This window comes from Ammospiza nelsoni, chromosome 9 (genome assembly GCF_027579445.1).
Source record: "Ammospiza nelsoni isolate bAmmNel1 chromosome 9, bAmmNel1.pri, whole genome shotgun sequence".
Lineage (NCBI taxonomy): Eukaryota > Metazoa > Chordata > Aves > Passeriformes > Passerellidae > Ammospiza > Ammospiza nelsoni.
Window position 1 is genome coordinate 3,817,097 of NC_080641.1, and position 286,439 is coordinate 4,103,535.

Genomic DNA, 286,439 nt, shown 5'->3' on the forward strand with positions numbered 1-286,439 from the left:
TGGCTGCAGAGATTGGAGCTGGTCTGAAACTTCTTCTGACTCTGGGGACATTCGTAGGCCCTCTCCCCAGTGTGGATGTGTTAGTGCCTGATGAGGTGGAATTTCTGCTTGAAGCCAATCGTACAGTCAGGACAGCGGAAGGGCCTCTCCTCAATGTGAAATCGCTGGTGCTTGAGGAGAGTGGAGATGGTGCTAAACCTCTTCTGACACTCAGGGCAATTGTATGGCCTTTCCCCAGAGTGGATCCTCTGGTGGTAGAGCAAGAGGGACTTCAGCCTGAAGCTCTTCCCACATTCCCAACATTCATAGGGCCGTTCCCTGGTTTAGGTTCTCTGGTGGCAGATCAGGTTTGAGCTCTGGCTAAAGCTCATCCCACATTCTCCACACTCGTAAGGCCTCTCCCCAGTGTCGATGTGCTGGCTCCTGATGGGGTGGGAGTTGTGCTTGAAGCCCATCCCACAGTCTGGGCAGCAGAAGGGCCTCTCATCCATGTGAATCCGCTAGTGCTGGAGGAGGTGGGAGCTGGGGTGAAACCTCTTCCCAAACTCGGGACACTCGTAGGGCCTCTCCCCAGTGTGGATGCGTTGGCGCCTCATGAGGTGGGAGCTGCAGCTAAAGCCTTTCCCACACACCCTACATTCATAGGAGCATTCCCAGTGTGGATCATCTGGTGCTAGATGAGGATGCTGCTGTGCCTGAAGCTCTTCCCACACTCCGAAAACTTGTGGGGCTTCTGCCCATCATGAAGCTGCTCAGGAACCACCAGCTCCAACCTCTGGCTGAAGCTCTGTCCACCTTCCTGGCCCAGGGTGGGTCTTTCCTCCTCAGAGTGCTCTCAGCTGGCTTTCCAGACCCTCTTCCTGTGGAATCTCCTGGGATTTTCCTCCCAGTTGGATTCCTGTGTCTTGGAGTCACTAAAAATGGCCTCTTCCATGAGGTTCTGCTTTGGGGATTTGTCCCTTCTGGTCTCCATCCTCAGTTTCTTGTCTGGGGGAAGAAGGACAAGGAGAGGATGGGATTTGCCTCCATGCCAGATAGAAGGGGAAGGAGATTCCCCCAGTGCATCCCCAGCAGGATGGCGTTGGCAGCAGGGTTGTCCTGCAGCCAGGGGCCGTGCTGGGCTGGGAGATGGAGCAGGAGAGAGGGGGAAAGGGGCACTGACTTCCTCCTCACCTTCCTGGGTGTTCCCGGGTATCTTCCTTTTCCTTACAGACTTCTCCTCCATCTGGCGCAGGTTTGGGGATGGGAATTTCTTTTTTCAGGAGAAAAACAAGGGATGAGCACATGGTCTTTTGTACTATTTGAAGGCAAACTTGGGGCAGAGTCTAAGCCAGAATTACAATTTAATAAGAAAATGAAGATGACGCAATGATACAGAAACACTGCCGTAACAGTCAGGATATAACCTGACTCACTGTTGGTCAGGGTGGTGGCAGCTGTCCCATTAAATGGTGGCTGCAGTCCTGTTGGAGTGATGAACGTGATTCTGTCGAAGCAGTGATCCTGTAGAAGGGTCTGGTCTTCCTCTGAAGGTCCAGTGGTGGTTATGGAGCTCTTGTCCTCTGGGAATCCAGCAGGTAAGCTGCTCCTGGTGTTGCAAGACTCAACTGATATGCAGGTAGGAATGCTTGGGCGGAGCATCCCACAAGGGGATGATGGAATTTTATCAGTCCTGCAGGGACACTCAATGGCCCATTCACAGAAGATATCTCCCCTGGAGGGCATTATCAGGGCTGAGTCATGGAAGAAATAAAGAACACTGCCCCGCCTGTTTATAACAGTTGATGAAGATGGGGATTGCAAACATGCATTTGGTTACATCTTGCATTGCAACCAAAAACAGTGGGGTAATCTCTGCTCAGGGGGTGAGCACCACCCCTCTTATCCAAACTGGCTCAGCTGTAAAACCCCCACCCTGGGAAGGCCACACACACAGGGGACAATGTCACACTTGCCCTGCCCCAGGGGAGGTCTCTGTCCCTTGTCACTCCATTCCTCTCCCCCCCTTTTCTCTTTCTTTCCATCTCTCTCTCTACCTCACATTTACTGTTCAATAAAATCCACTCTGGATTTGGTCTCGTTAGCACCTTAATTGGTGCAGAGGCATCTCTCTCTAACAATTTTCTTAACCAGATTGCGACATTATTTTGGCACAGTGAGTTCAGGCACTGTTGCCTGTCCCCAAGTGCCTTTGACAACAGACTGGTTCCTTCCTCTAAGGAGTTTGTGGTTCTTTCTGGAAGAACTCTTGGAAACTTGGACACAGTCCCTCCTTCATCCTGGGTAACTTATGGGAGAACTTATGAGGAAAATGGCTTTTGTGGACGGCCAGTGAAAAAGAAAATATTTTCTTGTCCTTCCTTGAAAAGTTTGTTAAAATCACTGGAGGAAAGGGAGCACATGATATCAGCAAGACTGACAAGGTTCATTCACTTCAAGGTGAGGAACACAAGGCTTCTAAAAGTCCCAGAAGAAGCCCAGATCAAGTATCTAAATTCCCAAATAACTCCAGCCAGGGGTCTCCAGGAGGATTCTTTTGGTGAGTGTTCGGAGCCGGCAGATCCCAGACTCGAGTCCCGAGTATCTCCAGGCTCCCTAAGAGGAGCTTTTTTGGGGGGAGAGGAGCCATGATCACCCCTCAGGGGGGTCCCGGCGGGTCCATGTAGGGATGGCCTGATACCGATGGGGCGGGACATTGGTTTTGGGGATCCCCGTGAGAGCCGGGGCTGTGGAACGGGGGAGCCCCGGGGCAGGGAGAGGGGAAGGGGCGATACTGGAGCTGGGGGACCCCCGGCAGCCCGGAGATGAGGCGGGGACAGAACCCCCTGACCCTGACAGGGGCGTGTCCTGGGGTGACTTCATGATGCTCGTACCCCCAAAGGTCTGTTTAGCCCAGAAATGAGTTCTGCACCTTTAAGGCTGGTTCTGAGAGTGAAGGGCAGGAGGAAGAAGCTGCAGTTTGTTTTCAGAAACTGCACTCACTCCTCCACATTCTGGCTCCTGGAATGTAGTGATGCCTTAAGGAGCTGGAATAGAGGCCAGATAAAGTTAAGTGGAGTAAATTAGATATTTATTGAAGTGCCTTCAAAGGTCACACCCTGGGAGTACTGGAGCCACAGATGTGGCTCTGCCTGGATGGCTCTGAGATGGGAGCAAAAGAGGGCTTGGTCACGAGATCTCACATTTTTGTAAATGTTAGTACATTTATATATAGGAGTTAACTGCCCAATTAATAGCTTCAATAGCTTCAAATTATGAAGTTTTGTCTTCCTTGCTTGCTTGCCTGCCCTCCTCTTTTCATGTTGTTTATGCTTTGGGCCTGAAGTTTGAAGAGATTGTCCTTGAGTCTCCAGCTAGAACAGGATTGTTTTGTCTTCGCCACTCTGTGAAAAGATATCAGTAACACTTAATATAAAGCTAAAAGCTGCACACCAAAACACAGTAGAAAAACTTAAAACCTAAGCTATCAGTTGTCTGCTGACAGCCAGACAGCAGGAAAGAGCTCTCCTTTGCTTTTAGTTAGTTTTTAGATCACTTGAGGCAGAGAAGTTCCCTGGACTGTGGTTTTCTTTTTCTTTGGAGTTGTTTAAACCTGCTCTGCACTGAACACCCCGACCGCACCAGCAGCTTGCACCTGCGGCCCTCTAGGCTGAGCCTGGGCTGTGGCATTTCCAGTGCCAGAGGGACTGGTAAGAGACTGATAAGAGACTGATAAGAGACTGAGTGAGCTGAGCAACTGCCCACAGAGGCACTTTCATCTCTTTCATCTCTTTCATCTCAAACAGAGGAGTTTGTCATCTCTTTTGTAGCGGGAAGAGGTTTTATTGTTTAATATTGTTCATTTTTTTGTGCTAATGAATACTTTGCCTGTTAAATAAACAGGTTTTTTTCCCCGTTTTCTCCGAGGAAATATTTTCCTGATCTGGTTGGGGGAGTGGCTGCTTGAATTTTCTTTTTAGAGAAAACCCTTTTGGAGGTTTTCTCCCAAATTTGCCCAAATCCAGGACATGGTGGTGGGAAGACAGAGGACCCCCAAGTGGCTGGAGTGGGGGGAGGCTGGAGTGGGGGACCCTGAAATCCCCCAGCATCCCTAAGCAGGACCCAGGAGAGAGGGATCCCCAGGACCCGTGGTATTCCCAGCATCCCTGAGGACGGGAACCACCAGAAACCCAGAGGGATGAGACAGGAAATTGGACACTCCTTGTGGCTTTTTTTTTTCTTGATTTTTGGAAGTTTTTATGGACACCAGATGACTTCTGGAGATGGATTTGGTTGGGAGGAATTCCCAATCCAAGGGATTCACACCTTGTTTTTTCCAAACCAGGATTTCCCATTCCCAAACCTCGGCTGAATGGAGGAGGAGAAGGCTACAAGGAAGAGGAAGATGCCCCAGAACACCCAGGCAGGTGAGGAGGAAGTTAGTGCCCCTTTCCCCGTCTCACCTGCTCCATCTTCCAGCCCAGCATGGCCCCCAGCTGCAGGACAACCCTGCTGCCAACGCTATCCTGCTGGGGATGCACTGGGGGGATCTCCTTCCCCTTCCCTGTGGCATGGAGGCAAATCCATTCCTCTCCTTGTCCTTCCTACCCCAGAGAAGGAGCTGAGGATGGAGACCAGGGAGGACAAATCCCTGCACCATAACCTCGTGGAAGAGGCTGTTTTGAGCAGTGCCACAGTGCAGAATTCCAATGGGGAGGAAAAGTTCCAGAGATCCCACAGGAGGAGGGGCTCCAAAGCCAGCCCAGGCTTCTCTGAGAAGGAAAGACCCACCCTGAGCCAGGAAGGTGGACAGAGCTTCAGCCAGAGCTCAGAGCTGGTGGCCCATGAGCAGCTTCACAATGGGGAGAAGCCCCACAAGTGCTTGGAGTGTGGGAAGAGCTTCATGCAGAGCAACCACCTCATCAGCCACCAGATGATCCACACCAGGGAATGGCCCTACAAGTGTGGGGATTGTGGGAAGGGCTTCAGCTGCAGCTCTGCCCTCGTCACCCACCAACACACCCACACTGGAGAGAGGCCCTACGAGTGTCCCCAGTGTCAGAAGAGGTTTCACACCAGCTCCAATCTCCTCCTGCACCAGCTCATTCACACGGAGGAGAGGCCTTTCCGCTGCCCTGACTGCAGGAAGGGCTTCAAGCCCTCATCAGGCACCGGCGCATCCACAACAGGGAGAGGCCCTACGAGTGTCCCCAGTGTGGGAAGAGCTTCTCAGACCGCTCGTTCTTTACCCGACACCAACAGAGTCACCAGTAAGGGCAGCCCTGTGAGTGCCCCAACTGCAGGAGGAGCTTCATGCACTGCTCCAGCTTCATCCCCCATGGGAGAACCCACAATGGTCAGAACCCTGGCGATCCACATTCCCTGTGATCCATGTTGGGAAGACACTGGGCTGGTTATTCTTTTATTTTGGCCCTAATTTTCTTTGGATTCATCTTCATCCCTTTAAACCAGAGGAAATTGGGGTAAAAATCAATAAATTCATTGAAGGCATCTAAAGTCTCACTTTTTACTTGTGTTTCAGGGGAACCTGAGATTCAGGGAAATAATTGGGAGAATTTGGGGTTTTGGGGGGTATTTTGTGTACTCATTTCCCTTTTCTTGGCACTCAAAGAGACAAGAGGGGATGTTGGGAATTTAGCTGCTAGAAACTGGAACAGTACAAAGCCGTGGTTAATTGCAAGTCCTGCACCTGTGAGATAGCGTGTCCTTGGGCCTAGCTGTAGTATAATAACAAATAGTGGAAGAGACATGAGAAAAGAGAGATGTAACCCCTAAGGAATGAGGAAGAGTTCATGGTATAGTTTAACCAATAGATTGCTTGGCTTACAGAATATTCATAAGATTATTATTTGCTGTATAAGTGTTTGATGCATTCTTCAATAAACGGGACCTGTGATGAACCACCTGGTGTCTGGGTCCCCTTCCTTCAACAAGGGTTCAATCTGTCACCTCAATGCCACTGAAAACTACTCAATCCCAACCCAAAATTCCTTGATTCCACTGCTCTTTGGTGTGGAATGGGGTTGGAATGGGATTGAGCAAAGATGGCTTCAAATCAGGAGGGTTGAGATGGGCATTGGGTGGGACAGGATGGGTGGTGTGGTGTTTGGGAGGTGGAAAATGGGGGAAATATGGCTTGGGAAGGTGGCCATGATGTCCAGGAGGGGTGGGATGTGTTGGGACTGGGGAGGTGGGTTGGGGTCTGAAATGAGACAGCCAAAGTTTGGGGATGATGAAGGGAGGGGGAGCCCATTACTGAATGAGTTTTTGAATAATCCACATTCCTGAAGAGATTTTGAGGTCTCTCATGTTTCTGAGGCAGTTTTGGGGCACTCCCCAGCTCATGGGAGTTTCCTGAGAGCAGCTCTATGGAGCCCCATTGCCAGAGGTGGTTGCCTTGGGCACAAGCTTCGAGTTGTAGCCAGAGTCCGTTGCCTCAGTGCTGGAGAGCAGAGAAATGATGAACGGCCCCCAGACATCTCCAGTGTGTTTTTGGGGGCAGGGAGAGTTCTGCATAGGTGGGGTGGTCACTGTCCCACCCCAGCCACTGCAGCCTCTGGTGCAGCCCCAAAGTGGCTGCCAAGCCCCTGGCACCCCGAAAACCCCACCTGAGAGAGGGACCAGAGCAGGTCAGGCTGTGACACGGGTGTGACACTGACATTTCCCACGGCCCCAGAGCTCACAGCAGCTGAGATCCAAGGCTGACTGTGAATCTCTCCCTCTCTCTCTTCTCCTGACTTCCTCTTCTCAAAATCTGGTTAACTTGCAATTGGACAGGTTAGAGTTTGCTAAGTCAGTGCTATATGAAGTGCTTTACTGTAATTCAATGCTGTTTAAGATTTCCCAAGTACCTCATTCTCTGAAGTTTGCAACTAAAAGTTTGTTCTCCACCCTCCTGAGAAGTTTGTTGTTTTCTCCCCCTGGCCATCTGTCCTGCAGGCTGTGCCCCCTGTGCGTGCTGCTCCTCTGCCCTGGCCGGCTGCACTCGCCCATCTCACTGTGCCCCAGCATTTCTCACCCAGCGTTTCTGTGCCCTCCCTGGGCTCCCTGCACCCAGCGCTGCCGGCTCCTGGCACACAGAGCCAGGGCAGGAGCCCACCCTGCCAAGGGGCTCTGGGGCAGGGCGGGGGCTGCGATGGCTTCTGAGCTCAGCAGCTGCTCCTGGCATGGTTCCATGGGGACCGAGCACAGCAACGCTGCTGAGCATTGTCCCTGCTGAGGGTCACACACTGCCGGGGCACATTCCCTGCCTGCAGGATTGCTGAACATTGTCCCTGCTGAGGGTCACACACTGCCGGGGCACATTCCCTGCCTGCAGGATTGCCGAGCATTGTCCCTGCTGAGGGTCACACACTGCCGGGGCACATTGCCTGCCTGCAGGATTGCTGAGCATTGTCCCTGCTGAGGGTCACACACTGCCGGGGCACATTCCCTGCCTGCAGGATTGCTGAGCATTGTCTCTGCTAAGGGTCACACACTGCTGGGGCACATTCCCAGCCTGCAGGATTGCTGAGCATTGTCCCTGCTGAGGGTCACACACTGCCGGGGCACATTGCCTGCCTGCAGGATTGCTGAGCATTGTCCCTGCTGAGGGTCACACACTGCCGGGGCACATTCCCTGCCTGCAGGATTGCTGAGCATTGTCTCTGCTGAGGGTCACACACTGCCGGGGCACATTGCCTGCCTGCAGGATTGCTGAGCATTGTCCCTGCTGAGGGTCACACACTGCCGGGGCACATTCCCTGCCTGCAGGATTGCTGAGCATTGTCTCTGCTGAGGGTCACACACTGCTGAGGCACAATCTCTGTCTGCAGGATTCATGCCCGAACCAAGCACTGCACTGATGGCTCCAGTGTTGCTTTCCAACAAAAACAGGGGAAGGCAAACTGTGTGCAGCTCATGGTATTTTAGAGTGTCTAAAACTCGCTAAGTCATTGATCTTAGAGGTGAGATCCATTTGGAATTCATGGCATGGAGAAGAAGTGCAAGATGGAAAAGGGGAGCATAGAAAAAAACTGAGGAAAACATTTCAGATGATTTCTTTCCATTTTCGTTGCACTTCTGGAAAGCTGGTTCAGTTTTCCAGGAATCTTCTCCACAGTCCTGTCTGCTCTTAAAAACTTTTCCTGGAGAATGAGGTCAAGCTTCTGTCACACGATGTTCCACCAACTGCAGCTTCTCTTGGTCTTCCACACTGTGTGTGCAGCAGGACTCTTGCAGCAAAGCAGGACAAATGTTTGGAGAACTTGACAACTTGTCCTTTCTTTTCCTGGTGGACTGGGGAGTTGTGGCATTGGTGAGGTTTTCATTGTGACTGTTCCACCCTTGGAAAACAGGAGGTGGTACCAGGACTCGTTGGGGAATGCAACCCTGACTGAATTCAGAGAATTTCCAGAAGTTGCAGCAAGAAATGGAAAGTTGTGTGATAATCATTCACACATCTCCATAAACACCTGGAAAGTGATCTAGAACATGAAAATTGGTTGTCAGAGGCAGTTTCTTTCTGTTTTCAGTTTAGATGATTCTACATCTCTTGTGCTGGTATAAATCAAGAGCATGAAAACAATCACTTCATGATAAGCATCAGAACAAGCTGCATCTCCCAGAGTAGAAGACTGAAAGAATCTGAAAAGGAGAAATGCAGTGAATGACTTGGTGAACTTTGTCTGTAAGAAGGGTAATTTTTTCTAAGAGTTTCTAATCCATTTCCTCTGCTTTTCTCCTTCTTAATATGGCCATTTCCATGCCAGATTCCTCATGAAATGAGAAGCCTGAGCTTGCAGACGTGCATGAAAGATGTCCTGTTCCTCTGCAGGGGCAGTCAGGCTGAAACAGGAAACAGTTTTGAAATAATTGTGTGATAGATGAGTAATGCAATGGCTGAGTCTCACAATTAAAAGGCAGATATTATGGATATCTTAAGACAAGTTTTATAGACTTATAGTTGTTTTACCCCCCTTATATTGTTATCACAGGGTTACCTGGTAGTTGGGGTATTTGGGAGGGTTGGCTTGTTACTATGGCAACACCTGACTGCCAATCAAAGTGTAAGGAAGTGACCTCCACCACTGGACAGTGAAGAAAGAGTTGATTAACAAGATTTTGAGAGGGGCTAAAGGGTTAAAAGGCGAAACATCGATTGTGTGGATGAGCATATGTTGGGAAAAATCCTTTGCTCCCTGTGCCATAATATTTTCTGTGTTCAGTCTTTTGTTGTTCTTTTTGATAAAGTTTTAATAATCCTTTTAAATTTTTGGAAGTGAGCATAATTTCTTACAAATGGGGACTCGTCTGCAAAATAAACCTGGTGTCCTTAGGAGTTTTCAAAAGGGGCGCCCCCTTCCACCTATTGGACGGAGTCTACTGGACTCTCCCAGTTCCACCAATGGTTGCAGGTTGGAAGCTCAAAGACACCAGGAGGCTGGATAAAGAAAAGAGTGGAAGAGGGGTGAGCACATCCACATAACTATTTTTGGCCAGATTGTGACTCCATAATTCCAGTATATGAAAGTGATCTTCACATTAGTAATATACTGGATCCATCCTGGTCTCTTGAAGCGTCAGGATATTGGACATTAGAAAGGAAAAAGGAACAGTGGGATGCATGGAGGGGGAGGAAAGCGGGGATCCCATAGACAAGGACCCCATGGCTGGTGGGACATGTAGGATTGAAGGGTTTGTGGGGAGCTGGGAGCAGGGTTCACCCATCAGGGAAACCGTGTTTGTGCTGGGACGGGGACCCACAGTGGGATTCCCATCCACCAAACACCAAGGGAGCTGGTGAGCTCCACATGGCGCAGTGGCTTGTGTGGTGCTCAGAGTGGGGGCAGTCTCTGGGGCACAGCCAGCGCTGTAATTTCCAGGGCCAGCCGAAGCCGGGCTGGAAGCGGGGTGACCACCAAGGGGTTTGCTGCAGGGAGTCACCCAGGAGCCAGTGCAGCAGTTTGTGTGCTGCCGAGCCAAGGGGTCGGGGCAGTCCGGCCACCAAGCTAAGTCATGTCAGGGCAGAGCTGCCAAACCAAGGGGGTCAGGCTGGGCCGGCTGCTGAGCTGAGCCAGACAGGGGCAGGCAGAGCTGCTGAGGCTGAGTCGAGTCAGGCCAGAGGCAGGACCGCAGCCATTGAGCCAAACTGGGATGGGCGGAGCCTGCAAGTTGAATTGGAGTGAGCGGAGCTACCGAAGGCAAACCAAGTTAGGTTTGAAGCGGGATGGAAGCCACTGCATCAAATCAATAATCGATAATTATACATGGTGGAGTTGCTGAAGCCGAGCTATGTTGGGCCAGGGGTGGGACTGCAGCTGCTGAGGGGAATTGGGCCAGGGGCAGGTCATAGCCGAGCTGAGCCAGGTGGGACAGGGAGCAGAATGCGACCATGGGACCAGAGCATTGAACCGCGGAGGAGAGGAAGGGCAGGGACCAATCTGGTAATACGGAAGCCCTGGATTGTAAGAATTTTTTCTTTTTTAACTGGTAAAAAGAGAAGTACAGGTTTTTGGGTTTTTTCTCTCTTCCCTTTTCTTCTCTTTCCTCCTTCCCTTGTTTGTTTTATTCCCACTTCCCCTTTCCTTTTCCCTTCTGAGAGAGGCAGGCTCTGTCTGGAGGGCCTGTGGTTGGAAAGGTAGGGTTCTGTCAGAGGAGGGCCTGTGATTGGCCAGTCAGGATGGGACTGTGGGCAAATATGGAATCCCTAAGGGGAGAAGTTATAAATTGAAGAGCTAACAATAGTTATACCCCCAGATGGCCCACTGGGAAGGAAACTAGCCTGGTGGAAATATGACCCAAATACCAGAGATAAGGATGAGCTCAAAATGATTCACTAGTGCATGGTAGAATGGACCAGAAGGGAAATTAGGAGCAATCATGTATACTGGCTGAGATATGGGTCAGATGAAGGATGGATGTGTCAGGCATTAAACATCCATGTAAGAGCTAAGAAACCATTCAATCAGGAAGAGAGTGACTATGCTGCCTGCTGTGGGAGGGAGAGTTCACCCTCAAAGGTGAGCATGTTTAAGGTATCAGAAAATAAAGAATGGGACCCATTAGAACACTTAACCCCTCCACCTCCAATAGCCTCAGATGCACCTCCCCTACCCCCTGATGGGCCTAGCCAGAACACCAGGAGCAGGGTAGAACAAAGACAGGAAAGCAGATCAGGGGATGGGAACCAAGCAGCGGGATTATATCCCCTGAGGGAAATACCCCTGTGTGGGGTACAGGGAGGAATTAGATTTGTAACCATGCCTCTCAGTTCTTCTGATGTGAGAATGTTCAAGAAATAATTGAAAGGATTACTAGAGGACCTCACTGGATCAGTGGAACAGTTAGACCAGTCTCTAGGGCCCAATATTCATACATGGGAAGAGATGCAATCAATAATGACCATGCTATTCACACCAGAAGAAAGACAGATGATCTGAGTGGCAGAGATATGGATATGGGAAAGGGAGTGTGTGCAAGGACCTCCTGGAGATCTGAAAATGCCCACAGTGCACCTCACCAGCGACCACAACAGCACTGGGGGGAGGCAAGACATGGAGGAATATAGAACATTGATTATAAGAGGTATCAAAGAGGCATCTCCATGTAATTAAAATGCTCGTAAAGCTTTTGATGAGCAGCAAAGGAAGAAAGAAACCCCAACAGAGTGGCTAGAAAGACTGAGAAGGAATATGAGGCAATATTCAGGGGTTGACCCTGATACAGTGGCCGCACAGGTCTAACTAAAGATAAATTTTGTCACTCAAGCCTTGCCAGATATATGGAGAAAGTTAGAAAAGTTAGATGGTTGGCAAGAAAGCAGGTTAGAGGATCTGTTAAGGGAAGCACATAAAGTCTATGTAAAGAGGGACTAAGAGAAGATCAAGACAAAAACCAAGGTAGTGGTAACTGCCATTAGGGAAGGAAACCAGCATTTAAAGAACAACCCAGGTAAGGGAGGAGGATTCCAAGTGCAGGAAGATAGATGGAGGGGAGATTCACCTCCTTGGGACCGGGCATAAAAAGGAGAGTTTGGGAAACAGGGGAAACTACGACCAGTTGGCCTTTACTGTAAAGAGAATGGGCATATCAGAAAGAATTGCCCCCAGAGGGAAAAGGAGCAGAGGATGTATGAGACTGAGCAAAAAGGAGAAATGGAAGACTAGGGGTGTCAGGGGCTCTACCTCCTGGGTACCATCAGGAGCCCTTGATAACTTTAAAAATAGATCCCCAGGAGGAAGAATTTGAATTCTTAGTAGACACAGGGGCTGAAAGAACTTGTGTTTGTAGAATCCCAAAGGGGTGCAAAAAGGGTCAAGATACTGTGCAAGTAGTAGGTGCTAAAGGAGGGTTCAAAGCCTCAGTTATAATGCAAATAAAGTTTGAAGGAACAAAAAAAATAGGAATTGGGGATGTTCTATTCGTTCCAGAAGCAGGATGCGATCTATTAAGGTGAGATTTACAAGTGCAGCTAAGCATTTTAATACTCCCAGAGGAAGGAAAAATGGTAGTTAAACTTCTCCAATAAGGGAAGGGATGAGGGCAAAATTCATGAGATGGTGTGGGCAAAACCATAGAATTGAGGCAAATTGAACGTGAAACCTACAGTAATAAAATTAATTGATGACAGCTATCCAGTCTGTGTATGACAATACCCACTCTCCCTGGAAGGGAGATGAAGACTGCAGCCACTGATCCAGGATCTACTTGAGGATGAGACCTTAGAACCATGTATGTCCCCCCATAATACACCCATATTACCAGTAAAGAAGTCAGATGGGACTTACAGACTTGTTCAAGATTTGAGAGAAGTGAACAACAAAAGAGTGAATCGGTACCCAGTAGTGCCTAACCCCTATACACTACTGAGTAATATCCCCCCAGCACACCAGTGGTTTAGTGTCATAGACCTAAAAGATGCTTTTTGGGCAGGTCTACTGGCAAAGAAAAGCAGGGATATATTTGCTTTTGAATGGGAGGATGCTGATTCTGGGAGTAAGAAACAGTTTTGGTGGACTAGGTTACCCCAAGGGTTTTCCAAATCTCCAAACCTCTTCGGTCAAGCCCTAGGAGAAGTAACACAATTCTTCTCCATCAAACCTGAGATAAAGCTCATCCAATATGTAAATTATTTCCTTTTCACAGGACAGGAAGAAAAATAAGTTTGGCAATTCACCATAGTGTTGTTAAATTTTCTCAAGGACCAAGGACTTTCGGTATCAAAAGGGAAACTCAAATTTGTAGAGAGGGAAGTAAAATTCCCTAGGACATGTGATTTGTCAAGGGAGCTGGTGGCTGAACCCTGAGAGAATTACGGGGTTAGTCTCACTCCCACTGCCAAAAACAAAGAGAGAAATCAGAAACATTTCTAGGCTTGTTGGGATATTGTAGGCTATGGATTGAAGGATGCACTCAGGCCATCCAGTTCTTGTATGAAAAGTTAGTGGAAGAAGAGATTAGGTGGGGAAAAGATGACGAACAAAAGTTTGAAGCTTTAAAGCAAAACATTGTCAGTTCACCAGCACTGAGTCTTCCTGCCTTCTATCTGTTTGTGAATATGGAAAAAGGGGTAGCACATGGAGTATTAGCCCAGGACTGGGGAGGATCCAGGAAACCAGAGGGCTATTTATCAAAATTATAGACCCTGTCAGCTGGAGATGGCCAACCTGCATTCAGGCTGTGGCAGTTACTGCCATACTCATAGCAGAAAGCAAAAAATTAACCTTTTGGGGGAAAATTGAAGATATATATTGCAAAATCAGTAAGGAGTATCCTGAGCCAAAAGGCTGAGAAATGGCTCACTGATTCCCGAAGGCTAAAGTATGAAGACATCTTAAAAGATAATGGTTTAGAGCTAATTATGAGTAACCAACTCAACCCTGCCCAGTTTTTGCATGGAGAAACATATGAGAAACTAAAACATAATTGCCTAGAGGCTATAAACTATCAAACTAGAGTAAGAGAGAACATAACAGATCAAACACTACAAGGTGGAAAATTATTGTACCTCAATGGATCTTCATGGGTAATAAAGGGGCACAGAGTATTGGGGTACGCTATAGTGCATGAAGGGTTAGAGGCCATAGAAAAGAGAAAGTCACCTTCCAACTGGTCAGCACAAGCGTGTGAGTTGTGTGCCCTAAAACGAAGTCTGGAAACATTATCATGGAAAAGGGGAACAATATATACAGGACTCAAAATACACTTTTGGAATAGTGCATAAGTTTGGAAAAATTTGGGAAGAGAGGGGGCTATTAAATTCAAAAGGAAAGGGACTGATTCACGAAAATTTTGTCTTAGAAGAGTTAGAAACCTTACAATTGCCAGAAGTAGCAGTGGTCTATGTTCAAGGGCATCAAAAAGAGGCAACACAGGAGGCGCGAGGGAACAATTTAGCTGATTTTGAAGCTAAAAATGCAACTGAATCAGAGACAGATAAACTAATAATGGTATTAACACCCATAAAAGAAATGCAAAAAGTCCCCATATTCAGTGGGACAAAAGAGGAAGAACTCATTGAAATAGGAGTCAAGAAAGAAAACAAAGGGAAGTGGAGATGAGCAGGTGGGAGACAAATATTGAATAAACCCCTTGCCAGGAAAATGTTAGAAGGCATACGTGGAACAACACATTGGGGTACACAAGTACTAGGTGATCAATTTCTAAGGGATTTGGGCTGCATAGGAATTTTCAGAATAGCTAAGCAAGTAACTGAACAGTGTGTGATATGTCAAAAAGTGAATAAGAAAATCGTGAGCAAAACACCCAGGGGAGGGTGAGAACTAGCCTTAAGGCCCTTCCAAAACATCCAAGCTGACTTTACCGAGCTTCCCCAGGTACAATGGTGTAGGTTTTTGCCAGTGATAGTAGATCACGTGACTCATTGGGCAGAGGTGGTACCCACTGTGAAAGCCAATGCTAGTGTTGTGAGTAAAACACTTCTAGAATCAATCATTCCCAATATGGGAGGGCAAACAGGATTGATTCAGACCAGGAAACTCAGTTCACATTGAAGATATTGCAGAAAGTTGTTCAGGCCCTGGGAATAAAATGGGAATTACACACTCCATCGTATCCACAGAGTTCTGGTTGGTAGAGAGAATGAATCAAATTCTTAAAAGAGCTCCAGTTAAGCTAATGATTGAAACTCAGATGTCATGGATAAAATGTCTCCCTTTGGCCTTATTAAGAATTAGAACCCAATCCCAGTCAGATCTGGGGGTGTCACCCTATGAAATGATGTTTGGCTTACTCTTCCTGACCTCACCCCAGAAGGTTGCCACCCATGAGGAAGGGGAAGCCAATGCCAAGAAATAAGTTATGTCCATAGCACAATCCTTAGAAGGGCTAAGACATAAAGGGGCAATTCCTCAAACTACCACCCTGGATTTCAGGATCCATAATATTGATCCTGTGAATTGGGTGATGAATAAGTCATGGGAGATCAGCCTCTAACTCCTCAGTGGGAAGGTCCCTTTCAGGTACTGCTCACCACCGAATCGGCTGTGTGAACTGCAGAGTGGGGATGGACTCATGGCAACAGAGTCAAAGGCCCAGTACAAGAACCCAAAGAGTGGACTATAACACCCAAGCTGGGTGAAACAAGACTGACTCTCAAGCAGAGACTGAAAGACAAGCAGGAAAACACCAAGACAACCAAAAAGTAGAGTCAAACTTCCACCAACCAGCTCGAGAACTGTCTTCCTGTTTTAGTGGGTGAGAATTACCAGCATCTGTTGAGGAGAAGCACACAAGGGACTGTAAAAGGTAATGAGGCAGCATCCTTAAGAAGTAAGACAAGCAATAGAGGGCAAGATCGGGTTGGCCCCTTTGTTCACTACCAAGAAGGCTCCATAGCCCTGCTGTGGGTAGAAACCCTGTTGGCATGGTAAGGTGGGGACAAAAGGCCATGCCACACCTCTATCATTGCTCAGTTGTCTTTTAATTCAACAGGGACTGGAGGGCAGGACTGAATTGGCCTCTATGCTCATCCCTAACACACACTGATTATGGGTAGCAGCCACATAGGCACGGTAGGTGGGAGTCAAAGCCATACTGGACCTCTGTGATGCCCTTTTATCCATTCCAAATAAGTGTGTCTAAGGAAAATCTGAGATTTTTTCTGCTGTTGCCACTGTCCTTGCCCACATCAACAGATGCTGGTATGACTCATTCAAGAGACAGAGAAAGTTTTATACTTAATCGTTCGAGCAAAATTACTTATAGAAAAAGAAAAGGGGGGTTTGTTATAGATGAGTAATTCTATGGTTGACTCTCACAGTTAAGGAGTGAATATTAAATATATGTTAAGAGAAGTTTTCTAGATGTATAGTTATCTTTCTCGTCCCCCTTGCATTGTTATCACAGGATAGCCTCAGTAGTCGGGGCATTTGGGAGGGTGGGCTTGTTACTATGGCAGCACCTGACTTCCAATCAAGGTGTAAGACAGTGATCTCCACCACTGGACAGTGAAGAAGGAGTCGATTGACAAGACTTTGGGAGGGGCAAGAGGTATAAAAGACAGAACATCCATTTTGTAGATAAGCATGGTGACAGAATCCTTTGCTCCTGGCACTGTTATTTTCTTTATTAAATCTTCTGTTGTATTTTGAAAAGTTCTTAATAATTTAAATTTTTGAAAATGAAAATGGTTTCTCACATGAGGTTGGGAAATGTGAGGCAAGGTTGTCCATACTAGGTGAGCTCCAAGGTACAACTTCACTGACCTGGCCAGACCTCCTTAGGAGCACCCCTACATCAATATAAATCACTTAATGCTCCAATCAGCCCTTCTGCAAAGAGAACAGTAATAAAATACACTCTTTAAAATAGGATTACATATTACTTAAAAGCTCTTTGAAATATTTCTCCACAACTGTAAAAGAAAATCTTCCTGATGAACTGCATAAGAGCAGAGGGAAATCAAGGCAGAACCATGGTTTGTCAGGACTTGCTTGATCCTAATGAGCCCTGTGGTGCATTTGGAGCTGAGCACTTGAACGTCAGGGCCTGAGAGGAGATTGCACAAACCTTTCCAGGAGTCAAAGTCAGAAGAAAACACCAAAGTGTCTCAAAGCATGAATTTCACTGAGGTCCATCACCAACACAGGCTCCTCATGGACTCCTTGGAGGAGAGAATTGAAGGCCAGAATTGGAATAAACATCTCTCAGAGATTCAGAGTGCAACGGAAAATCCAAAGTACCTTAAAAACCTTGAGTATCTGAAAGCATTAATGAGCCCAACTGAGTGTCAGTACAGAGCTCTCAGGGAACTGATTAAAGCAGATAACTGGGGCCATGATTGCACAAATCTCTCGCAGTCTGTATCCAAAAGGCAACACCAAATACCTTAAAATAGCTGAAGTACCTTGAAGCATTAATGGCCCACTGGGTGTCATTACTGATAAAGACCCTCCAGGGACTAATTAAAGGAGATATTGGAGGCAGGGACTGCACAATCTTTTTCATAGAGTCTGTATCAAAAGGGAAACACCAAGTACCTTAAAATAACTGAAGTACCTTGAAGTATTAATGAGCCCCACTGAGTGTTGTTACTGACAAAGCCTCTCCAGGGACTAATTACAGCAGATAATTGGAGGCCAGGATTGCACAAACCTCTCAGAGAATCCAAGGCAAAAGCCAAACCCAAAGTCCTTTGAAAAGCTTACAGTCCCTGCAGGGAGCATTCAGGAGACCCCAGGGCCATTGCTGAGCAAGGCTCCCCAGGGACTCCTTCCAGCAGAGCCTTGAGGCCACAGGGATGTGGGCTAGGGGGGGATGCTGAGGGCAGGACAAGGGGCTGACAGCACCCAGCCTGGCTGGGCTGTGCCAGGAGGCCCCAGTGCCTCAGGACAAGGTGTCTCCTCACAGCCCTTGGTGGCACAGACCCTGCTGCTGTGCCCCAGGGCACCAAGACTTGGCTTCTCTTTGTCCCCACCTGTCATCACTGCCTGCAGTTCTCTGCTCTGCCTGGGGCCTGGGGACACTTTCTCAGTTATGTCCCTCAGTGGGACCCCTTAAAAGTCCAAGAAACTTTGGAGTTGGATTCTAACTTGGAGTTCTGGAGAAGTTTCTTCAGCTCCCTCTCAGGGACTGATGTTCAGGGCCTGAGCACAAAGCCCCAGAGGCTCATTAAAGTCCTTGTGCTATATCTGTGCTGCTGAGCTGGGCTGGGCTCCTGGCACAGAGGCAGCTCCTGGTAACCAAGAAGAGATTCAAAAGCACATTTCTCTTGATGAGCAGCTTTACTCCCAGACCAGCAGGGCCGGGGCACTGCCTGCAGCCACTCTGGGGCACAGCACAGAGGCACAAAGAGCTTCAGTCAGTGAGGATTGGGAAGGTGCCGAGAAGTGCCTGGGGCACAATCACTGCCAGCCCTTGGCACAGGAACCTCTGGCTGCAGGACAATGCAACTGCAGCTCCTGGAGTGATCTCCTCAAGCTGGAACATCCCAATGCCTACAGACACTGTGAGTACATTCTCTGATTGTCTCTTGTGCAGAGCAGCCAGGGGTGCCCAGGGCTGTCGTGCAGAGCAGGGTCCTGCAGCCCAGGGCGCTGTGCTGGGGCAGGGACTCTGCTGCCTGCAAAGGACAGCTCTCAGCCAGCCCTGGCAGCTATTCCCAGCACTGGGGGACAAGATCTGGGTGGGAGGAGACAGCTGGTAAGGCTTGGAAGTGTTCTTGTGAGGGGAGGATGCTGCATTGTTCAGGATGGCTCTCAGCATGGCATTTAACTGCAGAACATTTCCAAGTAGATTATACCAGGGAGCACAGCAAGGCAGGGGCTGCAGGAAAGGGGAAGTACTGCTTTTTTAATCTATTGTTATGGGTTACCTGAATGGGAAATTGACTGTAGATATTCATTTCAGTTATGCTTGAGGGAAATAAAAAAAAAATTATTTCTGATCTAAACAAATCAGGCAGTGACAGAAATCAGCACAGCGCCCCTCCCAGGCAGAATCATTGTCGCTTTTACAGCCTCCTCAGTGTTGCTCTGACTTTGCATTAAGAGCCTGCAGAGCCAGAGCTGCCCGTAGGCAATGCCAGAGCTGGGAGGTGTCTGCAGGGCCGAGCTAAACCCCCAGGGCTGGATTGGTCTCTGGCTGCACTGGCAGGGCCCAACCCTGGGCACAGGGAAGCAGCTGCTGGCAGGGACAGCTCCAGGCAGCCGAGCCCTGGGAAGGCAGTGGGGGGAAAGTGCCCCCAGGCTGTGGTGGGATATTTAAAGTGATCTCAAACAAAAATATTTCATGATTAATTTCTTTACAGATCACCATGTCAAGGCACAGCAAATGTCCAACAGCAGCTACATCAGGCACTTCCTCCTGCTGGCATTGACAGACACGTGGCAGCTGCAGCTCCTGCACTTCTGCCTCTTGCTGGGCATCTCCCTGGCTGCCCTCCTGGGCAACGGCCTCATCATCAGCGCCATACCCTGCAGCCACCACCTGCACACGCCCATGTTCTTCTTCCTGCTCAACCTGGCCCTCAGCGACCTGGGCTCCATCTGCACCACTGTCCCCAAAGCCATCCACAATTCCCTCTGGGACACCAGGAACATCTCCTACACAGGATGTGCTGCACAACTCTTTTTCTTTATGTTCTTCATTGGAGCAGAGTTTTCCCTCCTGACCATCATGTGCTATGACCGCTATGTGTCCATCTGCAAACCCCTGCACTACGGGACGCTCCTGGGCAGCAGCGCTTGTGCCCACATGGCAGGAGCTGCCTGGGCCTGTGGCTTTCTCAGTGCTCTGCTGCACACAGCCAATACATTTTCCCTGCCCCTGTGCCATGGCAATACCCTGGACCAGTTCTTCTGTGAAGTTCCCCAGATCCTCAAGCTCTCCTGCTCACTATCTTACCTCAGGGAACTTGGGCTACTTGCTGTTAGTGTCAGTTTATCTTGTGGCTGCTTTGTGTACATTGTTTTCTCTTATGTGCAGATCTTCAGGGCCGTGCTGAGGATCCCCTCTGAGCAGGGACGGCACAAAGCTTTTTCCACCTGCCTCCCTCACCTGGCCGTGGTCTCCATGTTCCTCAGCACTGCAGCACTTGCTCATCTGAAACCCCTCTCCATGTCCTCCCCATCCCTGGATCTGACCCTGTCAGTTCTGTACTCAGTGGTTCCTCCAGTACTTAACCCCCTCATCTACAGCCTGAGGAACCAGGAGCTCAAGGCTGCAGTGTGGGGACTGATGACTGGATGGTTTCACAAACATTAAACTTCTGGCCAATTTGTGCAACTCACTTGTAATAAAAGCCATCTTTGATACTCCTTGTTGGTTTAATTTTGGAGGATTTTACTGTTTTATTTTTTTTCATATTGTCCGCAGAGAAATGTCACTTTTTGTGCTATTTCTCATTTTCTTTCTCTCCAACTTCCCTGTAGCCACAGACTGTTTCAATGAAGAGGTATTCCCTTGGAGGGTTTAAAGGAAGTATAGGATCTCCCAGCAGAGTTTTCTGCAGAAATGCCTTTTGTTGCCTTCTCTGGAGTTGCAGCAGCAATGTCTGTGTGCAGAGCTGGGGGCAGATCAGGGCTGGCACAGCAGCTGTGCCCAGCAGCAGCAGCGCTTGGTGTTGCCAGTGCTGCTACCGTGGCCCTGCCCCGCTGCCCTGGTGGCCTTGGTGTTGCTGCAGGACCTGAGTGCTCTCGGGGCCAGGCACAGCCCTGGGGGTGGCAGTGCCGGGGCTGCAGCAGGGACAGGCCATGGGCACTGCTGGGGCAGCGCTGACGCCTCAGGCCAGGCCCTGGGGGCTCCAGGCCCCTTTCCCAGGCTCTCCCAAGAACACAGCCAGGCCAATGCTCAGCACAGAAAAGCCCCGTGAGCAGCCCCAGGCTGGCCGTGGGCAGGCTGGGGGCAAACAGCATGGCTGGGGCTCTGCAAGGGCCCTGGGGCAGATGGGAAGGAGCAGCAGAGCAGGGGCTGATCCATCCCCAGTGCGCTGCACAGCCCGAGGCAGCATTCCAGACCATCTTGATGGAGCTGCAAACAACATCCCCCCTCTACAGCCCTGGCTTCTCCCCCAGCTCACACAGGTGCCCCATTCTTGCAGGCACAGACACAGCAGCACTGGCTCAGGAGCCCCTGTTTGCATTGCACAGAGCAGGCAGGAGCACCCCCATGCTGTTGTTGTGGGGACATGAACCTGAGGGAGCACAAATGCCATCAGCCCCTGGGGCCAGCAAGGGCTGGGGGACACCAGGGAAACCACTCAGCTTTGTCCTGGTCTCTGCAGTCAGCCAGAAAATTTGTTCCCATCAGCTGGGAGTTTCCTGTCCCGCTGCAGATGCTGTTGCTCCGAGCCAGAGCTACCCTGGCAGCCACTCCCAAACTGCCCTGAGCATTTCCTTTGCTTCACCTTTGCTTTCTTTACTCTTCCCTTTTACAAATTTCTTCCTGTTTCCCATCCCTCTTCCGTCCCCTGCAAACAGCCCATCCCTGTTTGCCCTTTCCTCTCTGGCCCCACTCCCCATTGCAGTTCCTGACTTGCCCCCATGGGAACATCCCTTGGGCAGCAGGATCATCCTACAAGTGCTGCAGGAATTGTCTGCAGGCCCCTGCAGTGCCTGGTGCTGCTCCCTTGCCAGAGGCACTGCAGGCCAGGGGAGCACATCTGGGCTGCTGTGTCTGCTCTGGGGCTCCCTGTTCTGGGCAATGAGGAGTAGCTGCAGAGGCTCTGCAGGACAGGCAGGACAGACAGGGCTGGCAGGAGAAGCTGAGGGACCTGGGCTGCTGGAGCTTCTGAAGAGGATGCCCAGGGCTCATCGTGCAACTGCTCCAAGGGTGGTTTCAGAGAATCCGAGAATCAGCAAGATTGGAAAAGACCTTGGAGATCATCAAGACCAGCCTGTGCCCTGACACTGCCTTGTCTCCCCTGAGTCTTCTTTTCTCCAGGCTAAACAACCTCACGTCTCCCACCTGCTCCAAACAGGACTTGTGCTCCAGACTGCTCACCAGCCTTGTCGCCCATCTCTGGACAATCTCCAGCCCCTCCATGTACTTCCTAAACTGGGGGACCCAGGACTGGACACAGCATTTAAGGAGCTGCCCAACCAGTGCCCAGCACAGGGGAACAATCCCTGCCCTGCTCCTGCTGGCCACACCATTCCTGAGCCAGGCCAGGAGCCATTGGCCTTCTTGCCCACCTGGGCACTCTGCTGCCTCATGTCCAGCCTGCTGTCCATCAGTCCCTGCAGGTCCCTTTCTGCCTGGCTGCTGTCCAGCCACTCTGTCCCCAGCCTGTAGCACTGCAGGGGTTGTTGTGGCCAAAGTGCTGTGCCCGGCACTTGGGCTTGTTAAACCTCACCTTGTTGGATTTGAGCTCTGAATCCAGCCTGTCCAGGGACCTGTGCAGAGCCCTCCTACCCTCCAGCAGATCAACACTCCCAGACAACTTGGTGTCACCACATTTCCATGAGGCCCCAGAGTGTCCCAATTGTCTCCATGATTCCATGAGGCCTCCCAGTGTCACAATGTCCCTTTGGTTTCATGGGACACCTTGGTGTCACAAAGTCCGTTGGATCCTTGGGCCATGCAGTGTCACAATGGCACCATGGTCCCCCAAGACCCTGCAGTGTCACAACGGATCCTTCATTCCATGAGGTCTGGCAGTGCAGCAATGCTCTCCTTGGTTCCACAGTGTCACAATGGCCTCTTGGTCCCAAGGGTCACCACAGTGTCCAACATTTTTTTCTTCATTCCACGAATCCCTGAGGAGCAGCAATGGCCCCTTGGTTCCATGGGGCCCTACAGTGTCACAATGGCCCCATCATGACACCAGGTCCTGCTCTGTCACAATGCTCTGCATGGTCCCACAAGGCCCTGCAGGGTCACAGTGGCCTCTTGGTTCCCTGAGGCCTCAGAGGGCCACCATGAATTCCTTGGTGCTGCAGTGTCACAATGGAGCCCTGGTGATACAAGATCCTGCACTGTCACCAGGGACCTTTGGTTCCATGGGGCCCCACAGTGTCACAATTGTTCCCTCGGTTCCCAGAGTCCTTGCAATGGAGTAATGGCCCTTTGGTTCCATTGTCCCGAGGCTCTTCCTGGAGTCTCCTTGGTTCCACAGTGTCACAATGGCCCCTTGGCTCTGTGCTGCCATGTCGTACACAGTGTCACCATGGTCCTCTTTGTGCCACCAGGCCCCACAGGGTCACATTGGCCCCTTGCTTCCCCAGGGCACTGCAGTGTCACAATCATCAGAGAATCAACCAGGCTGAAAAAGTCCTTGGAGAGCATCAAGTCCAATCTGGGACCCAACACCACCTTGTCACCCAGACCAGACCATGGCACTGAGTGCCACATCCAGTTTTTCCTTAAACACTTCCAGGGATGGTGACTCACACATCTCTCTGGACAGCCCATTGCAGTGCCCAATCACCCCTTGTGAGGAGAATATTTCCTAATGTCCAGCCTAAATGTCCCCTCGTGCAGCTTATGTCTGTGTCCTCTTGTCCTCTCACTGTTCCTTGGGAAAAAAGCCTGATCCCCACCTGGCTGCACCCTCCTTTCAGGGAGTTGTATAGAGCAATGAGGTCTCTCCTGAGCCTCCTCTTCTCCAGGATGAACAACCCCAGCTCCCTCAGCTGCTCCTCACATCACTTGTGCTCAAGACCCCTCACCAGCCTTGTTGCCCTTCTCTGGAAACACTCCAGCCACTCCATGTCCTTCCTAAATTGAGGGCCCAGAACTGGACACAGCACACGAGCTGCTGCCGAACCAGTGTTGAGCACAGGGGAAGAATCACTGTCCTGCTCCTGCTGGCCACACCATTCCTGATCCATAGGAGGGCCAGGGGTTGGATGAGGGAAATGGTGGGGAGGGAGTGGGGACAAAGTATTATTGATTGTCAGCCATAAAGGGTCTTGATCTTCATATCTGTTCAGACTGCATTAGAAAGTACAGGGGGTCAATATCAATTGGACAGTGCTGATAGAAATCTATGAACAGGAAAGAATAAATGTTAAAACAATTTCTTCTGCTTTTTTTTTTTTTTTCAGTATAGCAGATTCACTTTGAATACACTTTTGAAATTTGTCTAATTAACCACAGAAGAATTTGAAACTTCAATTATTACCAAGGGCTTTTCTTGTTTGAGTGTTTTGAACTAGTGTTTATGAGCGTTTTTCAGTGAATTCCTGAACTGAACAGCTGAAGAAAGAAGAGGCCTCTAGAGGAGTAAAATTCATCAGCAAACTCCAAGTGGCTGAGGATCCATCCCCATCAGAGCAGCAATGAACAGAAATGGGCACAGCTTTGTGGCTACCCCAGCATTGGGATGGGCCCTGGGCCTGGAGCAGGAGCAGCTCTTGAAGGGCCCCAAGGCCGGGGCTCTTGTGCTGCCCTGGGTAGATGGGATGGCAGCATGGGCTGCAGAGCTCTCAGCACCTCAGCCCAAGGGGAGCAGGGCAGCCAGGGAGCCTCCTTTGGCCTTGGCCAAGCACCTTCCCCCATGGCTGGGGCTGAGTCCTGTGGCAGCTGCAGCTGCTGCTGTGCCCTTGCCAGGGGCTGAGGCCATGGGGCAGTGGCCAGATCAGCCTGGCCTGAGCAGAGATAAGGGGCCAGAGCCAGCTGGGCTGGGCCGGGCAGAGGTCCCTGGTGCTGCCCAGAGCTCAGGGCAGCTGGCAGAGCTTGCAGGGAGCTGGGCTGGGCTCAGAGAGCCTGGCCCGGAAACCATCAGTGTCCATCTCAGCCTGGCTGAACGTGCAGGGGCAGGACTCAGGCCAGGCCTTATGGGGCAGGGCCAGCGCCTGTGCAAGGCATTGCAAACAGGCAAGTGGCCCAGAGAGGAGGCTGCTCTGTGCCCTTGGTGGTACGGACAGAGCAGGGAGGGGGCCCAGGACATTTGTCACTGTCAGCCTCTGTGCCCAGGCCTTGGCAGCCCTGGCTGCTGAGCCCAGCTTTGGCCTGGGCTGAGTTTGGCTGAGGCCCAGCTCCACCCTCCTGTGGGGCTCAGGGCCTGTTCCCAGCCATGGCCAGCCCTGGCCAGACTCTCTGCTGGCCCAGAGACCGGCAGAGCCCAGGGCAGGGCTGTATGTGCAGCCCCAAAGGTGCCACAGGCCCTGCAGGAGCTGGCAGAGGCTGCCCAGCAGGGAGGCCATGGGGCACAGAGCCCCAAGGCTGCTGTGGGCACCACGGCACAGGGGCCGTTCCCAGCCGCAATGCTCCTGGCCTGGGCTGGGCCTGCACAGGGGCTGGGCCACCATGGCTGGGCCAGCACAGGGCCACAAAGGGGCCATGCAGCCGCTGCTGGAGCTGACAGCAAGGCCAGGAACACACAAGCAATTGCTGAGCATGGCCTGCGCTGGCCAGGCCTGACTGTGCCAAAGGCAGAGCTCAGCTGCCCTTGGGGGCTGCAGGAACAGTCCAGAGCCCAAAGAGCCTCCATGGCTGTGCTGGAGACCAAGGCTGCAGCAGGGAAATGCAAGGCTGCTGAGGGATGGTGAGGGCATTGAATTCCAGCTCACACCTCAACTATCTGATGATCCCAGCACCATGCTGGGCCCTGTTTCAGACTGGAGCAGAGCAAATGTTGATGGGACAGCAGCCCTGTGGAGCTGTCAGGGACCTTCAGCTTCCAAGGTACTCTGCTTTTCTTTAGGTGCTCTTGAAGAGATCCAATCCCAGCTGGGCACCTCTGGGCACAAGTGGCACTGCCTGTTCATGGGCACACAACTTATGTCTGCCTGGAAAGGGGCACAGGTTTTAATACCTGTTTATATAATATTATACAAGCAAATCTTTATTACCTGGGTCATTTGAGTACTTTTAAGAAATGACAAAATTTTCCCATTAGGAACGGGGATTTCCTGGAAGCATCCTGATGGCAGAACAAGAAGAAATATTGATCTTCTCATCTACTTGCGTCACCAATATTCAGTTTATTATTTAATCTCATTCTTCCATCAGGTGTTTCCTGCTCTTCTGTTTTAATGACCATTTCTAAGAACATCTTTTCATTTAGAGCAGATGGATCTTTGTATTTCCTGCTGCTCCCAGATTTGCTTCTCTAGGTCCTTTCTGGTCATTCAAGTACCTCTGACATGGTTTGAGAGGAAGTAGGTTTTCTGGGATATGCTGTGGTCACACCAATGGGGTTCAGATTTGAATATTGACACCTGGTGTGGCCACTGGGGACATTGGATACGCCTCTGAGAACACAGGGGTTGAAAAGCAGAGCACTTCACTGGGAAGCTCTCTTGGATTTCCGGTGGGAAAAGAGTTTGAATCTCTCTCCCCGTCCCAGCTACCGGCTGGGCAGGGGGAGGGTAAAGCCATGCGGCTGTGAGGTAGGCTGGGCCTTGGACAGAGATGGGAGGTAGGCCTGGCCCAAGGGTGGAAGAGAGAGAAGCACCGGGAGGTATTGGGAAGCCCCCCTGAGAGAGTCGGTGCCTGGGGCTGTTACCTTGAAATTTGATATCATGTGTTGGCGGCACAGCCTGACCTGCGGGGTGGGGGGGGTGGGGGGTTTGCAGCAAGAGGGTGTCTGGCCACTTGTGGGAGTTTTAACCCCTTTTTAGATAATGAAAGCTTTACAGAATATTAACCTTTCCTAGAAGAGAGATAGAGTGGAAGATGAAGAAGGAAATGGGCAAGTGTGATGAAGGTTTGGGCCAGTGAGAGATGTTGGAAGAATAGAGAAGAATCTTAGGTTGGAAGAGATGATGGAGTGGCTTGCTGGACTCTTCTTGTATAGCCATGGACAGAACCATGTTCCTTGTGACACAGAGACTGCATCCAGGGGGAGGCAATGGTTCCGAACCAAGAGCGTTCAGTGTTGGTACCCCTCGGCCTGAGGGAGTGAAATTCAGGGGGGACAGGTGTCCGAAAGTTGAGACTGTGCTCTTCTTGGATTGGGACAAAGCATCCTTAAAAGACAACCCTAGAAGCATCTCTGGTTCATGTTCAATGGGGAAAGCACTGGACATGAAAGGAAGAGGTCACTATGGCACAAGAAGGACTCCTCTCCTCTTGACGAATTGAGAATTGATTATCTACAGGGTGGTGATGGACCAAGAGTTGGTGATTTGGAGGATAGACTTATTGGAAATTTGGTGGGGGGAGGAGGAAATGTATTTCTAAGGTTTTCATTTTCCCTGTGTGCTTCTTTTTACTTATAGTTGTAGTTTAGTTAATAAAATTTTCTTTATTTCTAAGTGGGAGCCTGCTTTGCTTATTCCTGGTCACATCTCACAGCAGAAACCAGGGAGAAGGTATTTTCATGGGGGCACTGGCATTGTGCCAGTGTCAAACCATGACAGCCTCCCAATTGACTGGTTTAATGCTTTGAGGTGCAAGAAGTTGACCAATATTTCTGAAGTTCAAATAAATATATAAATAATCACCTAAATTATGTTTATATTTATCACAGAATTGTTTTTTCTTTTGGCCTTATTTAAAACTGTTCCTGTATGGAAATCCCTGGGGGCTATGGGACATGTCGCATGCTGCTGGGACATCTCAGAAAGCTGAGAGAAGAGCTGTGATGGTTATTAAACTGCTCAAATGTTCAACTTGTGTTTGTTGGCAAGAAACCTTTCTGTGCCTCTGAGTGTCACCCGGCCCTGAGCCCAAAGGACACAAACCTGATAAGTTGTGATTCCCACTGAAGGGACTGCACTTGGACCTTGGCTCTGCACAGGAGAGCTCTTCATCCACTTTCTCTCTTTTCCTCCCTCTGGGCATGGAGGGAGCTCCTGACTTCAGTGTGTGACTCGTGTGTGCAAAGAGCAAATCTGGGCAGAACTGGGGCAGGGAGGGTTTGGGGGGTCCTTGGGATCTGTGCTGAGTTCAGAAGGTGTTTTCCATTGCTCTGAGATGTCTGCTGTGCAAAGTGGGTTGAAATTCCAGCAGAGAAATGACTTTTGCATTTGATGGAGTTGTGACTTGCCTTGGCTATGTTGGCTGACAAGAAATGAAAATCCCTCTGTGTCTCGGGCAGCTCCTTCTCCAAGGAAAGCAGGTGGGAGTTGGAGCCAAGGAGCTGAAAGCTGCAGGTGCAGCCTGGGCTGCAGGGAGCTCAGATTTGCACAAGGCTGCTCTGAGTGCCAGGGCTTGGATGGGGGAAATGGTGGGGTGAGGGTAGGGACAGAGTGTGATGGATTGTCAGCCATGAAGAGTCTTGATTTTCATATCTATTCAAAGTGTATGACAAGGTACTTGGATTCCCTGTCAGTTGGAGATTGCACATATCAATAATTAACATGATAACAAACCTAAACAGGACCTAAACAATCTTTTCTCACTGTCTTTCTAAATAGAATATATTCACTTTGAATACCCTACTGAGATCTACTTAAAACAAAGAATTTGAAAATTAAAATCAAAATATTCCCAGGGGCTTGGGTTCTTAAGGTGTTCTGAATGTTAATGAGCCCTGGGACACTGAATTCCTGCACTGAAGAGCTGAAGGCTGAACAAGCCTCTGCAGCAGGAAAATTCAGCAGCAGCCTCCAAGGTGCTGAGGATGTCAGCAGCCCCCGCTGAGGCCATCCCTGCCCAGAGACCGTGGGGGAATGGGCAGACAAGGAGAGTGTCCCTGGGCCTGGGGCAGCACAACTCAGATGCACCAGGGGCTCCAGCTGGGAAATGGAGTGTGGAATGTGGCTGGGAAAGCCCTTCCTGGGCTGTGCCAAGCAGGACAGACAAGCCCTGACTCCTATCCACTAAAAAACAACACTTTCAATGAGATATTTAAAAGAAATTACAATTGTTTGTGTACTCTGAGATGGACTCTCTAGAGAAATACCAACAAGAGATTCTCAGGAGCTCAAAACAACAAATCAGCCTTTACTGGCAACTTTAGAAAATCAGACACGCTTTGCCAAAAGATTTGTTATAACACTGTAGTTGTTTATGGTTTGTTAATTAAAGATTTTTCTAATCTTGAGATTTCTTAATTAATGTGTTGATGAGTGTGGTGGGTTTTAGTTTCAGTTAATTATTTATGGATTTACTTTTATTACTTTTTAAAACTCTTCAATTTCAAACTATGGCAGATATTTAATCAACAAAAAACACTTCTCAAAAACATTGACTTGGCCCATTCAACTTCACAGTCTAAGCCTGGTTAACCTAATGTTAATCAAAATTTGCAGGAGCACAGAAACAGAAGAAGACATAGAAAGAGAAAGACCAAAAAGATACAGAGAAGCACACAGACAGCTACCACCTCCTGGATTCCAGCACTGTTCAGATGGAAATTCCAAGAGGAGGTAGGGTCAAGATGTGTGCTTGCCTTATGGTCAGCCTTTAATACCCCTTGGTCTTGCTGGACCCTTCCCCCAGGTGGGCCTTGGGCTCATTTGGTCCCTCAGGAGCTGGGCTGGGGGCTGAAGAGGTGGCTGTGGAGAGTTGCCTGTGCTGTGCCAGGGACTGGCAGACACTGCTGGGCTGGGATAGAGGCTCTGGGGAGATTGGGGTTCCAGGGCAGGGCTGGGCTGGGGTTCCAGGGCAGGGCAAGGCTGCACCTGCCCCTTCCTCCCCCACACACTAAAAGTTTCAAGCCAAAGATCTTCTCCAGTCTGCCACAGTAAGGCAATGTTGGACGTGAAATCCCAATTCTGGCCATGGGCACCTGGCCGAGAAGGACAGCTCTTTTCCATAGAAAGGAAAGCACATAATCTTGCCAAGTGTTCTGGGAACAGATGAGAGGTGACCCTCATGAAACCACTGCCAGCCAAACTTGTCCTGGCAATATTCCTATGGGAACAATCCCTGGATATAAGGAAATTTGGAGGTGAAACTCCAATTCTTGCCATACGTGCCTGGAGCAGAATGTCAGATCTTTTCCATAGGAAGGAAAGCACGGAGCACCACTGTTTCAATAGTGGATGAGACCCTCAACATGCCAAGGTCAGCCTGACTAGTCAGGTGGCTCTTGGGAGGTCAAACCAGCCAGACCTGTACTGTATTCCTTTGTTTTTATGGGGCCCTGAAGTGTCACAATGGTGCCTTGGTTCTGTGGGGCTCCACACTGCCACAATGGCTCCTTCATTCCAAGAAGATCTGAAATGTCACAATGGACCCCTTGTTCGATGGGATCCCACAGTGTCACAGTGGCTCCCAGGTTTCACAATGGTCCCACTGATTCCATGAGGCCTTGCAGTGTCACAATGGTCTCCATGGTTCCCCAGGCCCCACAATGTCACAGGACTCTTCTGTTCCATGAGCCCTGCAATGTCACAATGGACCTTTAGACCCTGGAGGTTTGCAGTGTCACAATGGTCTCATTTTGGCTCCACAGTCTCACAATTGTCCATTGATGACAGGAGGCCCTGCAATGTCACAATAGACCTTTGGCTCCATGCAGCCCTGCAGTGTCACAAAGGCCTCTTGGTTTCACCAGGCCCCATAGTATGAAAATAGTCCTCTTGGTTCTGTGGTGACCCCCAATGGTCTCACTGGTTCCATGAGGCCTCACAGTTTTCACAATGCTTTGCTTATTCCATGGATCCTCATAGTGTCACAATGATCTCCATGTTTCCATGAGTCCCCCCAGTGTAACAATGATCTTCTTGGCTCCATGGTGCCCCACAGTGTCACAATGGCCCTTTGGTTCCATGAGGCTGTGAAGTGTCACAATGGCCTCTCCATGATTACACAGGGACTTGCAATGTCACAATGGACCTTTGGCTCCATGGGGTCTTGCTGTATTACAATGATCCCTACATTCCATGGAGCCACACAGAGTCAGCACAATCCCCTTGGTTCCATGAGGCCCAGCAATGTCACAGTGTTCTCTATGATTCCATGAGGCCCCACAGTGTCACAATGGTCCCTTGGTCTCACAGAGCCCCACAGTGTCACAATGGTCCCTTGGTTCCATGGCCCTGTGCTGCTGCATTCCCCCCTCCCCTTCTCAGGCCACCCTGCCAGCTGAGAAATGCTCCTTGGGCCTCGGCCTTGGCCAACAGCCCCTGGGCTCAGCTCCTCTGCAGCTCATCACAAACATTGTCTGCTCCAGGCACTGCTGCTACCCAAACAGCTCCTGGTTCCTTTAGGAGCAGCCCTGGGAACTGTTTTTGCTCCCTCAGTGGTACAACATCCCTGTTCTCACACTGCCAAAGAAAGCTGTTGATGCCAATTGCGGCCAGGATGAGCCATTGCTGGGACTGAAGCCCCTCTCTTGGGGCCCTGCAAACAGCGCTCCAAAAGGAGCCCTTGGAGCTCTCCTGGGCCAGCGACTCCCTCTGAGTGGGGCCTCTCCCAGCTGGGAAACTCCTGTTTGCTGCACTCGGGGATCCTGAACAATGACGGAGCCTGGGCCGATCCCCCCACTCCTTCAGGCTCAGCCCTTTGCCCTTTGCTGGGGAGATGCCAAAGGATCCACAGTGAGCATTTCCTGCCCTCAGGGGAATTTCTTACAAGCGCCTTGCACTGACTCTTTGTGTCTGTGTGCACACAGGAGTGCCTGTGCTGGGGAAATGTGGCAGAAATGCTGCTCTCTGAGGGCTTGGAGTGCCTTGGATAGCTGAGTCAGTCAGGCCTGTAAGTAAGGTTACATCATGACAAATAAGTTGAGTTACATGGTATTAAGAGGGGTTTTTTTGCAAAGTTTACTATGCTATAAGCTAAGTTGAATATTGTTTATTGTTATTCCACTAATAAATCCTTAAGTCATTGGTTGTAAGTGAGGTTAAATACTATTAAGTGCTGTTATTTTCCTAAATTGTGAAGTTGAAGGCATCAGTTAAGGTTAAGGTATCAGTGAAGTCCTGTTAAGTTTGACCTTTGTCAAGCTTTTATTTCTTTATTCATTTTATCCTTGCCCTCGCTGTCCTTGTGTCTCACTCACACTGGGAGAGTTCTCAGCTCATTTCTGGTTTGATTGCCTGGATTCTGTTTGGTTTTGTTGCTGCTTTGTTTCTTTGGTGTGCCTGAAGTGTCCAGTCAGGAGCAGAGTGACTCTTGCCAATGAACTTTGTGCTGCTGCACCTTAATATTAAATCTGGTTTTTGCTGCTCCCTTGCTGGGGATATTTTCAGCACTCTCAAGGCCTCGTTGGTAGCAGGATGAAGGAGCCCTGGCCCAGGCTCTGGCCCTGGGGACACAGGGACGCTGCCGGAGGGTCCCTGTCCCCCTGTGCCACCCCCAGGGCCCCAGCCCCCCGTCCCCGAGTCAGGCTCTGGAGTCGATCTCGCGAAACATCCTCTGGGGGAGGCTGCGGGGCCGGGGGCGGGGGGACCCTTGGGGACAGGGGACCCCGCTGTGCAAGAGCAGGGTTGGACTGCTCTGGGGGGAGCTGTGAGGGGGGCTGGGGCAGAGTGACCTCCCCAGGGACCTCACACAGCCCCTGTGATCTCACACAGCTAACTATGAGATGTCATCCTATGATGTGCTACATCTGCTTTTGATGTCACAGAGGTCTCTGTGATGTCACAACCTGCTCTATGATGTTACACAGCCACCCAGTGATTTCACAACCCACTCTCTGATGTCACAGAGCCACCCACGATGATGGCAGAGTCTGCTCTATTGCCTCACACTATGATGTCACAGACAGCTTTGTGATGTCACAAACCCCTCAGTGATGTCACGAGACCTTTACTGTGATGTCATACTGGCACTCTTTAATGTCATATCACATACTTTGAACCTCACAGCCCCCTCTATGATGTCATCAGGCCATGCCATGGTGCCACAGCCTGCTCTGTGATGTCACAGAATACCCTCTATGATGCTGTAGCTGCTCAGTGACTTCCACAACAAACTCTCTGATGTCATAGACCAATCTATTGACTTCAAAATTGCTTCCTAGAGCACTATATTCTAATAATTGATAAAGCTCCTGAACTGTGGAGTAAATAACTGAGGTGAAAATCTTTCTGTCCGATCATAATCAGAATCAATCAGAGCTGTATTTATATAAATATATCTGGTATTCCATCATTAATCCTGTGGGACAAATTGGGTTAAAGTTCAATTCCACTTGTCCAATCTTTGACACCTAAACCTTTAAAAAATTCTTGGGCTGGGATTGGATCCAACTGTTCCCAGTCTCCTCTCTTAGAAGAAATTTTAGTCTAGGAACCCTGCAGGGGTTTGAGGATCCATGGTGGCTGTTGGGTACACTTTCTGCACCTCAAGTCTCAGCAGGAGTTTCTCCAATAAAGAAATAAAACTTTTGCCTAAAGCTTCCACTCTGCCCATGACAGGAACCCCTGTGAGTGTCTGGGACATCCCGGCTCTTTGGCAGCCTTGGGACTCCCGGGATGTCACCGTGAAGCCTGCGTGAGTGTCTGTGACAGATCGGTGCCTTCGCAGCCCAAGGTGCCCTGGGATGTCACCATGGAATGGCTGTGACTGGCTCTGACCACAGGGCTCTTTACCATCCTCAGAAAGCCCTGGGAGGTCTCCATGGAGCCCCTGTCTCTGCCTGTGACATTCCAGCTCTTGAAAAGCCTGGAGACTCTTGAAAAGTCCCCATGGAACCCCTCTGAGGGCCTGTGACAAATCTGATCCTTAGCACACAATCATCACCAGCCCTCTGTTGCTATGGTCAGTTTCCATGGCAACCATCACCAGCCCCTCTGTTGCTATGGTCAGTTTCCATGGCAACCATCACCAGCCCTCTGTTGCTATGGTCAGTTTCCATGGCAACCATCACCAGCCCCTCTGTTGCTATGGTCAGTTTCCATGGCAACCATCACAAACCCCTGTTGCTATGGTCCGTTTCCATGGCAACCATCACCAGCCCGCTGTTGCTATGATCAGTTTCCATGGCAACCATCACCAGCCCTCTGTTGCTATGGTCAGTTTCCATGGAAACCATCACCAGCCCCTCTGTTGCTATGGTCAGTTTCCATGGCAACCATCACAAACCCCTGTTGCTATGGTCAGTTTCCATGGAAACCATCACCAGCCCTCTGTTGCTATGGTCAGTTTCCATGGCAGCTCCATGGAGACCCCATGCCAGGGGTGGTTGCCATGGACACCAGCTCAGGCCTGCAGCCAGAGCCCGTTGCCATGGCAACCATAGGCAGCCCCATCCCAGAACCACAGAATTGGCTGAGCTGGGAGGGACCCATCAGGATCCTCCAGTCCAACTGCTGGCCCTGCACAGGACACCCCAACAATGCCAGCCTGGGCCTGGCAGCGCTGTCCAAACGCTGCTGGAGCTCAGAGAGCCCTGGAGCTGGGACCCTTCCCTGGGGAGCCTGGGCAGGGCCCCAGCAACCTCTGGGCAAAAATCTTTTCCTGACATCCAACCTGAGACTGCCCTGACTCAGCTGCAGCCGTTCCCTCCACTCCTGTCCCGGGGCACCAGAGGGAAGAGGTTCCCACAGCCCCAGCCAGGGACCCACTCCCAAGGCTGTTGCCATGGCCACCAGGGCTGGGACCAGCTGGGATGCTCGGTTCCATGGGCCGGGCTTCAGGAATGGGATTCCCCAATTTCCTGCTCCTGCTAAAACCGCGCTGCCCTCACTGCCCTCCCACATCCCATGGAAAGCACAAAAGGCAAAGATCCCGGGCTGGGATAAGAACGATTTATTGGGAACAGCAACGACATAAGGAACAAACAACACCAGAAACAATATTGATAACAGAAGGGTCTGTTTGCAGGGAAAACTCAATAAGACTCACTGGGTCTTCCTGGCCACAATTTCCCCTTCCTGGAAATTTAATCCTTCTCCTCAGGGAGAGAGAGAGTCCATTTCCTGCCCTTGGCAATGACCTGAGGTGGGAGTGAATGTAATTACAGGGCAATGGCCAGACCTTCATGTTTTTCCATCCCACATCATGTCATTGGCAGGGACAGGAAAATGTACATGTGTCTTCCCAGCACGGATCATGGTGAACATGTATCATCAGGGCGCTTCCCAACGTGGATAATCCAATTATTTAAGTTCGGGCAGTGCACAAAATCCTCCTGCACTTGGGGCATTGGAGGCCTTCCATTACCAGTGCCTCCGTTGGTGACTGGTCAAGTGAGAGCTGCTGGAAAAGCTCTTCCCACACTGAGGACACTCGTGGGGCCTCTCCCCAGTGTGGATGCGCCGGTGGGTGATGAGGGTAGATTTTTACTTGAAATCCTTCCCGCAGTTGGGGCAGCGGAAGGGCCTCTCCTCTGTGTGAATCTGCTCATGCAGGAGGAGATTGGAGCTGCTCTGAAACCTCTTCCCACAGGTTGGGCACTCGTAGGGCCTCTCTCCAGTGGGGATATACCAGTGCCTGATGAGGTGGGAGTTGTTCTTGAAGCCCTTCCCACACTCAGGGCAGGGGAAGAGCCTCTCCTCTCTGTGAATCTGCTGGTGCTGGAGGAGACTGGAGATGGTCTGAAACCTCTTCTGACACTGGGGACACTCGTAGGGCCTCTCCCCAGCGTGGATGCGTGGGTGCCTGATGAGTTCTGACCTGTAGCTGAAGCCCTTCCCACACTCCCCACATTCATAGGGCCATTCCCCGGTGTGGATGCGTTGGTGGCTGATCAGGGTGCTGCTCTGCCTGAAGCTCTTCCCACACTCCAAGAACTTGTGGGGATTCTCCCCATCATTAACCTGCTCATGGACCACCAGCTCTGAGCTCTGTCTGAAGCTCTGTCCACCTTCCTGGCTCAGGCTGGGTCTTTCCTACTCAGAGCACACTAGGCTGGGTTTGCAGCCCCTCCTCCTGTGGGATCTCTGGGGATTTTCCTCCCTGTTGGATTCCGGTTCCTGGACTCCCTCACACAGCCTCTTCCTCCAGGTTCTTCCTACGCGGGGGTTTTTCCTCCCTGGTCTCCATCCTCAGCTTCTTGTCTGGGGGAGGAAGGACAAGGAGAAGATGGGATTTGCCTCCATGCCAGAGGGAAGGGGAAGGAGATCCCCCCAGCGCATCCCCGGTAGTATGGTGTTGGCAGCAGGTTTGTCCTGCAGCTGGGGACTGTGCTGTGCTGGGAGATGGAGCAGGAGAGAGGGGGAAAGGGGCACTGACTTCCTCCTCGCCTGCCTGGGTGTCCTCATCTTCCTCGCAGCCTCCTCTTCCATCTGGCAAATGTTTGGGAATGGGAAATCCTGTTTTCAGCAGAAAACAACAGATGAGCACATTGTTTTTTTTACTGTTTTCAGCAGAAAAGAACATATGAGCACATTGGTTTTTTTACTGGTTTGAAGGCAAACCTGGGAAAGGGTCTAAGCCAGAATTCCAATTCAAAAACAAAATTAGGAACAAGGCGATGATACAGAAACCCTGCCCTAAACTGACAGAGTCAGGATATAACCTGACACCCTGTTGGTCAGGGTGGTGGCTGCAGTCCTATTAAGTGGTGGCTGCAGTCCTGTTGGAGTGATGAACGTGATTCTGTCCAAGCAGTGATGCTGTAGAAGGGTCTGGTCTTCTTCTGAAGGTCCAGTGGTGGTTATGGAGCTCTTGTCCTCTGGGAATCCAGCAGGCAAGATGCTCCTGGTGTTGCAAGGCTCAGCTTATATCCAGGTAGGAATGCTTGGATCCTCCCCCTGGGCGAAGCATCCCACAATAGGATGATGGAATTTCATCAGTCCTGCAGTAGCACTCAGTGGCCCATTCACAGGAGATATCTCCCCTGGAGGGTGTTGTCAGGGGTGAGTCATGGAAGAGATAAAGAACATTGCCCCACCTGTTTATAGCAGTTGATGAAGATGGGGATTGAAAACATGCATTTGGTTTACATCTTGCATTGCAACCTGAAACAGTGGGGTAATCACTGCTCAGGGGGTGAACACCACCCCCCTTACCCAAACTGGCTCAGGTGTAAAACCCTCACCCTGGGAAGGGCACACACACAGGGGACTCTGTCACACTTGCCCTGCCCCAGGGGAGGTCTCTGTCCCTGTCACTCCCTTGCTCTACTCCCTTTTCTCTTTCTTTCCATCTCTCTCTCTACCTCACATTTACTGTTCAATAAAATCCACCTTGGATTTGGTCTTTTTAGCACCTTAATTGGGGCAGAGGAATCTCTCCAACAGTTTTCTTAACCAGATTGTGACATTATTTTGCCATAGGGGGTTCAGGGCACTGTTCTCTGACCCCAAGTGCCTTTGACAACAGCATGGTTTGCTCCACTGAGGAGGTTGTGGTTCTCTCTGGAGGAACTCTTGGAACTTGGACACAGGTTCCTCTGACCAACTTATGGGAGAACTGATGAGGAAAATGGCTGTTGTAGGTGGCCGATGACAAAGAAAATATTTTGTTGTCCTTCCTTGAAAAGTTTGTTAAAATCACTGGGGGAAAGGGAGCAAATGATACCAGTGAGACTGACACGGTTCCTTCACTCCAACGTGAAAAACACTAGGCTGCTGAAAGTCCCAGAAGAAGCCCAGCTCAAGTAGCTAAATTCCCAAATAACTCCAGCCAGGGGTCTCCGGGAGGATTTTTTGAAGAGTGTTCGGTGCCGGCAGATCCCGGACTCCAGCCCCGGATATCTCCGGGCTCCCTAAGACGAGCTTTTTCGGGGGGAGACGAGCCACAATCACCCCTCGGAAGGGTCCCGGGGAGTCCACGTGGGGATGGCCCGGTACCAACGGGGCAGGACATTGGTTTTGGGGATCCCCGTGAGAGCCAGGGCTGTGGAATGGGGGAGCCCCGGGGCGGGGAGAGGGGAAGGGGCGATACCGGAGCTGGGAGACCCCCGGCAGACCGGAGATGAGGCAGGGACAGAACCCCCTGACCCTGAAAGGGGTGTTATGGGGTGACTTCATGATGCTCGTACCCCATCGGTCTGTTTAGCCCAGAAATGAGTTCTGCACCTTTAAGGCTGGTTCTGAGAGTGAAAGGGAGGAGGAAGAAGCAGCAGTTTGTTTTCAGAAACTGCACTCACTTCTCCACATTCCGGCTTCTGGATGGACAGACAGCAGGACAGAGCTCTCCTTTGCTTTTAGTTAGTTTTTAGATCTCTGAGGCAGAGAAGTTCCCTGGACTTTCTTTTTCTTTGGAGCTGTTTAAACCTGCTCTGGACTGAACAGTCAGAATACCACCGGCAGCTCCTCCCTGAGGCCCACCGGGATAAGCCTGGGCCTAGGCATTTCCAGCGCTGGACAGAACTGATAATAAACTGATAATAGACTGATAAGAGACTAATAAGACACTGATAAGGCACTGATAAGATGCTGAGTGCCCGGAGCTACAACCCAAGGAGGGACTTTTGGAGTTTGTCATCTATTTTGGAGCAGCAGGAAGTTTTGTTCTTCAGTATTGTTCCATTATTGTGCTGGTGAATGCTTTGCCTGTAAAATAAAGTTTTTTTCCACTTTTCTCCCCAGAAATATTTTCCCGGACTGGCTGAGGGTGGGCTGCTGAATCGGCATTCTAGAGGAAACTCTTTTTGGAGGGTTTCAACCAAATTTGCCCCAAACCAGGACAGGGTGGTGGAAAGAAGGGGGAACCCCAAGTGGCTGGATTGAGGGGAGTCTGGTGAGGGGGACCTTGGGTCCCCAGAACCTCCCAGAATCCAAAAGCAGGACCCTGGAGAGGAGGGATCCCAAGGACCGATGGAATCCCCACCAGCCCTGAGATGGGGGACCAACCATAACCCAAGAGGGATGAGACTGGAAATGGGAAACTCCTGATGGCTTTTTTTTATTCACTCTTGATTTTTGGACATCAGGTGTCTTCTGGAAATGGACGTGGATGGGAGGAATCCCAACCCAAGGCATTTACACCTTGTTTTACCCCCAAACCAGGATTTCCCCAAACCTTCCCACTGTGACATCCCCCCTGTCCCACTCTCGGTGAGCTCAATCCCAAACCTGACCCTGATCCTGGTCTCAGCCTCACTCCAAGTTTAGACACACTCACCATTTTGAATTTATTCTCATCTCAGTCCCAAACTCATCTATCCCAACCCCAGCCCTAAAGCCAATCCCATGTCTAGCCTTAACCCCCATCCAAGCTCTAATCCAAATCTCAGCCACAACTCCAACCCAGCCCCAATTCCAGCCCCTTCCTAAATCCTCAGCCCCAAACAAAATCCCAGGTTCAGCCCTTCTGGGGCTTTGTGGGTGTCTCTGTCCCTCTGACCCTGATGATGTTTGGGTGGGGTCACAGCAGAGCAGAGAGGGACAGAGACCCCGCTGGCCTCCACAGGTGTGAGAAGGTCAGAGAGCCCCCCCAGCCCCGAGCACCCTCAGCGGTGAGAGTGACACAGATCCCCTGGTCCCCAGCTCTGCACAGGCATTCCCTGAGGCCAGAGGGATGGAGACACCCCCGAGCATCCCCCAGGGTGAGGGGACAGAGACCCCCGAGAATCCCCTGGGCTGAGAGGGACAGAGACTGCCCCAAGCACCCCCTGGCACAGGGGTGAGAGGGAGGGAGACCCCCCAGGCATTTCCTGGGGTAAGAAATGATGGAGATCCCCTGAGGAATGGCCTGGGGTGACAGGGACAATCCCCTGGGGAATGGCCTTGGGTGACAGGGACAAGGACACCCACAGGGCATGGGCTAGGGTGACAGGGAGAGAGACAATCCCAACAAATTCCTCCTGAGCATCCCCCAGGGCAAGAGGCAAAGAGACCCCTTGAGCATCCCCAGGGCACTGGACAAAATAAACTAGGCAGAAATCAAACTTGATCCTATATAAAATACTTTGATGAATATTTGATTTTCCAGAGAGTCACATGTGATGGAAATGCAAACAAATCCCAAAAAGGAATAAACTGACAATAGAAGAATTTCTGTGGCAATTCCAAGTTTCATTGGTTCCTGCACAGCTCCACCTCAGCTACTGGCAGGTTTGAAGAAAAGAAAAGTGGAAATTAGGCCCAATACAGATTATTAAAAGGAAGGGGAAACTCTGTGTAGCTGTCACAAAGGTGACAGGGATGAAGAGAATAATGATTCTCACATTTGGCAAAGAACACAAGCCTGTGAATTCCAGAGTTATTTGGGAATTTAGCTACTTGAGCTGGGCTTTTTGTAGGATTCATAACAGCCTTGTGTTCCTCACCATGGGGTGAATGAACCGTGTCAGTCTCACTGGTATCATTTGCTCCCTTTCCCCCAGTGATTTTAACAAACTTTTCAAGGAAGGACAACAAAATATTTTCTTTGTCATCGGCCACCTACAACAGCCATTTTCCTCATCAGTTCTCCCATAAGTTGGTCAGAGGAACCTGTGTCCAAGTTCCAAGAGTTCCACTTAATAGGACTGCAGCCACCACCCTGACCAACAGGGTGTCAGGTTATATCCTGACTCTGTCAGTTTAGGGCAGGGTTTCTGTATCATCGCCTTGTTCCTAATTTTGTTTTTGAATTGGAATTCTGGCTTAGACCCTTTCCCAGGTTTGCCTTCAATCCAGTGCAAAATTTAGTGTGCTCATTCCTTGTTTTCCTCCCAAAACAGGATTTCCCATTCCTAACAGTTAGCCAGATGGAGGGAGAGACTGCAAGGAAGAGGAAGATGCCCCAGGACACCCAGGCAGGCGAGGAGGAAGTCAGTGCCCCTTTCCCCCTCTCTCCTGCTCCATCTCCCAGCACAGCACAGTCCCCAGCTGCAGGACAAACCTGCTGCCAACACCATACTACCGGGGATGCACTGGGGGGATCTCCTTCCCCTTCCCTCTGGCACGGAGGCAAATCCCATCCTCTCCTTGTCCTTCCTCCCCAGGGAAGGAGATGAGGATGGAGACCAAGAAGGACAAATTCCCCCAACAGAACCTTGTGGAAGAGGCCGTTTTGAGCAGTGCCACGGTGCAGAATTCCAACAGGGAGGAAATGCCTCAAAGATCCCACAGGAAGAGTATTACTGCGACCTGTGTGGGCCGCAGCTGGTGAGAGAGAGACGGTGAATCTTGTATCTTGATCAGAAGGCTTGATTTATTAATATACGATATAATACATTATAGTTATACTAATAAGAATATAGAGAGAGGTTTTGCAGAGCTGCTAGCTAAGCTAAAAAGAGATAGAAAAAAACCCACAACAAAGTTGTGGCCAAGGACTCAGTCCCCTGGCTGAGTGCATTCCTGCAGGCCTGAACCCTGCTGCCAGCACAATGGCAGCACGGGTAGTGAGACGCTTCCTTTCCCCTAAACCACTGAGGCATGCCAGCAGCAGGGAAATAGAAGCTGCCCCGAGAATCTTCATCTCGGGTCTGGGAAAGTTTGTTTCCCACAGCATCACGGCACCACCCCCACTGGGCTGGGGATCAAAGGCAAAACTTTTGGGAGCCCCCTCCCCCTCGCCGCTAGGGCACAAGAGGGGCAGCAGAGATGGCTGCCTCCATGGGACAGCAACCGAAACACCACCCCCCAAACCGCCGAGTTTGAAAGCCGGCAGCTGGACTGCCACAACAGTGAGCTGGCGGGCAGCCCCCGCTGCACGGAAGGAGAGACCCCCCTCCGGAGCGACTGCTGGGACGTCCGGTGGAAGCATCGGGGAGGGAGCCGGAACTGGGGGGGGAACCGCGCTGAGCGTGGGATCCGCCGCGGGCTGCTCCAAGGGTCCCGCGGGTTCAACGGCGTTTTCTGCTGCTGACTCCGGGGTCCGCTGCGGAGGCGCAGTCACAGTCGCCGTCGCAGTGCAAACAGGCAGCAGCGGAGCTGAGAGAGACGGCGGAGCGTCGCTGTTGCTTAGCAACAGGTCAATCGTCGAAAGTGCTGTCTCTTCTGCCTTCTCCGACACAGGCTCTGGCGGGGGCAGGGAGGCCGGTGAAACCGCGGGCGGGACCTCCTGGAGAGGCGGAGACGGGATCTCCTGGAGTGACAGCTCTAGCAGGGCCATGGAGGAAACCTCGGAGACCGGTGCCGCCCCCATCTCTGAAGGCGGAGACTGAGAGGCCGGCGCTGGCTTGAGCGGCCGCTCCCATCCCCCCGGAGAGAGAGAAGGGGGGGAAGGAGAACACTCCATCTGAGCATGCTCCGGAGAAAGAGTAAAAAAAACTTCTTCGCGCCGCGAAGTTTCGGCCCCCCCCGCCGCGAAGCAGGGGGGGGGGGAAAAAGCCCAAAGTCGTCACCCACCGGGTCTTCTGCCAAGGGCGGTGGAAACGGAGCTTGGCCATAACAGTTAGAAATCCATTGAAAACAAGCTGCTCTGCGTTTCAGGACTGGGAAAAGCTTTATAAATGCTGGGTAGATGGAAGGCAGGACACGTCCCTCAATGTAGACGCACTGGATAATGGAGTCCATGCACTCCCAGACAAAAACATCTAAAGCATACAGAATATCAGCAAAGAACCCAAAAAGCTTTGCCCATCTAAAGAACCCATAGATATCTGTTTCTGACAAAAACCATCTTCTCTGCACCAATATTTCCAGAGGGCTATGAGCTTTTCCTCTGAAGGAGAGAATTGAATCTCTTCTGGCAAGGCATGGGTCCGCCATACAAACAGCCACAAGCTACGAAGGGCTGGTTCATCAGGGATAGAAAAGTGAACAGTACCTTTTGAAAGAGTCCAGCTTGCTCTGGCCAGCTCCACAGGTCTGCTGCTCTTTTCCATCATCTTTCCTGATGGTTTTCCAGAAGAAGGTTCTCTTTGTGGTCAGCCTTGGCTGTGAACTCTGTCCAAATCTTCAGTTCTTCAGCTCCTGGCTTGAATCCACTTTCTGATCACTTCAGAGCAACCATCAAATGCCACACATACAGGATTTTTACCCAGTGCAGCAATTTTGCTCCTCTGGTCTTATCAGATTAATTTTTGCTCTGACACGAGGGGTCACCAGATATTACTGCGACCTGTGTGGGCCGCAGCTGGTGAGAGAGAGATGGTGAATCTTGTATCTTGATCAGAAGGCTTAAATTATTAATATACGATATAATAAATTATAGTTATACTAATAAGAATATAGAGAGAGGTTTTGCAGAGCTGCTAGCTAAGCTAAAAAGAGATAGAAAAAAACCCACAACAAAGTTGTGGCCAAGGACTCAGTCCCCTGGCTTGAACTGATGATTGGCTCTTAAGTATAAACATAGAAAATGAGCCAATCAAGGTGAATCCTATTGCATTCCACAGCAGCTGATAACAATTGTTTACCTTCTCTTCTGAGGCCTCTGCCTTCCAGAAGACACAGAAATCTGAAAGGAAGGATTTCTGTGGAGAAATGTCTGCGACAGAAAAGGGGCTCCAAAGCCAGCCCAGGGTGCTCTCAGGAGGAAAGACCCACCCTGAGCCAGGAAGGTGAACAGAACTTCAGCCAAAGCTCAGAGCTGCTGGTCCATGAGAAGCTTCATGATCGGAAGAAGCGCTATAAGTGCTTGGAGTGTGAGAAGAGCTTCAGGCACAGCAGCACCCTGATGAGCCACCAGATGATCCACACTGGGGAATGGCCCTACAAGTGTAGGGAGTGTGGGAAGGGCTTCAGCTACAGCTCTGCCCTCATAACCCACCAACGCATCCACACTGGGGAGAGGCCCTACAAGTGTCCCTAGTGTCAGAAGAGGTTTCAGACCAGCTCCAGTCTCCTCCAGCACCAGCAGATTCACACAGAGGAGAGGCCCTTCCGCTGCCCTGGCTGTGGGAAGGGCTTCAAGCGCAACTGCACCCTCCTCAGCCACCGGCGCATCCACACAGGGGAGAGGCCCTACGAGTGTGGGGAATGTGGGATGAGCTTTAGCCAGAACTCTAACCTGATCTCCCACCAGAAGACCCACACCAGAGAACAGCCCTATGAATGTGGGAAGAGCTTCAGTATGAAGTCTCTCTTGAGCTGCCACCAGAGGATCCACACTGGGGAAAGGCCGTACAAGTGTGGTGAATGTGGGATGACCTTTAGTAGGAGGCCCCAACTGATCATCCACCAAATGACCCACACTGGGGCGAAGCCCTACAAGTGCCCTGAGTGTCAGAAGAAGTTTCACACCAGTTCTCATCTCGTCCAGCACCAGCAGATTCACACAGATGAGAGGCCCTTCCACTGCCCTGCCTGCAGGAAGAGCTTCAAGCACAACTCCTCCCTCATCACCCACCGGCGCATCCACACTGGGGAGAGGCCCTATGAGTGTCCCCAGTGTGGGAAGAGCTTCTCCAGCAGTTCTCACTTTACCAGACACCAACGGAGTCACCAGTAAAAGAAACCCTGCACATGCCCTAACCGCAGGAAGAGTTCATGCACTGTTCCAGCTTTATCCCCCGTTGGAGAACCCACATTGGGAAGAGCCCTGGGGACCCATTTTCCCTGTGATCCATGCTGGGAAGACAGCTGTACCTTTTCCTGCCCCTGCCAATGATATGATGTGGGATGGAAGAACATGAGGGTCTGGCCATGGCCCTGTCATTACATTTACTCCCACCTCAGGTCATTGCTAGGGGCAGGAAAGGGATTCTCTCTCTCCCTGAAGAGAAGGGTGAAATTTCCAGGAAGGAGAAATTGTGGCCAGGAAGACCCAGTGAATTGTGTTTAGTTTTCCCTGTAAATAGTTTTTCTTATCCCTTCTGGTATCAATATAATTTCTGTTCCATTTCTTCCTTATGTCGTTGCTGTTCCCAATAAATCGTTCTTACCCCAGCCCGGGATCTTTGCCTTTTGTGCTTTCCATGGGATGTGGGAGGGCAGTGAGGGCAGCGCGGTTTTAGCAGGAGCAGGAAATTGGGGAATCCCATTCCTGAAGCCCGGCCCATGGAACCGAGCATCCCAGCTGGTCCCAGCCCTGGTGGCCATGGCAACAGCCTTGGGAGTGGGTCCCTGGCTGGGGCTGTGGGAACCTCTTCCCTCTGATGCCCCGGGACAGGAGTGGAGGGAACGGCTGCAGCTGAGTCAGGGCAGTCTCAGGTTGGATGTCAGGAAAAGATTTTTGCCCAGAGGCTGCTGGGGCCCTGCCCAGGCTCTCCAGGGAAGGGTCCCAGCTCCAGGGCTCTCTGAGCTCCAGCAGTGTTTGGACAGCACTGCCAGGCCCAGGCTGGCATTGTTGGGGTGTTCTGTGCAGGGACAGCAGTTGGACTGGAGGATCCTGATGGGTTGCTCCCAGCTCAGCCAATTCTGTGGTTCTGGGATCCCATGAGCCTGGGGATGGGACTGCCAATGGTTGCCATGGCAACGGGCTGTGGCTGCAGGCCTGAGCTGGTGTCCATGGCAACCACCCTTGGCATGGGGTCTCCATGGAGCTGCCATGGAAACTGACCATAGCAACAGAGGGCTGGTGATGGTTGTGTGCTAAAGATCAGATTTGTCACAGGCCCTCAGAGGGGTTCCATAGGGACTTTCCAAGAGTCTCCAGGCTTTTCAAGAGCTGGAATGTCACAAGCAGAGACAGGGGCTCCATGGAGACCTCCCAGGGCTTTCTGAGGATGGTAAAGAGCCCTGTGGTCAGAGCCAGTCACAGCCATTCCATGGTGACATCCCAGGGCACCTTGGGCTGCGAAGGCACCGATCTGTCACAGGCACTCACGCGGGCTTCATGGTGACATCCCAGGAGTCTCCAGGCTGCCAAAGAGCCGGGATGTCCCAGACACTCACAGGGGTTCCTGTCATGGGCAGAGTGGGAGCTTCAGGCAAAGTTTATTAGAGAAGCCCCTGTTGGCTCACGAGTTGCAGAAAGGATCCCCAAATGTCACTGTTGAATTTGAGATTACATAGACTCGGATCAGACATCTAAGGGCTAAAAGCCACCTATTTTTTCAATACTTTTCTTTTATACCTTGCTTTGCTACAGGTGTACCTCATTGGTCATTTAATCCACAGATTTCACATGATTGGCCAATTAAGGCAACATCCTTCAGTAAACAACTTTATGGAAAAAACAACTTACTATAAATATTGTCACGGTACCAGTTATTGATGTTGGTTTTACCTTGGCCATTCTGGGGGCTGCCTGGATGGGGGAAACCTTCCTGGAGCAGTTCAGTGCCAGGAAAAAGGAAATGCACAGGACCTTTTTTATCTTCAGCTTCTAGTTTATTGTTATCTTTTCTCAAGTTTTGCATTGCTGTCCACATCAGGCTTAGCATGCTGGAAATACACCTCAAAATGGCCCCAAAATATTCCGTTTCAAGGTCTTTAAAAGTTATCTCATCCAATTAACTCTTAAAACATCTACTATCTCTCCTTATCAACCAATAACTCATCCCTTGACTGTCCATATAATCTCTGCACTGTGCTTTCCTTGACCAATGACTCTGTGCCACCAACACTGCAGAACATGGAGTAGATGAAGAAGATGAAAGGGACTGCATCTAAATTCCTCCATCTTGCTTCCTATCTAGACGACCCTTAAAAATCCTAAAAGATAAATTTCTCACCCAAGGGACATAGTGTACAACCTTTTAATTTATTTCACACTTTGGTAAATTCTAATCTGTCTCAAAGTCCTGGAAGTCCTCTCCATGGGTGAAGGTTAAAGGCAGGGTTTCTCTGGGGGTCAGGACCCCTCAGAGCAGACAGAGAAATATTCCCTGTGCCTTGGATTCCCACACATTTAACCTAAAAATCCTTAACATGTGAAGTTACCAAAAAATGTTCCAGGAAAGTAGGATTAGAAGGAGAAAAAAATGAAGAACAACAGAAAGACAGAAGATCCATAGAAAGACACACATATAGGGACTAACTGCTGGGGTTCCAACATCACTAACAAAAGAACACCAGGAGAAGGCAGAATCCAGACCTTGGGCTGGCCTTGTGCTCCAGCTTTTAAACCCCTGGGCCTTCATGTGCCCACCCCTGGGGTGGGACTGCTAGTTTCTTGTCCAATCAGAGCCAGGGTAGCACCAGCTGCTAAGTGTGTGATTGATTGATTAACAGCTGGGCTAATTAGAACTGGGTCAGCATCACTTCCTGTTGTGTGATTGACAGCTCTGCCAGGCCAGGGCTGGGGCTCAGTCCCACCACAAACCAAGGCCTGACCCGGCCCTGGCCCCACACGGGCATTCTGAGCATCCCAAGGTGTCTTAGGACATCGATCTCATCCAGCCTCTGACAGCGACCACGTTGACACTATGGAACCTCATGGAGCCATGGGTCAGTTGTGACAATGGAGATCCAAGGAAACTATGCTGAGACTGTGGAATCAAGGAATCATGGAATCGAGGAGACCATTGTGCAAATCACAGGCCCTATGGAAGCAAGGATCAATGATCAAACTGTGGTTTGATTGTGATAGATTTAAAATAGAAACAAGGAGTCATTGTTCCACAGCGGGGCTGCATGGGGCCAATGGACCCTTGTGACTCTGATGGGGCTGATGGAACCAAGAAGCAATTGTGACATTGCCAGACCTCATGGAATCAAGGAGACCATTGTGACAGTGTTAGGACCCATGAAGTCAATGGAACATGGAACAGGTCTGCCTGGTTTGGACTCCTGGGGTCTGTCTGACAGGTCCCACTGAATTTGACATGTCAAGGGCCACTTCTCATATGACCATGAAACACTGGGGCTCTGTGCTTTTATTCCTATGGGAAAGAACTGTCTTTCTTGTCTAGGCATCCATGGCCAAAATTGGGATTCTGCATCTAAAATTTTCTATATCCAAGGGTTACTCCCAGACAAAATCTGCCCATACGAGTCAAGTCTGGGAAGCCTTAGCCTCTGGTGACTGCCTCTCATCTGCCCCTGCACCACTAGGGCTTGGTTGTTTCCTTCCTATGGAGACCATTGTGACACTGTGGAGGATTTGAAACCAGTGGGCCATGGTAACACTGCAAGCCTTTGTGGAACCTGTTATACTGTAGGAACTTGTGGAACCAAGGGGAACACTGTGACCCTGCAGGGTACCATGGATCCAAGGGGCCACTGTGACACTGTAGGGCCTCCTGGAACCAAGGACATCTTTGTGGCCCTGTTGGGCCACATGGTCCCAAGGGGCCAGTGTCAAGCAGCAGGGCTTTGTGGAACCAAGACGCCATTGTTGCATTTCAGGGCCTCGTGCAGCCAAAGGGCCATTGTGATGCTGCAGGGCACCATGGATCCATGGAGACCATTGTGACACTGTGGGGCCCCATGGAATCATGGAGACCATTGTGACTCTGCAGGCCCTCATGGAAGGAAGGGGCCATTGTGACGCTATGGGAACTTAAGGAACCAAGAGAATCATTGTTGCACTACTTGCCCTCAATGGAACCAAGGGGCCACTGGACACAGCAAGGCTTCATGGATCCAATAGACCATTATGTCACTGTGGGGCCTTGTGGAACCATGGAGACCATTAAGATGCTTAAGGACTTGTGTAATCAAGGGGCCATTATGACACCTTAGGGCATCATGGAAGCAAGACAACCGTTGTGGCACTGCAAGCCCTCATGGAAGCAAGGAGCCATTGTGACACTGCAGGGCCCTGTGGAAGCAAGGGAACATGAAATAGGTGTGGCTGCCTTGGCCTCCCAGGGGTCACCTGACAGATCTGGCTGACCTTGGAATGTGGAAGGCCACTTCCATCTGCCCCTGAAACACTGGGGCTCTGGGGTCTTCTTTTTATGGAAAAGAACTATCCTTTTTTTTCCAGGAATCCATGGCCAAAATTAGGATTACACCTCCAAATTTTTATGTAATAACAGATTCTTCGCAGACAAAAGTTGCCAGGACAGACAAGTCTGGCTGATCTTTAACTCCTAAATGGTAGCACTCACCTATTTTCCAAACACTGGAAAGGGCTCTGTACATTTGTTTTCATGAAAAAAACCTCCATCTCTCTTTTCCAGGCACAAATGCTTTAAATTAGGACTCCACATTCATAATTTCAAATATCCAAGAGTTGCTCCAAGCAAACCTGCCAGGACAGACAGGTCAGGCTTGCCTTGGCCTCTGGTGGTTGCTGTTCATCAGTTCCTGAAACATGGGGCTCCATGGTTTCCCTCCTATTGAGATCAGTGTGACACTTGGTAGCCTTGTGAAATGAAGGGGCCATTGTGACACTGCAGAGCACCATGGATCCAAGGGACCATTGTGACACTGTGGAGCCTTGTGGAACCCAGGATATCATTGTGGCTCTGTTGGGCCACATGGTCCCAAAGGGCCAGAGCAAAGCAACGATGTGGGAGTTAGCCCAGTTGTAACTCAGAGTCAGCCAGATTTTACCCCGGAAGAACTGGGCACGAGTTTCAAGCCCTGGGAATCATTTGTCTAACTTAGGGTGAGCTTGAGAGTTCCCCCGTGAGCCTTTAGTGTTGTTATGCTAATTTGTCCAAGTTCTACTCCCCTACTGGTTACTTGTTTCCCCTACAGGGTTATTGTTCTAGAGTGTTCTACTCCCAAGTGTACATGCTGTTGCTTCCCCTTTGTCTCGGGTCTTTAGATCCTGCCCCTCATACTGTGCTCAACTTCTACATGTTTATTGTTTTTCACCCTATTGTTAAAGTTCCTTTTAAAAAACTCCATTGATCCTGCTCCTTTTCATTTTTGCCACCCTCGCCCTGAAGTCAGGGAACCAGAGAGGTTTTTTGCAACCCCCTTCAATGTGACCTTTGGTGCCTGAAGAGGGACCCTGACATTCAGGGATCCCTGTGTCAGTCATGTCAGCTGGGGTTAGATGATGGATAGGCCAGCGCTCCCTGGGATTATGGATTGTGCCGGGCCCAGCGGATTCGTCGATTCTTCGAGGGGCCTTGCCTAGAATCGGCAGGAACAACGACGGTTTCGCCTGCATAGGATTGCAGGTGGGTTTGGGGAAATGCAAGACATTTATTGCCCATTTTGCCACTGTATTTTACAACATTCACCCAAGTCCCATAATTGATTTGGGGTGTGCTGATGGCTCTTTCCCATAAGGCAGCAAAAGAGAAAAATGGGCAGCCAGATGTCCACAGTAGAAAGGAGCATATATGGATGCTTTAATTCTCACTGATCATGACCAAATATTTTCAAATAATAAAATAAAATTAATAATGAGGTGGATCATTAAAAATTTTCCAGATGCCTCTGCTGATGAAATACATACCACTGAATTTTGGGTCTCAGTGGAAGTTAAATTGTGCAACCTTTCAATCAAAAGGGACCTCACTGCACCCAGAGCCACCCTGAATCTGCATACTCCCCATCTTCCACACCATCCTTGAGATCCTTCATCAGCAAGCAGTGTGTTGAAAACTCAATCCATGGGTCACTCCTAACTCAGGACCTCCCCTCAAACCTGCCTTTTTCAGACCTTCCACAGTGGTCCAAGATGGAAATGGCCACACGGTCTTGGAGCATCATGCCCTGGAGACTCAAGATGGAAGGAGCCTGAATGTGGCTCGGGCGCCCAAACATCCTCCCTCCATCTTGGGGCCTCCACTTCCTGCTATCACAACCTTCTCTTCCACCCTAAATGAACCTCCAGACTCCATTCCCACAACTGCATGTCATGCCCCACTGTCAATTATTCAACCTTCACTCTGGGCCATGCCTCCAGAACTCCACCCTTGAAGTCCACCATCGTAGATCAAGGCCCTTCCTCCTCAACACCTGACAAAATGGCAGTGCCCTTTGCCTCGCCCTCTGACAACAATACAACCCCATGATCAAAGATACTAAGCCCAACTGTCACACTATTTTCTAATCCGAATGTTTCTGCTCCAAGTTATTCTTCCTTCTCAGAAGGATTCACCAGAGCCACCTCGCCCCTAAACTCCACAAGATCCCTCGGAACGGATCCGGACAGAAGCAGTTAAGGAAGGGGACTGGCAAATAGTCTCAAAGCTCCTCATTTCCTCCGTATGTTATGAAAGAAGGGGGCAGAATCCCAGGTATCAGCCATTGGTTTATGAGGAAATCAAGGATCTGTGTAGGGCAGCTAAAGATCATAGGAAAGACTTACCTTGTTTTAATGGCCTAATGAGGGCCATTTTTACAGCACATGTTTTAACCCCGTACGATTTAAAATATTTTCTGACCATGTTGTTGTTGCCTATGGAATACACCCTATGGGAAGGAGGATGGAAGTGTTTACTAAATCACTTCATAGCAGAATATGCTAATAATGTGGCAAGGGCGGAATTGACAATCAACCATCTAGCTGGAGAAGGACAACACAGCCTAACAGATGATCAAGCAGCAGGTATCCCCAGAGAAGTATAGGATTATATCAAAGAGATGGCATTGCAAACTTTAATCCAGGTATCAGATGGTAGCACACTCAGTTTGGACTGTCTTGGGTGGCTGCAGCTAAAGCTTTAAGAAAATTAGAGCATCCTGTTAAGAAGCAAACCAATGCTACCTCCCTCACATTGAGTGGCCTACTCTCAGACATAAAGACCATCAGACATGCCATCTTGCAGAACAGCAATAGAGTTTTTACTCTGGGCACATGGGCATGGCTGTGTAGACTCTGAGGGCATGTGTTGCATGAACCTCTCCAGCCACAACGAGCCCATCCACAAGAGCATTCAGGTACTGAAGGAATAGTTTAAAAAGCTTCAAGTGGAAAACAAAGACTCGTTCAATAAACACTTCCAATCCAAGCGGCTAAAGGGTTGGATGATCTCTAGTTGAAACAGGACTATTAATTCTCTTAGTGGTTGTTGTTGCATTGTTAATTGTCCCATGTTTGTTTGGATGCTTTAAGAAAGCCTTGTAAAATTCTTTCAGTTCCATCTTTGCTGTAAAACAGAAAAGGGGAAGACACCCAACACAGGCTCCTAATGGACTCCTTGTAGAACTGGCAGTCAGGATGGCACAAACATCCCTCAGAGATCAGTGTGGGAAGGAAAATCCTTTTAAGCACCTAAAAGTATTCTTAAGTACCTTAAAAACCATGAGTATCTCAAGGCATTAATTAGCCCTACTGAGTACAAAGCTCTCCAGGGATTAATTCAAGCGGATAATTGGGGCCATGATTGCAGAAACCTCTCATAGAGTCTGTATCAAAAGGAAAACACCAAGTACCTTAAAAAACTGACATACCCTGAAGTATTAACGAGCCCCACTGAGTGTTGTTACTGACAAAGCCTCTCCAGGGACTAATTACAGCAGATAATTGGAGGCCAGGATTGCAAAAACCTCTCAGAGACTCCAAGGCAAAAGCCAAACCCAAAGTCCTTTGAAGAAACTGCAGTCCCTGCAGGGAGCATTAGGAGCCCCCAGGGCTATTGCTGAGCAAGGCTCCCCAGGGACTCCTTCCAGCAGATCCTTGAGCTACTAAGATGTGGGCTAGGGGGGGATGCTGAGGGCAGGACAAAGGGCTGACAGTACCCAGTCTGGCTGGAGCTGTGCCAGGAGGCCCCAGGGCCTCAGGACAAGGTGAGGCTCCTCACAGCCCTTGGTGGCACAGACCCAGCTGCTGTGCCCCAGGGCACCAACACTTGGCTTCTCTTTGTCCCCACCTGTCATCACTGCCTCCAATTCTCTGCTCTGCCTGGGGCCTGGGGACACTTTCTCTGTTGTCTCACGCGGTGGGACCCATTAAAAGTCCAAGAAAGTTTGAAGTTGGATTCTGCCTTGGAGTTCTGGAGAGGTTTCTTCAGCTCCCTCTCAGGGACTGATGTTCAGGGCCTGAGCACAAAGCCCCAGAGGCTCATTAACGTCCTTTTGCTGTGTCTCTGCTGCTGAGCTGGGCTGGGCTCCTGGCACAGAGGCAAATCTGGGTAAGCAAGAAGAGATTCAAAAGCACATTTCTGTTGGTGAGCAGCTCTTCTGCCAGCCCAGCAGGGCTGGGGCACTGCCTGCAGCCCCTCCGGGCACAGCACAGAGGCACAGAGAGCTTCAATCAGTCAGGGCTGGGAAGGTGCTGAGAAGTGCCTGGGGCACAATCACTGCCAGCCCTTGGCACAGGAACCTCTGGCTGCAGGAAAATGCAGCTGCAGCTCCTGGAGTGATCTCCTCAAGCTGGAACATCCCAATGCCTACAGACCCTGTGAGTACATTCTCTGATTGTCTCTTGTGCAGAGCAGCCAGGGGTGCCCAGGGCTGTCCTGCAGAGCAGGGTCCTGCAGCCCAGGGCGCTGTGCTGGGGCAGGGACTCTGCTGCCTGCCAGGGACAGCTCTTAGCCAGCCCTGGCAGCTGCTCCCAGCACTGGGGGACAAGGTCTGGGTGGGAGGAGGCAGCTGGCAAGGCTTGGAAGTTTTCTCCTTGTGTGGTGAGGATGCTGCATTGTTCAGGACTGCTCGCATCATGGCATTTAACTGCAGAATATTTCCAAGCAGATTATAGAGGAAGAACAGAAATGCAGGGGGCACATAAAAGGGAAAATCTTGCTTTTTTAATCTACTGCTCTGGGTTTCCTTAGTGTGAAATCGCAAACAGATATTCATCTATCAGTCCAGCAGGAGAAAAAAAATTTTTTTCTCAGATCTGAATAAACCAGGCAGTGACAGATATCAGTCCAGGGCCCCTTAGAGGCAGCATCAGTGTCAATTTTCCAGCCTCCTCAGCGTTGCTCTGACGTCGCCATCAGAGCCTGCAGAGCCAGAGCTGCCCCTGGGCAGTTGAGCTGGGAGGGGTCTGCAGGGCAGAGCTGAGCCCCCAGGGCTGAGCTGGGCTCTGGCAGCACTGGCAGGGTCCAGCCCTGGGCACAGGGAAGCAGCGGCTAACAGGGACAGCTCTGGCAGCAGAGCCCTGGGCAGGGAGTGGGGGGAAAGTGCCCCCAGGCTGTGCTGGGATATTGAAAGTCCTCTCAAACCAAATTATTCCATGATTCCTTTTATTTCAGATCCCCATGCCAAGGCATCATAGGAAATGTCCAACAGCAGCGCCATCAGCCACTTCCTCCTGCTGCCATTGGCAGACATGCGGCAGCTGCAGCTCCTGCACTTCTGCCTCTTGCTGAGCATCTCCCTGGCTGCCCTCCTGGGCAACGGCCTCATCATCAGCGCCGTAGCCTGCGGCCACCACCTACACACACCCATGTTCTTCTTCCTGCTCAACCTGGCCCTCAGCGACCTGGGCTCCATCTGCACCACTGTCCTCAAAGCCATCCACAATTCCCTCTGGAACACCAGGAAAATCTCCTACTCAGGATGGGTTGCTCAGCTATTTTTCTTTCTGTTCTTCATCTCAGCAGAGCTTTTCCTCCTGACCATCAGGTTCTATGACCGTTACGTATCCATCTGCAAACCACTGCACTACAGGACCCTCCTGGGCAGCAGAACTTGTGCCCACATGGCAGCAGCTGCCTGGGCCAGTGCCTTTCTCAGTGCTCTGCTGCATACAGCCAATACATTTTCCCTGCCCCTGTGCCATGGCAATGCCCTGGGCCAGTTCTTCTGTGAAATCCCCCAGATCTTGAAGCTCTCCTGCTCAAATTCCTACCTCAGGGAACTTAAGGCTATTGTTTTTTCCATCTCTTTAGCATTTGTCTGTTTTGTGTTAATTGCTTTCTCCTATGTTCCGATCTTCAGGACCGTGCTGAGGATTCTCTCAGAGCACGGATGGCAGAAAGCCTTTTCCACCTGCCTCCCTCACCTGGCCGTGGTCTCCCTGTTCATCAGCACTGCAGCATTTGCCTACCTGAAGCCCCCCTCCATGTCCTCCCCATCCTTGGATCTGGCCCTGTCAGTTCTGTACTTGGTGTTGCCTCCAGCCCTGAACCCCCTCATCTACAGCCTGAGGAACCAGGATCTCAAGGCTGCAGTGTGGAGAGTGGTGACTGGATGGTTTTGGAAACATTAAACTTCTGGCCAACTTCTGCCAATCACTTGTAATAAAAGTCATTTTAGATACTTCTTGTTGGTTTCATTTTGGCTTTGTTTTACTTTTTTAATCATGTCTGATATTGTTGGATTGGATGTGACCTACGCACACGTGACTTGGGTCAAGGAAGAAAAGGTTTTTATATTGTGTGTTCTCTAGTTTATATGCTTTTTAGAAAGCACCATCTTAAGTCATTAATTACATCACAATAACTTCTTATATTCATTGGAGTAAAGCTATTAGTATCAATAAAATTCACAAAAGTTTTACAGAAATTAAATAAGGCTCATATACACATTTATGCATGCACCTAGTCTAACTTACAATAATTTGCATGTATCTTTTCTAATCTGTTTCCATGCTGATGCCTTGTCTTCTTCCTTGCTATGGATAGACTCTTAAATCATCAATTTTTATTTCATCTATTAATTCAGCTTTCCTTATAAACTAGCTGTCAAGCCCCACTATATTGTTCACAGAGAAATATCATTATTGATGCCATTTCTCATTTTGTTTCTCTCCATCTTCCCTGTGGCCACCCACTATGTCAATGAGGTGCTGCACTCTCAGTGGCTATAAATGAACTAAAGGATGTCCCGGCAGAGTTTTCTGCAGAGATGCCCTTTTGTTGCCTTCTCTGGAGTTGCAGCAGCAACGTCTGTGTGCAGAGCTGGGGGCAGATCAGGGCTGGCCCAGCCACTGTGCCCAGCAGAAGCAGCACTTTGTGTTGCCAGTGCTGCTGCCGTGGCCCTGCCCTGCTGCCCTGGTGGCCCTGGGGTTGCTGCAGGGCCTGAGTGCTCTCGGGGCCGGGCACAGCCCTGGGGGTGGCAGTGCCGGGGCTGCAGCAGGGACAGGCCATGGGCACTGCTGGGGCAGCGCTGACACCTCAGGCCAGGGCCCTGGGGACTTCAGGCTGATTGCCTAGGCTCTCTCAAGAGCACAGCCAGGCCAATGCTCAGCACAGAAAAGCCCCGTGAGCAGCCCCAGGCTGTCTGTGGGCAGGCTGGGGGCAAACAGCATGGCTGGGGCTCTGTAAGGGCCCTGGAGTAGATGGGAAGGAGCCGCAGATCAGGGGCTGATCCACCCCAGTGCGCTGGACAGCCCGAGGCAGCATTCCAGACCATCTTGATGGAGCTGCCAACAACAACGTCCCCCCTCTACAGCCCTGGCCTCTCCCCAGCTCACACAGGAGCCCCATCCTTGCAGGCACAGACATGGCAGCACTGGCTCAGGAGCCCCTGTTTGCATTGCACACAGCAGGGGGAGCACCCCCATGCTGTAGCTGTGGGGACATGAACCTGAGGGAACACAAATGCCATCAGCCCCTGGGGCCAGCAAGGGCTGGGGGACAGCAGCAAAGCCACTCAGCTTTGTCCTGGCCTCTGCAGTCAGCCAGAAAGTTTGTTCCCATCAGATGGGAGTTTCCTGTCCCACTGCAGATGCTGTTGTTCAGAGCCAGGGCTGCCTGGCAGCCACCCCCAAACTGCCCTCAGCATTTCTCCTGCTTCACCTTTGGTTTCTTTACTCTTTCCTCGTACAAATTTTTTCCTATTGCCCACTCCAGGGCTCCAAGAACTGGACACAGCACTTGAATTGCTGCCCAACCAGTGCTGAGCATAGGGGAAGAATCACTGTCCTGCTTCTGCCGGGCACACCATTCCTGATCCATAGGAGCGCCATGGCTTGGATGAGGAAAATGGTGGGGAGAGGGTGGGGACAAAGTGTTATTGTCAGCCATTAAGGGTCTTGACTTTCATATCTGTTCTGACTGCATTACAAGGGCCTGGGGATCAATATCAATTGGACATTGCTATCAATCTATATCAGGAAAAGTAACCAGGACAAATTAATTATCTCTGCATTGTTTTCAATAGAATATATTGCAGTCTCAAAATGGTCTCCTTGGTTCATTGAGGCCTTGAAGTGTCACAATGGTCTCCTGTATTCCATGTCCCTGCAATGTCACAATGAACCTTTGGTTCCTTGAGTCCTACATTGTTCCATGAATCTTTTGTTCCATGGGGCCCTGTAAGTGTCGCAATCTTCTCCTTGGTTCCATGGTGCCACACAGTGTCACAATTGCTCTTTGACCCAACAGGGCCTCATAGTGTCACAATGGACTCCTTGGTTCCATGGGGATGCAAAGTGCCACGATGGCCTTTTGGCTTCATAAGGCCTCAAAGTGTAAAAATGGCCTCCATTGTTTCCCAAGGCTGTGCTGTTTCACAATGGACCCTCTACTCCATGATGCCCCAGAGTGTCACAACGGCCTCTTTGGTTCTGCACTTTAAGAATGCCCCTTTGGTCCCTTGGAGTCTTACAGTGTCACTATTGTGCCCTTGGTTCCATGAGGCCCTGCAGTGCCACTATGGTCCCTTGGTTCCCCGAGACCCCATGTGTCACGATGCCTCCTTGGTTCCATGATGCCCCGTAGCACAGCGATGGTCTCCTTGGTTCCACAGTGTCAGAATGGCCCCTTTGTCCCATGGAGCCCCAGAGCGTCACTGTGGTCCCCTTGATTCCATGAGGCCCTGCTGTCCTACAATGGTCCCTTCGTAACAATGGCTTTCAAAGGCTCATAATGGTCTCTGTGGTTCCAAGAGGCCCTGCAATATCCCAATGGACCCTAGGTTCCAAGGGGTCTGCAGTGTCACAAGGCTGCCTTTGCTCAACAAGGCCCTGCAGGGCTGTAGTGGCCCCTTGGTTCCATGAGGCAAAGCAGATTTAGAATGGCCCCTTGGTTCCATGGAGCACCACAGTGTCACCATGGTCCTATTGGTTCCACAGGGCCTCACAGTTTAACAATGGACCTTTGGTTCTATGAGGTTCCACTGCATCACAATAGATTTTGGTTCCATGAATTTCCTCAGTGTTTCAGTGGCCTCTTGGCTCCATGTGGCCCTGCTGTGTTAGTGTCAGGGGTTCCATGAGGCCCCACAGTGTCCAAATGGTCTCCTTGGTTCTGTTAGCATACAAAAACACATAATCACGGAGGGAATATATGCGGTGCTTTTTCTTAAAGAGCTCTGGGAATCGGGGTATTACCCAAACCTGATTCCAACCATACATCTGAAATGATCGTGTTTTTATATTCTATCATTATATAACTTTCATGTTAATTAATAAACTTATATTTTTCTATTGTATACATAGATTTAGCCCCCCTCTGAATTTCCAACATAGTTTCTCATTATTTTTCTTAGGGTTATATAATTATTATATTTAATTACTAAACAATCATCACATCTAACAATTAAATAATTTATACTGCTTACACAGGTGCAGTTGATCTGTGAAAACACAAAGCTTAACATTTTAGATTCTATCTTTAACTTTTTCCAGGGCTCCACTATCAGTTCTGTGAAACCCTACAGAGCCACAATGGACCCTTGGTTTCATGAGGCCTTGCTGTGTCACAATGGACCCTTGGTTCCATGAGCTTTCACACTGTCAACAATGATCTGAGTTCCACAGTGTCACCATGGATCCTTTGTTCCATCACCTTCCATAGCATAACATGACAACCTTAATTCCAGAAGGATCTGCAGTGTCACAATGGACCATTGGTTCCATGCAGCCCCAAACTCTCACAATGACCCCATAGTTCCAGGAGCTTCCATACTGTCAGCAATGGTCTCCTGGGTTCATGAGGCCTGGCTCTGAAACAATGGACTTGTGGTTCCATGGCATTCCACTGCATCACAATGGACCCTTTGTTCCATGAGGTTCCAAGTGTCACAGATGGATCCTTGGTTCTGTGAGCCTCGGCTGTCACCAAATGCCCAAAATATTAGAATAAGACTCTTTAACACTAATTTGGTGTTTAGCATAGCATAATTTATTCAGGCCTGAGATCCAGCGGGTGATAACTCGTTACATTGACACATGAATCTATCACTGTATCACTAATATACAGTCACTACATATATATTAAAATACACCTATTTCCATAAAACCCATCCCAAGTTCCCAGATTCGGTCCTTGCTTTTTCTATTACTGCATTCTTGAGCCAGATGTCTTCATCTTCTCTTCCAAATATTCCTGCTGGGAAAGCAGCCCCTGAAGGCCTTGTTTCTCTGCTGAAAGTCTAGAGACAGAGTAAAAATGGAATTAAACTTTTTTTATATTAGGCCCAAGGCTTTGTGTGGGCAGGCAGAGGCAGGCAGGAGGCAGAGCTGGCAGCTAAGGAAGGGACGAGCCAGGTGGGGCAGCCGGGGGATGCCGACAGACTGCAGGGACAGAGGCGCAGGGCAGGGACACCGTGGGACAGCCTGGGCTGCACAGGGCACAGGGATGGGCAGCAGCTGCAAGACAGCCCTGATAGAGCCAACTTGGGCAGCACTTTGGCCATGGCTGCTGGGCCTGGGCCTGAGGCCACAAGGGGACAAGGTACCCTTGCAGGGCTGGGGCCCCATTGCCTCCTTGTCCCTGCTCAGCAGCCTGGCAGGGGCGGCCCCATGCTCCTGCCCTTGGCATTGCACATTCTCACATGCAAGTGCCCATCCTGGGAAGAGACATGAGCAATGAGGGAGGGACAGGATCTGCCTGGCTAGGGTCTGGGGCTCAGGCCTTGGCCCTTTGCATTCATGGCACACATCCAGGTGTGCTCAGCATCAGAGACACCTTTGCCTTGTTTGTCCTCACCTGTCATCACTGCCTCCAGTGTTCTGCTCTAGCTGGAAACTGGGGACACTTTCTCAGACCTGTCCCTCAGAAGGATCTATTTTATGTATGAGAAACTTCAGTGTTTCAATCTCACTTTGAGCTCTTGAGAAGTTTTCTTGAGCAAACACTGAGGGACTGAGTCTGATGCAGAGAGCACCAAAGCCCCAGAGGCTCATTAAAGTCCCTGTGCTGTGTCTGTGCTGCTGAGCTGTGCTGGGCTCCTGGCAAGGGCAGCGCTGCAGAGAGACAGCTCTGGCCAGGAGCAGCTCCTGTGCACAGCCCAGCAGGGATGGGGCACTGCCAGGGCCCCTCAGGGACATGAGCAGTGCACAGAGAGAGCTCATAGGGGCTCACCCCTGGCAGAGGCTGTGGGATTTCCCAGAGGGGGTTGTGTCACAGCAGCACCTCTGGGGCTGTGTCATAGAGGCAAAGAGCAGCTGGGATGTCAGCAAGGGGCTGTGTGAAAGCACAGAGTGGGCTGTGTGAGGTGACAGATTGGGCTGTGACATCACAGAGTTTGTTGAGTGAAGTCACTGAGCAGCTACAGCATCATGGAGGGGACTGTGTGACATCACAGAGCAGGCTGTGACATCATGGCATGGCTGTATGACACCATGGAGCAGGCTGTGAGGTCAAAGTGTGTGCTGTGATATTACAGAGTGGCAGTATGACATCACAGAGAGGGTTTTGTGACATCACTGAGGGAGTTGTGACATCACAGAGTTGGCTGTGACATCATAAAGTAGGGAGTGAGGCCATAGAGCAGATCCTGCCATCATAGAGGGTGGCTCTGTGACATCAGAGATTGGGTTGTGACATCACCAGGTGGCTGTGTAACATCATAGAGGAGGCTGTGACATCACAGAACAGACTGTGACATCACAGTGTGACTTTTCGACATCGCAGAGCCTTCTGTGACATCATAGAAGCTGCATGACATTCCAGGGTGACATCCCAGAGTTGCCTCTGAGACATCACAAGGGACTGTATGATATCACAGGGGCTTTGTGACATCACAGGGGCTGTGTGAGGTCTCTGGGGAGGTCACTCTGCCCCAGCCCCCCTCAGAGTCCCCCTTCACAGTCCAACCCTGCTCGTGCACAGCGGGGTCCCCTGTCCTCCTGGGTCCCCCCGCCCCGAGCGCCGCAGCCTCCCCCAGAGGATGTTCCATGAGATCAAACCCAGAGCCTGACACAGGGACAGGGGGACAGGGCCCTGGGGGTGGCACAGGGGGACAGGGACCCCCCGGCAGCGTCCCTGTGTCCCCCAGGGCCAGAGCCTGGGCCAGGGCTCCTTCACCCTGTTAGAGATAAATATCATAATATTGCCTTTAGCAAATATTAAAATGGATTTTATATGTGTGATGCTAAAGTAACTTTGTTCTAAAGATATAGCTTTTATTTCTGTTGTTAATTAAGCTCAGTGAAATAGCTGCTTGTGTTGAACTGCCTGCTTGGATGGGATGACATCCAATGCACTCAGGATGAGGACACCTGTACAGATCTGCCAACTATCAGCACTCACTGTCTGAAGGCAGAGTGGACCAAGGCCCAAAAACTGGAGGTGATAAAGAGAAGGAGCCAAAACCACAGCCAAGAAACACACATGCTCTAAAAAGGCAGACCCAAGGAGGGGCCATGTAAATTGTTGCTGGAATATGTAAAGTAGTTTATGGATATGCATGAGGGTCTATGAATATGCAACAGGCTGATGTAAGGGGAAAGCTGTCTCCTCTGGCATTTGATCTCCTTCCCTGAAGAGGTGCAGTTCTTTGATTTCCTCTTCACAAGGGGCACAGTCCTCAGGGTTTGGTCTCAGCTTAGGCATGGGGTATTGTTTTTTGGATGATGATGATGATGATTGCCAAAACCCTCCATAAAATCTTCCCAGAAAACCTCCAAATTTTCATCAAACCCTCCCAAGCCTCCTCCCAACCCCCTTAGGATGAATTTTTGGTGGATTTTAGAGTGTTTGGGTACCTCATGTATGCTCAAGTGGGCGTAGGATTCAAACCCACTCAAAATTCCCCCTAAAATTCCCCTAAAATCCCTCCAAGTCTCCCCCAAAAGCCCTCAGGATAGATTTGGAGGAAATTTTGAATTTCAGGTAATTTTGGGTAAATTCTGGGTGGATTTTGGGTGGTTTTCATACCTCCCGGACACCAAATTTGGTGTAGGATTCTAACCTAGACAAAATCTCCCCAAATCTCCTCAAAACAGCCCAAATTCTCTCCCCTCCTCTCCCCCCTCAACCCACTGGTGGATTTTGGGTTAATTTGGAGGAAATTTTGGGTGGTTTTCATATCTTGTGGATGCCCAAGCAGAGGAAGGATTCAAACCCAGCCTAAACCTCTCCAAATCCCCATGGTGACACCATGGTGGAATCTCACGGAACCAAGTGTGAATTGTTACAGGACCCAGGAGACCATGGTGACACCATGGTGGAATCTCATGGAACCAAGTGCCCAGAGTTTCACGGCTCAGCCTCATGGAGCTCTGGAGACCATTGTGTCCCCATGGGAACACATGGAACAAAGGCTCCTTAGTGACACCGCAGGGCCTCATGGAATGCAAGAGATCCTCCTGATGGAATGGAAACTCATGGAACCAAGGATCCACTGTTTTACAGCGTGGCTACATGGAATGCAAGAGATCATTGTGATGGAATGGAAACTGATGGATTCAAGGGTCCACTCTTTTGCTGTGTGGCCTCATGGAATGCTGGAGACTATTGTGGCACCATGCAAACCAATGGAACAAAGGCCCCTCTGTGACCCAGCAGGGCCTCATGGAACCAAGGACACTGCTGTGATGCAATGGAGTCTCATGGAACTAAGGTCCAGTTGTGACAAAGCTGGGCCTCATGGAACCAAAGACACTCCGTGATGCAATGGAATCTCTAGGATCCAAGGATCAATTGTCAACACATCAGGTTCTCATGAAACCAAGCAGAACATTGTGACACAGTGGAATCTCATGTAGAGAAGCAAGGCTCTGCTTGGATCAAGTGGGGCCTCATGGGACACAGGTGCCACTGGGACATTGTCAGGCCTGGTAGGAACAAGACACCACTGTGGCAGACCAAGGCCTCATGGGACCTGGGAGACCACTGTGACACAATGGAACCTGATGGAACCAAGGGCCCATTGTGACACAGCAGGGTCTCATGGGACCCCTGTGCCACTGGGACATTGCCAAGGCTCGTGCAAGCAAGGCTCCACTGTGACAAAGGCAGGCCTCATGGCACCCAGGAGACCATTGTGGGACAATGGAATCTCATGGAATCAAGGCCCCATTGTGACAAAGCACGGCCTCATGGAAGCCCAGTGCCACAGGGACACCTCCAACCTTGGCAGAAGCAAGTGTTCATTGTGACACAGCACAACCTCAAACCACAGGAGAGCAGAGGGATGCCATGGAATCGTGGGGAACCAAGTGTCAATTCTAAACACAGCGAGGACTCATGGAACCCAGGAGACCATTGTGATGCTGCACTTTGTCACAATGGGGCCGTGCTTCTATGAGAATCCATGGGCCCACAATTTTCTCCTGGGTTCCAAGAGGCCCCACTGTGTCACAATGGCCCCTTGCTCTCACGAGCCACAGCACGGTCCCCGTTGCCCCTGGGTTCTGTGAGGCCATGCAGCGTTCACAACTGACATTTGCTTCCATGAGCTTCCATTGGTCACAATGGTCCCCATGTGTCCATGAGGTTCTGCAGTGTAACAGCGGGCACTGGGTTCCACAAGAGCTGGCAATATCCTGCTGGCACCTGTGTCCTGTGGGCCCCACTTTGCCAAAGCAGAGCCTTGGCTCCATGAGATTCCAGGCTGTCCCAGTGCTCTGCTGAGTTCCATGAGGCTGTGCTGTGTCACAATGGACAATGAGTTCCACCTGCCCTGGCAATATCCAAGTGGCCCCTGGCTTCCATGAGGCCCCGTTATGTTTGCAGGTGACACTTGGTTCCCAAAGATGTCATTGTCACGCCACTCTCCTGTGTGCCCTGAGGCCTTGATGTGAAATAATGGAGACTTGTTCCTAGCAGACCTGGCAGTGCCCTAGTGGCATCGGTGTCACCATGAGGCCCCACTTAACCACAGCAGAGCCTTGGCTTAACAACTGACCCTTGTTTCCTTGAGATTCCATTGGTGAAAAACACGTTCACCCTCCTGTAAAAATGTACAAAGTTTAATAAAGGACAGTGGGAGACCAGGACCATGGAACAAAGGTTATTACGGCCCGGTGCATCTTGGACCTCAGCCAGGAGCACCCTGTTACCTTCGAGATCCCCCTGAAATACCTTTCCCCTTACATCAGCCTGTTGCATATTCATAGACCCTCATGCATATCCATAAACTACTTTACATATTCCAGCAACAATTTACATGGCCCCTCCTTGGGTCTGCCTTTTTAGAGCATGTGTGTTTCTTGGCTGTGGTTTTGGCTCCTTCTCTTTATCACCTCCAGTTTTTGGGCCTTGGTTCACTCTGCCTTCAGATGGTGAGTGCTGATAGTTGGCAGATATGTACATCCTGTGTGCACTGGATGTTATCCCATCCAAGCAGGCAGTTTAACACAAGCAGCCATTTAACTGAGCTTAATTACAACAGAAATAAAAGCTATATCTTTACAAAAAAGTTACTTTAACATCACACATATAAAATCCATTTTAATATTTGCAAAAAGCCAATGTTATAATATTTATCTCTAACAGGGTGTGTCGACGGAAGGAGACCCAGACATCAATTAGATCATCACAGGCCCAATTTTATTGATCAGTACGGTGGGTTAAATACAGTTAATAATGAGCTTCATACATATTGCAAAAGTTGAGCTCAGGATTGGTCAGTTACATATCAGCACCTATGCCTACTTCTGCATTCCTATGGTTCTACTTTTGATACTTTTCACATATTCTCAGGATATATTCAGGAATAATCTCTACTCCCTATCCTCATGTTGCAGCAAGGTCACTGCTGACCTTTCCTTTCAGCTTGCTGACTGCTGACTTTCTTCCTTCAGCTTAACCAGTGGCATTATGTCAGTATGGCCTTTCTCAGCTAACCAATTATTAATAAATCTCTCCACAAGGGTGAAGGAGCCCTGGCCCAGGCTCTGGCCCTGGGGGACACGGGGACGCTGCCAGGGGGTCCCTGTCCCCCTGTGCCACCCCCAGGGCCCCGGACCCCATCCCTGTTTCAGGCTCTGGGGTCGATCTCGTGGAACATCCTCTGGGGGAGGCTGCAGGTCCGGGGGCGGGGGGACCCGGGGGCACAGGGGACCCCGCTGTGCACGAGCAGGGTTGGACTGCTCTGGGGGAACTGTGAGAAGGGCCGGGGCAGAGTGACCTCCCCAGTGACATCACACAGCACCTGTGATCTCACACAGCCCCCTGTGCTGTCATACAGCCCCCTATGTGATTTCACACATTCCCCATGATGTCACACAGCTTTCCTGTGATGTCACCCAGTAATTTGATACAGCTGCTCTGTGATTGATACAGCTGCTCTGTGATGCCACAGAGGACGCTGTGATGTCAGAAAGTCACCATGGGATGTCACAGTATGTTCTGTGATGTCACAGTCTTTTCTGTGATGTCACTGCCTGCTCTGTGATATTACACAGCCACCCGGTGATGTCACAACCCACTCTCTGATGCCACAGAGCCACCCTCCATGATGGCAGAGTCTGCTCTATGGCCTCACATCCTACTCTTTGACATTATATGCAGCTCTGTGATGTGACAGCCCTGCTAGCGATGTCACAGAACCCTCAAGAATTCAGTTATATTGAAACACTGAAATTTCTTGTACTTTGAAGAGATCCCTGTCAGAGACACCACTGAGAAAGTGTCCCCAGGCTCCAGGGAGAGCAGAACACTGAAGGCAGTGATGGCATCTGGGGACAAGGAAGGGAAAGGTATCTCTGGTTCTGAGCACACCTGGGTGTGTGTCAGGAATGCAAAGGGCCAAGGCCTGAGCCCCAGCCCCTGGCCAGGCACAACCTGTGCCGCCCTCCTTGCTCAGGACTCTTCCTGGGTTGGGTACTGGCATGTGGGGATGTGCAATGCCAAGGGCAGGAGCATGGGGCGGCCCCTGCCAGGCTGCTGAGCAGGGACAAGGAGGCAATGGGGCCCCAGCCCTGCAAGGGTACCTTGTCCCCTTGTGGCCTCAGGCCCAGGCCCAGCAGCCATGGCCAAAGTACCGCACAAGTTGGCTCTGTCAGGGCTGTCTTGCAGCTGCTGCCCATCCCTGTGCCCTGTGCAGCCCAGGCTGTCCCACCGTGTCCCTGCCCTGCGCCTCTGTCCCTGCAGGCTGTCGGCATCCCTCGGCTGCCCCACCTGGCTGGGCCCTTCCTTTGCTGACAGCTCTACCTCCTGCCTGCCTCTGCCTGCCCACACAAAGCCTTGGGCTTCACACCAAAAGGGTTAATTCCATTTTTACTATGCCTGTGAACTTTTAGCGCAAGAAGAAATAATGCAGGGGCTGCTTTCCCATCAGGAATGGTTGGAAGAGAAGATGAAGACATCTGGCTCAAGGTGCAGTGATAGAAAAAGCAAGGACTGAATCTGGGAACCTGGGGTGGGTTTTGTGGAAATGGGTAAATTTTAATATTCGTGTAGTGACTATTAAATACCAGTGTATCGCGTAGTATATAAGTAATACACTGGTAGAATCACATATCCATGTAAGGAGTTATCCCCTGCTGGAGCTCAGGCCTGAATAAATTATGCTCTCTTGAGCACCAAATTAGTATTAAGGAGTCTTATTCTGATATTTTGGACATTTAGTGGCTGCAGAGGCTCACAGAACCAAGGATCCATCTGTGACACTTGGAACCTCATGGAACAAACGGTCCATTGTGATGCAGTGGAATTCTGTGGAACCAAAAGTCCCTCGTATCAGAGAAAGGCCTCGTGGAACCCAGGAGACCATTGCTGACACTATGGAAGTTCATGGAGCCATGGGGTCATTGTGAGAGTTTGGGGCTGCATGGAACCAATGGTCCATTGAGACACTGGAGAACCTTCTGGAATCAAGGGGGGTCATGATATGCTATGGAACCTCATGGAACAAAGGATCCATGGTGACACTGCAGTGCTCAGACCATTGTTGACAGTGTGAAAGCTCCTGGAACCAAAAGTTCATTGTGACCCAGCAAGGGCTCCTGGAACCAAGGGTCCATTGTGGCTCTGTAGGGCCTCACAGAACAAAGGAGACCATTTGGACACTGTGGGGCCTTATGGAACCCCTGACACTGACACAGCAGGGCCACCAAGAGCCAAGGGGCCATTGAGACACTGAGGAACCTCATGGAACCAAAGGTCCATTGTTACACTGCAGGGCCCAGTGGAACCAATGGGACCATGGTGACACTGTGGTGCTCCATGGAACCAAGGGGCCATTCTGATTCTGCTTTGCCTCATGGAAACAAGGGGCCACTATGACACCGCAGAGCCTCGTGGAACTAAAGCAGCCTCGTGACTCTGTGGCCCCCCTTGGAAGAAAGGGTCCGTTGGGATATTGCATGGCCTCATGGAACCATGGAGACCATTATGAGCCTTAGGAACCCATTGTAACCAAGGGACCATTGTAGCACGGCAGGACCTCATGGAATCAAGAGGACCACAGTGACACCGTGGGGCTCCATGGGACAAAGGGGCCATTGTGATGCTGTGGAGCCAAGGAGGCCATTGCTGTGCTACAGAGCATCATGGAACCAAGGAGGCATCGTGACACATGGGGTCTCGGGGAACCAAGGGACCATTGTGGCACTGCAGGGCCTCATGGAACCAAGGGCACAATAGTGAGACTGCGGAGCTCCAAGGGACCAAAGGGGCATTCTTAAAGTGCAGAACCAAAGAGGCCGTTGTGACACTCTGGGGTATCATGCAGTTGAGAGTCAATTGTGACACAGCACAGCCTTGTGAAACCATGGAGGCCATTTTTACACTTTGAGGCCTTGTGGAACCAAAGGGCAATCGTGGCACTTTGCATCCCCATGGAACCAAGGAGTCCATTGTGACACTATGAGGCCCTGTTGGGTCAAAGGGCAATTGTGGCACTGTGTGGCACCATGGAACCAAGAAGAAAATTGTGACACTTACAGGGCCCCATGGAACAAAAGATTCATGGAACAATGTAGGACTCAAGGAACCAAAGGTTCATTATGACATTGCAGGGCCTCATGGAATACAGGAGACCATTGTGACACTTCAAGGCCTCATTGAACCAAGGAGACCATTTTGAGACTGCAATATATTCTATTGAAAACAATGCAGAGATAATTAATTTGTCCTGGTTACTTTTCCTGTTTATAGATTGGTATCAGCAATGTCCAATTGATATTGATCCCCAGGCCCTTGTAATGCAGTCAGAACAGATATGAAAGTCAAGACCCTTAATGGCTGACAATAACACTTTGTCCCCACCCTCTCCCCACCATTTTCCTCATCCAAGCCGTGGCGCTCCTATGGATCAGGAATGGTGTGGCCGGCAGGACCAGGGCAGTGATTCTTCCCCTATGCTCAGCACTGGTTGGGCAGCAATTCAAGTGCTGTGTCCAGTTCTTGGAGCCCTGGAGTGGGCAATAGGAAAAAATTTGTACGAGGAAAGAGTAAAGAAACCAAAGGTGAAGCAGGGGAAATGCTGAGGGCAGTTTGGGGGTGGCTGCCAGGCAGCCCTGGCTCTGAACAACAGCATCTGCAGTGGGACAGGAAACTCCCATCTGATGGGAACAAACTTTCTGGCTGACTGCAGAGGCCAGGACAAAGCTGAGTGGCTTTGCTGCTGTCCCCCAGCCCTTGCTGGCCCCAGGGGCTGATGGCATTTGTGTTCCCTCAGGTTCATGTCCCCACAGCTACAGCATGGGGGTGCTCCCCCTGCTGTGTGCAATGCAAACAGGGGCTCCTGAGCCAGTGCTGCCATGTCTGTGCCTGCAAGGATGGGGCTCCTGTGTGAGCTGGGGAGAGGCCAGGGCTGTAGAGGGGGGACGTTGTTGTTGGCAGCTCCATCAAGATGGTCTGGAATGCTGCCCTGGGCTGTGCAGCGCACTGGGGTGGATCAGCCCCTGATCTGCGGCTCCTTCCCATCTACTCCAGGGCCCTTACAGAGCCCCAGCCATGCTGTTTGCCCCCAGCCTGCCCACGGACAGCCTGGGGCTGCTCACGGGGCTTTTCTGTGCTGAGCATTGGCCTGGCTGTGCTCTTGAGAGAGCCTAGGCAATCAGCCTGGAGCCCCCAGGGCCTGGCCTGAGGTGTCAGCGCTGCCCCAGCAGTGCCCATGGCCTGTCCCTGCTGCAGCCCCGGCACTGCCACCCCCAGGGCTGAGCCCGGCCCCGAGAGCACTCAGGCCCTACAGCAACACCAGAGCCACCAGGGCAGCAGGGCAGGGCCACGGCAGCAGCACTGGCAACACAAAGTGCTGCTGCTGCTGGGCACAGCTGCTGTGCCAGCACTGATCTGCCCCCAGCTCTGCACACAGACGTTGCTGCTGCAACTCCAGAGAAGGCAACAAAAGGGCATCTCTGCAGAAAACTCTGCCGGGACATCCTTTAGTTCATTTATAGCCACTGAGAGTGCAGCACCTCATTGACATAGTGGGTGGCCACAGGGAAGATGGAGAGAAACAAAATGAGAAATGGCATCAATAATGATATTTCTCTGTGAACAATATAGTGGGGCTTGACAGCTAGCTTATAAGGAAAGCTGAATTAATATATGAAATAACAATTGATGATTTAAGAGTCTATCCACAGAAAGAAGAAAAGGCATCAGCATGGGAACAGATTAGAAAAGATACATGTAAATTTTTGTAAGTTAGACTAGGTGCATATGTAAATGTGCATATGAGCCTTATTAAAATTCTGTAAAACTTTTGCCAATTTTATTGATACTAATAGCTTTACTCCAATGAATGTAAGAAGTTATTGTGATGTAATTAATGACTTAAGATGATGCTTTGTTAAAAGCATATAAACTAGAGAACACACAATATAAAAACCTTTTCTTCCTTGACCCAAATCATGTGTGCGTAGGTCACATCCAATCCAACAATATCAGACATGATTAAAAAAGTAAAACAAAGAAAAAGAATCTCCAAAATGAAACCAACAAGAAGTATCTAAAATGACTTTTATTACAAGTGATTGGCAGAAATGGGCCAGAAGTTTAATGTTTCCAAAACCATCCAGTCATCAGTCTCCTCACAGCAGCCTTGAGCTCCTGGTTCCTCAGGCTGTAGATGAGGGGGTTCAGGGCTGGAGGCAACACTGAGTACACAACTGACAGGGCCAGATCCAGGGATGGGGAGGACATGGAGGGGGGCTTCAGGTAGGCAAATGCTGCAGTGCTGATGAACAGAGAGACTACGGCCAGGTGAGGGAGGCAGGTGGAAAAGGCTTTGTGCCATTCGTGCTCTGAGGGAATCCTCAGCACGGTCCTGAAGATCGGAACATAGGAGAAAGCAATTAACACAAAACAGACAAATGCTAAAGAGATGGAAAAAACAATAGCCTTAAGTTCCCTGAGGTAGGAATTTGAGCAGGAGAGCTTCAAGATCTGGGGGATTCCACAGAAGAACTGGCCCAGGGCATTGCCATGGCACAGGGGCAGGGAAAATGTATTGGCTGTATGCAGCAGAGCACTGAGAAAGGCACTGGCCCAGGCAGCTGCTGCCATGTGGGCACAAGCTCTGCTGCCCAGGAGCGTCCCATAGTTCAGGGGTTTGCAGATGGACATGTAACGGTCGTAGAACATGATGGTCAGGAGGAAAAGCGCTGCTGAGATGAAGAACACAAAAAAAAAAAATAGCTGAGAAGCCTATCCAGTGTAGGAGATGGTGCTGATGTTCCAGAGGGAATTTTGCATGGCTTTGGGGACAGTGGTGCAGATGGAGCCCAGGTCGCTGAGGGCCAGGTTGAGCAGGAAGAAGAACATGGGTGTGTGCAGGTGGTGGCCGCAGGCTACGGTGCTGATGATGAGGCCGTTGCCCAGGAGAGCAGCCAGGGAGATGCCCAGCAAGAGGCAGAAGTGCAGGAGCTGCAGCTGCCGCGTGTCTGCAAGTGCCAGCAGGAGGAAGTGGCTGATGGAGCTGCTGTTGGACATTTGCACTGTCTTGGCATGGAGATCTGTAAAAAAATAATCATTCAATAATTGGGTTTGGAGAGGATTTTAAATATCCCAGCACAGCTTGGGGGCACTTTCTCCCCACTGCCTGCCCAGGGCTCGGCTGCCTGGAGCTGTCCCTGCCAGCAGCTGCTTCCCTGTCCCCAGGGCTGGGCCCTGCCTGCATTGTCAGAGCCCAGCCCAGCCCTGGGGCCTAAGCGCTGCCCTGCAGACCCCTCCCAGCTCAGGCACTGCCCAGGAGCAGCTCTGGCTCTCCAGGCTCTAATGACAACGTCAGATCAACCCTGAGGATCCTGGAAAAGCAACACTCATGCTGCCTGTGAGGGGCCCTGCACTGATTTCTGTCAGTGCCTGGTTTATTCAGATCTGTGAGAATTTTTTTTTTTCTCAGCCTGAATTGAGGTGTAAATATCTATGGAAAATTTCCCATCCAGGCAACCCAGAGCAGTAGATTCAAAAAGGAGGAATTCCTCTTTTATGCAGCCCCTGCCATGCTGTCCTCCCTGTATAATCCACTTGGAAATGTCATGTAGTTAAATGCCATGCTGGGAGCAGTCCTGTACAATGCAGCATCCTCACCACACAAGGAGAAAACTTCCAAGCCTTGCCAGCTGCCTCCTCCTACCCAGACCTTGTCCCCCAGTGCTGGGAGCAGCTGCCAGGGCTGGCTGAGAGCTGTCCCTGGCAGGCAGCAGAGTCCCTGCCCCAGCACAGGGCCCTGGGCTGCAGGACCCTGCTCTGCAGGACAGCCCTGGGCACCAGCGGCTGCTCTCCACAAGAGACAATCAGAGAATGCACTCACAGGGTCTGTAGGCACTGGGATGTTCCAGCATTAGGAGATGGCTTCAGAAGCTGCAGCTGCATTTTCCTGCAGCCAGAGGATCCTGTGCCAAAGGCTGGCAGAGATTCTGCCCCAGGCACTTCTCAGCACCTTCCCAGCCCTGACTGATTGAAGCTCTCTGTGCCTCTGTGCTGTGCCCGGAGTGGCTGCAGGCAGTGCCCCAGCCCTGCTGGGCCGGCACAAGAGCTGCTCATCAAGAGAAATATGCTTTTGAAGCTCTTCTTGGTTACCAGGAGCTTCCTCTGTGCCAGGAGCCCAGCCCAGCTCAGCAGCAGAGACACAGCAAAAGGACGTTAATGAGCCTCTGGGGCTTTGTGCTCAGGCCCTGAACATCAGTCCCTGAGAGGGAGCTGAAGAAACCTCTCCAGAACTCCAAGTCAGAATCCAACTCCAAAATTTCTTGGACTTTTAATGGGTTCCTCTGAGGGACACGACTGAGAAAATGTCCCCAGGCCCCAGGCAGAGCAGAGAATTGGAGGCAGTGATGAGAGGTGGGGACAAAGAGAAGCCAAGTGTTGGAGCCCTGGGGCACAGCAGCAGGGTCTGTGCCACCAAGGGCTGTGAGGAGACACCTTGTGCTGAGGCCCTGGGGCCTCCTGGCACAGCTCCAGCCAGGCTGGGCACTGTCAGCCCCTTGTCCTGCCCTCAGCATCCCCCCCTAGGCCACATCCCTGTGGCCTCAAGGATCTGGTGGAAGGAGTCCCTGGGGAGCCTTGCTCAGCAATGGCCCTGGGGGCTCCTGAATGCTCCCTGCAGGGACTGCAGGTTTTTCAAAGGACTTTGGGTTTTGCTTTTGCCTTGGAGTCTCTGAGAGGCTTATTGCAAGCATGGCCTCCAATTATCTACTGTAATTAGTCCCTGGAGAGGCTTTGTCAGTAACAACACTCACTGGGGCTCAATAATGCTTCAGGGTACTTCAGTTATTTTAAGGTACTTGGTGTTTCCCTTTTGATACAGACTCTGTGAGAGGTTTGTGCAGTCATGGCCTCAAATTATCTGATTTAATGAGTCCCTTGAGAGCTCTGACACTCAGTGGAGCTCATTAATACTTTGAGATACTTGAGGTTTTAAAAGTACTTTGGATTTTACTTTCCACATTGAGTCTCTAAGAGGTTTTTGTGCCATCCTGGCCCCCACTTCTGTCCACCAAGGAGTCCATGAAGAGCCTGTGTTGGGGATGGACCTCAGTGGGACCCATTCATGCCTTGAGACACTTTGAGTGTTTCCTCTGACTTTGACTTGTGGAAAGGTTTGTGCCATCTCCTCTCAGGCCTTGAGGTTCCAGGGCTCAGCTCCAAATGCACCACAGGGCTCATTATGATCACACAAGTCCTGTCAAACCATGGCTCTGCTTTGATTTCCCTCTGGTCTCATGCAGTTCTTCAGGAAGGGTTCTGTAGTGTTTTCGGTTCACCAATTTGAGATTTCTCATCAATTATTGTGGTGGGTTCAGTGTTGGCTCATTACCCTTGCACTGACTAGAATATACTTACTGTGAGAGAGGATTAGGAGAAAAGGAAGGCAGTCTCAAAACTTTTAAAGGGTATAAAGAAAAGTTTATTAATAGTAATGAATATTTAGGGTAATATGAATCAGAACAAAACTTTCAGAACACTTCTCCTCTTCCTACAACTCTTTCTTCCTTATCGACAATGTAAACAGACAAAATCTAAAATTTTCTGTCAGTTTGCCACCTCTAGAATAGTCTATCCTTAGTTCACTTAGGGAGAGGAGTCTCTCTTTCATGCAATGGAGACTTCTGCAGAAGAAAACCAGTTCTCTGCAGAAGAGAGCCAGTTCTCTCATGGCTCTCATTTCCCACGAATAGCAGCCACCCAGACACATGGGCAGTTCTGAATTTCCTTCCATTTTTTCACAGCTTTTCCCACAGCTGTGTTGATGGGCCATGTCAACTTATGGGGTATTAGTTTAAAGAAGAGCTGTTTAAGAGGAAAGGTTCTCCTCATCTATTTTTGAAATCATCTTCATCTCTGAGAACAGAGATCTACTTCTTCTCTCCGTGAAGGCACATGGTCTCATCACTCTGCTCTCTTTCAATGTTCAAACTTCTCATGGGATCACAGCTACTTCAACATTTGCTTCCTTTAGCATGGAGGCCTTTGCTGAACAAGTCATCTTCCCATACTTTTCAATGCATTACAGGGAACAAGAGAGTCTGATGTATCAATTACCTCCTTCTCCATAGCTTTACAAGAGGATTTCAGGATTTCAGGCCTAAGATCAAGGTATCCCCTAATCTCTCCCATCTGGGACTCAGCTTTCCCTTCACTGACCTGGGTGTTTTCATGTTGCTCCTCTGTGTGCCTGCACTTTGTCCTTTTCTCTCACTCGATGGAGGATGGAAGCACTGAAAGAGTTCATATCTCACCCAGGGCCTGCAGATGGTTCCGTGACCCCGGCCGGGCTCGGTGCTTGCAACCAGAGCTGTTTTATGATGGAGGTTTCTACAGTGGCTGCGCTGCGGCTGTGTCAGGATGGGCCACACTGGCGCAGGGCCAAGATCTCAGCAGCCAGGCCAGAACACAGCAGCAGCAGCTCGGCCAGGGCCGATGGCTTCTCCTCCCCCTGCCCAGGGCTTGCGGGTGAACCCCAACAGTGGCAGAATCTTGGCCGAGCCGGCCCGGCCCGGGGCTGCTCCTGGGGCCTGGCGGATCCTGGCTGGGCCTGGGCTGGCGGCAGGGCAGGGCTCAGCAGTGCCCAGATGGTCACAACTGCAGCCATGGCCTGGCCCGGCCTCGGCCCCGTGGCCTCCCCTGCCCTGCCCGGCAGACAATGGGGCCTGGCGGGGTCCCTGGTGTGAGATGCAAAGCTGTGTTTTGTGTCAGGTACAAACAGGTGATGTGTGTATTTGTGAATGCAAAATGTGTGGACCCCGACAATGGGAGAGCTGTGAATTCTAATAATAACTGAGGAAAATGAAGCATGGAAAAAGGCCTTTGAATCTATCTTTTGTTTGCAATTAATCCTAGTTGATTTAGGAGCATTGGAATTAAGGTGTTAAAGATGCTGCGTTTGGCTTGCATTTAATCCATAAAAAGCTCTGTAATAATAACCTTTTGAAGTATAATTTTAGAATATTACTTGTATCCTTGAAACTATAGCTTTGGAATATATATAAAGGAAATATGCTTATCTCACGCCTTATTGAAGCAGAGAAAAATAACTTGAGAAAGGAAGATGAACATCACCTCAAGGGTTTATGGTTTCAACCAAAGGGAAGCTGGACATCATTGTTATGAGATTTATAGTCTCTGCAATTAAAAGGTGGACACACATCGGGGGAGCTGGACGCCACCAGATGGGATTCGTCTTTCTTCTTTTGGAAACCGGACCATCACCATCTGGGGATACTCCTTTGAGATACATCCTGAGAAATTAAAATCACAGTAGTGTATAGAATTGTGATGTAATAATTTGGAATAAAAATTGCTGATGAGTAAAAGATTAGAAATAGAAACTGCTGAAAAAAAATTGATGGGTATCCCTATAAACACCTGTAACCATCAATTATCAGTGTGCAGTCAGAGGGAAAACTTCCCCCACTGTACCCAGGGCTGTATTGCTCATACTTTACCATATTAAATAATAAATTGATTGCTGCTTGAATATTGGCCTAGTCAAGCTTCTTATTTATTCATAACACCATAAAGAGAAATAAATAAATAGCCAATGGAGATTAATGAATGAATGAAGGGAATTGTATTACTTACACCAACGACCAATAATTTCTTTCGTTCTTAAAAATGTATTGGTTTTTTAATAGAAACAAAATAAATAGGGCAGGAGATATTTTTCCTTCTCAATGTCTTTATTAAAAACCAGCTCAGGTGGGGTGATTCGCTGGGTCTCACACCGCTGCTGCCCCCAGAAGTGGTACAGAGGAGGAGGAAGAGTCCAGTTTGTCCACTGGTCAGCAGGCAGAGCTGGGGGTTCCTTCCTCACCAGAGCACCAGGTGATTCCCAGTATTTTGGTTTGACATTTGAGGTCCTCTTTCCAGCCAACATGTTTTAGGTTAGGGTGAAGGGTAAAAATGGTCTTAGTGGACACTGGATTCTGTTCTAGCCATCAATTTGAACCCTCAATTCCATGTTGGTTTGTTGTTTTTAGGGGTTTTTGGCTAGGTTTGGTGAGGGGCTTCCTCATTTGCATGCCAACCCCGATGTCATTTGCATGCCAACTTGGTTGTCCCCTCTCTTCACTGTCCCAGGTGCCATCCTACAGGAAGCAGGAGGGTGCCACTCGACAAAAGTTGGAATTCCCAACCATCAACAACAGGTAGTTAAAGAAAAACTATTAGCAACAGGTGATTACAATAATAAACAGTTAGAACTCCACCCTGGCAGCAACTGGCCCAACCTGTCAACACTGCAACCTTTTAATAAAATGGGCAACTTTTCTACTCATAACAGTATGACATCACAGAGAGGGTTTTGTGACATCACTGAGGGAGTTGTGACATCATACAGCTTCTGAGAATTTCTTGCTGGTATTTCTCCAGTGAGTTCAACCAGAGGACACAAACAATTGTAATTCCTTTCAAATGTCTCCTCGAGAGAGTTGTTTGGAGGATGGGAGTCAGGGCTTGTCTGTCCTGCTTGGCACAGCCCAGGAAGGGCTTTCCCAGCACCATTCCACACTCCATTTCCCAGTTGGAGCCGCTGGTGCATCTGAGTTTTGCTGCCCCAGGCCCAGGGATGTTCTCCTTGTCTGCCCATTCCCCCACGGTCTCTGGGTAGGGATGGCCTCAGTGGGGGCTGCTGACATCCTCAGCAACTTGGAGGCTGCTGCTGGATTTTACTGCTCCAGAGGCTTGTGCAGTCTTCAGCTCTTCAGTGCAGGAATTCAGCGTCCCAGGGCTCATCAACATTCTGAACACCTGAACAAGCCAAGCCCTGGGAATAATTTCATTTTAATTTTCAAATCCTTTGTGGTTAATTCAGTAGTGCATCCAAACTGAAAATATTCTATTTAAAAAGACAGCGAGAAAAGGTTTTTTTTTTTTAGTTTTTTTTTCCCTGTCAATAAATTGATATGTGCAATCTCCAATTGACACTGAATCCAAGTACCTCCTCATGCAGTTTGAATGGACTTGAAAATCAAGACCCTCTGTGGCTGACAATCAATCAGACTCTGTCCCTACCCCCACCCCACCATTTCCCCCATCCAAGCCCTGGCACTCAGAGCAGCCTTGTGCAAATCTGAGCTCCCTCCAGCCCAGGATGCACCTGCAGCTTACAGCTCCTTGGCTCCAACTCCCACCTGCTTTCCTTGGAGAAGGAGCTGCCCGAGACACAGAGGGATGTTCATTCATTGTCCAGCAACAATGCCAAGGGAAGGCACAGCTCCATCAAATGGAAAAGTCATTCCTCTGTTGGATATTAAATCTGCTTTCCACAGCAGACATTCTCAGAGCAATGGAGAACACCTTCTGTGCCCAGCACAGATCCCAAGGTCCCCCCAAACCCTCCCTGCCCTGATTCTGCCCAGATTTGCTCTTTGCACACACGAGTCACATGCTGAAGTGTCGCAGACATTTTTTCACAGAAATCCTTTCTTTCAGATTTCTGCATTTTCTGGGAAGCAAGGGCCTCAGAAAAAGAATGTAAACAATTATTATCAGCTGCTGTGAAATGCAACAGGGGCCTCTGTGATTGGTCTCATGTGGTTGTTTATAATTAACGGCCAATCACAGAAGCAAGCTGGGGACAGAGTCCCTGGACACAACTTTGTTATAGATTCTTTCTTTCTATTCTTAGCTTAGCTAGCAGCTCTGCAAACTTCTCTCTATTTATTCTATTTATATAGTAATAATGTATTATATATCATATATCAATAAATCCAGCCTTCTGATCAAGAAAAAAAAAAAAATAGCAGGCAGCATCTCTGAAGCATTGAAGGGCCAGAAAAGGACATTCCAAAATTGCTCAAATTTTTTGAAATTGTTGTAAGACTGTCAATGGTTTGTGATAACTATTGATGGGACTTCTGCAGAAGTCTGTTTCAGGATGCTGTAATATCTGGTGACCCCTCATGTCAGAGCAAAAATTAATTTGATAAGACCAGAAGAGCAAAATTGCTGCACTGGGTAAAATCCTGTGTGTGTAGCATTTGATGGTTGCTTTGAAGTGACCACAGAAGTGGATTCAAGCCAGGAGCTGAAGAACTGAAGATCCTGATTTGGATAGAGTTCACAGCCAAGGCTGACCACAAAGAGAACCTTCTTCTGGAAAACCTTCAGGAAACATGGTAGACAAGAGCAGCATACCTGCAGAGCTGGCCAGAGCAAGCTGGACTTTTGAAAAAGGTACTGTTCACTTTTCTATCCCTGAGGGTTCAGCCGCGAGGAAATTATGGCTGTTTATATGGGGGAGATACCCCTTGAAGTATGAGGTTCGTTTTACTCCTTCAGAGGAGAAGCTTATTGCCCTCTGGCAACACTGGTGTAGAGAAGATGGTTTTTTTCTGTCAGAAACAGATCTCTATGAGTTCTTTCGATGGGCAAAGTTTTTTGGGTTCTTTACTGATGTCCTATATGCTTTGGATGTTTTTGTCTGGGAGTGCATGGACTCCATTCTCCAGTTTGTCTGGAGCCAGGGACATGTCCTTCCTTCTATTTACCCAGCATTTATAAAGCTCTTCCCAGTTTTGAAACGCAGAGCAGCTACCTTTCAATGGATTTCTAACTGCTATGGGCAGGCTTCGTTTCCACCGTCCCCGGGAGAAGACCCCGTGGGGGGTGAGTTTGGGCTTCCCGGCCCCCCCTGCTTCATGGTGGGGGGGGTGAAACTGTGCCGCGCGAAGAAGTTTTTTTACTCTGTCTCTGGAGCCTACGCAGATGGGATTTTCTCCTCCCCTGCCTTCTCTCTCTCCGGGGGGATGGGAGGAGGCAGTGCTGCCACAGCCGGCCTCTCAGACTCTGCCTTCAGACATGGGGGCGGCACCAGTTTCTGAGGTTTCTCCACCTCTGCCAGCTCCGCCTCTCTGAGTGATCCTGTCTCCGCCTCTCCAGGCGGTCCCGCCCACGGTTTCACCGGCCTCCCCGCCCCTGCCAGCGCCTGTGTCGGAGACTGTAGAGACAGCACTTCCGGTCCCTGCTGAGTTGCTAGGCAAAACGACGACGTGTCTCCAGCTTCTGGCTCAGCGGAGGAGGAGATTCCTTCGGCCACTCCGCTGCTTCCATCAGCCTTCCCGCCACCTCAAGCCGAGACAGTCCCTGTTCAGGATGGTATGGAAGACGGTCCCGAACCCGCGGTAACCTCGGGGCAGCCCGTGGCTGTTCCTACAATCAGCGTGATTCCCTCTCCGGTTCCAGCCTCTCCCCCACCACTTCCATTGGCCCTCCCGCCGCTCTGGCTGATCGCCCCAGCGGCTCTGCTGTTGTCGGAGGCTCTGCCCTCCGTGTCGGCGTCAGAGACTGCCCTGGAACTGGCGGTTTGTTTGAGTTTGGACCATCCCGGACTGGCTGCTGTAGCAGCCGCCCCGGCGGGGGGTCTCTCCTTCCGTGGAGCGGGGGCTGCTCGCCAGCTGACTGTCGGGGCAGCCCATCTCCCAGTTTTTAAGATCAGCATTCTCGGCGGTTTGGGGGGTGGTTTTTTGGGGATGGTCCCATGGAGGCCGCCCCCTCTCCTGTGTCCTAGTGGCATGGGGGGGCAAGTGCATCCCGAGAGCCCTGCCTCTGATCCCCAGCCCGGAGGGGGTGTGGATGATGCCGCGGGGCGGATAAGAGACAAACCCGATGCATTGCAGAGGGAGAAGGCACAGCTGGACGAGACCATAGCTGGTTTGCTGTGGGAAACAAACATCTCCAGACCCCAGATGAGATTTCTGGGGAAGGCTTCTATTTCCTCACTGCTGGCATGCCTCAGTGGTTTTGGGGAAAGGAAGCATCTCACTACCCGTGCTGCCATTGTACTGGCAGCAGGGTGCAGGCCTGTGGGAATGCAGAGCCTGCCTCATGGGTTTGGCCTGGGCCATTGGGCTCAGGAAGTTCCTGGGCCGGGCCCACTGCATGGCCTCCTTATGTTTCTGGGAATTCTGGTTTGTCCTACCGGTCCTGGTCCCCCTTTGTGGGCCAGTTTTGGGGTTCCTGGTCCAGCATGGGCCAGGGCCCCCAGGGCCTTTCCTTCTCTGGAACTGCTCTGCTCTGCTGCTGCTCTTTTGTTTTTCGATCAAAAAAAAAAAATTAAATAAAAAAGATTGAAAATAGCGGGCAGAGCTCTGAAGCACTGAAGCATTGAAGGGCCAGAAAAGGACATTCCAAAATTGCTCAAATTGTTTAAAATTGTGTTATGCTGTTTTCAGGACCAAAAAGGATTCTCACATATCCCAAAAGAAACAACTTCAGCTGATGGACTGTTCCTGAAACTCAGCTGCATGGACTTGACTTTTCTTTGCATTGGTTTTTTGTGTTTTCTTAGATTGTAGGATTGTTTTAGTGATTTGTTAGTTATTGTATATTTTACAGATGAAGGAATTTCCTGTTCATTTCACATCAGCATTTTTTCTTTTAATTTGGAAAGGTGAGATGTCACAGACATTTTTTCACAGAAATCCTTTCTTTCAGATTTCTGCATTTTCTGGGAAGCAAGGGCCTCAGAAAAAGAATGTAAACAATTATTATCAGCTGCTGTGAAATGCAACAGGGGCCTCTGTGATTGGTCTCATGTGGTTGTTTATAATTAACGGCCAATCACAGAAGCAAGCTGGGGACAGAGTCCCTGGACACAACTTTGTTATAGATTCTTTCTTTCTATTCTTAGCTTAGCTAGCAGCTCTGCAAACTTCTCTCTATTTATTCTATTTAGTATAGTAATAATGTATTATATATCATATATCAATAAATCCAGCCTCCTGATCAAGAAACAAGATTCTCATCTCTCTCTCACCACCAGCGACCCATTCAGGACACAGTAATAATGAAGTCAGGAGCTTCCTCCATGTCCAGAGGCAGGAAAAGAGAGAAAGGGGATGAAGAGCTGTTCTGTGGAGAGTCAAGGTCCAAGCGCCCCTGGCGTGGGAGCCACAACTCATCAGGTTTGTGTCCTTTGGGCTCAGGGACTGGTGACACTCAGAGGCACAGAAAGGTTTCTTGCCAAAAAAAACCAAGTTGTATATTTGAACAGTTTAACAACCATCACAGCTCTTCCATCAGCTCTCTGTGATGTCCCAGCAGCATGTGACATGTCCCCCATCCCCCAGAGATTTCTGTACTTGAAGAGTTTTAGACAAAGACATGAGGTAATTCTGTGATAGATAAAAATACAATTTAAATTATATTTATTATATATTTATTTGAACTTCAGAAACATTGGGCAATTTCTTCCAGCTCAAAGCATGCAGCCAGTCATTTGAGAGGCACTTGAATGACCAGAGAGCATCTGGGGGAGGAAATCTGGGAGGAATGGGAAGAATAAAGATCCACCTGGTCTAGTGAAGAGATGTCTTTAGACATGGCCATTTGACCAGGAGAGCTGGAAAAATCGGATGGAAAGAGAAATTAAATAATAGACTGAATATTGGTTACACAGTAGATGGTGAGACAGAGTAAAGATCCATTCTGAATTCGGTGAAGTGTCTAAGAGAGGTGAAAAGTCTGTGAGGCCAAAGCTGAAGGAAAACCTCGTATGCCGAGACAGCAAGGAGACAGAGAAAGAAAAACAGAAAAGACCACAAGGTCGATTTGCCCCTGACTTAAAAATTCCTTTGATAAAGAAGAACTGGTGCTAAATGTCACACGGAATGAATATGTATGAACTTATTGTGAAACTGTATGCATATGCATTTGGAAGGGGGATAAAAGAAGACCCGAGGTCTTCAGAGGCACGCATGCCTTGTTGGGGGTCTTGCGTCCGGCGCGTGTCGTAAATAAAGCATACCGGGCTTTACAACTTTTATAAAGTTGTGAGGTTTCTTCTTTTCTCCGCAAAACATTATGGCGAGCCAAGCCAGGAGTTCTCTGTCCCCGCAGGGGCAGGGGGGATAGATGGACCTCCAAGGCGCGCCCTAGGATTTTTTCCTGGAGGGGCTCCGCTCGTCTCAACTTGCCACCTGAGAGGACAGACAACGACCTGCTGGCCTACGGAAGAAGATACGGTATGTACTGAGGGGCCCCGGGGGAGGGAAAGGAGAGCAAGAGAGTAAACCACCCGGAGATGTCTGGGTTCAGCTGTTAGAGCAGCTGTATTAGAGACGGGGTTCATCGTTCTGATAGAGCAGACCGCTGGTGGCTCTGGGGGTGAGCCGGGTGAACCCGTGTATGTGTGTTGGGGGTTCATAGTTCTGATAGAGCAGAACCGCTAGAGGCTCTGGGGGTGAGCCGGGTGAACCTGTGTATGTGTGTTGGGGGTTCATAGTTCTGATAGAGCAGAACTGTTGAGCCCGCGTGTGTTTTGTTTGCATGTGTGTGATGTCCGGACACTGTGTTGCTGTATGGTTAATGTGTGCATTGTGTGGTCGGTGCACTGTGTTTCTAATCGTGCAAGTGTATAAGTGTATGGTGTATAAAAGAGAATAAATCTATAGTGCGGGGGGGTCAGTACTACCCGTGTTTGAAGCAGCCGAGTGAGGCCTGAGGCGCCGGCTGCAGCAGGCTGCGGGGGCAGGGACAGAAGTGCCCCACAGAGAAGCGAGTGGAAGAATGTCAGTGATGGTACTTATTGTGTTTAAATGTAGTGATTTGTGTAAATCTGGTACATTTTAACTGTGAGTATGAGTATGAGCTCAGAGAGTTCTTTTGCCTTGGATGTTTGATTTTGATTGTGTCCAAGAAAATTGATGTGAGTAAATGCTGAATTATGGTATGCTGTGTTGTGTTGAGAAAAGTGAGCACTTTGAGAGATATGCCCTTTCCCAGTGGTTTTGTGTGGTGATTTTCTTCCGCTGCATTGTGGTACTTTGATTCTCAGATTGTATAGTAGTGTTTGTGGAGATTTTAAGATTTTGTTGCAACAAGAGTGGCATTTTACATAGGAGAACTATAGTACGGTGATTTATGCTTAATTACGATAGAGTTAAAGAAATTCCATGAATTCCCCCCCCTCACAGCAATTCAAGCCTTGGCTCTAGTGAATTTGAGATAAAGGGGGGGTGCGGGTGCGAGTGTTTGTGTCTGTGGGCATATCAGAGTTTTGGCTGTGACTAGCACAGCCTTTTTGCAAAGCAGTAAAACAAGTGTAAGTAGACACAGGGCTTAATTAGATTGTGCAAGAAGAGAACTAGAAAAGACTGATATTTTGTTTGATCAGAATATAGTGTCTATATCACGTTTTTGATTAGCATGCTGTGTGAGGTGACAGTGGCTGTCCCCTGGGCACAGGGACAGCTCTGGCTGCCCCGTCTCCCCAGGGAACACGGGAATGGCCTGTGAGCAAAAGCTGGATGTGCAGGTATTATTGCAGTGCGGTGTTTATGAGAAACACTGGTTTTGCTGTTCTAATAAGTGTCAAGGCACATGTAAATTAGAAGTTTCTGGTCAAGCGGATTCAGAACCTAAGGTCTTAGAACTTGTGTGTGGGAACCACATCTGATACCTGCCACCTGGAACTGTGTGTATAGGAGGAAAGTTGAGAAACTACTGTGAAGGTCTGTAAAAAGGTTTGAGTGGAAGCGAGACAGGGCAAGGAGAAATAAATAATGAGAACTGACCAGAGCAAAGAGGTTCCTAAATTAGCCCCTTTTGGGAGGGGCTCACTGGGAGAAGGCTGCCAGTAGGAGCAGCTCAGAAAATAAAAAGATTTATAATACTTCATTGCTGTTAGTACTGTTTTAAAATAGGAGGATAAACGGGATAGAGTTTTGTATGCTGAAATGTCTTTGTGTTTTAAGGAATCACCCAGATTTCTTGAAAAGGGAAAGCAAGGCAAAGAGAAAGCAAATCAAACATGTTGTTCAGCATGCAGCATAAGATAGCAACGTATGAAACCAGGCAAGGATCATCATGCTGAAATGCAAAGCAATCACAGTTCACAAAATGAGTACATGTGATTTGCTAAAGGCTCCTCCCAAGGTAAGGGAGGAAGGGTAAAGATGACCTCCCCAAAAGGGAAGAATTTTTGTTGACACAAGGGCCATATATTCAGTTTTAAATAAAACTTTAGTACCTGTGGAGAATGTTTATGTTGCAGTGTGGGGAACAACTGAACAACTGGCCAGTCTGAGAAGGCATCCTGGCATCCTTGTGCAAACCTTTAAAGTAATATGTGTACTATGTGTACCTAAAAGCTTTTGTACAATTCGCTCAATTTGCTAAACATTCTCAAATGAGAAAGGTTACTCTGGAGGCAAATGATATAAAGATGTTAGGCTTAACATTAACAGACACTGAAATTAAGAGAGACATTAGTAAGGAGATATTAGAATAAGTAAACAAATGTTTTCAAGGGTATGGGCCTCTGCTGTACCAGGGAGACTGAAAGATGCTCCCCCATGAGCATCAAGTTTAAGGAAAGAACACAACTAGTGAGAACTGAGTAGTACCCTCAAAAGGAAGATAAGGAAGGAATCAGCCCAATAATTGATAGTACTGGACTAAGGGCTGTCAATAAGATAACACAGAATTTATACCCTGTGGTAGCAAATCCATATACCTTACTAACTTGTTTAACACCTGAGCTAACCTGGTTCACTGTTTTAGGCCTAAGAGATGCCTTCTTTTGCCTCCCTATCCACAAAGCCAGCCAGAAAATTTTTGCATTCAAACACAAGCTCACATAGTCCATGTGCCTGAAGGCTTCAAAATTCCCCACTCCAATTGGAGAACAGCTTGCAAAGACCCAGAGTCCCAGGAAGCTCCACAAGAGGAAAGGAGGCTGTTGCAGTACATGGACGATCTTCTAGTAGCCACTCGGATGAGGGAAGCGAGAGAAGCCTGGACGGTAAGCCTTTTGAATTTCCTAGGACTCCAAGGACGCAGAGTCTCAAAGAAAAGGCACAGGTAGTGAAACAGAAGGTAATCTACCTGGGGTAAGAAGTGAGTGCTGAGCAGCAGACTTTAAGGCAGGGAAGCCCTATGCCAAACCCTGAAACCCCAGACAATGAAAGAACTCCGAACCCTCTTAGGCATGGTAGGGTAGTGCCAGCTGTGGGTTTATAATTATGGACTTCTCGCCAGACCCCTCTATGCTCTTATTGCCAATGGAAACAGAGATCTCCAGTGGACACAAGACACCACATGGGCCTTTCGCCAGCTAGAGAGAGTGCCCTCATGTCAGTTCCAGCTTTGAAACTTCCAGATGTAAGTAAAACATTCTTCCTATTTTTCCCATGCAAGGAATTGCCCAGGGAATACTGGCTCAGGACTTGGACCCTTAATGAAGGGCAGTTGCTTACTTCTCTAAGCAACTAGATGCAACAGCCAAAGGATGGCCAGGTTGCCTCAGAGCTGTAGCAGCAGTCGTGCTGAATATTCAAGAGGCATGCAAGTTTACCCTGGGACAAAAATGACTGTGCTAGTGTCCCACACAGTGTCCGCAGCACTGGAAGTAAAGGGTGGCCACTGGCTCTCACCACAGAGGTTTCTGAAATGCCAGGCCATCATGGTAGAGCAAGACGATGTAGAGATAGTGGTGACTAATATTGTCAACCCAGCTTCTTTTCTCAGTGGACACCATAGTTGCCTAGAGACCACCGAAGCTACGTACTCCCGCCGCCCAGACTTAAGGGACACTCCTCCGGACTATGCAGAGACCTGGTTCACTGACAGGAAAGCGACATTACAAAGTTCACAGTGACTACCTGCAGAGAGGTAATAGAGTCTGGACCCTTACCAACAGGTACCTCTGCACAGAAGGCTGAGATAATTGCCCCGACCCATGCCCTGGAAAGGGCAAAAGGGAGGAGAATAACCATCTACACAGACCCAAGGAATGCATTTGGAGTCACACATGCACATGGAGCCATCTGGAAAGAGAGGGGACTGCTGACCTCACAGGGAAAGAAGAGACAATCCAGCTGCTGGAAGCAGTTCAGCTATCTGAAAAGGTATATTAAGGCACACTAGAGAGTGAGCTTAAAATTGGAGGAAAGAAATGAGCTGGCGGATGGAGAGGCAAAGAAAGCAGCAAAGGGTGAGGTACAGATTTTCCTCGAAGGTAAGCCATAATACAATAATACTAACCAAAAGAGACGTACAACTGCAAGGGGTGGGCTACCATTGAAAGAGAGCTAGGAATCCCTTCCCATTTTTGTGGTTACTAGTGAAGGAAGGGCACTAGAAAACACACTAGGGCCTAAGTACTTAGAAGCCTTTTATAGAGTGTGGCTCCTTTTCGAAATGACCAAGGCTGCGAGTGATACAGAGTGCATTGAAATGAAGTGTTGACTTTGAAGCAGTAATTTCCACAGGCTTTCTAGAACACACATCTGATTGAAACAATCGTTATATTGTTGTCAGGAATTTATATGCCACTATCACTCAGGTAAGCCGACAATGTGATCCTTGCCTCCAGACTAACCCCAAAATACGCCCCTGGCCAAAACTCGGTCAGACTGGGAGAGGCCATGGGCCTGTACAGCAGTGGCAAATTAACTTTTCAGAACTCCCAAGGAAAGGGGGGTATCAGTATTTACTGGTATTGATAGATACATTTTCAAGGTGGCCAGAAACATTCCCCACCAGAACTGTCAAAGCTCAAGAGGTGACCAGATTATTTTTATAAGGAATAATACCACGCTTCAGAGTTCCAGCCACTATATTCTCGAATAAAGAATCACACTTCATTTCCAAAATAGTGCAACAGATTAGTAGCCATCTGGGCACAGATCAGGAACTTCACACCCCATACCACCCCCAATCAAGCAGCCAGGTGAAGAGAATGAATAAGACTGGGGCAAGAAGTTAATCTACCCTAGCCCAAGCTCTTCCACTAGCAATATTGCAAATTCAAACTAAAACCTTGAGCTAAAGGAATGCTGAGTCCTTTTGGAATGCCTTATAGAAGACCATATAGAATAAAAAGGGAATGTCCAGAATGTCCACCTACATGGTGGCATTAAGCAAACAGCTCAGAGTAATTGAGAAACATGTGGCTGGAACTTGGAGCAGGGAGTTAGATAGCCTGGGGATGATGTATATGTTAAGTCTCTTACAGAGAAGACTTCGGAACCACAGTGGGACAGACCACTGCGAGTACTTCTCACCACCTTCACTGCAATCAAAATCAAGGAGCAGATTGCCTGGATCCATCACTCTCGGGTGAAGAAGGCCCAGAAACCCCTTCAGGAGTGACGCCAGGAGACAATGAACTGAGATTAAAACTTACTCGGGCAAAATGAGTATATTGCGGTCGGGAGTAGCTCATATTTTAGTTTGTAGAATTGTATTGTGTGTAATCATAACTGAAGTTTCAGAACTTGAGAGTACCTCTGTTCAAAGCAATGCTAAATGGCCTTGGTCCCTGGCATTTAATCAGTATACTGGATCATAGGAAAACCTTCTGAGATAAAAGATTTAAACATATCTACTGTAGTCATCCACGAGAATCAGATATGTGAGGAGCAAGAATGGCAAGAACAGGAACTGTGGACTCTTCAAGGAATCAGAGGAGAAGAAATCAAAGTAGGGTGCCAGGTCATCAATAGGGTAGCTTATGAGAGACCAGATGTAATTAGTGTCTGAACCTCCCCTGGTGTATATGAACACCAGGAAGTCTGTGATAACCTAAGTGAATCAGACTGTTGGTGTAATTTCACCTTGATACAGCCTGTAGAAGTGACCTGCCTTTGAGCTCGAATTATTATCAGATTTTCATTTGAATTCAAAGTGGACTCTGCACTTTTTACCACAGCAGGGCCTTATACACCCCCTACTAGTTCAGACTCTACCCAAACTCCAAACTTGAACCTAACGTAGTAAAGAATGTGACTGAACAACAGCTCCTTAGGTCATTTTCCAAGCCGGTTGGCTGAACACTCAGGCAATGACTGGTAAAGGCTGCTGAACTGCAGGTGGTAAATTAACCCAAGCAAGAAAGGTGATTTTCTTTATAGCTATCCCTTTTCCTACTGAGATTTGGATCAGTGATTGTCCCAGTCTGAGGCAGTTGGATTCTGCTTAAAAGAGGTAGAGAGAGACTCCCCCTCAGAGCTCAGCAGCAGGCTGTAGGATTTTGAGCATCACTTTTGTGCTGAGTGTTTCAAGTAGCAGAAACCTGGTCCCAGTTTCTTCTGAGGCACTGCAAATGAATTTAGGCTCTTCTCTTAGACTTCCCCTTCATTACTTACTTGAGGCTTGAACCTGAAGCTAGGGGCAAGGTGGGTGAAGTTTCGTAGACCAGGAGAGACATTCCTGCTTGCCATACATCTGGGAAATCAAGTGCTCTGGAGGGGGAAGGAGATTCCTGAGGTCTCTACATTTCAGAACAAACATCTGCCTCAAATATGACCTAAACCTCTGTCAGATACACTTGTGAAGTGTGTCTGAATTTGCAGTGTGAGCCCAGCACATCCCTCTGGCAGGGAGGGATGGTCATAAACAGAAAGCAGTTCCTGTTCCCCATAACAAACATCTAACTGGCATATTAGGGACAAGATTAGGAGTTTTAAATGGAATTGATTCAGAAATACTGGTGAATAAACTGGCCACTGCAGCAGGTAGCCTAACAAAATTGAAGCAGCCTTTATAGTAATCTCTATTGGCATTAGAAACTAGCCAGTGACAGATTTCAAAAGTACTGCCAAAGTAAGGAAGTATGAAAAGGCCGGGGACCAAGACCACAAGTTGATAGTAGAAACACTTAATATAGTACAAGATAATGTGTCTTTAGCTTTCAGTTGTATACTAGCACAGTTATGGATACAAGCAACAGCAGCTCTGATCATATGGGAAAGGGGTGAAGGTAATTTTCCAGCTAAAATTCAAGAAATTGTGTGGGATAATGCAATTGATGTTGAAAGGAAGTTTCAAACCTGGTGGACTATGGTGAATTTCACCTATGATCCTGTTTCTAATGTGGCAACTGCCTTTGTGCTTATCATACATAATGCCACTGTTTATGTTATCCATCCCATCGTTGCTCTAGGATTAAACCATGAAACTTAGAATCCTGCACTGCTAGAGAACAGATGGGATTCATTTGTGAAAGCAATACTATTAACGCTCAGGATGTGTGTTTGGACACTGAGCAGAGTATTTGTCGCTTCGAAATTCATCCAGTCACTGACCAGAAAACTGTGCTCGTATATACTGGAAAAGGGGGTATGCTTGAGAACTGTTTGTTCTGCTGTATGCTACAATGAATAGCTGTACTAACATCTTTGTCAAAAGCACATGGTGAAGCACTAAAAGACACTTACTGTTGTGAAGGTTTTCATTAAGTAAAAGAATTTACTTATTTCCTAGGAAAGGGGGGAATGAGACAGAGTAAAGATCCATTCTGAATTAGGTGAAGTGTCTAAGAGAGGTGAAAAGTCTGTGAGGCCAAAGCTGAAGGAAAACCTCGCATGCCGAGACAGCAAGGAGACAGAGAAAGAAAAACAGAAAAGACCACAAGGTCGATTTGCCCCCGACTTAGAAATTCCTTTGATAAAGAAGAACTGGTGCTAAATGTCACACGGAATGAATATGTATGAACTTATTGTGAAACTGTATGCATATGCATTTGGAAGGGGGATAAAAGAAGACCCGAGGTCTTCAGAGGTACGCATGCCTTGTTGGGGGACTTGCGTCAGGCACGCATCGTAAATAAAGCATACCGGGCTTTACAACTTTTACGAAGTTGTGAGGCTTCTTCTTTTCTCCGCAAAACAATGGGAAGATCAGTATTTCTTCTCATGCCATCAGCACACTTCCAAGAAATCCCCTTTCCTGGTGGGAAAACTGCCATTCTTAAAAGTACTCAAATGACAGAGAAAATAAAGATTTGCTTGTATATTATGATAGAAACAGGGATTAACAGCTGTGCCCCTCTTCAGGCAGACATCAGCTGTGTGCCCATGAACAGGCAGTGCCACTTGTGCCCTGAAGTACCCAGCTGGGATTGGATCTCTATGAGAGCACCTGAGGGAGAGCAGAGCACTTTGCAAGCTGCAGGTCCCTGACAGCCCTGCAGGGCTCCTGTCCCATCAACATCTGCCCTGCTCCAGTCTGAAACAGGGCCCAGCATGGTGCCGGGATCATCAGAGATCTGAGGAGTGTGCTGGAATTCAATGCCCTCCCCATCCCGCAGCAGCCCTGCATTTCCCTCCTGCAGCCTTGGTCTCCAGCACAGCCATGGAGGCTCTTTGGGCTCTGGAGTGTACCTGCAGCCCCAAGGGCAGCTGAGCTCTGCCTTTGGCACAGTCAGGCCTAGCCAGTGCTAGCCATGCTCAGCAAATCCCTGTGTGTGCCTGGCCTTGCTGTCAGCCCCAGCAGCGGCTGCGTGACCCCTTTGTGGCCCTGTGCTGGCCCAGCCATGCTGGCCCAGCCCCTGTTCAGGCCCAGGCCAGGAGCATTGCGGCTGGGAACGGCCCCTGTGCCATGGTGCCCACAGCAGCCTTGGGGCTCTGTGCCCCATGGCCTCCCTGCTGGGCAGCCTCTGCCAGCTCCTGCAGGGCCTGTGGCACCTTTGGGGCTGCACAGACAGCCCTGCCCGGGCTCTGCCAGCCTCTGGGCCAGCAGAGAGGCAGCCAGGGCTGGCCATGGCCGGGAACAGGCCCTGAGCCCCACAGGAGGATGGAGCTGGGCCACAGCCAAACTCAGCCCAGGCCAAAGCTGGGCTCAGCAGCCAGGGCTGCCAAGGGCTGGGCACAGACACTGGCACTGACAAATGTCTTGGGCCCCCTCCCTGCTCTGTCCATGCCATCAAGGGCACAGAGCAGCCTCCTCTCTGGGCCACTTGCCTGTTTGCAATTCCTTGCACAGGCGCTGGCCCTGCCCCACAAGGCCGGGCCTGAGTCCTGCCCCTGCACGCTCAGCCAGGCTGAGATGGACACTGACGGTTTCTGGGCCAGCTCTCTGAGCCCAGCCCAGCTCCCTGCAAGCTCTGCCAGCTGCCCTGAGGTCTGGGCAGCACCAAGGGCCTCTCCCCAGCCCAGGCCAGCCAGCTCTGGCCCCACAGCTCTGCTCAGACCAGGCTGCTCTGGGCACTGCCCCACAGCCTCAGTCCCTGGCAAGGGCACAGCAGCAGCTGCAGCTGCCACAGGACTCAGCCCCAGCCATGGGGGAAGGTGCCTGGCCAAGGCCAAAGGAGGCTCCCTGGCTGCCCTGCTCCCCTCGGGCTGAGGTGCTGAGAGCTCTGCAGCCCCTGATGCCATCCCATCTGCTCAGGGCAGCATAAGAGCTGCCGCCTTGGGGCCCTCAAGAGCTGCTCCTGCTCCATGCCCAGGGCTCATGCCAAAGCTGGGGCAGCCACAAAGCTGTGCCCATTTCTGTTCATTGCTGCTCTGATGGGGACGGATCCTCAGCCACTTGGAGGTTGCTAATGAATTTTACTCCTCCAGAGACCTCTTCTTTCTTGAGCTCTTCAGTTCAGGAATCCAGTGACCAAGGCTGATAAACATCTGTTCAAAACACCCGAACAAGAAAAGGCCCAGGGAATATTTTAAATGTTCAATTCTTCTGTGGTTATTTAGAAATATTTCAATTGTATTCAAATTTAATATACTATTTTGAAAACAAGGCAGACTTTCCACTGTCATATTTTCTGAAAAATATTTTTGCCAGGATTTCTTCTCCTGGGAAGCTAAGAAGCCTCAGAAAAGAATGAAAATAATAATTATCAGATTGCTTCTGCTGTGTTTGCTGCTTTGGAATGTGGTCTGGATGTTGTTAACCAACAGGTGCATGTTTGATTGGTTTCCTGTGAATTGTTTCTACTTAATGACCAATCACCATCAGGTGTGGTGGCCTCTGAGGAGTCAGTCATGAGTTTTTAATTATCATTCTTGTTAAGCCTTCTGGCTGTATCCTGTCTTATCTTTTAGTATGGTTTTAGTATAGCATTCGGTAATGTAATGTTATGTAATATGACATGACATGACATGACATGACATGACTTACATAACATAATATAACATAACATAACATAACATAACATAACATAACATAACATAACATAACATAACATAACATAACATAACATAACATAACATAATATCAGCCTTCTGAGAACATGAAGTCAGATTCTCATCTCTCACCTCGTCCTGGGGACCCTCACAAACTCAATACAGACAGAACTGTTTTGTACTGCTTTCTTTTCCCGTTTATAAATTGATATCAGCAAAGTCCAATTGATATTGACCCCCAGCACCTTCAAATTCAGTCTGAACAGATATGAAAATCAAGGCTCTCCAACAGGCTGACAAACAATATCCTTTTGTCCCCCCTACCCACCATTTCCCTCCAACCCCTGGCACTCCTGTGGATCAGGAATGGTGTGGCCAGCAGGACGAGGGCAGTGATTCTTCCTCTGTGCTGGGCAATGGTTGAGCAGCACCTCGAGTGCAGTGTCCACTTCTAGGCCCCCTGATTCAGGAAGCACATGGAGGGGCTGGAGCATGTCCAGAGAACGGCAACAAGGCTGGGGAGGGGTCTGGAGCACAAGTGCTATGAGGAGCAGCTGAGGGAGCTGGGGCTGTTTATCCTGGAGGAGGCTAAGGAGAGAAAAGCCAGTATCAGGGCACAGGTAGGACTTGATCTCCAAAGCCTTTTCCAGCATTGCTGATTCTGGAATTCTCTGGAACCACCCTTGCAGCAGTTGCAGGGTGAGCCCACAGCTTCCTCTTCAGAAGCTGCAGCAGCCCAGGTCCCTCAGCTTCTCCTGCCAGCCCCAAAGCCCATCCTGTCAGTCCTGCAGAGCCTCTGCAGCTCCTCCTCACTGCCCAGAACAGGGAGCCCCAGAGCCAGACAAAGCAGCCCAGATGTGCCCCCTGGCCTGGGGTGCCTCTGGCAAGGGCGCAGCACCAGGCACTGCAGGAGCCTGCAGACAATTCCTGCAGCACTTGTAGGATGTCCTGCTGCCCAAGGGATATTCCCATGGTGCCAAGTCAGGAACCGCAATGGGGAGTGGGGCCAGAGAAGAAAGTGCAAACAGGGATGGGCTGTTTGCAGGGGAGGGAACCAGGCTGGGCAAACAGGAGGAAGAAATTTATACCAGAAGAGTAAAGAAAGCAAAAGGGAAGAAAAGGAGAAATGCTGAGGGCAGTTTGGGGGTGGCTGCCAGGCAGCCCTGGCTCTGAACAACAGCATCTGCAGTGGGACAGGAAAATCCCAGCTGATGGGAACAAACTTTCTGGCTGAGTGCAGAGGCCAGGACAAAGCTGAGTGGTTTCCCTGGTGTCCCCCAGCCCTTGCTGGCCCCAGGGGCTGATGGCATTTGTGCTCCCTCAGGTTCATGTCCTCACAGCAACAGCATGGGGGTGCTCCTGCCTGCTGTGTGCAATGCAAACAGGGGCTGCTGAGCCAGTGCTGCTGTGTCTGTGCCTGCAAGGATGGGGCACCTGTGTGAGCTGGGGGAGAGGCCAGAGCTGCTGAGGGGGTATGTTGTTGGCAGCTCCATAAGGATGCTCTGGGACGCTGCCCTGGGCTGTACAGCGCACTGGGGATGGATCAGCCCCTGCTCTGCTGCTCCTTCCCATCTCCCCCATGGCCCTTGCAGAGCCCCAGCCATGCTGTTTGCCCCCAGCCTGCACATGGCCAGTCTGGGGCTGCTCAGGGGGCCTTTCTGTGCTGAGCATTGGCCTGGCCGTGTTCTTGAGAGAGCCTGGGCAAGGAGCCTGGAGCCCCCATGGCCTGGCCTGAGGCGTCAGCGCTGCCACAGCAGTGCCCATGGCCTGTCCCTGCTGCAGCCCCAGCACTGCCACCCCCAGGGCTGTGCCTGGCCCTGAGAGCACTCAGGCCCTGCAGCAACACCAGGGCCACCAGGGCAGCGGGGCAGGGCCATGGCAGCAGCACTGAAAACACCAAGTGTGGCTGCTGCTCCTGGGTACAGCTGCTGTGCCAGCACTGATCTGGCCCCAGCTCTGCACACAGCCATTGCTGCTGCAGCTCCAGAGAAGGCAACAAAAGGGCATCTCTGCAGAAAACTCTGCTGGGAGATCCCTTTGTTCATTTATAGCCACTGAGAGTGCAGCCCCTCATTGACATAGTCTGTGACCACAGGGAAGATGGAGAGAAACAAAATGAGAAATGGCTTTAATAATGATATTTCTCTGTGAACAATATAGTGGGGCTTGACAGCTAGCTTACAAGGAAAACTGAATTAATAGATGAAATAACAATTGATGATTTAAGAGTCTATCCGTAGCAAGGAAGAAAACAAGGCATCCGCATGAGAACAGATTATAAAAGATACATGTAAATTTTTGTAAGCTAGACTAGGTGCATACGTAAATTTGTATATGAGCCTTATTAAAATTCTGTAAAACTTTTCCCAATTTTATTGATACTAATAGCTGTACTCCAATGAATATAAGAAGTTATTGTGATGTAATTAATGACTTAAGATGATGCTTTGTTAAAAGCATATAAACTAGAGAACACACAATATAAAAACCTTTTCTTTTTTGACCCAAATCATGTGTGCGTAGGTCACATCCAATCCAACAATATCAGACATGATTAAAAAAGTAAAACAAAGAAAAAGAACCTCCAAAATGAAACCAACAGGAAGTATCTAAAATGACTTTTATTGCAAGTGATTGGCAGAAATGGGCCAGAAGTTTGATGTTTCCAAAACCATCCAGTCATCAGTCTCAACACTGCAGCCTTGAGCTCCTGGTTCCTCAGGCTGTAGATGAGGGGGTTCAGGGCTGGAGGCAACACCAAGTACAGAACTGACAGGGCCAGATCCAGGGATGGGGAGGACATGGAGGGGGGCTTCAGGTAGGCAAATGCTGCAGTGCTGATGAACAGAGAGACCACAGCCAGGTGAGGGAGGCAGGTGGAAAAGGCTTTGTGCCGTCCCTGCTCTGAGGGAATCCTCAGCACAGCCCTGAAGATCTGCACATAGGAGAAAACAATGAACACAAAACAACCAAGTGCTAAAGAGATGGAAAAAACAATAACCTTAAGTTCCCTGAGGTAGGAATTTGAGCAGGAGAGCTTCAGGATCTGGGGGATTTCACAGAAGAACTGGCCCAGGGCATTGCCATGGCACAGGGGCAGGGAAAATGTATTGGCTGTGTGCAGCACAGCACTGAGAAAGGCACTGGCCCAGGCAGCTGCTGCCATGTGGGCACAAGCTCTGCTGCCCAGGAGGGTCCCGTAGTGCAGGGGTTTGCAGATGGACACGTAACGGTCGTAGCACATGATGGTCAGGAGGAATAGCTCTGCTGAGATGAAGAACACAAAAAGAAAGAGCTGAGAAGCACATCCAGTGTAGGAGATGGTGCTGATGTTCCAGAGGGAATTTTGCATGGCTTTGGGGACAGTGGTGCAGATGGAGCCCAGGTCAGCGAGGGCCAGGTTGAGCAGGAAGAAGAACATGGGCGTGTGCAGGTGGTGGCCGCAGGCTACAGTGCTGATGATGAGGCCGTTGCCCAGGAGGGCAGCCAGGGAGATGCCCAGCAAGAGGCAGAAGTGCAGGAGCTGCAGCTGCCGCGTGTCTGCCAATGCCAGCAGGAGGAAGTGGCTGATGGAGCTGCTGTTGGACATTTGCTGTGCCTGGCTATGGGGGCATGTTCATGGAGAAAAGGATAGTGAAGGGTTAGAGAAGATCCCTGTATCCAAAATCAAAGCCAATTCCCATACACCCTCCTCTGTAATACACAGACAGTGTCTTTAGTTTTTTTTTAGTTAGGAGGTTTTCTATATATGCTCCCACATATCTCTGCTGCTGCTCCTGCATATCAGAAACCCTCAGCATTTCTGAGGGACTCAGGGAGAGCAGAGAAACTGGAGACGGGGGGGAGATAGTCTGTCACTTCATTCTGTTTGGAATTTTTTTGGGCTTTCACTGTTCTCAAATGGAGGATATTCACACTCCCACGTTTTCCTTAAAATTCCTCAGGTACTGCAGAGAGCAGATGGATGCACCACAGCCCAGCTCCACATTTGTAGACAAGGACTCACATTGCTCATTTCAACAACCCAGCATCATTTCAGTGTCAGAACACCTCTGCCTTTCCCCATCAATCTTATAACCCAGAGATGTTACAGGACAGGTTTGCACCCTGCTTGGAGCATTGAAGCTCCAAGCTTGGACTGAAATCTCAGAGGGACTTCCAAGTGTCCTTGTGATGGCATTGGATGAAGGGAGATGCAGCTCCTTCCCTGGCTGCACTGACAGCATTGCCCAGAGCTGGGCACAGGGGACAGCGTCACCCTGAGCCAGCTGTGCCCCCTCCAGAGCCCCCAGGGCCAGGCAGCTGCTCCCAGCCCTGTGCTCTACAGAGGGAACTGGGCCCAGGGCTGCAGAGCTTCCCCACGGCTCTGCTGCAGCTCTGCCTGCACAGGAGGGGCTGCACGCCTTGGAGCCCCGGCCCTGAGGGCAGAGGCTTGAGTGGGGCACAGGAGGGAGGGGGCTTGTTCAGAGAGAGGGGCTGCACTTGAGAGGATCCTGTGGACATCTCTAAACTCTCCCTGCCACAGCATTTTTGGGTTTTGTTTTCTCTCATTCCCTGATCTTCTCTCTGCTTCCTGCAGATTTTCCTCCTGCAGGTGTTCCCCTGTGCCTGATCTCTCCCTGTCAGCACTCACAGAGCCCAAATCTCTGGGCACTCTCCCTGGCCTGACAGAACCCTGCCTGTTTGCAGGGCACTGGCTAGGAGCAGGTTCTGTTTGCAGCTTGGAGAAAGGACAGCTCAGACTGAGCCTGATGGGTCAAGCAAAGGCAATGCTGGTGCTGTCCATGGGCAGAGTGGCTGAAAGAAAATTAGAGATCTCCTACTGATCACTAAAACGTATAGTTTGCATTGTCTCAGGAACTTGTCAATATTAATAATAAATAATTAATAATAAACCTTTAATATTTATCTCCCTCTCCCTGCCGTTGTCCAATATTAGGAAACTGAATACAATGTCTTAGGAAATAACCTCATTTTTTACAAAGTCCTTGTCTTGGAAATATTCTATGACTGATCAGAAACCATCAGCATGTCAGACCTTCAAGAGCATTTCACCTCCCCCACACCAGAAATATTCAGAGTTGTACTCACAGAGTCTGTAGGCACTGGGATGTTCCAGCTTGAGGAGATGGCTCCAGGAGATGCAGCTGCATTGTCCTGCAGCCAGAGGTTCCTGTGCCAAGGGCTGGCAGTGATTCTGCCCCAGGCACTTCTCAGCACCTTCCCAATCCTCACTGACTGAAGCTCTCTGTGCCTCTGTGCTGTGCCCGGAGTGGCTGCAGGCAGTGCCCCAGCCCTGCTGGGCTGGCACAAGAGCTGCTCATCAAGAGAAATGTGCTTTTGAATCTCTTCTTGCTTACCAGAAGCTGCCTCTGTGCCAGGAGCCCAGCCCAGCTCAGCAGCAGAGACACAGCACAAGGACATTAATGAGCCTCTGGGGCTTTGTGCTCAGGCCCTGAACATCAGTCCCTGAGAGGGAGCTGAAGAAACTTCTCCAGAACTCCAAGTCAGAATCCAGCTCTGAAGTTTCTTGGACTTTTAATGGGTCCCACTGAAGGACACGCCTGAGAAAGTGTCCCCAGGCCCCAGGCAGAGCAGAAAACTGGAGGCAGTGATGAGAGGTGGGGACAAAGAGAAGCCAAGTCTTGGAGCCCTGGGGCACAGCAGCAGGGTCTGTGCCACCAAGGGCTGTGAGGAGACACCTTGTGCTGAGGCCCTGGGGCCTCCTGGCACAGCCCCAGCCAGGCTGGGCACTGTCAGCCCCTTGTCCTGCCCTCAGCATCCCCCCCTAGGCCACATCCCTGTGGCCTCAAGGCTCTGCTGGAAGGAGTCCCTGGGGAGCCTTGCTCAGCAATGGCCCTGGGGGCTCCTGAATGCTCCCTGCAGGGACTGCAGGCTTTTCAAAGGACTTTGGGTTTGGCTTTTGCCTTGGAGTCTCTGAGAGGTTTGTGCAATCCTGGCCTCCAATTATCTGCTGTAATTAGTCCCTTGAGAGGCTTTGTCAGTAACAACACTGAGCAGGGCTCATTAATACTTCAAGGTACTTCAGTTATTTTAAGGTACTTGGTGTTTCCCTTTTGATACAGACTCTGTGAGAGGTTTGTACAATCATGGCCCCAATTATCTGCTTTAACCAGTCCCTTGAGAGATTTGTACTGACACTCAGTGGGGCTCATTAATGCTTTGAGATACTCAAGGTTTTTAAGGTAGTATGGATTTTTCCTTTCTACACTGAATTTCTCAGAGATTTTTTTTGCCATCCTGGCCTCCAATTCTCTCCTCTAATGAGTCCATGAGGAGCCTGTGTTGGGGATGGACCTCAATGAGACCCATTCATGCTTTGAGACACTTTGGGGTTTTTCTCTGACTTTGACTCCTGGAAAGGTTTGTGCAATCTCCTCTCAAGCCCTGATGTTCAAGGGCTCAGCTCCAAATGCACCACGGGGCTCATTAGGATCAAGCCTGTCCTGACAAACCATGGCTCTGCCTTGATTTCTCTCTGGTCTGGAGCAGTTCTTTAGGAAGTATTCCTTTTACAGTTATGGAGAATTATTTTAAACAGCTTCTAAGAAATATGTATTCCTGTCTTCAAGGGTGTCTTTTATTGCTGTTCTTACTATACAAGAGGTGATTGTAGCATTCTGTGATTGATATTGATCCAGGGTCTCTCCTAAGTTGGTCTGGCCAGGTCAGGGAAGTTGTACCTTGGAGCTGACCCAGTGTGGACAATCTTGCCCTACATTCCCCAACCCCATGTGAGAAACAATTTTTAATTTCAAATATTTTAAATGGTTTTTTAAGGCCATATCAAAATACAGCAGAAGACTGAATAAAGAAAAGAATACAGCACCAGGAGCAAAGGATTCAGTCACTGTGTGCTCATCTACAAAATGGATGTTCTGTCTTTTACACCTCTTGCCCCTCCCAAAGTCTTGTCAATCGACTCCTTCTTCACTGTCCAGGGGTGGAGATCACTGTCTAACACCTTGATTGGAGGTCAGGGGCTGCCATAGTAACAAGCCAACCCTCCCAAATGCCCCAACTACTGAGGCCATCCTGTGATAACAATGCAAGGGGGAGGGGAAGGATAACTGTACATCTAAAAAACTTTTCTCAACATATATTTAATATTCACTCCTTAATTGTGATAGTCAACCATAGAATTTCTCATCTATAACAAGCTCCCCTTTTCTTTTTCTGTAAGTCCTTTTGCTTGAACAATTAGGTAAAAACTTTCTCTCTCTCTTGAATGAGTCATACTAGCATCTGTTGATGTGGGCAAGGACAGTGGGACAGGAGAAAAAATCTCAGTTTTTTCTTAGACACACTTCTTCGGTATGGACAAAAGGGCATCACAGAGGTCCAGTATGGCTTTGACTCCCATCTGCCGTACCTATGTGGCTGTTAGCCATAGTCAGTGTATCTTAGGGGTGAGTACAGAGGCCAATTCGGTCCTGCCCTCCAGTCCCTGTTGAATTAAAAGGCAACTGAGCAATGATAGAGGTCTGGTATGGCCTTTAGTCCCTTCCTTACCATGTCTTAGGGGTTGCTACCCACAGCAGGGCTATGGAGCCTTCTTGGTAGTGAACAAAGGGGCCAACCTGATCTTGCCCTCTAGTCCTTGTCTTACTTCTTAAGGATGCTGCCCCATTATGTTTTACAGTCCTTTGTGTACTTCTCCTCAACAGATGCTGGTAGTTCTCACCCACTAAAACAGGAAGACAGTTCTCGAGCTGTTTGGTGGAAGCTTAACTCTACTTTTTGGGCGTCTTGGTGTTTTTTTCTGGTTGTCTTTCAGTCTCTGCTTGAAAGTCAATCTTGTTTCACCCAGCCTGGATGTTATACTCCATTCTTTGAGTTCTTCTACAGGGCCTTTGACTCTGTTGGCATGAGTCATCCCCACTCTGCAGTTCACACGGCCAATTCGGTGGTGAGCAGTACCTGAAAGGGACCTTCCCACTGAGGAGTTAGAGGCTGATCTCTCCATGGATTAATTATCACCCAATCCCCAGGATTAATATTATGGATTCTGAAATCCAGGGTGGTAGTTTGAGGAATTGCCCCTTTATGTCTTAGCCCTTTGTCCTGGTTTAGGACAAATTAGGGGAAATCTCCAAAAGGGAGCCCCCCAAAACAAAACAAACCTCCAAGCACCCCTCCCCCAACACCGGGTTCAGGAAGGAATTTCTCGGAGGAGCAAAGTGGAAAACAAAACCTATTTATTTACAAGTAACAAAAGAACACTCCCCAACACAAGAAAAGAAAAGAAAACAAAAAAAACAGACTGTGTGTTGAGAGGGCGTGGCGCTTCTTTGCAAGCTTCGGGTGTCCTGGAGCTCTCAGGTCAGGTCCGGAGCCGGTCCAGTATCTTCAGGGGAGGGTAAGAAAGAGGGAACAAAAGAAAAGGAAAAAAAACAGCGCAAAAAGCAGAAAGCAAGCAAGCAAAGCGGCTAGCCAAGCCAAGCAGCAAAAGCCAAAAGCAAAAAGGCCTGGTCAAACACTCCCCCCTCTCTTCCCCGCCCTGCCGCACCAAGACGGCTGGGGGGGTGGAAGAGAGAAAAGGCACAGCTGCCAGACACAACACACGATATTGGGATAAAGGCTGTCAACCCACGACACTCCACCCCTTATCCCATATCGTGAATATACAATAAAAACTTTCATTTCACTTACTCACACCTTTGACACTTACGCATTTCTCTCATCTTACTTGCTCAGACCTTTGACACTTACAGTTTCCTTCTGTCTCACATTCAACAAACAATGACATTCATATATGAGTCTCATCCCACAATCAGGTCTCCCTGAGGCACACACTGTGTTGTTCCATCTTTCTGCATTATCCACCATGTATAACCTGGTTCTTGAGCAAAGACAATCCCACGGATGGGTTTGTCTGTACTCGAGGCAGGGTTGATCCATACTGTCTTTCCCAACAAACCTCTGACATGGGCCACTGGGGCTTTATCCCCATCTACTATATTAAGGAGCTCAGACTGAGCAGGACCCGCTCAGTTGGTGGAACCTCGAGTGTTAACTAACCAGGTAGCCTTTGCCAAATGCTGCTCCCAGTTTTTTAAAAACCCCCCACCCAATGCTTTTAAGGTGGTTTTTAACAATCCATTATACCTTTCCACTTTCCCTGCAGCTGGTGCATGATAGGGGATATGGTGTATCCACTCGATGCCATGTTCCCTAGCCCAAGTATTAATAAGATTGTTTTTAAAATGAGTTCCATTATCCGACTCAATTCTCTCGGGAGTACCGTGCCTCCAAAGGACCTGCTTTTCAAGGCCCAAGATAGTGTTACGGGCTGTGGCATGAGACACAGGGTAGGTTTCCAACCATCCCGTGGTGGCTTCTACCATGGTTAGTACATAGCGCTTGCCCTGGCGGGTTTGAGGCAGTGTGATGTAATCAATCTGCCAGGCCTCCCCGTATTTGTACTTAGACCACCTCCCCCCATACCAGAGGGGCTTCACCCGCTTGGCCTGCTTGATGGCAGTGCACGTCTCACAGTCACGAATAACCTGAGAGATACTGTCCATGGTTAGATCCACCCCTCGGTCTCGTGCCCACTTATAGGTGGCATCTCTACCCTGGTGGCCTGAGGCATCATGGGCCCATCGTGCTAAGAATAACTCTCCCTTATGCTCCCAGTCGAGATCTATCTTCAACTCCCCTATCTTTGCAGCCTGATGTACTTGCTGGTTGTTTTGCTGCTCTTCATTAGCTCTACTTCTGGGGACATGGGCATCTACATGGCGAATCTTCACAGGTAACTTCTCTACCCGAGTAGCGATATCTTTCCACTCTTCCGCAGCCCAAATTGGTTTTCCTCTTCGCTGCCAGTTCGCCTCTTTCCATCTCTTCAGCCATCCCCATAGAGCATTGGCTGCCATCCAGGAATCGGTATACAAATAGAGCCTTGGCCACCTCTCTCTCTCTGCAATACCTAGGGCCAGTTGAATAGCTTTGATTTCAGCAAATTGACTGGATTCACCCTCTCCTTCAGTAGCCTCTGCAACCCGTCGAGTGGGACTCCACACAGCTGCTTTCCACCTCCGTTTCATCCCTATGACACGACAAGAACCATCGGTGAATAGAGCATAACGTGTTTCTTCTACTGGTAACTGATTGTATGGCGGAGCTTCCTCAACCCGGGTCACTGGCTCTTGTTCCTCATCTGCGACACTAAAGCTTTCACCTTCAGGCCAATTTGTAATTATCTCCAGGATCCCAGGGCGATTTAACTTCCCAATTCGAGCGCGCTGCGTAATGAGGGCAATCCACTTACTCCAAGTAGCATTGGTGGCATGGTGGGTAGAGGGAACCTTTCCTTTGAACATCCATCCCAACACCGGTAGTCGGGGTGCCAAAAAGAGTTGTGCCTCTGTACCAATCACCTCCGAGGCGGCTTGGACTCCTTCATAGGCGGCCAAGATTTCCTTTTCTGTTGGAGTATAGTTATCTTCAGACCCCCTGTAGCTCCGACTCCAAAATCCCAATGGTCGGCCTCGGGTCTCGCCAGGTACCTTCTGCCAAAGGCTCCAGGACAGACCATGGCTCCCGGCTGCAGAGTAGAGCACGTTCTTCACATCTGGTCCCGTCCTGACTGGACCAAGGGCTACAGCATGAGCGATCTCCTGCTTGATTTGGACAAAAGCTTGCTGCTGCTCAGGGCCCCAATGGAAGTCGTTCTTCTTGCGGGTAACCAGATAAAGGGGTCTCACAATCTGACTATACTCAGGGATGTGCATCCTCCAGAAACCTATAGCGCCTAAGAAAGCTTGTGTTTCCTTTTTATCAGTTGGTGGGGACATGGCAGTGATTTTATTAATAACATCCACAGGAATCTGACGCCGTCCATCTTGCCACTTCACCCCCAAGAACTGAATTTCTCGGGCAGGTCCCTTGACTTTGCTCTTCTTAATGGCAAATCCAGCTTCCAAGAGAATATGAATTATCTTCTCTCCTTTCTCGAACACTTCTATTGCCGTGCTCCCCCAAACAATGATATCATCAATATATTGCAGATGTTCTGGAGCCTCACCCTCTTCTAGTGCAGCCTGGATCAGTCCATGACAGATGGTAGGACTGTGTTTCCACCCCTGGGGCAGTCGGTTCCAGGTATACTGCACTCCCCTCCATGTAAAAGCAAACTGAGGCCTGCATTCTGCTGCCAGAGGGATGGAGAAAAACGCGTTAGCAATATCGATGGTCGCGTACCACTTTGCTGCCTTAGACTCCAGCTCGTACTGCAGTTCCAGTATGTCCGGTACAGCCGCACTCAGTGGTGGAGTCACTTCATTCAAGGCACGATAGTCCACAGTCAGTCTCCATTCTCCGTCAGATTTTCGCACAGGCCAGATAGGGCTGTTAAAGGGTGAGTGGGTTTTACTGACCACCCCTTGGCTGTCCAGCTCTCGGATCATTTTGTGGATGGGGATCACGGCATCTCGATTCGTCCGGTACTGCCTGCGGTGCACTGTTGAGGTGGCAATTGGCACTCGCTGCTCCTCTACCTTCAAGAGTCCTACTGCAGATGGGTTCTCTGATAGTCCAGACAAGGTGTTCAATTGTTTAATACCCTCTATCTCCACTGCAGCTATTCCAAAAGCCCACCTGAATCCCTTAGGATCTTTTTAATAGCCATTCCGGAGGAAGTCTATGCCCAAAATACACGGAGCCTCTGGACCAGTCACAATCGGGTGTTCCTGCCATTCCTTCCCAGTCAAGCTCACCTCTGCTTCCAACAAAGTCAACTGTTGTGATCCCCCCGTCACTCCAGCAATGGAAACAGGTTCTGTCCCCACGTGTTCCGATGGCATTAAGGTACACTGTGATCCAGTGTCAACCAATGCTTCATAGTCTTGTGGCTCTGATGTGCCAGGCCATCTGATCCACACCTTCCAAAAAACCTGGTTCTCCTGTACCTCTTCCTGACTGGAGGCAGGGCCCCTCTAAGCCAGATTGTCCTTCTTTCCTTGGGCATATGCCTTAGAAGTTCCTTCAAGGGGATCGGACATGTCATCGTCATCATTATACTTAACATCTCGGCTACGAGCGACCGGAGCTGCTATCCTTTTGGTGATACTTTCTCTTTTCTTCAAATCACGCACCCGTTGTGCCAAAGCAGCGGTGGGTTTTCCATCCCATCTCCTCATGTCTTCTCCAGACTCACGCAGAAAAGCCCATAACTCAGTCCGTGGGGTGTACCTTCTCTCCCCATCAAAGGAGCGCCAACGTTGGACACCAGGACCTCTAATTTGTACAGCTGAGATTTGAATAAGGTCCTCCTTAATCTCTTCCCGGAGTTTCTTATGATTTTCCTCAATTTTATCCTCTAGTTTCTGCAGTCGGGTTTCCACTGCTGCAATTCTGGCATGAGTTGGGCCATGCACAGCATCTGCATACGCTCGAAGCTTCTTTGCCATATCGAGCACAGTCTCATATGTATCATCCCGCTTCATTATTGCTAGGGCAGAAGCGTATTCAGGTGGCCCAAGTCGCACAAGTTTCCTCCACATTACAGGTGTGCATGGTACCAGGTCCGGATTCCTAGTTGTTGTATCATCTGAGAAAATGAGCTCTGCCACCGCCATCTCTCTCAGGCATTGGATCCCCTGTTCTATGGTCTTCCACCGTGTCTGCTGCATATAGAGATCATCTGTACACAGGTATCGTTCTGCTATGCTTCTTAGGACCCGTTCCCAGAGGCTGTGAGGGTTGGCCCCCCTCATCATACCTTGATCGATGACAGGATCATGTGACAGGGATCCCAAATGCCTCGCTTCGGTACCATCCAAAATCGTAACCTCCCCTGCAGCATCCCAAAGGCGGACTAACCAACTAATTATAGATTCATCAGGTTGTCGTCTGTAATCCTTTCTTAGGCCTCTGAGGTCCTTCAGAGAAAAGGAGTCAATATTAGCTCCAGATTCTGTGCCTCTTGATGTGGCCTCTGATTTTGGTGAGGGTCCTTCTCCTGCATCATCATCCTCATCATCCTCCACCTTTCGATCGGTCTTGCCTTTACACTTTCCACCTCTTGTATTAGCTGCAACAGCCATGGTTTGGGGCCTACTGTCTGATGCAGCTGCTAGCCTGGAGCCTGAGATGTTAGCTGCAGCCTGGGTCACTGGGGTAGTAACTAACTTATCTCCCTGTTCCCTTTCTGCTATCTGCTGCTCCACAGTATCTAGCAGAGTACGGTAAACAAATGCCAAGGCCCAGCTCACTGCAGTAATCCTTTCTTCCTTAGTATTACCATGGCACTTCTCCCTCAAATACTTTGCCACCTCGACTGGATTCTGAATTTGATCAGATGGAAAGTCCCAGTCCATAGGATCAGAAAATTCCTTTAAAGTCTGGCCCATGTCCTCCCATTTCCCACTCCAGTCAAGATTTTTCCTGCTTTGTTTTACTCCTAAGTCAGGAGTGTCTCTAACCCCTCTAGAAATCTCAGTCTTCATTTTATACACACTCCAGACAGTATAGAAAAGGCTTAATAAATTAAATGCCAGAAAGATGGATTCTTTCAAACTCAGGGGAAATTCAGTATTTTCTAATAGAGATGTCAACAATTTGGAGGACAAGAAGGAAGACAAAGGCTGAAAAGCCCCTTCCCCTTCTTCTCCCCAAACAAACTGAGTAAACAACCATAATAACAGTCCATACATTCCTGAAATAAAGTCCAGCATTTTTATCCGACACATCATCATACATAAGACCAGCACAATGACTATTCTGGTTAGTGCCCCCCGCTTACAAAAGCTACTTATTAGGGCCAACATCAGAGCTATTTTTGGGTAAGGAAATAACCCTAGGGACCACAAAAGTATTAAAACTTCAAAAACCCCTAGGGACCAGAACGACCGGCAAGCTTCCACTCCAAATGACATTATGAATCACCAATATGCCCACAAAATAGCCAAAACCAAAATATTATTGTTATAGGTTTTTTTTCCACTGTTTTTTGGCCTCCCTTTTTCCCGGCCAACGCACCAAAAAGTATATTGTCCTGGTTTAGGACAAATTAGGGGAAATCTCCAAAAGGGAGCCCCCCAAAACAAAACAAACCTCCAACCACCCCTCCCCCAACACCGGGTTTGGGAAGGAATTTCTCGGAGGAGCAAAGTGGAAAACAAAACCTATTTATTTACAAGTAACAAAAGAACACTCCCCAACACAAGAAAAGAAAAGAAAAAAGAAAAAAACAGACTGTGTGTTGAGAGGGCGCGGCGCTTCTCTGCAAGCTTTGGGTGTCCTGGACGTCTACAGGTCAGGTCCGGAGCCGGTCCAGTATCTTCAGGGGAGGGTAAGAAAGAGGGAGCAAGAGAAAAGGAAAAAAAAACAGCACAAAAAGCAGAAAGCAAGCAAGCAAAGCGGCTAGCCAAGCCAAGCAGCAAAAGCCAAAAGCAAAAAGGCCTGGTCAAACACTCCCCCCTCTCTTCCCCGCCCCACCGCAGCAAGACGGCCGGGGGGGGGGGAGAAGAGAGAAAAGGCACAGCTGCCAGACACAACACACGATATTGGGATAAAGGCTGTCAACCCACGACACCAGGTGAGGGCAAAGCAGCCCTCTGACAGCCTGGCCCAGGGGCTCTTGTGGTAGCAGGCAGCGTGGGGATCAGAGCAGAGGCAGGGGGAGGGAGGAGCTGCTCGGCCATGCTGGGGCTGGGAGCCTCCTTCCTGCCCAAGTGGGGCCCAGCTGGGCCAGGGGGCAGCTCCTGGGACAGCCGTGCCCACAATGGCCCCTGCTCTGCAAGGCCTCCAGCCCTGCCCATCAGCCAGGCAGGGACAGAGCAGCCTTGGGGCCGATGCTGCTGCAGGTTCAGAGCCCCGCAGAGCTGCTCATGCCCGGTGCCATTGGCTCTGTCCCCTGCAGCCTGCATGCTGTGTCGCCGTGCCGAGGCTGACCCGGACATGTGTGGTGACAAACTGCAGAAGGGTGGGCTCTGTGCCCACGTGTTCTGCATGGTGAGTGGCTCCGGGCGCTCTCTCCACCTTTGCAATGGGCAGCTCCTGCCGCCCTCTCCTCATCAGCTTCTCCCCTTGGCTGCAGTTCTTCACCACTCTACTATTTCAGCAAGAGACGGACCGCAGGGGACTCATGGGCTTTCTCCCTCGAGATCTCCTAATTGCAGTGCGGCGCGCGGCACAGAAGGTGAGAGCCTGACAAGAGCAGGGAGATTTGTGCCTGGCGAGGTTTGCCAGAGCTTAGCCCAGACTGCAGGAAAGAAAGGCCGGCCCAACAGCTGGGACAAAGTCTGGCTCCCAGCAGCTCTGGCACAGAGGCCCTGCCACAGGAGCCTCCCTCCTCCAGCTGGCGGCTCTGTGGGCTGGGAGCCGGCAGCGGCCACGTCCTGCGCCCTGCCTGAAGCCCTGGGGCTGCCTGGGGAGGCCTCGAGGCTGCTGCTGCTGCTGCTGCTGCTGCAGCTGCTTGGCTCTTTCCAGCGCTGCTGCGTCTGCGGCCAGAGCGGGGCAACCATCATGTGCTGCAGGGAGCACTGTGACAGATGGTTCCACCTGCCCTGTACCAAGGAGGGCGGCTGTGTCAATGTATACGTTACTCCGTTCAGGTACCTCATCTCTCTTTATGGCCACCCCTGGGGAATGATCCAGCATTTCTCACTTTCCCCATCCCTTTGCCCCCAGCTCTTTCTGCCCTGAGCACTGTCCAGAGCAGGAGGTGGAGGCGACTCCTGAGCCGGACACCGTTTGCCTCATCTGCCTGGAGCCTGTGGAGGACAGAAAGACCTTCACAACCCTGGTGTGCCCAACGTGCAAAAGGGCCTGGTTCCACAGGGACTGCATCCAGGTAGGAGCCCTCCCCTCAGCCCCGGGGCACAGCAGGTGCTCAGCAGCAGCAGCAGGGCCTCACTCACCCTGCCTGTGTTTGCCCTGCAGGGACAGGCCTTGCGCGCTGGTGCTATGTATTTCCAGTGCCCCCTGTGCAGAGACAGAGGGGAATTCCCTGTTGAAATGTTCATCCTGGAGATCCGAGTCCCCTTCAGGTTGGTGTCCTTCTGCCTGGCCCACCAGCCAGGAGGGTGCAAGTGCTGTGCTGTGCCAGGCCCTGCCCCAGGAGCCCTGGCCCTGCTCTGTCCTGTGAGTCTGGGCTTCAGCTTCACCCCCAACTTGGAAAAGTGCTGGAGAAAGAGCTGGGACACCCCGGACCTCCGTGAGGGAGAGCAGCAGAAATTCATCATCTCTTCCTTTCTCCATCAGACAGCCAACATGGGAGGACAACGATGCCTTCGCAGATCTAGGAGCGAGGCACGGCCAGTGCAACGCCAAGGATTGCCTTTACCCCGGAGGCAGGGAGGAGGCAGAGGAACAGGGGTAAGTTGGGAAGCTGCACCTGGGGCTCTGCAGGGAACCTGTGTCTCGGCAAGGGCTCAAAGTGGGAAGAAGCAGAAGCGCTTGGCTAGACAACCACGTGCTGGTACACTTTGTTCTCAGTGCTATGAGCTTGTTTGCCTCCCCAGGCCCTGGCAATTGCTCCTGTGCTCCTCCTGTGCTGCTGAGGGCACCCACAGGCGCTGCTCTGGCCTGAGGAACAGCACACAGAGATGGGAGTGTGACAGCTGTGCTGGGCTCGGAACATGTATGAGTCAAAGTCCCCGGTGTCCCTGGGCTGGGGGCAGTGCCCAGGCCGGGCTTGGCAGAGCGCAGCATCCACTGCTGGAGGGCTGGGGGCACTGCTCTGGCCTGGCCTGGCCGGGGCCTGGGTGATCTTTGACATTCCTGCTTGCCCTTACAGCCTCCAGGGATGAGTCAGAGCTCAATGGCCCCAGGCCAGCCAGACAGTCAGGACTGCAATCTGCTCGTGGCTGGTCAGAGGCCATCAGCCCCAGCTCCCACAGCCCTGTGCCATTGGTGCTGGTTTCCCCACCTCCATCTCCAGAGACGGGCAGCCACAGCAGGCCCCAACACGCAGCATGGCAGCAGGCGCTGCCATCTTCCTCACTGGACACCAGCAGCATCAGCAGATCAAGGGCAACGTGCAGCACGTCCCCTGACCCTGAGGACAGGGTCCATTCCAGACATGCTGGGCCCGGCCGCAGGAGAAGCTCCTCTCGCTGGCAAAGTTGCGCCCAGAGTCCACCTGTCCGGTCCAGGAGTCGCCGTGACAGGAACAGTAGGACAGGGCCAAGGGCTGAGCGGCCCAAGCAAAGGGAGACACCATCACGGACATCCCCCAGACGCAGGCGCTCCCGCCAGCAAGGCTGGGCCCAGAGTCCACCTGTCCGCTCCAGGAGTTGCCATAACAGGAACAGAGGGACAGGGCCAAGGACTGAGAGGCCCAGGCGAAGGGAGACATGGTCAGGGCCATCCCCCAGACGCAGGCGCTCCTGCCAGCAAGGCTGGGCCCAGAGTCCACCTGTCTGCTCCAGGAGTCGCCGTGGCAGCAGCAGTGGAACAAGGCCAAGGGCTGAGAGGCCCAGGCAAAGGGAGATATGGTCAGGGCCATCCCCCAGACGCAGCCGCTCCTGCCAGCAGCGCCGGGCCTCGACTCAAACTGTGCGGTCCAGGAGTTGCCAGGACAGGAGCAGGAGGACAGCAGCGAGTGCTGAGAGGCCCAGGCGTAGGGGGACATGGTCGGGGACATCCCGTAGGAGCAGCCGCTCCCACCAGCGACGTCGGACCTCAACTGGGACCTCCAACAGCAGCACGTAGCACTGTCATCTTTTCTTTCTAGGCCGTGTGTTCCTTGCCGGAAGTGAAGGTGAGAACGGTCAGTGCAGGGACCCTGAGATGTGCAGCTCTGTGGGCAAACCCTATTAGCTCTTGATGTTTCTACTGGCAGGAAGAAGTCTGGGCTAAATACCTTGATTTCTGTGTAACTGTGTATTCAGTGAAAAGTCACTTAAAGATGTGGCTAATTAGAAAGGACTCTTGTTCCTTCCTTTAGACTTCAACCTCAGATGTTTCCCCACTGCTTACCTTTGATAATGAACCACTCCTTAATAGGCTTGGATATGCTTAGGGAGACATTCAGAGCAAGGTGGCTCTTAGGGAAGCTGTGTCTGAAAAGGACATTTGCTGTGTTGCTATCCTTGAACAATCTCATTTCAGTAAAGCCAAAAAAAGAAGAAAGAGAGTGAGACACTGCCTCATGTGTCTGAAGACAACTCCTACACCATTGCTGCGGAATTGAAAGAGGCCTTTCAAAGAACAAACCAGAATAGACGGTATTTCCTCCGTCTATTCTGGTTTATTCTTTGAAAGACTTTCAAAGAACAAACCAGAACAGACTGAGGAAATACCCTGGGACAAAGAGGATGCACAGGACTCTGCCCCAGATGACCGTTTGGGACCTTTGCCTGAGGATGATGCAGCTCAGGAGATGAGTTACTTCAAGTTTTCTTTCTTTGGAGTCACAGAGGAGCTGGGCATCAAAGAAGGTAACAGCAGAACCCATCTAACAGTGCCATTGCTAAGGAAGAGCTTCTGGCAGGCACTGTAGGGCAATATGGTGTAAAAAAGGTCAGGATGCAGGGGATTTTCAGCAACAGAAGTCAGTAATTAGGCAGAAGCATTTTGATCTTCATTTCTGCTTGCCAGGGTTGTGGTAGATTATTGAGAGGTGCCTCATGCTTGCATCTCAGGAATTCTGAAAGGCATGCTTTGAGAAGGCATTGGGGGTTTTTGCTGAGTGGTGAAAAAGCTTGTTCTCATGCTCTGAATTCCTCAAACAGGGAAAAAGGTGACACACCAGTCATATCAAGTTTCATAGGAACTCACAAGGCTTTTAAGGAAATGTGCGGTAATGTAGAGGGAGGAGCAAAGTCCGAGAGCTGGCCCCAAGATCCATGAACATTCTGTTTGTTACTGAATTCTACTCTTGGACCTTTAGAAAAAGGAAATGGAATGACACATGATCATTGGGGTGTCCTAACCTTAGATAAAATGAGGCCGTCTGAAATGAAGATGAAACAACATTAACTCGAGTCCCAGTCATGTAGGAGAGAAAAGAAACCCTGTGAAGTTACCCAAAATATTAAAAAATCCAACGCAACAGCACAAAGCAATGAGCCCCCCAGACTTGAGCTGAACTGAGAAGGTATTCAGTGTCTTCTGAATGCAATGAGAAATGTTTAAGAATACATAAGGGATCCCTGGAACAAAGTGGAAAATACTGGAGCAGAAATGTAGCTTAGAAAATCTGGCAGGGGCAGACTCTGTTCTTCCTAAATCTCTCTTCTCCACTGTAAGTATTTCACTTGAAAGGAGGCATTTTTCCTGACAATTAGAGCAATAATCTGGTTTTGGCTTTTTTTCTCTATTGGTGCTGTCATTGCAGAGCCTCACGCGCTTGGGACAATAAAGCCAATAAAAGCCACATGGCAAGAGGATCCACGTTTCCAGGACAGCAGTTCTGAGGGGTGACGATGAGCCTGAGATGTCAGAAATTGAACAGGACCAAGAAATGCAAGTTCCATTTCTCTTTGTTGTCTACTTGGCTGTAGTAGTTGGATGCTGTGGGAATATTAATAGCAGCACTCAGGGAATGGGAAACTGACATTTCACACCTCTGAGCAATGAAAGTCATCTTGGAAAACCGTTCGTGCTGCACAGAGTCAAAACTCCCAGCAGCCCATTGGATGTGAATGTGAATATGGAAAGAAAGAGTAGAGCACAGGAAATTAACTGGGTCATTTTGGTTTGACCAACTCCAAACTGAGTTTGGCCAAAAGCCAAAGACACAGTCCGTTTTCTCTTTAAAAGAGGATTTGGAAAATAAAAAGATCTATTTGGTTTCTAGGGAATAAAGCTTTTCAATGTATGGCATTTCTCTGAAGCACTACAGGATTAACTTGTGTTAACTTGTGAAATTTGATAGTACAATTTAGGATGCTCAAATCCCTTTGTCCTTTTCTAGGTTTTCTTTCTTTACCATGCACAGGAAGTGCTAGAGTTTTTTTTTTTGTTCTCCAAAGATGATGAACGCCTAAGAGGTATGATAGAATTTCTTTGTGCTCTTTTATTTTTTTTTTCCTTTTAAAGCCTTCCTGTAATTCAGTGAGGAGGAAAAAATGCTTCCTAGTTATCAAAGTTTTCTAGTCAAAATTTGCCACCCTCACTTGTGATCCAAGTTATGGTAGAATCCCGTGAGAAAGTCCTGGCAAAATAAAGGTCAACCAGATTTCTGGCTTTCTTTTCTTTCAGACAATTACCGAATAGGAATCTGGACTTTTAGAGTTTACCAAAAACTTAGTCACTTGACAGCTTACGTAGACATTTCGAGTCCTTTCAGGTATTTAAATCATCTTTATCTTTTTCCTCTCTTTCTGGTGTTACTGTTAGAAATGATGAGTGTTCTTGTCAGCCACATATGTCCCTGTGGTTCTTTGTTCTAATGAATCTGGGGTTTCGCTTCTGAATCCAGTGAATTTTGTATTTAGAAACAAAGAAAACAACATCCAAAGGAAACATGCACAGTCCCCAAAACCTGCACAGGCCACCAAAACAATTGCTGGTTAGACTTTGTAGAATAGAATCTTAAGCATAAAGGATGTGCCTTCCATGAGACTTCCATAACTCTGCTGAAATGCACTGCTGTGTTCACACAGTTCCCAGCCTGCAATCTTCCAGGCAGCCTGATTTACAGGGTGTGTTGAAATGGGGAGCTCAGGCCTCAGTTCTCGGGGAAGATGTGGGGTGCTGGTGCTGAGCTTCCAATGCAACAGCTGCAATTTCAGTGCAATTCAGATTGCAGCATGTTGAGGAAAAGTGCTGCTGCCTTTGATTGTTCTTAGCACACCAGGCTGCAGTAGGGAACATTTCTGCTGGAGCCAAGGTGTGGTGGGGGCAGGAGAACAGGAAGGATGTGAGAATTGATTTCTGATTTTAGTGCTGTGTTGGTCAAGATTGTTAGAAGCAGCAGCACAATCACAAGTGTTTAAGGCTATTAATTGGTTGTTTCTTTTGTGCAGAGGGTCCACAGTTATTTTATAGATTAGTAGAAGTCAGTGAAGAAAAAGAGGGTTAGGAAGACAGACGTAGATTATTGCTTGAGGTGAGTATGGAACATCTGTTCCCTGGTAAGTCCAGGTGAAAACTGAGCATGGGGAGGGATTGCAGGTATGAATGTGCATGCAAAATTAAGTCAGGACCTCGAGAAGAGCTTTAAATTTGTGATGAACAGGGAAGAGAAGTTTTTTAGTGTAGCGGTGTGTATAACATCCTGTTGTGTGGTCCAGTCAGGTAAACCACTACATCTTTGTATGTTACAGGAGCAGCTACTTAAGTGTATGTAAGGATAGTGAATGTAGAGACTTCTCCTCATAGTGGATTCAAGAACTTCTCTTTAGAATTTGTTAGATTTTCATTATTTTCTGGAACGCCAAAGGAAGCATTAGCATACCCTACAGGAAGTGCAAGCAAACCAATAAAGTTTTTACTGATTAGAAGCGAATCACGTTTGTTCCTTGAAGGAGTTGCCAAACAAGGTTACTTTCAAAATGCTTTCAAAGGTCCAACAGGGATCAATATCAGCAAACCCTGTTAGGTCGTGTTTGGGAGCTGGGGCTGAGGCTCTCGTGCTCTGGGGAGCCACGGGAAGGCTCCAGGCCTGAGTGTGCGGCCAGGCCGGGGCCATTGAGCTGCAGCCCATCCCTGGTGGATGCAAGGGCAAGCAGGAATGCCAAGGGACCCCAGGGCCAGGCCAGGCCAGGCCAGAGCAGTGCCCCCAGCCCTCCAGGAGCGGACGGGCTCTGCCAAGCCCAGCCTGGGCACTGCCCCCAGCCCAGGGACAGGCGGGTGCTGTGCCCGAGGACTGGGCCCAGAGCAGCACAGCTGTCACAGCCCCAGCTGGTTCTGGTCTGCGTGCGTCCCAAGCAGGGCCCGTGGGTGCCCTGGGCAGTGCAGGAGCAGCACAGGAACAGTTGCCAGGGCCAGGGGAGGCACAGGGCTCAGCCTCTGCACGGCGACACAGCATGCAGGCTGCAGGGGACAGAGCCAATAGCACGGGGCATGAGCAGCTCTGCGGGGCTCTGAGCCTGCAGCAGCATCGGCCCCAAGGCTGCTCTGTCCCTGCCTGGCTGATGGGCAGGGCTGGATGCCTTGCAGAGCAGGGGCCATTGTGGGCACGGCTGTCCCAGGAGCTGCCCCCTGGCCCAGCTGGGCCCCACTTGGGCAGGAAGAAGGCTCCCAGCCCCAGCATGGCCGAGCAGCTCCTGCCTCCCCCTGCCTCTGTTCTGATCCCCACGCTGCCTGCTGCCACAAGAGCCCCTGGGCCAGGCTGTCAGAGGGCTGCTTTGCCCTCACTTGGCTCCCTGGCACCAGCGCCATCCTGCTTGCTGCCAGACATCGCAACTGTAAGCAGATAGTCCCTTTCCAGGAATGACTCAGTCACCTCCAGGTGCTGATCCTCTCTTTCTGTGGGATAAACAAGAGCTTGGGGCGCTGCCATGGCAGGGCTTCCCTCAGCTGTCGGCACTTCCAGCCCGGCTCTGCCAGGGGCTCTGGCAGCGCCACGGCGCACGGCAGCTCTGGCATGGCAGCTCTGCACTGCAGCCTCGGCCAGCAGCCAGATCTGCGGGCTGGGACTCCGCAGCGGCCACACGCTTCTCCCAGAGCCCGAGCAGCGGCGGCTCGCTCCCAACACCGAGCCGGGAAGGCGCCGAGGGACAGCGCGGGCTCGGCTCTGGGCACGATCCGCCCCGCCCCTCACACCCGCCCGCCCTTTCCCGCCCTCCGGCCCCGCTGCACGGCGCCCGCACTGTCATGGCGGCTCTCGCCCACAAGGTGGCGCCCTAAGCCCTGCAATGGCGCCGCGAACCTTCTGGCGCTCTGGAAGGCGCGGGCCTGGACCTGTTGCAAACTGGGCCCTACATCCCATTTCCTGAAGAAAACATGTCCTGTCATGCCTGGGCTGTCCATGCTTCCAAGCCTGATCAACAGGAAGAGACATTTAACCTGTGACACACATAGCAGCCTACAAGCTCGAAGTGATGGCCAGGTGTTAGAAAAGCAAAGTAGTTGTTGCTAGAATTGTCTTTAAGACTCAGGGCTGGGCCCGTTTCACTGATTTCAGACCCAGAGTGAGGTTGACAAAGCTTGGGAAGAAGGATGCCCACTGATAGTGGACACAAAGGATGCAGAATTTAGGGGCCATAAGGACATCTGCTAGAACTGCCAAGTTAAGGAAAACAGTCCTAAAGTCGTCTCAGCAAATATGCTGAGATGAGCACCAGCTGGGTAAAAAAGAGTGTGATGTTTGCAGGCAATGGGACTTTGGCACCCAAATTATCCTGGGCCTGGCCATGGGATGGTTCTGGTCACCAGAACACATGAAAAGACAGCATAATGCAAGCACTGGGCAGTGTGCTTCATAGAACCCAGACAAAAAAGCTGGGAAGACTGTGCTGGATTCTTGTGTGGTATCTACCCCTTCTGTTCCTTCTTCTTCTTAAAATATATTGTAAGCCTGATTAAAAAAACTTACTTAGAGCCATGGTCAGTGCCATATTCTGAAAACTTACAGCTGACTTACAGGTTTAGTATCTCACAGAGCAGGTTTGAGGCCCTGGAATTGGAGGGACAGACAAGTGATGAAGTGGGCAAAAGTCCTTCTGGAATAGAGGAGCACCTAGGGCAGGTCAGGCAACACCATGCATGGTGAGCACCTCTGTTCCAAGGGAAGGCAGGGTCCCTTCAGGCCTTCCCAAAAGCATCGCAAGGGAAGGTTTCCATCTCCCCTGCCCTGTTTCCTTGACTTTAGCTGAATCTTTCTCTCACTGAAAGACAGGAAGCTTAGGTGTGTTAGGAGAATACTGTCAGCATTGGCAGCGGTGAACAGTCAGTGTGAAAAACGCCAATCACTTGTTTTTAAAATTTTAAAAGTTTAGTAGTAATAAAATAGTTATAAAAATAGTAACACAATTAGAGTAATAACAATTTGGACAAATTGAATTAAGACAATATGAGACAATAAAAACAAAGAGTTACGGATGTCTGGGTACCTTTTTCTGGGTATCAGGAGCCTGAAAAAGGATCCCCATTAACAAAGAATTAACCCTTAAGAACAATAGCCTGTTGCATATTCATACACTTCATACATTATGCATAAATTCCATTCAAATACAGGATTCTGTCTCGTCACTGTCAACTTCTTCCTTTTAATCCTAACAGAGCCTCCAAGGTGAGAAGAAGTTCATTTTTTCTGATAAGAAGGCAATAAATTCCCTTTCTCTGAAAGATTTAGGTGTCCTGTGGCTGCTATCTCGCTGCAAGCCCTTTCTGTTAAACAAAGCATCTTACATAGCATAGTTTCTATTTTTATAACCTAAAACTATATTTAACACAGTGCTTAAGAAAATTAATACAGCATTGCTTTCTAACACAACACATATAATATTCATTTTAATATTTGCGAAAAGCCAATCATAAAATACATGCATTTTTCACAATCCTCACTCCTGTTCTTTGTAAATCATTTGGCTTGAGCAATATTTTTTTTCTACTTATATCTTCTGGACTATGCTGGTAAAATAAAACACGGGATTACACAAGAAAGAAATATAAAAACAGTTGTAACACAAATGAAAGATCTTAATTTCTTCTAATACATTACCCCACCAGCTAGATTTTAACATTGTTTTCTAATTTTTGGACTGGTACCTGGGTTATTGTATGCGTATATATTTTTCTTTTTGATTTCTTTTGCTTTTGCTAGAATGACTTTTCTGTGGTCATCAATTTTCAACGATCTGATATATTGAACTTTCCACAAACACCCCCTTCTTTGGCCAATAAATAGTCTAAAGCGAACCTTTCTGATACCCTACAGTTTTTGTTTGGCTTAGCTGACTTAATATTAACTCTAATGCCTGGGCAGCCTTATTTGCTATCATTTCTATACCTGCTTGGAGTCTTGTATTACAATTCAACAGATAATTTGGAGTCAATACAGAGTTAGATTGCTGTGCTGGTTTTACCTTTTTGTTTATTATTTGGGGTTTTTTTCCAAATCTTGAACCGTATCTTCAAGATTAAATTTAAAACAAATCCATCTCTCTCCTTTTGGACATTCAGTTCTAAATCTATTGCCACTTTTTCTTAAGTTTCTTGTAATCTAATAATTTACTCTGTTTTGCCTACAAGTTCTTAATTTGGATGGGTTATAGCAGTGGCTGTTGACATAGGTGTGTGTAATAAAGGAGGAACTTTGGTTTCTTTCTATGTGATGCTTTCTGTAGCATTTGTGACACAATCCTGCTGGTATCCCGAAAGGGAAAAGACAACAAATGAGTGCCAGAAACAGGAATAACAGAGGGCCAGTATGGCTTATACTCCCACCTCCCATGCCTGTGAGGTTGCAACCCACAGCAGGTGTATTTGATCTTCTCGGTGCCGAAATACAGAGGCCAACCTGGTCTTGCCCTCTATTTTCTTGTCACTTTCTCTTAACTAATTGCTAGGCAAATTGTTTTTGACACTCTTTAACTGTGGTCTCTTACTGTTCCTCAGGTGTCTCTCATTTAACAGGCACTAATAATTCCCATCCACAAAACCAAGTCAGTACTTTAACACTTTTTGCAATAGGAGCATAAATTTTGCGCATCACAACACTAATTACTCTTACAATTTAAGCATTTACTTATAACCCACCTAGCATGTCCAGTATTGGAATGAATCAAGTAAAGTTTACTAATGGAAATAGTAATTCCCCTTCTCCCTTGTACAATTCTAGGGCTAAGGTCAGAATACAAAAACATTCTTGATCTTTCTATCTGAGGTATTCCTCCCCCAAGGAGATGCTTTATTCAGGTAGTGCTCAAAACCAGTGATATAAGCATTATCTTATTTCTTAATTCAGTGTAATTCTTTGTACATTTCTTGGATCATTTGGGTTTTCTCAAACCATTACCACTCAGTCCCCATTGGAAAGTCAGTTCAGTATCACCCGGTTTAAATGTGATAGTCCCTTCCTCAAGTTTCTTCACAAGTCCTTTGATTCTGCTGGCATGAATTCACTCTCTTTCGGTGATTTTGATTGTTGCTTCAGTAGTACCTGGAAAGGACTTCTTAATAGCATAGTAATAAAAGAAAGATAATACTGCATTAACTTTTACTATTCGCTTTCCTTCTAAACTTTCTGGGTTTAGCTAAAAGCTTTCTCTACAGCAGCCTCTTCTTCAGGAAAAAATCCTTCTCGTTAACGGCAAACAAAACACACAAAAGAAAAAAAACAACAAAAAACTTATTACTTAAGAAAAACAAACCGCTATGTGAGGTTTGGAGAGTCATCAATCTCCGCTTTGATTTTATCTTTGAGTGCTAGCCCCTCTCCCCCTCTCTTCACGGCCTTGCTGTCAGTGCTGTTCTTGGCCCTTCCCCCGGTGCGGCCCCTTGGCTGCAGGGCCGGAGCCGGGGAGAGCAGCCCCGGGCATGGGGACCCTGGGGGCTGCCCTGGGTCTCTTTTGCCCTCTCTCTCTCTCTCTCTCCTTCTCTCTCTCGGCCCACTTCCCGGGCCGATGCTGCCATCCTGGGCTCGGGACCCCGACAGTCTGGGAGCCCCCTGGCAGCTCTGCCCCGGAGCCAGCCCTTTCCTGGCCGCAAACCTGTGTCCTCTGCTGCCAGCACCGCCCGGGGCACCTCCATGGATCGGTCTCTGCCGCAGCCCCCGAGACCCCGCCGCTCGTAGGGAGCGCTCAGACACCTCCCAGCCTTGACAACCCCAAACTTGGCGTGCCCAGGTGCTCCTGACATTCTTTCTCTTTCTCTCGTCAACTTATCCTCTTTTCTCTTCAAGGAGGGCCCGTTCTGCTAAGGCTTTTCCGGACCCCAGTGTGGCATTGAATAACCTCTTAACAACCATGTGTTAAGACACTTCTCTGCCTTTCATGCAAAAAACTTACATTCACACTTCTGCTCTCTTCGAGCACCAAGATGTCATCACTTCACATTCTAACATCTCAGAGTTTCCTAACTACTTCTCTACTTCAACTTGTCTCTTTCTTCTCTCTCAGTTGTAACCCTTATGGGGTCGATATTTATTCTTCTCCTATTTCTTTCTCCAGCCCAAACTTCGTTGTTGTTTTTTTTTTTCTTCATCCTCTTTGCTTAATTTCAAAACTGTAGTGTCATTTTCTTATTTTCTGATATAACTCTTACTCTTAATTGCACTTGTAAGACTCTTCCCAATAAATTGCTACCTGCCCCTGGGACCAATAACACATCTCCCATCTAAATTTTAATTTCTTCCCTCAATTACCACATCTTTAATGACCAGAAATGTAAAACTTCCTCTTTTTGCCCCTGTTACTTTCACTATGTGTTTGCTCACACTATAACCTCTTGGAACGTTTAACAGGCAGGTTTTCTCTGCCCCTGTGTCTATACCAAATTCCAATTCTTCTTCTTGGGGACCCACTTTTAAAGTTATCACAGGCTCCTGATGGTATTTGTTTCCCCCCAAAACAATTAGAGCCTATGACTTTTTTTTTATGGGCCTATTTCTTTAAAGATTTTCAGATCTTCTGCTTACTTAGGACCATTTTCCTTTTTCTTTAAAGTTTGTTTATCTATTTAGTTGGAGTTTTTTCTTTCCCCTCTAAAATCTGTCTCTCAAAAATCTTTTGTTTTCACATTTCGCCTTTGATATGCTGTCTCATTTATTCTCTTGGTTATGTAATTACAATAACTGTTCATGTGTTTACTCCCCTCCTCATTATTTTAACCCCATTCAGGAGGTACAGTTGGCATTTTGTCTTCTCTGGGGGTCCCTGCGGATTATCTTTTTCTTAAGCTTTTATTTCAGTTGCTCTGATTAATTGCTTTTCTTCCTGAGAAAAATATTATTTTCATTACCAACCACATCTCTTCTCAAGTATACATGTTTGGATCTAAAAGTTGGTCTAATTGTTCAGCTATGCCTATGGGATTCTCCAAATACCTCTTTTATTTATTTCTTAAAATTTCAGACCTCAGACAAAGTCAAAGAAGCATTTACAAACTCTGATCCATCACCCCGCTTTGAGAACCTCTCTTAATGGAAATAGACCAATCTCTTTATCCCAGTCTTTTTGGATTTTTATCTTCTACAGCCTTTCTCACGTATTTTTAGGAAGAATCAGGAGAGGGCTTTCTTCTAACTGAATTTTTAGTGTTTCGATAAAGTGATTCCTTTAGAGAGTTTCCCTGAGCAGCCGGAGCTGTGGTTACCAAGGCAATGGAGCTCAGGGCAGGACGGGGAGACGGCCCAGCTCAGGGTCTGGGTGCTCCAAAGGCAGGGTCTGTGGTTGGGATCGCCCGAGGGGATGGGCACAGCTCAGGGTCTGGGTGCTCCAAAGGCAGGGTCTGTGGTTGGGATCGCCCGAGGGGATCGGCCCAGCTCAGGGTCTGGGTGCTCCAAAGGCAGGGTCTGTGGTTGGGATCGCCCGAGGGGATCGGCCCAGCTCAGGGTCTGGGAGCTCCAAAGGCGGGGTGTGCAGCCGGGATCGCCCGAGGGGATCGGCCCAGCTCAGGGTCTGGGTGCTCCAAAGGCGGGGTCTGCAGTCGGGATCGCCCGAGGGGATCGGCACAGTTCAGGGTCTGGGTGCTCCAAAGGCGGGGTCTATGGTTTGAATCGCCCGAGGGGCCGTTCCGGTGCAGGCCGAGCTGGAGCGGGGATCGCCCCCTCACGGCTCACGGTGGCTGATCCGGCAGAGACAAAGCCGGGACTGACCCCGGCTGCAGCGGCGGGAGCCGACAGAGTCAGGGCAGCCGGGGATGGGACAGACGGGACCCCCTCGGTGCGATCAGCGCGGTAACCACGGTGCACACGGCAGGACAGGCCCCCAGCCCCGGCAAGAACGCGGGCCAGGCGGCCGGACTGGGACAGACGGACCGGGACAGACGGACCGGGACAGACGGAGTGTGCCGGAGCCGGCACAGGGGCTGGGAGGGCTGGTGCGAACGAGTGGGGGAGCGAACGGGAATGGATGAGGTAATTTGTTCTCAGCTCTATACTTTCCCCGTTTTGCTTTTTGGATGCTTTGAAATGGTCGACGAGCTAACTGACGACCTTCTCATATTGTTTTTCTCATCACCCTTTTATTTATCTTTTGGCAAATTATACATGTTTCAGGTACTTGTTTTTTTACTCTAAAAGTCTCAATGCGCCCATAGTTCTTTTACAAAAATGATCACACCTAGCCTGTGTATCCCACCGGGCTTTTTGATACATGTCTTCTGCTACTCCCTCGTAAGCGTTTTATTATCCAATTGTCTTCCATATCAAGATGTTTCTATTTCCCCAATTTATCTTGTTCGCCACGATCTTGTTTTAATTCCCCCCCCCTTTTTTTTTCTTCATTTGGAGTTAATATTAACTCTTTCAGCTCTATTTTCTGCTGCATCTTTAGCTTCTTGATCTGCCAATTATTTATTTTATTTCTTCTTATTTCTAGGTCTTTACCTTTTGGTGTCCTTTAATATGTACTATTGCTATCTCTCTTAGGTAATTTTAATGCCTCTAAAACCTCGAAAATAAGTTTCTCATGTACTAATCTTTTTCTTCTTTAATTAAGCAATCTCCCTTTTAAAATTTTTCTTAAGGTATGTGCTACTCTAAAGGCATACCTTAAATCAATATATAACTCTTTTGTGTTAAATTTTCTAATGCTGTTTTTAAGTATATAATTCACAAGTTTGCATGTTTTTTCTCATCAACTTCTGCATATCCTGTATTTTGCAATGAGTTGTATTTCTGTATGTTAACATAACTCCCAAAGTGCTGTCTTGGGGTATTTCTGTTGGTAATTTTTTTCTGCTTTTCTTTTCCTGTATTCACATTACTGGATTTCTGTCTCATTTTTCAATATTCTATCTATTCGTCCCCTGCTTCAGTTTTTCACTTTTTACTAACAACTTAAATACCACTTTTCTTTCAACTACTTACACCTGAAAATCTTTTTCTCACACTGCTTTTCAATACAATCCACCTCCCTCCAAGGAGATATGGTAAAGCTTAAAATGCAGTCGACATTACCTATACTTTCATTCGTCTACATTCACTCACTTTTATTTCTCATTCACTTTCACACATTCCTTCACACCGTCAAGACACAAAGTGAATCCTTATTGCTAGAAAATCACAGGTCCTTGTGGCCCCCTCTTTTGCTTTGGGGTTTACCTCCAGGTCTCAGTGTCACCAGGCCCCCTAGAAGGGCCCTGACTCTGGCTGCCTCTGGTGTCCGTGCACCTGTGAGGCTGTCTGCGTGTCTTTCACACTCTTCAGCTACGGCCCCTCACACAGCCAGGGAACGCTAGCCTGGTTCGCAGGTCACTCACTCCTCTTCGGCCCAGAAGCCCCCACCCACCCGGGAGCTACAGCCTGGTGTGCAGGTCACTCACTCCTCTTTCCGCTGCCTCCCCCTTCCCAACCACCCGGGAAGTTGAGGCTGACTCTGTGTATGTCTCACTCTCACACACCACAAAACAACAATAAGGTACCTTTTACTTTCACATCACCTATTACAAGTTTAGGTGTTACTGGCCAGTCCCGGTGCTATTGGATATCCCTCAACCCAGCTGTGTTATCCAACCCCAAATGCTCTTGGGCAATTTTTCCCTCAATCCTGCTGTGTTGTCCAACCCCAGATGGTCTCGGGTAATTTTCCTTCAATTCAGCTGTGTTGTTCAACCCCAGATGCTCTTGGGCATTTTCTGTCCCTCAACCCAGTGGTGTGGTACAACTACAGATACTCTTTGGCATTTAATTTGTTCTGCTGTGTTGTCCAACCCTGGATGTTCTTGGGCATTTTTTTATTCCTCAATCTAGCTGTGTTGTCCCGCCCTGAGTGTTCTTGGGCATATCCTCACTCGGACAGAATTCTGCTCAACCCTGCTCTTGGATGCTCTTGGAATATAAATCCCTCAGCCCAGCAGGTTTTAGGGGCCCCTCCTGTCCTGTTTCCTAGTGGATTGGGCTAGGAAACCTTGCTCCCCACCTCCAAGGGGTCCAACCCCTCCCTGAGACCCAGTCCCAGTTACTCCGGGGGATTCTTTCACTCTCTTATGAGTCGCTTTGTCTCTTTACTGGCCGCTTTTCCAGCGAAAAGTCGGAAACGCAGCATGGGAGACTCCGCACTCACTGTGCAGGTCTGGGACAAGCAGCCCTCCTCTCATTCACACGCATTCATCCCCCGTGCCTGCCCCCCCCAGAAGTACTTACCAATCCTTTTTCCTTCCCGGGTTCTTTGTGCGCACTACTACTCTTAGGGGGCAAATTACAGCAGTTGTAGGGAGCCTTTTCCCGTTCTCTTTGTTTTATTGTCTCCTTTTGTCCACAGATCGTAACCTGCGTCTGTCGGTCACTTCAGGGGAAGCAGAGCAAGGCTGCCAAAGAGGGCAGGGCGCGCCTTCCCCACTCTGACTCTCCTAAAGCACCGGCAGCGAGGTGTTAGCAACCATTCTATGCTACCAAATTGTGAAAAACGGCAATCACTTGTTTTTAAAATTTTTAAAGTTTAATAGTAATAAGATGGCTATATAGTAACACAGAGCAATAACAATTTGGACAAATTGAATTAAGACATTATGAGACAATAAAAACAAAGAGTTACGGACATCCGGGTACCTTTTCTGGGCAGCACAAGCCCAAAAAAGGACCCCCGGTAACAAAGGATTAACCCTTAAAAACAATAGCCCGTTGCATATTCATACACTTCATACATGATGCATAAATTCCATTCAAACAGAGGATTCTGTCTGATCAGTGTCAACTTCTTCCCTCTAATCCTAATAGCACCTCCAAGGTGGGAAGAAGTTCGTTTCTTCTGATAAGAAGGCCATAAATTCTTTTTCTCTGAAAGATCTAGGTGTCCTGTGGCTGTTATCTCGCTGCAAGTCCTTTCTTTTAAACAAACATCTTACATAGCATAGTTTCTATTTTAACAATTTTTATAACCTAAAACTATATTTACCACAGTACTTAAGAAAATTAATACAGCATTGCTTTCTAATACAACACATATAATATTCATTTTAATATTTGCGAAAAGCCAATCATAAAATACAGGCATTTTTCACACCCCATTTCTGGACATCAGGGCTCCCTGCTCCCCTTTTCCTGGCCATCCCATGGCTCCCAGCCTCCAGACTGGCCATTGGCTTGACCCTGGGACTCCCTGGAATGCCTTGGTCCCCCATTCCTGCCTTTCCCAGCTCCCAGCCCCAGCTTTGTGCAAAACCAGAGACCCCCTGAACTCCTCATTCTCAAACATCCCCGGTGTCCCCACCCTGGTCTCCCCTTTTTGGGAAACCCCGGACTCCCCTTTCCTGGGCTCAAGGACCCCCTGGAACTCCCTTCTACCTCTCCACATCCCTGCCCCTGTCCCCTGTCCCTGTCCCCTCTCCCTTGGTTCTGTGGGGCCCAGGGTGGCAGCAGGAGCCAGGGCAGCCCTGGGGGAGAACAACCCTGAGCCCCAGCTGGGCCAGTTCCCCCAGTTCCCCCAGGTCACTCCCAGCATGGGCCCTGTGGCTCCCAGTCACCCCCAGAATGGTCCCAGTCACTTCCAGTTACACTCAGGATGTTCCCAGTATCATCCCAGTCACTCTCAGCATGATCCCAGTATGATCCCAGGTGTTCCCATTCACCCCTACTATAGTTCCAGGCACTCCCAGTATGGTTCCAGTCCTTCCCAGTATGATTCCAGGATGAACCCAGTCACTCTCAGTACGGTGCCGTTTGCCTCCAGTATGGTCCCAGTCACTCCAAGTCACCCAGTAGGATTCCAGTCACGCCCAGTAGGATTCCAGTCAATCCCAGATACTCCCAGTATTATTTCAGTGACTTCCTTTATGGTTCTTTTGTGATTCCAGTCACTCCTGGTCTCTCCCAGTACATCCCAGTTGTCCCTAATGTGTTTCCACTCACTCCCAGTTGCTCCCAGTAGCTTCCGGTATGATTCCATTTGCTCACAGCCACTCCCAGTCACCTCCAGCATGATTACAGTCACTCCCTGTATATCCCAGTTGCTCCACCATGGTCCAAATTGCCGTCAGCCTGCTCCTAGTCACTTCCAGTATGATTCCAGAAGGATCCCAGTCACCCTCAGTGTGGTGCCAGTTGCTCCCAGTATGATCCCATTTGTCCCAGCATAGTTCCATTTCCTCCCAGTGTGATCCCAGTTGCCTCTAGCACAGACCCAGTCCCTCCCAGTATGATCCTACTCTGATGCCATGATGATCCCAGTTGCTCCTAGTATGGTCCTGGTTTCTCCCATTTCCTCCCAGTCTGATCCCAGTTGCTCCCAGTGGCCCGTGTTATGTTTTGGAATGGGAGGAAATTTAGGGAAGTGATGCAAAGTTTTTTGTGTATCTGACAGTCTGTTGAGCTGCTGAAAAGCTAAGACATGCTTTTGTGAAACACACATGGTAAAGACCAAAAAATTCAGAAACTTTTCTTTTCTTTGTTGGTCGGCAGGGAGGTGCTGGGTTTTGGTTTGGGCTTCTGCTCTGTGTCTGGGCTGGGCTGGGCTGGGCCAGGCCATCTTGCTGCAGGCTGGGCTTCTTTTCTATTTTCTGGGTTGCTTGCTGGCTTCTCTCTCCATGGGCTCTGGTTTGGCCGGGCTGGGCTTCAGCAGCTGCCGGGCAAGGAGACAGGGGAGGCTGCAGAGCTTTAGCCAGAGCAGGGCTGGCTGTGGCTGTGAAGATCTCGCTGTCAGGCTGCTGCTTCTTCTTCTTCTTAGCGTGGCTGAGACCAGAGACTTCTGTGGCTGGTGTAGAAAACTAAACACTAACTATAAAGCTGATCTGAACACAACTGAGCCACAGCTTTCTGTTAGTAGTTACCGGTGGGTTAGGTAGGCTTCAGGCGTGATGTTAACTTTTTCAGTACTTCAATCTTCTTTTGAGTGAGAGAAAAGAGAAAAATGCAAGTATATTAAAAACAAGATGAAGACATTAAAGGTAATAAAGAAGAAGGTAAGTAAGTCCCAGATGGGAGGGGTGAGAAGATGCTTTGTTTTTAGAGCTGAAAACCTCTTGTAAGCTATAAAGAAAAGACTCTTTTCCCTTATAATACATAAAACGATAAGGAAATGAAAGTGTTTGAATTGATATTAGGTAAAGGCTTCTATGTTAAAGTAAGCAGATGTTGAAATAGCTGTAATCCCATGAGAAGTTTGCACAAAGAAAGAGCGCAGTCTTGTGCTTCTAAAAATGAAGATCTGTGTTCCCAGAGATGAAGATGATTTTAGAGATAGATAATGAGAACTTTTGCCTTTGAACAGCTCATCTTTAAAACAATACCCCATCAATCAACATAGCCCATCTCTAAGCCGTGGGAAGGTTGGTAGAAATAAGAAAGATTTTACGATAGCAAGGTTCCCCTGGCGGTTGTTATTCATGACAAAATTGAGAACCATGAGAAAACTGTTTTTTCCTTTTGTAGAAAAGTCTCCATAACTTTATCAAGAGGGACTTCTCTCCCTAAGTGAACTAAAAAAAGACTCTTTGAGAGGTAGTAAACTGACTAGAAATATTAAGTTTAGTTTCTTTACATTGTCAGTGAGAAAGAAAAAGTTGTGGGGAGAAGTATTCTAAAAAGTTTGCTTTGATTCTTACTACCTTTTTTTTTCTTTTTACTTACTATTATTAAAATTTTTCTTTCCACCCTTTTAAAGTTTTGAGCCTGCTTTACCTTTCTCCTAATCCTATCTCACAACCAAAAATAATTGTATTAGTAATTAGCCAACACCAAACCCACCACATTCTTTAGTGCATTAGCCAAAAAAAATCTCAAAATTAAAGAGATCTTATATTAGCAAACCAAAACCACGACACCCTAGCACAGACCCAGTCACTCCCAGTATGACCCCGGTAGGAAACCACTGTGATCCCAGTCTTCCCCAGCACAGTCCCAGTCAATCCCAGTTGCCCCCAGTGTAGACTCAGTTACTCCAGTCGCTCTCAGTGTGTTCCCAGTCACCCCCAGTATGGTTACAGTCACTCCCAGTATATCCCAGTTGGTCCCACTGTGATCCCTGTTGCCCCAGTTCTGGCCCTGCTGAGTCCCAGTGTGCTCTGATCCTGCACCCAGTGGGTCCCAGTGCTGGGCACGGTGTATCCCGGTGTATCCTTGTGTATCCTGCTGTATCCCAATATGACCCGGTGTATCCCAGTGTGACCTGGTGTATCTCAGTTTATCCTGGTGTATCCCTGTGTCCCAGTCCATCCCAGCCTGTCCCAGTCTGTCCCAGTCCCCTCCCTTCACTGGGAGTGACTGGGATCATACTGGTGGAAAGTGAACCTTACTGGGCCAAGTGGATGTGACTGGGAATGACTGTGAGTATGCTGAAGGCAACTGGGATATACTGGGAATGTCAGTAACCATGCTGGGGGTGTCTGGGAACACACTGAGAGTCTCAGCAGGTCCAAGGACACCATGCTGACACTATGGAACCTCATGGAGCCAAGGGGATCATTGTGGCACCACTGGAGCCCATGCAACCAAGGGGCCGTGGTGACACAGCAGGGCTTCATGGAACCCAGAGACCATTATGGCTCTGTGGGGCCTGATGGAACCATAGAGACCATTAGGACCCTTCAGGACCTGGTGTCACCATTATGACACCTCAGAGCCTCATGGAAGCAAGGGACCATTGCGGCACTGTGGGGCCCCATGGAACCCAGGGAAAGTGGAACAGGTCTGGTTGGCTTGGCCTCCCAGGGGCCACCTGACAGGTCTGGGCAATGCGAGGATGTCAAGGGCTGCCTCTTATCAGCTCCTGGAGCACTGAGGTTCCGTGCTTTCCTTGCTATGAGAAGAACCATCCCTCTTTTCAGATGCCATTGCCAAAATTCATACTCTCCCTAAAACAATTCCTGAATGCAAGGGTACCTCTCAGAAGAAAACCTGCCAACTCTGGATGGCTTGGCCTCTGGCATTCGCCTCTCATCTGCCCCTGAAACCCTGGGGCTCTGTTCCTTCATTCTTATGGAAAAGAACCAGCCTTCATGTCCAGGGACCATGGCCAAAATTAGAATTTGGCCTCCCAAATTCTGTATATCCAAGGATTGCTCCCAGACAAAAGTAGCCAGGACAGAACGGTCAGGCTGGCCCTGTCCTCTGGTGATTTTCTTAGACAATGAGCTGAATGTTTTCAAATGAAACCACTTTGGAGAGGGCCCAGAGATCTCCCAATGTGGTGTTTTGAGGCCTCGGGCACATGACCACTACATATGGACAAAGGATTTCTTTGCTCTGTGCTGTTGTGGTGGTTACGCACCATGGAAGTGATGTTCTAAGAGAAGCTGCTAGCAGTTTCCTCCATTTCTGACAATAAACACAACAAGTAATTAGCTTTGAGAATTGACAATCTGTTAAACCACTAAGGAAACTGTACACACCTCTGTGAAGACACATGTTAAAGATGAGAAAGCCCGGGAGGGTCTCTTTCCCTTCTGGCTGGCAAAGAGGTTAACAAGGCTGACCCAGCCCCCATCTCAGCCAGGCCGGGCCGGGCGGCTCCTGCTGTGGGCCCGGGCCCCTTCCCAGGGACCCCGCCAGGCCCCATCGGCTGCCGGGCAAGGCAGGGGGAGGAGAAGCCATCGGCCCCCACCCGTGCTGCTGCTGTGTTCTGGCTGAGATCCTGGCCCTGCCCCAGCGCAGCCCATCCTGACACAGCTCCAGTGCAGCCGCTGCAGAAACCTCCATTGTAAAACAGCTCCGGCTGCAAGCACTGAGCCCGGCCGGGGTCACGGAACCATCTGCAGTCCCCAGGTGAGATATGAACTCTTTCAGTGCCTCCATCCTCCATAGAGTGAGAGAAAAGGACAAAGAGCAGGCACACAGAGGAGCAACAGGAAGACACTGAGGTGAAGAGGAAGTCGAGTCCCTGATGGGGGGGATGAGAAGATGCCTTGATCTTGGGGCTGAAATTCTCTTGTAAAGCTATGGAGAAGGATAGAATTGATAGATCAGACTCTCTTTTTCCTATAATGCAATGGAAAGTATGTGGAGATGACTAGTTCAGCAAAGGCCTCCATGCTAAAGTAAGCAAATATTGAAGTAGCTGTGATCCCATGAGAGGTTTGAATATTGAAAGAGAGTGATGAGACCCTGTGCCCTCAGGGAAAGAAGAAGAAGACCTCTGTTCCCAATGCTGAAGATGATTTCAGAAATAGAAAACATAAGATGATGTCAGAAATAGATGAAGAGCACATTTGCTCTTGAACAGCTCACCTTTAAACAACATGGCCCATAAACACAGCTGTGGGAAAAGCTGTGAACAAATGGGAAGGACTTCACAATTGCAGATTTTTCCAGGCGGCTTCTATTCATAGAAATTGAGAGCCATGAGAGAACTCTTTTCTTATGGAGAAATATCCCTATCACGGAAGAGAGACTTCTCTCCCAGAATGAAATGAAAAAAGACTATTCTAGAGGTGGTAAAATGACTGAAATTTTAGGTTTTCTCTCTTTATATTGTCAGTAAGACAGAAAAGGTTATAGGGAGAGGAGAAGTGTTCTGAAAGTTTTGTTCTGATTCTTATTACTCTTTCTTCTAGGTACTATTAATAAACTTTTCTTTATATCCTCTAAAAGTTTTGAGCCTATGTTGCCTTACTCCTAATCCTACCTCACAGCAGGAAATGAGTAAGCATATTCTAGTGAGTGCAGTGCTAATTAGCCAACACTGAACCCACCACAGTGTTTGATACATTGGCCGAGAAATCTCAAAGTGATGAACCAAAACCACTACAGAAAACTTCCTGATAAAATGCATTAGACCAGAGAGAAATCAAGGCAGAGCCATGGTTTGTCAGGACTTTCTTGATCCTCATGAGCTCCGTGGTGCATTTGGAGCTGAGCCCTGGAACCTCAGGGAGTGAGAGGAGATGGCACAAACCTTTCCAGGAGTCAAAGTCAGAGGAAACACCCAAAGTGTCTCAAAGCATGAATGGGTCTCACTGAGGTCCATCCCCAACACAGGCTCCTCATGGACTCCTTGGAGGAGAGAATTGGAGGCCATAATTGGACAAAAGACTTCTAAGAGATTCAGAGTAGAAAGGAACATCCAAAGTACCTTGAAAATCTTGACTAACTCAAAGTATTAATGAGCCCCACTGAGTGTCAGTACAAAGATCTCAAGGGACTCATTCAAGCAGATAATTGGGGCCATGATTGAACAAACCGCTCACAGAGTCTGTATCAAAAGGGAAACACCAAGTACCTTAAAAAAACTGAAGTACCTCGAAGCATTAATGAGCCCCACTGAGTGTTTTTACTGACAAAGCCTCTCCAGGGACTAATTACAACAGAGAATTGGAGGCCATGACTGCACAAACCTCTCAGAGACTCCAAGGCAAAAGCAAAACCCAAAGTCCTTTGAAAAAATGCAGTCCCTGGGAGCATGAAGGAGCCCCAAGGGCCATTCCTGAGCAAGGCTCTCCAGGGACTCCTTCCAGCAGATCCTTGAGGCCACTGGGATGTGGGCTAGGAGGGGGATGCTGAGGGCAGGACAAGGGGCTGACAGTGCCCAGACTGGCTGGGGCTGTGCCAGGAGGCTCCAGTGCCTCAGGACAAGGTGTCTCCTCACAGCCCTTGGTGGCACAGACCCTGCTGCTGTGCCCCAGGGCACCAAGACTTGGCTTCTCTTTGTCCCCACCTGTCATCACTGCCTGCAGTTCTCTGGTCTGCCTGGAGCCTGGGGACACTTTCTTAGTTGTGTCTCTCAGTGGGACCCATTAAAAGTCCAAGAAACTTTGGAGTGGGATTCTGACTTGGAGTTCTGGAGAGGTTTCTTCAGCTCCCTCTCAGGGACTGATGTTCAAGGCCTGAGCACAAAGCCCCAGAGGCTCATTAAAGTCCTTGTGCTGTGTCTGTGCTGATGAGCTTGGCTGGGCTCCTGGCACAGAGGCAACTCCTGGTAACCAAGCAAAGCTTCAAAAGCACATTTCTCTTGATGAGCAGCTCTTCTGCCAGCCCAGCAGGGCTGAGGCACTGCCTGCAGCCACCCCGGGCACAGCACAGAGGCACAGAGAGCTTCAATCATTCAGGGCTGGGAAGGTGCTGAGAAGTGCCTGGGGCAGAATCACTGCCAGCCCTTGGCACAGGAACCTCTGGCTGCAGGACAATGCAGCTGCAGCTCCTGGAGTGATCTCCTAAAGCTGGAACATCCCAATGCCTACAGACCCTGTGAGTACATTCTCTGATTGTCTCTTGTGCAGAGCAGCCAGGGGTGCCCAGGGCTGTCCTGCAGAGCAGGGTCCTGCAGCCCAGGGCGCTGTGCTGGGGCAGGGACTCTGCTGCCTGCCAGGGACAGCTCTCAGCCATCCTTGGCAGCTGCTCCCAGCACTGGGGGACAAGATCTGGGTGGGAGGAGACAGCTGGTAAGGCTTGGAAGTGTTCTCCTTGTGTGGGGAGGATGTTGCATTTTTCAGGACTGCTCCCAGCATGGCATTTAACTGCAGAACATTTCCAAGTAGATTATACCAGGGACCACAGCAAGGCAGGGGCTGCACAAAAGGGAAAATCCTGCTTTTTTAATCTACTAGTCTAGGTTGCCTGGGTAGGAAATTGCACATAGATATTCATCTCTCAGTTCAGGTTGGGAAAAATGAAAACATTTTCTCTCAGATGTTAATAAACCTGGCAGTAACAAAATCAGCACAGGGCCCCTTAGAGGCATCATCAGTGTTGTTTTTCCAGCCTCCTCAGAGTTGCTCTGATGTTTCCATCAGAGCCTGCAGAGGCAGAGCTGCCCCTGGGCAGTGCCAGAGCTGGGAGGGGTCTGCAGGGCAGAACTGAGCCCCCAGGGCTGGGCTGGGCTCTGGCAGCACTGGCAGGGCTCAGCCCTGGGCACAGGGAAGCAGCTGCTGGCAGGGACAGCTCCAGGCAGCAGAGCCCTGGGCAGGCAGTCGGGGGAAAAAGCCCCCACACTATGCTAGGATATTAAAAGTCCTCTCCAAACACAACTATTCGATGATTACTTTTTTTACAGATCCCCATGCCAAGACACTGCAAATGTCCAACAGCAGCTCCATCAGCCACTTCCTCCTGCTGGCATTAGCAGACACGCAGCAGCTGCAGCTCCTGCACTTCTGCCTCTTGCTGGGCATCTCCCTGGCTGCCCTCCTGGGCAACGGCCTCATCATCAGCGCCGTAGCCTGCAGCCACCACCTGCACACGCCCATGTTCTTCTTCCTGCTCAACCTGGCCCTCAGCGACCTGGGCTCCATCTGCACCACTGTCCCCAAAGCCATGCACAATTCCCTTTGGGACACCAGGAACATCTCCTACAAAGGATGTGTTGCACAGCTATTTCTGATTTACTTCTTCCTTGGAACAGAGCTTTCTCTTCTGATCATCATGTGCTACGACCGCTACGTGTCCATCTGCAAACCCCTGCACTACGGGACCCTCCTGGGCAGCAGAGCTTGTGCCCACATGGCAGCAGCTGCCTGGGCCAGTGCCTTTCTCTATTCGCTGCTGCACACAGCCAATACATTTTCCTTGCCCCTGTGCCATGGCAATGTCCTGGGCCAGTTCTTCTGTGAAATCCCCCAGATCCTCAAGCTCTCCTGCTCAAATTCCTCACTCAGGGAACTGGGGCTAATTGCAGTTAGTGCCTGCTTGCTATTTGGTTGTTTTATGTTCATTGTTTTCTCCTATGTGCAGATCTTCAGGGTCGTGCTGAGGATCCCCTCTGAGCAGGGACGGCACAAAGCCTTTTCCACCTGCCTCCCTCACCTGGCTGTGGTCTCCCTGTTCATCAGCACTGTCATATTTGCTCACCTGAAGCCTCCCTCCCTCTCCTCCCCATCCCTGGATCTGGCTGTGTCAGTTCTGTACTCAGTGGTGCCTCCAGCCCTGAACCCTCTCATCTACAGCCTGAGGAACCAGGAGCTCAAGGCTGCTGTGAGGAGACTGATGACTGGGTGCTTTCAGGAACATTAAATTGCTGGTCAATTTCTGCAAATCACTTGTAATAAAACTAGTTTTTGATACTTCTTGTTGGTTTCATTTTGGAGATTTCTTTCCTTTGTTTTAGTTTTTCCATTCTGTCCACAAAGAAACATCATTGCTTGTGCCATTTCTCATTTTGTTTCTCTCAACGTTCCCTGTGGCCACAGACTGTGTCATTTGGGGACTGCACTCTTGGTGTATTTAAAGGAAGTAAAGGATGTCCCAGCAAAATTTTCTGCAGAGATGCCCTTTTGTTGCCTTCTCTGGAGCTGCAGCAACAATGTCTGTATGCAGAGCTGGGGGCAGATCAGTGCTGGCACATCAGCCCTGCTCCTGCTGGCCACACCATTCCTGAGCCAGGCCAGGAGCCATTGGCCTTCTTGGCCACCTGGTCACACTGATGGCTCATGTCCAGCCTGCTGTCCATCAGTCCCTGCAGGTCCCTTTCTGCCTGGCTGCTGTTCAGCCACTCCATTCCCAGCCTATAGCACTGGGGCCAAATTGCAGGGCCTGGTACTTGGATTTTTTAAACCTGAAATTGCTGGATTCAGCCCCTCAATCCAGCCTGTCCAGGTCTCTCTGCAAAGCCCTTCTATGCTCCCACAGATGAACACTCACATCCAGCTTGGTGTCATCTGCAAAGATGTCCTAGGTTCCAGGGGGCCTCTCAGTGTCACAATGGCCTCTTGGTTACACAAGGCCCTGCACTGTCACACTGTTCTCCTTGGGTCCATGAGACCATGCAGAGCAACAATGGTCTCCTTGGTTCCGTGGGGCCCCAAAATGTGACAATGGACTCCTTGGTTCCATGGGGCTTCACATGTTCTTGTTGGTGCTGCAGTTTCACAGTGGCCCCTTGGTTCCATGAAGCCCCAGAGTGTCACAATGGCCCCATGGGTACATGAGGTCCCACACTATCACCATGGTCTCTGTAGTTCCACAAGTCCCCTCAGTGTCACAATGGACTCCTTGTTTCCACGAGGCCACACAGTGTCACAACGTTCTTCCAGATCCCCTGAGGCCCCCTCGTGTCACAGTGGCCCCTTGGTGACACAGGATCCTGCACTGTCACAATGGCCCCTTGGTTCCATGAGGCCCTGCAGTGTCAGAATGGCCCCTTGGTTCCACTGGGCCCTGGAGTCTCCCAATGGTCTCCTTGGTGTTCTAGTGTCAAAATGGTGAAACCCCTTGGTTACACAAGGCCCTGCAGTGTCACAATGGCCTCTGTGGTTCCACAAGGACCCAGAGTGTCACGGTGCACTGCCTGGTTCCATTTTGCCTCAGAGCACCACAGTGGACCCCTGGTTCTGTGGGGCTGCATGGTGTCACTATGGTCCTCTTAGTTCCATGAGGCCTTGCAGTGTCACAATGGCCCCAGAGTGTCCCAATCATCACAGAATGACAGAATCAAATAGGCTGGAAAAGACCTTTGGGATCATCAAGTCCAACCAATGCCCTAATACTGCCTTGTCACACAGACCATGCCACTAAGTGCCACTGAAGAGGGACAGGGACTCTGCCACCTCCCCCTGGCCAGCCATTCCAATTCTCACTCACCCTTTATGTGAAGAACTCATTCCTATTTTCCAGCCTGAACCTCCCCTGGTGCCGCTTAAGGCTGTGTCTTCTTGTCTTGCCCTCCAGCAGATCTACACTCACACCTGGATTGGTGCCATCTGCAAGTTGTGAAGGGTGGACTCGATCCCCTCACCCAGATCACCAGTGAAGATATTAAACAGGACTGGGCCCAACACAGATCCCTGGGGGACACCACCAGTGCCTGGACACCAGCTGGGTGCAGCACCATCCCCACCACTCTCTGACCCCAGCCTCCAGCCAGCTCTTAAATCTCCCAGCGAGGAGGGAACCTGCCCAAGCTGTGGGCTGCAGCTTTTCCAGGGAATGCTGTCAGAGACAGTGTCAAAGGCTTTGCTGAATTCCAGGCACACAACCTCCACAGCCTTTCCTGCATCCGCAGGTGGGTCACTGTGGGATCTCAGCACCTCAGGACTGATGTGCAGAGTGACCGAGACCACCCTTGGGGGGCGCGGGAGTCCTGGAATATTGCCAGAAGTGTCTGGTGGCTGGACTTTGATCCTACACAGGAGACGACACCTGTATGAGGATGGGAGGATTTCACTGGGGTAAATGGTGAAGGGATAAGTTAATTAGAGTGAAACACAGGGTTTAAGATTTCTGTACAGGGAGGGTCTAAAGAAGTAAGATGGAGGAATTGGGGTGTGTCCTGTCCTTCTTCTTCTTCTTCTTGGCCTCCATCTTCTGTGGTGATGTTGGCAGTTTGGGATTGGTTTTTACTAAAAGTGCACTGGTTAATAAGGGTAAAAGGTATTGGGGAAAATTGATAAATATTGTATACGTAATTTTGAGTATAAAGATAGGTGACCGCCCCGGGGGCTCGCAGTGTGCTCGTGGCTGGCTTGCCGTGCAGACCTCTGTCGGGCCGAGAGAAAATCTTTTAGATAAACAATTAATAAACACCGAGACCGAGAAAAAACCTGAAGCCTCTTCTCGTCCTTTGAAGCGCGGGCTGTCCAAGGCCACCCCGGGCCTTTCCAGGTCATTGAAACAGCTGAGAAAGCGACAGGTCACCTGGTCATAAAAGGAGATCAGATCACTCAGGCAGGACCTGCCACCCAGATCCTCCTTCCAGCCCTTCTTGGGGATGGGCTCACACTGGCACCTCCAGTTTTCTGGGAGATCCCTGCTGAGCCAGCACTGATGGTAAATGATGGAGAGCAGCCTGGGGAGCTCATCCAACAGCTCCCTCAACCTCCTAGGATGGATCCCATCCAATCCCATATACCTGTGAGCATCTGAGTGGCTCAGCTGGTCACCCACTGCTTCCTCCTGGATTCCAGGAGCTGTTCTGCTGCCTGTGCCCATCTACCAGCTCAGGAGAACACTTGTCCTGTCAGAAACCTGTCCTAATATTGAAAATTGAGACAAACAAGGTGTTAAGTAGTGTAGCCTTTTCCTTATCTTTGGTTACTATATTCTCCACTGCATCCAATAAAGAGTAGAGGTTCGCCTTATCCCATGTTTTGCTAATAGTTTATTTATAGAAACATTTCCTAATATTTTTCACAGAAGTGGCCAGGTTAAGTTCTAATTGAGCTTTCACATCTCAGCTTTTCATTCTGCATGACCTAACGACATCCTTAAACACTTCCTAAGTTTCCGGATCTTCTATCCAATGTTGATGCTTCCCACTTAACATTACTTTCTTGAAGTGTCCATCCTTCCTGGGCCCCATTTGTTTTTAAGGGCTGTTTCCCTTAAAGCAATCACTACCTGATTTGGTACTCCCCAAATCTGCAGCCTAAACAGGCCAAAGTCTGCCCTTCCTATTCCCAGTGCAGAAGTTTTGTTGCTGCCCCTCCCTCTTTCACAGAACATTGAACACTTCATTATTTCATGGTCACTGTGCCCCAGGCAGCCTCTGAGCCCCCCATCTGCCACCAGCCCTTCTCTGTTTGTGAACAGCAGCAAACAGAGCTTTCCTTGGCAGTGGGAGTGCTACCAAAAATTTGGTAAAACAGAAAATTCCTTAACCCCAATGTAGCATTAAGAAGCAGCATTCTTTATTCAGCTGGATGCACAGGGGAGAGCTCCTCCCAAAGCTGTGCATGCTGAGTACAGGAAAGTTTCTGTTTATATTCTGTATTTTTCATACATATTCATTGATTGTCCTGGACTAAAAATACATATGATAATCATTTCCCCAAAATCATTAATATATGTCCCCTTCCCTTTACCCATGCATTCTCCTGTCCTGGGGGTCTCTCTGGTGGTCCCTGGTGGTCGTGGACCCCAATGTTCCCGTGGGCCTGGCTGAGCTGGCAGGACACTGAGGCTGCTGAACTTCCAGTTCCCCTTCTCACACAATGGGCATTGTGTGGTTTCCACAGGCCTGGGGTTGTGGAGAACAAGCTCCAGGTGTGAGCTCACCTGGTGAAGACAATTTATCATCTGGTACCATGTGGTCACAGAGTGGGCTATGACATCACAGAGTGGTTTAGGTGAGGTCATCGAGCAGCCATGGCATTATAGTCTGCCTTTGTGACATCAGAGATCCAGCTGTGACATTACAGGGCAGAGGTCTGACATCACAGTGCAGACTATGGCATCACAGACTCTGGTGTGACATCAGAGACCAGCTGTGTGACATTGGAGAATGGGCTGTGACATCCCAGAGCAGGCTGTGACATCCCAGAGGGGCTGTGTGACTTCCCAGAGGGGCTGTGTGACATCCCAGCATGCTGTGTCAGGTCACTGGGTTGGTCACTCTGCCCCAGTTCCCCCTCACAGTTTCTCCCAACAAGTCCAATGCTGTCCATGCCCAGCAGGGTCCCTGTCCCCCAGGATCCCCCCGGCCCACCTGGAGCCACAGCCTCCACCAAAGGATGTTCCACAGGATCCACCCCAGAGCCTGACAGGGGACAAGGGGCCAGGGCTGTGTGACCAGGACAGCAAGGACTGGGATTATCCCGGTCACTGTGGCCTGGTTTGGATTGCCCAGGGCAGGAAAGATGTCTGGCAGCTGGAGCAGGGTCTGGGAAGGGCCTCCAGGATGGGGCTGGAGCCCTTGGGCTTTGAGCAGAGGCTGAGGGAGCTGGGCTGGTCCAGCCTGGAGCAGGGAAGGCTGAGGGGCTCCTCATCCCAGCCTGGCAGTGCCAGCGAGGAGGGGATGGAGAACACAGAGCCAGGCTCTTCACCGGGGGCTGGGGGAGACAAAAGCCGATGGGTGGAAGGGGAAAGAGGGGAGATCAGCCAGGGCATGAGGAAATGAAATGAGTCAGGCTGCTTTCAGCATTTCCTCAACACCAAGAGCAGCCTGACCGCCCTTCTCCATCCACCACTGATAGATTTGCAAATCAGGAATTGTTTGAGCTGTTCTGTCCTCAGTCCAGGACAAGAGTCCTGATACAAGAACTCAGTTGTGTTTATATCTATCACAGAACCACATTAGTCAAAAATTAATTTTAGTATGCAAATCAGTTGTGAACAGTGGACTCATCAGACATGCTGGGACATTGCACATAGCTCAGAGAAGAGTTTGGAATTGTGTGATTGTTATTTTAATGGTGTAATTTTTATTAAGTTATATCCTGTTCAACTCTGGTCTGTTGGCTAGGTCCAGTGTGGGCTGGAGGGAGCTCAGATTTGCACAAGGCTGCTCTGAGTGCCAGCCTTGGATGGGGAAAATGGTGGGGTGGGGGTAGGGACAGAGTCTGTTTGATTGTCAGCCATGAAAGGTCCTGATTTTCATACCCAGTCAAACTGCATGAGGAGGTACTTGGATTCAATGTCAATTGGAGATTGCACATTTCAATGAATTATTAGTAAAAAAAAATTACAGGACCTAAAAAAATATTTTCTTGCTGTTTTTTTAAATTCAGGGTATTCACATTGAATTGGCTTCTGAAATCATACTAATTAACCACACATTTGATTTGAACACTTAAATCAAATTATTCCCAGAAGCTTAGCTTGTTTAGCTGTTCTGAATATTAATGAGCGCTGGGACACTGAATTCCTGCACTGAAGAGCTGAAGGCTGAACAAGCCTCTGGAGCAGGAAAATTCAGCAGCAGCCTCCAAGGTGCTGAGGATGTCAGCAGCCCCCACTGAGGCCATCCCTGCCCAGAGACCGTGGGGGAATGGGCAGACAAGGAGAGCGTCCCTGGGGCTGGGGCAGCACAACTTAGAGGCACCAGCAGCTCCAGATGGGCAATGGAGTGTGCAATGTGGCTGGGAAAGCCCTGCCTGGGCTGGGCCAAGCAGAACACACAAGCCCTGACCCCCATCCCTGAAACAAATCTCTCTCTGAGACATTTTAAAGGAATTACGATTGTTTCTGTATTCTGAATTGGACTCCCTGGAAAAATACCAACAGGAGATTCTTAGGAGCTCAAAACAACCAAACAGCTTTTACTGGTAACTTTACAAAATCAGAGAAACTTTGGCAAAAGGTTCTTTATGACTTTGTAGTGGTTTTGGTTTGTTAATTCAAGATTTTTCTAATCTTGAGATTTCTTAATTAATTGATTTGTAAATGTGGTGGGTTTTATTGTTGGTTAATTATTTATGTATGTATTTTGTTGTAAGATAGTATTACAAGAAAGATAAAGTAGGCCTAAAATTTAAAAAGGGTATAAAGAAAATGTTATTAAAATAAATTTAAAAAGTAAAAAGTAGAAAGAATTAAAATAAACTCTTTATTACACTTTTTTTGTCTTTACAACTTTTTACTGACAATGTGGAGAAACTAAACTTAAAATTTCTAGTTAGTTTGCTATTTCTAGAATAGTCTTTTTTTTAGATTACCTTGAGAGAGAAGTTTTGGTGTTAAGCTTATGGAGATTTTTTTACAAGAGGAAAAAATAGGGCTTTTGTGGTTCTTTATTTGGTCATGGATAGCAGTTGCTGGCGGAAGTTAGGTATTGTGAAGTTGTGAAGTTATTTTTATTGCTTCAAGCTTTTTTACAGTTTGCTGATGGGCCATGTTGACTTATGGGGTATTGTTTAAAAGATGAGTTGTTTAAAGGTAAAAGTTTTTATTATTTACTTTTAAAATTATTTTTATCTCTGGGAATAGAGATTTTCTCTTGAGGATACTGGACTTTTTTTCCTGTTTAAACTTTTGATGAAATTCCAGTTATTTTAACATTTGTTTATTTTAGTATGGAGGTTTTTGTTTGATATTATTTTGAAAATACTTTTAATTTTTTTTGTGTTTTAAAGAAAAAGAGTTTTTTTCTTTATAGTTTATAAGAGGATTATAGTTTTTAGATTTAGGTAATTTTTCTTCTTTTTTTGTTTGTGATTTATTTTCTTCTTTACTGACTTTGATGGTTTCATATTGTTTTTTATATGCTTATATTTTGCTTTTTCAATTCCCCTTCAATTCCCCTTGGTCTTCCTGGGCCCTTCCCCCAGGTGGGCCTTGGGCTCATTTGGTCCCTCAGGAGCTGGGCTGGGGGCTGCAGAGGTGGCTGTGGAGCATTGCCTGTGCTGTGCCAGGCACTGGCAGACACTGCTGGGCTGGGATAGAGGCTCTGGGGGGATTGGGGTTCCAGGGCAGGGCAGGGCTGGGGTTCCAGGGCAGGGCAAGGCTGGACCTGCCCCTTCCTCCCCACACATGAAATGTTTCAAGCCAACAATCTCCTCCAGTCTATCAGAATAGGGAATGTTGGAGGTGAAATCCCAATTCTGGCCATGGGTGCCTAGAGGTGCAGGACAGTTCTTTTCCATAGGAAGGAAAGCACAGAGCCTAATGTTTGTAAGGCAGGTGAGAGACTGACTAGGCCAAGGCCAGCCAGACTTGTCAGGAATGGCAGATTTTGTCTGGGAGCAGTCTTTGGATTATGGGAATTTTGGAGGTGGAAGCCCAATCTTGGCCATAGGCACCTGGAGAAGCCGGACAGTTCTTTTCTATGGGAAGGAAAGCATGGAGCCTTCCCCAGTGGTTTGAGGAGAGACGGGAAGTGACCCTTGTGAAACGACTGCAAGACAGACTTCTCCTGGCAATATTCCTATTGGAACAATCACTGGATATAAGGAAATTTGGAGGTGAAATCCCAGTTCTGGTTATAGGTGCTTGGAGGAGGAGAGATCATTTCCATAGGAAGGAAAACATGGAGCCCAAGTGTTTCAGCAGCAGAAGAGAAGAGACCCTCAACATGCTAAGGTCAGCTGGACCAGTCAGATGGTGCCTGGGAAGCCAAACCAGCCAGAGCTGTTCTGTGTTCCCTTGTTTTTATGGGGTCATACAAACAGTGCCATAATGGTGACTTGTTTCCAAGGGGTGCAGCAGTGTCACAATCGTCCCTAGGTTTCATAAGGCCCTGCAGTATCACAATGGTCTCCACGATTCCATGAGTCCACTCAGTGTCACAATGGCTCCTTGGTTCCATGAGACTGTGAAGTGTCTTAATGGTCTCCCCATGTTTTCATGAGACCCTGCAATGTCATAATGGACCTTTGGCTCCATGGAGTCTCGCAGTGTCACAATGGCCCCTTGGTCCCATGACACCCCAAAGTGTCACAGTGGTCTCCATGGTGCCATGAGGCCCCTTGGTGTCACAATGGACCCTTGGTTTGATGGGGTCTCTCAGTGTCACAGTGATCCCTACAATCCATGGAGCCACACAGCGTCAGTACAGTCGCCTTGGTTCCATGAGACCCAGCAATGTCACAGTGCTCTCCATGATTCCATGAGGCCCCACAGTGTCACAATGGTCTCTTGGTCTCACAGGGCCCCACAGAGTCACTATGGTCACTTTGTATCACAGGACCCCACAGGGTCACAATGGTCCCTTGGTCTCACAGGGCCCCACAGTGTCAAATTGGTCCCTTGGTCTCACAGGGCCCCACAGTGTCACAATGGTCCCTTGGTTCCATGGGCCCTGTGCTGCTGCATTCCCCCCTCCCCTTCTCAGGCCGCCCTGCCAGCTGAGAAATGCTCCTTGGGCCTCTGCCTTGGCCAACAGCCCCTGGGCTCAGCTCCTCTGCAGCTCAACACAAACACTGTCTGCTCCAGGCACTGCTGCTACCCAACCAGCTCCTGGTTTCTGTAGGAGCAGCCCTGGGAACTGTTGTTGTTCCCTCACTGGCACAATATCCCTGTTCTCACACTGCCAAAGAAAGCTGTTGGTGCCAAGTGCGGCCAGGATGAACCATTGCTGGGACTGAAGCCCCTCTCTTGGGGCCCCACAAACAGTGCTCCTAAAGGAGCCCTTGGAGCTCTCCTGGGCCAGTGACTCCCTCTGAGTGGGGCCTCTCCCAGCCGGGAACTCTCCTGTTTGCTGCACTCGGGGATCCTGAACAACGACGGAGCCTGGGCCGATCCCCCCACTCCTCCAGGCTCAACCCTTTGCCCTTTGCTGGGGAGATGCCAAAGCATCCACAGGGAGCATTTTCTGCCTTCAGGGGAATTGCTCACAGGTGCCTTGCACTGACTCTTGGTGTCTGTGTGCACACAGGAGTGCCTGTGCTGGGGAAATGTGGCAGAAATGCTGCTCTCTGAGGGGTCTGAGTGCCTTGGATAGCTGAGTCAGTCAGATATCCACATATCAGTAATTAAGGTTAAGTCACAAATTCTAAGCTAAATTAAATGCTGCTAAGAGTTGTTCTTTTGCTAAATTGTTCCATTTTATTTAAGTTATTGGTTAAGTTAAATATTGTTAAGTGTTATTCCTCTGTTTAATTGCTAAGTCATAGATTATAAGTTAGGTTAAAAAATGCTAAATGCTATTGTTTTGCTAAACTTTAATGTTTAAGGTATCAGTCACATTTAAGGTTTAAGTCCTGTTAGGTGTGAGGCCTGTTAAGCCTTTGGGCCGTATTCCTTTTATCCGTACCCTCACTTGTGTCACACACACACAGGGACATTTCTTGGTTAATTTCTGGTTTGAATGCCTGACTTCTGTTTGGTTTTGTTGTTTCTTTGTTTCCTTGTGCCTGAAGTGTCCAATCACCGGCAGAGTGACTCTTGCCAAGGAACTTTGTGCTGCTGTCCCTTAATATTGAATCTGGTTTTTGCTGCTCCCTTGCTGGGGATTTTTTCAGCGCTCTCAAGCCCTCATTGGTAACAGGATGAAGGAGCCCTGGTCCAGGCTCTGGCCCTGGGGGACACGGGGACGCTGCCGACAGGTTCCTGTCCCCCTGTGCCACCCCCAGGACCCCGGCCCCCCGGCCCCGTGTCAGGCCCTGGGGTCGATCTCGTGGAACATCCTCTGGGGGAGGCTGCGGGGCCGGGGGAACCCAGGGGGACAGGGGACCCCGCTGTGCACCAGCAGGGTTGGACTGCTCTGGGGGGAGCTGTGAGGGGGGCCGGAGCAGAGTGACCTCCCCAGTGACCTCACACAGGCCCCTGTGATGTCACACAGATCCCTGTGATGTCATACTGCCCCTGTGATGTCACACTGCCCCTTTGATATCACACAGCCATCTCTGTGATGTCACAGAGCCCTGTGATGTCACACTGCCCCTGTGATGGCACAGAACCAACTCTATGTCACCTTGTAATTTCATACAGCAGTGCTGTGATGTCACAGAAGACTGATGTCACAAAGTCACCCTATGATGTCACAATCTGTTCTGTGATGTCACAGCCTGCTCTATGATGTTACACAGCTACCAGGTGATGTCACAACCCACTCTCTGATGCCACAGAGCCACCCTCTATGATGGCAGACTCTGCTCTATGGTCTCAACTCCTACTCTGTGATGTCACAGCCAGCTCTGTGATGTCACAATCTCCTCAGGGATGTCACAGGACCTTCAGGGACTCAGTTCTATTGAAACCCTGAAGTTTCTTGAAGATCTCTTGTGTGACAGAGATCCCTGTCAGGGACACAAGTGAGAAAGCGTCCCCAAGTTCCAGGTAGAGCAGAACACTGGAGGCAGTGATGACAGGTGGGGACAAGCAAGGCAAAGGTGTCTCTGGTGCTGAGCACACCTGGATGTGTTTCAGGAATGCAAAGGGCCCAGGCCTGAGCCCCAGCCCCTGGCCAGGCAGATCCTGTCCCTCCCTCCTTGCTCAGGGCTCTTCCCAGGATGGGCACTGGCATGTGGGGATGTGCAATGCCAAGGGCAGGAGCATGGGGCGGCCCCTGCCAGGCTGCTGAGCAGGGACAAGGAGGCAATGAGGCCCCAGCCCTGCAAGGGTCACTTGTCCCCTTCTGGCCCCAGGCCCAGCAGCCATGGCCAAAGTGCTGCCCAAGTTGGCTCTGTCAGGGCTGTCTTGCAGCTGCTGCCCATCCCTGTGCCCTGTGCAGCCCAGGCTGTCCCACGGTGTCCCTGCCCTGCGCCTCTGTCCCTGCAGGCTGTCGGCATCCCCCAGCTGCCCCACCTGGCGGGGCCCTTCCTTTGCTGACAGCTCTGCCTCCTGCCTGCCCCTGCCTGCCCACACAAATACTTGCGCTGCTCCAGGCTCCTTCTGGGGGACGTGCTGCACCACAGCCCTGCCCTGGGAGAGAAATTTCGCTCTCGTTGTGTTGTAACTGGGCCTCCCCAGCTGCCCTTGGTGCCATTATTCCTTTCTCTGGCTGTTTTACACAATGAAGAAAAGCTCCAGCCTCTCTGAAACCACCCATCCATCCCTCCCAGGCTATTCCTGTTCTGTCCTCAGTGTCTACACCACTGACCACAGAGGCCGCAGACTCCCCCTGCTGGTTTTGTGATGAGGCCTCCAAACCCCATTCTGGGAGATTTTTGAGTCCTTTTCAAGAGCTGTGAAATGGAAAAAAGTGATCAAAGTTATTTTCTCCCAAATCTTGCAGTGACAGAAGTTTCAATATTTGTAAACAGAATGAGGGTGGATTTACATTTGTTAGGAGAAGGAAATATTTTACAATTATAAAAGTGGCAAAAAATGGAGAGGGTTTTTCCAGAGAAGTGGATTCCCCATCCCAGGAATTGTCCAAGAGCAGGAGCTTTGTGCAGCGTTGCCCATTGAAACCCTCTCATCTCCAGTGACAGAATTCCTGCATTGTGGGTTCTGTGATGTGCTGAGTGCCCTCCCAGAGCTTCTGGCCAGAATGTCTGCTGAGGGCAGCCAGGCTGCTGCTGGGGCAGTGACCTCACAGCCATCACCATGGCAGCCCTGTCCCCTGGGCCTGGCTCTGCCCTTTCCTCTGCCCCTGCCTTTTCTCTGCTGGCATGAAGAGTTTTGTCATTAATATCTTGTCCCCAAGGTGCTGGGGCCAGTGGCTTCCCAGTCAGGCTCCTGGGGCAGAAGTGGCTTTTCAGAGCCCAGCCAGGAATGAGCCCTGAGGCAGCAGCTCTGCAATGGTGGCCACCAGGCCGGGCTGCCAAGGGAGGCTTCTGGCCATGGCCTGCAAGCAGCTGCTGCTGCCAAGGTGCCTTTGGTGCCTCAGGCTCTCCCGGGCACAGCTCCCAGCACGGCACTCTGCCCTTGTGCCCGAGCCCTTCCCTGTGCTGGGGCTGGCCTGGGGCTTTTCCTGCAGCGGGACCTGCCCTGCTGATGGCACAGGAAAGGCAATTCCTGCTGGAGCAGGAGGCTCTGCCTGCAATGGGCTCCAACAAGGTCCTGTTTGCAAAGCCCCCAGTGGGAAATGAAGGAGGGGAGTCACACTGCTTTGGGGGTGAATAATGCTGAAACCAGCCTGACTCCTCCATCTCAAAGTTCAACATCCTCAGAGGGAGCTGAAGCTGTGGCAGAGCTGGAAAAATCCCCAGAGAAAGGAACAACCAAGTGACACCACTGAGAGCTTCTGCAGCGCTGCTGAGCTGGCCCAGCCTGGGCACATCTGACTGACAGGGCAGCACCTCAGACAAGAAAAGCCCTGTCCCAAATTTTAATGGCAGCATCTCCTGACATTTCCCTTCTTGAGGGGTGTGGGGATTCCTCCCAGCAGTGGGGACACCCTCAAGGTCACTGCTCCAGGCTGAGCCAAAGGGAATTGCCCATGATCATTGGTCTGGGGGAGTGACATCAATCTCTGCTTAATTACGGGTTTTGCTTAATACAGTTGCTTTGAAATAATTTCCTAGTGCTCTGTATAATATATTTTACGTCTTTTACATCATGGCATAAATATTTCTGATTAAGGCAATTTTGTCTAATCATTACCATAACAGATAATACATATTTATATAAATATATCTGCCCATGACAGGAACCCTGTGAGTGTCTGGGACATCCTGGGTCTTTGGCAGCCTGGGGACTCCTGGGATGTCACCATAGAGCCCCTGTGAGTGCCTGTGACAGATCGGTGCCTTTGCAGCACAAGGTGCCCTGGGATGTCACCATGGAATGGCTGAGACTGCTTCCGACCACAGGGCTCTTTACCATCCCCAGAAAGCCCTGGGAGGTCTCCATGGAGCCCCTGTCTGTGCCTGTGACATTCCAGCTCTGGAAGAGCCTAGAGACTCTTGGAAAGTCCCCAAGGAACCCCTCTGAGGGCCTGTGACAAATCTGATCCTAAGCAGGCCACCATCACCAGCCCCTTTTGCTATGGTCAGTTTCCATGGCAACCATCACCAGCCCCCTGTTGCTATGGTCAGTTTCCATGGCAACCATCACCAGCCCCCTGTTGCTATGCTCAGTCCCTCGGCAGCTCCATGGAGACCCCATGCCAGGGGTGGTTGCCATGGACACCAGCTCAGGCCTGCAGCCAGAGACCGTTGCCATGGCAACCATTGGCAGCCCCATCCCCAGGCTCATGGGATCCCAGAACCACAGAATTGGCTGAGCTGGGAGGGACCCATCAGGATCCTCCAGTCCAACTGCTGGCCCTGCACAGGACACCCCAACAATGCCAGCCTGGGCCTGGCAGCGCTGTCCAAATGCTGCTGGAGCTCAGAGAGCCCTGGAGCTGGGACCCTTCCCTGGGGAGCCTGGGCAGGGCCCCAGCAGCCTCTGGGCAAAATCCTTTTCCTGGCATCCAACCGGAGCCTGCCCCGACTCAGTGGCAGCCGTTCCCTCCACTCCTGTCCCTGGGCACCAGAGGGAAGAGGTTCCCACAGCCCCAGCCAGGGACCCGCTCCCAAGGCTGCTGCCATGGCCACCAGGGCTGGCACCAGCTGGGATGCTCGGTTTCCATGGGCCGGGGTTCAGGAATGGGATTCCCCAATTTCCTGCCCCCGCTAAAACCGCGCTGCCCTCGCTGCCCTCCCGTCTCCCATGGAAAGCACAAAAGGCAAAGATCCCGGGCTGGGATAAGAACAATTTATTGGGAACAACAATGAGATAAGGAACAAATGGAACAGAAACAATATTGATGATAGAGTGTATAAATAAAACTGCTTACAGGGAAAACCAAAACACAACTTACTGGGTCTGCCTGGCCACGTATTTCCTCCTGCTTGGAAAGGACACCCTTCTCCTCAGGGACAGAGAAAGAGAGAGAGTGTCCCTTTCCTGTCCCTGGCAATGTCCTGAGGTGGGAGTGAATGTAATGACACAGTCATTGTCAGACCCTCATGTTCTTCCATCCCACATCATGTCATTGGCCGAGGCAGGAAAAGGGACAGGTATCTTCCTAGCATGGATCAGAAGGAAAAATGGATCACCAGGGCTCTTCCCAACCTGGATCCTCCAACTATGGATGAAGTTTGGGCAGTGCACCAAAGTCCTCCTGCATTGGGGCATTGGCAGAGCTTCCCTTACAGGTGCCTCCATTGGTGTCTGGTTAAGACAGAGATCTGGGTGAAGCTTTTCCCACACTGGGGACACTCGTAGGGCCTCTCCCTCTCCCCAGTGTGGATGCACCGGTGCCTGATGAGGTTGGAGTTGTGCTTGAAGCCCTTCCCGCACTCAGGGCAGCGCAAGGGCCTCTCATCCGTGTGAATCCGCTTATGCCGGAGGAGACTGGAGCTGCTCTGAAACCTCTTCTGACACTGGGGACACTCGTAGGGCCTCTCTCCCTTGTGGATGCGTTGGTGTATGACAAGGGCAGAACTGGAGCTGAAGCCCTTCCCACATTCCCCACACTCATAGGGCCATTCCCCAGCGTGGATCCTGTGGCTGATCAGGGTGCTGCTCTGCCTGAAGCTCTTCCCACACTCCAAGCACTTGTGGGGCTTCTGCGCATCATGAAGCTGCCCATGGACTACCAGCTCCGAGTTCTGACTGAAGCTCTGTCCACCTTCCTGGCTCAGGGTGGGTCTTTCCTCCTCAGAGAACCCTGGGTTGGGTTTGGAGCCCCTCCTCCTCATGGGGGATCTCCAGGCTTTTCCTCCCCATTGGATTCTTTTCCCATGGAGCCACTCAAACCGGCCTCTTCCATGTGGTTCTGCTGTGGGGATTTGTCGTCCCTGATCTTGATCCTCAGCTCCTTCTCTGGTAGAGGAAGGACAAGCACAGGATGGGATTTCCCTCGGTGCAAGAGGGAAGGGGAAGGAGATCCCCACAGTGCATACCCATCAGGATGGCGTCGGCAGCAGGGATGTCCTGCAGCGAGGGGATTTTCTGGGCAGGGAGATGGAGCAGGAGAGAGGGGGAAATAGGAACTGACTTCCTCCTCACCTGCCTGGGTGTCCTGGGCATCCTCATCTTCCTTGAAGTGTCTTCCGCCATCTGGCCAAGTTTTAGGAATAGGATATTCCTAAAACAAGGGAGGAAAACAAGGGATGAGCACAGTGAGCTTTGTACTGGTTTAAAGGCAAACCTGAGGAAGTGTCTAAGCCAGAATTCCAATTCAGTAAAAAAATAAGGATCAAGGCAATGATACAGAAACACTGACTTAAACTGACAGAGTCAGGATATAACCTGACACCCTGTTGGTCAGGGTGATGGCAGCAGTCCCAGTAAATGGTGGTGCAGTCCTCTTGGAGAAATGAACACGAATCTGTCGAAGCAGTGATCCTGTAGAAGGGTCTGGTCTTCCTCTGGATGTCCAGTGGTGGTTAGGGAGTTCTTGTCCTCTGGGAATACAGTAGGCAAGGTGCTGCTGGTGTAGCAAAGTGTCAGCTTATATCCAGGTAGGAATGCTTGGATCCTCCCCCTGGGTGGAGCATCCCATAATGGGAGGATGGAATTTTATCAGTCCTGCAGTGACACTCAATTGCCCATTCACAGGAGATATCTCCCTATTGAAGTGAAGGGAGACGACCTTCCAATTGATGAGCATTGACTCGGATTCATTGATCAGATCAGTCATCTTTTATAATAGTGTTAATTAACTTCATGCATATTGCAAAATCCGAGCTCACCATAGGTTACAGAAAAAACTCTAACCCCTCCTTTTGTTTTACAATACCTGTGGTTTGTTTATTGAAAACAGGACCAGCGTTCTCACTGTGATATGAAAAGTTCTCAAAACTTTCATATCTGTTCCCAGAGCAGCTATCTGTTCCCAGAGAGCCCAAGGACAGAATGTTTTTCCTGTTATGGGAAGACTGTCTGAGAATCTTATTGTTTATAAAGTGGTGCTTGAGAGCCTAATTATTTACAGAATCAAGCCTGGGAAATGCTGCTTTACAGCTACCTTTTACTTTTCCCTCAGCTGTGTACCTTCATGGCCTCTTTCTTTAAGCCATGCTTGAACCAGACTCTCCACACTTCCCCCTTCTTTTTCTTTTTGAGAAAGGAGGTTAGTTTGCCAAGTTTTCTCTATCATTCTACCAACCATATTTTGGATACAACTACAAAAACAAGGTAAAATAAATAAAAGCACTAAAAGTACACCTAATATCACTATAGCATATATCACAAGGTTCCTTAACCATGGTCCCAATCCTAAACTTTTAAGCCACTCATCAATTCCCAATCCTTCTTCTTCTTTAAGATTGTTAAGCCCTTGCTGTAGCTCTTTTATCTTAGCATGAATAGATACAGAATGATCAGATAAATTCATGCAACACATCCCTTCAAACTCTTCACACCCATGGCCTTGTGCTAGAAGCAGAAAATCTATGGCAGCTCTATTTTGTAAAACAGCGTGATTAACACCTTGTACATCTGCAGTTAACATATCTAATATCTGTGACGTTTTATTTAACTCACCCTTAGCCCAGCACCCTATTTGTTTTGCTAAGTTCATCGCTTTGTTTGCAGCACCTCCTGGTAGGATAGTTGAATCCACCACTTGTTTCAGTTTACTCCAGAATAATGGATCTCCTATTTGACTACAGTCTAAGTTATGTAAGCTGTGCCTCTGCCTGCTTGTATTATGACTTAGTTGCATTAACAAAGATATATTGGGGTGGAATAATGATAACTTACCTAAATAACAAGGTCCACCCTGCGGCTGGGCTGGTATGCCATTCCAGGCTCTATCTCCACAAATTAGAAATATCCCTGTGGGTAATTTCTTAGGTGTCATGATACTAGAGCCTTTATATTGGTTATAAAGTTGCTTGGACACTATGTCCGGGCTTAGAGATGAATCCAGAGTAGCCCATGTCCGCCTATGCTGATTCACCTTTTGAGGATTAAAGGAATCAAAGCTGAACCACCCACCGTTGGAAGTGCTGGTCATACTAGCGTTTGCACTTCCAAAAAGATCTAACTCCTCAGGAGGGGAATGCAAAGGAGTATTAAGTGATTGAATTAGCAGGCATTGGCGGTAGCCGTCACTCTGGCTGGCAGTATACCCTCTTTGTAAGGGCAATTTAATATTTGTCATATTGCGCATGCATAAAGTGTGGTTATTAATAAAACTGCAAAATTCTTGAGGAGACCATACTGGAAGTCCTACTAAACATGTTCGAAATGGATTAGTAACTTCTCCAAGGCTGAGACAAAGAGATGATTGGTTAATCTGTCTAGCAAGTGTTATCCATACATTATCTCTAGGTTGATTAAAGTGTGTTACCCTTAATTCTTCAGCCACCACTACACCAAGCAATATAACAAAAGCGAACCACATTTTTCTGTTCTTACTTTTACCTTCTTTTTTTTATCAGTTTTTAACCTTACTGTTCCCGATACCTGAAGACCACACCTTTGTAACCTTCTAATGCAGTGATCTAATGCCTGATTGGGATCTCCTCTTATAGGCCCTACAACAGAATGTTGTGTTAAGGGTACCAGTTTTCTACACCTTGCAGAGGCTATATATGATGCACTTTGAGCTTTAACTCTTTTCAAAATACACTGTACCTCCCACCGATAGTAGGCCAAGATTTTCTGCTCGTGAGATTCATAAAGATCTAAAGCTGAGGCAGTGTTTAGCCCTGTCTGATTCCGTAGTGCCCACTCCCAATTATATTCCCACGTATGTCTATAGTTACAGGTGCTACACCACAAATGCAAAAGCGATGACTGTTCCACCCAAAGGGTCCTATCACAACCCCCACAACACAGTGCAACCCAAGCAGCACAATTTGGGCTGTGGCATTCAAGGCAGTTCTCTTTTGCCGGTCCTCTTATGTGCAAAGATGATAATGATTCGACAATGTCAATCAGTTCCCTGGCCGTCCGGCAACGGCGTGTTACGGCCCTGTCAATCGCTTTCGAGTGTCCCTTCAGTTGTAGCAGTAGTGGTCACAGGATCAGGGGCAGCTTCTTCTCTAGACGGTCCTTGTCCTCTTCCGTGAGTTGGTCCACCAATCGCTGCATCAAGAACAGGTTTAGTCCACTTGGCAGGTACCCACAATGCTCCTGTAGGGGTGGAGATACAAAGATATCCCCTTCCCCAGAACAGGACCTTAGCAGGATCCTTCCATAACCCTGTCTTGGGATCTCGGTATTTTACCCATACTTCCTTTTTCTGCTCACCAATCTCTTGTGGCTTATAGTGCAGTTCTGCCGGGGGTTGCCCTACATCTCCGAATACACACAAATGATTAATCACAAATAGACTTTTTAATAATCTTGCCTGGGGGTCAGTTACTTCCTCATGCTTGGCTAAATACTTCTTCAAGGTACCATGTGCCCTTTCGATGATAGCCTGCCCTGTTGGGGAATTTGGGATACCTGTAACATGTTAAATCCCCCAACTTCTTAAGAATCTCCCTATCCTTTGACTGATATAGGCAGAACCATTATCTGTTTTAATTCTTTTTGGTGTACCCATCACTGCAAAGCAACTGTACAAATGCCTTTCCACGTGTATAGCTCTTTCTCCTGTCTGAGCCGTTGCTCATATATATTTGCTATAAGTATCGATAGACACATGTACGTATTTTAGCCTGCCAAAACTAGGGATGTGTGTAACGTCCATTTGCCATAATTCGTTTGTTTGCAGGCCTTGTGGGTTTACTCCTAGGCCTAAACCACTTCCCCCATTATGGTGACTACAAGTCGGGCAAGCCCTCACAATGGCTTTTGCTTCTGTAAGTGTTATCTTAAATTCTCTACTTAAGCCTTTTGCATTTTGGTGAAACATTGAATGGGCTTCTCGTGCCAATTGGTGACTTGACAGAGGTGTGCTTTGGGTAATGGTGACCAATCTATCTGCCCTATCATTCCCTTCTCCTAAACCAACATCCCATTTGTGACTTCTAATATGAATTACGGCATAAGCATGTTCCCTGGATCTTGTAGCTCTCTTTAACTGCAATAATAGTTCATATAGTCTTTGATTTTGCACCTCTTTTATGGAAGCGTCTTCAATTCTTGCTACAACTCCTGCTACATACAGACAGTCTGTAACAACATTCAAAGGTTCCTTAAGCTGTGCCATTGCCCATACCACTGCTAACAGCTCCATGGTTTGTAAGCTGTCCACTGCTTCCGCTTGCAGAATGTGATGTTTCCATACTCCCTTTTCTTGCCAGGTTATTGCAGCAGTTCTTGATTTCCTGCCAGCATCTGTAAATGCAGTAATGGCACATGATATAGGGGAATTCTCTCGCTTTGGACGAGTTATCCAGTCCCAGTCCCCTATCCATTAAATCAAAGCTGGTCGAAGCTGATCTGTTTCAATGGGGCAACATGCACCTAAGAGAGCTTCCTGCAAATCTTCTGAATTAGTCAAATACCAGTCCAAGGTATCCTTTTTCATTGGTATCTTAATGGCAGCTGGTTCTGCCCCAGCCACCTGCAACATCCTTTCTCTGCCCTTCTTTATCAGATCCGCTAACATTTCAATTTTTTGAAAAAGAGTCTTAGTTTGCTGCAGCAGAGGGGAGATCCATTCTAATATCCGTGTTTCCCCCGTTTGTTGTTTGCATTGCGTAAGTGCCCCCAAAAGATATTGTGGGCCATTCCAAATGGCCAAATCTATGGGTAGGTCTGGATCCCTTCGATAAACATGCCCATGTGTAACACAGTCCACAATTTGCTGAATGACCCGCTGTTGTTTGTCAGTAATACACACCGGATAAGTAGGGTCAGTTCCTTTTAACAGTGGGCGCAACTCATTGAGCAGTTCATTGGGTATTCCCACCATTGGTTTTAACCACTGTAAATCACCCAAGAATTTTTGAGCATCGTTTAAAGGGGTAATTTTTGGTTTTAATTGCAATTTTTGAGGTTTGATGGTTTGTTCTGTCATGGACAATCCCAGGTATTTCCAGGGAGCAGTTGTTTGGATCTTCTCAGAAGCTACTACTAGAGAGTATTGTGCCAGTGTGGTTCTTATTTTCTGGACTTGTTGTTGTGTGAAAGGCATAGGCTGAGCAAATAATACATCATCCATATAATGATATATCACTGTTAGGCCATTGTTTCCTAAGTGGCTGCAATGCTGCATTGACATAAAGCTGACACAAGGTGGGGCTGTTGCGCATGCCCTGCAGAAGAACGGTCCATTCAAATCTCTGATCAGGTGCTTCTTTGTTGATCGCAGGTAATGTGAAAGCAAACCGTCGCATATCCTGTGGATGGAGTGCGATAGTAAAAAAGCAATCCTTTAAGTCAATAATCAGCAGAGGCCAACCCATTGGAATCATGGCCGGGTTACGTAATCCAGGTTGTAATGAACCCATAGGTTCCATCTGATCATTAACAGCACGCAAATCATGGAGCAACCTGTATTTTCCAGACTTCTTCTTAATTACAAAAATTGGAGTATTCCAGGGGCTGGTAGATAAACGCAAGTGTCCCTGTTGAAATTGTTCTGAGACGAGCTGATGTGCGTGTTGAAGACTTTCCCCTTTCAAAGGCCATTGCTTAACCCATACCGGGGTGTCAACAATCCAGGTAATGGGAATTGGGAAAGTCCAAGCAATGGCTTTTACTCCAAAGGGTGTTCATTAGTCAAGACCACCCCTAGCTGGGCCATAACGTCCCGCCCTATAAGGCATTGAACAGTGGGTGGTAGTTGGACCACTGAAAAAATTGCTGTGAGCTGTTTCCCATCTATGTGAACTCGGAGGGGAGGCGATCGGCTAGCCAGGGTAAATCCTCTGACCCCGGATACTGCAGTGGCTGCTGGCTGCAAAGGCCAGTGTTGAGGCCAGCAGCTAGGACTAATGATGCTGGAATCTCCTCCAGTGTCCAGTAGGCCTGAAAATGACCTTTTATTTTTCCTTTGAACTCTACTTCTACCCTTTTCTTGGGTCTCTCAGCAAAGTTTAGAGTCAACAAAGTAAGGCCTCCCGTAGAGCCAAAAACACTTTCTCCCCTCTCTTGACCTTTTATGGGTTGTATTCCCTTAGTCATTTCCTCAAGTGGTACCAACTGAGCAATCCTTTGTCCCTTATTAATTTGAAGAGGAGGAAAAGGGGTGTATGCCATCACCATAATCTTTCCCGTGTAATCCGCGTCAATACCGCCAGGCAAAACAAACAGTCCCAACATAGATGCAGATGATCTTCCGAAGAGCAGAGCACCCACCGCTTTATCCTGTATGATAATAGGTCCTTGGACCCCTGTTGGGATTTTTTGCGGGTGCGGAGTCATCAATGTCATGTCTACTGCGGCTGCCAGGTCCATGCCAAGGCTCCCTGCTGTGGCGGATTGGAGGCTCCCTGCTGCGGAGGGTTGGAGGCAGGAGGGGGTGCTGTTGTTGCTGCAGCGGCGACTTGTGTCTGGGCGCGGCCACTGCTGGGATGCGCGCTCCTGGGGAAGTTTCCCGACTTCCGTCTACAAGCGCCCGTATTATGAGTGTCCAAACGGCATTTCTGGCACCAGAGTCCTACAGCCTGGCATTCCCGGCGCATGTGGCCCATGCCTCCGCATCGGTAGCATTTCATGCGGCCCCCTCTATTTGCTGTTGCCAATGCAGCTGACACTTGGAGAGGTGCAAGAGCAGCCAACACCTGACTCTGAGAGGACTTTGCCTGTTCTTGCAAGCCTATTCCTAACTGTTTGATCGCATCTACCACAAAAGCCTGCTGTCCGGTAGGTATGAGAGCCATCCTCTCTAATGCCTCCTCTATAGTCCAATTGGCACCTAGGGTATTAAGTACGCTCCCAGTAGCAGAATTACAATTTTGAAGAGCGGACTGCTTGAGTAGGGCTCCACGCATATATTCGGGTACCCCAGCTCTCTCAATTGCAGCAGCAGCTTTATCAATAAAAGAGCCAAATGATTTCTCTCTGCCTTGTTTGATTCCCATATATACAGGTACCCCTCCTGGTTCTTTCACCCTTTCTATAGCGAGTCTAACTAACCTCATAGCCTCCCGGCACTTCTCCTGGCCCAGTAGAGCTTGTGCCTCAGTACGAAGAAAAGGTCCCAGGCCCATAAGCTCATTAACAGTAATGCCATGGAGAGGGTCACCCTGCTGCCTTTGTACTGCCACACACTGGTTAACAAGCGCTTGCCAATGCGCATTAAACAGCAATTGCTGATGTTGGGTAAAAATCAATTTGGCTAATCCACGACAATCATTAATGAGAAGGATGCAAGTGTCAAAAATATAAACGAGCATTTGTTTGGCTGGTTCGCTTTTAACTCCAAACTGACTAACAGTAGCTCGTAATTGAGACAACAATTTCCAATCAATAGCAGTGATTGTTGCCTGGATGCCCCCCCCCCGTCCTGAGGACTGAAAATAACCGAACAAGCCAGCTCACTAGCCACAGTTATGAGCTCTTGATCTCCCTTTTCCATTGCATCTTTGGCCAAGGCAGCCCACGCGTCTCATCTTTCCCTCGCAATAGCCGCCACTAGGTCATTTTCTGCCCCAGGGATCGACTGATTGCTTTTCGGGAACAGAGTATGCGTTTGTGGCCATGGCTGCTGCGATACAGCAGATACGGGAGACTCAGAAGTGCTCTGTATAGCCTGCAGTGAGGAGGGCAATAAGGCACCCTGCGCAGCTTGGCTCGTTAAGGGGGGCGGCGAAGCGGGTAATAAAGCGGTCTGTGTAGCCTGGCTTGTAGCCTGGCTTGCAGCTTGGCTTGTCAAGGAGGGTGGTGAGGCAGGTAATAAAACCGTCCTCATTGCGGGGCCGAGAGGAGTTCCCGACTCCTTATCAAATTCCCTATCTTGGTCGTAATCTTTATTACGGTCATGAGCAGCAGTAGCCTGGTGAGCAGCCTTTTTTTCAGCCTGAAACTGCAATAATTCGTTATTAATGACATGCCATAATTTACCCAACTTCTTGGCAGTTTTGTCATCCTCTAAAGTAGCCTGTCATAATATATCACCGAATTTACGCCATTACGACAGCTTGTGAACCGTGTGGGGGTTTACAAAAATCCCCATTCCAAACCATAAGCCAAAAGTCCTGGTAATTCTTTCTGTAAATCTATCCCCTTAATCTGCCTTTTCTGCAAGAAAGCAATAAAAAGATCATATGCGGCTTGCCTTTCCATACCTATAAATCGTAAGCGCGCTTTTTGCAGCTCCTCAAGGTCTCGGCCACACGTTTCAGCCAGGCTCGTCTTTACAATCACCCACAGCACGGCGCGTCTCGGCGTCTTTTTCTCTGCTTTTTATCCTTCGCGCTTCTGCTGTTCTGGCTGCTACTTCGGACTTCGGAACCCGACCCTTTCTTCACTTTCCGTGGTGTCACAGTATCACGGCGAGGTCACCATATATTGAAGTGAAGGGAGACGACCTTCCGATTGATGAGCATCGACTCCGATTCATTGATCAGATCAGTCATCTTTTATAATAGTGTTAATTAACTTCATGCATATTACAAAATCCGAGCTCACCATAGGTTACAGAAAAAACTCTAACCCCTCCTTTTGTTTTACAATACCTGTGGTTTGTTTATTGAAAACAGGACCAGCGTTCTCACTGTGATATGAAAAGTTCTCAAAACTTTCATATCTGTTCCCAGAGCAGCTATCTGTTCCCAGAGAGCCCAAGGACAGAATGTTTTTCCTGTTATGGGAAGACTGTCTGAGAATCTTATTGTTTATAAAGTGGTGCTTGAGAGCCTAATTATTTACAGAATCAAGCCTGGGAAATGCTGCTTTACAGCTACCTTTTACTTTTCCCTCAGCTGTATACCTTCATGGCCTCTTTCTTTAAGCCATGCTTGAACCAGACTCTCCACATCTCCCCTGGAGGGCGTTATCAGGGCTGAGTCATGGAAGAGATAAAGAACACTGCCCCACCTGTTTATAAGAGTTGATGAAGATGGGGATTGAAAACATGCATTTGGTTACATCTTGCATGGCAACCTGAAACAGTGGGGAAATCCCTGCTCAGGGGGTGAACACCACCCCCCTTACCCAAACTGGCTCAGCTGTAAAACCCCCACCCCGAAAAGGCCACACACACAGGGGACAATGTCACACTTGGCCCCCTCCAGGGGAGGTCTGTTTCAAAGGCTGGGGGACTTTGCCAAATGTTAGAATAATTTTTCTCTTTGTCCCTGTCACCTTTGTGACAGCTACACATAGCTTCCCCTTCCTTTTCATAATCCGTATTGGGCCTATTTTCCACTTTTCTTTTTTTACAATGTGCCAGCAGCTGAGCTGGAGCTGTGCAGGACCAAAGGAATTTGGATTTGCCACAAAATAGCTTCTATTGTAAGTTTATAAAATTTTGAGATTTATTTGCCATTCCATCACAAGTGACTTGTGGAAAGAGTAAATTAAAGGCATTTTATCTAGGGTCAATTTTGATTTCTGACAAGAAACAGCATTACTTTGTCTGGTGCCCAGGGGATGCTTGTGAAGCCTCTGTTCCTCTTGCCCTGGGAGATGCTTAGGGGGGGTTTTCCCTGTCCCTGTCACCCCAGGCCATTCCCCAGGGGGTCTCCATCATTCTCACCCTGAGTGATGCCTGGGGGGTTCTCCCTCCCTCTCATACCCTGTACCAGGGGGTGCTCGGGGCAGTCTCTGTCCCTCTCAGCCCAGGGGATGCTCAGGGGTCTCTGTCCCCTCACCCTGGGGGATGCTTGGGGGGTCTCCATCCCTCTGGCCTCAGGCAATGCCTGTGCAGGGCTGGGGACCAGGGGCTCTGTGTCCCTCTCACCGCTGAGGGTGCTCGGGGCTGGGGGGGCTCTCTGACCTTCTCACACCTGGGGAGGCCGGGGGGGGGTCTCTGTCCCTCTCAGCCCTGCTGTGACCCCACCCAAACATCATCGGGGTCAGAGGGACAGAGACACCCCCAAACCCCCAGGAGGGCTGAACCTGGGATTTGGTTTGGGGCTAGGGTTTAGGAAGGGGCTGGAATTGGGGCTGGGGTTGGATTTTGGGCTGAGATTTGGATTAGCGCTGGGATTGGGGTTAAGGCTAGACATGGGATTGGCTTTAGGGCTGGGGTTGGGATTGGGTCTTGGGATAGACAAGTCTGAAACTGGGATGAGAATAAATACAGAACTGTGAGTGTGTCTAAACATGGAGTGAGAATGAGACCAGGATCAGGGTCAGGTTTGGGATTGAGCTCACCCAGAGTGGGACAGAGGGGATGTTATGGTGGGAAGGTTTGGGGAAAATCCTGGTTTAGGGAAAAACAAGGTGTGAATGCCTATGGTTGGGGATTCCTCCCACCCACGTCCATTCCTATAAGTCAGCTGATGTCCCAAAATCAAGAGTAAATAAAAAAAAGCCACCAGGAGTTTCCCATTTCCAGTCTCATCCCTCTTGGGTTATGGTTGGTCCCCCATCTCAGGGCTGGTGGGGATCCCATGGGGCCTGGGGATCCCCCCTCTCCAGGGTCCTGCTTTTGGATTCTGGGAGGTTCTGGGGTGCAAGGTCCCCTTCTCCAGCCTCCCCTCAATCCAGCCACTTGGGATTCCACCTTCTTTCTACCACCTTGTCCTGGATTAGGGCAAATTTGGTTGAAACCCTCCAAAAGGAGTTTCCTCTAGAATGCCGATTCAGCAGCCCCACCCTCAGCCAGTTTGGGAAAATATTTCCTTAGAGGAAAGTGGAAAAAAAAAAAAAAACGTTACTTTACAGGCAAAGCATTTACCAGCACAAAAATTGAACAATATTAAGCAATAAAACCTCTTGCTGCTCCAAAATATATGACAAACTCTGAAAGTTCCTCCTTGGGTTGTAGCTCCAAGCACTCAGTGTCTTATCAGTGTTTTATCAGTCTCTTATCAGTCTCTTATCAGTCCCTCCAGCACTGGAAATGCTGTGGCCCAGGCTCAGCCAGGTGGGCCACAGGTGCGAGCTGCCGGTGGTGTTCTGGCTGTTCAGTGCAGAGCAGGTTTAAACAGCTCCAAAGAAAAAGAAAAACCACAGTCCAGGGAACTTCTCTGTCTCAGCGAGCTAAAAACTAACTAAAAGCAAAGGAGAGCTCTGTCCTGCTGTCTGTCAATCCAGCAGCTGGAATGTAGAGGAATGCAGTGTATGAAAACAAACTGCAGCTTCTTCCTCCTCCCCTTCGCTCTCAGAACCAGCCTTAAAGGTGCAGAACTCATTTCTGGGCTAAACAGACCGATGGGGGTACGAGCATCATGAAGTCACCCCAGGACACGCTCCTGTCAGGGTCAGGGGGTCCCGTCCCCGCCTCATCTCCGGGCTGTCGGGGGTCCCCCAGCTCCGGTATCGCCCCTTCCCCTCTCTCCGCCCCGGGGGTCCCCCGTTCCACAGCCCCGGCTCTCACGGGGATCCCCAAAACCAATGTCCCGCCCCGTCGGTACCGGGCCATCCCCACGTGGCCCCCCGGGGCCCTCCGAGGGGCGATCGGGGCTGCTCTCCCCCCGAAAAAGCTCCTCTTAGGGAGCCCGGAGATACCCGGGGCTCGAGTCCGGGATCTGCCGGCTCCGAACACTCTCCAAAAAACCCTCCCGGAGACCCCTGGCTGGAGCCGGGGCGAGCTCGGCCTCCGCCCTCCCCTGCGGCTCGGGGCTGGGGGCGATGCTCCCGGGGCAGGGGGTGCTGCCGGCTCGGCGTGCGGGCGCTGCGGGCGCCGCGATTCTTCCGCTCCCGCTCCTCCTCTCCCTCCTCTTCCTCCCTCATTTCCTCCCCTCCCAGCCCGGACCCCCCTTTCCCACCGCTCTGCCCCGCGGCCCCGCAGCACCGGCTGCTGGGTGGGGGAGCCCCCGATCGGCCCCAGGGCTGGGCAGGGGCTCGGGGACCCCCCCGGGGCGGATCCGTCCCCCAGGCCCGAGCCCCAAATTCCGCTCCGGGGCCGCCGGGCTCTGCGGGCCCGCCTGGCAACGGGTGAGTCATCGGCGAGAAAAGCTCCGGTTGGCTGGAAATTGTTTACCGCGTCCTCTGATTGGCTGGAATTGTAAAAGGCGCTACGCCCTGCGGGTGGTCCTGGGAGCTGCGGAGCCCGAGGGGAGCCTTTTCCCATTTCCTTCTGTTGTCTGAGACCTCTTTCCTTTTTCTTTCTCTCTTTGAGACCTCTTCCCGCTTTCTTTCTCTCCCTTTCTCCTCCCCATTTCTTGTTCCGTTCAGTCCACGCTCAATAATCGTCGGTTGCTGTCCCACGCTCTCATTCGCTCCTTCAGTGTGGCAGAGGCGTCTCTCCCTCGCGGGGTCGTAATCCATGGACAGGGTCCCTTCCCACCCCAGTCCCTGGAAAATGTCCATCAGAGCCACCTTTGCTGTGTGCTCTGGGAGCCCACAGAGCTGCTGGATCTTCTCCCCTTGGGAGGCACGGCAGGAGCAGCACCCTGGGAGCCTCGGGAATGCCCCTCTGGGATCCACGGCACACACTGCCAGGGTCTGGAATTCCAGTTCTCAGCTATGAAAAGATGTTCCTGCCCTTGAGGGCAAAGCTGTCAAGAAGTAGCCAAAAGCCAAGTGGAGCAAGATTTTACAGTGGCATTTCACTGCGAGCCTTCATAACTTCCCCCATGGTTGTTGTAGCTCCTGAATTGGGAATTAAATCCGGGCACGGTCTTTGGTGTGAGCTGCCCTGGGTCAAGGGAGACACTGAGAGAGAAACAGAGCAGACAAAGAGAGGCAGGAGAGAAAAGAGGGCAGTCAAACACAGTCAGCTGAGAAGGTGGCACTCTGAAAACAGGCCAGAACTGACTGAAAAGTAATATAACAGAAAGGAATAATTTTGCACGTTTTATTTACTATCAAAATAAAATTTCTTCCCCTTCTCACAAACATCTTGCCAGTGTCATTCAGCAGGGCTGTCAGAAAGTCCTTCATTCTGGGTGGATGTTCCAGGCTGCAGCCACAAGGAAACAGGGAATGGGGATTTTCCTGCTCCTGGGGAGTTTGACATCCACAGCTGAGGAGAGGAGGAGGCACCAAAAGAAAAGGGCAGCTGGGCTTCACCCTTCCACAGAAAAACGGGGCGGGGGAATCTCTCATCCTGTCTGCTGCTGCTCCCACAGGGATGTGAGAGCCGATCCCAGAGCCCCAGTGGTCACAGTCAGGGCTGCCCCCAGGGAATGCTTGCCTGGTACTGAGGGGCAGCGTGGGAGCACCTGGATCTTGGGGCACCCAGCTGCCCCCCATGTTTGGAGGTGCCTGAGGAGGGCTGGGACAACGCCAGGAACATCCTGCAGTGACATCCCCCCTGTCCTGCCCTGGGTGAGCTCAGTCCCAAACCTGACCTTGATCCTGGTCTCAATCTCACTCCATGTTTAGACACACTCACAGTTCTGTATTTAATCTCATCCCAGTGCCAGACTTGTCTAGCCCTAGACCCAATCCCAGCACCAGCCCTAAAGCTAATCCCATGTCCAGCCTTAACCCCAAACCCAGCGCTAATCCAAATCTCAGCCCCAACTCCAAGCCAAGCCCCAATTCCAGCCCCTTCCTAAATCCTCAGCCCCAAACCAAATCCCAGGTTCAGCCCTCCTGGGGGTTTGGGGGTGTCTCTGTCCCTCTGACCCCAATGATGTTTGGGTGGGGTCACAGCAGGGCTGAGAGGGACAGAGACCCCCCCGGCCTCCCCCATGTGTGAGAAGGTCAGAGAGCCCCCCCAGCCCCGAGCACCCTCAGCGGTGAGAGGGACACAGAGCCCCTGGTCCCCAGCCCTGCACAGGCATTGCCCGAGGCCAGAGGGATGGAGACCCCCCAAGCATCCCCCAGGGTGAGGGGACAGAGACCCTTTGAGCATCCCCTGGGCTGAGAGGGACAGAGACTGCCCTGAGTACCCCCTGGCACAGGGTATGAGAGGGTGGGAGGTTCTCCAGGCATTCTCTGGGGTGCGAATGATGGAGACCCCCTGGGGAATGGCGTGGGGTGACAGGGACAGGGACAACCCCCCCAAACCCCTGCCAAGCATCCCCCAGGGCGAGAGGCACAGAGACCCCTCGAGCATCCCCTGGGCACTGGACAAAATAATTTCACAGAAATCAAACTTGACTCTGCATAAATCACTTTGATGAATATTTGATTTTCCCACAAGTCAGATGTGATGCAAATGCAAACAAATCCCAAACATTAATAAACTGACAGTACAAGCAATTTTGTGGCAATTCCAAGTTCCACTGGTTCCTGCACAGCTCCAGCTCAGCTGCTAGCACATTCTGATAAAAGTGTAAATTCAGCCCAAGACAGATATCATTAAAAGGAAAGTAAACTCTTTGTAGCTGTCACAAAGGCGACAGGGATGAAGAGAAAAATGATTCTCACATTTCGCAAAGCACTCAAGCCTGGGAATTCAGGAGTTATTTGGGAATTTAGCTACTTGAGCTGAGCTTCTTGTAGGACTTTTAGCAGCCTTGTGTTCCTCACCATGGGGTGAATGAACCTTGTCAGTCTCGCTGGTATCATTTGCTCGCTTTCCTCCTGTGATTTTAAAAAACATTTCAAGGAAGGATGTCACAGACATTTTTTCATAAAATCCTCTCTTTTAGGATTTGTCCTTTCTGGGAAGCTGGGGCCCCAGAAGAAAAATGCAAACAATAATTATCTGTTGATGTGGAATGTAACAGGAGCATCTGTGATTGGTCTTCTGTGAGTGTTTGGATTTGCTGACCACTCATGGGAGAGTTGGTCCTTGCTTTCTGCTGGACACAGAACTTTGTTATTCATTCTCTTCTTTCTATTCTTAGCTTAGCAAGCCTCTGCAACTTTTCTCTTTATTCCTTTTAGTATAGTTATAATGTATTATATATCATATATCAATAAATCCAGCCTTCTGATCATGAACCAAGATTCTCGTCCACTTCTCTCACCCTGAAGACCTTCATCAGGTTGCTGTAATAGAAGGACAAGAAAATATTTTCTTTACACTCCAGGCCCACAAAGGCGATTTACCTCATCGGTTCTCCCATATGTCACTCAGAGGAAGCTGCAGCCCAGTTTCAAAGAGTTCTTCAGGAGAGAACCACAACGTCCTAAGAGGAGGGAACCATGCTGTTGTCAAAGGCACTTGGGGTCAGAGAACAGTGCCAAAACTCACTGTGCCAAAATAATTTCACAGTCTGGTGAGTCTGGTTAAGAAAAGTGTTAGAGAGATTCCTCTGCCCCAATTAAGGTGATAATGAGACCAAACCCAAAATGAATTTTATTGAACAGTAAATGGGATAGAAAAGGGGGCACAGGAAGGGAATGACAGGAAAAAGAGCCCTACCCTGGGGCAGGGCAAGTGTGACATTGTCCCCTGTATGCGTGGCATTCCCAGGGTGGGGGTTTTACAGATGAGCCAGTTTGGGTAAGGGGGGCGGTGTTCACCCCCTGAGCAGGGATTACCCCACTGTTTCAGGTTGCCATGCAAGATGTAACCAAATGCATGTTTTCAATCCCCAACTTCAGCAACTGCTATAAACAGGTGGGGCAGTGTTCTTTATCTCTTCCATGACTCAGCCCTGATAATGCCCTCCAGGGGAGATATCTCCTGTGAATGGGCCATTGAGTGTCACTGCAGAACTGATAAAATTCCATCCTCCCATTGTGGGATGCTCCGCCCAGGGGGAGGATCCAAGCATTCCTACCTGGATATAAGCTGACACTTTGCTACACCAGCAGCACCTTGCCTACTGAATTCCCAGAGGATGAGAACTCCCTAGCAACCACTGGACATCCAGAGGAAGACCAGACCCTTCTACAGGATCACTGCTTCGACAGAATCATGTTCATCTCTCCAACAGGACTGCACCACCATCTACTGGGACTGTTGCCACCACCCTGACCAACAGGGTGTCAGGTTATATCCTGACTCTGTCAGTTTAAGGCAGTGTTTCTGTATCATTGCCTTGATCTTCATTTTCTTTTAAATTGTAATTCTGGTTTAGACCCTCCCCAGGTTTGCCTTCAAATCAGTAAAAAAGACAATGTGCGCACCCTTTGTTTTCTTCCCAGAACAGGATTTCCCATTCCCAAACCTTGATTGGATGGAGAAGGAGGCTGTGAGGAAGAGGAAGGATCCCCAGGACACCCAGATAGGTGAGGAGGAAGTCATTTCCTATTTCCCCCTCTCTCCTGCTCCATCTCCCAGCCCAGCACAGCCCCTGGCTGCAGGACAACCCTGCTGCCAACGCCATCCTGCCGGGGATGCACTGGGGGAATCTCCTTCCCCTTCCCTCTGGCATGGAGCCAAATCCCATCCTGTCCTTGTCCTTCCTTCCCCAGGGAAGGAACTGAGGATGGAGACCAGGGAGGAAAAATCTGCATGCCAGAACCTCATGAAAGAGGCCGTTTTGAGTGATTCTAGCGCACAGGAATCCAACAGGGAAGAAAACACTCAGGAATCCCGCATGAGGAGGGGCTCCAAACCCAGCCCAGGGTGCTCTGAAGAAGAAAGAGCCACCCTGAACCAGGAAGGTGGGCAGACCTTCAGCCAGAGTTCAGAGCTGGTGGTCCATAAGAAGCTTCATGATGGGGAGAAGCCCCACAAGTGCTTGCAGTGTGGGAAGATCTTTAGGTGGAGCTGCCACCTGATCAGCCACCAGATGATCCACACCAGGGAATGGCCCTACGAGTGTGCGGAGTGTGGGAAGGGCTTCAGCTACAGATCCAACCTTGTGACCCACCAACGTCTCCACACTGGAGAGAGGCCCTACGAGTGTCCCCAGTGTCAGAAGAGGTTTCAGAGCAGCTCCAATCTCCTCCAGCACCAGCGGATTCACACCAAGGAGAGGCCCTTCCTCTGCCCTGAGTGCGGGAAGGGCTTCAAGCACAACTCCAAGCTCATCAAGCACCGGCGCATCCACACTGGGGAGAGGCCCTGCCAGTGCGCCACATGTGGGAAGAGGTTTCAGACAAGCTCCCATCTCCTCCTGCATGAGCCGATTCACACGGATGAGAGGCCCTTCCACTGCCCCGACTGTGGGAAGGGTTTCAAGCACAACTCCACCCTCATCACCCACCGACGCATCCACACAGGGGAGCGGCCCTGCGAGTGTCCCCAGTGTGAGAAAAGCTTCACCAGCAGCTCTCACTTTACAAGACACCAACGGAGCCACCAGTAAGGGAAGCCCTGCAAATGCCAAAAATGCAGGAACAGCTTCATGCACCACTCCAGCTTCATCCCCCATTAGAGGGCCCACATTGGAAAGAACCCTGGTGATCCAGTTTCCCTGTAGTCTATGCTGGGAAGACACCTGTCCCTTTTTATGCCCTTGCCAAAGACATGATGTGGGACGGAAGAACATGAGGGTCTGGCCATGGCCGTGTCATTACATTCACTCGCACCTCAGAACATTGCCAGGGGCAGGAAAGGGACTCTCTCTCTCTCTCCCTGAGGAGACGGGTGAAAATTCCAGACAGGGGAAATTGTGGCCAGGAAGAGCCTGTTGTTGATGTATTAGTTTTCCCAGTAAACTGTTTCATTTATCCCTTCTGTTATCAGTATCATTTCTGTTTCTGTTTGTTCCTTATCTCATTGTTGTTCCCAATAAATTGTTCTTATCCCAGCCTGGGACCTTTGCCTTTTGTGCTTTCCATGGGAGGCGGGAGGGCAGTGAGGGCAGCGCGGTTTTAGCGGGGGCAGGAAATTGGGGAATCCCATTCCTGAACCCCGGCGCATGGAAACCGAGAATCCCAGCTGGTGCCAGCCCTGGTGGCCATGGCAGCAGCCTTTGGAGTGGGTCCCTGGCTGGGGCTGTGGGAACCTCTTCCCTCTGGTGCCCAGGGACAGGAGTGGAGGGAACGGCTGCAGCTGAGTCGGGGCAGGCTCAGGTTGGATGTCAGGAAAAGGTTTTTGCCCAGATGCTGCGGGGGCCCTGCCCAGGCTCCCCAGGGAAGGGTCCCAGCTCCAGGGCTCTCTGAGCTGCAGCAGCGTTTCGGCAGCGCTGCCAGGCCCAGGCTGGCATTGTTGGGGTGTCCTGTGCAGGGCCGCCAGCAGTTGGACTGGAGGATCCTGATGGGTCCCTCCCAGCTCAGCCAATTCTGTGGTTCTGGGATCCCATGAGCCTGGGGATGGGGCTGCCAATGGTTGCCATGGCAACTGGCTGTGGCTGCAGGCTTGAGCTGGTGTCCATGGAAACCATCCCGGCATGGAGTCACCATGGAGCTGCCAAGGGACTGACCATAGCAACAGGGGGCTGGTGATGGTTGCCTGCTAAGGATCAGGTTTCTCACAGGCCCTCAGAGGGGTTCCTTAGGGACTTTCCAACAGTCTCCAGGCTGTTCCAGAGCTGGAATGTCATAGGAAGAGACAGGGGCTCCATGGAGACCTCCCAGGACTTTCTGGGGATGGTAAAGAGCCTTGTGGTCAGAGGCAGTCTCAGCCATTCCATGGTGACATCCCAGGAGACCTTGTGCTGCAAAGGCACCGATCTGTCACAGGCACTTACGGGGGCTCCATGGTGACATCCCAGGAGTCCCCAGGCTGCCAAAGACCCAGGATGTCCCAGACACTCACAGGGTTCCTGTCATGGGCAGATATATTTATATAAATATGTATTCTCTATTATGGTAATGATTAGACAAAATTGCCTTAATCAGAAATATTTATGCCAGGATGTAAGAGACGTAAAATATATTATACAGAGCACTAGGAAATTATTTCAAAGCAACTGTATTAAGCAAAACCTGTAATTAAGCAGAGATGTCACTCCCCCCGACCAATGACCATGGGCAATTCCCTTTGGCTCAGCCTGGAGCACTGACCTTGAGGGTTTCCCCACTGCTGGGAGGAATCCCCACACCCCTCAAGAAGGGAAATGTCAGGAGATGCTGCCATTAAAATTTGGGATGGGTTTTTCTCATCTGAGGTGCTGCCCTGTCAGTCAGATGTGCCCAGGCTGGGCCAGCTCAGCAGCTCTGCAGAAGCTCTCAGTGGTGTCACTTGGTTGTTCCTTTCTCTGGGGATTTTTCCAGCTCTGCCACAGCTTCAGCTCCCTCTGAGGATGTTGAACTTTGAGATGGAGGAGTCAGGCTGGTTTCAGCATTATTCACCCCCAAAGCAGTGTGACACCCCTCCTTCATTTCCCACTGGGGGCTTTGCAAACAGGACCTTGTTGGAGTTGTTGGAGCCCATTGCAGGCAGAGCCTCCTGCTCCAGCAGGAACTGCCTTTCCTGTGCCATCAGCAGGGCAGGTCCCGCTGCAGGAAAAGCCTCAGACCAGCCCCAGCACAGGGAAGGGCTTGGGCACAAGGGCAGAGTGCTATGCTGGGAGCTGTGCCAGGGAGAGCCTGAGGCACCAAAGGCACCTTGGCAGCAGCAGCTGCTTGCAGGCCATGGACAGAAGCCTCCCTTGGCAGCCCAGCCTGGTGGCCACCACTGCAGAGCTGCTGCCTCAGGGCTCATTCCTGGCTGGGCTCTGAAAAACCACTTCTGCTCCAGGAGCCTGACTGGGAAGCCATTGGCCTCAGCACCTTGGGGACAAGATATTAATGACAAAACTCTTCATGGCAGCAGAGCCAAGGCAGGGGCAGAGGAAAGGGCAGAGCCAGGCCCAGGGGACAGGGGTGCCATGGTGATGGCTGTGAGGTCACTGCCCCAGCAGCAGCCTGGCTGCCCTCAGCAGACATTCTGGCCAGAAGCGTTGTGAGGGCACCCAGCACCTCAGAGAACCCACAATGCAGGAATTCTGTCACTGGAGATGAGAGGGTTTCACTGGGCAAGGCTACACAAATCTCCTGCTCTTGGACAATTCCTGGGATGGGGAATCCACTTCTCTGGAAAAACAGCTGCAGTTTTCTGCCACTTCATTAATTGTAAAATATTTCCTCCTCCTAACAAATGTTAATTTGTCCCCATTCAGTTTAAAGATACTGACCCATTTTCTGTCACTGTAGGATTTAGGAGAAAATAACTTCGAATGCTATTTTTCCCTTTTCACAGACCTTGGAGAGGACTCAAAAATCTCCCAGAATGGGGTTTGGAGGCCTCATCACAAAACACCAGGCAGAGTCTGTGGCCTCTGTTGTCAGTGGTGTAGAGACTGAGGACTGAAAGGGAATAGCCTGGGAGGGATGGATGGGTGGTTTCAGAGAGGCTGGAGCTTTTCTTCATAGTAGGAATAAGCCTGAAGAAGACCTAATAGCACCAAGTGGAGCTTGGGAGGTCCAGACTGATCACCAGGAGAAGGGAATTTCCCTGTCAGGGCAGGGCTGTGGTGCAGCAGGTCCCCAGCAGGAGCCGGGAGCAGCCCCAGGCTCTGTGTGGGCAGGCAGGGGCAGGCAGGAGGCAGAGCTGTCAGCAAAGGAAGGGCCCAGCCAGGTGGGACAGCCGGGGATGCCGACAGCCTGCAGGGACAGAGGTGCAGGTTTCCTTAACAGCAGAAACACCTTTCCCTTGCTTGTCCCCAGCTGTCATCACTGCCACCAGTGTTCTGCTCTACCTGGAACCTGGGGACATTTTCTCAGTCCTGTCCCTCAGATGGATCTATTTAAAGTATGAGAAACTTCAGTGTTTCACCCTCTTTTTGAGTCCCTGAGAAGGTTTTTTGAGCACACTGTAAGGGACTGAGTCTGATGCAAAGAGCAGCAAAGCCCCAGAGGGTGATTAAAGTCCCTGTGCTGTGTCTGTGCTGCTGAGCTGGGCCGGGCTCCTGGCCCAGAGGCAGCTCCTGGCAAGGGCAGCGCTGCAGAGAGACAGCTCTGGCCAGGAGCAGCTCCTGTGCACAGCCCAGCAGGGCTGGGGCACTGCCAGGGCCCCTCAGGGACACCAGCAGGGCACAGACAGAACACACAGGGGCTCAGCACTGGCAGGGGCTGTGGGATGGCCCTGAGGGGGCTGTGTCACAGCAGCACCTCTGGGGCTGTGTCACAGAGGCACAGAGCAGCTGGGATGTCAGCAAGGGGCTGTGTGACAGCACAGAGTGGGCTGTGTGAGGTCACAGATTGGGCTGTGACATCACAGAGTTTGTTGTGTGAGGTCACTGAGCAGCTACAGCGTCATAGAGGGGACTTTGTGACATCACAGAGCAGGCTGTGAGATCATGGCGTGGCTGTATGGCATCATAGAGCAGACTGTGAGGTCAGAGTATGTGCTGTGACCTTACAGAGTGTCAGTATGACATCACAGAGAGGGTTTTGTGACATCACTGAGGGGGTTGTTACATCACAGAGCTGGCTGTGACATCATAGAGTAGGGTGTGAGGCCATAGAGCAGATCCTGACATCACAGAAGGTGGCTCTGTGACATCAGGGAGTGGGCTGTGACAACACTGGGTAGCTGTGTAACATCATAGAGCAGGCTGTGACATCACAGGAGAGATTGTGAAATCATAGAGTGACTTTCTGACATCACAGAGACTTCTGTGCCCTCACAGAGCAGCTGTATCACATCATAGCGTGGCGTCTCAGAGTTGGCTCTGGGACACCACAGGGGCAGTGTGATATCACAGGGGCAGTGTGACATCATAGAGGCAGCTGTGTGACATCACAGGGGCTGTGTGAGGTCACTGGGGAGGTCACTCTGCCCCAGCCCCCCTCACAGCTCCCCCCAGGGCAGTCCAACCCTGCTCATGCACAGCGGGGTCCCCTGTCCCCCCGGGTCCCCCCTCCCCCGGCTCCGCAGCCTCCCCCAGAGGATGTTCCATGAGATCGACCCCAGAGCCTGACATGGGGACAGGGGGCCGGGGCCCTGGGGGTGGCACAGGGGGACAGGGACCCCCCGGCAGCATCCCTGTGTCCCCCAGGGCCAGAGCCTGGGCCAGGGCTCCTTCACCCTGCTGCCAACGAGGCCTTGAGAGCGCTGAAAAAATCCCCAGCAAGGGAGCAGCAAAAACCAGACTGAATATTACGGGACAGCAGCACAAAGTTCCTTGGCAAGAGTCACTCTGCTCCTGACTGGACACTTCAGGCACAACAAGGAAACAAAGCAACAACAAAACCAAACAGAATCCAGGCAACCAAACCAGAAATTAACCGAGAAATATCCCTCTGTGTGTGTGATACAAGTGAGGGTAAGGATAAAAGGAATACGGCCCAAAGGCTTAACAGGCCTCAAACTTAACAGGACTTCCACCTTAAATGTGACCGATACCTTAAACATCAAAGTTTAGCAAAACAACAGCATTTAACACTATTTAACCGAACTTATAACCTATGACTTAGCAATTTAACAGAGGAATAACACTTAACAATATTTAACTTAACCAATAACTTAAATAAAATGGAACAATTTAGCAAAAGAACAACTCTTAGCAGCATTTAATTTAGCTTAGACCTTGTGACTTAACCTTTCTTGCTGATATCTGGATATCTGACTGACTCAGCTATCCAAGGCACTCAGACGGCTCAGAGAGCAGCATTTCTGCCACATTTCCCCAGCACAGGCACTCCGGTGTGCACACAGACACAAAGAGTCAGTGCAAGGCACCCGGGAGCAATTCCCCTGAGGGCAGGCAATGCTCACTGCTGATGCTTTGGCATCTCCCCAGCAAAGGGCAAAGGGTTGAGTCTGGAGGAGTGGGGGGATCGGCCCAGGCTCCGTCGTTGTTCAGGATCCCTGAGTGCAGCAAATGGGAGAGTTCCCAGCTGGGAGAGGCCCCACTCAGAGGGAGTGGCTGGCCCAGGAGAGCTCCGAGGGCTCCTTTTGGAGCGCTGTTTGCAGGGCCCAAGAGAGGGACTGCAGTCCCAGCAATGGTTCATCCTGGCCACACTTGGCATCAGCAGCTTTCTTTGGCAGTGTGAGAACAGGGATGTTGTGCTACGGAGAGAACAAAACCAGTTCCCAGGGCTGCTGCTAAAGGAACCAGGAGCTGTTTGGGCAGCAGCAGTGCCTGGTGCAGACAGTGTTTGTGATGAGCTGCAGAGGAGCTGAGCCCAAAGGCTGTTGGCCAAGGCCGAGGCCCAAGGAGCATTTCTCAGCTGGCAGGGCGGCCTTAGAAGGGGAGGACGGAATGCAGCAGCACAGGGCCATGGAACCAAGGGACCATTGTGACACTGTGGGGCCCTGTGACACCAAGGGACGATTGTGACACTGTGTGCCCTGTGAGACCAAGGGACCATTGTGACAGTGTGCGCCCTGTGAGACCAAGGGACCATTGTGACACTCTGGGGCATCATGGAATCATGGAGACCAGTGTGACATTGTGGGGCTTCATGGAACCAAGGGGACCGTACTAACACTGTGTGCTTCCATGTAAGGTAGGGAACATTGTGACCCTGAGAGCCCCCATCAAACCAAGGACCATTGTGACACTGAGAAGCCTCATGGAACCTAAAGGAGAGACCATTAGGACACTTCACAGCCTCATGGAACCAAGGGGCCATTGTTACACTGTAGGGCACCATGGCACAAAGGACACCATTGTGATACTGAGGAGACTCATGGAATCATGGACAACATTGTGACACTATGAGGCCTCAGGGAATAAGCAAAGCATTGTGACACTGTGAGGCCTCATGAGGCCTCATTGTGACCCTGGGGCTCCCTACAGAACCAAGAGGACCATTGTGATACTCTGGGGCCTTGTGAAACCAAGAGTTCATTGTGACACTGCAAGGCTGCATGGAACCAAAGCTCCAGGGTGACACAGGGCCCCTCTGTCACAATGGTCCATTGTGACACTGTGGAGCCAATGGAGACCATTGTGACAACGCAAAGCCCCAGGGTGCAAGGTCCATTGTGGCATTGCAGGATCATGGAATAGCGGAGTTACGTGATATTGTGGGGCCTGGGGAACCACGGAGACCATTGTGACACATCAAGGTTTCATGGAATCATTGGGATCATTGTGACACTGTTGGACCCGTTGAACCAAGGGTCTGTTGTGACACTGTAGGTCTTCTTGTAATTAACAGGCCATTGTGACACTGTGGGGTCCCATAAAACTAGGAGAACATAGAACAGGTCTGGCTTCACCACAAGTCTGGCTGACTGGTCCAGCTTTCCTTGGCACATTGAGAGTCTCCTCATCTGCTGTTGAAACACTGGGGCTCCGTGCTTTTCTTCCCATGGAAAATAACTGGATTTGTCCTCCAGGCCCCCATGGCCAGAATTGGGATTTCACCTCCAAAAATTCCATATTTCCAGGGATTGTTCCAATAGGAAGATTTCCAGGACAAGTCTGGCTGGCAATGGTTTCACAAGGGTCACCTTTCATCTGTCCCCAAAAAACTGGCGAAGGCTCTGTGCTTTCCTTCCTATGGGAAAGAACTGTCCTTCTAGTCCAGGTGCCCATGGCCAAGATTGTTGTAGGGATATCACCTACAACATTCCCTGTTGTGAGAGACTGGAGGAGATTGCTGGCTCAAAACATTTTCTTGGGAGGGGGGTCACAGGGGAGGAAGGACGAGGTCCAGCCTTGACCTGCTCTGTAAGCCCAGCACTGCCCTGCCCTGGAACACCAGCCCCTCCCTGGCCTGGAACCCCAATCCCCCCAGAGCCTCTATCCCAGCCCAGGAGTTTCTGTCAGTCCCTGGCACAGCACATGCAATGCTCCACAGCCACCTCTGCAGCCCCCAGCCCAGCTCCTGAGGGACCAAATGACCCCAAGTCCCACCTGGGGGAAGGGCCCAGGAAGACAAAAGGGTATTTAAGGCTGACCACAAGGCAAGCACACATCTTGACCCTACCTCCTCCTGGAATTTCCATCTGAACAGTGTTGGAATCCAGGAGTTTGTAGTTCTGTGTGTACTCCTATGTATCTTTTTTGTCTTTCTCTCTTTATAATACCCTCTTGCAAATTTTGATTAACATTACATTGAACAGTCTTGTAGTTTGTGAAGTTGAATGGGCCAAGGTAATGCTTTCAGAAGTGTTTTTTGTTGATTGGATGTTGTAATAAACCTTTGCCAAAGTTTTTCTGCTTTTCTAAAGTTTGCAATAAAGACTGTTTAGTTGTTTTGAGCTCCTAAGAATTTCTTGTTGGCATTTCTCTGGTACATCCAACTAAGAGTACAGAAACAACTGTAATTCCTTTTAAATGTCTCATTGAGGGAGTTTTTTGGGGAATGGCAGTAAGGGCTTGTCTGTCCTGCTTGGCACAGCCCAGGCAGGGCTTTCCTAGCCACATTCCACACTCCATTTTCCAGCTGGAGCCGCTGCTGCCTCTGAGTTGTGCTGCCCCAGCCCCAGGGACGCTCTCCTTGTCTGCCCATTCCCCCACGGTCTCTGGGCAGGGATGGCCTCAGCAGGGGCTGCTGACATCCTCAGCACCTTGGAGGCTGCTGCTGAATTTTCCTGCTGCACAGGCTTGTTCAGCATTCAGCTCTTCAGTGCAGGAATTCAGTGTCCAAGGGCTCATTGACATTCAGAACACCTTAACAAGCCAAGCCTCAGGGGAAAATTCGATTTAATGTTCAAATCATTTGCGGTTAATTTGACAGATTTCAGTAGTGTGTTCAAAGTGAATGCATTATATTTAAAAATACAGTGAGAAAATATTTTTTTCATCCTGTATAGCATTTTTTCCTGTTCACAAATTGATATGTGCAATCTCCAATTGTCACTGAATCCAAGTACCTCCTCATGCAGTTTGAATGGATATGAAAATCAAGACCCTCCATGGCTGACAATCAATCAGACTCTGTCCCTATCCCCACTCCACCATTTCCCCATCCAAGCCCTGGCACTCAGAGCAGCCTTGTGCAAATCTGAGCTCCCTCCAGCCCAGGCTGCACCTGCAGCTTTCAGCTCCTTGGCTCCAACTCCCACCTGCTTTCCTTGGAGAAGGAGCTGTCCAAGACAGAGGGATGTTCATTTCTTGTCAGCCAACAAAGTCAGGGGAAGGTACAGCTCCATCAAAGGCAAAAGTCATTTCTCTGCTGGATATTAAATCTACTTTCCACAGCTGACAGTCTCAGAGCAATGGAAAACACCTTCTGTGCCCAGCACAGATCCCAATGTTTCCCCAAACCCTCCCTGCCCCGATTCTGCCCAGATTTGCTCTTTGCACACGAGTCACAGGCTGAAGTCAGGAGCTCCCTCCATGCCCAGAGGAAGGAAAAGAGAGAAAGGGGATGATGAGGTCTCCTGTGCAGAGCCAAGGTCCATGTGCAGCCCCTGCAGTGGGAACCACAACTCATCATGTTTGTGTCCTTTGGGCTCAGGGACTGGTGACACTCAGAGGCACGGAAAGGTTTCTTGCCAACAGACACAATTTGTACATTTGAACAGTTTAATAACCATCACAGCTCTTCCCTTAGCTCTCTGTGTTGTCCCAGCAGCATCTGACATGTGCCCCGTCCCCCAGGGATTTCTGTACATGAACAGTTTTAGACAAAGACATAAGGTAATTCTGTGATAGATAAAAACACAATTAAAAGGATATTTATTATATATTTATTTGAACTTCAGAAATATTGGGCAATTTTTTCCAGCTCAAACTATGAAGCCAGCCAGTTGAGAGGCACTTGAATGACCAGAGAGCATCTAGAGGAGGAAATCAGAGAGCAGTAGAAGTACATAGATCCACCTGCTGTAATAGAAGAGATGTCCTTAGATATTGCCATTTCAACAGAGGAGCTGAAAACACCTGAAGGAAAAGGGAAAAGAAGTAATAAACAGAATATTGGTGACACCAGTAGAAGGGAAGATCAGTATTTCTCCTCCTGCCATCAGTACACTTCCAGGAAATTCCTGTTCCTGGTGGGAAAATTGTGCCATTTCTTAAAAGTACTGAAATGACCCAGATAATAAAGATTTGTTTGTATATGATGAAACTAACAGGTATTAAAACCTGTGCCCCTTTCCTGGCAGACTTATGCTGTGTGTCCATGAACAGGCAGTGCCACTCATACCCTGAGGTGCCCAGCTGGGATTGGATCTCTCCAAGAGCAACTGAGGGAGAGCAGAGCACCTTGCAAGCTGCAGGTCCATGACAGCTTCACAGGGCTCCTGTCCCATCAACATCTGCTCTGCTCCCATCTGAAACAGGGCCCAGCATGGTGTCGGGATCATCAGAGAGCTGAGGTGTGTGCTGGAATTCAATGCCCTCCCCATTCCGCAGCAGCTCTGCATTTCCCTCCTGCAACCTTGGTCTCCAGCACAGCCATGGAGGCTCTTTGGGCTCTGGACTGTTGCTGCAGCCCCCAAGGGCAGCTGAGCTCTGCCTTTGGCACAGTCAGGCCTGGCCAGCACAGGCCATGCTCAGCAATTGCCTGTGTGTGCCTGGCCTTGCTGTCAGCCCCAGAGCACCTGCGTGGCCCCTTTGTGGCCCTGTGCTGGCCCAGCCATGGCGGCCCAACCCCTGTGCAGGCCCAGCCCAGGCCAGGAGCATTGCGGCTGGGAACGGCCCCTGTGCTGTGGTGCCCACATCAGCCTTGGGGCTCTGTGCCCTGTGGCCTCCCTGCTGGGCAGCCTCTGCCAGCTCCTGCAGAGCCTGGGGCACCTGTGGGGCTGCACAGACAGCCCTGCCCTGGGCTCTGCCGGCCCCTGGGCCAGCAGAGAGGCAGCCAGGGCTGGCCATGGCTGGGAACAGGCCCTGAGCCCCGCAGGAGGATGGAGCTGGGCCACAGCCAAGCTTAGCCCAGGCCAAAGCTGGGCTCAGCAGCCAGGGCTGCCAAGGCCTGGGCACAGAGGCTGGTGCTGACAAATGTCCTGGGCCCCCTCCCTGCTCTGTCCATGCCACCAAGGGCACAGAGCAGCCTCCTCTGTGGGCCACTTGACTGTTTGCAATGCCTTGCACAGGTGCTGGCCCTGCCCCACAAGGCCTGGCCTGAGTCCTGCCCCTGCACGCTCAGCCAGGCTGAGATGGACACTGATGGTTTCTGGGCCAGGCTCTCTGAGCCCAGCCCAGCTCCCTGCAAGCTCTGCCAGCTGCCCTGAGCTCTGGGCAGCACCAAGGGCCTCTCCCCAGCCCAGGCCAGCCGGCTCTGGCCCCACAGCTCTGCTCAGGCCAGGCTGCTCTGGGCACTGCCCCACGGCCTCAGCCCCTGGCAAGGGCACAGCAGCAGCTGCAGCTGCCACAGGACTCAGCCCCAGCCATGGGGGAAGGTGCTGGGCCAAGGCCAAAGGAGGCTCCCTGGCTGCCCTGCTCCCCTCGGGCTGAGGTGCTGAGAGCTCTGCAGCCCCTGCTGCCATCCCATCTGCCCAGGGCAGCACAAGAGCCTCGGCCTTGGGGCCCTCAAGAGCTGCTCTTGCTCCAGGCCCAGGGCCCATCCCAGAGTTGGGGCAGCCACAAAGCTGTGCCAAATTCTATTCATTGCTGCTCTGATGGGGATGCATCCTCAGCCATTTGGAGGTTGCTGATGAATTTTACTACTCCAGAGGCCTCTTCGTTCTGGATCTCCTCAGTTCAGGAATTCAGTGACAAAAACTGATAAGTATTTGCTCAAACGAACTGAACAAGGAAAGCTCTTGGGAATAATTTAGATTTTCAATTTTTCTGTGGTGTACACATTTCTAAAATATATTCAAAGTTTATCTGCTATCTTAAAAAATAAAATCAGAGAGAAATGTTTTTTCCTCTTTCCTTTTCCTCTTTATAGGTTCATATCTACAATTTACAATTGATATTGACCCCCAGCACCTTCTAATGCAGTCTGGACAGAGATGAAAATAAAGATCCTTCATGGCTGCTGACAACCAATCCTACTTTGTTCCTACCTCCTCCCCACCATTTCCCTCATTAAAGCCCTGGGACACGTATGGATGAGAAACGGTGTGGCCAGCAGGAGCAGAGCACCCAATTTTCCTCTGTGCTTGGCACTGGTTGGGCAGCACCTCGAGTGCTCTTTGCAGTTCTGGGGCCCCCAATTTAGGAAGGACATCGAGGGGCTGGAGCGTGTCCAGAGAAGGTCAGCAAGACTTCGGAGGGGTCTGGAACACAGGTCCTGGGAGGAGTGGCTGAGGGAGCTGGGGTTGTTTATCCTGGAGAAAAGGAGGCTCAGGGGAGACAAGGTGGTGTCAGGGCACAGGTTGGACTGGATGATCTCCAAGGACTTTTCCAATCTTGCTGATTCTGGGATTCTCTGAAAGCACCCTTGGAACAGTTGCAGGATGAGCCCTGGGCCTCCTCTTGAGGACCTCCAGCAGCCCAGGTCCCTCAGCTTCTCCTGCCAGCCTCAAAACCCATCCTGTCAGCTCTGCAGAGCCTCTGCAACTCCTCCTCACTGCCCAGAACAGGGAGCCCCAGAGCCAGACACAGCAGCCCAGATGTGCCCCCCTGGCCTGGGGTGCCTCTGGCAAGGGAGCAGCACCAGGCACTGCAGGAGCCTGCAGACAATTCCTGCAGCACCTGTAGGATGATCCTGCTGCCCAAGGAATGCTCCCATGGGGCCAAGTCAGGAACTGCAATGGGGAGTGGGGCCAGAGAGGAAAGAGCAAACAGGGATGGGCTGTTTGCAGGAGAGGAAGCAGGCATGGGTAATAGGAAGAAATTTGTAACAGGAAGAGTAAAGAAAGCAAAGGTGAAGCAAAGGAAATGCTCAGGGCAGTTGGGGGTGGCTGCCAGGTAGCCCTGGCTCTGACCAACAGCGTCTGCAGTGGCACAGGAAACTCCCAGCTGATGGGAACAAACTTTCTGGCTGACTGCAGACGCCAGGACAAAGCTGAGTGCTTTCCCTGGTGTCCCCCAGCCCTTGCTGGCCTCAGGGCCTGATGGCATTTGTGCTCCCTCAGGTTCATGTCCCCACAGCAACAGCTTGGGGGTGCTCCCACCTGCTCTGTGCAATGCAAACGGGGGCTATTGAGGCAGTGCTGCCATGTCTGTGCCTGCAAGGATGGGGCACCTGTGTGAGCTGGGGGAATGGCCAGGGCTGCAGAGGGGGGACCTTATTGGCAGCTCCCTGAGGACACTCTGGGACACTGCCCTGGGCTGTGCAGCACACAATGGGGATGGATCAGCCCCTGCTCTGCTGCTCCTTCCCCTCTCCCCCAGGGCCCTTGCAGAGCCCCAGCCATGCTGTTTGCCCCCAGCCTGCCCACGGCCAGCCTGGGGCTGCTCACGGGGGTTTTCTGTGCTGAGCATTGGCCTGGCTGTGTTCTTGAGAGAGTCTGGGCAAGGAGCCTGGAGCCCCCAGGGCCTGGCCTGAGGCATCAGCGCTCCCCCAGCAGTGCCCATGGCCTGTCCCTGCTGCAGCTCCGGCACTGCCACCCCCAGGGCTGTGCCCAGCCCTGAGAGCACTCAGGCCCTACAGCAACACCAGGGCCTTCAGGGCAGTGGGGCAGGGCCACGGCAGCAGCACTGGCAATACCAAGTGCTGCTGCTGCTGGGCACAGATGCTAGGCCAGCACTGCTCTGCCCCCAGCTCTGCACACAGACATTGCTGCTAAAGCTGCAGAGAAGGCAACAAAAGGGCATCTCTGCAGAAAACTCTCCTGGGAGATCCTTTAGTTCATTTAAAGGCACCAAGAGCATAGCCCCCCATTGACACAGTCTGTGGCCACAGGGAAGGTGGAGAGAAACAAAATGCGAAATGGCAGAAAGAATGACACGTCTTTGTGGATAGTATGAAAAAAATAAAGCAAAGAAAACAAACTTCCACACTGAAGCCAATAAGAAGTATCAAAGATGATTTCATTAGAAGTGATTTGCAGAAATGGGCCATCAGTTTAATGTTCCTGAAAGCATCCAGTCATCAGTCTCCACACTGCAGCCTTGAGCTCCTGGTTCCTCAGGCTGTAGATGAGGGGGTTCAGGGCAGGAGGCACCACTGAGTACAGAACTGATAGGGCCAGATCCAGGGATGGGGAGGACATGGAGGGGGGCTTCAGGTAGGCAACTGCTACAGTGATGACCAACAGAGAGACCACAGCCAGGTGAGGGAGGCAGGTGGAAAAGGCTTTGTGCCGTCCCTGCTCAGAGGGGATCCTCAGCACAGCCCTGAAGATCTGCACATAGGAAAAAACAATGAACACAAAACAGCCAAATACCAAACAAACACTAACTGCAACGACCCCGAGTTCCCTGAGATATGATATAGAGCAGGACAGCTTGAGGATCTGAGGGATTTCACAGAAGAACTGATCCAAGGCATTGCCATTGCACAGGGGCAGGGAAAATGTGTTGGCTGTGTGCAGCAGTGAATAGAGAAAGGCAGTGGCCCAGGCAGCTGCTGCCATGTGGGCACAAGCTCTGCTGCCCAGGAGGGTCCCGTAGTGCAGGGGTTTGCAGATGGACACATAGCGGTCGTAGCACATGATGGTCAGGAGGGAAAACTCTGCCGAGATGAAATATCCAAAAAAAAAGACCTGTGCAGCACATCCTGTGTAAGAGATGGTCCTGGTGTTCCAGAGGGAATTGTGCACGGCTTTAGGGACAGTGGTGCAGATGAATCCCAGGTCGCTGAGGGCCAGGTTGAGCAGGAAGAAGAACATGGGCGTGTGCAAGTGGTGGCCGCAGGCTACGGCACTGATGATGAGGCCGTTGCCCAGGAGGGCAGCCAGGGAGATGCCCAGCAAGAGGCAGAAGTGCAGGAGCTGCAGCTGCCGCGTGTCTGCCAGTGCCAGCAGGAAGTAGTGGCTGATGGAGCTGTTGTTGGACATTTGCTGGGGCTGCACATGGGAACCTGTTCATGGATAAAGGACAGTGACAAGTCAGGAGAGGCTGCTTTGAGCCAAATCTGGGCCATTTCCTGCAGACTGTCTGTCCTGGTTTAGGGCAAATTTGTTAGAGAATCTGCAAAGGAGGGCCCCTCCAGAAAGCAAACCCACACAGCCCCTCAGCTGGTTCAGGAAGATTTCCTCGGAGAGAAGTGGAAAGAACCTGTTTATTTGACTGGCACAGCACCCCTCAGCACACAAAATGCACAATACCAGATGACACTGCTCTGAGAAAGATGACAAAATCAGAAAGTCTCTTCCAGGGGTGGTTGCTCTGTTCTCAGTCCCTCCAGTGCTGGGGCAGCTGCTGCATCCAAACGGTGCAAACCCTCGGTGTTCCCAGGTCCCAGTCTGGAGCAGGTTCGAGATGGTCACAGAAACAGGAGAGGAGAAACAGTCCAGGAAGGAATTTGGACTGTTTAGCTAAACTAGCTAATAAGCAGAGGCCAAAGCAGAGCAGAAGCGAGAGCAGAAACGAGAGCAAGCAAAGCAGCAAGCCGAAAGCAAGAAGCGAAAACAGCCCTATATACTGCCCATTTCTGTGTCCCTGATAAGAGAAACCCAAACAAAACTTTCACTCTTCAGAGATGGTCTTAAAGGCACAGAACATATGAATGGGGTACAAGCATCATAACGTCACCCCAGGACACTGTCCCACTGGGACTCACCCACCCTTGTTCCTGCTCTGGGAAATCCTTCACCCGGGTCCCTGCCTGAGCTCCAGTTGTGCTGGCTGAGTGTGCCAGGAGCAGCCATGTCTGTGCATGGGGGCCCTCAAGGAGCCATCCCTGCCCTACTGCCCTAGGTTTGTGGCCATGTGGCAGAGGGACAAGGCTGGATATTCAGGATTTGTCAGGGGAATCACTCAGAATGAAGACAGGCTTGGTAGCATCTGCACTCCTAGTTTTTTAGGACATGGGTGGCAGGAGCTGGTTTAAGGAATTGTTTTCCTACCCACACATCATTTCTGGCTCTCTGAGGTCAGAAATCCCCGGCATTCCTGCTGCACTCAGAGTTTGCCACTGAGAGACGAGAGAGGCAAAGGATTCCCTGTGGCTGAGGGAAGATGCGGGGCTGGATGGGCTTGTTCCAAACTGCCCTGGCTTTGCACCTTTGGCTGAAATCAGAGCACAATCACACTCCCGGATCACCCTGGGATAAACCTGACCCTGCCCAGAGCAGAGGGATCCCTGAATGTCTCACCCTCTCTAAAGGTGTCTGGGCAAGGTCTCAGCACCTCCTTGTGCCAAGGACACTCACGGCTCCCTTGGCAAACCCAACAGCATTTCCTCAGCTGTGGCAGCTCTGCCCTTCCCCGTGGACATTCAGGGAACTCCCAGAGGCTCTGGCACAGATTTGCACCCAGGAGGGCAGCTCAGAGCTTGGAAGGACACAGCAAGGAGATCCCCAGCTGTGCCCATAATGGGATCTCAGGGAGCGGGCTCAGGTCATTCCCCTTTCCCATGGACTGCTTTGCCCACAGCCCCACAGGTGCCAGGGAAGCTTGGACACCCCACTCCCATGGACAGCCCTGCCTTGCAGGAATGCCAAGGGCAGTGCCTGACTCAGCTGCTGCAAATGCCAGAGCCTCCCTGAGAATGGCAGATAATAGTGACAATATCAGGGCAGGGCAGAACCAAGAGATGTTGTGGTGCTGTGCCTGAGAGGGCAGGGCAGAGACAGCCAGGCACTCAGGACACTGTTCCTCTGCCCAGCTGTGTCCAGCACCTCCCACACACCAACAGTGCCCTCCTGCCCCCAGCACTGCTCTCTTCAGCCCCCTCTCCCTCCCTGAGCATGTCCCTGGGCCTGGACATTCCCTCCTGAGAGGAGCCTTGTCCCTGCCCGTGCTCACAGAGCCCATCCCTGCCTGTGTGCCCTGGCTGGGGCCCTGCAGAAACCTGTCTGTGTGCAGGGCCCTGGCTGGGGCAGGCTCTGTGTGCAGCTGGGCAAGGGCAACTCAGGAGAGCCCTGCTGGGCCCTGCAGAGGTGATGCTGCTGCTGTCCAGGGCTGAGGAGTGGCTGAGGGCCCTTTGGGAGGCTCCCAGCAGAGAGACAGACCACCCAAAGTTACAGTTCTGGAGTCTCTGTAAATGTGCAAACATTCCTTGGACGATCCGGTGTGTCCCTTTCAACTCAGAATGTCCTGGGATTCTGGGATTACAATTCCTGTTCTTTTTCTCTCATCCCCTTGTTTTTTATAATCAAAAGAGAAAAAAAATCAAAAAACCCTTGCAACAGTGTTAGAACAGTAAAGTAAAAACCAGACACTTATTGGAAGCTTCCAGGTGTCCCAGTGGGGATGGGGAACACCCGGGCCCTCATTTACACAATTTATTAAGGTTGATTAATTAGGATATTTAACAGGAACATCCAAGAGGAGATTCACTTACCCCAGTTGCACACCCCTGGCTCAATCCATTGAAGTAAGTCCAAGGGCTTCTTTGCCTTCTATTTTTGTTATGACTGCTCTCATTCTGGTCAAAAAACAAAATGTTCTTGTAGGTCCTCTTCCTGATAATAAGACTATACAGGATACTATATGTATTGTATACTATATGTATTTCAGGAATGTATTTAGACAATCAGCTTATTTTTCTAAAATCATAGAAAAAGCTTAGGGAAAATAATAGAAAATACAGGATGATAGTTATAGAAGTATATAATAGTAATAAAGTTCATTAAGAGATTAATAGACTTAAATAAGGATTATAGATTTATAACTATGTAAAAGTAATTTATAGAGCTACAAATATATGAAAAATGTATAAAATGAAAAAATCTTTTTGTCCTCACCCCAACATTCCCATCCTTCTCCAAGCAAGAAATTGAAAACACTCTCAGGAAAGCTCCTGATCTTTACAGCAATCCCAGGCTTACCTTCTTTGGGAAGTGTGCTCTGGAGCTGTACGCATGCTGGTCTGGAGCTGAGAGCAGCCTGCCCCATCCAGCCCCTCTCAGCAGCAGCCCCTGCCCTGCTCAGGGTGGCTCCTTCCCCCCACAGCTTCTCCCCAGCGCTGGGAGAAGCTGCCAGGGCTGACTGAGAGCTGTCCCTGGAAGGCAGCAGAGTCCCTGCCCCAGCATAGCGCCCTGGGCTGCAGGACCCTGCTCTGCAGGACATCCCTGGGCACCTCTGGCTGCTCTGCACAAAAGACAATCAGAGAATGTACTCACAGGGTCTGTAGGCACTGGGATGTTCCAGGTTTAGGAGATGGCTGCAGGAGCTGCAGCTGCATTGTCCTGTAGCCAGAGGATCCGGTGCCAAGGATTGGCAGTGATTCTGCCCCAGGCACTTCTCAGCACCTTCCCAGCCCTGAATGATTGAAGCTCTCTGTGCCTCTGTGCTGTGCCCGGGGTGGCTGCAGGCAGTGCCCCAGCCCTGCTGGGCTGGCAGAAGAGCTGCTCATCAGGAGAAATGTGCTTTTGGAGCTCTTCTTGGTTACCAGGAGGTGCCTCTGTGCCAGGAGCCCAGCCGAGCTCAGCAGCACAGACACAGCACAAGGACTTTAATGAGCCTCTGGGGCTTTTTGCTTAGGCTCTGAACATCAGTCCCTGAGAGGGAGCCGAAGAAACCTCTCCAGAACTACAAGGCAGAATCCAACTCCAAAGTTTCTTGAAGTTTTAATGGGTCCCACTGAAGGACACAACTGAGAAAGTGTCCCCAGGCCCCAGGCAGAGCAGAGAACTGCAGGCAGTGATGACAGGTGAGGACAAAGAGAAGCCAAGCCTTGGTGCCCTGGGGCACAGCAGGGTCTGTGCCACCAAGGGCTGTGAGGAGACACCTTGTCCTGAGGCCCTGGGGCCTCCTGGCACAGCCCCAGCCAGGCTGGGCACTGTCAGCCCCTTGTCACGCCCTCAGCATCCCCCCTAACCCACATCCCTGTGGCCTCAAGGATCTGCTGGAAGCAGTCCCTGGGGAGCCTTGTTTAGGAATGTCCCTGGGGGCTCCTTCATGCTCCCTGAAGGGACTGCAGGTTTTTCAAAGGATTTTGAGTTTGGCTTTTGCCTGGCAGTCGCTGAGAAGTTTCTGCAATCATGGCCTCCAATTATCTGCTGTAATTAGTCCCTGGAGAGGCTTTGTCAGTAACAACACTCAGTGGGGCTCATTAATGCTTCAAGGTACTTCAGTTATTTGGTACTTGGTGTTTCCCTCTTGATACAGACTCTCTGAGAGGTTTGTGCAATCATGGCCCCAATTATCTGTTTTAACGAATCCCTTGAGAGCTTTGTACTGACACTCAGTGGTGCTCATTAATACTTTGAGATACTCAAGGTTTTTAAAGTACTTTGGATTTTCCTTTCCACACTGAATCTCTTAGAAGTTTTTGTGCCATCCTGGCCTCCAGTTCTCTCCTCCAAGGAGTCCATGAGGAGCCTGTGTAGGGGATGGACCTCAGTGGGACCCATCCATGCTCTGAGACACTTTGGGGTTTTCTTCTGACTTTGACTCCTGGAAAGGTTTGTGGAATCTCCTCTCAGGCCGTAAGAATCCAGGGCTCAGCTCCAAATGCACCACGTGGCTCATTAGGATCAAACAAGTCTTGACAAACCATGGCTCTGCCTTGATTTCCCTCTGCTGTAGTGCAGCTCCTCAGAAATATTTCTGTAGTGGTTTTCGTTCACCAATTTGAGATTTCTTGGAGAATGCAGCAATTATTGTTGTGAGTTCAGTGTTGGCTAATTACCAGTGCACTCACCAGAATATACTTACTCATTTCCTCCTGTGTGATAAGATTAGGAGAACGGCAAAGCAGATTCAAAACTTTAAGAGGGTATAAGGAAAAGTTCATTAAGAGCAACTAAAAGAAAGAGTAAGAAGAACAAAACTTTCAGAACACTTCTCCTCTCCCTACAACCTTTTCTTTCTTACTGACAATAAAAAGAGACAAACTTAGAATTTTCAGTCAGTTTACCTCAACTAGAATAGTCTTTCTTGAGTTCACTTAGGGAGAGGAGTCTCTCTTTAATGCTATGGAGACTTCTCCAGAAGAAACACTTCTCTTGTGGCTCTCAATTTCCATGAATAGCAACTGCCCAGAAAAATCTGCAACTGTGACATCCCTCCCAGTTTTTCAAAGCTCTTTTACAGTTGTGTTTATGAGCCATGTCAACTTGGTGGGGTATTAGTTTAAAGATGAGCTGTTTAAGAGCAAACGTTCTCCTCATCTATTTCTGAAATAATCTTCATCTCTGAGAACAGAGATACTTTTCTTCTCTCAGTGAAGGCACAGGATGTCATCACTCTTCCATTTTTCAATGTTCTAACTTCTCATGGGATCACAGCTACTTCAACATTTGCTTACTTTAGCATGGAGGTCTTTGCTGAACAAGTCAGTTCCCCATAATTTTCAATGCGATACAGGGAAAAAGAGAGTCTGATGTATCAGTTACATCCTTCTCTATTGCTTTACAAGAGGATTTCAGCCCCAAGATCAAGGCATCTCCTCATCCCTCCCATCTGGGACTCAACTTCCCCTTCACTGACCTTGGTGTCTTCATGTTGCTCCTCTGTAGGACTGCACTTTGTCCTTTTCTCTCACTTGAGGGAGGATGGAAGCAGTGAAAGAGTTAATATCTCACCTGGGGCCTGCAGATTGTTTCGTGACCCCAGCTGGGCTCAGTACTTGCAGCCAGACCTGCTCCATGTTCCCTTGGTTCCATGGGGCCCCACAGTGTCCCAATGGTCCCTTGCTTCCATGAGGCCCTGAGGTGCCACAATGCCCCCTTGGTGACACGAGGGCCTGAAGGGTCACAATGGTCTCCATAGTTCCATCAGGCCCCAAAGAGTCATAATGGTCTCTGGGTCCATGGAGCCTTTCTGTGTCACCATGGCCCCTTGGTTCCATGGGCTCCAGTGGTGCCACCATGTTCCCCTTGGTTCCATGGGCTCCAGTGGTGCCACAATGATCCCCTTGGTTCCATGGGCTCCAGTGGTGCCACCATGATCCCCTTGGTTCCATGAGGCCCTACAGTGTCCCAGGGATCTCCATGGGGAGGAAAGAACCCTGCCCCAGTGTTGCAGGGGCAGCTACCAGAGGGCAAGGCCAGCCAGACTTGATGGTACTGGCAGATTTTGCCTGGGAGCAACCCTTGGATATTCAGAATTTTAGAGATGGAATCCCAATTTCAGACATGGACACCCAGAGGAGAAGGATGGTTTTTTTCCATAGGAAGGAAAGCACGGAACACTGGTGTTTGAGAGGCAGATGAAAGGTGGTCATCAGAGGCCTAGGCCAGCCAGACTTTCTGTCCTGGTAGCTTTTGTCTGAAAGCAACCCTTGGATATACAGAATTTTGTGTGGTGGAGCCCCAGTTTTGGCCATTTCTGTGTAGATAAGAAGGACGGTTCTTCTCCAAAGGAAGGAAAGCACCAAGCCCAAGTGTTTCAAAGGCAGATGAGGAGAGAGGTGGCTCCTTGGATGCCAAGCCAGCCCGACCTGTTTGCCCTGGCAGCTTTTCTCATGGAAGAATCCTTGGATATATGGAATTTGGGAGGAGGAATCTCAATTTCTCACCCAAGTGACATAAGAAGAAGGATGGTTCTTTTCCATTGGAAGGAAAGCACCAATCCCCAGTTTCTGGAAAGTAGGTGAGAGGCAGCTCCCAAGAGGCCAAGAGCAGCCAGACCTGTCTGTCCTGGAAGCTTTCACCTGGGAGCAGTCCTTGGATGTGAGGAGTTTTGGAGGTGGAATCCCAGTTTTGGCCATGGGCACCTGGTGAAGATGGGTGTTTTTTTCCCACAGCAAACAAAAGCACAAAGTCCAAGTGTTTTGGAAGCAGGTGAGAGGTGGCCACCCTCAGGCCAAGCCAGCCAGACCTGTCTCTCCTGGCACCTTTTGTCTAGGGGCTATCCTTGGAGATAGGGCATTTTGGAGGTGGAATCTCAGTTTTGGCCGTGGGTGCCTGGACAGGAAGAAGAGTTCTTTTCATTAGGAAGGAAAGCACAGAGCCCCAGTGTTTCAGAGGCAGATGAGGGCCAGCCCTCAGCAAGCCAAGGCCAGCCAGACTTGTCAGTCCTGGCAGCTTTTGTCTGGGAGCTATCCTTGGATATAGGGAATTCCAGAGGCAGTTGCCCAATTTTGGCCATGAGTGCCTGGTTGAGATGGATGTTTTTTTCCCATAAGAAAGAAAATCCCCTGGTCTCACCTTTTGAAAGGCAGATGAGAGGTGGCCCCTGGGTGGCCAAGGCAGGCAGATCTGTCTCTCCTGGCAGATTTCATCTGGGAACAATCTGTGCATATAAGGAAATTTAGAGAAGGAATCACAATTTGGCCATGGGCCACTGGAGGAGAAGGACAGTTCTCTCCCATAGGAAGTAAAGCCCAGAGCCCCAGTGCTCCAGGGGTAGATGAGAAGCAGCCCTCAACATGCCAAGGTCAGCTGGACCTGTCAGGTGGTCCCCAGGAGGCCCAGCGAGCCAGATCTGTTCCATGTTCCCTTGGTTTGGTGGGACCCCACAGTGTCACAATGGTCTCTCCTTGGTTCCATGAGGCTCTGCAGTGTCACAATGTTCCCCTTGCTTCTGTAGTGTCACAATGGCCCCGTGCTTCCATGGGACCTTGAAATGTCACAATGGCTTCATGGTTCCACAAAGCCCTGATGTGTCACCGTGGCCCCTCGGCTCCATGCGCCCTTGCTATGTCACATAGGCTCATCTGTTACACTATGGGCTGCACAAGGTCACCATGGACGCTTGGTTTCTTGGGGCCTCCGAGTTTCACAATGGTCTCCTTGATCCCATGAGGCACCACAGTGTCACAAGAGCCCCTTGGCCCCATGAGGTTCTGTAGAGTCACCATGGTTGTTGTCAGAGGCTGGATGAGATCGATGTCCCGAGACACCTTGGGATGCTCAGAATGCCCATGTGGGGCCAGGGCCAGGTCAGGCCTTGGTTTGTGGTGGGACAGAGCCCCGCCCCCAGCTCTGGCCTGGCAGAGCTGTCAATCACACAGCAGGGGGTGATGCTAACCCAGCTCTGATTGGTTGAGCTGTCAATCAATCACACACCAGGAGCAGCTGGTGCCTGCCCTGACTCTGATTGGACAAGCAACTGGCAGTCCCACCCCAGGGGCAGGCCCATGAAGGCCCAGGGGTTAAAAGCCGGAGCACGAAGCCAGCTCATGGTGTGGATCCTGTCTTCTCCTGGGGTTCCTCTGTTGGTGATGCTGGAACCTGAGTAGCTGGTGCCTTTCTATATGTGCGTGTCTTTCTAAACATCTTCTGTCTTTCTGTTATTTTCTATTTTTTCTCCTTCTAATCCTACTTACCTGAAATTATTTTGGGTAACTTAATATCATACGGGTTAAAGGTTTTGAGGTTAAATGGGCTAAGTTTAATGAAGTTAAAGCTATGATGAGAGATTTATGTTGAAGTGGATGTTGTATTAAAACATTTGCCAAAGTTCCTCGACTGTCTATATTTTGTCAGTACAATTTTGTGTCATTTTGACATCTTACCTCAGTTGGTTAGAGCATTGTGCTGGCATCACTGAGGCTGTGGGTTCAATCCCTGTGTGGGCCATTCACTTAAGGTCCGGACTTGATGATCCTTGTGGCCCCTTCCTACCAATAATACTCTTTGTATCTGTCCATTTTGAGAGTGTCTGTTTGATGTTTCTCCTGTGCACCAAAACTCGAGTAAATGAACCTTTGGTTACTCCCAGCATTTCAGTGTTATAGGGTGTTCCAGCCCTGCAGGCTTACAGTGGCCTCTTGTTTCCATGAGTCCCCACAGTGTCCCACTGGCCCCTTGGTTCCGTGAGGATCTGCAGTGTCACAGAGGTTTATTACATTTGTCCTTTCTTGCCCTCACATCCCCCTGCCCCACAAACAACCCTGAGCCATCCTTGAGGGACAGGCCCTGCTGGCCCAGGCTGGGCTCAGGCCTTGGCCTTTCTCCTTCCCCCAACCAGCCCAGGCCTTGCTCAACATTGCAGTTCCCTGCTCAGAGCCTTTGGCTGCCTGCAATCCTGGCCTCAAGGATCTGCCCTCATCAGTCCCTGGGGAGCCTTTGGCACTTCCTACCCTCGTTGGGGCCCAGTGATGCTCCAAGGGACTTGGAGTTTTGCTTCTGACTCCTTCAGCAGCTTCTTCATCCTTCTCTCAGTGCCTGAGGGTCCTGGACTCAGCCTCAACCCATGTAAGGGCTGATTAAAATGCAGAAAGCCCTCTAGAAGCTCTTTCCCTTCCTTCAGTGGTGTTCATGTCTCCAGGCCTTGTGCAGCACACTGGAGTCTGTTTAGAGCATCTTTAAGGAGGAAGATTTCAAAGTGCACCTCATGACATTTTCATTAATCAAGTGAGTAATTTTTTATTTTCCAGTTACAAAAAGAGCTGATAGAAGCATTCCCAGGTGATCTTGATGCTTAGGAGGTCTGGGCACAGAGAAGAATGAGCCCCTTGAGGGCTGACCCAGTTTGGATAAGCTGTTCCTCACCACCAGCCTCACCATGTCTGACATGACCCACCTGGCACTGACATCCCTGTGCCCTGCAGCAGAACCTTGTTCCCTGAGCTCTGCAGCTCCATATCCCAGCCCATTGCACCATGTCCCACCTGCTCTCCTCAGGGCTCTGCCTGCACACAGGCCCAGGAGAAGTTTTCCTTCTGGGAAGGAAAAAATGGAAAAGCCTGAGCAGGTTTCCAAAACAAAAAACCCCACTCAGGAACCACCTGCTCAGGCCAGGCTGCCCTGGAAAGGTGTCACCTTTCTCCAAGGGACAGTGTGAGGAGAAATGATCTCTGGAAGCAGAATTCTCTGAGTCTCCCAGCTGAATTCTCTGTCCCTGTCTTTTCCCTGGATCTCTGTTGCAGATGGAAGCTGCTGGTGCCATCCTCACCTTTAACCTCTCTCTTGAATTACAACAGATGTTCCCAGGTGTGTTAAGCAGGATTTGCTCAATGTTTCTACAAAAGTTTTGTCTTCCTTATGGAATGAAGGGGCCATTTTGGGACCGAGGGGTTGATGTGGAAGCAAGGAGTCAATTGTGACCCTGGGGTCCCATGGAACCAAGGGGCCATGATGACACAGCAGGGCCAGGTGGATCCAGTGGTCCATTGTGACACTGTGGATCCAAGGAGACCATGGAGACACCCCCAGAACCTCATGGAACCAAGGAGTCCATGGTGACCCAGCAGGGCTGCATGGAGCCAATAGTCCATGGTGACACTGCCCATCCAAGGAGGCCATTGTGACACTGCCCATCCAAGGAGGCCATTGTGACACTGTGGAAGCTCATGGACTAAGGGAGGCCATTGTGACACAGAAGAACCTCATGGAACCAAATATCCATGGTGACACAGCAGGGCATCATGGGAACCAAGGAACCGCTGCTGGCAGTAGGGAAACTCATGGACCCGGGGCCCTTGTGGTACTGCAGAACCAAGAGAGCAGCTGGACCTTGTTCCCTGGCCCTGCACAGCTCCTTGGGAGGCACGGCAGGAGCAGCACCCTGGGAACCCTGGGAATGCCCCTCTGGGATCCGTGGAACACACTCCCAGGGGCTGGAATTCCAGTTCCCAGCCAGGAAAAGGTGTTCCTGCCCTGGGATGCAAAGACCTTAAAAGGAGATAAAAGCCAAGCGCAGCAAGATCCTACAGTGACATTTCACTGCCAGCGTTCATAACTTCACCCATGGTTGTTGTAGCTCGTGGATTGGGAATTAAATCAGGGCAGGGTCTGTGGTGGGAGCTGCCCTGGGTCAAGGGAGCCACTGAGAGAGAAACAGAGCAGGCAAAGAGAGGCAGGAGGGAAAGGAGGGCACAAACACAATCAGCTGAGAAGGTGGCACTCTGAAAAACAAACTGGAAATGATGGAAAATTAATGGGACAGAAACTAATAGTTCTGAAAATTTTATTTACTATCAAAATGCATCCCACACACCCAGGTCCCACAATCCCGATCCCACACCCTCAAATTTGGATCCCACTTCTCCCAGTCTGTAGCCAATCCCATCTCACCCTGGAGGCTGTGGAATTCAGTAATTTTAGCATAGGATTGACTTTTTTGAGGTGGGAACAAGGCAATTTGAGGTTGGATTGAGCCCTTTGGGGTCAGATTGTGGTGTTTTCAGTGGGACTGAGTCATTTTGAGGTGACAGATCAATTTCTCTTTACTTTTGGAGTGCAAAGATATGGAGAACACTTCCTGAAATGCCCCAAGAACCCACAAATCTTCCAGAATATGTCCCCAAACTATAAATGCCTTCTCAAGTAACTGTTAACTGATGGAACTTTCGACATCTTTGATAAATTTCTTTCTTTTTAATCCTATTTCAGATGTTTTTAAGCGATAAAGAAAAATCATGAGGAAATTGGGACCAAACCAAAAGGATAACAAGCCAAGTGTCCTTCCAGCACAGATCACTGAATGTGAGTTACCAGGGCTCTGCCCAACGTGGATCCTCCCAGGGTGTTGAAGCTGGAGCGGTGCACGAAGCTCTTCCAGCAGTTGGGGCATTTGCAGGGTTTCCCTTACCAGTGCGTCCATTGGTGTCTGGTAAAGTGACAGCTCATGGAGATGCTTTCTCCACACTGGGGACTCTTGTAGGGCCTCTCCCGAGTGTGGATGCGCCAGTGGGTGATGAGGTGGGAGTTGTCCTTGAAGCCCTTCCCACAGCTGGGGCAGCGGAAGGGCCTCTCCTCTGTGTGAATCCACTGGTGCTTGAGGAGATTGGAGCTGGTCTGAAACCTCTTCTGACACTCACAGCACTTGTATGGCCTCTTCCCACTGTGGATCATTTGGTGGATGATCAGCTGGGACCTCCGACTGAAGGTCATCCCACATTCCCCACCACTGTATGGACTTTCCCCAGTGTGGATTCTCTGGTGGTGGATCAAGTGGAAGCTGCAGCTGAAGCTTATCCCACATTCCCCAAACTCATAGGGCCTCTTGCTGGTATGGATGTGCCGATGGTTGACAAGGGTGGAGTTGTGCTTGAAGCCCTTCCCGCAGTCAGGGCAGCAGAAGGGCCTCTCCTCGGTGAATCTGCTGGTGGTGGATGAGATGGGAGCTGATCTGAACCTCTCCTGACAAATGGGTCTCTCATAGAGCCTCTCCCCAATATGGATGTGTTGGTGGATGGCAAGGGCGGATCTGTAGCTGAAGCCCTTCCCACACTCCCCACACTCATAGGCCCATTCCCCGGTGTGGATCATCTGGTGGCTGATCATGTGGTTGCTCTGCCTGAAGCTCTTCCCACACTCCAAGCACTTGTGTGGCTTCTCCCCATCATGAAGCTGCTCATGGACCACCAGTTCCGAGCTCTGGATCAACCTCTGTCCACCCTCCTGGCACAGGGTGGGTCTTTCCTCCTCAGAGCACCCTTGGCTGGCTTTGGAGCCCCTCCTCTTGTGGAATCTCTGGGGATTTTCCTCCCCGTTGGATTCCTGTGCCATGGAGCCACTCAAAACAGCCGCTTCCATGAGCTTCTGTTGTGGGGATTTGTCGTCTCTGGTCTCCATCCTGAGCTCCTTCCTTGGGGGAGGAAGGACAAGGAGAGGATGGGATTTGCCTCCTTGCCACACGGAAGGGGAAGGAGATCCCCCTAGCCCATCTCCGGCAGGACAGCCTTGGCAGCAGGGTTGTCCTGCAGCTGGGAGCCAACCTGGGCTGGGAGATGGAGCAGGAGAGAGAGGGAAAGGGGCACTGACTTCCTCCTCACCTGCCTCGGTGTCCTGGGCATGTTCCTTTTCCTTGCAGCCTCCTCTTCCATCTGGCAAAGGTTTGGAAATGGGAAATCCTGTTTTTGGAGGAAAACAACAGATGAGCACGTTGAGTTTTGTACTGGAAGGCAAACCTGGGGAAGGGTCTAAGCCGGAATTACAATTTAAGAGGAAAATGAAGATCAAGGCAATGATACAGAAACACTGCCTTAAACTGACAGGGTCGGGATATAACCTGCTGGTCAGGGTGGTGACTGCAGTCTAATTAAATAGTGGCTGCAGTCCTGTTGGAGAGATGAACGTGATTCTGTCAAAGCAGTGATCCTGTAGAAGGGTCTGGTCTTCCTCTGAAGGTCCAGTGGAGGTTATGGAGCTCTTGTCCTCTGGCAGTCCAGTAGGCAAGCTGCTCCTGGTGTTGCAAGTCTCAGCTTATATCCATGTAGGAATGCTTGGATCCTCCCCTTGGGCAGAGCATCCCACAAGAGGATGATGGAATTTTATCAGTCTTGCAGTGCCACACAATGGCCCATTATCAGAAGATATCTCCCCTGGAGGGCGTTATCAGGGCTGAGTCATGGAAGAGGTAAAAAACACTGCCCCACCTGTTTATAACAGTTGATGAAGATGGTCATAAAAACATGCATTTGGTTACATCTTGCATTGCAACCTGAAACAGTGGGGTAATCTCTGCTCAGGGGGTGAATACCACCCCGCTTACCCAAACTGGCTCCGGTGTAAAATCTCCACTCCGGGAAGGCCAGGCACATAGGGGACAATGTCACACTTACCCTGCTCCAGGGGAGGGCTCTTTTTCCTATCATTCCCTTCCTGTCCCCCCTATTCTCTCCCATTTACTGTTCAATAAAATTCATTTTGAATTTGATTTCATTATCATCTTAACTGGGGAGAGGAATCTCTCTAACAATTTTCTTAACCAGACTCACCAGACTGTGAAATTATTTTGGCACAGTGAGTTTTGGCACTGTTCTCTGACCCCAAGTGCCTTTGACAAACAGCATGGTTCCCTCCTCTGAGGCTGTTAGCATTCAAAAACACATAATCCCGGGGGTTATATGCGGTGCTTTTTATTAAGAGCTCTGGGAATCGGGGTATATTCAACCCAAATCTGACTCCGACCATACATCCGAAATGATCATGTTTTATACTCTATCGTTACATAACTTTTATGTTAATTATTAAACTTATATTGTTCTATTGTATACATAAATTTAGCCCCTCTTTGAATTTCCAACATAGTTTCTCACTATTCTTCTTATGGTTATATAATAATTACATTTAATTACTAAACAATCATCACATCTAACAATTATATAATTTATCATACTGCTTACGCAGGTGTAGTTGATCTGGGAAAGCACAAAGCCTAACATTTTAGATTCTATCTCTAACTTTTTCCAGGGTTCCACTATCATTCTCCCCCCTTTGAAGGCATTTTCACTTCACTATAGGTGTAAATGTTTTCACTTAATACAGTCCTTTATTCCTCAGTTCGTATTTGGTTCTTCAAATCCAGGGTTGATGTAAACGTTGTCGTGGATGCTGTTACAAACTGGAGAACCAGAAGATGGTGGGCGTGGATCTTGTGTTAGTGCCTTTATTATCCTCATGTTCCAGGATGTTTTCTTCTGTATCTCTCCTTTTAGATGCTGTAAACTAACCAAATTGCTAAGAATACAGTTGGTAAGATTATCACATTCTCAATGATACATTTAATCCATGAACTCACATTCCACCCTAATCCTTTAAAGATTTTTCCTAACCAGGTTGTAGCCAAATCCTTTTGTTCTTCTTGTGCTTCATGGTCTATTTGTTTCAGCTGATTGATGTCATATTCTACATCTGCAGTTACATTTGGGATATGAACGCAGCAATGATCAACTTGTCCCTTTAAAAATCCACATACTCCATGCTCTTTCAGGAGTAACATATCTAGGGCCAATCGATTTTGTAAAGTAATTTTTGTGGTGGCTTGTAATTGTATATTTAATTCTTTAAATCCTTCCCGAGTAACTCTTGCCAGTCTACCTACCTGACCTGTAAGTTTGTACAGCATCTCTCTACTCTGATAGTTTGCTATAGGAGCAAGCAATGACTCTAGGGCCCATCCAAATTTCACTCCACTAGAGGGTTCTTGCCAAGTGTCATGTGGATTTTCATCATCTAGAACTTCTCGTCTTGCTCTTATCTGCAGAAGTTCATGTTTTCCATTAAATGGGGACCTTTTCCAAATTTCCAAATTGGACATAAGGTTGGGAGGCCTAAAGTAATCTCCTTTACTTTCCTGTCTACAGGCAGATGTGTTGTCCAGGTACCATCACTTGCTGCCCATACAAATTGTCCTGGACCTCGGATTGTAATCCTGGTACGCCCTATAATTACTTTATAATTCACTCTGCCTGGTTTATGTTTGATCCCTCTGCAAGCACAACCAAATTGTAGGGCTATTGCCAGGGGTGGCATCTGTTTTATCTCTTCATCATCTGAAGTGCAGTCGTAAGTTTTATTACATGCCCACCAACTTACTTTGTCTGCCCTCGTTCTGCTACTAGTGTCAGTGTTCGTTATTGCTGGATCTGTTTCATTCTCGGGGCCTTCCCACTTAATACACCAAGGGGTGTTTGCCATATATTGAAATCTTTGAAGAATACTCACAGACCACGCACTGTCCCAAGGTTCCATCTGATCTTTCTTATCCTTGGCCTCACATTCCCATACCAGAGTTGTTTCTGTAACTTGTCTCGATTCGGGTACCAGTTTACATGTAATTATTTTGTTCTTTTGTATTTCAGGTAGTTTTGATGTTATGATTCCCCAATTTACTGGGTCTCCTGCTGCCTTTGGTGTTGGCAGACAGGCAGTTATTCAGCTGGTGTTTTGCATTTTGGCAAAATCTTTGACTAATCCAATCATTACATTCTCAGCCCAAACTGCATTAGAAACCTTTATCACCTGTGTTTCTGTTTGTACCTCTCTCTTCATTCTAGAATGAAGAGTGGTTAGTTGATCATTTTGCATTCCACATCCCAAAGATATTAATAACCATAACGTTAGCACAATTACTGATAGCATTCTGAAAGCAATTAAACACATCTTATCTGCAGCCTTTGTTCATTCCGGAGTTTATACAGTCTGTGATCCAGGATGGACTTTTTTCTCTTGGGTATAGTGGATCCAGGGTTCCACACCGGCTACTTTGACTGCTGTAAAGGTGGTCAGTAGTACCTGATGGGGTCCACTCCACTTTTCTTTCAGCGGTTCCTCGTTCCAGTTCTTGATGTACACCTTGTCTCCTGGATCTATGTTATGAACTGGGTTCTCAATGGTTTATTCCACACGAGGATACTCCGGAGCCGAGCTAAAGTTTTCCCAAGAGACAGAACATAATTATATACTTCCTGCTTTCCTGTGATATGTACATTAGGGTTAGGCTCAGGAGATTCATATGGTTTCCCATACAATATCTCATAAGGACTGACTGACATCCCACTCCTAGGCTTTATCCGAATCCTCAACAGTGCTATTGGCAAAGCCTGCGGCCACTGCAATTTGACTTCTTGGCATATTTTACTGATTTGCCTTTTTAGTGTCTGATTGATCCTCTCTACCTGTCCACTTGACTGGGGTCTCCACAGTGTGTGGAGGTCCCAATTTATCCCCAGCAGGCTACTTACCTCTTTTACTACTGTAGCTATGAAATGGGGTCCCCTATCTGATGATACCCCTAGGGGTACCCCGAATCTGGGAATAATCTCCTGTAGTAACCACTTAACTGTTTCCTTTGCTTGGTTCGTGCGACAGGGAAGGGCTTCTGGCCACCCAGAGAATGTGTCAATCCCCACTAACAGGTATTTGTATCCTCGAGTTTTTCGTAGCTCTACAAAATCTACCTGCCAATAGTCTCCTGGCTCTATTCCTATCCAAATTCTTCCCAGCTGTGCCTGTTGCCAGGCCACTGGGTTGTTTTCAAGCAGATATCACATTTTGACATTACTAATTTTGCCATTGTTAACATCCGTACTGAAATTAAACTCTGCTTTAGTAATTTTACCAATGCCTCTGCTCCCCAGTGACATTCATTATGTTTAATTTGTAGAACTTCTCTCATTATCAAGGGGGGTACCACTATTTGTCCTTGTGCGGTTACATATCATCCTTCTGAATTCTTTTGTGCATTTAGCAAACGTGCCAGTCTCTCATCTTCTACTGAATATTTTGGTTTTTGAGGCAAATTGAATTGGGATACATTAAGCTTCAAAGGTATCAATACCATTGTTGTTTGTACCTCTCGAGCAACCTGTCGGGCTGCCCAGTCTGCCTTTCGATTTACCTCACAGATTTTGGAGTTTCCTGATTGGTGTGCTTTGCAGTGTATGATTGCCACTTGTTCAGGTTTTTGTACTGCCTTTATCAATTGCAGGACTGCATCCTGATGTTTAATGTGCGTACCCCGAGAAGATAACAGTCCTCTTTCTTTCCACAGTGCTCCGTGTACATGCACCACTCCAAAAGCATATTTTGAGTCAGTCCAGATATTTACCTTTTTCCCTTCACTTAATTCTAGTGCCCTGGTTAAAGCAACCAGTTCTGCCTTCTGGGCAGATGTATTTGGTGGTAATGCCTTTGCCTCCACTACTGTATTGACTGTTGTTACCGCATATCCAGCGTATCTGGTTCAGTTTTCCATGAAGCTGCTCCCATCTGTAAACAGCTCCCACTCCAGCTGCTCTAGTGGGATGTCTTTCATGTCTTCTCTTGCTGAATAGGTGTACTCTATTACTTCTAAACAGTTGTGTTCTAATGGGCCTTCTTCAGTTGTGGTACCTAGGAACAAAGCTGGATTCAAAAGGTCAGTTGTTTTTAATGTGACATCATCCTGTTCAGTCAGAACTACCTGGAATTTCATCATCCTGCTGGGAGATAGCCAATGGCCCCCCTTTTGTTCTAAGACAGTGGTTACCATGTGTGGTACATAGACATCTATGTGCCTTCCCATAGTAAGTTTCCTGGCTTCTTGTATCAGGATCACAGTAGCTGAGACTGCCCACAGACATGGGGGCCACCCGGCACTTATGTTGTCGAGTTGTTTGGAAAAGTAGCCCACTGGCCTTTTCCAGCTTCCCAGACGTTGGGTCAGGACTCCTAGTGCTAGGCGCAGCCTTTCATGTACAAACAGCTGAAAATCTTTAGACAAATCAGGTAACTCTAATGCTGGAGCAGTTGTCAGTGCTTCCTTTAATTTTAGGAAGGCTTCTTTCTGTGGTTTGCCCCAGGCTTCATACAGGGGTTTTGCAATCAGTCCATAGTCCATGATCTAAAAGCGACACCATCCTGCCATCCCAAGGAAGACTCGCAGCTCATGTGAATTCTGGGGCTCTGGAATAGCACAAATAGCTTGGATACGGTTAGTACCTAGTTTTTGTTGCCCTTGTGAAATTTCACATCCCAGGTAAATCACAGTATGTTGTGCAATTTGTGCCTTTCCTCTGGATACTTAATAGCCTCCCATTCCCAGTGAATTTAAAATCTCAATGGTTACCTTTATACAGGTTGCTCTTTCTTCTGTAGCTATTAGTATATCATCAACATACTGCAACAATAAGTATTCGTCTCTTGGTACTTGCCCATTTTCAGTCCAAATCTCCAGTTCCTTTGCCAATTGGTTTCCGAATACGGTCAGCGAGTTCTTGTAGCCTTGTGGGAGTCGTGTCCATGTGAGCTGGGTGTTTCTTCCATCCCCTGGGTTTTCCCACTCAAAGGCAAACAGTTTCCTACTTTCTTTGTCAAGGGGGATGCAGAAAAAGGCATCTTTTAAATCAATTACGGTAAACCATTTATATATCTCCTTTTCGGATGTTAGCAATGTATAAGGATTTGTTACCACTGGATAAATGTCCTTTGTTATTTTATTTATTGCTCTCAAATCCTGCACTAATCTATATTCACCATTTAGCTTCTTTACTGGAAATATCGGTGTATTAAATTCTGATTCACATTCTTCTAAAATTCAGTATTTCAAGAATTTCTCAATAATCTTTACTATTCCTTGCCGTGCTTCTGGTTTTATGGGATATTGTTTGACTTGTACAGCCCTTGGCCCTTCTTTTAACTCTATGTGCACTGGTTGTGCCAATTTAGATTTCCCTGGTATATCTGTCTCCCATACAGAGGGAATCACTGCATCTTCTACCTCCCTAGGGATAGAGGGAACAGGTTTTTCTTTGATCATTAATATCTGTCCCATCTTTGATTCAGGTATTTTCATTATAAGCTGTCCATTTTCAAAGGTTATTACTGCATCAAGTTTTGCTAGCAAATCTCTCCCTAAAAACGGAATTGGACACTCAGGTACATATAAAAATTCATGTGTTATAATCTTGTTTCCAAAACACAAATCTAGGGGTTGCAGGAAAGGCCGTTTTTCCTCTTTCCCTGTAGCGCCGACTATTGTCGTTTCCTTGTCCCCAATTTGTCCTTGCAAATGATTCAATACAGAAAAAGTAGCTCCCGTATCTATTAGAAATCTGACCTCTTTATGCCCTAACTGTATATTTACAACAGGTTCCTTAACTTGTTCTACCGGTTCAACGTCTAGTCAGCTGGTATACTCCCCCAGGATAATCTCCTTGGTAGCCTGCTGGAACTGATTGCCCTGGTCAAACTGGTTATTCAAACTTGGGCAATTTCGCTTCCAATGTCCCACCCCATTGCAATATGCACATTGATTCAGGCTTAACCCCTGGGTAACTGGTCTCCTACCCCAACCATTCCTGTCACACCCCCTGAAATTTGGGTTCCCTCTCCCCTGTATTACTGCCAAAAGATTCTGCTGCTGCCTTTTACTAGCTTCTTTTACCTGATTGTTATATACCTTCCAAGCAACCTCGAGTAACTTATCCAAATTCCTTAATTCTTCCCCTTCTAATTTTTGCAATTTTCTACGAATGTCATCCTGTGATTGGCCCAAGAATATGAGAGCGAGCTGAACCTTTGCTTGCTCTGTATCCATTTGGAGGTCTGCATATTTCCTTGCTACCTCCTTAAGCCTCTCCAAAAACGCAGTGGGAGATTCCTTCTTTTCCTGTCAAACCTCATATAGTTTGGACCATTTGATAGTTTTGGGCACAGCATTCTGAACTCCTGTTTGGATCCACTCTTGATATTTCCATAATCTCCTCATATCGCACAATAAATTAGGGTCCCAATTTGGATCCTCAATTGGGAAATTCACATCTAAATTCCCTGTTACCAGCCCATTTCTAATATCTTCTCTTGGCCTCTCTTTGGCTGCCTTAAGTACCATTTCTTTTTCAATAGAATCCATCAGAGTATCTAATATTACTTGTATGTCATCCCAGTCAGGATTTTGAGTTTTCATAACCATTTTTACTACACGTGCCACTTTATCAGGATTTTCTCTATAAGTTCCGGCTGACTGTTTCCAAATAATTACGTCTGCCGGGGAAAAAGGCCCTTTTACAAATACTGGCCCTTCCACTCCTACACCTTGTCGCAAGGGGGCAATCACAGTCCGTTTTTGTTTCCTTATGCCGTCTCTATGCACAACAGGAGCAAGCTTTGCCTGACCCCGGATTCTATGGGCCATTGGGGTCACTGATTCATTACCATTGCTATCTTTTTCACTCGCATACCTCTTTCCCCTTTCTATCACAGTTAGATTTTGCTTATTTTGCGAGGAGGAGGGATCGGGTGATAATGGGAGAGGAGGATAAAGAGGGAAAGGTGTACTAGACGAGACAGGTTCAGGGGTAGGTGGGTGAGGAGCAGGTAGTGGGATAGCGACAGATGAAACAGGTGGGATAGGGTTAGGTTCTCTTGTTCCTATTGGAGCTACTTGTAAATCAATATCTGTATAATTTTCCCTACTCGAGCTTTCTTTTAACGCCAAGTGTTCTAAACAACGTTCCTCACAAACCCCACACTTTGCAGATGTTTTAACCATTAATAATCCACATTCATTCTGCCATTCTGGCTTTCCCCATAAGTAGAAAAACAGATCAACATATGGGACTTCATCCCATTTTCCTTCTTGTTTACAAAATGACATTAACTGCGAAATAGTGTTATATTGCAGAGTACCGTATTTTGGCCATTTTTAACCGTTCTCCAAGGCATATTCTGGCCACCATGAATTACAATAATCAATCAACTTAGTTTTATGTAATCCTTCCCCAAAGTTACCTTGTTTCCAATGTGTTAATAAGCACCCCAAAGGAGAATTTTGCGGGATAGCGGTGTTACTGCCCAAAATCCCTTTAAGTTTCTCCATTTCAAAAATGCCACAAATGCCGAACCTGCAACGCTTTTGCAATTGTCTTACGGAACGGCGCCTAGGCTTGTACCAACAGGAATTCCTTTAGCCCAACCAAGCGTAGCTTTCGCTGCGTCTTATTGGCAGGCATCCAAACCAAAGTAAAAAGCACCTTACCTTTCTCCCGGGGACGTTTGTGAGCGGCGGAAGTGGTCGCGGCCGATGGGCTCCCCAAGAATCCGTCGGTGCCGGCTGGAGCGTGATCGAGTCGCGAACTTGCTCAGCGGCACTCACAAGGGTCCCATCTGTGGGTCTCCAAAATGTTAGCGTTCAAAAACACATAATCACGGGTGATTTTATGTGGTGCTTTTTATTAAGAGCTCTGGCAATCAGGGTATATTTAACCCAAATCTGACTCCGACCTTACATCCGAAATGATCATGTTTTATACTCTATTGTTACATAACTTTCATGTTAATTGTTAAACTTATATTGTTCTATTGTATACATAAATTTAGCCCCTCTCTGAATTTCCAACATAGTTTCTCACTATTCTTCTTATGGTTATATAATAATTACATTTAATTACTAAACAGTCATCACATCTAACAATTATATAATTTATCATACTGCTTATGCAGGTGCAGTTGATCAGGGAAAGCACAAAGCCTAACATTTTAGTTTCTATCTTTAACTTTTTCCAGGGTTCCACTATCAGTATCACTTTCCTGCCTTGGACTCCAGCTCGTACTGGAGCTCTAATATGTCTGGCACGGCAGCACTCGGTGGTGGAGTCACTTCATTCAATGCACGGTAGTCCACAGTCAATCTCCATTCTCCTTCAGATTTACGCACAGGCCAGATGGGGCTGTTGAAGGGTGAGTGGGTCTTGCTGACAACCCCTTGGGTCTCCTGCTCTCGGATCATCTTATGGATGGGGATCACAGCATCTCGAGTGGTTCTATACTGTCATCAATGCACTGTGGAAGTGGCAATTGGCACCTGTTGCTCTTCTCTCGTCAGGCCTCCTACTGCAGATGAATTCTCAGACAGTCCAGGCAAGGTGTTCAATTGCTGCACACCCTCTGTCATTACAGCCGCTATTCCAAATGCCCACTTGAGTCCTTTCAGGTCTTTGAAACATCCGCTTTGAAGGTAGTCTATGCCCAAAATACACGAGGCCTCTGTAACATCACGATAGGATGTTTCTTCCACTCATACCCAGTCAGGCTCCCATCAGCTTCCACCAAACTAAAATCCTGTGATCCCCCTGTCACACCAGCAATAGAAACAGATTCTGTCCCCACATGTCTTGATGGGATTAATGTGCATTGCGCACCAGTATCAACCAAAGCTTTGTACTCTTATGGTTCCGATGTTCCGGGCCAACGAATCCACAAAGACCAGAAAACACGATTTTCCCTGGCCTCTACTTGGCTAGAGGCAGGGCCCCTCTAAGCCTGGTTATCCTTCTTTCCCTGGGCATATGTCTTGGATGTTCCTTCAATGGGATCAGACATGTCATCATCATCATACCTGGCAGTTCGGCTACAGGCAACTGGAGCTGCTTTCCTCCTGGTGACTTCCTTCAGTTCATGCACCCGTTGTGCCAGAACAGCAGTAGTTTTTCCATCCCACCTTCCCATGTCTTCTCTGCAATCACACAGGAAGAACCACAGCTCAGCTCATGGGGTGTACCTTCTCTTGCCATCTGGGGAACATCTGCCTTGGATACCAGAACCTCTGATCTGTACTGCTGAGATTTGGAGGTCTTCTTTAATCTCCTCTCTGAGCTTCCTTTGATTCTCCTCTATCTTACCCTCTAAGTTCTGCAGACGTGTTTCCACCGCTGCGATTCTGGCATGTGTCGGGCCATGTACAGCATCTGCATATGCTCGGAGCTTCCTTGCCATATCCAGCACAGTCTCATCCCTCTCATCCCACTTCATTATGGCTAAGGCAGAAGCATATTCATGTGACCCATTTCTTGTCACACAAGTTTCCACCACATCACAGATGTGCATGGTACTAAGTCTGGATTCCTAGTTGTTACGTCATCTGAGAAGACAATCTCTGCCACTGCCATTTCTCTCAGGCTTTGGATCCCTTGTTCCATGGTCTTCCATTGTGTTTGCTGCATATAAAGATCATCTGCACACAGATATCTTTGTGCAATACTTTCTAAGACCCCTGCCCAGAGGCTGTGAGTGTTAGCCCCCGCTCATCATTCCTTGGTTGATGACAAGATCATATGACAGGGATCCCAAATGCCTCACTTCAGTGCCATCCAGAATTGTAGCCTTGCCCGCAGCATCCCAGAGATGGACTAACCAACTAATTATGGATTCATCAGGTCATCGGGTGTAATCCTTCCATAAGCCACGAAGGTCCTTCAGGGAAAAGGACTCAATATTTGCGTCTGATCTTGCACCTGCTGCTTGGACTCCTGATTTTATGTCAGGAGACATCGAGGTTCCTTCTCCTGTATCACCATCATCATCATCATCCACTGGTCGATTAGTTTTTTCCGTGCATTTCCCACTTCTAGTACTGGTAGCAACAGCCATGGGTTTAGATGCTGGCTTAGGCTCACTATCTGGCTTGGCTGCTGGCTTCGAGCCTGGGCTGGTGGCTATAGCTTGAGTGACTGGGATAGCTGATTTATCTCCCTGCCCCCCTGCCTCTGTCTGCTGCCCTACACTATCGAACAAAGTGCGATAAGCATAGGCCAGGGCCCAGCTTATTGCAATTAGCCTTTTCTCCTTAGAATCATCATGGCACTTCTCTTTTAGGTATTTCCCCACTTCTGCTGCATTCTGAATTTGTTCCCATGGAAAATCCCAGTCTACAGGTTCAGAAAATTCTTTCAGGGTTTGGCCTATATTTTCCCACTGTCCACACTACTCAGGATTTTTCACGCCTGCATCTACTTCTGGGTCAGGCGTCTCACCAGCTCCTCTGGATATCTCAGCCCTCATTCTAGAGAAGCTGCAGACCATATAGAGGAAGCTTACCAGATTAAATACCAGAAAGATGGTCTCTTTAACATTCAGGGGAAACTGAACATTCTCAAAAAGTGACATAACCTATTCAAAGGAGAAGAAGGAAAAGGAAGGTTGGAAAGTCTCATTCTTGGCTCCACCTCTAGCAGACTGAGTGTAATTACTAATAAATTCCCAAAACGTACTACTGGAATTGGGATGCAGGGTAGGATGAAGAAACCATAAACCATACATATTGTAAACAGACGCCAGTATCTTTGTAAATGCTTTATAAATCATTATCACCAAGGCCAGCACAACAGCTATTCCAATCCGTACCCCTCTACCGTAAAAAATTACTTGTTATGGACAATAATCCTAGTGACCAGAATGGAACCTCAAAAAGGTCTATAGCCCAGAGCCCCACGAAGGCTTTCATCCCCAGAGACATCAGGGGTTCAAGCAGCATGGCTACTAACTGCTTTAACAACAAAAAACACACAATTAATAGAGTTTTTTTCCACCTTTTCCAGCCACGCGTTGGGCGCCAATTCATGTATTTGTCCAGGTTTAGAGCAAATCTGGGGAAGAATCCCCCAAAGGAGCTCCGGTGGGAAAAGCAGATCCAATCGGCCCCTCCCCCCAACTGGCCCGGGGGGAAAAAATACCTCCTTGGAGAAAGGGGGAAAAAACCTGTTTATTAAAAAATAAAACCAAAACAATATCAAACAATGAGACCCCTTGCCACTCTAAAAGAGATGACAAACTGAGAAAACCCTGGGTTGAAGCTCAGCTCACTCAGTCTCTGATCAGTCCCTCCGGTGCGCTTCTTCTCTCCCCCACCTTTCACTCTCTGGAACACTCTTAAAGGTGCAAAATGTATTATACAACAGAAACAGAATGAGATGATTGGGGATAAAAGCATCTTATAGTCAACCCAGGACACTGTCCTCCTCTTTTCTCTTTCTTTCCAGATCTCTCTCTATCTCATATTTACTGTTCAATAAAGTACACTTTGGATTTGGTCTCGTTAGCACCTTAATTGGGGCAAAGGCATCTCTGTAACAATTTTCTTAACCAGACTGTGACATTATTTTGGCACAGTGAGTTCAGAGCACTGTTCTCTGACCCCAAGTGCCTTTGAAAACCGCATGGTTCGCTCCACTGAGGAGGTTGTGGTTCTTTCTGGAAGAACTCTTGAAAACTTGGACACAGTCCCTCCTTCTTCCTGGGGAACTTATGGGAGAACTGATGAGGAAAATGGCTGTTGTGGGTGCCATGTGTAAAGAAAATTTTGTTGTCCTTTATTGAGAAGTTTGTTAAAATCACTGGAGGAAAGGGAGCAAATGATACCAGCGAGACTGAAAAGGTTCATTCACCCCCCACTGAGGAACACAAGGCTTCTGAAAGTCCCACAAGAAGCCCAGCTCAAGCAGCTAAATTCCCAAATAACTCCAGCCAGAGGTCTCCAGGAGGATTTTTTTGGACAGTGTTCGGAGCCGGCAGATCCCGGACTCGAGCCCCGGATATCTCCGGGCTCCCCAAGAGGAGCTTTTTCGGGGGGAGAGGAGCCACGATCGCCCCTTGGGAGGGTCCCGGGGGTCCACGTGGGGATTGCCCAGTACCGATGGGGCGGGACATTGGTCTTGGGGATCCCCGTGAGAAGTGGGGCTGTGGAACGAAGGATCCCCGGGGTGGGGAGAGGGGAAAGGGCGATACCGGAGCTGGGGGACCCCCAGCAGCCCGGAGATGAGGCAGGGACGGGACCTCCTGACCCTGCCTCATGCATGCCCTGGGGTGACTTCATGATGCTCGTACCCCCAATGGTCTGTTTAGCCCAGAAATGAGTTCTGCACCTTTAAGGCTGGTTCTGAGAGTGAAGGGGAGAAGGAAGAAGCAGCAGTTTGTTTTCAGATACTGCACTCATCCTCCACATGCCAGCTCCTGGATGGAAAGAGGGCAGACAGAGCTCTCCTTTGCTTTTAGTTAATTTTTAGCTCTCTGAGGCAGAGAAGTTCCCCTAACTGTTGTTTTTCTTTTTCTTTGGTGCAGTTTAAAATTGCTTGAAACGGAACACCCAGAACACCACCAGCACCTCGCACCTGTGGCCCACCAGGCTGGGCCTGGGCTGGGCATTTCCAGTGCTGCAGAGACTGATAAGAGACTGATAAGACACTGATAAGACACTGAGTGAGCCCAGCTACTGCCCATGGAAGGACTTTGTGAGTTTGTCATCTCTTTTGGAGAAGCAAGAGGTTTTATTGTTTGATATTGTTCATTTGTTTTGTTGGTGAATGCTTTGCCTGCTAAATAAAGAGATTTTTTGCAATTTTCTCCAAGGAAATATTTTTCTGAATCAGCCAGGGAAGAATCTGCTTGAATCTCCTGTCTAGAGAAACCTCTTTTGGGGATTTTCTCCCAAATTTGCTTTAAACCAGGACAGGGTGGTGGCAAGTGGGGGGAGCCCCAAGTGGCTGGATTGAGGGGAGGCTGGAGAGCAGGACCCCAAAATGCCCCAGAATCCCTAAGCAGCCCTGAAGAGGGGGCATCCCCAGGACCCATGGGATTCCCACCAGCCCTGAGATGGGGGACTAACCAGAACCTGAGAATGACGAGACCGGAAATGGGAAACTCCGGGTGGCCTTTTTTTATTCACTCTTGATTTCTGGACATCAGGTGACTTCTAGACATGCACTTGGGTGGGAGGAATCCCCAACACAAGGCATTCACACCTTTTTTTTCCCCAAACCAGGATTTTCCCCAAACCTTCCCACTGTGATATCCCCCCTGTCCCACTCTGGGTGAACTCAGTCCCAAACCTGACCCTGATCCTGGTCTCAATCTCAGACCATGTTGAGACACACTCACAGTTCTGTATTTAATCTCATCCCAGTCCCAAACTCGTCTAGCCCCAGACCCAATCCCAACCCCAGCCCTAAAGCCAATCCCATGTCTAGCCTTAACCCCAGTCCCAGCTCTAATCCAAATCTTAGCCCCAACTCCAAGCCCAGTCCCAATTCCAGCCCCTTCCTAAATCCTCAGCCCCAAACCAAATCCCAGGTTCAGCCCTTCTGGGGGTTCGGGGGTGTCTCTTTCCCTCTGACCCCAATGATGTTTGGGTGAGGTCACAGCAGAGCAGAGAGGGACAGAGACCCCCCGGCCTCCCCAGGTGTGAGAAGGTGGGAGAGCTCCCCCAGCCCTGAGCACCCTCAACGGTGAGAAGGACACAGAGCCCCTGGTCCCCAGCCCTGCACAGGCATTCCCTGGGGCCAGAGGGATGGAGACCCCCTGAGCATCCTCCAGGGTGAGGGGACAGAGAGCCCCGAGCATCCCCTGGGCTGAGAGGGACGGAGACTGCCCTGAGCACCCCCTGGCACAGGGATGAGAAGGAGGGAGACCCCCCAGGCATTCCCTGAATGAAAATGATGGAGACCCCCTGGGGAATGGCCTGGGGTGACAGGGACTGGAACAACCCCTCCAGCCGCTCCAAAGCATTCCCAGGGCATGAGGTACAGGGACCCCTTGAGCATCCTCTGGGCACTGTGTTATAAATAAGAAGCTTGACTAGGCCAATATCCAAGCAGAAATCAATTTATTAATTAATATGTTAAATTATGAGCAATACAGCGCTGGGTACAGTGGGGGAAGTTTTCTCTCCAACTGCACACCGATAGTTGAGGCTCACAGGTATTTATAGGGGTACGCATCAGCTTTCTCAGCAGTTCCAATTCCGAATTTTTACTCATCAGCAGTTTCTATTCCAAATTTTTACATCCCAATTCTATACCTATTGTGAATTAGTTTTTATCAAGATATATCCCAGAAAGGAGTGTCCCCATATGGTGGTGGTTCGGTTTCTGAAAGAAGGAAGAAGTCTCCCAGATGGTGTGGTCCAGATTCCAGATGTGGATCCACCTTTTATTGCAGAGACTATAAATCTCATAACAATGATGTCCAGCTTCCCTTGGTCAAAACTATAAATCTTGAGTTGATGTTCATCTTCCTTTCTTAAGCTGCTTTTCACTGTTTTGTTAAGGCATGAGATAAGCATGTTTCCTTTATATATATTATAAAGCTATAGTTTCAAAGATCCTTACTACAAGCAATATTCTAAAATTATACTTCAAAAGGTTATTATTGCAAAACTCTTTCAGGCTTAGCTACAAGAAGAAAGTTAATGTCAAAGAGTAACATCCTTAAAGCTTTAATTCAAATGCTCCTAAATCAACTTAAGACTTATAAAGGTTAATTATGAACAAAAGATAGGTTCAAAGGCCTTCTTCCATGCTTTACTTTCCTCAGTAATTGTTAGAATTCGTCTTTATAACTGTCCCATGGTCCTTTTCCAGACATATTACAATCACAAATACACAAGTTGCCTGTATGTACCTGACACAAAACACAGCTTTGTATTTCACAGGGGGGCACAGGGACGGCTCCTGTGAGAAGCTGCTGGAAGCTTCCACTGTGTCTGGCACAGCCAATTCCTGGTGGCTTCAAAGATGGACCTGCTGCTGGCAAAGGCTGGGCCAGTTACAAATGGTGGCAATGCCTCTGCGATAACAGATTGTAAAAGAAATCAAAATAGAGATTGTGGCGCAGTTTTAACTGCAGTCAGAGGAGAGCAGAGGGAGAACATGTGAGAAGAACAACTCTGCAGACATCAAGGTCGGTGCAGAAGGAGAGGCAGGAGGTGCTCCAGGCACTGGAGACCCAGGCACCTTGCAGGAGAGCCATGGAGAGAAGGGGCCCTGCTCCCAGGCTGGAGCAGCCTGTCCCTGGAGGAATGCACCCCCTGGAAGAGTGACCCATGCTGCAGCAGTTTGGGAAGGACTGCTGTCCCTGGCATGGACTCACACTGCAGCAGTTTGCAGAGGGCTGTTGCCCCTGAAATGGACTCACATTGGAGAAGCTCCTGCAGAACTGTCTCCCCTGGGAGGGACCCACAGTGCAGCAGGGGAACCACTCCTCTCCCTGAGCCGGGCCAGAAGCCATGGGTGATGAACTGAACATAACCCCCATTCCCTATCTCCCTGCACTGCTGGGGTGGGAGGCAGAGCTGGAAGGAGGGAGGTGAGGGGCATATTTTATTTCCCCTTTTCTTGCTCTGATTTTGTTAGCAATAAATGAATTTCACATCTCTAAGCTAAGCCTGTTTTTCCCAGGACAGTATTTGATGAGTGATCTTGCCCAGTCCTTATCTCAACCCATGAACCCTTTATTAAATTCTCTTTGTCCAGCTGCAGAGGGGAGTGAGTGAGCAGCCCCCATGGATGCCTGGCATTTGGCCTGGGTCAACCCACGACACCATGGTACCACAGGGTCACAATGGACCCTTGGTTCTATGGGGTCTCATTGGTTCCATCAGGCCCTGCAGGGCCACTTCATTCAACAAGGCCCCAAAGTTTCACCATGGTCTCCAGGATTCCATGAGGCCCTGCAATGTCAAAATGGACCTTTGGATCCATGGGGGCCCACAGTGTCAGAATGGGCTCTTTTGGGTCTACAGCTACACAATGGCCCCTCGGTTCCATGTGTCCTGCACTGTTCCATGAATCCTTAGTTCCATGGGGTCCTGTAGGGTCACAATGGTCTCCTTGGTTTCATGGTGCCACACTTGCCATAATTTCCATGGTATCACAACTGCCTTTGGATCCCAAGAGGCCCCAGAGTGTGACAATGGCCCCTTGCTTGCATGACACCCTGTAGTGTCACAATGGTGCCCATGATTCCATCAGGCCCTGCAGTGTCACCGGGGACAGTTGGTTCAATGACACTCCCTAACGTCACCACGGCCCCTTGGTTCCACAGAGCCCCACTGTGTCACTGTGGTCTCTTTGGTTCCAAGGCTCAGAAGTGCCAGAATGACCCTTTGGTTCCATCAGGCCTTGAAGGTTCAAAATGGTCTCCATGGTTTCATGAGTACCCCCTGTGCCACAAGAGACTCTCGGTTCCCTGAAATTCTTCAGGGTCACAATGGGCCCTTGGTTCCATGAGGTTTGGTAGAGTCACAATTGACTCCTGGGTTCCATGAAGCCCTGCTGTGTCACAATGCCCATGGTTCCATGAGTGTCCATGGTGTCACCACGGTCTCCTTGGACCCCCAGTATCACCATGGTCTCCTTGGCACCATCCAGGCCTTGTAACAAGAGACAGGGAGCCATTTTGTGCCTTAAATGAAAGGCTGCAGAACTCATGCTTGTGAGGCTGTGTCACTGATAAGAAACAAACACCACCTGAATATGAATGCCAAATATCATCTCAAGTACCTTCAATCTCAGCCTCAACAGAGGTAGAAAATACAGAGATTCCCCAGCAAATTAAAAACAGGGACCATATTTTGAATGCTGCATTCAAGTGCATTCAAATGCACTCGCTAATATGGGGAGGTGATGATCCCCTATTCCAAGAGTGAACTTAAGAAGGGCTGACTATTGAAGGAACTACAGAGAACCACAATATAAGAAAGGCAGGTGGCACAGGTAATTCTGGGATACAGAGACCAGAAAGCAAGATCAGATGAACCAGTGCAGTTGCCACCAAGAAGATCACGTTCACATGCTGTGGGCAGCAACCCCATCAGGCTGTGTCACAATCCCCTGGTACAAGGGGGGTCACGATGGTTCATTTCACTGATCTCAGGGCGCAAAGACACACAGCAAGGGACTTTCAGTATTAACCAAAACAAATGCACCTTTTATTGAGTGTCCACAGCAGATGCAGCACAAGGATTAGAAAGGAGATAAAGGACAGAGAGACAGAGAAAAGGAGCGGGGGGATAGCTGCCAACAGAGAGATGAAATCCTCGTGGTCCAGCCAATAGATCTGTCTGGTCATGTCGGGGAGAGTCTCAAAGTCTTTGGTTAACTCAAGGCTCTTTTATAATCTACCGCCGGGAGGGGAGCAGGACGGCACATGGAGGGAACAGTGGAGAATAAATCCATTGGGAACAGGTACAGACAGTTCAGTTCTGAACAGCACAAACCAGTGCCAGCAGTGAGCGGGGCCCGTTGTTTCAGGACTGGTTCCTAAGGGAAACATCCCGCTTCCCATGGCAGACATCCTGCTCCAGTCAGGCTAGCACCCCTGGGTTAGAATTTGAAGGGTCTCAGTCTCACTTCTTGGGGAGGGCTTCAATCTCCATCCTTAATGGTGGCTGTGAGGCAGATGAGGGATCTTTGGACCGTCTCTAACAGACTGACATCCCAAAACATAAAAAATAATTATGCATTTCCCCTTAAAAAAAAAAAAAAAAACTGAATTGATAAAATTATAATTAGTTTTCTTATTTTAATAGTATAATTCTATATTTGTAATACCAAATTTTATAATTAATATTATAAAGTCCATACCTTTTTAGCAAGCAAAAAATTTATTGGTCATTGTTTCTAAGTAACACAATTCCCTTCATTAATTAATTGAGCAGTGTGGCTATTGATTTTTCCTTCTTTATGCTAATCAGTCCTATTTTAAATCCTTTTGTCATCTTTTATATAATTTTAACAGACAGGGTAAAAGAGGCCAATTTGGGGTCCCTGGTGACATTTCTGGGGCACATTTGGGGTAGTTCTGGGTCTGACACCAGTTTTAAGACACAGAAAAACTAAGATTAGTATTAACACCCATGAGAGATATGCAAAAAGTCCCCATATTGAGTGTGGCAGAAGAGGAAGAACTCCTCAAAACAGGAGAGAAGAAAGATAATGAAGGGAAGTGGAGATTAGCAGATGGGAGGCAAATGTTGAATAAACCCTTTGCCAGGAAAATGCTAGAAGGCATACATGGAACAACACATTGGAGTACAGAAGCGCTAAGTGATCGGTTTCTGAGGGACTGGAGATGCAGAGGAATTTTCAGAATAGCTAAGCAAGTAACTGATCAGTGTGTGATAAGTCAACAAGTGAATAAGAAAATCATGAGGAAAACACCCAGAGGAGGGTGAGAACTGCCTTACAGCCCTTCCAAAACATCCAAGTAGACTTTACAGAGCTTCCTCAGGTACAACAGGGAAAGTTTTTGCCAGTGATAGTAGATCACGCGACTCATGGGGTGGTAGCCACTGTGAAAGCCAATGCCAGTGTTGTGAGGAAAACACTTCTAGAATGAATCATTCCCCAATATGGGATGGCAAACAGGATTGATTCAGACCGGGGAACTCATTTCATATCTACGATATTGCAGAAAGTTGTTCAGGCCTTGGAAGAAAATTAGGAATTACACACTCCACGGCATCCACAGAGCTCCGGTTGGGTTGGGAGAATGAATCAAACTCTTAAAAGAGCTCTAGTTAAGCTAATGACTGAAACCCCAAATGTCATGGATAAAATGTCTCCCTTTGGCCTTATTAAGAATTAGATGCCAACCCCAGTCAGATCTGGGGGTGTCACCCTATGAAATGATGTTTTGGTTACCCTTCCAGACCTCACCCCAGAAGGTTGCCACCTATGAGGAAAGGGAAGCCAATGCTAAGAAATAAGTTATGTCTATAGCACAAACCTTAGAAGGGCTAAGGCATAAAGGGGCAATTCCTCAAACTACCACCCTGGATTTCAGAATCCATAATATTAATCCTGGGGATTGGGTGATAATTAATCCATGGAGAGATCAGCCTCTAACTCCTCAGTGGGAAGGTCCCTTTCAGGTACTGCTCACCACTGAATTGGCCGTGTGAACTGCAGAGTGGGGATGACTCATGCCAACAGAGTCAAAGGCCCAGTAGAAGAACTCAAAGAATGGAGTATAACATCCAGGCTGGGTGAAACAAGATTGACTTTCAAGCAGAGACTGAAAGACAACCAGAAAAAAATACCAAGACGCCCAAAAAGTAGAGTTAAGCTTCCACCAAACAGCTTGAGAACTGTCTTCCTGTTTTAGTGGGTGAGAATTACCAGCATCTGTTGAGGAGAAGTACACAAAGGACTGTAAAACATAATGGGGCAGCATCCTTAAGAAGTAAGACAAGGACTAGAGGGCAAGATCAGGTTGGCCCCTTTGTTCACTACCAAGAAGGCTCCATAGCCCTGCTGTGGGTAGCAATCCCTAAGGCATGGTAAGGAAGGGACTAAAGGCCATACCGGACCTCTATCATTGCTCAGTTGCCTTTTAATTCAACAGGGACTGGAGGGCAGGACCGAGTTGGCCTCTGTACTCACCCCTAAGATACATTGACTATGGGTAGCAGCCACATAGGCACGGCAGATGGGAGTCAAAGCCATACTGGACCTCTGTGATGCCCTTTTGTCCATACCAAATTAAGTGTGTCTAAGAAAAAACTGAGATTTTTTCTCCTGTCCCGTTGTCCATGCCCACATCAACAGATACTAGTATGACTCATTCAAGAGAGAGAGAAAGTTTTTACCTAATTGTTCAAGCAAAAGGACTTACAGAAAAAGAAAAGGGGAGCTTGTTATAGATGAGTAATTCTATGGTTGACTATCACAATTAAGGGGTGAATATTAAATATATGTTGAGAAAAGTTTTTTAGATGTATAGTTATCCTTCCCCTCCCCATTGCATTGTTATCACAGGATGGCCTCAGTAGTTGGGGCATTTGGGAGGGTTGGCTTGTTACTATGGCAGCCCCTGACCTCCAATCATGGTGTTAGACAGTGATCTCCACCACTGGACAGTGAAGAAAGAGTCGATTGACAAGACTTTGGGAGGGGCAAGAGGTGTAAAAGACAGAACATCCATTTTGTAGATGAGCACACAGTGACTGAATCCTTTGCTCCTGGTGCTGTATTCTTTTCTTTATTAAGTCTTCTGTTGTATTTTGATATGGCCTTAAAAAACCATTTAAAATATTTGAAATTAAAAATTGTTTCTCACATGGGGTTGGGGAATGTAGGGCAAGGTTGTCCACACTGGGTCAGCTCCAAGGTACAACTTCCCTGACCTGGCCAGACCTCCTTAGGAGAGACCCTGGATCAATATCAATCACAGAATGCTGCAATCACCTCTTGTATAGTAAGAACAGCAATAAAAGACACCCTTTAAGACAGGAATACATATTTCTTAGAAGCTGTTTAAAATAATTCTCCATAACTGTAAAAGGAATACTTCCTAAAGAACTGCTCCAGACCAGAGAGAAATCAAGGCAGAGCCATAGTTTGTCAGGACAGGCTTGATCCTAATGAGCCCCGTGGTGCATTTGGAGCTGAGCCCTTGAACATCAGGGCTTGAGAGGAGATTGCACAAACCTTTCCAGGAGTCAAAGTCAGAGAAAAACCCCAAAGTGTCTCAAAGCATGAATGGGTCTCATTGAGGTCCATCGCCAACACAGGCTCCTCATGGACTCATTGGAGGAGAGAACTGGAGGCCAGGATGGCAAAAAAAAATCTCTGAGAAATTCAGTGTAAAAAAGGAAAAATCCATACTACCTTAAAAACCTTGAGTATCTCAAAGCATTAATGAGCCCCACTGAGTGTCAGTACAAAGCCCTCAAGGGACTGGTTAAAGCAGATAATTGGGGCCATGATTGCACAAACCTCTCACAGAGTCTGTATCAAAAGGGAAACACCAAGTACCTTAAAATAACTGAAGTACCTTGCAGTATTAATGAGCCCTGCTCAGTGTTGTTACTGACAAAGCCTCTCAAGGGACTAATTACAGTAGATAATTGGAGGCCAGGATTGCACAAACCCCTCAGAGACTCCAAGGCAAAAGCCAAACCCAAAGTCCTTTGAAAAACCTGCAGTCCCTGAAGGGAGCATTCAGGAGCCCCCAGGGCCATTGCTGAGCAAGGCTCCCCAGGGACTCCTTCCAGCAGATCCTTGAGGCCACTGGGATGTGGGCAAGGGGGGGATGCTGAGGGCAGAACAAGGGGCTGACAGTGCCCAGCCTGGCTGAGGCTGTGCCAGGAGGCCCCAGGGCCTCAGGACAAGGTGTCTCCTCACAGCCCTTGGTGGCACAGACCCTGCTGTGCCCCAGGGCACAAAGACTTGGCTTCTCTTTGTCCCCAGCTGTCATCACTGCCTCCAGTTTTCTGCTATGCCTGGGGCCTGGGGACACTTTCTCAGTCGTGTCCTTCACTGGGACCCCTTAAAAGTCCAAGAAAGTTTGGAGTTGGATTCTGACTTGGAGTTCTGGAGAGGTTTCTTCAGCTGCCTCTCAGGGACTGATGTTCAGGGCCTGAGCACAAATCCCCAGAGGCTCATTAAAGTCCTTGTGCTGTGTCTGTGCTGCTGAGCTGGGCTGGGCTCCTGGCACAGAGGCAGCTTCTGGTAAGCAAGAAAAGCTTCAAAAGCACATTTCTCTTGATGAGCAGCTTTACTCCCAGACCAGCAGGGCTGGGGCACTGCCTGCAGCCACTCCGGGCACAGCACAGAAGCACAGAGAGCTTCAGTCAGTGAGGATTGGGAAGGTGCTGAGAAGTGCCTGGGGCAGAATCACTGCCAGCCCTTGGCACAGGAACCTCTGGCTGCAGGACAATGCAGCTGCAGCTCCTGGAGCCATCTCCTCAAGCTGGAACATCCCAATGCCTACAGACTCTGTGAGTACAACTCTGAGTATTTCTGGTGTGGGGGAGGTGAAATGCTCTTGAAGGTATGACATGCTGATGGTTTCTGATCAGTCATAGAATATTTCCATGACAAGGACTTTGTAAAAATGAAGTTATTTCCTAAGACATTGTATTCAGTTTCCTAATATTGGACAACGGCAGGGAGGGGGAGATAAATATTAAAAGTTGATTATTACTTATTTATTATTAATGTTGACAAGTGCCTGAGACAATGCAAACTGTATGTTTTAGTGATCAGTAGGAGATCTCTAATTTTCTTTCAGCCCCTCTGCCCATGGACAGCACCAGCATCGCTTTTGCTGGACCCGTCAGGCTCAGTCTGAGATGTCCTTTCTCCAAGCTGCAAACAGAACCTGCTCCCAGCCAGTGCCCTGCAAACAGGCAGGGTTCTGTCAGGCCAAGGAGAGTGCACAGAGATTTGGGCTCTGTGAGTGTTGGCAGGGAGAGATCAGGCACAGGGAAACACCTGCAGGAGGAAAATCTGCAGGAAGCAGATAGAAGATCAGGCAACGAGAGAAAACAAACCCCAGCAATGCTCTGGCAGGGAGAGTTTAGAGATGCCCAAAGGGTCCCCTCCAGTGCAGCCCCTCCATCTGAACAAGCCCCCTCCCTCCTGTGCCCCCAGCCAAGCCTCTGCCCTCCGGGCTGGGGCTCCAAGGCATGCAGCCCCTCCTGTGCAGGCAGAGCTGCAGCAGAGCCGTGGGGCAGCTCTGCAGCCCTGGGCCCAGTTCCCTCTGTAGAGCACAGGGCTGGAAGCAGCTGCCCGGCACTGGGGGCTCTGGAGGGGGCAGAGCTGGCTCAGGGTGACACTGTCCCCAGTGCCCGGCTCTGGGCAATGCTGTCAGTGCAGCCAGGGAAGGAGCTGCATCTCCCTCAATCCAACACCATCATAAGGGCACTTGGAAGTCTCCCTGAGATTTCAGTCCAAGCTGGGAGCTTTAATCCAGGGTGCAAACCTGTCCTAGAGCATCTCCGAGTTTTAAGATTGATAGGGAAAGGCAGAGGAGTTGTGACACAGAAAATGTTGCTGGGTTGGTGAAATGAGCAACGTGAGTCCTTGGCTACAATTGTGGAGCTGGGCTGTGGTGTATCCATCTTCTCTCAGCAGTACATGGGAGATTTTTAGGGAAAACGTGGGAAGCTGATAATTCTCCCCTTGAAAAGGTTAAAGCCCAGAGAAACTCTGAACAGGTCAGAATTACAGATCATCTCCCCTCATCTCTTTGCCTCACAGAATTTGCTCTTTTCTCCCTGAGGGTTTCTAATATCCAACAACACCAGCAGAGATATGAGAGTGCTTAAAAAAACCCCAGAAAAATAACATCATGTCCATCTGCATTACAAAGGAGGGTGTATGGGAAATGGCTTTGATTTTGGTTACAGGTATTTCCTCTAACTCTTCACTGTTCCTTTCTCCATTCTTTTCACAGGTTCTCCTTTCTCTTCACAGGTTCCCATGTGAAGCCACAGCAAATGTCCAACAGCAGCTCCATCAGCCACTTCCTCCTGCTGGCGTTGGCAGACACACGGCAGCTGCAGCTCCTGCACTTCTGCCTCTTGCTGGGCATCTCCCTGGCTGCCCTCCTGGGCAACGGCCTCATCATCAGCGCCGTAGCCTGCGGCCACCACCTGCACACGCCCATGTTCTTCTTCCTGCTCAATCTGGCCCTTGCTGACCTGGGCTCCATCTGCACCACTGTCCCCAAAGCCATGCACAATTGCCTCTGGGACACCAGGAATATCTCCTACACAGGATGTGCAGCCCAGGTTTTTCTGATCATCTGCTTCCTCGGAACAGAGCTTACCCTCCTGACCATCATGTGCTATGACCGATATGTGTCCATCTGCAAACCCCTGCACTACGGGACCTTGCTGGGCAGCAGAGCTTGTGCCCACATGGCAGCAGCTGCCTGGGCCAGTGCCTTCCTCAATGCTCTCATGCACACGGTCAATACATTTTCCCTGCCCCTGTGCCATGGCAATGCCCTGGGCCAGTTCTTCTGTGAAATCCCCGCCATTCTCAAGCTTTCCTGCTCACACTCCAACCTCAGGGAACTTGGGTTCATTGTGGTTAGCCTTTGTTTAGGACTCAGCTGTTTTGCGTTCATTGTTTTCTCCTATGTGCAGATCTTCATGGCCGTGCTGAGGATCCCCTCTGAGCATGGACGGCACAAAGCCTTTTCCACCTGCCTCCCTCACCTGGCCGTGGTCTCCATGTTCCTCAGCACTGCAGCACTTGCTCATCTGAAACCCCTCTCCATGTCCTCCCCATCCCTGGATCTGGCCCTGTCAGTTCTGTACTCGGTGGTGTCACCAGCCCTGAACCCCCTCATCTGTAGCCTGAGGAACCAGGAGCTCAAGGCTGCAGTGTGGAGACTGATGACTGGATGGTTTCAGAAACATTAAACTTCTGGCCAACTTCTGCATATCACTTGTAACGAAACTCATTTTTGATAGTTCTTGATGGTTTCATTTTCGGAATTAGTTTCCTTTGTTCTACATCTATTAATCTTGATAAAGAAATATCATTCCTTGTGCCATTTTTCATTTTGTTTCTCTCCATTTTCCCTGTGGGCACAGACTGTGTCAATGAGGGGCTATGCTCTTTGTGGCTTTAAAGGAACTAAAGGATCTCCCAGCAAAGTTTTCTGCAGAGATGCCCTTTTGTTGCCTTCTCTGGAGCTGCAGCAGCAATGTCTGTGTGCAGAGCTGGGGGCAGATCAGGGCTGGCCCAGCCACTGTGCCCAGCAGAAGCAGCAATTGGTGTTGCCAGTGCTGCTGCCGTGGCCCTGCCCCACTGCCCTGGTGGCCCTGGTGTTGCTGCAGGGCCTGAGTGCTCTCAGGGCTGGGAACAGCCCTGGGGGTGGCAGTGCCGGGGCTGCAGCAGGGACAGGCCATGGGCACTGCTGGGGCAGCGCTGACGCCTCAGGCCGAGGCCTGGGGGCTCCAGGCCCCTTTCCCAGGCTCTCCCAAGAACACGGCCAGGCCAATGCTCAGCACAGAAAAGCCCCGTGAGCAGCCCCAGGCTGGCGGTGGGCAGGCTGGGGGCAAACAGCATGGCTGGGGCTCTGCAAGGTCCCTGAGGCAGACGGGAAGGAACAGCAGAGCAGGGGCTGATCCACCCCCAGTGCGCTGCACAGCCCAGGGCAGTGTCCCAGAGCATCCTCATGGAGCTGCCAACAACATCCCCCCTCTGCAGCCCTGGCCTCTCCCCCTGCTCACACAGGTGCCCCATCCTTGCAGGCACAGACACGGCAGCACTGGCTCAGCACCCCCTGTTTGCATTGCACAGAGCAGGGGGAGCACCCCCATGCTGTTGCTGTGGGGACATGAACCTGAGGGAGCACAAATGCCATCAGCCCCTGGGGCCAGCAGGGGCTGGGGGACACCAGGGAAACCACTCAGCTTTGTCCTGGCCTCTGCAGTCAGCCAGAAAGTTTGTTCCCATCAGCTGAGAGTTTCCTGTCCCACTGCAGACGCTGTTGCTCAGAGCCAGGGCTGCCTGGCAGCCACCCCCAAACTGCCCTGGGCATTTCCTTTGCTTCACCTTGGCTTTCTTTACTGTGTCTGGCACAAATTTCTTCCTGCTGCCCATCCCTGTTCCCTCTCCTGCAAACAGCCCATCCCTGTTTGCCCTTTCCTCTCTGGCCCCACTCCCCATTGCAGTTCCTGACTTGGCCCCATGGGAACGTCCCTTGGGCAGCAGGATCATCCTGCAAGTGCTGCAGGAATTGTCTGCAGGCTCCTGCAGTGCCTGGTGCTGCGCCCTTGCCAGAGGCACCCCAGGCCAAGGGGGCACATCTGGGCTGCTCTGTCTGGCTCTGGGGCTCCCTGTTCTGGGCAGTGAGGAGGAGCTGCAGAGGCTCTGCAGGACTGACAGGATGGGCTTTGGGGCTGGCAGGAGAAGCTGAGGGACCTGGCCTGCTGGAGCTTCTGAAGAGGAGGCCCGGGGTTCATCCTGCAACTGTTCCAAGGGTGCTTTCAGAGAATCCCAGAATCAGCAAGGTTGGAAAAGACCTTGGAGGTCATCAAGTCTAACCTGTTCCCTGACACTGCCTTGTCTCACCTGAGCCTCCTCCAGGATAAAAAACCCCAGCAGCTCCCTCAGCCACTCCTCAAAGCTCTTGTGTTCCAGACCCCTCCTCAGCCTTGTTGCCCTTCTCTGGACACGCTCCAGCTCCTCCATGTCCTTCCTAATTAGAGGGGCCCAGAACTGCAAACAGCACTCGAGGCGCTGCCCAAGCATTGCTGAGCACAGGGGAACAATCCCTGCCCTGCTCCTGCTGGCCACACCATTCCTGATCCAGGCCAGGAGCCATTGGCCTTCTTGGCCACCTGGGCACTCTGCTGCCTCATGTCCAGCCTGCTGTCCATCACTCCCTGCACGTCCCTTTCTGCCTGGCTGCTGTCCAGCCACTCTCTCCCCAGCCTGTAGCACTGCAGGGGTTGTTGTGGCCAAAGTGCAGGACCTGGCACTTGGACTTGTTAAACCTGACCTTGTTGGGTTTGGCCTCTGCATCTATCCTGTCCAGGAGCCGTGGTCCCAGCATGAGCCCAGTTGCTGCCCCTGTGTGCTTCCAGTTTTCTTGTCACTCCCATGATGATCCTGGTCACTTCCCCTCACTCCTGGCAGGATCCCTCTTCTTCCCAGTATGAGCCCAGGCACTCCCAGTCATTCCCCGTTATGATGCAATTTGTCCCCAACATGGTCCCAGTTGCTCCCACTTTCATCCATTGTGTTCCCCATTCTCCCAGTTGCCCCTAGTATAGTCCCAGTAACTCCCAGTATGATCCCAGTCTCTCCCAGCAGGGCCTCAGTCACTCACACTTGCCCCCAGCTGCCCCCAGCATGGTCCCAGTTTCCCCAGCGCATTCCCAGTGGCTCCCAGTGTGGTTCCAGTCACCACCTGCATGGTCTCAGGCACTCCCAGCATATCCCAGTTGCCTGAACATTCTTGTATTCATTGCCAGGCACTCCCAGTTACCTCAGCGTGGTTCAGCTGCCCCCAGTTTCATCCCAGTCACTGCCAGGATATCCCAGTTGTCACCAGCATGCATCCTGTCATTCCCAGTTTCTCCCAGTTCCTCCCAGTGTGTGCACAGTCAGCTCCCAGCATGGGCCTGGTAGCTCTCAGGAACCCCAGTCAGGGTCTATTGACACCCACTATAATCCCAGTGTGATCCCAGTCACTCCCAGTATGATGCCAGTCACCCCCAGTGGGATCCCAGTTGTTCCCTGTCAATGCCAGCAGGACCCCAGTAGTGTCCAGTATGATCCTCATGACTCCCAGTCTCTCCCAGTATATCTCAGTCACCCCCAGCATGTTCCCGGTCACTCCCAGTTCCTCCCAGTTCCTTTCAGCATGATTCCAGTTGCCCACAGCCCCTCCTAGTCAATCCCAGTATGATTCCAGCCACCCACAGTGTGATCCCAGTCTCAGCCAGCATGGACCCAGCTGCTCCCACTGTGATCCCAGTATGATCCCAGCTGCTGCCAGAATAGTCCCAGTTGTTCCCAGTTCCTCCCAGTATGATCCCAGTTGTCCCTCGAATAGTCCCAGTCCCTCTCGGCATAGTCCCACTCACTCCCACTTGCCCCCAGCATGGTCCCAGCTGCTCCCAGTGTGGTCCCAATTCCTCCCAGCATGTTTTCAGTCACTCCCAATCAACCCTCAGTTGCTTCCAGCCTGATGCCAGTTGCTCACAGCCACTCCCAGTCACCCTCAGTGCACTCCCAGTTGCTCCAAGAATGACCCAGTGTGATCCCAGTCAATCCCAGCATGGGCCCAACTGCTCCCACTGTAATCCCAGTAGGAACCCAGTTGTCCCCAGGATGGTTCCAGTTGCTCCGTGTTGCTCCCAGTGTGATGCCATTTGCTCCCAGTATAGTCCCACACACTCCCCATATGATCCCAGTCATCCCCAGTATGGTTACTGACACTCCCAGTATATCCCAGTCTCCCTCAGCATGCCTGAAGTCATTCCCAGACACCCCAGTAAGCTGATTTACATCCCAGTATGATATCAGTCATGCCCAGTATATCCCAGTTGCCTCCAGCCTGCATCCAGTCATTCCCAGTTCCTCCAGTTTGCTTGCAGCATGATCCCAGTTGCCCAAAGTGTGAACCCAGTTGCTCCCTTTCAACACCAATAGGAGCTAGGAAGTTCCAGTTTGATCCTTGTCACATGCCAGCACTCCCAGTATGGTCCCAGTATAATCCCAGTAACTTCCAATCACTCCCAGTATGGTCCCAGTTGCCTCCAACTAGATCAGCCCAGTCAGTCCCAGTATGATGCCATTTGCTCCCAGCATGCTCCCAGTTGCTCCCAGTCACCCCCACTGTGGAGGATGATGTGCAGGGTGTGTTCCCAGTCGCTCTCAGATACTCCCAGTATTAGTCCCTCCCAGTATGATCCAGAGATGACCCCAGTGTGCTCCCAGTCCCTGCCAGTATGAACCAGTTGTGCTCCACATGGTCCCAGTTGTTCCCTTTCACCCTCACTTTTGTTCCAGTCACTCCCAGTCTCTCCCAGTGTACCCCAGTTCCCTCCAGCACATTCCCAGTCACTCCCAGTTCCTTCCAGCATGATCCCATTTGCTCACAACCACTCCCAGTCAGCCTCAGTCTAGTGGCACTCACTGCCAGTATGATCCCAGTCACCTCCAGCATGACCCCAGTTCATCCCAGTATAAACCCAGTGGCTTCCAATCATGCCCATCATGCACTCAGTCACTCCCAGTTCCTCCCAGTTGCTCCTTGCATGATCCCAGTTGCTCAGAGCTGCTCCTGGTCACCCTCAGAATGATCCCAGTCATTCCCAGTATATCCCATCTGTCCCCGATATGGTCTCAATTGACCCCTGCAGGCTCCTACTCCATTCCAGTGTGATCCCAGTATGATCCAGTCTCCCTCAGTGTGATCACAGTTTACCCCAGCATGGGCCCAGCTGCTCCCAGTATGATCCCCGTAGTATCCCAGTACAATCCCAGTCATTAGAGATGTTGATCTTTGACATCTCTGAAGGTCCCTTTTGGTCCTGAAACAGACTTGCAGAATCCTGAAACAAAGAACTGCTGAAGAAAAATCACTAATAAATATTAAAAGAAATCCATTGATATTTATAAAACAATATTGAGAAAATTTCTGGAATGCCTTGGCCGCTGTCCTTAATTGAATCACTTGGGCTGAGTCTGACTCATGGCTTTCCAGTACTTTGAGCTGGTAGCTCTGTCCACCTTCCACAGAGCAGTGCCCAGGGTCCAGGTAGGGGGATCACAGCCCCCAAACCCGGCGGTGGGCAGGCCAAACAGCCCAGACCTGGCCTGCAGGGCAGGGTCTTTGTTCTCACAGCCCACCCCCACCATGCTGCCAGTACCTTGGCAGCAGGAGTGACCGAACGCTTTTTCCCTCTCCCCACAGAACCACCAGTGCACACTGGTGATGGGAAGGAGAAGCTTTCCCAGGAATATCCATCCTGGATCTGTGGGTCTTCTTTCCCCGGAAAAAGTGAGCGATGCTCGCTCTCCAACCCCCCCCCCCCCCCCCCACCCTGCGATTCAAATTCCAATGTTCCTGTTTTCTGCTACTCAACATCACCCCCATCCCCTCCGGGCTTGTGGCCAGAGGCAGCACCTCTGGGAGCCAAATCCCCACGCCGCTGGCGCACGTGAGGGGAGTCAGGCACCCCAAATCCCAGGGAGACGCCCCTGACCAAACGTGGATCAGCCTGTGAAAAATGTTGTGTCCCAGAAAAACACTCAGTTTGAAAGTTTTCAGCTGGGAGGCCCCGGCTGTCAGCAAATGAGCCGCGCCTCCCCTGAGGGACAGGCCAGCGTCCCCTTCTTCTCTCCCAGCTCCCACCACAGGGGTGTTATAAATGAGAAGCTTGACTAGGCCAATATTCAAGCAGCAATCAAGTCATTAATTAATATGGTAAAGCATGAGCAATAAAGCGCTGGGTACAGTGAGGGAAGTTTTCCCTCCAGCTGCACAGTGATAGTTGAGGCTTACAGGTATTTGTAGGGGTACTCATCAGCTTTTTCAGTAGTTTCTATTCCCAATTTTTATGTCACAATTCCATACCTATTATGATTTAGTTATTCTCAGGATGTATCCCAGAAAGGAGTATCTCAAGATGCTGGTGGTTCAGTTTCTGAAAGAAGGAAGAAATCTCCCAGATGGTGTGGTCCAGAATCCAGATGTGGGTCCACCTTTTAATTGCAGAGACTATAAATCTCAAAACAGTGATGTCCAGGTTCCCTTGGCTATTAATCCTTGGGTTGAGGTTCATCTTCCTTTCTCAGGCTGCTTTTCACTGTTTTGTTAAGGTGTGAGATAAGCGTGTTTCCTTTTATTTATTCTAAAGGTATAGTTTCAAAGTTCCTTACTACAAGCAATATTCTAAAATTATACTTCAAAAGGTTATTATTGCAAAACTCTTTCAGGCTTAGCTACACGCAGAAAGTTCCTGTCAAAAAGCAACATCCTTAAAGCTTTAATTCAAATGCTCCTAAATCAACTTAACACTTATAAAGGTTAATTAAGAAAAAAGGATAGGTTCAAAGGCCTTCTTCCACGCTTTACGTTCCTCAGTAATTATTAGAATTTGTCTTTATACCTGTCCCATGGTCGTTTTCCACACATATTACAATCACAAATACACACGTTGCCTGTATGTACCTGACACGAAACACAGCTTTGTATTTCACAGGGGGGCACAGGGATGGCTCCTGTGAGAAGCTGCTGGAAGCTTCCACCATGTCTGGCACAGCCAATTCCTGGTGGCTTCAAAGATGGACCTGCTGCTGGCAAAGGCTGGGCCAGTTACAAATGGTGGCAATGCCTCTGTGATAGCAGATTTAAAAGGAAATCAAAATAGAGATTGTGGCGCAGTTTTAACTGCAGCCAGAGGAGAGCAGAGGGAGAACATGTGAGAAGAACAACTCTGCACACATCAAGGTCAGTGCAGAAGGAGGGGCAGGAGGTGCTCCAGGCCCTGGAGACCCAGGCACCCTGCAGGAGAGCCATGGAGAGAGGGGCTCTGCTCCCAGGCTGGAGCAGCCTGTCCCTGAAGGAATGCACCCCCTGGAAGGGTGACCCATGCCGCAGCAGTTTGGGAAGGACTGCTGTCCCTGGGATGGACTCACATGGGAGAAGCTCCTGCAGAACTGTCTCCCTTGGGAGGGACCCACGGTGCAGCAGGGGAACCACTCCTCTCCCTGAGCCGGGCCAGAAGCCATGGGTGATGAACTGACCATAACCCCCATTCCCTGTCTCCCTGCACTGCTGGGGTGGGAGGCAGAGCTGGAAGGAGGGAGGTGAGGAGCTTATTTTATTTCCCCTTTTCCTGCTCTTACTTTGTTAGTAATAAATGAATTTCACATCTCTAAGCTAAGCCTGTTTCTCCAGGACAATATTCGATGAGTGATTTCACCCAGTCCTTATCTCAACCCACGAACCATTTATTAAATTTTCTTTGTCCAGCTGCAGAGGGGAGTGAGTGAGCAGCCCACATGGATGCCTGGCATTTGGCCTGGGTCAACCCACGACACCTTGGTACCACAGGGTCACAATGGACCCTTGGTTCTATGGGGTCTCATTGGTTCCATCAGGCCCTGCAGGGCCACTTCATTCAACAAGGCCCCAAAGTTTCACAGTGGTCTCCAGGATTCCATGGGACCCTGCAATGTCAAAATGGACCTTAGGATCCATGGGGGCCCACAGTGTCACAATGGGCTCTTTTGATTCTACAGCTTCACAATGGCCCCTTGGTTCCATGTGTCCTGCACTGTTCCATGAATCCTTAGTTCCATGGGGTCCTGTAGGGTCACAATGGTCTCCTTGGTTTCGTGGTGCCACAGCTGCCATAATTTCCATGGTCTCACAATTGCCCTTGGATCCCAGGAGGCCCCAGAGTGTGACAATGGTCCCTTGCTTCCATGACGCCCTGCACTGTCACAATGGTGTCCGTGATTCCATCAGGCCCTGCAGTGTCACCATGGGCAGTTGGTTCAAGGACACTCCACAATGTCACCACGGCCCCTTGGTTCCACAGAGCCCCACTGTGTCACTGTGGTCCCTTTGCTTTCAAGGCTCAGAAGTGCCAGAATGACCCTTTGGTTCCATCAGGCCTTGAAGTTTCAAAATGGTCTCCATGGTTTCATGAGTACCCCCTGTGTCACAAGAGACTCTTGGTTCCCTGAAGTTCTTCAGTGTCACAATGGGCCCTTGGTTCCAAGAGGTTTGGTAGAGTCACAATTGACTTCCTGGTTCCTTGAAGCCCTGCTGTGTCACAATGCCCATAGTTCCAAGAGTGTCCATGGTGTCACCACGGTCTCCTTGGATCCCCAGTATCACCATGGTCTCCTTGGTAGCATCCAGGCCTTGTAACAAGAGACAGGGAGCCATTTTGTGCCTTAGATGAAAGGCTGCAGTACTCATGGTTGTGAGGCTGTGTCACTGATAAGAAACAAAAACCACCTGAATCTGAACGTGAAATATCATCTCAAGTACCTTTAATCCCAGCCTCAACAGAGGTAGAAAATACAGAGATCTCCCAGTAAATCAAAAACAGGGACCATATTTGGAATGCAGGCAAAATGCATTCGAATGCACTCGCTATGATGGGGAGGTGATGATCCCCTATTCCAAGAGTGAACTTAAGAAGGGCTGACGATTGAAGGAACTGCAGAGAACCACAATATAAGAAAAGCAGGTGGCAAGGGTAATTCTGGGATAGGGAGACCAGAAAGCAAGAGCAGATGAACCAGTGCAGTCGCCACCAAGAAGATCAGGTTCACACGCTGTGGGCAGCAACCCCATCAGGCCGTGTCACCATCCCCTGGTGCAAGGGGGGGTCACAATGGTTCATTTCAGTGATCTCAGGGTGCAAAGACACACAGCAGGGGACTTTCAGTATTAACCAAAACAAATGCACCTTTTATTGAGAGTCCACAGCAGATGCAACAGAAGGATTAGAAAGGAGATAAAGGATAGAGAGACAGAGAAAAGGAGGGGGGGAATAGCTGCCAACAGAGAGATGAAATCCTTGTGGTCCGGCCAATAGATCCGTCTGGTCACGTTGGGGAGAGTCTCAAAGCCTTTGGTTAACTCAGGGCTCTTTTATAATCTACTGCCGGGAGGGGAGCAGGATGGCACATGGAGGGAACAGTGGAGAATAAATCCATTGGGAACAGGTACAGACAGTCCAGTTCTGAACAGCACAAACCGGTGCCAGCAGTGAGCAGGGCCCGTTGTTTCAGGACTGGTTCCTATGGGAAACATCCCGCTTCCTATGGCAGACATCCCGCTCCAGTCAGGCCTGCACCCCTGGGTTAGAATTTTATCTCAGTCTCAGTCCTTGGGGAGGGCTTCCATCTCCATCCTTGACGGCGGCTGTGAGGCAGATGAGGGATCTTTGGACCGTCTCCTACAGACTGACATCCCTAAACATAAAAATAAATGTGCATTTCCCCTTAAAAATAAAATTTACGGAATTAGGAAAATTATAAATATTTTTATTATTTATGGTAGTAATATTCTATATTTGTATTACAAAATTTTAATATTTGTATTTAAAAATCCATACCTTTTTAGCAAGCAAAAAATTTATTGGTCATTAGTTCTAAGTAACACAATTCCCAACATTAATTCATTGACCAGTGTGGCTATTAATTTCTACTTCTTTAGGCTAATCAGTCCTATTTTAATCCTTTTGTTATCTTTTTTATCATTTTAAAAGACAGGATAAAAGGGGCCACTTTGCGGTCCGTGGAGACATTTCTGGGGCACATTTGGGGCAGTTTTGGGTCTGGAGAGGAAATTCAGAGAGAACTTGATGGTCTGGAGGACACTCGGGGGAGCCGGGTGGGCACTTGGTGGGGCACTCAGGGCTTCCAGTTCGGGGTCCGGGGCAGCACTTGGGGGTCCAGGGGGGCGCTTGGAGGTCAGGGAGGGGAATTTGGGGCCCTTCGGGGTCCGGGTAGGCCCTTGGAGGACTCTGACAGGGCTCTCTGGGGCGCGAGCGGTGATGGGAGTTGTAGGCGCGGGTCTAATGCAGTTTAACGGGGCCGCGGAGCATCATGGAAGTTGGAGGCGCAGCTGCAATGGACGTGGGCGGAGGTGCGGGGCATGACGGGAGATGAAGTCCCGGCTAAAACACCACTGGGCAAGTGCCGCAGAGCATGATGGGAGCTGTAGTCCCGGAAGTGGCTCCAACGCTTTGTTTGGAGGTCCGGGAAGGCGGACACTTCTGCATCCGAGCCGCGACTTGAGGTCCTAGGGGGAACGTAAACGGTTCGAGAGAACTTGAGGGGAGCTCGGGGAGCTCGAACCGGGCTCTTTAGGGCGCGGGGCACGGCAGGAGTTTTAGGCGCCTGACTGTTCTGTTCTGAGGGGCTCTGGGGCCGCGGGGGATGAGAGGAGATGAATTCCCAGAAGTGGCTGTACCGGGCATCTGTGGGGTTGGGAGCACTCAGGGCGTCCGGGGACGCTTTTGGGGAGTCCCGAATGGGCGCTGAGGGGGCAGTGAGGGATCCTGGAGGGTCTGGGGGACGCTTAACGGACAAAGGGGTGGCGGATCCCAGGGAGAGCGCGGGGTATGACGGGCGTTGTAGTCCCGGCTCCAATGCGGCTCAATCGGGCCGCGGGGCATGACGGGAGCTGTGGCTACCCTAGGCACCGTCCCCGAGTCTCCGATCTCTGGCGCTGATTGGCTTCGGTCAGTGATGGGCAGAAGCCTCGGCAAATGGGATGCGGCAGAAGCGGGAACAGCCCATTCAACTTCTCCAGTCCTTCCCAGTACAGCCCAGTTCATCCCCAGTACAGCCCACGTCATCTACAGCCCAAGTAGAACCCATTTCAACCCCAGTGACACTCCAATCCCTCCCAGTACAGCCCAGTCCTTCCACATACACCTGAGTTTATACCCAGTCCCTCCAAGTTCCCTCCAGTGTCATCCACAGGGTGCCCCAGTGTCCCCAGTCCTCCCCGCAACAGCCCCAGTGTCACTCTCAGTATGCCCCAGTGTCTCCCACAGCATTCCCAGTGCTCACAGTATGTCCCAGTCCTCCCGAGTGCCATTCCCAGTATGTCCCAGTGTCTCCCACAGCATTCCAAGTGTTCCCCAGTATGTCCCAGTCCTCCCCAGTGTTTCCAAGGACAGTTTCATTTCTCTTGGTGGCCGTGGCAGCCAAACCCAGCAGTGGGGTCAGTGCAGTGCCCATGGCCACAGCCCCTTGCAGGGGCCCAGTGCAGCTTGGGCTGATGATCCACCCTCACAGCTGGCCCAGGGCAGCTCTGCAGTGCCTTTGGTGGCACCTGGGGCTGGCACACACCTGAGCAGTGTGTCTGTTTGGAGTGGGGAAACTTAGTAGTTTGAGATGGCTGCAAAAAGTACAAAAGGGGAAAACCCCTCTCAGGCTGGGTGCAGCCAGCTCTGCAAGCACAGCAGGGCCCAGGGCAGTGAGGACAGACAGGATGGGGCTGGGCAATGTGGAGCAAGGTTGTCCACAATGGTCAGAGCTCCAGGCACAGCTCCTGTGAGCAGGCCAGAGCTGCTGAGGAGAGACCTGGGTCAATGTCAATCACAGAATGCTGCAATCAACTCTGCTCAAAGGAGAAATTTAATAAAAGACACCCTTTAAAATAGGAATGTATATTTTATTACTGCTCTTTGAAACCTTTCTCCATAACTGGACTAGGAAAACTGTAATGACCCTCTCAGGGCTTTGCTGTTGTTTACATCAGACTCAGTCCTTGAGAGTATCTTGAAAAACTTCTCAAGAACACAAAGTTAAATTTAGACTCCAAATTTTCTTGGAGTTTTAATGGGTCCCACTGAGGGACATGACTGAGAAAGTGTCCCCAGGTTCCAGATAAAGCAAAACACTGGAGGCAGTGATGGCAGCTGGGGACAAACAAGGCAAAGGTGTCTCTGGTGCTGAGAAAACCTGGATGTGTTTCAGGAATGCAAAGGGCCAAGGCCTGAGCCCCAGCCCCTGGCCAGGCAGATCCTGTCCCTCCCTCCTTGCTCAGGGCTCTTGTTGGGATGGGCACTGGCATGTGGGCATGTGCAATGCCAAGGGCAGGAGCATGGGGCGGCCCCTGCCAGGCTGCTGAGCAGGGACGAGGAGGCAATGAGGCCCCAGCCCTGCAAGGGTCACTTGTCCCCTCGTGGCCTCAGACCCAGGGCCAGCAGCCATGGCCAAAGTGCTGCCCAGGTTGGCTCTGGCAGGGCTGTCTTGCAGCTGCTGCCCATCCCTGTGCCCTGTGCAGCCCAGGCTGTCCCATGGGGTCCCTGCCCTGCGCCCCTGTCCCTGCAGGCTGTCGGCATCCCCCGGCTGCCCCACCTGGCTGGGCCCTTCCTTTGCTGACAGCTCTGCCTCCTGCCTGCCCCTGCCTGCCCACACAGAGCCTGGGGCTGATACCAAAAGGGTTTATTCAGTTTTTCCTGTGCCTGTGAACTTTCAGCACAGGAACAAGGCATTCAGGAGCTGCTTTCCCAGCAGGAATGGTTGGAAGAGAAGATGAAGACATCTGGCTCAAGGGTGCAGTGATAGAGAAAACAAGGACTGAATCTGGGAACTTGGGGTGGGTTTTATGGAAATGGGTAAATTGTAATTCACATTTAGTGACTGTATAGAAGCAACACGCTGGTAGAATTACATGTCCATGTGAGGTTGGGAGTTATCCCTCACTAGAGCTCAGGCCTGAATAAATGACACCCTCTGAAACAGCAAATTTGTGTACAGGGACAAAGCAGCTCTGTGCTCAGTGGAGTGGAGACTGAGGACAGCAGAGGAGCCCTGGGAGGGACTGAAGGGAGATTTCAGAGATGGTGGATCCTTTTGGCATAATATAAAACAGACAGAGGGAGAAATAATTAATGCAAAGGGCAGATAGGGAGAGCCAGACAGAACCCAAACAGAAAGGAATCTCCCTGCCAGGGCAGGGCTGTAGTTCAGCATGTGCCCCAGCAGGAGCCTTTGTGTGGGCAGGCAGAGGCAGGCAGTCGTGTCCCTCAGTGGGAGCCATTAAAACTTCAAGAAAATTTGGAGTCTAAATTTACCTTTGAGTTCTTGAGAAGTTTTTTCAAGACACTCTCAAGGACTGAGTCTGATGTAAACAACAGGAAAGCCCTGAGAGGGTCATTAAAGTTTTCCTAGTCCAGTCATGGAGAAAGATTTCAAAGAGCAGTAATAAAATATACATTCCTGTTTTAAAGGTGTATTTTATTAAATTTCTGTTAAGAGCAGAGGTGATTGCAGCAGTCTGTGATTGATATTGACCCAGGGTCTCTCCTCAGCAGCTCTGGCCTGCTCACAGAAGCTGTGCCTGGAGCTCTGACCCAGTGTGGACAACCTTGCTCCATGTTGCCCAGCCCCATCCTGTCTGTCCTCACTGCCCTGGGCCCTGCTGTTCTTGCAGAGCTGGCTGCACCCAGCCTCAGAGGGGTTTTCCCTTTTTGTACTTTTTGCAGCAATCTCAAACTGCTGAGTTTCCCCAGTGCAAACAGACACAGTGCTCAGGTGTGTGCCAGCCCCAGGTGCCACCAAAGCCCCTGCAGAGCTGCCCTGGGCCAGCTGTGAGGGTGGATCATCAGCCCTGCAAGGGGCTGTGGCCATGGGCACTGCACTGACCCCACTGCTGGGTTTGGCTGCCACGGCCACCGTGAGAAATGAAACTGTCCTTGGAAACACTGGGGAGGACTGGGACATACTGGGGACACTGGGAACGCTGTGGGAGACACTGGGACATACTGGGAGTGACACTGGGGAGGTCTGGGACATACTGGGGACACTGGGAACGCTGTGGGAGAGACTGGGACATACTGGGAGTGACACTGGGGGGGGACTGGGACATACTGGGAACACTGGGAACGCTGTGGGAGACACCGGGACATACTGGGAGTGACATTGGGAAGGTCTGGGACATACTGGGAGTGATACTAGGGAATACGGGTGCAAACTGAGGACACTGGGGCCATTGCGGGGAAGACTGGGGACACTGAGGCATCCTGTGCATGACTCTGGGAGGAAACTGGAAGGGACTGGGAATAAACTCAGGTATACTGGAAGAGACTGGGCTGTAATGGGAGGGAGTGGAGAAGTTGAATGGGCTGTTCCCGCCTCCACCGTATCCCATTTGCCGAGACTCCCGCCCATCACCGCCCAAAGCCAATCACTGCCAGAGATTGGCAGTGCTCGGGGCCGGTGCCTACGGTAGCCACAACTCCCGTCATGCCCCGCGGCCCGATTGAGCCCCATTGGAGCCGGGACTTCAACGCCCGTCATGCCCTGCGCTCCACAGAACCCCGGGATCCGCCCCCCCTTTGTCCCTTAAGTGTCCCGCCGACCCTCCAGGATCCCTCAGTGCCCCCTCAGCGCCCATTCGGGACTCCCCAAAAGCGTCCCCGGACGCCCTGAGTGCTCCCGACCCCACAGATGCCCGGTACAGCCACTTCTGGGAATTCATCTCATCTCCTCCCCCGCAGAGCCCCTCAGAACACAGTCCTGCGCCTAAAACTCCTGCCGTGCCCCGCACCCTAAAGAGCCTTGTTAGAGGTCCTCGAACTCCCCGCAAGTTCTCTCCAACCGCTTACATTCCCCCGAGGATCTCAAGTCGCGGCTCGGACGCAGGAGTCTCCCCGAAGAGCCTTCCCGTACTCCCAAACAAAGCTTTGGAGCCACTTCCGGGACTACGACTCCCATCATGCTCTGTGGCTCATGTCCAGAGCTTTTCCAGCCGGGACTTCATCTCCCGTCATACCCTGCGCCCCACTGAGAGCTATTGCAGCTGCGTCTCGAACTCCCGTGATGCTCCGCGGCGCCGTTTAACCGTATTAGACCCGCGCTTACAACTCCCATCACCCCTCGCGCCCCAGAGATCCCAGTTTGAGCCCCCCAAGGGCCCGCCCGGACCCTGAAGGGCCTCAAATTCCCCTCCCTGACCTCCAAGGGCCACCCTGGACCCCCAAGTGCTGCCCCAGACCCCGAACTGTCCCTCAGAATCCCTCAGTGCCCCTCCAAGTGCCCACCTGGCTCCTGCAAGTGTCCTCCAGACCATCAAGTTCTCTCTGAATTCCCTCTCCAGACCCTGAACTGCCCCAAATGTGCCCCAGAAATGTCTCCATGGACCCCAAAGTGGCCTTTTTTACCCTGTCTGTTAAAATGATAAAAAAGATGACAAAAGGATTTAAAATGGGACTAATTAGCATAAAGGAGAAATCGAGAGCCGCACTGGGCAGTGAATTAATGAAGGGAATCATGTTACTTAGAACCAATGACCAATAAATTTTTTGCTTGCTAAAATGGTATGGGTTTTTTAATATAAACATTCAAATTTGGTAATACAAATATAGAATAATAATACTCTAAATAAGAAAAATATTATAATTTTATTAATTCAGTTAATTTTCTTTTAAGGGAAGATGAATAATTATTTTTATGCTTTGCGATGTCAGTCTTTAAGAGACGGTCCAAAGATCCCTCATCTGCCTTACAGCCACTGTCAAGGACGGAGATTAAAGCTCTCCCCAAGGACTGAGACTGAGACCCTTCAAATTTTAACCCAGGGGTGCAGGCCTGACTGGAGCTGGATGTCTGCCATAGGAAGCGGGATGTTTCCCATAGGAACCAGTCCTGAAACAACGGGCCCCGCTCAATGCTGGCACCCGTTTGTGCTGTTCAGAACTGGACTGTCTGTACCTGTTCCCAATGGATTTATTCTCCACTGTTCCCCCCATGTGCCGTCCTGCTCCCCTCCTGGCAGTAGATTATAAAAGAGCCCTGAGTTAACCAAAGGCTTTGAGACTCTCCCTGACGTGACCAGACGGATCGATTGGCCGGACCACAAGGATTTCATCTCTCTGTTGGCAGCTATTCCCCCCCTCCTTTTCTCTGTCTCTCTATCCTTTATCCCCATTCTAATCCTTGTGCTGCATCTGCTGTGGGCACTCAATAAAAGGTGCATTTGTTTTGGTTAATACTGAAAGTCCCCTGCTGTGTGTCTTTGCACCCTGAGATCACTGAAATGAGCCATTGTGAACCCCCTTGCACCAGGGGATGGTGACACGGCCTGATGGGGTTGCTGCCCACAGCATGTGAACGTGATCTTCTTGGTGGTGACTGCACTGGTTCATCTGCTCTTGCTTTCTGGTCTGCCTATCCCAGAATCACCTGTGCCACCTGCTTTTCTTATATTGTGGTTCTCTGCAGTTCCTTCAATAGTCAGCCCTTCTTAAGTTCACTCTTGGAATAGGGGATTATCACCTCCCCATCATAGCGAGTGCATTTGAATGCACTTGAATGCATTTTGTCTGCATTCCAAATATGGTCCCTGTTTTTGATTTACTGTGGAATCTCTGTTTGTATTTTCTACCTCTGTTGAGGCTGGGATTGAAGGTACTTGAGATGATATTTCGCGTTTAGATTCAGGTGTTTTTTGTTTCTTATCAGTGACACAGCCTCACCACCATGAGTTCTGCAGCCTTTCATCTAAGGCACAAAATGGCTCACTGTCTCTTGTTACAAGGCCTGGATGGTACCAAGGAGACCATGGGTGATACTGGGGATCCAAGGAGACCGTGGTGATACTGGTGATCCAAGGAGACTGTGGTGACACCATGGACACTCATGGAACCATGGACATTGTGACACAGCAGGGCTTCAAGGAACCAGGAAGTCAATTGTGACTCTACCAAACCTCTTGGAACCAAGGGCCCATTGTGACACTGAAGAACTTCAGGGAACCAAGAGTCTCTTGTGACACAGGGGGTACTCATGAAACCATGGAGACCATTTTGAAACTTCAAGGCCTGATGGAACCAAAGGGTCATTCTGGCACTTCTGAGCCTTGAAAGCAAAGGGACCACAGTGACAGTGGGGCTCTGTGGAACCAAGGGGCCGTGGTGACATTGTGGAGTGTCCTTGAACCAACTGCCCATGGTGACACTGCAGGGCCTGATGGAATCACGGACACCATTGTGACAGTGCAGGGCGTCATGGAAGCAAGGGACCATTGTCACACTCTGGGGCCTCCTGGGATCCAAGGGCAATTGTGAGACCATGGAAATTATGGCAGCTGTGGCACCACGAAACCAAGGAGACCATTGTGACCCTACAGGACCCCATGGAACTAAGGATTCATGGAACAGTGCAGGACACATGGAACCAAGGGGCCATTGTGAAGCTGTAGAATCAAAAGAGCCCATTGTGACACTGTGGGCCCCCATGGATCCTAAGGTCCATTTTGACATTGCAGGGTCCCATGGAATCCTGGAGACCACTGTGAAACTTTGGGGCCTTGTTGAATGAAGTGGCCCTGCAGGGCCTGATGGAACCAATGAGACCCCATAGAACCAAGGGTCCATTGTGACCCTGTGGTACCAAGGTGTCGTGGGTTGACCCAGGCCAAATGCCAGGCATCCATGTGGGCTGCTCACTCACTCCCCTCTGCAGCTGGACAAAGAAAATTTAATAAATGGTTCGTGGGTTGAGATAAGGACTGGGTGAGATCACTCATCAAATACTGTCCTGGGAAAAACAGGCTTAGCTTAGAGATGTGAAATTCATTTATTACTAACAAAGTCAGAGCAGGAAAAGGGGAAATAAAATAAGCCCCTCACCTCCCTCCTTCCAGCTCTGCCTCCCACCCCAGCAGTGCAGGGAGACAGGGAATGGGGGTTATGGTCAGTTCATCACCCATGGCTTCTGGCCCTGCTCAGGGAGAGGAGTGGTTCCCCTGCTGCACCGTGGGTCCCTCCCAAGGGAGACAGTTCTGCAGGAGCTTCTCCCATGTGAGTCCATTTCAGGGGCAGCAGCCCTCTGCAAACTGCTGCAGTGTGAGTCCATGCCAGGGACAGCAGTCCTTCCCAAACTGCTGCGGCATGGGTCACTCTTCCAGGGGGTGCATTCCTCCAGGGACAGGCTGCTCCAGCCTGGGAGCAGGGCCCCTGTCTCCATGGCTCTCCTGCAGGGTGCCTGGGTCTTCAGTGCCTGGAGCACCTCTTGCCCCTCTATCTCCACCGACCTTGATGTGTGCAGAGTTGTTCTTTTCACATGTTCTCCCTCTGCTCTCCTCTGACTGGAGATAAAATTGTGCAACAATCTCTATTTTTATTTCTTTTTCAATTTGTTATCACAGAGGCATTGACACCATTTGTAACTGGCCCAGCCTTTGCCAGCAGCAGGTCCATCTTTGCAGCCACCAGGAATTGGCTGTGCCAGACATGATGGAGGCTTCCAGCAGCTTTTCACAGGAGCCATCCCTGTGCCCCCTTGTGAAATACAAAGCTGTGTTTCGTGTCAGGTACATACAGGCAATGTTTGTATTTGTGATTGTAATATGTGTGGAAACTGACCATGGGACAGTTATAAAGATGAATTCTAATAATTATTGAGGAAAGTAAAGCATGGAAGAAGGCCTTTGAACCTATCTTTTGTTCGCAATTAACCTTGATAAGTCTTAAGTTTTAGGATTTAGGAGCATTTGAATTAAAGCTTTAAGTATGTTGCTTTTTGACAGGAACTTTCTGCGTGTAGCTAAGCCTTAAGGAGTTTTGCAATAATAACCTTTTGAAGTATAATTTTAGAATATTGCTTGTAGTAAGGATCTTTGAAACGATAGCTTTAGAATATATAAAAAGAAACATGCTTATCTCACACTTTAACAAAACTGTGAAAAGCAGCTTGAGAAAGGAAGATGAACATCAACTCAAGGATTAATAGTTTCAACCAAGGGGAGCTGGACATCACTGTTTTGAGATTTATAGTCTCTGCAATTAAGCGGTGGACCCACATCAGGAATCTGGACCACAGCATCTGGGAGATTTCTTCCTTCTTTCAGAAACCGAACCACCAGCATCTGGGGATATTCCTTTCTGGGATACATCCTGAGAAAAACTAAATCACAATAGGTATGGAATTAGGAATAGAAGACTTGGGAATAGAAACTTCCGAGAAAGCTGATGAGTACCCCTATAAATGCCTGTAAGCCTCAACTATCAGTGTGCAGTTGGAGGGAAAACTTCCCCCACTGTACCCATCGCTGTATTGCTCATGCTTTACCATATTAATTAATGAATTGATTGCTGCTTGAATATTGGCCCAGTCAAGCTTCTCATGTATAACACCCCTGTGGTGGGAGCTGGGAGAGAAGAAGGGGACGCTGACCTGTCCCTCAGGGGAGGCGCGGCTCATTTGCTAACAGCTGGTGCCTCCCAGCTGAAAACTTTCAAACTCAGTGTGTTTCTGGGACACAACATTTTTCACAGGCTAATTCATGTTTGGTCAGGGGCTTCCCGCTGGGATTTGGGGTGCCTGACTCCCCTCACGTGCGCCAGCGGCGTGGGGGATGTGGCTCCCAGAGGCGCTGCCTCTGTCCACAAGCCTGGAGGGGATGGGGGTGATGTTGAGGAACAGAAAACAGGAACACTGGAATTTGAATCATGGGGTTGGGGTAGAGGGGCAGGGGGGCGGGGGTTGGAGAGCGAGCATTGCTCACTTTTTCCGGGGAAAGAAGACCCGCAGATCCAGGTTGGAGATCCCTGGGAAAGCTTCTCCTTCCCAGCTGCCGGCGTGCACTCGTGGTTCTGTGGGGAGAGGGAAAAAGCGTTCGGTCACTCCTGCTGCCGAGGCACTGGCAGCACAGTGGGGTTGGGCTGTGAGAACAAAGACCCTGCCCTGCAGGCCAGGTCTGGGCTGTTTGGCCTCCCCACCGCCGGGTTTGGGGGCTGTGATCCCCCTACCTGGAGCCGGGGCACTGTTCTGTGGAAGGTGGACAGAGGTACCAGCTCAAAGTACTGGAAAGCCACGAGTCAGACTCAGCCCAAGTGATTCAATTAAGGACAGTGTCCAAGGCATTCCAGAAATTTTCTCAATATTGTTTGATAATTATCAATGGATTTTTAAAAATAGTTATTAGTGATTTTTCTTCAGCAGCTCTTTGTTTCAGGATTCTGCAAGTCTGTTTCAGGACCAAAAGGGATCATTCAGGGATGTCAAAGATCAACATCTCCAATGACTGGGATTGTACTTGGATGCTACAAGGATCATACTGGGAGCAGCTGGGCCCATGCCGGGGCAGACTGCGATCACACTGAAGGAGACTGGATCATACTGGGATCACACTGGAATGGAGTAGGAGCCTGCAGGGGTCAATTGAGACCATATCGGGGACAGATGGGATATACTGGGAATGACTGGGATCATTCTGAGGGTGACCAGGAGCAGTTCTGAGTAACTGGGACCATGCAAGGAGCAACTGGGAGGAACTGGGAGTGACTGGGTGCATGATGGGCATGATTGGAAGCCAGTGGGCTTATACTGGGATGAACTGGGGTCATGCTGGAGGTGACTGGGATCATACTGGCAGTGAGTGCAACTACACTGAGGCTGACTGGGAGTGGTTGTGAGCAAATGGGATCATGCTGGAAGGAACTGGCAGTGACTGGAGAATGGGCTGGAAGGAACTGGGCTACACTGGGACATACTGGGAGTGTCTGCAATGAAAGGAAGGGTGAAAGAGAGCAACTCAAACCATGTGGGACACAACTGGTTCACACTGGCAGGGACTAGGAGCACTCTGGGCTCATCTTTGGATCATACTGGGAGGGACTGGACTAATACTGGGAGTGACTGAGAGTGACTGGGAACACACCCTACACATCATCCCCCATACTGGGGGCGACTGGGAGTATGCTGGGAGCAAATGGCATCATACTGGGACTGACTGGATTGGTCTAGCTGGAGGCAACTGGGACCATACTGGGAGAGACTGGAAGTAACTGGGATTATAATCGGACCATACTGGCAGTGCTGTCATGTGACAAAGATCATACTGGAGCTTCCTAGGCTCCTATTGGTATTGAAAGGGAGCAACTGGGATCACACTTTGGGCCACTGGGAGCAACTGAGAGAAACTGGGATCGTGCTGCAAGCAAACTGGAGGAACTGGCAATGACTGGATGCAGGCTGGAGGCAACTGGGGTATGCTGGGCATGACTGAGAACATACTGGGAGAACAAGCACCTTACTGGGATCACTGTGAGTGTCTGGGAAGAACCATGGACATGCTGAGGGAAACTGGGATGTACTGGGAGTGTTTGTAATCATACTGAGAATGACTAGAAACAAGAGGGACCATGCTGGGGAGAACTGGGACCATGGTAGGGGCAACTGGGAGTGAGTGGGAGTGACTGGGTCTACACTGGGGGCAACTGGGCATGACTGGGATCATTCTGGCAGGGACTGGGATCACATGGGGAGTGACTGGGACTACAGAAGGGACAAGAGCGTTCAACTGGGATCACACTGGGAGGAACAGGGAGCAACTGGAACCATGCTGGGGGCAACGTGGATCAAACTGGATCATACTTGGAGCAACTGGGACTGCACTTAGGGTGACTAGGAGTGGCTGTGAGCAACTGGGATCAGGCTGGAAGCAACTGAGGACAACTGGGACTAACTGGGAACCTGCTGGGAGTAATTGGAATATGCTGGGAGTGATTGAAACCACAGTGGGGGTAAATGGGAGCAACTGGAACCCCCCTAGATGATAACGGGAGCAGCTGTGCCCATGCTGGGTCATACTGGAACTAACAGGCATCATACTGGCAGTGACTGGAAAAGTATTAGGAGTATCTGAGAGTGACTGAGATCCTACTGGAACCAAACTGGGAGTGACTGGAAAGGTGCTGGCTGTGACTGGAACCATGCTGGAGGTGACTGGGAGCAACTGGGCCCACACAGGGAGTGAAAGGGAGTCACTCTGAGCATGACTGGAATCATACTGGGAGGATCTACGAGTGACTGGGATCATACTGGGGGTGGTTGTAATCATACTGGTGTGGACTGGGTGCAACTGGGATCATCCTGGGGGCCACTGGCATTACAGCAGATGAGAATGGATCCTGACTGGGGGTTACTGGGAGCTACTGGGCCCATGCTGGGAGGAAAATGTGGACAGAGTGGGAGCAACTGGAATCAACTGGAAGGTACTGGAACCATGCTGAGGGGACTGAGACTACAACTGGGATCATATTGGGAGCAACTAAGACCTTACTTCAGGCAATTGCCAGAAACTGAAATCATGCTGGAGGCAACTGGGAGGAACTGGGAAAGACTGGGATCATTCTGAGCTAACCAGAACATTACTGGGCACACTGGGATATACTGGGAGTGTCTGTGACCATACTGGGTGGACTGGAATCACACTGCAAACAGCTGGGACCATGCTGGGGGCAACTGGGAGTGAGTGGGACCATGCTGAGAGGGACTGGGACTATTCGAGGGACAACTGGGATCATACTGGGAGGAACTGGGAACAACTGGGACTATTCGGGCAGCAGCTGCGATCATACTGGGATCACAGTGGGAGCAGCTGGGTCCGTGCTGGCTGAGACTGGGATCACACTGTGGGTTACTGGAATCATACTGGGATTGACTGGGAGTGGCTGTGAGCAACTGGAATCATGCTGAAAGGAACTGGGAGGAAGTGGCAGTGACTGGGAGCATGCTGGGGTTGACTGGGATATACTGGGAGACACTGGGAGTCATGAGGATCATACTGGACACTACTGGGGTCCTGCTGGCATTGACAGGGAACAACTGGGATCCCACTGGGGGTGACTGGCATCATACTGGGAGTGACTGGGATCACACTGGGATTATAGTGGGTGTCAATAGTCCCTGCCTGGGGTTCCTGAGAGCTACCAGGCCCACGTTGGGAGCTGCCTGCGCACACACTGGGAGGAACTGGGAAAAACTGGGAATGACAGGATGCATGCTGGTGACAACTGGGATGTCCTGGCAGTGACTGGGATGAAACTGGGGGCAGCTGAACCACGCTGAGGTAACGGAGAGTGCCTGGCAATGACTACGAGAATGTTCAGGGCAACTGGGATATACTGGGAGTGCCTGAGACCATGCAGGTGGTGACTGGGACCACACTGGGAGCCACTGGGAATGTGCTGGGGGGAACTGGGACCACACAGGGGGCAACTGGAGGCAAGTGTGAGTGACTGGGGCCCTGCTGGGAGAGACTGGGATCATACTGGGATCACACTGGCAGTGAGGAAGAGCAGCGCGATGGCTCCAGCGCTGGGGCTGGGGGCGCTCCTGGGGAGTCAGGGGGGAGTGGGACCCCCGGCACCGGGACCCTGAACTGCCACTGACAGCACCGGGACCCCCTGCTCCCTTCATCCTGCACAGGTACCCCCTGAATCCCCCATTCTGGGCATCAGGACCCCCTTCTCCCCTTTTCCCGGCCATCCCATGGCTCCCAGCCTCCAGACTTGCTGTAGGCTTGACTCTGGGACACCCTGGAATGCCTTGGACCCCATTCCTGCCTTTCCCAGCCCCTAGCCCCACCTTTGTGCAAAACCAGACACCCCCTGAACTCCCCCTTTCCGAACATCCCGGGTGTCCCCACCCTGGTACCTTCTTTTTGGGAAACCTTGGACTCCCCTTTCCTGGGCTCAAGGACCACCTGGGACTCCCTTCTACCTCTCCACGTCCCTGCCCCCCATTTCTGTGACCCTGAGACTCCCCTGCACCCCTATTCCTTAGAACTGAGATGCCCTTTTACGCCTTTACCCAGCACTGAGACCCCCCCCCTCTCCCTCGGCTGTGCCCTGTCCCCTGTCTCTCAGCTGTCCCCTTTTCCTCGGCTTTGTGGGGCCGGGGGTGGCAGCAGGACCCGGGGCAGCCCTGGGGGAGAACAACCCTGAGCCCCAGCAGGGCCAGTTCCCCCAGTTCCCCCCAGGTCACTCCCAGCATGGGCCCTGTGGCTCCCAGTCACCCCCAGGATGCTCCCAGTCACTTCCAGTTACACTCAGTATGATCCCATTATCATCCCAGTCACTCCCAGTATGATCCCAGCATGGTCCCAGGTGTTCCCATTCACCCCTACTATAGTTCCAGGCACTCCCAGTATGTTTCCAGTCCCTCCCAGTATGATTCCAGTATGAACCCAGTCACTTTCAGTATGGTGCCATTCGCCCCCAGTATGGTCCCAGTCATTCTAAGTTACCCAGTACGATTCCAGTCACTCCCAGTATGATTCAAGTCACTTCCAGATACTCCCAGTATTCTTCCACTAACTTACTTTATGCTTCCTCTGTGATCCCAGTCACTTCTGGTCTCTCCCAGTATATCCCAGTTGCCCCCGGTGTGTTTTCATTCACTCCCAGTTGCTCCCAGTAGCTTCCAGCATGATTCCAGTTGCTCATAACCACTCCCAGTCACCTCCAGCATGATTCCAGTCACTTCCTGTATATCCCAGTGGCCCCAGCATGGTCCCAGTTGCCCTCTGCCCTCTCCTATTCACTTCCAGTATCATTCCAGAATGACCACAGTCAGCATCAGAGTGGTGCCATTTCCTCCCAGTATGATCCCAGTATGGTCACTCCCAGTATGGTCCTAGGCTGAAGCCAGTCTGATCCCAGTTACTCCCAGCATGGTCCTAGCTGCTCCCAGTCTGACCCCAGTTGCTCTCAGTGGCCCCTAGCATAGACCCAGTCACTCCAAGTATGATCCCAGTATTAGTCCACTCTGATCCCAGTCTCCCCCAGCATGGTCCCAGTCAATCCCAGTTGCCCCCAGTGTAGACTCAGTCACTGCCAGTTGCTCCAGGCACCCATGGCCGAGATTGGGTTCCACCTCAAAATTCCCTAAATCCAAAGAGTGCTCCTAGACAAAATCTGCCATTCCTGACAAGTCTGGCTGGCCTTGGCCTAGTGAGGCTCTCACCTGCCCTCCAAACACTGGGGCTATGTGCTATGGAAAAGAACTGTCCTTCTCATCAAGGTGCCCATGGCCAAATTTGGATTCCACATCCAACATTCCCTGTTGTGACAGACTGGAGGAGATTGTTGGCTCAAAACATTTTGTGTGTGAAGGAGAAAGGGGCAGGTCCAGCTCTGGCCCTGCCCTGGAACCCCAGCCCTGCCCTGCCCTGGAACCCCAGTCCCACCAGAGCCTCTATCCCAGCCCAGCAGTGTCTGCCAGTCCCTGGCACAGCACAGGCAATGCTCCACAGCCAACGCTGGAGCCCCCAGCCCAGATCCTGAGGGACCAAATGAGCCCAAGTCCCACCTGGGGGAAGGGCCCAGGGAGACCAAGGGGTATTTAAGGCTGATCACAAGGCAAGCACACATCTTGACCCTACCTCCTCTTGGAATTTCTATGTGAGCAGTGCTGGAATCCAGGAGTTGGTAGCTCTGTGTGTGCTTCTCTGTATCTTATTTGTCTTTCTCTCTTTCTATTTCCCTCTTCTTGCAAATTTTGATTAACCTAAAATTGAAAAGGCTTAGAGGTTGTGAGATTGAATGGGCCAAATTCATTCTTTGAGAAGTGTTTTTATTTTTTTTTTTTGACTGAATGTCCTACTAAACCTTTTGTGAAAGCTTCTCTCATCTTCTAAATTTCCCAGTAAAGTCCAGTTTGCTGTTTTGAGCTCCTGAGAATCTCTTGTTAGTATTTCTCCAGGGAGTCCAGCTCAGAAGACACAAACAACTCGAATTCCTTTTAAATGTCTCCTTGAGAGACTTGTTTGGGGAATGGGGGTAAGGCTTGTCTGTCCTGCTTGGCCCAGCCCAGGCAGGGCTTTCCCAGCCACATTCCACACTCCATTTCCCAGCTGGAACCGCTGATGCCTCTGAGTTGTGCTGCCCCAGCCCCAGGGATGCTCTCCTTGTCTGCCCATTCCCCCACGGTCTCTGGGCAGGGATGGCCTCAGTGGGGGCTGCTGACATCCTCAGCAGCTTAGAGGCTGCTGCTGAATTTTCCTGCTGCAGAGGCTTGTTCAGCCTTCAGCTCTTCAGTTCGGGAATTCAGTGTCCCAGGGCTCATTAACATTCAGAACAGCTGAACAAGCCAAGCCTCTGGGAATATTCTGATTTAATTTCCAAATCTTTTGTGGTTAAGTAGATCTCAGTAGTGTATTCAAAGTGAATACATGATATTTAAAAAAACAGTGAGAATAGATTTTTTAGGTCTTGTTTAGTTTTGTTTTCCTGTTCATAAATTGATATATGCAGTCTCCTATTGTCACTGAATCCAAGTACCTCCTCATGCAGTTTGAATAGATATGAAAATCAAGACCCTTCATGGCTGACAATCAATCAGACTCTGTCCCTACCCACATCCTACCATTTCCCCCATCCAAGCCCTGGCACTCAGAGCAGCCTTGTGCAGATCTGAGCTCCCTCCAGCCCAGGCTGCACCTGCAGCTTTCAGCTCCTTGGTCCCACTCACACCTGCTTTCCTTGGAGAAGGAGCTGCCCAAGACACAGACATTTATTGTCAGCCAACAAAGCCAAGGAAGGCACAGCTCCATCAAATGCAAAAGTCATTCCTCTGCTGGATATTAAATCCACTTTCCACAGCACACAGTCTCAGAGAAATAGAAAACACAACTTCTGTGCCCAGCACAGATCCCAAGGTCCCCCGAACTCTCCCTGCCCTGATTCTGCCCAGATTTGCTCTTTGCACACACGAGTCACAGGCTGAAGTCAGGAGCTCCCTCCATGGCCAGAGGGAGGAAAAGAGAGAAAGGGGATGAAGAGCTCTCCTGTGCAGAGCCAAGGTCCAAGTGCCCCTGCAGTGGGAACCACAGCTCATCAGGTTTGTGTCCTTTGGGCTCAGGCACTGGTGACACTCAGAGGTACAGAAAGGTTTCTTGGCAACAAACACAAGTTGAACATTTGAACAGTTTAATAACGATCACAGCTCTTCCCTCAGCTCACTGTGATGTCCCAGCAGCATCTGACATGTCCACCATCCCCCAGGGATTTCTGTACAGGAACAGTTTTAGACAAAGACATACGATAATTCTGTCATAGATACAAACACAATTAAAATTATGATTAATGATATATTTATTTTAACTTCAGAATGATTGGGCAACTTCCTGCAGCTCACAGCATGAAACCAATCAGTTGGGTGGGCACAGAGCAGCCTCCTCTCTAGGGCACTTGCCTGTTTGCAATGCCTTGCACAGGCACTGGCCCTGCCCCAAGGCCTGGCCTGAGTCCTGCCCCTGCACGCTCAGCCAGGCTGAGATGGACACTGATGGTTTCTGGGCCAGGCTCTCTGAGCCCAGCCCAGCTCCCTGCAAGCTCTGCCAGCTGCCCTGAGCTCTGGGCAGCACCAAGGGCCTCTCCTCAGCCCTGCCCAGCCGGTTCTGGCCCCACAGCTCTGCTCAGGCCAGGCTGCTCTGGGCACTGGCCCCACAGCCTCAGCCCCTGGCAAGGGCACAGCAGCAGCTGCAGCTGCCACAGGACTCAGCCCCAGCCATGGGGGAAGGTGCTTGGCCAAGGCCAAAGGAGGCTCCCTGGCTGCCCTGCTCCCCTTGGGCTGAGGTGCTGAGAGCTCTGCAGCCCCTGCTGCCATCCCATCCACCCAGGGCAGCACAAGAGCCCCGGCCTTGGGGCCCTCAAGAGCTGCTCCTGCTCCAGGCCCAGGGCCCATCCCAAAGCTGGGGCAGCCACAAAGCTTTGCCCATTTCTCTTCATTGCTGCTCTGATGGAGATGGATCCTCAGCCACTTGGAGGTTGTTGATGAATTTTACTCTTCCAGAGGCCTCTTCTATCTTGAGCTCTTTATTTCAGGAATTTAGTGAGAAAATCACAAAACATTTGTACAAAACACCTGAACAAGACAAGTCCTTGAGAAAAAATTAAGTTTTCAAATCTTCTGTGGTTAATTAGACAGACTTTAGAAGTTAATTCAAAGTTAATATATTGTATTGGAAAAAATGCAAAGTGAACTGTTTTTTCCTGTTTTCTATTCTTGCATATAGATTGATATCAGCAATGTCCAATTGATATTGACCCAGAGAACCTTCTACTACAGCCTGAATATGTATGAAAATCAAGACACTTCATGGCTGACAATCAATCACACTCTGTACCCACCCCCTCCCCACTATTTCCCTCATCCAAACCCTAGCACTCCTATGGATCAGGAATGGTGTGGCCAGCAGGAGCAGGGCAGTGATTCTTCCCCTGTTCTCAGCACCTTGAGTGCTGTGTCCAGTTCTGGGCCCCCAATTTAGAAAGGACATGGAGGGGCTGGAGCGTGTCCAGAGAAGGGCAACAAGGCTGGTGAGGGGTCTGGAGCACAAGTCCTGTGAGGAGCGGCTGAGGGAGCTGGGATTGTTTATCCTGGAGAAGAGGAGGCTCAGGGGAGACAAGGCAGTGTCAGGGGAAAGGTTGGACTTGATGATCTCCAAGGTTTTTCCAACCTTGCTGATTCTGGGATTCTCTGAAAGCACCCGTGGAACAGTTGCAGGATGAACCCCGGGCCTCCTCTTCAGAAGCTCCAGCAGGCCAGGTCCCTCAGCTTCTCCTGCCAGCCCCAAAGCCCATCCTGTCAGTCCTGCAGAGCCTCTGCAGCTCCTCCTCACTGCCCAGAACAGGGAGCCCCAGAGCCAGACAGAGCAGCCCAGATGTGCCCCCTTGGCCTGGGGTGCCTCTGGCAAGGGAGCAGCACAAGGGACTGCAAGAGCCTGCAGACAATTCCTGCAGCACTTGTAGGATGATCCTGCTGCCCAAGGGATGTTCCCATGGTGCCAAGTCAGGAACTGCAATGGGGAGTGGGGCAAGAGAGGAAAGGGCAAACAGGGATGGGCTGTTTGCAGGGGAGGAAACAGGGGTGCACGAGAGCAAGAAATTTATATCAGGGAAAGAGTAAAGAAAGCAAAGGTGGGACAAAGGAAATGCTGAGGGCAGTTTGGGGGTGGCTGCCAGGCAGCCCTGGCTCTGAGCAACAGCATCTGCATTGGGACAGGAAATTCCCAGCTGATGGGAACAAACTTTCTGGCTGAGTGCAGAGGCCAGGACAAAGCTGAGTGGTTTCCCTGGTGTCCCCCAGCCCTTGCTGGCCCCAGGGGCTGATGGCATTTGTGCTCCCTCAGGTTCATGTCCCCACAGCAACAGCATGGGGGTGCTCCCCCTGCTCTGTGCAATGCAAACAGGGGGTGCTGAGCCAGTGCTGCCGTGTCTGTGCCTGCAAGGATGGGGCACCTGTGTGAGCTCGGGGAGAGGCCAGGGCTGCAGAGGGGGGATGCTGTAGGCAGCTCCATGAGGACACTCTGGAACGCTGCCCTGGGCTGTGCAGCGCACTGGGGATGGATCAGCCCCTGCTCTGCTGCTCCTTCCCATCTGCCCCAGGGCCCTTGCAGAGCCCCAGCCATGCTGTTTGCCCCCAGCCTGCCCATGGCCAGCCTGGGGCTGCTCACAGAGCTTTTCTGTGCTGATCATTGGCCTGGGCATGTTCTTGAGAGAGCCTGGGCAAGGAGCCTGGAGCCCCCAGGCCCTGGGCTGAGGCGTCAGCGCTGCCCCAGCAGTGCCCATGGCCTGTCCCTGCTGCAGCCCCAGCACTGCCACCCCCAGGGCTGTGCCCGGCCCTGAGAGCACTCAGGCCCTACAGCAACACCAGGGCCACCAGGGCAGCGGGGCAGGGCCACGGCAGCAGCTGGCAACACCAAGTGCTGCTGCTGCTGCTGGGCACAGCTGCTGGGCCAGCACTGATCTCGCCCCAGCTCTGCACACAGACATTGTTGCTGCAGCTCCAGAGAAGGCAACACAAGGGCATCTCTGCAGAAAACTTTGTAGGAGATCTTTTAGTTCCTTTAAAGCCATCGACAGCAAAGCCCCTCAATGACACAGTCTGGGGACACAGTGAAATTTGAAGAAACAAAGTGAGAAATGGCAGAAACAGTGGCCTTGGTTTAGGGAGAATATTAAAAAATGAAAACAGAGTAAAAACTAACCAATCCAACAAGAAGTATCAAAAATTACTTTTATGACAAGAAATATGCAGAAATGAGCAACCAATTTAATGTTTCCTAAATTGTCCACTCATCATTCTCCACACTGCAGCCTTGAGCTCCTGGTTCCTCAGGCTGTAGATGAGGGGGTTCAGGGCTGGAGGCACCACCGAGTACAGAACTGACAGGGCCAGATCCAGGGATGGGGAAGAGATGGAGGGGGGCTTCAGGTAGGCAAAAAGGCAGTGGTGACAAACAGGGAGACCACAGCCAGGTGAGGGAGGCAGGTGGAAAAAGCTTTGTGCCGTCCCTGCTCAGAGGGGATCCTCAGCACAGCCCTGAAGATCTGCACATAAGAGAAAACAATGAACACAAAACAGCCACATGATAAACTGACACTAACAGCAAGTAGCCCAAGTTCCCTGAGGTAAGATAGTGAGCAGGAGAGCTTGAGGATCTGGGGAACTTCACAGAAGAACTGGTCCAGGGCATTGCCATGGCACAGGGGCAGGGAAAATGTATTGGCTGTGTGCAGCAGAGCATTGAGAAAGCCACAGGCCCAGGCAGCTGCTGCCATGTGGGCACAAGCTCTGCTGCCCAGGAGGGTCCCGTAGTGCAGGGGTTTGCAGATGGACACATAGCGGTCGTAGCACATGATTGTCAGGAGGAAATACCCTGCTGAGATGAAGACCATTATGAAAAAGACCTGAGCAGCACATCCTTCATAGGAGATGTCCCTAGTGTCCCAGAGGGAATTGTGCATGGCTTTGGGGACAGTGGTGCAGATGGAGCCCAGGTCGCTGAGGGCCAGGTTGAGCAGGAAGAAGAACATGGGCGTGTGCAGGTGGTGGCCGCAGGCTATGGCGCTGATGATGAGGCCGTTGCCCAGGAGGGCAGCCAGGGAGATGCCCAGCAAGAGGCAGAAGTGCAGGAGCTGCAGCTGCCACGTGTCTGCCAATGCCAGCAGGAGGAAGTGCCTGATGGAGCTGCTGTTGGACATTTGCTGTGGCTGCACATTTCAACCTACAGAATGGGGAAAACACAGGGCAATGGAGGAAAGATTTCTCACATAAAAATCAAAGCAGTTTCTCACAAACACTTTCCTGCCACTAAACACCTCCCTGTTGTCTGTGTCTAGGGGACCTTCCTTCAACTCTGTTGCTGGAGCCCTGATTGTTGCTGGCCAATACTGTGTGAGGAGCTGGACCTTGGCCTGCAGGACACCTGAGAGTCAGCCCTAACCCTCCAGTCAGTGCAGGGGAACAGTGAGGGCAGGGGCAAGTCCTTGTGTGTGAACTTGGACAAGGAATGTTCTCCTGGAGCAGAGGAGCTGCCTGTGTGAAGGGATGGGGATTGCAGGAGGCAGAAAAAGGGGTTTAGCTGCACCTGGGGAGAAGAGAGTCCAGGGAGGCAGGAGGATTGTCTGAGGCTTAGTACAGACTGAGGGGAGCTGCTCTGTCCCTCTCTACTGTTCCAGCTGCCCTGGACTTGCACCTTTCTGAGATCCACTCCCGTGTTACCCTGGACAGCCAGGAGACACAGCTGAGAGAAGAGGGATCCCTGGCACACAAAGTGGCTCCTGCCTTTCCAAGAGTCAGGAGAGTGGGCTCATTGCCAGCCTCCCAGGCTGCCCTTCCCAGAGCTCCCTGGGCACAGGGAGCTGGGACACCCCATTGCTGTGCTCAGCCTGCACAGGAGGAGCCCAAGGGCTGGGCCTAGCCCTGCAGCTGGAACTGCCATTGCAGAGAGCCCCTCAGCAATGCCAGCAGCACCTGGGCAAGGCAAGGAGAAAGAGAGAGCCGGGCCTGAGGAAAAGCCATTCCCTGGCTAGCCCTGCCCAGCCCCTGCCAGGCAGCAGCAGGGCAGGACAGTGGCCCTCAGGCCCTGGTCAGTAGGGAATGGGCAAATGGCCACAGAGATGCCCTTCATCTCTGGGGCTGCTCTGCCCGCCCAGGAGGGACTGAGGGCCCTGAGCCCCCGGGCTGAGGGCTGTGCTGGCTGCGAGGGGACACAAGAGCTGTGCTGCTCAGGGCAGTGTCTGCCCTGCAGGGCAGGCCTGGCAGGTGCCACATCTGCCCTGCAGCAGGGCTTCCCGCAGCACTGCCGCCGTCCCTCCCTGCCCACAGCTCTGCTGCTGGAGCTGTCCCAGCCCCAGCTGCTCCTGTGGCCCCAGGCTCCTTCTCTGCCAGAGCTGCCAGAGCCCAGCCCAGCCCCTGGGCCAGCTCTGCCCTGCAGCTGCTCGGCCCTGCAGGGATTAAAGAACAGCTCCCCCAGCCTGGGCACCATGGAAAGGTGATGCTGCATGGATCTGGAGGCTGGGCAGGTGCAGACACTTGCTGAGGTTCCCAGGAATCCTCACTGTGATGGTTTAGGAGTCTCAGCCCCTGCTGTGCACTGCACAGCTGAGTTTCTATTGCCCCCAAACTGAGCCAGGCAAAAATGGGAGCACAGATTCTGGAAAGCAGAGACCCAAGCAGGAAACTCCTGCCCTAAATGAGTTCATGAAAAGTCCCCTCAGAAATGAGCTGGGCATGAGCTGCATCTCAGAGCAGCCCTGGCTGCAGCCCCAGCTTCACCCCCTGCAGCCGTCCCTGGCAGCAGGAGCCGTCCTGCCCTGTCCCTCTGACGGTGCCCCTGGCAGCCCCACTCTGCAACACATCCTCCTCCTCCTCCTCCTCTGCCACAGAAAACTCACCACGTAGAGGATTGTGGAGATGTTTCCCCAAGTGAAGTCTCAGCTCAATGTCTTCCTAATCTTGATTGCCTTCAGCCTGTCTCTGTCTGGCTCCTGTCCCCTCAGTGCCTGCAGGCAGAGCCCTCAGCCCTGCTGGACTGGGAGAGGAGCTGGCCCTGGGAAGAGCTGCTCCTTTAAAGCTCAGCAGCACAGACACAGCACAAGGACTTCAATGAGCCTCTAGGGGATTTGGTGTTGTTTACATCAGACTCAGTGCCTAAGAGGGTGTTCATAAAACTTCTCAAGAACTCAAAATTAAATTGAAACTCTGAAGTTTCTTGAAGTTTTAATGGGTCTCACTGAGAGACCCGACTGAGAAAGTGTCCCCAGGTTCCAGTCAGAGCAGAACGCTGGAGGCAGTGATGACAGCTGGGGACAAACAAGGCAAAGGTGTCTCTGGTGCTGAGCAAACCTGGATGTGTTTCAGGAATGCCAATGGCCAACGCCTGAGCCCCAGCCCCTGGCCAGGCAGATGCTGTCCCTCCCTCCTTGCTCAGGGCTCTTCCCAGGATGGGCACTGGCATGTGGGGCTGTGCAATGGCAAGGGCAGGAGCATGGGGTGGGCCCTGCCAGGCTGCTGAGCAGGGACAAGGAGGCAATGAGGCCCCAGGCCTGCAAGGGTCACTTGTCTCCTGCTCCTGCCTCAGGCCCGGGGCCAGCAGCCATGGCCAAAGTGCTGCCCAAGTTGGCTCTGCCAGGGCTGTCTTGCAGCTGCTGCACATGCCTGTGCCCTGTGCAGCCCAGGCTGTCCCACGGTGTCCCTGCCCTGCGCCTCTGTCCCTGCAGGCTCTGGGAACAGGTGCCCCTCTACATTTTGGCCACATACCTTGGCAGATTGAAATGTTGTCCATATGGATGGCTACAGAACACCAAAACATAAATTCTCATCCTTTTTTTCTGAATATATAGGATCATAAGTCCGTATACTATGCTTTGGTGGTTTTCTTTATAATGAAACTGACCTTTCTGAATAGAAGACTGCCCTTCTTTGTGTGTAATATCTAATACAAAGGTAAAAATAATTAGGAATCATTTTAGGCATTGGAATTCTTGACCATAGCACTCCAGGAAGGGAAATTTAGAATACATGTGTTTTTCAATACAACTATTGTTCTGGAAGCTTGAAACATAACTGAAGAGGACAACTGGGAAGTGACTTTGTCCTGCAGTCTTATGGTGCTTCTTTTTTAAGAAATTCATGCGTGAAATTATAACTAACCTGATGTAATTTTTATTTTTAGAGGAAAAAAGGGATCATTAAGGGTAACTAAGGCGTATCCATAAGACATTCCATAAATCTTTAGATTACTGAGCCCCAAAGGATAAGTTATCATGGTATACCATGATAAAGGTGAGACAGAGTAAAGATCCATTCTGAATTAGGTGAAGTGTCTAAGAAAGGTGAAAAGTCTGTGAGGCCAAAGCTGAAGGAAAAACTCGCATGCCGAGACAGCAAGGAGACAGAGAAAGAAAAACAGAAAAGACCACAAGGTCGATTTGCCCCCGACTTAGAAATTCCTTTGATAAAGAAGAACTGGTGCTAAATGTCACGCGGAATGAATATGTATGAACCTATTGTGAAACTGTATGCATATGCATTTGGAAGGGGGATAAAAGAAGACCCGAGGTCTTCAGAGGTACGCATGCCTTTTTGGGGGACTTGCGTCCGGCGCGCATCGTAATAAAAGCATAGCGGGCTTTACAATTTTTACAAAGTTGTGACGTTTCTTCTTGTCTCTGCAAAACATTATGGCGAGCCAGCCGGGAGTTCTCTGTCCCTGCAGGGGCAGGGGGGATAGACGGACCTCCAAGGCGCGCCCTAGGATTTTTTTCCTGGTGGGGCTCCACTCGTCTCAACTTGCCACCTGCAAGGACAGACAAGGACCTGCTGGCCTGCGGAGGAAGATACGGTATGTACTGAGGGGCCCCTGGGGGAGGGAAAGGAGAGCAAGGGAGTAAACCACCCAGAGACGTCTGGGTTCAGCTGATGGAGCAGCTGTATTTGAGACGGGGTTCATCGTTCTGATAGAGTGGAACCGCCAGCAGCTCTGGGGTGAGCTGGGTGAACCTGTGTATGTGTGTGTTGGGGGTTCATCGTTCTGATAGAGCAGAACTGCTGAGCCCGTGTGTGTTTTGTTTGTGTGTGTGTGTGATGTCCGGGCACTGTGTCGCTGTATGGTCAATGCATTGTGTGGTCAGTGCACTGTGTTTCTAATCGTGCAAGTGTATAAGTGTATGGTATATAAAAGAGAGTAGATCTACAGGGCCCTACAGTGCGGGGGGGGGGGGGGGGGGGGGTCAGTACTACCCGTGTTTGAAGCAGCCGAGTGAGGCCTGAGGCGCCGGCTGCAGCAGGTTGTGGGGGCAGGGAGAGAAGTGCCCCCGCAGAGAAGCGAGTGGAGGAACGACAGTGATTGTGTTTAAATGTAGTGATTTGTGTAGATTTGGTACATTCTAACCGTGAGTATGAGCTCAGAGAGTTCCTTTGCCTTGGATGTTTGGACTTGATCTCTAGACTGTGTGCTGTTATTCTGATTGTGTCCAGGAAAATTGATGTGAGTAAATGCCGAATTATGGTATGCTGTGTTGTGTTGAGAAAAGTGAGCACTTTGAGAAATATGCCCTTTCCCAGTGATTTTGTGTGGTGATTTTCTTCCACTGCATTGTGGTAATTTGATTCTCAGATTGTATAGTAGTGTTTGTGGAGATTTTAAGATTTTGTTTGCAACAAGAGTAGCATTTTACATAGGAGAACTATAGTACGGTGATTTATGCTTAACTACGATAAAGCGAGTTAAAGGAATTCCAAGAATTCTCCCCCTCACAGCAATTCAAGCCTTGGCTCTAGTGAATTTTAGATAAAGGGGAGGTGGGGGTGTGTGTGTCTGTGGGCATATCAGAGTTTCGGCTGTGACTAGCACAGCCTTTTTGCAAAGCAGTAAAACAAGTGTAAGTAGGCACAGCGCTTAATTAGATTGTGCAAGAAGAGAACTAGAAAAGACTGATATTTTGTAAAACAGAGTTTATATAGAAGAGATGAATGAGATGAATTAGTTAATGAGACTTATGAGATTTATGAGACTTCAGCTGGTACTGCAGTAAGTCTGGACTGGAAGCAATCTGCTGTAGGGATTTAAAGTTCTCTGTAACAAACAGAATAGCCTGCCTTTGCGGGCAATTTCGGGGAGCCTTTGGTGCATCGAGAGGCTGGCACGCTGCATGAGGTGACAGTGGCTGTCCCCTGGGCACAGGGACAGCTCTGGCTGCCCTGTCTCCCCAGGGAACACGGGAATGACCTGTGGGCAAAAGCTGGATGTGCAAGTATTATTGCAGCGCAGTGTTTGTGAGAAACGCAGGTATTGCTGTTATAATAAGCGTCAGGGCACAAGCCCCGAGTGCAAATTAGAGGTTTCTGATCAGAACCTAAGGTCTTAGAGCTTGTGTGTGTAGGAATCACATCTGATATCTGCCACCTGGAGCTGTGTGTGTGTGGGAGGAAAACTGAGAAACTACTGTGAAGGTCTGTGAAAAGAGGTTTGAGTGGAAGTGAGATAGGGCAGGGAGAAAGAGATAATGAGAACTGACCAGAGCAAAGAGGTTCCTAAATTAGCCCCTTTTGGGAGGGGCTCACTGGGAGAAGGCTGCCAGTAGGAGCAGCTCAGAAAATAAAAAGATTTATAATACTTCATTGCTGTTAGTACTGTTTTAAAATAGGAGGATAAATGGGATAGAGTTTTTGTATGCTGAAATGTCTTTTTGTTTTAAGAAATCACCCAGAATGGCAAAGAGACTGTAAGATCAGACCGCCCTCTGGTCTTGGCCCTTGAAAAAGGAAAACAAGGCAAAGAGAAAGCAAATCAAACATGTTGTTCAGCATGCAGCATAAGACAGCAACGTATGAAATCAGGCAAGGATTATCATGCTGAAATGCAAAGCAATCACAGTTCACAAAATGAGTATATATGATTTGCTAAAGGCTCCTCCCAAAGTAAGGGAGGAAGGGTAAAGATGACCTCCCCAAAAGGGAAGAATTTTTGTCGACACAAGGGTCATATATTCAGTTTTAATAAAGCTTTAGTACCTGTGGAGAATGTTTATGTTGTAGTGTGGGGAATGAACAACAACTGGCTAGTCTGAGAAGGCATACTTGTGCAAACCTTTAAAGTAACATGTGTACTATGTGTACCTAAAAGCTTTTGTACAATTCGCTCAATTTGCTAAACATTCTCAAATGAGAAAGGTTACTCTGGAGGCAAATGATATAAAGAGGTTAGGCTTAACATTAACAGACACTGAAATTAAAGACATTAGTAAGGAGATATTAGAATAAGTAAATAAGTGTTTTCAAGGGTATGGGCCTCTGCTGTACCAGGGAGAGTGAAAGATGCTCCCCCATGAGCATCAAGCTTAAGGAAAGAACACAACTAGTGAGAACTGAGTAGTACCCTCACAAGGAAGATAAGGAAGGAATCAGCCCAATAACTGATAGAACTGGATTAAGGGCTGTTAATAAGATGACACAGAATTTATACCCTGTGGTAGCAAATCCATATACTTTACTAACTTGTTTAACACCTGAGCTAACCTGGTTCACTGTTTTAGGCCTAAAAGATGCCTTCTTTTGCCTCCCTATCCACGAAGCCAGCCAGAAAATTTTTGCATTCAAACACAGCTCAAATACTCCGTGTGCCTGAAGGCTTCAAGATTCCCCACTCCGATTGGAGAACAGCTTGCAAAGACCCAGAGTCCCAGGAAGCTCACAAGAGGAAAGGAGGCTGTTGCAGTACGTGGACGATCTTCTAGTAGCCACTCGGATGAGGGAAGCAGGAGAAGCCTGGACGGTAAGCCTTTTGAATTTCCTAGGACTCCAAGGACGCAGAGTCTCAAAGAAAAAGGCACAGGTAGTGAAACAGAAGGTAATCTACCTGGGGTAAGAAGTGAGTGCTGAGCAGCAGACTTTAAGGCAGGGAAGCCATATGCCAAACCCTGAAACCCCAGACAACGAAGGAACTCTGAACCTTCTTAGGCATGGTAGGGTAGTGCCAGCTGTGGGTTTATAATTATGGACTGTTCGCCAGACCCCTCTATGCTCTTATTGCCAATGGAAACTGAGATCTCCAGTGGACAAAAGACGGCACGCGGGCCTTTCGCCAGCTAGAGAGTGCCCTCATGTCAGCTCCAGCTTTTAAACTTCCAGATGTAAGTAAAGCATTCTTTCTATTTTTCCACGCAAGGAATTGCCCAGGGAATATTGGCTCAGGACTTGGGCCCATACTGAAGGGCAGTTGCTTACTTCTCTAAGCAACTAGATGCAACAGCCAAAGGATGGCCAGGTTGCCTCAGAGCTGTAGCAGCAGTTGTGCTGAATATTCAAGAGGCATGCAAGTTTACCCTGGGACAAAAATGACTGTGCTAGTGTCCCACACAGTGTCCGCAGTACTGGAAGTAAAGGGTGGCCACTGGCTCTCACCGCAGAGGTTTCTGAAATGCCAGGCCATCATGGTAGAGCAAGACGATGTAGAGATAGTGGTGACTAATATTGTCAACCCAGCTTCTTTTCTCAGTGGAATCAAGGAGAAGCAGTACACCATAGTTGCCTGGAGACCATTGAAGCTACCTACTCCAGCCGCCCAGACTTAAGGGACACTCCTCCAGATGATGCAGAGACCTGATTCACTGACAGGAAAGCGACATTGCAAAGTTCACAGTGACTACCTGAAGAGAGGTAATAGAGTCTGGACACTTACCAACAGGTACCTCTGCGCAGAAGGCTGAGATAATTGCCCTGACTCGTGCCCTGGAAAGGGCAAGAGGGAGGAGAATAACCATCTACACAGACTCAAGGTATGCACATGGAGCCATCTGGAAGGAGAGGGGACTGCTGACCTCACAGGGAAAGAAGAGACAATCCAGCTGCTGGAAGCAGTTCAGCTACCTGAAAAAGCATATTAAGGCACATCAGAGAGTGAGCTGAAAATTGGAGGAAAGAAATGAGCTGGCGGATGGAGAGGCAAAGAAAGCAGCAAAGGGTGAGGTACAGATTTTCCTCGAAGGTAAGCCATAATACAATAATACTAATCAAAAGAAACGTACAACTGCAAGGGGTGGGATACCATTGAAAGAGAGCTAGTAATCCCTTCCCATTTTCGTGGTTACTACTGAAGGAAGGGCACTAGAAAACACACTAGGGCCTAACTACTTAAAAGCCTTTTATAGAGTGTGGCTCCTTTGTCAAAATGACCAAGGCTGCCAGTGATACAGAGTGCATTGAAATGAAGTGTTGACTTTGAAGTAGTAATTTCCACAGGCTTTCTAGAACACACATCTGATTGAAAGAATTGTTGTATCGTTGTCAGGAATTTATATGCCAGTATCACTCAGGTGAGCCGACAGTGTGATCCTTGCCTCCAGACTAACCCCAAAATAGCCCCCGGCCGAAACTCGGTCAGACTGGGAGAGGCCATGGGCCTGTACAGCAGTGGCAAATCAACTTTTCAGAACTCCCAAGGAAAGGGGGGTATCAGTACTTACTGGTATTGATAGATACATTTTCAGGGAGGCCAGAAACATTCCCCACCAGAACTGTCAAAGCTCAAGAGGTGACCAGAATATTTTTACAAGAAATAATACCACGCTTCAGAGTTCCAGCCACGATATCCTCAGATAAAGAATCACATTTCATTTCCAAAATAGTGCAACAGATTAGTAGCCATCTGGGCACAGATCAGGAACTTCACACCCCATACCACCCCCAATCAAGCGGCCAGGTGGAGAGAATGAATAAGACTGGGGCAAGAAGTTAATCTACCCTAGCCCAAGCTCTTCCACTAGCACTATTGCAAATTCAAACTAAACCTTGAGCTAAAGGAATGCTGAGTCCTTTTGGAATGCCTTTTAGAAGACCATATAGAATACAAAGGGAATGTCCAGAATGTTCACCTACATGGTGGCATTAAGCAAACAGCTCAGAGTACATGTGGCTGGAACTCGGAGCAGGGAGTTAGCCTGGGGATGATGTAGAGGTTAAGTCTCTTACAGAAAAGACTTCGGAACCACACAGTAGGAGAGACCACTGCAAGTACTTCTCACCACCTTCACTGCACTCAAAATCAACGAGCAGGACGCCTGGATTCATCACTCTCGGTTGAAGAAAGCCCAGAAACCCCTTAAGGAGTGACGCCAGGAGACAATGAACTGAGATTAAAACTTACTCGGGCAAAATGAGTACATTGCGGTCGGGAGTAGCTCATATTTTAGTTTGTAGAATTGTTTTGTGTGTAATCATAACTGAAGTTTTAGAACTTGAGAGTACCTCTATTCAAAGTAATGCTGAATGGCCTTGGTCCCTGGCATTTAATCAGTATACTGGATCCATAGGAAAACCTTCTGAGATAAAAGATTTAAACGTATCTACTGTAGTAATCCACAAGAATCAGGTATATGAGGAGCAAGAATGGCAGGAACAGGAACTGTGGACACTTCAAGGAATCTGAGGAGAAGAAATCAAAGTAGGGTGCCAGGTCATCAAAAGGACGGCTTATGAGAGACCAGATGTAATTAGTGTCTGAACCTCCCTTGGTGTATATGAACACCAGGAAGTCTGTGATAACCTAAGTGAATCAGACTGTTGGTGTAATTTCACCTTGATACAGCCTGTAGAAGTGACCGGCCTTTGAGCTCGAGTTGCTATCAGACTTTCATTTGAATTCAAAGTGGACACTGCACTTTTTACCACAGCAGGGCCTTATACACCCCCTACTAGTTCAGACTCTACCCAATAGTAAAGGATGTGACTGAAGAACAGCTATTATTCAATCCAGAATGGTCTCTCAAACGTGTGGAGTTGATAATGCAAATTAACATCTCAAAAATCCAACCAGCCTGCTCCTCCTTCCAAAAAACTTCCTTCGAGGGCTGGACAACATGGTTACAAAAACAGGCATATCTCAGGAGCAGAACAAGAAAGTAAGGAGCCAGCCTTCCTGGTGCCTAAAACCAGGAACACCAAGAAATCAGTTTCCTTACATCATTTTCCAAGCTGATTGGCTGAAAACCCAGGCAATGGCTGGTAAAGGGTGCTGAACTGCAGGTGGTAAATTAACCCAAGCAAGGAAGGTGATTTTCTTTACTTATAGCTATCCCTTTCCTATTGAGATTTGGATCAGTGATTGTCCCAGTCTGAGGCAGTTGGATTCTGCTTAAAAGAGGTACAGAGACCACCCCCCCCGTCAGAGCTCAGCAGCAGGCTGTAGGATTTTGAGCATCACTTTTGTGCTGAGTGTTTCAAGTAGCAGAAACCTGATCCCAGTTTGTTCTGAGGCACTGCAATGAATTTAGGCTCTTCTTTCAGATTTCCCCTTCATTATTTACTTGAGGTTTGGACCTGCCCTGAACACAGTCCACAGCTTGATCTCAGCAAGGGGCAAGGTGGGTGAAGTTTTGTAGACCAGGAGAGACATTCCTGCTTGCCACACATCTGGGAAATCAGGTGCTTTGGAGGAGGAAGGAGAGGTAGATTCCCTGAGGTCTCTACATTTCAGAACAAACATCTGCCTCAAATATGACCTAAACCTCTGTCAGATACACTTGTGAAGTGTGTCTGAATTTGCAGTGTGAGCCCAGCACATCCCTCTGGCAGGGAGGGATGGTCATGGACAGAAAGCAGTTCCTGTTCCCCATAACAAACATCTAACTGGCATATTAGGGACAAAATTAGGAGTTTTAAATGGAATTGATTCAGAAATACTGGTGAATAAACTGGCCACTGCAGCAGGTAGCCTAACAAAATTGAAGCAGCCTTTATAGTAATCTCTATTGGCATTAGGAACTAGCCAGTGACAGATTTCAAAAGTACTGCCAAAGTAAGGAAGTATGAAAAGGCCGGGGACCAAGACCACAAGTTGATAGTAGAAACACTTAGTATAGTACAAGATAATGTGTCTTTAGCTTTCAGTTGTATACAAGCACAGTTATGGATACAAGCAACAGCAGCTCTGATCATATGGGAAAGGGGTGAAGGTAATTTTCCAGCTAAAATTCAAGAAATTGTGTGGGATAATGCAATTGATATTGAAAGGAAGTTTCAATCCTGGCAGACTATGGTGAATTTCACCTATGATCCTGCTTCTAATGTGGCCACTGCCTTTGTGCTTACCATACGTAATGCCACTGTTTATGTTATCCATCCCATCATTGCCCTAGGATTAAACCATGAAAGAACAATACTCTATCCTTCAGAACATAGAGTGTGGGCACGAAAGATGAATGGAAAGGGGCAGACAGTAAACTTAGAATCCTGCATTACTAGAGAAACAATGAGATTCATTTGCGAAAGCAATACTATTAATGCCCAAGATGTGTGTCTAGACACTGAACAGAGTATTTGCCACTTTGAAATTCATCCAGTCACTGACCAGAAAACTGTGCTCGTATATACTGGAAAAGGGTGTATGCCTGAGAACTGCCTGTGCTGCTGTAAAAATTGATAGCAATGATGTTATTTTGTCTAGTAGAAATCATTCTAATTTCTGTATTTGTAATTTTGTTAGGATTATTGGGTGTGATTTTTGTACTCAGCCCAAGTGACATCCCACCAGCTGGTTAAAACCAATTATACAATGTATCACAGATTATCACCTACCCCTATTGAGATGGACCTTACATTGGTAAAACAATTAATTAAGCACCAAGACCTACAGCAAATCTTGAAAGAAATCCAAGAAAGTGGAAAGAAAACCTTAATTACTGTCCAACATGATACAAAAGAAAAAACTAGAATTCTGCAAAGAATAGAACAAAATGCAGATTATCACTGGTGGGATGTGATCTTTGGGTGGTCACCAACTGCAAATGGAATCTTTAATAAGTTGTGCCACCCCATTGTAGTTTTGCTAATATTAGTTGGGATAAGCTTAGGATTATCTATTATATTGTTAATTTGGAACTGGAGAATGCTACAACGAATAGCTGTACTAACATCTTTGTCAAACGTACATGGTGAAGCACTAAAAGACACTTATTGTCGTGAGGGTTTTCATTAAGTAAAAGAATTTACTTATTTTCTAGGAAAGGGGGGAATGAGACAGAGTAAAGATCCATTGTGAATTAGGTGAAGTGTCTAAGAAAGGTGAAAAGTCTGTGAGGCCAAAGCTGAAGGAAAAGCTCGCATGCCAAGACAGCAAGGAGACAGAGAAAGAAAAACAGAAAAGACCACGAGGTCAATTTGCCCCGGCCTAGAAATTCCTTTGATAAAGAAGAACTGGTGCTAAATGTCACGCGGAATGAATATGTATGAACTTATTGTGAAACTGTATGAATATGCATTTGGAAGGGGGATAAAAGGAGACCTAAAGTCTTCAGGGGTACGCTTGCCTTTTTGGGGAGGCTTGCATCCGGAGCGCGTCATAATAAAAGCATACCGGGCTTTACAACTTTTATGAAGTTGTGAGGTTTCTTCTTTTCTCCGCAAAACACTGCACAGCATAATTCCAGCAATATGCTGGCACTGAAAGTTCACATTTGGCAATTTCCTGGTGGTGGCACATTCCCCACCCAGATCTCATGTGCGCTTGCACTGCCAGTGCCCACATCTGGCAATTTCCCTCTTCTGGCACCACCCATGTCCAGCAATTTGCTGGCAAAGAAAGCTAAAACCTGGCAATTTCCCCTTGCCAGCACCGCCCAATCTGGAGTTTGCTGGCAGCAGGATCCCAAGAAAGAAGGAAGGAAAGAAGGAAATAAAAGAGGAAGGCATCCAGATCCAGTCCTTCCTGGAGCCTGAAATGGGCTGTTTGCTGGCACTGCCAGTGCCCAGATCTGGAAATTTCCCTATTTTGGCACAGCCCAAGTGCAGCAATTTACTGGCACAGAAATCCAAAACCTGTGGCAGCTTCCTGCTACTGGGTCTGGCACCACCCACATCTTGTGTTTCATGTAACCAGAACCCAGATTTGGAAATTTCCCAGTGCCAGCAGAGCCCAAATCTGGCAGATTTCTGTCGCTGGCAATGACACCACCCACATCTGCTGGCAGCACCAGTGCCCAGATCTGAAAACTTCCTGGTGCTGGCACAGCCCAAGTCCAGTGATTTGCTGGCACAGAAAGCCAAAATTTGGAAATCTGCAGGTTCTGACACCAGCACCATCCAGATCTGGTGTTTTCTGGGATCGCCAGTACCTAGATTTGGAAATTTCCCAATTCCTTCACAGCCCAGGTCTAGCAATGTGGTTTTAGCTAGCTTAGGAAGAGAAGTTCTTTGGACTGTGACTTTCCTTTTTCTTGGAACTGTTTAAACCTGCTCTGGACTGAAAACCCAGACAAACACTGGCAGCTCACACCTGTGGCCCCCCGAGCTCTGGGACGCTGCATTCCAGCACCAGAGGGACTTAGAAGAGACCGAGTGAGCCAACTACAACCCACAAAAAGGACTTTCTGAATTTGCCATCTCTTCAGCACTGTCCAAGGTTTTATTTAATGTTGTTCATTTTTCATGCTTGCGAATATTTACTTGTTAAATAAACTGGGCTTTTTTTCACTTTTCTCCAGGAAAGTCTTTTCCTGAACTAGTAGGGGGAGGGACTGCTTGAACTTCTTTCTAGATGGACCCCTTTTGGAGATTTCCTCCCAAAATTTGCCCTAAACCAGCACAAACAGTCATCATGAAAATTTCACCAGTGACATAATTTCCTGGTGGCAAATCTTGTGACAGAAGCTTGACCTTGTTCTCCATGAGAGATTCTTGGGAAGAGGAGACAGGAGAAAATTCCTGGAAAACTGAAACAGCATTCCAGAAGGGAAATGAAAATGAAGGAAACAATCCAAGATGTTTTCCTCTGTTAATTTCTATGCTCCCCTTTTCCATGTTGCACTACCTCTCCATCCAGTAATTCCAGATGCACCTCACCTCTAAGATTGGTGACTTAGGGATTTTTAGACACTTTAAAATACCATGAGCCACACACAGTTTTCTTTCTCCTGTTTTTACTGGAAAGCAACACTGGAGATGTAAGTGTGGTGCTTGGGTCAGGTAGGAATCCTACCCCAAGGGAAGGTGGCCCAACAGTGTTTGACCCTCAGCAAGGACAATGCACAGCAGCGAGCCAGGGGATTGCTGTGCCAATGTGCAGGAGTCAGGGCTCTGCATCTGGGCTCAAGGCTGCAAAGTTCCCGTGTTTGGGCAGACGGAGGGGCTGTCCCCGGGGCACGCGGGGCTCGAACGTGGGGCTCGTGGGGCGAGCGGGGAACGGACATGGGGACGAACGGCCACGGTGCTTCAGTTGCAGCGGCAGCAGCGGCGGCAGCAGCAGCGGCGGCAGCAAAAGCAGATATTCTCTAACACTCTTTCTCTTTCTTTCTCTCTCTCTCCCTTTCCCGCGGTCGGGCACCTTTCTCTCGGGGTCCCTTGCCCGGCGTCCCTCTCCTCTCCCCGCCTCCCTCTCCCCTGCCGGGCTGGGCCATGCCCCCGGCCCGCCCCCGGCCCCGGGCGGGGCTGACCCGAGCCCGGCCCCGGCCGTCCCGCCGCGGTCTCGCCTCCGCCCGGCTCTGGCCGTACTGGCGGTGGCGCTGCTGGGCGGGCATCAGTGCCTGGTGCGGGGGCGGCATCGCCGCCCTTCGGCTCCGCCTGGCCCGAGCCCGGCCCCGGACGCGACGCAGGGTCCCGTCCCGACCCCGGCCCGGGCCTCGGCCCCGGCTTCTCCCGGGGCCTGCGGAGGACACACGCGGCGCGGCCGCTCCCGCCGCCTCCGCTGCGGTTTCCCCGGCCCGAGCTCCGCCTCTCGGCAGCGCGGCCGCCGGCCCCGAGCCTCCTGTGCCGCGTTCCGAAGAGCGAACGCCGGGGCATGGCCGGCCCGGGGTGGGTGAGGGGCGCTCGGGGGCCGTTGCTGGCCCCGGGCCGAGCGCTGACCGCCGCGTCCCGCCCGCAGGGAAAACGCAGCAGGGCCTGAAGGAGCAGTACAGGCTGGGTTCGCTGCTGGGGCGCGGCGGCTTCGGCAGCGTATTCGCGGCCACGCGGCTCTCGGACGGCGCCCCGGTGAGCGGCGGACAAGGAGGAGGGGGCGGAGGAGGAGGAGGAGAAGGGCAGAGGATGGGGCTGGGCAGGGCAGGCGGCGAGCTGAGCCCGCTGCTCCCCTTGACTTGCAGGTGGCCATCAAAAGGGTGCCACGGAACCGCGTCCGGCACTGGGGCGAGCTGGTGAGTGAGCGGGGACAGCAGCCGGGGCTGCCGGCCGGGAATGAGCCGAGGCCCGGCAGGGTGGGAGCTGCCAGGACACCCCGAGGGAGAGCGGGCGTGGGGCCAGCGCAGGGCGCAGAGCATCCCGGGCTGGCTGAGGGCTTCACGAGCCCCGGCATGGCATCAGCCCCACTGGCGGCATCGTGCTCCTCCCGCAGCCCGACGGCACCAGCGCACCCCTGGAGATTGTGCTGCTGGCCAAGGTGTCCACTGGCTTCCCTGGTGTGGTCCAGCTGCTGGAGTGGCTTGAGCTCCCCAAGGACATCTTGATGGTGCTGGAGCGGCCAAAGCGGTGTCAGGACCTGAATCGTTTCATTCGGGCACGGCGGTTCCTGCCCGAGGAGGAGGCGCGGGAGCTGTTCCGCCAGGTGCTGGAGGCCGTGCGGCACTGCACCAGCTGTGGGGTGCTGCACCGCGACATCAAACCAGGGAACATCCTGGTTGACCTGGACACTGGGCAGGCCAAACTAATTGACTTTGGCTGTGGCACCTACCTGCTAGACACAGTCTACACTCACTTTGCAGGTGAGCCCACGCAGGGCTCCTGGGCCCAGCATCTCATGACCCAACATCTCCCAGCCCAAGCTGGCTGTGGCAGCAGGGATTCTCTCTTTTGCGGCCCTTCATGGCACTGAGTCTTCAGCTGAGTTTCTTTTGAAACTCAGGGCTGAGTGGGTAGCCATCTTCCAGCCCTGCAGGCAGCCTTTGCCCCCCACTCTGCCCAGAACTGGTGCTGGGGCAGCCAGCCCAACAAAAACACCCGTGGGTGGGGGTAGCAGAGAGGGGGGACCGGAACCTGTGCCCAGCCGGTTTGGTGTGCAGGTGAGAAAGGGCTTGGACTGCTCCACTCACCTGGTCTGTTGGGGTTCATAATGTTTTTTGGGGCAATGCAGGCAGGGAGGATGAGAGCATGGTTTTTCCCAGCACTGGGTGGGTTCTTCCTTGTTATGGTCAGGCCTTGCCAGGGCTTCCACTGCCCCCTTGAAATACTAGAGGTTTCTTTTCCAACCCCAAGTCTGTACACAAGTTCCAGGTGCTGATGAGAGGGCAATGCTCACCCTGTGTGCCACTGAGGCAGCCCCCACATGCCCAGGGATGCTGGGGCCAGGCTCTGGGAGCAGCAGCATCCCCCTGATGAACTCCATCTGTATTCCATAGGAACACGGTCATACAGCCCCCCGGAATGGACCCACTTTGGCTGGTACTATGGCAAGCCAGCTACCATCTGGTCCCTGGGCATCCTGCTGCACCAGATGGTCTGCGGGGAGCACCCTTTCAGGAGTTGCCAGAACATCAGCTGGGACCATCAGCTCTCACTGCCACAACGGCTCTCTCAAGGTGGATCCTCATGTCTGGGCACGGGGGGAATCCCAGTGCTGGGAGCCAGCAGTGGACTCGTGAGCATCCTGCACTGGCAGCTGCTGAGGAGGTGGCACATGTCCTGCTCTCCTCCAAAACAGGGAGTTGATGGGAAAGTTCAGGCCGAGCTTTGAGCACATCCAGCATGGCCTGGGCATTGGAATGGTGGGGCAAAGCCGATAGGAGCCTTCTCCAACTAACTGGTGGTTTCTGGTTTCTCTGCCCAGAGTGCCAAGATCTGATCAGGCGGTGTTTATCCATGCTGGACTTGGAAAGGCCCTCATTAGAAGACCTGTTCTGTCATCCTTGGATGCAGGATATTCATCTGCCCTAGAAGAAGGGAGAGAGCCACAGGCACACTTTGATCCAGGACCCTGGTAAGTTCCAGCTCCACACATGCCTTGGCAATCAGAAGCAAAGGAACCCAGCCCTTTTTGTGCTGCCTGTGTCACTGCACCGGGGTCATGGGATGGGAACACACAGCCCTTGTGCTGGAGCTGAGCTGCTCTGCCCAGCCCTGGTGGCTTCCATCCAAGCTGGTTTTGCTTGTCCTGGTTCCCTGACAGCTGGGGCCCTGGGCAGAGCCCTGAGAGCCTGGTCTGCCCCCAGGGAAGGAGAAGGAGCCCCTGGAGAAGCTGTACCGGGTGGGGCTGCTGCTGCTGGAGAGAGTGAGGATGACACCAAGGATGACAAGCTCTTCCTCAGCCTGGCCAGCTGAAGATGATGGAGTTTGATTCTGGCACCTTCTTCAAAGCCAGGCTCCACAGTGAATTTGCAGATGAGTCCACATGCAGGGGGATGCTCTCCGGTTTGGGCATTGCCCAGCCTGGCTGGGAACCAAAGGCTTCCCCTTTGCTGGGGCAGATGCAACTCATTCTTCAGTGGCTACCCAGCTGCTTTTGGCAGGGCTGGGAGGATGGGCTGGGGTGGGTACGAAATGGGAGTGGGCTCCTGGCCCTGCCAACAGCCCCCAGCACCCACCATGCCCCTAGCTGGGGCTGGGGCTGGGGCAGCCAGCCTGACACAAACAAACCCCCATGGTGGGAGCAGAGATGGGGCTCCAGAACCTGTGCCCAGCTGCTTTGCTGTACAGGAAAGGAAGGGCTTGGGTTTCTCCACTGCCCTTGTTTGCTTTGGGGTCACCGTGATTTTGGAGGGCAGTGCAGGGGGGAAGAGAGAAAGTGTGGGCTTCCCTCACTCATGGATGGGTTTTTCCCTAGCATGTGGGGGTTTGGCCTTCCTCAAGGCCCTGACAGAGATAAGAGTTTTTACTGTTTTTCTTGTTTTCTCTTTTTGTCTCTAACCTCTTTTCAATAATGTGTTGTTTGTTTTTCCAGAGGAATCATTCCAGGTGGTCCAGTGTGGATGGGGAAGTGCTTGAGAGCAGCTGTGGCATGGATGGGCCGTGCCCTTGGAGAAGGCTGAGGCCATGGTTTGGGAGCAGCTTTTCTTCCAGCCGTGGCTGGTGTGAGGTGGGTCCCTGTGTGCTTGGCAGGGTGGGATCAGAGCTTTTGGGAGCTGGCAGCGAGCAAAGGAGCATCCTGCTCTGGGCAGCTGCTGAGGGCTGGATGTGCCCTGGCTGGCTGCAGGCTGGGCACATGTGCTGCCCTCCTGCTCTGTGCCAAAGGCAGCAGGGATGGGCAGCTCTGGGCACAGCCAGCATGGCCTGGGCACCGCAGGCCTTGGCACAAGGGCACAGGAGCCCTCAGCTGACGGGCACTCTCTGCTTTCTCTCCTTGCAGCCGGGCTCTGCGGGTGCTGAGGCTGCTCTGGGCTCTGCCAGGGCTCTGCTGGGCTCAGCCCTGGGCCCAGCGGGGCTGGCTCTGCCCTCACATTGCTCCGACAGCTTTGCATCAGACGAGCCTGTTGCGAGCACAGTGCCTGAGCTTTGTGCTTTGGCAGGTGAGTGAGACTCTGCTGCAGGCCCAGAGATTGCAGCTGGGGACACACATCCAACTGGCACGGACCCAAACTCTCCACAGTCCCAGCTGAACACCCGGATCTGTACAGGGTGTTTTGTGCGTGCCATTCTTCCTTCTTGATTGGCTGGAATTGTGCAATTGCACTTTCTTCCTCCTCTAGAAGTGTCACGAGTGGGCCAAAGCTGGCGAGTGGGCCGTGCTCCTGAGGCAGTGCAGTCTGGAGCTGGTGGATGGAGAATTGCCCTTCTGCACTTCCAAACCAGAGCAAAAAGCCGTAAGTGAGACTTTGTGTCTCTAAGAAATACCTGACAGTTTCAAAAGGAATGTGCAGCTCATTTGCAGGGTGAGAAGGAAGGTAATCTTCTAAAGGATTTGGGGTTTGACAGTGTTTCCATTCCCAGCCCTGCTTGGAGCTGGGAGGGCACAAAGCAATTTCCTCTTGCTTTGACCACAAATTCAAATACCAATATTGGAAACAAAGCCCAACATATTTTAAGAGGCTTTTGAGGTCACAAAGATGGATGCATGCCATCAGCGCATTTACAATGTAAATAACTGAGTTGTGTTTTTAAAATGATCATTTACCTCTTAATGCAAAGAATGTAACTTGGCATTTATGTTTTGTTTTTTTCATTAATTCTATGGGTTTTTTTTCACTAACACTTGGATTTTATTCTTATCTTTTACAATTTATCAATTTTTTTTCCTTTTTCCTTTTCTTTCCTTTAAATAGAAAACCTTTCCTATCAAAGGAATGTCCTTTGCTCCTGATTCCCGCGTAGAGCAGCTCCCTTCCTGCTGGCTGAGCTGCTCAGGCAGAGCCCGGCAGCTCCTGGCCCTGCAGGGCTGAGGCTTTTCCCCGTTGCTGGGCACAGACTGATGGAGCAGCAGTGCTGAACTCAGGCACACAGAGGGACCAGCAGCAGCTGCCTTTGGCCACCTGAGGCTCCCAGGCCCAAACTCTGAGCAGCCAGGGCTGGAAGAGACTGGCAGGATCTGATCCCTGACTCTGGGCCGGGGCTGCACAAATGACCCCACAGCAGCAGCAGCAGCAGATGGAGCTGACTTTGAGCACAGCCCCTGCCCCTCTTCCCTCCCGTATGCAGCGGTGTCACAGCAGCCTGAGGCACCTGGGAGCCCCCAGTGCCAGCAGGGACTGGAGATGGCAGCCCTGGGCTCCTGGAGGCTGTGCAAGGAACGGAGCTGGGCACTCCCTGTGCATGGGGAGCTTCCAGATGGAAAAGGCTGCTGTACCCAGGCAGCTCCAAGGGCACAGAAAGGAGGCTCTGGAGCACTGGATCTGTGCCAGTGCACAGTCCTGGGCAGCAGCCAGCGAGCCCTGGGGGAACAGAGGGCACGGCAAGAGGGACAGAAGCAGGCAAGGGCAGAGACTGGAGAGAGCCAGGCCCGGAAGCTGGAACAGCTGCTCCGTTGCACTCTTGGAGAAAGCTCTTGGCTGGTTCAAAGCGCTGAAAGGTGTGAAGGGCAGAGGAGGAGGCCACAGCAAACAATGCTCCTGTTTGCACAGCCTCCCCTCTCCGTGTCCCAGAAGGAATTGCATGGACTGTGTTCTTCTCTCTGAGCCATCTCGTTCAGCATGTGCAGCTCAGCACCAGGAGCTGAAGGAGCTGAAGCCTCAGGCCACAGGAGCTGGGCAAGAGGGAACTTTTGGAGCAAAGGAATGCTGCTAAAATAGCCCCAGCTGAACGCAGTGGATAGAATCATGGAATCACAGAATCCTTTCTGTTGGAAAAGCCCTCTGAGCTCACCCAGTGCAGCCGGTCACCCATCAGTGCCAAGCCCAGCACTAAAGCACGTCCCTGAAGTGCCAAGGCCTGGACACCAACCCTGAGTGAGGCCTGGACAGCAGGCCCTGAGCCAAAGGTGGCCTCTGGATGAACCTTCCAAGCAAAGGTTATCTTTGTATCTGCTCCCTGATGAAATATGCATGGTCATTAGCACAGTGATAGATGTAGCCACTCCTCAGTGAAACATGTATTGACCTTTGTTTATTTAGAAGCCAGACAAGGCCATGAAATCTGACATCTGGCCTTGTTTGGGGCTGTATGATCAAAGTCAGCTCCCTTGGTTCCTCCTTGAGCCCAGGCCGGGCTTTGGGAGGCACCCAAGAGGAGGATGAAAGCAGATGTTGCCATACGAGCAGTGCTGTCAGTTTGTTCATTCAGCACTGTCAGAGCTGGGCCCTCTCCCAGCGGGCTTGGAGCCTCACCTGGGGCTGGAGGCACCTGCAGGAATTTCCAGTGCCAGGAGTGGCTTTGCAGCCCTTGGCTGTGACAGCTTCCCCAGCTGCTGTGTGGGTCTGGGGGATGGTAAAGGCTGAGGGTAAATGCTGCTGGATCTTTGTTAATCACTGCTGCAATCTTTGGTGGGATGGTTGGGTGCATTGCTGAGCTGCTCCTTTTGTGATTCTTTGCTGCTCTGAACTGCAGGAAATGACACTGATTCCTTCAGCTGGAGTCTGTGTCTCTGGTGCTGACCCTGCCCACTGGTAAAACAAAACTGGCACAGTCTGGCCAGATCCCAACAAAATGTCACTTGTTCAGTGTCAATGTGAGGAATCAGTCCCATCAGAAATTCCCAGCTGGGAAGCCCTTCCCTGGAGTTCCCTGGCTCTGGAGTGGGCTGAGGTTGGATCCCCTTGTGAGCAGTGGGGCAGTTGGGTAAAAGAAGCTGCACCCCTGGATGGCTTCAAATGCACCCAAAAATTGCAAATGGAAAAGGAAAAGACCTTGTGGGTTTAGGCAGACAAAGATGAATTTGTTAAGAGTACATTGGAAACAGCACCTTCAGAAGGAACAATGATTGTTGGAATGCTCCCACATAGAGCAACAGAAGAAGGTTCTAATCTGGAGCTCAGATGCATTTGTGCAAGTGAAATATTAATATAATAAATAACTATATATATATATTTATAGGATAATAAGACCTTAATATATATATTTATCTTTATATATGTCCATATCAATCTATATCTATATTTCTTTATCACTGTCTACATATAAAATTATCATAATGTGAAGTAGTGCTGACAATGCTAATTTGGTAGCTTTGGGTGCTGAGGGATGTAACACTGAGTACCCTACAGAACAGGATTAGCCAGGACCCTAATGTCAGTGGCCAACTTTGTGAGATTGTATACAATGAAAAAGGAGGAAGGGAAGAAATTGGCTATTTTTACAGGGTTTGCTGATACTGTGAAGCAGAGTGCTTTGTCTGTTCCTGTGAAAAATACAGTGATTAAGCCTGCAGGGTTTTTCATGTACCACAGTATCCACAAGCTGCAGGACTGGTTGAACAGGTTGTTAAAAGAGCAGTTGGAAAAATGAGGAGATGGAACCTTTGCCCATGGAGAACCCATCTCCCAGATGTGCTCCATGCCCTTCGCAGTGGTCCACGGGGGAAATGGAAACGCCCTGGCTGTGCACGGCTGCCCCCAATTTGCAAATCCAACCCTGGGCAGTGAGACTTGGGCTGCCTGGGAAATTGTTCTGGCTGTGATTGCCCCTGGCAGGGCCAGCCCAGAGGCTGCAGGGCTGGGCCTTCATGCATTGGAATTAATGAGAAGTTCAAAGCAAATGAGAGCTATCAATACCAAAACAGGAATTCGGATTCCTCCAGGACACTTTGCTTTGGTAACTGCTCCCTTCGAGCTTGGCCTTGCAAAGTGTTCCTGTCATGGCAGGAGGAATTGATGCAGAATATCCAGGAGAAATTACAGTAATTCTGTTAAACAATAGTGACCAGGATTGGATTATTCAACCCCATGACAGGGTAGCACAATTACTGATCTTGCAATTTTTAGGACGATTTTGCAAAAAGGAGATCCACCTCCAGTCACCACCGTTTGTGGAGATAAAGGGTTTGGATGCAGCAGCCCTGATAATGGAGCCAGAGTGTGGGTCCGGAGGCCAAATGGCCCTCCCAAGGCAGCTGAAGGAGCAGCTCCTGGGGAAGACAACTCTGAGTCCTGAACCCTGGGCAGGAACAATGGGAATGTGCCCCTGCAGCCAGGGATTCTGTGTGAGAACAAGTAGATCTGACAGGATATTGTTTTACACATCCTGCCAGACCAAATCTCCCTGTTTGCCCCAAGGGCCCCTTTGGAAAATGCTCTGATCCACGGGGCTCCATGGGAAAGCTGCTGTGACACTGAGGGACTTGCACAGGAATTCCATCCAAGAGCCTGGGTGCCCCTCTGGGACTGGGACCCGGCCCCTTCCAGCCAGAGGGGAAAGGGCTCCCCCAGGCCTTGTTAGCCACAGACAGCATGGTAAAGCTGAACAGCAAGGGGCCTGGGGGCATTATTCTGGAATTAAAAAGGTGCCTGGTCTATGGACAACAGAATTCTTGTTCCTAACTCAAATGAGATTGAGAAGAAAACAATGAAGAACAGTGTCACTAAAGTACTGCTGATGTCTGTAAGGTATACCTTGATTGTCAGCCAGAATCTTTGTCTGCCACAAACACCTCTGGTGTTTCACCAAGGGATTGGTCATCAAAATGTAATGATGAGTTATGATGGATTGCTGAGCTTATCCTTTTGTAATTCTTTGCAGCTGTGCATGATATAAATGACACAATTCCTTCAGTTGGTGTCTGTGTCTTTGGTAGTGACCCCGGGCCCTGGTGAAACAGGGCCCCCTCTTGCCCAAGTGTTCCCTGGAAAGGCAAAAACCCTCCCTCCAAAATTCCCCCCTTCCTCCCTGTTCCCCCTTCATACCCTGAGCATGATGTGCTCTGGTCTGGGCTATGCCCGGGATCAGTTGGGGTCCCCTGTCCCGGCTGTGTCCCCTGCCCAGCTCCCCCGCAGCCCCAGCCCCTCCCCTGCGTGGCTGGACGAGGGGCAGGACAGGCCTTGGCTGTGCTGCAGCTCAGCAAGAGCAAAACCATCTCTGCGTGCTCAGCCCTGTGCTCAGCACCCGGCCCAGCAGTGTCTCAGTGCCAGGGGCTGTGCCCTCTGTCCCTGCCAGGGGTTTCCATGGCAACTGCCAGGCCAGGTGACCCAGGTGTTCCCCCAGTGCCGATTGCCATGGAAACAGTGCCCAGCCCTGCCCCTTTCTGTCTGGCTGACCTGGCTTTTTGCCCTGGCAGTGCCAGTGGCTGCTGGTTCCTGGTGCCAGAGCGGCCAGCGCGGCACAGGGCAGGTGGCCATGGCACAGCCCCCAGCAAGGGATCCCCTCTGGCTCTGGGCACTGACACCTGCCCTGAGCAAGGGCCCAGGGCAGCTTTCCATAGCCACCAACCATCACAACGGTTCTGGGCATTGGTTGCCATGGCACCAAACCAAGGACCAGTCCCCCTGGCCGTTGCCATGGCACCTGGTGGCACCAAGGAGTGTCACTGCAATTGTACCTGGAACAGCCCTGGCAGCGCTTTGTCCTGAGGGTTGCCATGGCAGCCGAGGGCAGCAACAGCTCTGCAGGCAAGTGGCCATGGAACCTGGCTGCAGAAATGGCTCCTTGGGCTGGTTTCCAAGGAAATCTGAACTGATGGGGGTTGCCATGGCACCCAAACCCAGCAGTGGGGTCCTTGCAGTGTCCATGGCAACAGTCCCTTGCAATGGCACCACTGCATGTTGGGATGATGATCCACCCTCACAGCTGGCCCAGGGCAGGTCTGGAGTGCTCCTGGTGGCAGCTTGGGCTTGGCACACACTTGAGGAGGATGTCTGTTTGCAATGGGGAAACTCAGGAGTTTTAGATTGCTTCAAAAATCAAAGAAGGAAAATCCGTCTTTGGCTGTGTGCAGCCACTTCTCCAAGCAAAGCAGGTTCCAGGTGAGTGAGGAGAGAGACGATGGGCTTGGGGAATATGGAGCAAGGTTGTCCACACTGGCTCAGAGCTCAAGGCACCACTTCTCTGAGCAGGCCAGGGCTCCTTAGGAGAGTCCCTGGATCAATATCAGTCACTGAATGCTGCAATCACCTCTTGTGTAATAAGAACAGCAATAAAAAGACACCCTTTAAAATAGGACTACATATTTCCTGGAAGCTCTTTGAACTATTTCTCCATAACTGTCAAAGGAAAACCTCCTAATGAACTACACTGGAGCAGAGGGAAATCAAGGCAGAGCCAGGGTTTGTCAGGACTTGCTTGATCCTCATGAGCCTCACTGTGCATTTGGAGTGAGCCCTTGAACCTCAGGGCCTGGGAGGAGATTGCACAAACCTTGCCAGGAATCAAAGGCAGAGGAAACACCCCAAGTGTCTCCAGGCATTCATGGCTCCCTCTGAGGTCCCTCTCCAACACAGGCTCCTCATGGACTCCTTGGAGGAGAGAATTTGTGGCCAGGATGGCACAAAAACCTCTCAGAGAGTGTGGAAAGAAAAATCTAAAGTACCTTCAACACCTTGAGTGTCTCAAAGCATTAATGAGCCCCATTTCGTGTCAGTACAAAGCTCTCCAGGGACTAATTAACGCAGATAATTGGGGCCATGATTGGACAAATATCTCCCAGAGTCTATCCCAAGGGAAACACCAAGTACCTTAAAAGAACTGAAGTACCTTGAAGCATTTATGAGCCCCACTGAGTGGTGTTACTGACAAAGCCTCTCTAAGGACTAATTGCAACACATAATTGGAGGCCATGACTGCACAAAGCTCTCAGAGACTCCAAGGCAAAAGCAAAACCCAAAGTCCTTTGAAAAACCTGCAGTCCCTGGGAGCATTCAGGAGCCCCCAGGACCATTCCTGAGCAAGGCTCCCCAGGGACTCCTTCCAGCAGATCCTTGAGGCCACTGGGATGTGGGCTAGGGGGGATGCTGAGGGCAGGACAAGGGGCTGACAGTGCCCAGCCTGGCTGGGGCTGTGCCAGGAGGCCCCAGGGCCTCAGGACAAGGTGTCTCCTCACAGCCCTTGGTGGCACAGACCCTGCTGTGCCCCAGGGCACCAAGAACTGGCTTCTCATTGTCCCCAGCTGCCATCAGTGCCTGCAGCTCTCTGCTCTTCCTGGGGCCTGGGGACACTTTCTCTGTCGTGTCCCTAACAGGGATCTCTTCAAAGTACAAGAAACTTCAGTGTTTCAATAGAACTGAGTTCTTGAGGGTTCTTGAAGGTTCTGTGACATCCCAGAGCTGGCTGAGACATCACAGACCTGGCTGTGACAGAGCAGAGCAGGGTGTGAGGCCATAGAGCAGTGTCAGCCATCACAGAGGGTGGCTCTGAGGCATCAGAGAGTGGGTTGTGACATCACCTGGTGGCTGTGTAACATCATAGAGCAGGCTGTGACATCACAGAACAGATTGTGACATCACAGGGTGACTTTGTGACATCAGTCTTCTGCGACGTCAGAGCACTGCTGTATGAAATCACAGGGTGACATGGAGTTGGCTCTGTGACATCACAGGGTCAGTGTGATATCACAGGGTCAGTGTGACCTCACAGGGGCTGTGTGACATCACAGGATGCTGTGTGACATCACGGGGGCTGTGTGAGGTCACTGGCGAGGTCACTCTGCCCCGGCCCCCCTCACAGTTCCCCCCAGAGCAGTCCAACCCTGCTTGTGCACAGCGGGGTCCCCTGTCCCCCCGGGTCCCCCCGCTCCCGGCCCCGCAGCCTCCCCCAGAGGATGTTCCACGAGATCGACCCCAGAGCCTGACATGGGGATGGGGTGCCAGGGCCCGGGGGTGGCACAGGGGGACAGGGACCCCCCGGCAGCGTCCCCGTGTCCCCCAGGGCCAGAGCCTGGGCCAGGGCTCCTTCACCATCATGAATGAGGGCTTGAGAGCACTGAAAAAATCCCCAGTAAGGGATCAGCCAAAACCAGATTTAATATAAAGGAACAGCAGCGCAAAGTTCCTTGGCAAGAGTCACTCTTCTCCTGACTGGGCACTTCAGGCACACCAAGGAAACAAAGGAACAACAAAACCAAACAGAATTTAGGCAATCAAACCAGAAATTACCCAAGAACTGTCCCTGTGTGTGTGTGTGAGACACAAGGACAGCAAGGGCAAGGATAAAAGGAACATGGCCTGAAAGCTTAACAGAGCTCAAACTTAACAGGACTTTACTAATACATTAACCTTAACTGATACTTTCAACCTCACAGTTTAGCAAAGGAGCAGAGTATAACAGCATGTAACCTAACTTAAACCTATGACTTTGCATATTAACAGAGGAATAACACTTAACAATACTGAACTTAACATATAACTTATACTAAAGGTAACCGCTTAGCAAAAGAAAACCTCTCAGCAGCATTTAACTTCATTTAGGCCTTGTGATTTAACCTTCCCTACAGGCCTGACTGACTCAGTTATCCCAGGCACTCCAACCCCTCAGAGAGCAGCATTTCTGCCACATTTCCCCAGCACAGGCAGTCCTGTGTGCACACAAAGTGTCGGTGCAAGGCACCTGTGAGCAATTCCCCTGAGGGCAGGCAATGCTCCTTGTGGATCCTTTGGCATCTCCCCAGCGGGTGAAGAGTTGAGCCTGGAGGAGTGGGGGAATCGGCCCAGGCTCTGTGGTTGTTGGGGATCCCTGAGTGCAGCAAACAGGAGAGTTCCCGGCTGGGAGAGGCCCCACTCAGAGGGAGTCACTGGCCCAGGAGAGCTCCAAGGGCTCCTTTTGGAGCGCTGTTTGCAGGGCCCCAAGAGAGGCGCTTCAGTCCCAGCAATGGTTCATCCTGGCCACACTTGGCACCAACAGCTTTCTTTGGCAGTGTGAGAACAGGGATGTTGTGCCACTGAGGGAAAAAAACAGTTCCCAGGGCTGCTCCTAAAGGAACCAGGAGCTGGTTGGGCAGCAGCAGTGCCTGGAGCAGACAGTGTTTGTGATGAGCTGCAGAGGAGCTGAGCCCAGGGGCTGTTGGCCAAGGCCGAGCCCCAAGGAGCATTTCTCAGCTGGCAGGGTGGCCTGAGAAGGGGAGGGGGGAATGCAGCAGTACAGGGCCCATGGAACCAAGGGACAATTGTGACAATGTGGGGCCCTGTGAGACCAAGGGATCATTATGACACTGTGGGGGCCTGTGAGACCAAAGGATGACTGTGACACTGTGGGACCTTGTGAGACCAAGGGACCACTGTGACACTGTGGGACCTCATGCAATCATGGAGACCACTGTGACATTGCTGAGCCTCATGGAACCAAGGGGACTGTCCTGACACTGTGTGACTCCATGAAATGTAGGGTTCATTGTGACACTGAGAGGCGCCATCAAACCAAGGTTCCATTGTGACACTACCAGGAGTCCTCAAACTGTGGAGACCATTATGACACTTTGGGGTGTCATGGAACCAAGGGGCCATTGTGACACTGCAAGACTCCATGGAGCCAAGAGTCCAAACTGTGACATTGCAGGGCCTCATGGAACCGTGGAGAGACCATTAGGGCACTTCACAGCCTCATGGAATGAAGGAGACCATTGTGACACTGAGAGGCACCATGGAATCATGGAGACCATTGTGACACTACAAGGCCCCATGGAATAACCAAAGCATTGTGTCACTGTGAGGCCTCATGGAACCAGTGAGACCACTGGGACCCTGGAGGTCCCCACAGAACCAAGAGGACTATTGTGATACTTTAAGGCCTCGTGAAACCAAGAGGCCTTTGTGACATTGCAGGGCTGCCTGGAACCAAAGGTCCAGTGTGACATTGCAGGCCCTCATGTCATCAATGGTCCATTGTGACACTGTGGAGCCAAAGGAGACCATTGTGACACGGCAAACCCTCAGGGTCCTAAGGTCCATTGTGACATTGCAGGGCTCATGGAACAGAGGAGTCACGTGACATTGTGGGGCCTGGGGAACCATGGAGACCACTGTGACACTGCAAGGCCTCGTGGAATCAGTGGGACCATTGTGAGACTTCAGGGCCTTGTGGAGCCGAGGGGACATTGTGACACTGCTGGGCCCCATGGAAACAAGACACCAATATGTCACTGATATTTTTTCATAAAAATCCTTTCTTTGGGATTTTTCCTCTTCTGGGAAGCTGAGGCCCCAGAAGAAGAATGTAAACAATTGTTATCTGCTGCTGTGGAATGTAGCAGGTGCACCTATGATTGGCCCATGTTCCATGTTTGCAATTAAGGGCCAATCAGGACCAAGCTCTCTGGGACAGGTTCACAGAGAGCTCTCTTGTTTATTGCTATTCCTATTCTTTTCTTAGCTTAGCAGCTTCTGAACTTTTCTCTCAATTCCTTTCAGAATAGTCATAATGTATTATATATAATGAATTAATAAATCCAGACTTCTGATCATGAAGCCAAGATTCTCGTCTATCTCTTCACCCCTGAGGAACCCTTGCAAAGCCATGTAACACCATTATGGCACTGTGGGGCCTCATGGATCCAAGGCACCATTGTGACACTATGGGGCCCCACAAAACCAGGGGAAGATGGAACAGGTCTTGCTGGTTTGGCCTCCCAGGGGCCACCTGACTGGTCCAGCTGACCTTGGAACATTAAGACTCTCTTGTCATCTGCTTCTGAAACACTGGTACTCCATGCTTTCCTTCCCAATGGAAAAGAACTGTTCTTTTCTGCCAGGCACCCATGGCCAGAATTGGGATTTCACCTCCAAATTTCCCTATATCCAGAGATTGTTCCAGTAGGAATATTGCCAGGACAAGTCTAGCTGCCAGTGGTTTCATGAGGGTCACTTTCCATCTGTCCCCAAAATACTGGGGAAGGCTCTATGCTTTCCTTCCTGTGGAAAGAACTGTCCTGCTTCTCCAGGTGCCCATGGCCAAGACTGGCCTTCCACCTACAAAATTGCTTCAGTTCAAAAATGCTCCCAGACAAAATCTGCCCTTATTGACAAGTCTGCCAGGCCTTGGCCTTGTGAGGCTCTCAGCTGCCTTCCAAACACTGGAGCCCTGTGTTTTCCTTCCTGCGGAATAGAACTGTCCTTCTCCTCCAGGCACCCATGGACAGAATTTGGATTTCACCTCCAACATTCCCTGTTGTGAGAGACTGGAGGAGATTGTTTGCTCAAAACATTTTTGCACAGGGGAGGAAGGGGCAGGTCCAGCCTTGCCCTGCCCTGGAACACCAATGCTGCTGTGCCCTTGAAACCCCAATCGCCCCAGAGCCTCTCTCCCAGCCCAGCAGTGGCTGCCAGTCCCTGGCACAGCACAGGCAATGCTCCACAGCCACCTCTGCAGCCCCCAACCCAGCTCCTGAGGGACCAAATGAGCCCAAGTCCCACCTGGGGGAAGGGCCCAGGGAAACCAAGCTGACCACAAGGCAAGCACACATCTTGACCCTACCTCCACTTGGAATTTACATCTGAACACTCCTGGAATCCAGGACTTGGTAGCTGTGTGGGTGCTTCTGTATATGTTTTTTGTTTTTCTCTTTCTGTGTATATTTCTTCCATTTCTCTTCTCTTGCAAATCTTGAGTAACTTAAAACTGCACAGGCTTAGAGTTTGTGAAGGTGAATGGTCCAATTTAAAGCTTTGATAAGTGGGGGCTTTTTTCATTAAATGTCATATTAAACCATTTGCCAAGTTTCCATAATTTTCTAATATAACTAGTAAAAGCTATCTTGTTCTTTTGAGCTCCTGATGATCTCTTGTCAGAATTTCTGCACTGTGTCCAAGTCAGAGGAAACAAACAATTGCAATTTCTTTTAAATCTCTCATTGAGAAAGTTTTTTAGTGGATGGGAGTCAGGGCTTGTCTCTCCTGCTGGACACAGCCCTGGCAGGGCTTTCCCAGACACATTTCGCACTCCATTTCCCAGTTGGAGCCGCTGGTGCCTCTGAGTTGTGCTGCCCCAGCCCCAGGGATGCTCTCCTTGTCTGCCCATTCCCCCATGGTCTCTGGGCAGGGATGGCCTCAGTGGGGGCTGCTGACATCCTCAGCAACTTGGAGGCTGCTGCTGAATTTTCCTGTTCCAGAGGCTTGTTCAGCCTTCAGCTCTTCAGTGCAGGAATTCAGTGTCACAGGGCTCATTCACATTCAGAACAACTTAACAAGCCAAGCCTCTGGGAATAATTTGATTTCAGTTTTCAAATCATCTGTGGTTAACTTGACCAATTTCAGTAGTGTGTTCAAACAGAATATATTCTATTTACAAAAATAATGAGAAAACTTTTTTTAGGTCCTTCTTCAGTTTTTTTCCTGTTCATAAATCAATATGTGTAGTCTCCAATTGACATTGAATCCAAGTACCTCCTCATGCAATTTGAATAAAGATGAAAATCAAGACCCTTCATGGCTGACAATCAATCAGACTCTGTCCATACCCCCACCCCACCATTTCCCCCATCCAAGCCCTGGCACTCAGAGCAGCCTTGTGCAAATCTGAGCTCCCTCCAGCCCAGGCTGCACCTGCAGCTTTCAGCTCCTTGGCTCCAACTCCCACCTGCTTTCCTTGGAGAAGGAGATGCCCAAGAAAAAGAGGGATGTTCATTTCTTGTCAGCCAACAAAGCCAAGGGAAGGCACAGCTCCATCAAATACAAAAGTCATTCCTCTGCTGGATATTCAATCCATTTTCCACAGCAGGCAGTCTCAGAGCAATGGAACACACCTTCTGTGCCCAGCACAGATCCCAAGGTCCCACCAAACCCTCCCTGCCCCAATTCTTCCCAGATTTGCTCCTTGCACACACGAGTTACACACTGAAGTCCATGCCCAGAGGGAGGAAAAGAGAGAAAGGGGATGAAGAGCTCTCCTGTGCAGAGCCAAGGTCCAAGTGCAGCCCCTGCAGTGGGAACCACAACTCATCAGGTTTGTGTCCTTTGTGGTCAGGAACTGGTGGCATCCAGAGGCACAGAAAGGTTTCTTGCCAACAAACACAAGTTGAACATTTGAACAGTTTAAGAACCATCACAGCTCTTCCCTCTTCTCTCTGGGATGTCCCAGAAGCATCTGACGTGTCCACCATCCCCAGGGGATTTCTGTACAGGAAGAGCTCTAAAAAAAGGACATAAGAAAACACAATACTGTGATAAATATAAACACAAATGAGATTAAGTTTAATTATACATTAATTTGAACTACAGAAATATTGGGCAAATTCTTGCAGCTCAAAGCATGAAATCAGTCAGTTGAGAGGTACTTCAATGACCAGAGAGGACCTAGAGGAGTAAATCTGGGGGCAGCAGGAAGTACATAGACACACCTGCTTTAAAAGAAGAGATGTCTTTAGACATGGCCATTTAACCAGGAGGGCTGGAAAGACTTGATGGAAAAGAAAGATTAAATCATAGAATAAATATTGCTGCCACAAGCAGAGGGGAAGATCAGTATTTTTTCTCCTTCTGCCATCAGTATGCTTCCAGGAAATTCCTGTTTTTGATGGGAAAACTTTGCTATAATTTCAAAGTACTCAGATTACCCAGATAATAAAGATTTGTTTGTATATTAGAAACTAACAAGTATTTAAACCTGTGCCCCTTTCCAGGCAGACATCAGCTGTGTGCCCATGAACAGGCAGTGCCACTTGTGCCCTGAGGTGCCCAGCTGGGACTGGATCTCTCAGAGAGCACCTGAGGGAGAGCAGAGCACCTTGCAAGCTGCAGGTCCCTGACAGACCCACAGGGCTCCTGGCCCATCAACATTGGCCCTGCTCCAGTCTGAAACAGGGCCCAGCATGGTGCCGGGATCATCAGAGAGCTGAGGTGTGTGCTGGAATTCAATGCCCTCCCCATTCTACAGCAGCCTTGCATTTCCCTCCTGCAGCCCTGGTCTCCAGCACAGCCATGGAGGCTCTTTGGGCTCTGGACTGTTCCTGCAGCTCCCAAGGGCAGCTGAGCTCTGCCTTTGACACAGTCAGGCCTGGCCAGCGCAGGCCAAGTTCAGCAATTGCTTGTGTGTGCCTGGCCTTGCTGTCAGCCCCGGCAGCGGCTGCGTGGCCCCTTTGTGGCCCTGTGCTGGCCCAGCCATGGTGGCCCAGCCCCTGTGCAGGCCCAGCCCAGGACAGGAGCATTGCGCCTGGGAATGGCCCCTGTGCCGTGGTGCCCACAGCAGCCTTGGGGCTCTGTGCCCCATGGCTTCCCTGCTGGGCAGCCTCTGCCAGCTCCTGCAGAGTCCCTGGCACCTGTGAGGCTGCACAGACAGACCTGCCCCGGGCTCTGCCGGCTTCTGCCGGCCTCTGGGTGAGCAGAGAGGCAGCCAGGGCTGGCCATGGCCGGGAACAGGCCCTGTGTCCCGCAGGAGGATGGAGCTGGGCCACAGCCAAACTCAGCCCAGGCCAAAGCTGGACTCAGCAGCCAGGGCTGCCAACACATGGGCACAGAGGCTGGTGCTGACAAATGTCCTGGGCCCCCTCCCTGCTCTGTCCGTGTCACCAAGGGCATAGAGCAGCCTCCTCTCTGGGCCACTTGCCTGTTTGCAATGCCTTGCACAGGCGCTGGCCCTGCCCCACAAGGCCTGGCCTGAGTCCTGCCCCTGCCTGCTCAGCCAGGCTGAGATGGACACTGATGGTTTTTGGGCCAGGCTCTCTGAGCCCAGCCCAGCTCCCTGCAAGCTCTGCCAGCTGCCCTGAGCTCTGGGCAGCACCAAGGGCCTCTCCCCAGCCCAGCCCAGCCGGCTCTGGCCCCACAGCTCTGCTCAGGCCAGGCTGCTCTGGGCACTGCCCCACGGCCTCAGCCCCTGGCAAGGGCACAGCAGCAGCTGCAGCTGCCACAGGACTCAGCCCCACCATGGGGGAAGGTGCTTGGCCAAGGCCAAAGGAGGCTCCCTGGCTGCCCTGCTCCCCTCGGGCTGAGGCGCTGAGAGCTCTGCAGCCCCTGCTGCCATCCCATCCGCCCAGGGTAGCACAAGAGCCCCAGCCTTGGGGCCCTCAAGAGCTGCTCCTGCTCCAGGCCCAGGGCCCATGCCAAAGCTGGGGCAGCCACAAAGCTGTGCCCATTTCTGTTCATTGCTGCTCTGATGGGGACGGATCCTCAGCCGCTTGGAGGCTGATGATGAATTTTCCTACTCCAGGGCCTCTTCTTCCTTGAGCTCTTCACTTCAGGAATTGAGAAAAGATCATAAATATTTGTTCAAAAGACCCAAAACAAGAAAAGTCTATGGGAATAATCTAAGTTTTCAATTCTTCTGTGGTTATTTAGACAGATTTCATAAGTCTATTCAAAGTGAATATACCATATTGAAAACAATGCAGAGAGACCTGTTTTGTCCTGGTTTATTTTCTTCTTTATAGATTGATATCAGCAATCCCCAGTGGATATTGATCCCCAGCACCTCCTAATGCAGTTTGAACAGATATGAAAATCAAGACCCTTTGTGGCTGACAATCAATCACACTTTGTCACTACCCCCTCCCCCCCCATTTCCCTCACCCAACCCCTGGCACTCAGAGCAGCTGAGGAATGGAATCACATCCAGGGGCGTCCCCAGGGCTCAGGACTGGGGCCAGGTCAGTGAAATCTCTTTATTGCTGATCTGGATGAGGCCATCGAGGGCACCCTCAGTCAGTTCACAGGTGAGCCCAAGCTGGGTGGGAGTGTGGCTGGAGGGCAGGAAGCTCTGCAGAGGGATCTGGACAGTCTGGAGCCATGGGCCCAGGACAGCTGGATGAGGTTCACCAAGGCCAAGGGCCAGGTCCTGCCCTGGGCACACAACGTGGTTCTGTGATAGATATAAACATAATTAAGTTCTTTATCAGGATGCTTAACCTGGAGTGGGGGCAAAATAGCTCAAACAATTCCTGATTTGGAAAGCTGCCAGTGGTGGATGGAGAAGGGAGGTCAGGCTGCTCTCGGTGTTGAGGAAATGCTGAAAGCAGCCTGACTCGTTTCATCTCCTCCTGTCCTGGCTGATCTCCCCTCTTTGGCTTTTGTCTCCCCCCAGGCCCCCCGGTGAAGAGCCTGGCTCTCTGTTCTCCATCCCCTCCTCGCTGGCACTGCCAGGCTGGCATGAGGAGCCCCTCAGCCTTCCCTGCTCCAGGCTGCACCAGCCCAGCTCCCTCAGCCTCTGCTCACAGCCCAGGGGCTCCAGCCCCACCTTGGAGGCCCTTCCCAGACCCTGCTCCAGCTGCCAGACATCTTTCCTGCCCTGGGCAACCCAACCCAGGCCACAGTGACCTGGATAATCCCAATCCTTGATGTCCTGGTCACACAGCCCTGGCCCCTTGTCCCCATGTCAGGCTCTGGGGTGGATCCTGTGAAACATCCTTTGGTGGAGGCTGTGGCTCCAGGTGGGCCGGGGGGATCCCAGGGGACAGGGACCCTGCGGGGCATGAACAGCATTGGAGTTGTTGGGAGAAACTGTGAGGGGGAGCTGGGGCAGAGTCACCAACCCAGTGACCTGACATAGCCCTGCTGGAATGTCACACAGCCCCTCTGGGATGTCACAGCCTGCTCTGTGATGTCACAGCCCATTCTCTGATGTCACACAGCTGGTCTCTGATATCACAGCCAACTCTGTGATGTCATTGTCTACTCTGTGATGTCAGATCTCTGCCCTGTGGTGTCACAGTCTGCTCTGTGATGATGTCTATGATGTCATACCTGCTCAATAACCTTACATACTGCACTCTGTGATGTCATAGCCCACTCTGTGACCTCATCTAACCAGATGATAAATTGTCTACACTAGGTGAGCTGACACCTGGAGCTTGTTCTCCAAAATTCCAGGCCTATGGAAGCCACACAATGCCCATTGTGTGAGAAAGGGAACTGGAAGTTCAGCAGCCTCAGTGTCCTGCAAGCTCAGCCAGGCCCTCTGGAACATTGGGGTCCACGAGCACCAGGGACCACCAGAGAGACCCCCAGGACAGAAGAATGCATGCAAAAGGGGAGGGGAAATATGTTAATGATTTCAGGGAAATTATGTCATATGTTTAGTCCGGGACAATCAATGAATATGTGTGCAAAATACAGAATATAAACAGAAGCTTTCCTCTACTCAGCCTGCATAGCTTTGGGAGGAGCTCTCCCCCATGCATCCAGCTGAATAAAGAATGCTGCTTCTTAATGCTACATTGGGGTTAAGGAGTTTTCTATTTTACTGAATTTTTGGTAACACTCCCACTGCCAAGGAAAGCTCTGTCTGCTGCTGTTCACAAACAGAGAAGGGCTGGTGGGAGATGTGGGGCTCAGAGGTTGCCTGGAGCACAGTGACCATGAAATAATCAAGTTTTCAATGTTCTGAGAAAGAAGGAGGGGCAGCAACAAAACTTCTACACTGGAATTAGGAAGGGCAGACTTTGGCTTATTTAGGATGCAGATTTGGGGAGTACTGAAGCAGGCACTGATTTTTTTTAAGGAAAACATCCCTTAAAAACAAAGGGGTCCAGGAAGGATGGACACAGTTCAAGGAAGTAATCTTAAGGGGGAAGGAGCAGCCTGTCCCAGTGTGGCAAAAGATGAGCTAGTGAGGAAAATGACTGGCCTGGCTGGCCGTGGAGATTTTGTGGGAACTCAAGGGTAACAAGAAGTGCATCAACTTTGGACAGAAGGTCAAGCAGCTTAGGAAATGTTTAAGGATGTTGTAAAGTCGTGCAGAAAAAAAGTTTAGAGGTGAAAGCTCAATTAGAGTTTAACCTGACCACTTCCGTGAAAAAAAAAATAGACAATGTTTCCACAATTAAATTAATAGCAAAACATGGGATAAGGAGAACCTCTTCTCTTTATTGGATGCAGTGGGGAATATAGTAACTAAAGATAAGAAGAAGGCAGAGCTACTTAACATCTTGTTTCTCTCAATTTTCAATATTAGGACAGGCTGTCCTCAGGACAAGTGCTCTGCTGAGCTGGTAGATGGGCACAGGGACCAGAACAGTCCCTGTAATCCAGGAGGAAGCAGTTGATGACCTGCTTAGCCACTCAGATGCTCACAGGTGTATGGGATTGGATGGGATCCATCCTAGGGCAATGAGGGAGCTGTGGATGAGCTCCCCAAGCTGCTCTCCATCATTTACCATCAGTGCTGGCTCACCAGGGAGGTCCCAGAGCACTGGAGGTGCCAATGTGAGCCCATCCCCAAGAAGGGCTGGAAGGAGGATCTGGGGAACTCCAGGCCTGTCTGCCTGACCTGGGTGCCCGGCAAGGTTATGGAACAGATCACCTTGAGTGCGAGTGCCATCACAGGGCACCCACAGGATGGCTGAGGGGTCAGAGCCAGCCAGGGTGGATTTCAATGTCTGCATGGAATGGTCTGGATGAGGGGATTGTGTCCAACATCAGCAAATCTGCAGATGACACCAAACTGGGTGTGAGTTTGGATCTGATGGAGGATGGAGGTAGGAGGGCTCTGCACAGGGCCCCGGACAGGCTGGATCCAGGTGTGATTTAACAAGGATGTGTGATTCAAGAAGGTGAGGTTTAACAAGTCCAAGTGCCGGGTCCTGCACTTTGGCCACAACTACACCTGCAGCACTACAGGCTGGGGACAGAGTGGCTGGAGAGTGGCCAGGCAGAAAGGGACCTGCAGGGACTGATGGACAGCAGGCTGGACATGAAGCAGCAGTGTGCCCAGGTGGGCAAGAAGGCCAATGGCTCCTGGCCTGGCTCAGGAATTGTGTGGCCAGCAGGACCAGGGCAGGGATTCTTCCCCTGTGCTGGGCACTGTTTGGGCAGCACCTCTAGTGCTTTGTCTAGTTCTGGGTCCCCTGGGGTGGGGAATTAGAAGAAATTTGTATCAGGAAGAGTAAAGAAAGCAAAGGTGAAGCCAAGGAAATGCTCAGGGCAGTTTGGGGGTGGCTGCCAGGCAGCCCTGGCTCTGAGCAACAGCATCTGCAGTGGGACAGGAAACTCCCAGCTCATGGGAACAAACTTTCTGGCTGAGTGCAGAGGCCAGGACAAAGCTGAGTGGTTTCCCTGGTGTCCCCCAGCCCTTGCTGGCCCCAGGGGCTGATGGCATTTGTGCTCCCTGAGGTTCATGTCCCCACAGCAACAGCATGGGGGTGGTCCCCCTGCTCTGTGCAATGCAAACAGGGGCTCCTGAGCCAGTGCTGTCGTGTCTGTGCCTGCAAGGATGGGTCACCTGTGTGAGCTGGGGGAGAGGCCAGGGCTGCAGAGGGGGGATGTTGTTGGCAGCTCCATGAGGACGCTCTGGGACGCTGCCCTGGGCTGTCCAGCGCACTGGGGATGGATCAGCCCCTGCTCTGCTGCTCCTTCCTGTCTCCTCCATGGGCCTTGCAGAGCACCAGCTGTTGCTGCCCTCAGCTGTCATGGCAACGCTCAAGACAAAGCGGTGCCTGGGCCGTTCCAGGTACAATTGCAGTGACACTTGTTGGGTCACCTGGCCTGGCAGTTGCCACGAAACCCCTGGCAGGGACTGAGGGCACAGCCCCTGGCACTGAGACACTGCTGGGCCGGGTGCTGAGCACAGGGCTGAGCACGCAGAGATGGTTTTGTTCTTGCTGAGCTGCAGCACAGCCAAGGCCTGTCCTGCCCCTCGTCCAGCAACGCAGGGGAGGGGCTGGGGCTGTGGGGGAGCTGGGCAGGGGACACAGCCAGGACAGGGGACCCCAACTGACCCCGGGCATAGCCCAGACCAGAGCACATCATGCTCAGGGTGTGAAGGGGGGAACAGGGAGGAAGGGGGGAATTTTGGAGGGAGGGTTTTTGCCTTCCCAGGGAACACTTGGGCAAGAGGGGGCCCTGTTTCACCAGGGCCCGGGGTCACTACCAAAGACACAGACACCAACTGAAGGAATTGTGTCATTTATATCATGCACAGCTGCAAAGATTTACAAAAGGATAAGCTCAGCAAAGCACATCATCATTAGCAAAGAATTACAAAAGAAGCTCAGCAATTCATCATAAGCCATCATTACATTTTGATGACCAATCCCTTGGTGAAACACCAGAGGTGTTTGTGGCAGACAAAGATTCTGGCTGACAATCAAGGTATACCTTACAGACATCAGCAGTACTTTAGTGAAACCGTTCTTCATTGTTTTTTTCTCAATCTCATTTGAGTTAGGAACAAGAATTCTGTTGTCCATGGAGCTGGCACCTTTTTAATTCCAGAACAATGCCCCCAGGCCCTTTGCTGTTCAGCATTACCATGCTGTCTGTGGCTAACAAGGCCTGGGGGGGCCCTTTCCCCTCTGGCTGGAAGGGGCCGGGTCCCAGTCCCTGAGGGGCACCCAGGCTCCTGGATGGAATTCCTGTGCAAGTCCCTCAGTGTCACAGCAGCCTTCACATGGAGCCCCGTGGATCAGAGCATTTTCCAAAGGGGCCCTTGGGGCAAACAGGGAGATCTGGTTTGGCAGGATGTGTAAAACAGTATCCTGGCAGATCTACTTGTTCTCACACAGAATCCTTGGCTGCAGGGACACATTCCCATTGTTCCTGCCCAGGTTTCAGGACTCAGAGTTGTCTTTCCTAGGAGCTGCTCCTTCAGCTGCCTTGGGAGGCCTTTTGGCCTCTGGACCCACACTCTGGCTCCAGTATTAGGACTGCTGCACCCAAGCCCTTTATTTGCACAAACAGTGGTGATTGGAGGTCGATCTCCTTTTTTCACAATCATTCCTAAAAATGCAGTATCAATAATTGTACTACCCTGTCACAGGGTTGACTAATCCAATCCTGGTCACTATTGTTTAAAGAATTACTGTAATTTCTCCTTGATATTCTGCATCAATTCCTCCTGCCATGACAGGAACACTTTGCAAGGCCAAGCTCCAAGGGAGCAGTTACCAAAGCAAAGTGTCATGGAGGAATCTCAATTCCTGTTTCAGTACTGATAGCTCTCATTGGCTTTGAATTTCTCCTAATGAATTCCAATGCATGAAGGCCCAGCCCTGCAGCCTCTGGGCTGGCCCTGCCAGGGGCCATCACAGCCAGAACAATTTCCCAGGCAGCCCAAGTCTCACTGCCCATGGTTGGATTTGCAAATTGGGGGCAGCCGTGCACAGCCAGGGGGTTTCCATTTCCCCCATGGGCCATTGTGAAGGGCATGGAGCACATCTGGGAGATGGGTTCTCCATGGGCAAAGGTTCCCATCTCCTCATTTTTCCAACTGCTCTTTTAACAACCCCTTCACCTGTGCACTTAATCCTGCAGCTTGTGCATAGTCTGGTACATAAAAAACCCTGCAGGCGAAATCACTTTATTTTTCACAGGAACAGACAAAGCACTCTGCATCACAGTATCAGCAACCCCTGCAAAAATAGCCAATTTTCTCCCTTTCTCCCTTTTTCATTGTATACAATCTCAAAAAGTTGACCACTGACATTAGGGTCCTGGCCAGTCCTGTTCTGTAGGGTATTTAGTGTTAATTCCCTGAGCAGCCAAAGATATCAAATTACTACTTTCAGCATTACTTCACATTATTATATAATTTTATAGATAGATAGTGATATAGAAATATAGATAGATACAGACATAAATAAATTTATATAAATAGACATATTGAGGTCTTATTATACTATAAATACATATATATAATTATTATGTATATAGATATTTCATTTGCACAAATGCATATCAGCTCAAGATTAAAACCTTCTTCTCTTGCTCCATGTGGGAGCATTCCAACAATAATTGTTTCTTGGGAAGGTGCTTTTTCCTATGTACTCACAACAAATTCATCTTTGTCTGCCTAAACCCACAAGGTCTTTTCCTTTTCCATGTGCAATTTTTGAATGCATTTGAAGACATCCAGGGGT

General features: G+C 50.2%; 6 protein-coding genes across 6 annotated transcripts; 5 read left to right on the forward strand and 1 right to left on the reverse strand.

The window, feature by feature from the left end:
• The first annotated feature begins 19,272 nt into the window (after positions 1 to 19,272).
• Positions 19,273 to 20,205, forward strand: LOC132076980 (olfactory receptor 14A16-like). Its single transcript, XM_059478417.1, has one exon. It carries the CDS (start codon positions 19,273 to 19,275, stop codon positions 20,203 to 20,205), a length of 933 nt encoding a protein of 310 aa, XP_059334400.1.
• Positions 20,206 to 40,560: 20,355 nt separating this feature from the next.
• On the forward strand, positions 40,561 to 164,019 carry LOC132076981 (zinc finger protein 883-like). Its single transcript, XM_059478418.1, is given in 5 exon segments — positions 40,561 to 40,709; positions 41,381 to 41,520; positions 42,590 to 42,630; positions 43,051 to 43,885; positions 163,373 to 164,019. Coding segments are annotated over 5 exon segments (1,812 nt in total).
• LOC132077258 (olfactory receptor 14C36-like) lies at positions 130,991 to 131,941 on the forward strand. Its single transcript, XM_059478802.1, has one exon. It carries the CDS (start codon positions 131,009 to 131,011, stop codon positions 131,939 to 131,941), a length of 933 nt encoding a protein of 310 aa, XP_059334785.1. The 5' UTR covers positions 130,991 to 131,008.
• A 13,424-nt stretch (positions 164,020 to 177,443) lies between the features above and the next one.
• LOC132077249 (olfactory receptor 14J1-like) lies at positions 177,444 to 181,368 on the reverse strand. Its single transcript, XM_059478793.1, has 3 exons — positions 181,314 to 181,368; positions 180,827 to 180,910; positions 177,444 to 178,399 (listed from the first exon to the last, which is right to left on the reverse strand). Exon 3 carries the CDS (start codon positions 178,374 to 178,376, stop codon positions 177,444 to 177,446), a length of 933 nt encoding a protein of 310 aa, XP_059334776.1. The 5' UTR covers positions 178,377 to 178,399; positions 180,827 to 180,910; positions 181,314 to 181,368.
• Positions 181,369 to 215,361: 33,993 nt separating this feature from the next.
• Positions 215,362 to 216,294, forward strand: LOC132077251 (olfactory receptor 14A16-like). The gene has a single exon (XM_059478795.1). The coding sequence runs from the start codon at positions 215,362 to 215,364 to the stop codon at positions 216,292 to 216,294; it is 933 nt and encodes a 310-aa protein (XP_059334778.1).
• A 44,503-nt stretch (positions 216,295 to 260,797) lies between these two features.
• Positions 260,798 to 263,314, forward strand: LOC132076982 (serine/threonine-protein kinase pim-1-like; the record flags this gene model as incomplete). The annotated part of the gene is made up of 5 exons (XM_059478419.1): positions 260,798 to 261,421; positions 261,532 to 261,582; positions 261,780 to 262,146; positions 262,780 to 262,959; positions 263,208 to 263,314. Coding segments are annotated over 5 exons (1,329 nt in total), but the record flags the coding sequence as incomplete, so codon positions are not given.
• Between the last annotated feature and the right edge of the window lie 23,125 nt (positions 263,315 to 286,439).

Bases quoted from the DNA above. Each gene is read 5' to 3' on its own strand.
- LOC132076980 (XM_059478417.1), top strand. From the start codon at position 19,273: ATGTCCAACAGCAGCTACATCAGGCACTTCCTCCTGCTGGCATTGACA.
- LOC132077258 (XM_059478802.1), top strand. From the start codon at position 131,009: ATGTCCAACAGCAGCTCCATCAGCCACTTCCTCCTGCTGGCATTAGCA.
- LOC132077249 (XM_059478793.1), bottom strand. From the start codon at position 178,376: ATGTCCAACAACAGCTCCATCAGCCACTACTTCCTGCTGGCACTGGCA.
- LOC132077251 (XM_059478795.1), top strand. From the start codon at position 215,362: ATGTCCAACAGCAGCTCCATCAGCCACTTCCTCCTGCTGGCGTTGGCA.